The sequence below is a fragment of the Eurosta solidaginis genome, chromosome 1, assembly GCF_040869045.1.
Source record: "Eurosta solidaginis isolate ZX-2024a chromosome 1, ASM4086904v1, whole genome shotgun sequence".
Taxonomy (NCBI): Eukaryota; Metazoa; Arthropoda; class Insecta; order Diptera; family Tephritidae; genus Eurosta; species Eurosta solidaginis.
Genome location: NC_090319.1, coordinates 341890115 through 342133907, shown reverse-complemented (window position 1 = coordinate 342133907; position 243793 = coordinate 341890115). Strand labels below are relative to the sequence as shown.

Genomic DNA, 243793 nt, shown 5'->3' with positions numbered 1-243793 from the left:
TTATCCTGGCGTCCTGCTACATGGCCCATGCTGCGGAGGTTCCACCGATGGAGTGCAAAAGGCTAGTACAGGAGGAAGGGCGCAAAGGGCGGTTGGTCATAGGCGCAGATGCAAATGCGCACCACAATGCGTGGGGAGGAGCAGATACGAACGAGAGAGGCGAATCTCTATTTTGTTACATCCTGTAAACCAATTTGCAGATAGCCAACAGGGGAAATGTTCCTACATACATTGGTCCAACATCCAGCAATGTTCTGGATATTACATTGAGCTCCGAGCGTGATATATCAAGGTATGATTGGATGGTTCTCGATAGACCATCCTTCTCCGACCATGCGCATATAAGCTTCAGCATCCCACTAAAGAGGGTAGAGAAGGGAGGAACCTTTAGAAACCCTAGGGCAACGAATTGGACTAAATTCCAGAAACATGTAGAAACGAAACTGGGACAACCCAAAGAGGTTGCTAATGTAGAGGAACTGGAGGAGTCGAATGAACTCCTAACAAGGACGCTTATGACTGCGTATAACAAAGCTTGCCCTCTAAGAAGTTTCAGAGGAAAAGCAAAGCCGCCATGGTGGAGCAATAAGCTGAGTCTTCTAAGAAGACAGGTAAAAGAAATGTTTAAACTCGCAAAGACCGCGGAAAGCGAAGCGTGTCGGGACGAGTACAGGGATCTACTGAGGATCTACAAGCGTGAAATTACCAGGGCGAAGAGAAACTCATGGAAAAGTTTCTGTACGGACATAGAGTGCTCCAGTGAAACAGCACGGTTGAAAAAAGTCCTAGCAAAGGGAAACATAGTCCAGGGACTAATAAAGAAAGAGAACAGGGAATGGTCACGTGATAGTGGGGAATCCCTTGAGGTGCTTCTCGATACACATTTCCCATCGGGAGACGGTTTAGAAGAACCAGCAGACATCACTCACACTTCGATCACGGAGCTAGTGGTGCCGGGCTTGGTGACCGATACCAAGATCGAGTGGTCAGTGAAGACGTTTTCTAAGTTTAAATCGCCGGGCCCAGATGGTATATTCCCGGCCATGCTACAAGTCTCAAGTAGGGCGGTCGTGGAATGGCTTAAAATAATATTCGATGGGTGCATAAGACTGAATCATGTACCGCACTCTTGGAGAACTGCTCGTGTAGCTTTTCTACCAAAGGCGGGCAAGATCGGTCACGTATATCCCAAAGACTATAGACCGATTAGCTTAACATCATTTCTGCTCAAAACCTTTGAGAGGCTGATAGATGTGTACATAAAGTCCAACGTGGATGAAAAGCTGCTCTCCACAACACAGCATGCGTACACCAAAGGCAAGTCGGTAGACACCGCATTGCATAGGGTGGTAATAAGCATAGAGAAATCCCTGGAATATAAGGAGTATGCTCTAGGAGTCTTCTTGGACATTGCCGGGGCTTTCAATAATGTTGCAAAATGGGCGATTATGGATGGTCTTAATTACCTTAAAGTACATCATGCCTTAATCAGATGGATCGGCTGCATGTTAAATTGCAGAAAGATTACATCACAATGGGGATTGTACGAGGCCACGAAATCAGTGGACAGGGGCACGCCGCAGGGAGGGGTGCTATCACCTCTGCTGTGGACACTAGTCATCAACCTACTGCTCAGGCAATTCGATGAGGGACCCGTAAAACTTACGGCTTACGCAGATGACGTTGCAATTGTCATAAGTGGAAAATGCCTTCCAACGATTAGTTCTTTGATGGATCGGGCGCTTCGGGATATTCATACCTGGGCATCTAATGTCGGGCTGAAAGTCAATGCGGAGAAGACGGATATGGTCTTGTTTACAAAGAGGTACAAGGTCCCAAATTGGACCAGGCCTAAGTTAGGAGCGGTGACCTTACAGGAGAAACCTTGCACAAAATATCTAGGAATCATCCTAGACAGTAAGCTGTCATGGAAGCTCAACGTGGAGGAGAGGGTCAAGAAGGCCTCAACGGCACTCTATGCATGTAAAAGAATGCTGGGGTGTACGTAGGGCCTATCGCCCTCTCTTTCTCATTGGGTTTTTACAGCGATTGTAAGCCCTATTCTATACTATGGAGTTCTTGTTTGGTGGAAAGTCACACAAAAAACAACATACCTCAAAAAATTAGAGGGGGTATGCAGACTATCGATGCTTTGCATTACGGGAGCCCTGAAAACAACCCCGACGGCTGCACTGTATGCCATTCTGCACATTCCACCTGTAGACCTGGTAGCAAAGAACAAAGCGTTAACGACCGCAACCAGGCTCGATGCTTCGGGGCAGCTTGAGCGCCGACCATATGGCCATAGTAGTATAGCGTCCTCAGTCACAAGACGAACAGACTACATGATTCCCTACCTGCACTTTTAGGGAGATCTTAAGGCCACAATAGAGGTGGACGGTTGGCGCAAGGGTGCGCAAATGGCGGACGAGGCGATACATGTGTACACCGATGGTTCCAAAATAGTGGAAGGAGTAGGGTCTGCGGTATACTGCGCTGATCCGGAATTAAGCAGATCCTACAGGCTGCCGGATTACTGTAGCGTTTTCCAAGCGGAAATATTAGCCGTAACCAAAGCAGTAGAAACCCTGGAAGAGAATAGCTTAAGCTGCAACCGTGTTAATTTTTATATTGACAGTCAAGCAGCAATTAAGGAAATAATCTCGCATAGCACAGCATCTAAATGCGTGTTAGAGTGTAAGCAGTCTCTGGAGAGAATCGGGACAGGGAGAAGCATACATCTATATTGGGTCCCAGGGCATATGGGAATAGATGGGAATGAAAAATCGGACGAATTAGCCAAAAAGGGCGCATCCCTTGAAGCTTGCTCCGTAGACGTCCCAATTAGATTGGGCGAGATTAAGCGAAGGCGAGAGGTGCACATGATCGACCAAGCAGAAAAGGCGTGGGTTCAAGCGCGGGGCTGTAAAGTGTCGAAGATTATGTGTAGGTCTTACAACCTTAGACTAACACAGTTGCTTCTATCATTAAAAAGAGAGGACTGTAGACTCATGACGGGTATTCTGACTGGACACTGCCTTCTGGCGTCACATGCCTTTAAATTAGGCTTGGTCAGTGATAGCAGGTGTAGGAAGTGCGGGTTGGAGGAGGAAACGTTCTGTGCTCGTGCCCTGCACTTTCCAGGTTAAGACTCCAGCTATTAGGAGTGATACAGCTGTCAGATCTAGAAGCAGCATGTGGCTTAAGTCCTAGGAAGCTTCTAGTATTTGCCAAGAGGACGGAGTTATTTTATAACATAGGTCCTGGTTTTTGATAGGGTTTTTCAGTTTGGTCGTTAAAACAAACTTCTGGTAACACTACGGACTCAATCAGTCTATGTGAGGTCCTCATGGACCGGCCAGTTCAACCTACCTACCATGCCTCAAAAAATCCATCAGCAGCGACCCTTATTATGGAAATAACAAAACGAAATATTCAGGTATTAAAAGCTAAAAATCAGGACTGGAGTCCTTGAGAAATTCGTATTTTTATCTCTTGAGAAACACGTTCGTTTTAGAGCCTGAAAAACACGATTTTTGAAAACTTACAAATTTCGAGATAATAATTTATCTATAAGGAGTGAGTTTTTTGGCCGATGGATGAGTTATTTTCTTCTAGAATATGTACCCTTAATTTCTGAAAACATTTGAGTGGCTACTTGAAACAGTGAAGACGCCAGAGCCAGCTAAAATTGACAAAAAACAGGATAAAAATTACGTATTTTCAGTACCAGGTTTTTAATTCTAGATACTCGCCATATGATTTATTATTTATTTTTGAACAAACTACTATCTTTTACATTTTAAACACCATATCGAATGTAAGGATATCTCTAATAGAAACATTTTTACAGCTATAATAGGGTAAGCCTAAAAATGACGTTTTTCAAACTTTGAAATTCGACCAGTCCGAAACCAGTGGTTATAAAAATTAAATGTTTGTCAATTTGTTCCTTTAGGACCCCAAAGAAGTGTCCCTCAAAGTTTGAGCGAAATCCGAGACTAGCCAGCTTTTTGAATTAGACGTTTTCATATGGATTGACTCATATATGGAAATCGAATAAATGTGAAATAAATTTAGGCCGTCTATAGGCGGTCTTGGGTACAAGAGGGTTAATATTTATTTACCGGGCTTCTATGGTAAAACTATATTTTTTTAATTTTTTTTTTATTTATTAAAAAAAATGTTTTAATTTTTGAAAGATATTTTCATATTTGCTACGCAAGTTTGCATTTTGATAAAATAGTTTACAAAATTTCCAACGGGGTTAACTTTTTTACAAGTAAAAAACATTGTGGATAAAACAATTGTGATATCTTATCCGTCAACTGCCTGGCAGGATGTTCAAAATGGCAACTTTTTAGCATTTTGGCAGCGTTTTGACAGGGTGTTCAATATGGCGGCGCAAAGGCCAACTATCTTCAGCGGTTGATAGAAAGAGATACAGAATGAGACAGCGATAGTCAATCTACAATCATGTGATCCATTCTATTTGTAATTTTGACGTCTATGCAGAAGTTATCAAACTTGTTTTATCCACAATGGTAAAAAATTTCATTTATGGCGGCCGGAGTCAACTGATTGATACTTTTGTAATATATTTTTACACTTCAACTTGCGGCGCAGTATGATTTTGACATTAGTTTATCTTTTTACAAAAACAAAGTACATGGAATTTATGTTTGTGTATGTGTCACCGTGCTGCAATCTTGTATGGTTTCGCCATGATTTCATTTGTGAAATATGCTGTAAGTCCCAGGGACATCATAATCAAAACTAGGAATGTACTTAAAGTTATTTACAGTTTTTTGACATAATTTGCTATGGGCTTACTGTCAAAAAAGCTGCAACTAACTCAAAATATCCACTAAGTTTCGACTATAGTTGGCTTCCAATGAGCTATCTAGCTCTGAAACAAGATCAAATATCACTGCACTCAAACTATAATCCTAATAATTAACAACCGAGGTCGGCCTTTAAACATCGTCCAAAAATGTCGGAAGAGGCATCAACAGGCACGCTAAGGGCATAATATTCTGATAATCAACATTTGACTTTTGTCAGGAGCTACACATGTGCAAAAAACAATTACACATTTTGTTGTAGTTTTTGTATTTTTCATGTTGTGGCGAATATTAGCATTTTGATACATCACTATGCTGCTAGTAAATAAGTTCGCAACAACAGCAAAGCAATCAGCTACACATACATGTAGATAACAGAAAGTGAAAAAAAAATATAATTAAGAATTCCTAAAACTCGTTACAATATTTTGTGTTACATCCGCATTTACACTTACGCAAAAAATTGTTCTGCGCAAAACAACCTATGGATCGGGTGCCAATTTTGGACCCGCTCGGAGTTCTTTTCTGCATTTTTCTGAATATAATTGAAAGAAGCAAAGTTTTTAATTTTCGCAAAGGATTAGTGATACCGAGGACAAACGCGTAAGTTTAAACCTCAAAATCATTTAGAAAAAGGTGTTTATCCAAATTTTATTAAATACCTTGTTTAAAAGTGTTTGTATGAAGCGTTATGATACGTTTTGCTATACAGATGTAAAGGCTAGTGGTTAGAGCGAAGGACTCTGATTCGGACAGAGTAGACTCAAAACCTAACGGCGGACTGCTGACAGATATAAACAATGAAGGATATTGTCTGTCTATCTTTGAACTACCATTGACAGAAAAACCAATCTCGGCCTGGCCATCTTATAAAGACACACTATTTCCAATGTATTTTTCCACTGTGTGGACAATTGAAAAGAAAAGTCTAGTCTCGACGAATAAGTCATACTTATAAGTCACGGACGGCGACGAAAGAAGATGGTATATCGCTTGGAGTATTCGAGAACATTTTTTTAAAAACCTTGAGTATATGTAAAAAAAACCTAAACTTTTTGCTTCGTACTACGTTCCAAAACCTTTCCTACACAGACTGTTCTAAAGCTATACTTTAAAATCATCTGTCATTGGCAAAGGACCTACTGTAGGTGCGACTTTGCTACACAGTTTTTGTGCAACATAAGGCGACGAAAAAAGTTGAGATATTTTTAATAATTTATGGGTTTGTCTGTAAAAGTCGAAGCTTTTGCCAAAGCCTTCGATGTAAGTCTGGCCTTATGCCGGAAACATTGAACGCCCAAGTTTTTGTTTCGCTTTATATTCCACAAACTTGACTTAGCACGATAAAGGACTGACCATACATTGGACTAATTTGTCGAAGCAAAGCAGCACGGCGGGCGGCCACCGTGGTGTGATGGTAGCGTGCTCCGCCTATCACACCGTATGCCCTGGGTTCAACTCCCGGGCAAAGCAACATCAAAAAAAATTTTAGAAATAAGATTTTTCAATTAGAAGAAAATTTTTCTAAGCGGGGTCGCCCCTCGGCAGTGTCTGGCAAGCGCTCCGATTGTATTTCTGCCATGAAAAGCTCTCAGTGAAAACTCATCTGCCTTGCAGATGCCGTTCGGAGTCGGCATAAAACATGTAGGTCCCGTCCGGCCAATTTGTAGGGAAAAATCAAGAGGAGCACGACGCAAATTGGAAGAGAAGCTCGGCCTTAGATCTCTTCGGAGGTTATCGCGCCTTACATTTATTTTTTTTTTTAAAGCAGCACGGCAAAGCGTGCTATGTACTTCTGCGCTTATAACTATATACGTTTAATGAATGTATCCGATTTAAGGAAGGTATCGTTTCCGGTTTCTGTTTCAAACGATTTTCGCATTCGGTAGAAAGAGTCATCTAACATCAATTACTTACCCTTTCACTTCTATATTACTCAGTTACAGTATCGCATTTAGAAATAAAATTATTTTTAGAAAGAACGGTTATGGCTTTGGCTTCGATTCAATCTTTTCGGTATTGCTATAGAATTTATTTAAGATTAATACTTAAATAATGCAACTAATCCGTAAGATTTTTTTTAAATATTAGGTCACTACAAGGGCATCGACTTCCGAAGATATTTGGCAATCCCTAAATTTTGAGATTTGAAAATACCAACCACGCAATCGTATCGGATTTTTCGGGACTATTCAATAAATTGAATTGTATATACACATATGGGTGGTTTAACAGAAACATTTATTTCAGTCCAGTATTTTAGAAAGAATTGTTTAAGAATAAAAACTTTTTTTCTTTCTAAACAAAAATAGATCATTTGAGTTGTACACTTTAAAGCATGTGTGACTTTTGAAAGTTCAGCCGATTTAAAATACTTGTTTATTTTAAAAGATATCCTAAAAATATTAGAGGATCTACAATGTTATCTAAAAAGGTAGATCTTAACTTATTACAGATATAGCCGGCAGTTGAGAAACATCTTCCACACTAGTAGGTTAAATTGTTGATAGCATATTATACACCATTTCTAAACGTACACCACGAGATCTACCGGAAAGAAAAATTTCTATTTGTTTTGATCGGGAATTGCAACGTCTAAAGAAAGCTGTAATTTACCCGGGAAAAAGGATTTCATGGGATTTAAAATTGGAACTTACTAAAACAAAAAACAGTGACACTATTCATCAATCAAAGTCTTTTAGACTTGTAATATGAGATCCCGAGAAAATCCAGAAATCCCGGTATTTTATTAAATACAGCCCCGAGATTTGGATTTGACAAAATGGCTTGGGAATCCCATGATCGGGATTCCTGGGACTTGATGCCTCAGTTACTTCTCATTTTTATCCCTATCAAACAGGTCACTCTATTCTGTGCTTGGATCTAAAAATAATTGTGCTTATACTTACTTTACTAATTAAAAATCAATTGCTTGCTATTTTATTATTAGCAAGTACCCCATTTTATCATTTTAATTACCTTCATAAATATATTTATTAAATTTTATTTTATAAAAGCAAAATTAAATTCTTTTATTAAAACACATTCAACTTACGAAAAAAATTATAAAATCAACGAACGTGATTAAAAAAAATTTACGTGAAATTTAACAAAAAATATAATTAGAGTACAGCCATAAAGCAACTATGAAAAAAATTAACTGTCATATGTATATCCATTCTTCGTGAGAATATGCTATAGTTACAAAATAATGTATAATAATTTAAATTTCGATAATAAATAAGCATAAATCAAGAATTAAATGAAACAACTTAAAAATATTTAATTTTCGAATATAAATTTGTCAAAAGAAAAATATTTATAAGTATTATCCGAAATTCTTGCTGTAGTCCGTAGTTACACGATAAAATGACAAAGCATCAAGCCATCAATAATCCAAAAAGATATATGTGACCCGGCCTATGAAAGGTGGCTTATGACTCAAAAAACTACTACTACTACTAATAAACTGAAGAAATGCATTGTTTATCTTTAACAGCTGTTTTCTTTCGTAATTTCTTTTTTGAGTCAAAAGCCACCTTTTCATAGGCCGGGTCACATATAGTAAAACACTATCTTGCCTACAACTTTAACAAGTTGTCTGCCTGTGTATCATCGGCGATCTTATCAAAACAGTTGGTGTTGTTTTGTTAACAGCATTAACGATATCGAGAGATGTCTCTCTGATCAAGCTATTAGCAACTTCAATGAGCCCTGGTGAAATTTTAAATTCCAAATTTCTGGAATATGACCAAATGTAGGTTTACTTCTCTTTAGCGTGTTACCAATATATTTTTAATAACCAACGATTATCCATCCCTTCGCCTTTTATTATTATTGCATTATTTTATACAAATAACGTTCATCATTATAACTTTCCCAGGATATTCCTAATAGAATTTGATAACAAGTTTTTTTTTTTTTTTCAATAAACAGGCACGCCCACTTTTAGAAATGTTAGTGTATATTGAGCTATCTCCACACAGACAATCTTAGTGCAGAGTTTAAAGATAAAAGCTTTATTAGGTACAGAAGTATCGAATAACTATGTTTATTGGAAATATTTAAGATACAAAAAGTGGGCGTGGTTCGCCACCGATTATGTATATTTTCTGCAGAATCATTTCTTATGACTCGATAATCGTAACGTTTAGTTTTTTCGGTGAAGGCTACCAATGTTTCCGGAGTAAAACGGGTGATATCCTGCCTAGGGCTGTTAAATCAACAAAGTCACTTTTGTATTTAACCTCTAGTGTCCTAGTGTCATAAGTAGTTACTTATCTTTTCAACAAAATCTACAGCGCAGTGAACGATTACTCTATCTCGAATGACTGCTGAAAACAATTTATCTCAATGTAAATTTCAAAGAGTTTTACCTATGGTCGAGCGTTTATCAGAGAGAATTCTGATTTATGAAAATAAAGCAACCAACTTTATATAAAGTTTACCCGAAAACAAAATAACGTGTAACTAGTGCCTTACTAATATTCAACTAAACACCTTAACATTAACCATAAAACGCTTAGCACTTTATATATTTGATCAAGTACTTATTATATAAACAAAATTAATATTGCTAAATTTCATATACAAACATCCATACAGAAACTTTATATATAAATACATTAAAGTATATTCATTAGGGCGGGTCAAATTGTATGGAGAAAAAAACTTCAGGTGCACATCCAGTTTCTGAATCTATGGGTCATACTGAGTAATATTGTCCATGGGACCATAGGTGTGAAATGAATTTTGAGCCCCTCTATTTTTGTTGGAAAATATTTTTTTAGACATTTTTATTATTATTTTTGTTAGAAAATATTTTGGGCTGCTTAAAAATTGAATTTGCAATATGGAAAAGTAAAATATTCGTTGATTTTTGCAAAAAATACGTCGACTTTCCCCAAAAAGAAGCGACAAAATGCTAAATATAGTAGGAAAGCGCCCTATAGCGATGAATATTTTACTCTTCCATATTGCAAATACAATTTTTAAATAGCCCAAAATATTTTCTAACAAAAATAATAAAAAAATTTTTAAAAAAAGATATTTTCTAACAAAATTAGGGAGGCTCGAAATTCATTTCACACCTATGGTCCCATGGACAATATTACTCAATTTGACCCATAGATTCAGAAACTGGATGTGCCTTTTCAACAACAAATTTGACCCACCCTAATATTCATACATATATACATCACTAAATTTATATTAAAAATAAATAAATAAATTATATTTTATTAGACAATTTAGATAACGAAGGCTTTCTTGAAAAAATGCAAAAAATTGAGAATTATATATGTATGTAGTTCAAAATTGTAATAAATCACGAACAAAATATTTATTTCAACAATAAAAAAATTGTATAACAAAAAAAAAAAACAATAATGCATTAATACGATTTTATATTATCACGAGTTTAGTGAAATTCCGCTTATTCCAAATCTCCTGCTAACGTTCGAATCGCTAAACTGTTGAATAAATAACTCCAATATTCAATAATGCAAAATGGTCTTTATTAGACTAATTTGAAAATACTTCACAATAACACTTAACTTCGCAACCAATAGCGTGCTTAAATCAAACTGACTTCGCTGATGATTGCATATTTTTGTGAGTATCTCTCCGCTGCTTGTATGTACATATGTGTATACATAATGATTGATTTGTTTATGTACATACAAGTGACTGCTTAGTATCGGCTTAGTGTTGCTAATATTCGTCACAATATTATTTTTTTTTGTACAAGAAAATCGAAAGTCAGCTGTCAAAGTACCGATACAACCTTAAGTAAGTAATACAGTTTGCTCTAACGATTACCTTCATTACATTGAATTCCATATTATAGCTTAGGTCTAGTTCGGTGGCAGCTGTTATAAATAAAACACACATCAATCTTGGATATTTCTTTCGGAAACTCGACTACGTCCCCGCCTACTGACTAAATGATTTCTCGTTGTCCTGCATGCAATTAACACACCCGGAGCTTTGAAGAGTATAAGGGCACACCCATTCGACATTGTCCTGTTAATACTACTATTATCAATGATAGGTGAACTTGAGTATATCCTAGGAGCTCCGTTGAAACATTTTTCATCAGTTTCATTAATTGGCGCTTAACCGTTAAAGCGATTTTGGATGTTTCGTACGCCAGCTATCGCAATAACTGATGCCAATTCGGGAGCACCAGGGAAGTTAAGTCTTCCTCCACCTCCTTGCCCAAACTCGGTGGAGGTCACCTCCTTATTCTGCATCCAAACTGCGGAGTCGATTGAAATACTTTCTTGGCCGGAGCGTCTTTGTTCATTCGTATAACATGACCTAACCAGCAAAGTTCTTTGGCTTTTAGTCGCTGCACTATCTTTATATCTGCGTAATGGCCTAGAAGGCTCACGTGGTCATATAAAATCAGTTCTGATATACCTTAAGGGTGCTTATTATGAAACGAGCCAGACTAGGACCATCAGCATTGATAATACTCCTCAAACTTTCAGGAAATGTGGCTACCGCTACAAGGAGATGTGATATTACTCCGATGGTGGTTAACCAGTCCCTGACAGCCACTCTGATAGCCCTGACTACCTATATGAATATTTTTTTCCCCTAACAGCCAAAGTAGAGGCTTCCCATTCATAGCACTGCACTGACCCGGCAACCTAAATTTCCTTCTGACATAGAGTTCCTGGCAGAATAGTCTCCCGACCTATCTGAAAACCCTCCTCCCCAGCCTGCATTCATCTGTTGTAAATTCCCCATCCCATTACTTCCTTCCGGAAATAGAAGTGGTGAATCTGGCAAAAGAGGCACACTAGTCTGCCCTGCAATGGATGAAACCGAAGCCGGTAATTATTGCTAAACAAGATTTGAATTTAAAATAACACACTTTAAATGAAGGACTTCCAGGCATCCGGCACCACCAAAGCTTCTACACGGGTATGTTTCTTTGCTACCTCGGCTTCGCCCGAAATTTAAAGTTATTGACATGAGCAGATTTTTAACGTTCAGCCAAAGAGAATAGAAATAATAGCGTTTACGTTTGCGCGTAAAAAACGCTTATCCTCGCTTAGGAGACCCATCTAGCGGCATTGGTTAAACAACTACCTACAGCACAGGGTGTAGCGAAAAGCGGAAACACAACCCTCTGTTGTATGGCTGAATCAGTTGCGATGAATTGTGGATACACACCATTTTTGGCGTCACTCGATACTTTTGTTGTTGACAAAGCAAATTACTCGATGTTTTCTCAAGGTAGTCGTTGGTTTTTTTGTCAGATGTATTTATAAAAACGCCTTCTATACATTTTCGTGGAGTATTTGTGTTTATTTTATTGATTGTATTAAATTAATTAATTAATTCTCTTTCCAAAAATCGTAATTATGCAAAGTCATTTCACCGCATAAATATATAGGATGCAGTTAAAGAAAACTAAACAAAACTTCCGTGAGAATCACATTCGACATGACAGGGTTGCTTTGGCAACAAAGGTATCGAGTGACGCCTATTTTGGTTTAAGCGTAAACGTCTCTAGATGTGATGTAAAAAAAGACAGCTACTATTTGGCATCTTTATTTTTTAGTTAAAGATATATGAACGATACTTATTTATTTATCTTTGACATTGTTTTTTTTTTTTTTTTGGTAACGTTTTAAAAGACGGTGCGGTGCACCACCTAATTTTTATCAAAAATTATCAAAGGTGGTATCAAAAGACGCGTCTCGACCTTCGTTTTAAGAACCCGAAAGCGAAAAAAAATGTATTTCTGTCGAAAGTTATTCACGAAAAACCGTAAAATGACCCGTAGTGTGCGTGTATGTACAACAAATCTGACAAAAAAACAACAACCACATGAATATTAGAACCGATTTTTTGCTTATATCTTTTGACAGAAATAAAAATTTCAATTTTCGCTTCGGGATTCTAAAAACGGAGGTCAAGACGCGGCTTTTGATACCACCCTTGATAATTTTTGATAAAAATTAGGTGGTGCACCGTCTTGCAAAACGTTACCTTTTTTTATCACGCAATTTATTTTCGTTTGCGAATTGACGCACACCCAACAAATAATCATCAGCGTGTGAAATAGCCGATAATAATTGTCAGCTTGAGGCAGGGTTTGGTGTCAATCGTTCTGATTAAAAATCGTGCTTTATTTGTTGGAGTTCGCGAACAAATTTCCCACTGTGCCACTGTGCTCAAAATTTTGACGTTTCATAGAGGATAAATTATGTGGCAGCACCAACGGACATTCGTAAAAGGTGTTGGGGAAAAATGGAAAAGCGTCGAAAAACTAGGTAGCGGAAAAGCGAAAAAATAGAGCATTTCTGCATTTATTTTCCTTTTGGTTGCAGGAGGTGTATAGTGCATTTTCCTTGCGTACAAATCGTGATTAGAAAAAAGTGAAACGTTTGGAGTGAAGAGGCATACAACTGTGTCTAGGCGGTGGCAGTGCCGCACCAGCAAATGCATTCGTTTACCAAAACCAAACGGTCAGTTTGCTTCAATTAACCTTGGTGGCGCGAGTTATTAAAATTTCCATTCAAAGCTGTTAAATAATTAAATCATGTTCTAAAAACTTGTGCGGTTGTGCGAGAAAACACGAATAAAAACACATAAATCAAGCAATAACAGAGATTAAGAGCAGTTAGCAGTGCAGTAGCAGAGTTTGCGACAGTGTGCAGCGCAGAAAAAATTGTGTACATATAGCTCTAAAGGGGTCTACGTGACCTGCTGGCAACGAAAATATGAGAAAGCAGCGTACATCCGATTACTATAGCTCCGATACGGAACAGATAACGTCTGAGGACATTGATGTAAGTGCCACAATGGCAATGGATTTTCCAGATATATTTGTGATGCGTCCACAAATGCAAACCAATATTGGTGGTAGCTTTAAAGAGGCAAAACAGCTTTACGATAATGGTGATGATGAGGTAAGATCTTTTGAATGATGTGTAGAAATAGTAATGCTAGTTATGGTTGGTGGCTGACATTAGTAAGATTGTGTGTTTGTAAGTCTATCAAAAGTAGGTCAACTATTTTCCTTCATGTAAGGCTATTTAAAGTTGCAACTTTTTAAATTTTTTCTGCAAAATATCTATATTAATGCTTACGGTATGTTTTTTAGGTACGGCAATTGTTGCTGAAAGAATGTAGTCTAATTTATGAGTGTAAAAAGTGTCGCAATATGTTTCGTAGTCTGACGCAGTTCATCGGTCATAAAAGAGTTTTTTGTCGCAGTTCGGTTTGCAACAATGATGGTGACATTGCTGGGGGCGGTAATTACAACGGATTCAGTGTAAGTGATAGGTGCATTGTTTAAATTACATACGTGTATGAAATAAGCTAGTATGTATGTATAAAATGGCGCTGATCCACAATTCCTATTGCTTGCTTTTTTGTTTGAATTTTTTTATCTGTGCAGAGCAATCATGTAATAGCGACCAAAAAAGTTTCTGATGATACGAGTGGGATATGTGAATCTGTTTTGGAAAACGTTATCGATAATACGTCTGTGCAACAGACCGGCATATTATGCGAAAATAATGAACTTCGGGATGAAAAAATAACAGGTAATTACATATCAAATAGTACTTTCAATTATAGGTACATACAAATGGCGAACATAACCCCACATACAATTGTGCATACATTTACCTAGTCATGATTCTTGGAATTGTTGGCTAAATAGCAGTGTTTGCATGTACATAGATACTCGATTTGTTTATGATTTTCTCTGTTTTTTTAATCATAAATACTTGTAGAATTTTATTAGCTCGTACAAGCCATACATATATTTTTTTTTGCCAGAATTGATTTTCCAAACAACCACCGATCTTTAATGCGCTCTTAATATCTATAAAGCCCAATTTATAAGACCTCATGCTAGGAAGTGCTGGGATAAGGCATATATTTATTTATTTTTTATTTATTTATTATTACGGTCTTTAAGACCTAGTTTAGGTTAAAATAAGAGATTAAACATAAATACTTATGTCACATTTAGTGACGTACAATATAAAAACAATTTTTCTTTGAACTTACTAATATTTTCACAGTCTTTCAAATCAGAAGGTAACTCATTATACATTTTATACCCTAAATATTCAAGAGACCTTTTGGCGAACTCAGTTCTTATTCTAGGCAGTCTTATATTATTGCAATTTCTTGTTCCATAATTGTGGATTTCATGATTATAATGTATTTTACTACTCAGGTAATTCGGTAACATTCCTAACCTAAGTTGGTGTATAAATTTCAATGTGAAATAACTAACTGACTGTTTAATACTAAGCCAGTTTAATCTATTGAGCATTACAATTTTTGGCGTTCTTGGAGGACATTTTAAAATAAATCGCATTGCCTTGTTTTGCTGTATTTGAAGTTTCTTAATATATATATCATTACTTAATAGCAGAATAGTAGGACAATAAATAAAGTGTGGTTCAATAATTGAACGATATACCAATATTTTATGACTTTGACTGATATGTTTACATGTTCTATACATGAAGCCTATTTTCTGTGCAATTTTCCTTTCCAGATAAGTTACATGCTCTCCAAAATTTAGATTATCATCAATCAAAACTCCTAAATACTTAATTTTGTCTACTCTTTGGATTTCCATGTTTTTTACCTTCAGCGTAATATTATTTAAACTATTGTTACTTATGATATTAGTGTTTTTACAAAATATCATGAACTTAGTTTTTTCGACATTTAATTTCAGTTTTCTAAGGCATAACCATTTGTATAGCGAGTCCAGGTCTTCTTGTACTTTCAGCATGGCACATTCTGCATATTTTTCACTTATGATAAGCAATGCATCATCCGCAAATAGACGTATTTTACAATATTTTAAGCATCTTTTGATATCATTGATATACAATGTAAACAATATTGGCGCCAAGACCGAGCCTTGTGGTAAACCAATGTTAACATCCACCACTGATGAAACCTCCTTTCCAATTATCGTTCTCTGTTTTCTGTCACCCAAATAACTCCGGAACCATTCCAAAGCCTTTCCTCTTATACCAATTTTAAACATAACGTCCAATAGCTCAGATCTATCGACAGTTTCAAAAGCCCGTTTTAAATCCAAGAAGACAGACACCGTAAATTTTTTGTCCGCCATGTCTTCTTTCCAATCTGCAATTACCATATTCAACGCTGTTTCACAAGAATGGCTCTTCCTGAATCCCGATTGTTCTGGGATAATCACATTGTGCTTCTCTAAGTATGCCACAAGTTGATCCTTCACCACTGTCTCCATAATTTTTTCATCTGTAGGTAACGTGTTAATTGGACGTAGTTCCTCGGGTTTCATTGTATTTTTTACTTTTTCAACAGGTATTATTGTTGAAATTTTCCAGTAACTAGGTACAATACCGCTGTTTAAGGATTCGTTAATTATGTCTTTGTAGAAATTAGCAGTATATGTCATGGCATCTTTAACGACACCCTCCGATAAAAGCTTGTCGCCGCCATATTTGTTTTTAAGTGATTTTGTGATAATAATAATATCGTCCACTACAATGTCAGTAAATTTAAATGTTTCAAATGGATTACTATGATTTGCGCTTATTTCATCCCCATTTACAATTTCTTCGATGCTATCATTAATTTCAACAATACTTTGTATAAAAAAGTTATTTAGGGCATTAGCTATATCATATTCATTTTCCAGGCATTCACCGTTAATTACAATTTTAGTGATATGTTTTTTAACATCATTAAGCTCGACGAGGTCTTTTAGACACTTCCACATACGTTTCATATCGCCATTGTTATGATTTACTCTATCTTCCATGTATTTCTTTTTTTTATAAATTATGGTTCTTTTATATATTTTCTTAATGACGTTATATTCGTCCCAAAATCCAGTATTTCGAGCAGTTTTATAAGATTCTATTTTTCTTTTATGCAGGTTTGTTAATTCTCGGTCGTACCACTTATTTCTTATCTGTATTTGGGTCCTCTTTATATAAGTCAGTGCTTGCATAGCCACAGTTAAAACTTCGTTTAGGGCTTTAGTTTTAGTTTCTACTCCGGAAATTGACATAAAGCTGAAATCGCATGTTCGTAGCAAAGTTAAAAGATTTTCAGCACTATAGTACTCCCAACATGTAACAGTAGCATACCTTCTCATTTTACAAAGCTTTGTTGTTGGCACTTCGAAGTGGATTGTCTCATGGTCAGAAATGCGATGTTTACCTATATTTACTGCTTTAACTTTATCATTGTTACTGAATAGCAAATCAATTCTTGTAGACGAGTACTCTGTTATCCTTGTGTCGAAGTTTATCCTTTGTATCATTGCCATATATGCACAGATGTATGCCATTACACTTGATAACTTTACCTGAAATTGCGTAAAATCCCAAACATTGGCCGATTTATTTATAAAGACCTAATTTGAAGAAAAATATATAATTTGCTAAAAAGAATATTATATGTCAACAAATACTGAAGGCGCAATATGTAGCTTTATATCTAATTAGTTCCTCCAACCCCACACATGACACCAACCATCTTTGCAATTGTTATGCGGAACTAACGCCTCTAATATCCAAATCATGTTTGGACTCCCGTTAAATGATATTGATAACAATTTGTTAGTGATGGCACCTACTCGAAGGGGTCGAAGCACACCTACAACGACCACAACAATCCCATTGTCAACCTGACCTCCACATATCGGATGAAATGATCGTTTCGAATTCTTATAATGTTTCAGTTCTTATCAGCCTTCGGGAAGAACTCTGAAGGGAAATAACATTTAGACACGAAAGCGACAGTATTTAGGATACTATTTCGATAGGAATGGATGTTGTAAAAGCGATAAGACAACAAGTGTCGAAGAATATCGTATTTTTGTAACTATTTCAATATCGACTGTTTTTATGTTCCCCAGATTTGACGTATCATGAAATTATTTTCGATAGCTGGCTTAAATATTATATCTGCCGCTTTGGGCATTGAGAATTGCATACATTTTAATAAGCTTTTTCAGTCTGACTGCGATCCCCCCTCTTCACTTTTTCCTAATCCTTTTATTCACTTCTCCCTCCGTCTTTTTCGCTACATCTATCTCCATCTTCGTCTCATCTATCTCTTTCTTAATCTCCTTCTCTCTTTTCTGTTCTCTCAATTTCTTCTCATTCTTCTGCATCCCTTATTGCCTGTCCCAGAAGGTGGTATGTATTTTATTCCAGTCCCAGTCCCAGTCCCATTTCGAGTCTCAGTCCCAGTCCTAGTCCTAATCCCAGTCCCAGTCCGTCTCTGGATAATATATTACTCTGTACTAAAGCACTCATCAACAGCTTTCATTTGATATCCATATTGTATAAACACATTCTAGGGGTGCCCGGGTCCACGTTTTGGCCTATATCTCGAGACCTACCAGGGGTATGAAAATTACCCTCTACTAAAGCACTCATCAACAGCTTTCATTTGATATCCATATTCTATACACACACTCTAGGGGTACCCGGGTCCACGTTTTGGTCTAGAGACCCTAGAGACCTATCCTATATTTCAAGTTAGATCAAACTACACATGGGGTGCAAAACAAATTCAAAATCGGTTCAGTAGTTTAGGAGTCCATTGGCCTCAATTGTGTGACACATGTTTTTTATATATTAAGATATTAATAAGAACTTACATATGTATAAATAAATTAATTTAAAAAAATCTCTATTATCAAGGTGAACGTGCCGTGACTCCACCGCAAGCGGCAGAAGAAAATGAAGCCGAGAAAATACCGAAAATTCTTTCCTGCCCACAGGAACGTTGCAAATTGAGTTTCTCCAACACTAAGGAGCTGGAAAAACATTTCAGTGAGGACCACACGTATGTATCAAATAACAACTTAAAAAAATATATCCCATAATACTCCTTTTTTCGTACTTTCAACAGAAATGCAATTGTATTCCCATCACCGGTAGCTCAGGACTCAGAACAGCAGACTGAACCTAGCGTTGAGCACATAATCGTGCAAACAAGAGCGAAGCGCACGCTTTCGAATACTTTACATAAATGTGAACATTGTGGAAAAGGTTTTGAGCGTAAAGAGGCTCTTGTTGCACATCTAATGCATTGTCCAGTGAAACACAATATCTTAAGTAAAACCTTGTCAGCTGGTGTAAGTGGAGCTATGCTTGCAAAACGTGTAAAATTACAAACATTCACAGAAGTGGCGGTTGAGGACCCAAAAACATGCGCTTCAACTAATGATCCAAAAGAGAGTGATTTGGATAAATCGGCTGTGCTGCCACGACAACCAGCTGTGGAGGTAGAAGTAGCAACAAAGATAAACGAAACTGCACCAGTTTTGAATCAAGCTATAAATATAAAACAAGAATTTATACCACAAGAAAGTATCGTAACATCAACCAATACAACAAGCACTATTTTAAAGAAAAAGAAAATGAAAAATCGTAGACCATTTATAGGTAAGTATTTTAGTATTATTATTATGATGTTTAATTAAAATGGAACTTCTTAAGGTGTCTTTATAACGATTGTATAAGAGATTTAAGTATTAAATGAAAAAATATCTATCTTAGAATAGGGTGAAAGCTGTGGTTGGCCTGAACTTCAATTAAAGTTGACTATAGTTCAACCTTGCCAATTTGGTCGATAACATAAAATTTTGCTGCTCATCTTAGTTTAAGAGGCTACAGTGGCAGGGTTAAACTCTAGTCAACTTTAACTGGAGTTGAAACTTGCACTGAAAACTTGGCCTTAAAGATGCAGAACGCCAAGGGAAACTTTAAAATTATTACGATTCATTTGAGCCCAAGTTTGTGATGACTTTTTGATTAATTTCCGAACTATTTCGGCCTTCATTACGACCTATGCCTGATAAATTAGAACTATTTTGGGCTTATTTCACGACAATTCACAGCTTTTTTCATTAAAAAAAATTACTACATATTATTTTTTTTATACTCAGCTGAGCAGAGCTCACAGAGTATATTAATTTTGTTCGTATAACGGTAATCCGAAACGGCATAAACTAATCGATATAGATATAGACTTCTATATATCAAAATGATCTGGGCGAAAAAAGAAATTCATTTAGCCATGTCCGTCAGTCCGTCCGCTCGTCTGTCCGTAAACACGATAACTTGAGTAAATTTTGAGGTATATTGATGAAATTTGTTATATAGGTTCTAGGCGCACATCTCAGGTCGCTATTTAAAATGAATGAAATCGGACCACAACCACGACCACTTTTTCGACATCGAAAATTTCGAAAAGCCGAAAAAGTGCGAATGAATATTTTTACAGTCTATAAGTAAATTATGTCAACATTCAACTCCAGTAATGATATGGTGCAACAAAATACAAAAATAAGAGAAAATTGCAAAATGGGCGTGGCTTCGCTCTTTTTCATTTAATTTGTCTAGAATACTTTTAATGCCATAAGTCGAACAAAAATGTACCAAGCCTTGTGGAATTTCGTAAGGGCATAGCTTCTATGCCGATAACTGTTTGCTGTGAAAATGGGCGAAATCGGTTGAAGCCACTCGCAGTTTTTATACACCGTCGACCGTCTGTCCTTTCTGTTGTTGTTGTTGTTGTTGTTGTAGCGATAAGGTTGCTCCCCGAAGGCTTTTGGGAGTGTTATCGATGTGATGGTACTTTGCTGGATACAGATCCAGTACGTTCCGGTAACACAGCACCATTAAGGTGGTAGCCAGACCATCTCGGGAACGATTTATGTGGCCACATTAAACCTTCAGGTCATCCCTCCCTCCCCACCCCTAACTTCCATGAGGAGCTTGGGGTCGCCAGAGCCTCGTCTGTTAGTAAAACAAGTTTCGCCGCGGATAGGTGAGGTTGACAATTGGGTTTGGAGAAGATATATATTGCGCTGGCAACCTGAAGGGTGGCGCTACACAGCCCCTTGAATCTGGTATTTTAGTCACTTCTTACGACAGGCATACTACCGCGGGTATATGCTGACCCCCTAGCCCGCTGGGGTTCCTCTTGACCGTTAACACGATAACTTCAGCTAAAATGAAAAATGAAAAAAATGCCATAATTATATACCAAATACGAAAAAAGGGATGAAACATGGTAATTTGATTGGTTTATTGACGTAAAATATAACCTTAGAAAAAACTTTAAAAAATGGGTGTGACACCTACCATATTAAGTAGAAGAAAATGAAAACGTTCCGCAGGGCGAAATCAAAAGCCTTTGGAATCATGGCAGGAATACTGTTCGTGGTATTACATATATAAATAAATTAGCGGTACCCGACAGATGATGTCCACCTATAGAACTATGGCCCACTCCCTTCTAAAAAACTCTTTAATACCTTCCATTTGATACCCATGTCATAGAAAAACATTCCAGGATTACCCTAGGTTCATTTACCTACATGGTGATTTTCCCTTATTTTGTCTCCAAAGCTCTGAGCTGAGTACGTAATTTTCGGTTGCACCCGACCTTAGCCTTCTTTACTTATTTTTTTTACTGTTAATTAAGTTTTCATTCCACTTCTACAGCTAAAATTAAAACAAGCGTTGATGGATCAACCACTAATGAAGTAATGGCACAAATTAAAAAGGAAAACGGCAGTGAAATTGTGCGTAACATTGCTAAAATAAAAGCTGAATTTTGTGCTGCCAGTGATGCCCGCGAATCGGAGCCAAAAAACCTACTCTCCACTTGCATATATTGCAACAAATCATTCGAGAGACGTGCTGCACTGTCTACACATTTGCAACATTGTGAAGTAAAGAATAGCATACTCGATAGAACAACAATTTATGGTATGAGCTCTAGTGAAAAACGTACGAAGCTGGTTTCTACTATGGATAAATCATATAAAGACAACACAAGGCCACCAAGTTTTACCTCGACTCCTATTGAAGATCCCGATACCGAACTCCTGAATGAAATGTTTGCCAATCTAGGAAGACAAACATTTGGCGTAGGCTTGAAAACGGTCGAAATCGACCAAGATGATTTGACTGGATCTGGTAGTGATGATTCCAAACAGGATGAAGACCAGGAAGAGATGGTGGATGAACAAGAAAATTCGCAAACTGAAGTGACACATAACGCTTCGGTAGAGCAAAGTCTTGCGATGGAGGAGACACGTGAGGAGACGGTGTACGATATAGCAACAAATACACCTGAAGCAAATGAAGACGACGCTGATAAAAAGTCAAGTCGACGCGTACGATCTGTGCCACCAGAGAAAAGGTTATTATGTCGTTGCAAAATCTGTAATAAACAATTCACAGCGCTGAGTAATGTGCGACGTCACATCTCTATGTTTCACCATCGCGCACAACGTTTCGGCTGCACTTTATGCGAATATCGCGCTTTTCGGCGTTACGATATTGTCAATCATTTAGGGAATTCACACGGTATGTCGGGTGATCCTGAAACCATGTCCATCGAGTATGTGTCAGAACAAGAAGTGAATTATACACGAGAAGATGTTGATGGTGATATTGTTGTGTTAGATGGTGATAGTAAAGCGAATGTGGCTAGTGCGTCTACTGATAATTTGGAAAATGGCAATGAAAATGCACAAACACCAAAGCGTATAAAACGCGCTAAAACAAGTTTACTCGCTGGGCCAACCACTGCCGTCGTCGCGACTATTAAAATGACGAGACAAAAGTTGAAAAGCACACAAACACCAATAGAAGCAAATAGTAATGGGATTGCTGGAAAAACTCCAGCAAGACGGCCGATACGCAATCGTATTAAGCCAGAGAATAAAGACTTTGTATATGATCTCTCCAGTTTGGTTAAGAAGGATATTAATGTCGTTGGCGCGCAAAACGAAACAACTACACGTACCTTAAGGCGTCGCAATACAATGATTAATAGTTCAGCAGCAGCTAGAATTCATTGCATTGAATCGCTTCTTGGTCCCGCCGACAGTAGAGATCATATACGTGGTACAGCACAACGATTAGCTGCATCCGTTATAATGAGCGGTGCGGCGGCATCTTCAACACAGCCTGAGTTACCAGCTGAAAGACCTCAAATGCGCTCCCGACTGCTCGCTGCACAGCGCCCTGAAACGAATTCAGTGCATGTAATTGATACCAGTCAATTAGAAGCTGCGCGTTTACAATCTACTTTACTCGAAGATACCTTCCTCGAAAAAGTAGCCAAAGCTTCATCAACATCCTTCAAAATCAAACCATCATTGTCATTACATACAAGCACATTGAATTGGCTGCTTGAAAAAGTTGATTCATCTTTAAATGGTAAATCCTCGCCTAGTGCCACTTTATGCAGCCCTGAGACTGTCATCAAACCAATACACGTTTCGCCGCCTCCTTCAATTCCACGTGCTATTGCGCCGCCACCAACACCTCGTAAGCGCATAACAATGTTGGAACGTTTGCGCGATGACAAACTCAAATATCGTGAAAGTCTATTACGATCAGCATTAGAAAATTAAATTTCTATATTTATAATTAATGTTTCATGTAATTTAACATATTTATTACTTAATTATGATTACTTATAATCAAATAATATTGTCTAGTACCTACATACATATGTGTCACAAATTACCACCAACATACATACATACATACATCTTAAATACCTACCTATATTCATTCTACTGATTTACTTTGAGTAGGATACTATCGTATAGTTTTTATACATTTTCGTATACCAATCCCTAAAATATACATGAAGTGTAAATATATATATACATGAATATATCTTGTAATGTATATACATGAATTCTGTATAGTATTTAGATTGTAATTGCTCATGATAACACATACATAAATAGTTAGTACATAGACATGTATTAGCATAATGTAAAATGTACCTTGTAGCAAACGAAATTATTGTTATTTCGTGCGAGATAAAGCCTTACATTTAGAAAGAAATCATAATAAAAGAATATAATTTTGAAGTAGTTTTTAATTAAGCTTTATTCAATTTGATAGCTAGTTGATCTAGACCAGAAAACATGCAGTATCGTCAAAAAGGAACTAGAGGAAGAGTGATGTTATAATTGCCTCTTACTAAGATCAGATGTTGTTGTTGTTGCTGTTGGTGTTGTTGCTGTCTTTGTTATAGCGATAAGGACACTCGCCGAAGGTCTTGGGGAGTCTTATCGAGTTGGTGGTCCTTTGCCGTATGCAGATCCGGTACCAAGGCCGACCATCTTGGGAACGATTTGTTATGACCACATGCGACCTTCTAGGCCATCCTGCCCTTCCACCCCCTAGCTCCATGAAGAGTTTGGGGTCGCCAGAGCCTCGGCTGTTAATGAAACAGTATTCGCCACGGATAGGTGAGGTTGACAATTTTGTTTGGAGAAGCTATGTATTGCGCTGGCAACCTAAAAAGGCTGCGCTATACAAACACCTTGAATCCGGTATTTTAGTTGCCTCTTACGACAGGCATACCTAGCGCGGGTATATTCTAACCCCCTAACCCGCTGGGGGTACTAAGATCAGATCAAAGCTGGGAACTCTTACTCAGGGCTGTCATGGAATCCAATTGGTGTTGGAATCGGATTTAAAAACGGCAAAAAATTACTTTGGTTTCATGAAATCCAATGTTATCGGTTTAATATACGAATTGGAATTAGTGTCGGTTTTAGGTGTCACAGAATCCGATAATATCGATTTTGCTATCGGAAACAAAACAATCAGTTAAATGCTGTTGGATTTCATTTTTATACTCAGTTGAGCAGAGCTCACAGAGCATATTAACTTTGATTGGATAACGGTTGGTTGTACAGGTATAAAGGAATCGAGATAGATATAGACTTCCATATATCAAAATCATCAGTATCGAAAAAAAATTTGATTGAGCCATGTCCGTCCGTCCGTCCGTCCGTCTGTCCGTTAACACGATAACTTGAGTGAATTTTGAGGAATCTTGATAAAATTTGGTATGCAGATTCCTGGGCACTCATCTCAGATCGTTATTTAAAATGAACGATATCGGACTATAAACACGCCCACTTTTTCGATATCGAAAATTCCGAAAAACCGAAAAAATGCGATAATTCATTGCCAAAGGCGGTTAAAGCGATGAAACTTTGTAGATGGGTTGGTTGACGTTATGACGCAGAATAGAAAATTAGTAAGATTTTGGACAATGGGCGTGGCACCGCCCACTTTTACAAGAAGGTAATTTAAAAGTTTTGCAAGCTGTAATTTGGCATTCGTTGAAGATATCATGATGAAATTTGGCAGGAACGTTACTACTATTACTATATATGTGCTAAATAAAAATTAGCAAAATTGGATGAATAACACGGCCACTTTTTAAAAAAAAAAATTTTTTAATTCAAATTTTAACAAAAAATTTAATATATTTACTGTATATAAGTAAATTAAGTCAAAATTCAACTCCAGTAATGATATGATGCAACAAAATACAAAAATAAAAGAAAATTGCAAAATGGGAGTGGTCCGCTCATTTTCATTTAGTTTGTCTAGAATACTTTTAATGCCATAAGTCGAACAAAAATCTTCCAATCCTTCTCAACAATGGTAGGGGCACAATGGTAGGGGCATAGATTCTATGACGGTAACTGTTCTCTGTGAAAATGGGCGAAATCGGTGGAAGCCACGCCCAGTTTTTATACACAGTCCACCGTCTGTCCTTCCGCTCGGCCGTTAACACAATAACTTGAGCAAAAACCGATATATCTTTACTAAACTTAGACCACGTACTTATCTGAACTCACTTTATCTTGGTATAAAAAATGGCCGAAATCCGACCATAACCACGCCCACTTTATCGATATCGAAAATTACGAAAAATTAAAAAAATGCCATAATTCTATACCAAATACGAAAAAAGGGATGAAACATGGTAACTGGATTGGTTTATTGACGCAAAATATAACTTAGGGTAAAACTTTGTAAAATGGGTGTGACACCTACCATATTAAGTAGAAGAAAATGAAAAAGTTCTACAAGGCGAAATCAACAGCCCTTGGAATCTTGGCAGGAATACTGTTAGTGGTATTGTATATATAAACAAATTAGCAGTACCCGACATGATTTTCTGGATCACCTGGTCCACATTTTGGTCGATATCGCGAGAACGCCTTCACATATACATCTAAGGGCCACTCGCTCTTAAAACCCTCATTAATACCTTTAATTTGATATCCATATCGTACAAACACATTCTAGAGTCACCCCTGGCCCACCCTAATGGCGATATCTTGAAAAGGCGTCCACCTATAGACCTAATGCCCACTCCCTCTTAAAATGATCAGTAACACCTTTCGTTTGATACCCATATCGTACAAACATTCTAGAGTCACCCCTGGCCCACCCTAATGGCGATATCTCGAAAAGGCGTCCACCTATAGACCTAATGTCCACTCCCTCTTAAAATGCTCAGTAACACCTTTCGTTTGATACCCATATCGTACAAACATTCTAGAGTCACCCCTGGCCCACCCTAATGGCGATATCTCGAAAAGGCGTCCAACTATAGACCTAATGCCCACTCCCTCTTAAAATGCTCAGTAACACCTTTCGTTTGATACCCATATCGTACAAACATTCTAGAGTCACCCCTGGCCCACCCTAATGGCGATATCTCGAAAAGGCGTCCACCTATAGACCTAATTCCCACTCCCTCTTAAAATGCTCAGTAACACCTTTCGTTTGATACCCATATCGTACAAACATTCTAGAGTCACCCTTGGTCCACCTTTATGGCGATATCTCGAAAAGGCGTCCACCTATAGAACCAAGTATTACTCCCTTTTAAAATACTCATTACCACCTTTCATTTGATACCCATATCGTACAAACACATTCTAGAGTCACCCTGGCCCATCCTAATGGCGACATTTCGAAAAGGCGTCCACCTATAGACCTAATGCCCACTCCCTCTTAAAATGCTCAGTAACACTTTTCGTTTGATACCCATATCGTACAAACATTCTAGAGTCACCCCTGGCCCACCCTAATGGCGATATCTCGAAAAGGCGCCCACCTATAGACCTAATGCCCACTCCCTCTTAAAATGCTCAGTAACACCTTTCATTTGATTCCCATATCGTACAAACACATTCTAGAGACACCCTTGGTCCACCTTTATGGCGATATCTCGAAACGGCGTCCACCTATGGAACTAAGGATCACTCCTTTTCAAAATACTCATTAACAGCTTTCATTTGATACCAATATCGTATAAACATATTCTATAGTCACCACTGGCCCACCTTTATGGCGATTTCTCGAAAAGGCGTTCACCTATAGAACTAAAGCCCATTCCCTTTTAAAATACTCATTACCACCTTTCATTTGATACCCATATCGTACAAACACATTCTAGTCACCCCTGGTCCACCTTAATGGAGATATCTCGAAAAGGCGTTCACCGATAGACCTAAGGCCCACTCCCTCTTAATATGCTCAGTAACACCTTTCATTTGATACCCATATCGTACAAACAAATTCTAGAGTCAGCCCTGGTCCACCTTTGTGGCGATATCCCTAAATGGCGGCCATCCATAGAACTATGGCCTACTCTCTCTTAAAATACTCTTTAATACCTTCCATTTGATACACATGTCATACAACCACATTCCAGGGTTACCCTAGGTTCATTTTCCTACATGGTGATTTTCCTTATTTTGTCTCCATATCTCTCAACTGAGTATGTAATGTTCGGTTACACCCGAACTTAGCCTTCCTTACTTGTTTCATATGTAGTTGTTTTTCTCGTGCAGTTGAATATTTTCTAAAAATTTAAGTAAATAAAAGTTTATTTTATAAAAATAAATGTAAATTTACATATATTTTCATTCTTAATAGAGGAAAGCGAAAAAATTCAATGAAAAACAGTATTTTGATTGAATTTATGGAGAAACATTCAGATATTGCAAAGCACATCTTTTAAAATCGTTGACACCGTGCACTCATGCTAGAATCCTTGCCACGATATCTCAAAGTTTTCCTTTTGTCCTTCGCGCAACTTTCTTCTTCCAATAACATAAATGCTACAACTGCTGATGCCATTTTGATGTCAATAAATTTCTTTATTTCTGTTTAGATGCACAAGATCATTATTTTATAAAATTTCGCCAAAAAAATTAACATCAAAATTGCCGGTGCACCGATAACACTGCAAAACAGCTGATTCGAACCGCTTTTATTTACATTCGAGCGAAACCAATACGATTTTATGACACCAATTTAAATCAATAGCTGTGTTTTTTTTTTTACTTCTGTATACGTTTACGCTTAAACTTTATATGGACTGCTAAGCGACAAACTTTAAACACACCTCTGAAATTGCTGCGCATAAAATTTGTCCTACTAAATTTCAATACGCATTATACTCAGATGTAACTGAAATATGTGTCTTTGTTTCACCCTCTACACTAATTCTATGTACTCAGCTATATGTTATACCCTATGGCCATCAAAGGGTTGTGTCTCCGCTTTTCGGTACACCCTGTGCTGTAGCTATAGTTATTTAACCACTGCCGCTAGATGGGTCTCCTAAGCATTATCTTAGCGAGGATAGGCATTCTTTTTTCACGCGCAAACGTAAACGTATACGCGTGTGAAAAAAACTCGGCTAATATTGGTTTGTAATTCCGACAAAACGCAAAACCGACTTGGAATCCATGACAGCCCTGACTATATCTAAACCGGAGCTGCAATAGTAGGAAATTTGACAGCGATAACGGGTTTCACCTGGCGTGACTCAACAAAGGAGTTTATGCGGATGGGGTTTTGAGCACACACAATTTACTCATAAAACGGCTGGATTACCTCTTCAAACAGTTGTCTTCTTGGATGTACTTTGTGACAATTAGTTGAGGGTGAAGCCTCTTTTCCCCCCACAAATCCAACACCAAGACTGTACTTTTTTGCTTTCCTTTACAACGCTTTTACTTTTTATTTTGTGCATGCCGTGTTAGGCATGAAAGTGATAGGGAAATTGAATGAGCCGATTAAGATAAAGCAAGAAATGCAGAAGACTCTACAAGTCTTGTCTAAAGAATGCTTTCATGCACTCAAGCAAGTTTGGTAAAATTTTGTAATTGAGCTAACATTAGAAGTGCCAATGACAAAAGTTGAGTGTTTCAACACCGTTCGGAAGCTATAACTATAGTGGTTACATAATATCTTCCTTCCTAATTCTTTCTACTGTCTTTATCTCTAATTCACTTAGCATACCTTTCTCCTTCAATTTCCTATCTCATTATCAATTCCACTCGCATCCTCACTCTCCCTCATATTCTCACTCCTACTGTTATTATCTCTTTTCGTCCTTCTCTTTCTATCCCTCTCCACCGACCACCTCAATTTTATATAGAGAATTCACGGACCAAATGTTGGACTGCTGCGTCAAACAGTTGCATATACGTACGAAGTGTATTTGGCATTTCCTTAGTAAGGTGCACAGGACCGCCCACTGGTCAGACATCTTATACAGATTGATATATAGGTCACACATACGCCAAAATAATCAATTCGAGTATAATTTGTAGATTCGAATTTATGGCAAAATTAAATTTATATTGCTTGATGCGTGAGGGTCGATCAATTTCAGATCGGTTTGAGAACTTTGAACGGAAAATATCTCGCTATTTAACAATATGGGATAGCCTTTTAAGTTTTCGAGAAAAACATGCTCCGGAGGACTTTTGTTTACTTCCGTGATGCGAAGGGCAGAAGGAAAATCAAGGAAGAGCTGAATCAGCTCTGCGCAGATATAAACATAGTGAAGTGACTAGAGGCTTAAAAGATACGCTAGATGACTACCATCAAAAGCTATGGTTCAGACAGTATTTCACACGACCCTCGAATTTGGCATCAGTGGGGAGATTGGGTAGAGGAGGACTTGATCTCTTCTGGCGCTTCCAATCGGCATCTGTTATTGTAAGGGAGAAATAACTGGCGTATTTAGCAATGAGACGGCATGTGACTAAGGCGGTTAAGGTCAAATCAATAATGATGGGTTGAGAAATGTCAATACGGTAAATACAACCGAAAAAACAAATTGCCGGTTTAAAATCGCTTCTAATATTTTTCAGAAAATCGAAATGGGCACGTACATCTCTCTGGGGTCGTTTATGCTTTTTTCAGAAATGGGTTTGAAAAGGAATGAAGAATAGCGAGAATGAATAATACTGGAGTACTTACTTACTTACTTAATTGGCGCTTAACCGTTTGGTTATAGCGTCCAACAAATGCGCCAGTCGCTTCTTCGTTGGGTTAACTGGCGCCAATTGGTTACACCAAGAGAATTGAAATCGTTTTGCACTATCATCCATTCAGTCTATACGTGTGGATCATCTTTCGTTCGCGTAACATAACCTAGTCCATCGCTGAATTATGTTGATGACTGCCTGGAGCTCGCGCAGCTTGCCACTAAGTCTCCTTCGGTACTCGCCTTCGCCAATACGTAGTGGCCCATATATTTTTCGAAGAGCTTTTCTCTCGAACACTCCCAGAGCCGTCTCATAAGATGTTCCCAGTGTGAATGTTTCTGCGCCATATATTAGGAGGGGTACGTTAAATGACTTGTAGAGCATGCTCTTCGTTTGTCGACAGATTACTACTTTTCAATTGCCTACCTGTATTGACATTTGGTCAGTATCTTTTCGTGCTGTCGAAGGCGGATTTGAAATCCACGAAGATGTTTTTTCCAAGATTTGGCGCATAGTGAAAATCTGGCCGATGGTAGATTTACCAGATCTGAAGCCGCACTGGTAAAGTCCAATCATCCGATTTATATTGGGCTTCAATCTTTCGCACAATACGCCTGACAGGACCTTGTATGAGTTACTAAGAAGGCTGATTCCGCGATATTTGACGCAGTTTGCAGGATCCGAAGCTTGTGGACTGTGCAAAGAAAGCCAAGATTCCAATCGTCGCATACACTCGTTCCACCATATTTTGCATAGAAGATGATGCAAGTGTACTTACCGCAGAGTTTGAATAGCTCCTCAGGAATACCATCAGCTCCCGCGGCCTTGTTTCTGGCTATCGCTTTTTTTATCTCATCACAATCGGGTGGGTGAACAATAATTGCATCATCATCGATTTCGGGCTCGGGTTCATAATCTTCCCTAGGAGTTTCCCCATTTAGCAGCAGAGAAAAGTGTTTACTCTATAATCTAAGCACCCTCTACTAGACATCAGTTACCAGGTCGCCGTTTTCATTTTTACAGGAGTTTTTAGTAAACTTTCTTGGTGGCTAGCAGCTCAATCTGCTCGCACTCACGCCTTTCTACCCCTGATTCTTTCTTCCTGTAAAGCCGACTTGCTTCCCTTTTCAGCTCGCGATAGCGTTCACAGACTTTTTTGGGTTCACTTTTAACGTAGCTCTAAAGGCAGCGTCTTTTCTTTCTTTTACAACGCGGCATTCTTCTTCGTACCATTTGTTTTTCCTTCGTCGCCGGCATGGCCACGGCGAGGGGGGGCGGGGCAGCCAGGGCAATTGCCCTGGGGCCAGGAAGGTTTTTGGGGGCCCGGCAAGGCAAAGCAGTATTGACAGTACTCTAACTAGGATTTCATAGATACATACATATTTTGTTGCTACAAAAAATTGTTTTAAAATTGAAAATCACTTAACTAAAATCATAAGCTTCCGATCAAATACTATGGGGCATATTCATAGTCGAAATAAAATGTGACTTTAAGTTAGATAAACGTTTTTGACACAATTTTATAAGTGCTATCTGTCAAAAATGCTTAAACTAACTTAAAATTACATTTTATTTCGAGTTCCCAACGACTTAAGTCGTCGAAATTTCCTTCAAATCATACTCCATACTCCATCATACTCAATCAAACTCTTCAGGTTATTCTAAAGAAAAAGGTTGGAAGAGGTTACACGACAGAATTCCTGAACATGAAAATAGTCAAAATCATAAAACTCGCTATATAGAGTGGCGCCAATATGAAATGAGAATTCGAAAAGCAAGTTAAGTGGATTTTCTCTTAGCGGAAACCCTTAAAAATGAAGCAGCTCGTTGGAAAGAGATACTTCGCAGAATTCTTGATGTTGTTTTATTTCTTGGAGAAAAAGGATTGGCATTTAGAGGGGATAATTCATTGATCGCAAATTCAAAAAATTGCATCTTTCTTGGTATTTTGGAACTGATCAGCAATTATGAGTTCATAGAAATCTGTGCAAGTCAAGTAATTAGAAAGATAGAAAGCGGAAGAAATTCCGTCAAGTATTACACAGTAATAGTGGATGCAACCCCTGATTCGGTGCATATTGAGCAGACTGTTTTTATATTGCGTTATGTTTTATTAGACATGACTCCGGAAAATGGAAAATCCAAGAACGCTTCTTAGAGTTTGTCGATTGTAACGCAAAAACAGGAGAAGCTATCGCTGAGCTGATTTGCAGCACTCTAAAAAAGCACAATATTCCACTGGATGACTGCCGTGGGAAAGGGTATGATAATGGCAGTAATATGAGCGGTCATTACAAAGGAGCGCAGAGTCATATCCTGAGAGATAACTCCCTGGCAATATTTGCACCTTGTTCTTGTCATAGTTTAAATTTATGTGAAGTGCAAGCTACTGAATGTTGTGCAGAAGTCATCATAATTTTCGGTATTATGCAGAAATTTTATAATATCTTTAGCGCAAGCCCTCAGAGATGGGAAATTCTCAAGCATGTCATAAACACGATGGTCTGCTCGTGTGGATAGTGTGAAACCTTTCGCAACTCACATTCCTCAAATATTGAAAGCTATTGATGAAATCAAGCTTTTGAATCTGAGTTCAGAAACAGTAACGGATTTGAAAGGTATTGAAGCATATATGGGAAAATGTGAGTGTATCCTCTTAGCCTACATTTGGCTAAAAGTGCTGATGGTAATCAACCATCGAAATCTGGTAGTGCAAGCTAGAAATGCCACACTGGACGTGGAAACAGAAAATATACGTAGCCTGATTGATGAGTTGAAGAAGTTCAGGGATCAATGGTCGATCATACTTTAAGAATGTAAGGTTCTGGCAGGGAGTAAGGAGTTGTGAATACCTTCGCAGAAAAAAGAAGGAAGATAAGAAAGGGCCAGTTTGATGAATTACCTAGCGAATCACCTGAGTGTGATTCCGAAACTCAATTCAAAGAGCAAGTTTTTACCTTCTTTTGGACTGCTTGATTGGTAATATGACAAGACGTTTCGAAGCCGTAAATGACATTGCGATTAAATTTAGTTTTTTGTGGAAGTATCAGGATCTGACGGAAGAAGAGCTCAGAGAAAAGGCAGCGGCATTCTGCACGATTTATGGTATCGATATTTCTACGGATCTAATAGATGAAATCATTCATCTCAAAGCCATCCACTTAACAAATTTGGAATTTGATTCGCTGCTACCATATCAACTTCTGAACATATTTCATGACTTGAAGATGGAAGTATTATTTCCGAATATCTGTATAGCATTAAGAATATTTTACACACTTCCAGTCAGTGTGACTGAAGGGGAGCGTTCTTTTAGTCTATTGTCCCGCGCAAAAAATTGTTTACGTTCTACTATGAGCCAAAATCGCTTGACAAGCCATGGAACATTGGCGTTGGAGTCCAGCCTTGCTCGCAGCATTAGTTTTGAATAGGTAATTTTCATATTTGCAGACTAAAAAGCACGGAAGGTTTTCCTTGGCTGATTCAAGCTCTTAAAATGTACATATTTAGAAAAAGTTAATGTAAGTAAATCAAACAATGAAATCTAACATTTCATTTATATAAGTGCTCCAGCAAATCTTATTTTATATGAAATAAAACTGACAATGTGAATTGAAAAATTTATGTAAGTTATTTTATTTTTTTTACTGGATTGAGTTTAGTTTTTAGGGGGGCCCGTAAACGTGAACTGTCCCAGGGGCCCGGCTCGGCTCTCTGCGGCCCTGGTCGCCGGTAACCAATTTTTTTCTCCGGCAGCTCCCACTGCTCCTGCATTCAGTCATGTTCACTTGTGGTATCAGAAAGTAGGTGTGATAGTCAATTTGCGAAATCATTGGCAGCCTGTATCGATTGCAACGAGATAGTGATCCGAGTCGATGATAGGTCTTCATACCGTGCTTGTCGTCGTTGTTTCGTTCTGAACTTGTTCAATTGACCGGGTCTCTCAACTGAACAAGTGAACTAGATCTTCAATTTCGGTTCTATTTGTTCTTTTAGTTATTTCTCTCTTCTCGTTCGCGAACATTGTAAATTCATACATACATATGTACGTAGAATTTCACAGTGAACACGAATGTCGATGATGCCACTTACACTAATATGTATGTGTGGCACTGCTACAAAAAGATATGTGTGGACTATTTATGAAAAACATCTTTTGTAGGAAACTAATTATTGCATTTATTAAACTTGAAAAGTTCATATTTACTATTTGTATCTGTACTCTTTCAACTTCCTGAATCTTCCGAAATTTGTATTTTTTTTGAAGTTAATTATACATATCAAATGGACTCCTAAACTACTGAACTGATTTTGAATTTGTTTTGCGCCCCGTGTGTAGTTTGATCTAACTTGAAAGATAGGATAGGTTATATCTCGGTTTATAGTCGCAACATTATTTTATATTGCAATTTTTTTATATGTTTATACGTAATAATAACATGTTACGTATACGCACCGGCACTCACATTTTCAGGGGTGCGGATATACTTCCGTGTAATTGGTTGGTGTTTAATTAAACAACGTGCTTATCAATAAAAAATATTATAGCGAATGATATCAAGTATAGCACATCACCAGGCCCGTCGAGAGGGTGGGGGGGGGGGGGGGGTTTCTGAGGGGGCCCGCGATTTAAAGGTACTACGGCATTTTTTTTAATTCAGGAGAGTCTTTAGTTGTTCCATGTCTGCATTTCGTTTTAATATTATAGTGAAGAGTGAAAAATAAAAATCTATATATATAAAAAGGAAGGCTAAAATGTGTGTTAGTTGGTCGCCGGTGTTTGAAGAGATGCGTCGGTCGATTTTGTTCAAACTTTCACACAAGTTGCGTAAACCTCACGCGGTGGTTACTACATATGTTTGGTTGCGATCGACGTACAGGGTCACGAGGTATAGGCCGCAACGTGGACCCGAGTACCCCTAGAATGTGTTTATAGAATATGGATAACAAATGAAAGCTGTTGATGAGTGCTTTAGTAGAGAGTAATTTTCATAGCCCTGGGTGACTAGGGTTTCGAGACATAGGCCAAAACGTGGGCCAGTGAATGCCTAGACAGTGTTTATACAATGTGGATATCAAATGAAAGCTGTTGATGAGTACTTTAGTACAGAGTAATATATTATCCAGAGACGGACTTGGACTGGGATTAGGACTAGGATTGGGACTGAGACTCGGAGTGGGACTGGGACTGGGATTGGAATAAAATACATACGACCCTCTGGGACAGGAAATAAGGGATGCAGAAGAATGAGTAGAAATTGAGAGAAGAGAAAAGAGAGAAGGAGACAGAATGAGACGAAGATGGAGATAGATGAAGCGAAAAAGACGGAGGGAGGAGTGAATAAGAGGATTAGGAAAAAGTGAAGAGGGGGGAAGGGCAGAGTCAGACGGAAAAAGCTTATTAAAATGTATGCAGATAGGCCAAATTTAGATTTAGGGCAGGACAATGTCTGCCGGGTCTTCTAGTATATATATATTAACTTATATGTATATTCATAACACATTTAAATAAACCTACACAAAGTATTGCTGCATACACACCTCCATCTATACTTGTTGACTTTTTTCGTGGGTGTGAGCAGCAGTGAACAAATTTGCTTGAAAAAAAGGAACAGATGAACAAAAAGAACAAATTTTTCGTTCATTAGAAAAAGAACGAAAGAACCGAATCTCTGAAATGAACGAAAAAGCACAACTCTACCGTGCGTACATCTAAAAGACTGAAGGCATGCCGTCCGTATATCGTAACGGGTTCGATGTGATTCGATATATTTCGACCAGGGGAAATTCATGTTCATTGATGTATATCTTTATGCTGGAACCTAGTGTTTGGAGCACGGACGCAGTCGATTAGCCTCAGCCCATTAGAGGTGGGGGAGCTTCGTTGTGTAGGCTGAACTTTCCAACAGTGGGGCCAAAAACACATTCCTTGCCCACCCTGGCGTTAAAGTCGTCAAGCACAACTTTTATATTAGGGCAGGGGCAGCTGTAGGTGTGGCTTCTTGTCATCATCAGCTGCAGCATCAGTTGTTTAGTGGCAGCAATAAAAATTCATTTCATGCTTATTAAGCTGGTGATTTAGCAAAAAGAAAAAGATATGTTCCTGTAAGCAATGTCACGCCTGTTTTTGACTGAACCACAAATTTTCAAGGCAGCATTAAGAAATTCACTTTTTATCAAGATATAAGCTACGTTCTAGGTGCTCATAGAATGCGTCCTTCACTTCATTACCTTTACTTCCGTCGGTGCTTGGGCGCTTATGAATGAGATATTGGAAAATTTAGATTTTATGCGGATTGCCGCGAAACGTTCGTTCACAGGCGTGAACGTCAGTAGGTACTTGGTGACTAAGTCTCTCTTCCACCACAAGCTCAACACCGAAACTACGCTTATTTGCATGGCCACTCCAGTAAATGCCACGATAATTCACATCTACTGGAATAAAATACACCCCACTCAGCATATAGATGATTGAATTTTCAATTTCCCTACATATAAATACAATTTGATTACTCTTCCTGACTAAATAATGAGTTATCATACAATTGAACAAAAGAAATAATCAAATATGCTTACCTTTGATGATCAAAAACTGAATATAGCTTTTCAAAAATTTATAGCCATTTTTAATTCTGCTTTCTGAATCTTTTTTGACTATATTTGTTTTATACTTGTTAAAATTTTACTTTTCATTGAAAATCTTATTTTTTCACATACACAGATTTTTTCAATCATGAAGTTCAGAAAAAATATGTATATAAAATTGACAATGTAATGCAAATGCTGCTCGTGCCCGAAAATTTCCCCAACCATTTCTCCACGTTCGGCTTTCCAGAAAATACATAATAGCTGGACAATACAGAAGTTGTGAGCTATTTGACCAGGTAAGTGAAACTCTCTTGACATATGTACCTGGATATGTCTTCAACATCCCGTGCTGTATCGTATTTTAAGATATTGACGATCATACCTGATGTTGGATGTTGTAGTCGCAGGTTTATGTAGGTCAAGTTTGTTTGCGAGTGACCTGTGGTTTAAATAGCTCACTTTCGCATGCTTTCTTCCCCTAATGAAATAAGATTATTACGTAGTATCTACTTAGAATGAGATATGAAGAATAAATGCATCGTAATCGCATTCAAAAATGATTCAAAAATCTTAACCAAAGCGATTGAAATATGTTCACGAATATGATCACAAAATGACTCTGAAAAGTAGTCAAATATTACTCTAAAACAACTAAAGCTCAATTTTACAATGATATCAAATATGAATAAAAAGCGTTTCGAAATATGAATCATAAATGATTATTCAAGAATAATCACATTTATGGTACATTTTTCTCCCGACGATACGTTAATTTTCGAACTGAAAATGCTTTTAAATTTGAACGTTTTTAATCATCTTGGGGTATGATATTTGAATATTTTTTGATAAAAATTTTCAAAAAATGCTGGCTGGGACTTAAGCTCATATCTTAATAAAAAAGTGAATTTCTTAATGCTGCCTTGAAAAATTGTGTTTCGGTCAAAAACAGGCGTGACATTGCTTACAGCAATATAGGTTTTTTTTTTTTGCTAAATCACCTGCTTAATAAGCATAAATTGAATTTTTATTGCTGCCGCTAATCAACTGATGCTGCATCTGATGATGACAAGAAGCCACACCTACAGTCTGAAAGCCGCCATACCAAACTCAGGTCATGTCATTAATTTCTAACTCAATAGTCAGCAAGGTAGACAAACACTTTGTAAATACATACATACATACTTACTAACCTATGTATATAAAAATGTGCTCAATATACATACCCATTTAAGTGCTCCAATTACAACTTTTGTTTTTGTTTCCTGTTCGGGTTGATATATTCGTTGTTGTCAACGTCGTCTTAGTGACCATCGTTTCTTGCAGGAAGCATCAGTGGTAAAAAATGTAAACTGTGTCAGGGTCAGGATAAGTCGATATACATATATACCAATACCACATACATCAATACATTCATACATTTTTACAAAACACCCACATGGTGCACCAGTAATCACCAGCAATGTATGAGGCATCGTAGATAGCAAGCAAATTTAACTCAGCTGAGTTATTGCATCTGCTCAGACATAACATCGCATGGTTACCAAAAACCCCGATGCATAAAGAATTAATATTAGTGAATCGATGCATATGAATGTTATAGAAAATGCAAAATAAATAACATATTACTTATATACATATATACAGCATGCGAAAAAGTATCATATAATAGAATGTTGAGAAGAGGATTGAGAAGTCAAGTAAGTTTTAAGTACTAAGTGTACATATGTACTTACAAATATACACACATACACACAAACATATTTATAGAAGATTTATTGAAAGATTTTGTATGTAAGGATGATGCGGGAGTATAAAAGATGTTTGTTTGTTGGTCAAGCGTTTCGGGGAAAGGAACCCCTTTTTTATTCTTTACAGCCATACACACATGCATACATACGTGGAGACACATAAAACATTCAATAAATGTAATCTAGAACTTGTGCATTTGGTGTGTAATTGAAAACCACTTTTAAAAATTAAATTGGAGCACACCGCCGTTCATGGTCGTCGTAAATTCAGGATAAGCGTATCTCAAATAATGATTTTATCGACATGTATTTTCTGTAGATCTATATGTATGTGTGTGTGTAAGTTGCTGTAATTTTATTGAGTTCAGCAATAAATGTAAAGCAAGGAAGGAAGGGATTGTATCAAAAGCTTAATAGAACATGAAATGTTATTTGTTCGCCGAAATCGCCAAAGAATATAAGAAAGCATTTAAGTTGTGTTTAAATATTACAATCAAAGCTAAACAAATTAAAAAACCATGGTCATTGAACACTATTCCTTCTTCCTTCTAAAGGCATACAAAGAAAGTTCGAATTTCTACCTAATATCTTAATGGTAAGGTCGTTACCTAAAACTTTTGCTTATAAGGACGTGTCTTAGACATTCGTTTAGAAATGTTATATCTAAGCGAAATCATTAATAAAGTCAAATGTCAGGACGAAGTTTAAAAGGCTCAAACGTCAAGACGAAGCTTAAAAGGCTGTAGTTGTAAAAATAAATTGTATGACAGAAAAGATAATATTTTGATGTAATATATCTAATTAATTTTCATAATTTGTTAACGAATAATATATTTCCCACACTGCGGTGGTAGCACCGGGGGGGGGGGGGGGGGGGGGGGGGGGGTGCAAGAGGATAGTACAAGAGGAAGAGCGGTTTGTCATAAGCGCGGATGCAAATACACACCATAATAAGTCTAGAGGGGCGATACAAATGATTGAGACGAATTTCTATTTTGTCACATCCTGCAAAGCGATTTGCCGATAGCCAACAGGGGTAGTGTCCCTACATATATACATATGTTAGTCTAACGTCCAGAAATGTTGTTGCATACTACATTGAGCTCTGAACGTGATATATTAAGGTATGATTTGAATGCCTTGATACCCCTAAAGAGGGTAAAGAAAGGGAGGAACCTTTGAGAAACTCTAGGTCAACGGACTGGAGCAAATTTCAGGAAAATTTAGAAACAAAACTGGGACACCTAAAAAAAGTTGACACTATACATAGAAGAACTGAAGGAATCTAACTTGCTATTAAAGACGCTTATGATTGCGGAAAACAGAGCTTGCCCCCTAAGATGATTCCCTGGAGAGTGTGCATTCCTCCTCCGCAAGTTTTGGATACTGTTCTTTGAGTACTGGATTCACCGGCCAATTCCTGGCATAAAGGTCCAACGCCTGTTTGTGGAGTTCACTGAGGACCTGCTTGTGCTTTTTTGCTTCATACGGCTGAGTTCTCAGGTGCCGTGGTTCCTCATAATGCTTACGGAGATGACTGCTTAAGCCCCTGGGTGGTGTTGGCTCATCAATCAGATGTCTGTTGGGATGCCCAGGGTTTCTGTGTATTCAATAGGAACTGTTTGGTTAGCGTCTCATTTCTCTCCCTAATGGGGATTATTCTCGCCTCGTTATGTAGATGGTGTTCTGGGGAGTTGAGTCGTCTTAGAGGACAGTTAAAAGAAATATTCAAGCAGGAGAAGGTAGCAGAAAGTGAACCCTTTAGGGACGAATACAGGAATCTGTTAAGGATCTACAAGCGCAAAATTCACTGGGGAAAGAGAGCCTCATGGAAATGATTCCGTATGGATATCGAGTGCTCTAGCGAAACAGTGCGATTGAGGAAGGTCCTAGCTAGAGAAATATAGTCCAGGGACTAAAAAAGAAAGAGAATGGGAAATATTTTGAAGCGCTTCTCGGCACACTTTAAGGGCCTTTATCATGAACCCAACTCTTGGAGAACTGCTCGTGTCATTTTCGCACCAAATGCGGGAAAGGTCAGTCATATGTATACCAAAGATGTTGACCCTGATGTGGATGTGTGAAAGCTGGTCATCACCCCACTGGCCAGACGATTTAATGTAGAACCCTTCAAGCTTACGGCATACGCATATGACGTTGCAGCTGACATAAGTGGAAAATACCTTCCATATATTAGCTCTTTGATGAATCGGGCGCTTCGGGATATACACACCTGGGCATATATTGTCGGGTTGAGTGCCAACGCGGAGAGGACGGAAATGGTCTTGTTTACTAGGAGGTATAAGGTCCCGATTTGGTCTAGGCCTAAACTAGGAGTGACCCTGCAGGAGAAATATTGTACCAAATATCTAGGAATAATACTAGACAGTAAGTTGTCGTGTAGACTTAACGTGGATGAGATAATGGAGAAGGCTCGGCGGCACTTAATGCATGGAAACTAATGCTGGGTTGTACGTTATATCTATTGCCCTCTCTCTCCTTGGTTATTTGCAGCGGCTGTAAAGCCCATCCTATACTATGGAGTCCTTGTTTGGTGCATGGCCACCCAAAAAAAAAGTACCTCGATGAATTAGAGAGAGTATGTAAGCTATCAACGCTTAGCATAACGGTAGTCCAGAAAATAACCGCTATGGTTGCACTGTATGCCATTGTGCCCATCCCACCTGTAGATCTGGTGGCGAAGAACATAGCCTCAGCAACTGAAACGGTCATAGTTGTGTAGCGTCATCAAATATTGGATGGTTGGTGGACGGTTGGCTCAAGGGCGCACAAATGGCAGACGAGGCCATACACGTGTTTACCGATGGTTTCAAAGTAATGGAAGGAGTAGGGTCTGCGGTGTACTGAGCAGATCTGTAAATAAACAAACCCTTAAGCTGCCAGATCACTGAAGCGTTTTTCAGGCGAAAGTAGTAGCCTTGACTAAAGCATTAGAGGCACTGGTGGAAAATATCTTAAACTACAGCCGCGTCATATTGACGCGTTTTACATTGACAGCGAAGCAGTCATTAAGGATTTAATATCTCATAGCACAACATCTAAAAGTATGTTAGAGTGTAAACAATCCTTAGAAAAAATCGGAATAGGAAGAAATATACATTTATATTGGGTCCCGGGCATATGGGAATAGATGAATATGAAGACCGGGCGCATCCCTCGCAGCTTGTACCGTAGATGTTTCAATCAGAGTGGGCGAGATTAAAATGGGGCGATAGCTGCACGTGATTGACGAAGAAAGAAAGGCATGGAACTAAGCGCGAGGCTGCAACTAGTTAAATTGGGCCTTGCAACTGATAGCAGATGTTGGAAGAGCGGTTTGGAGGAAGAAACGGTTTGTGCTCGTGCCCTCCGCTCGCAAGGCTAAGACTGCAGATTTTGGAAGCGATACGTTTCATAGCAGCAAGTGACATAGTTCCTCGAAAGCTTCTTGTTTGTAAAACCTCTCTGCCTCTTAATTTTCAAGAAACCAGCAGTGGATACATCTCTTCCTGCACTTGCATGCATGCAAATTTTGTATATGCTCAGAGACTTTAATTAACATGTAGGTAACGTTATTGTCTTGAGTTTCTGTGTGATTTCGCTCACATCAACCCTACCATGTACCTTGTTCCCACATTAGTGACCAAACTTCTCATTCTTTATTAATCCATACATCATACCAAGATTACACCCTATGCCTTCATTTACTATGCCTACATACTGTTAGTTTAATTCACGAAAGTGTTAGAGCTAATAACGACAGAGGTATGCCAGTTTGAAAATCCTATATATGCAGGTAATGAATGTTAAAATAAAATAAAATATTTTTGCTGCTCCTGTAAAGTTTTTAAAATAGTTGGTTAGGTCCTTTTTGAAAGAAGCTAACGATATATACCCCACAAATACCACTTAAAAAGCCTATGCTTACAATTACGCAAACACTTACACCTTACGATTACATTCAGAACCCCATACTCTAAAATGTGAACAAAGTAATAACAGAAAGTGGCAGCGATACAAAAAAATCATTTTAATGATTGCTCATACTCCCTGGCAAACCTCTAAGGCCCACTTGCTGACCAGTAAGCCAGTAAGTTATTATACTCAGTTGAGCAGAGCTCACAGAGCATATTAAGTTTGATTGTATAACGGTTGGTTGTACATATATAAAGGAATCGAGATAGATATAGACTTCCATATATCAAAATAATCAGGATCGAAAAAAAATTTGATTGAGCCATGTCCGTCCGTCCGTCCGTCCGTTAACACGATAACTTGAGTAAATTTTGAGGTATCTTGATGAAATTTGGTATGTAGGTTCCTGAGCACACATCTCAGATCGCTATTTAAAATGAACGATATCGGACTATAACCACGCCCACTTTTTCGATATCGAAAATTTCGAAAAACCGAAAAAGTGCGATAATTCATTTCAGAAGACAGCTAAAGCGACGAAACTTGGTAGATGAGTTGAACTTATGACGCAGAATAGAAAATTAGTAAAATTTTGGACAATGGGCGTGGCACCGCCCACTTTTAAAAGAAGGTAATTTAAAACTTTTGCAAGCTGTAATTTGGCAGTCGTTGAAGATATCATGATGAAATTTGGCAGGAACGTTACCCCTATTACTACATGTACGCTTAATAAAAATTAGCAAAATCGGAGAAGGACCACGCCCACTTTTAAAAAAAAAATTTTTTAAAGTAAAATTTTAACAAAAAATTTAATATCTTTACAGTATATAAGTAAATTATGTCAACATTCAACTCCAGTAATGATATGGTGCAACAAAATACAAAAATAAAAGAAAATTTCAAAATGGGCGTGGCCCCGCCCTTTTTCATTTAATTTGTCTAGGATACTTTTAATGCCATAAGTCGAACAAAAATTTACCAATCCTTGTGAAATTTGGTAGAGGTTTAGATTCTAGGACGATAACTGTTTTCTGTGAAAAAGGGCGAAATCAGTTGAAGCCACGCCCAGTTTTTATACACAGTCGTCCGTCTGTCCTTCCGCATGGCCGTTAACACGATAACTTGAGCAACAATCGACATATCTTTAATGAACTTAGTTCACGTGCTTACTTGAACTCACTTTATCTTGGTATGAAAAATGAACGAAATCCGACTATGACCACGCCCACTTTTTCGATATCGAAAATTAGGAAAAATTAAACAATGCCATAATTCTATACCAAATACGAAAAAAGGGATGAAACATGGTAAGGTAATTGGATTGTTTTATTGACGCGAAATATAACTTTAGAAAAAACTTTATAAAATGGTTGTGACACCTACCATATTAAGTAGAAGAAAATGAAAAAGTTCTGCAGGGCGAAATAAAAAACCCTTAAAATCTTGACAGGTATTACATATATAAATAAATTAGCGGTATCCAACAGACGATGTTCTGGGTCACCCTGGTCCACATTTTGGTCGATATCTGGAAAACGCCTTCAAACCTCTCCCTTTTAAAACTCTCATTAATACCTTTAATTTGATATCCATATCGTACAAACTCATTCTAGAGTCACCCCTGGTCCACCTTTATGGCGATATCTCGAAAAGGCGTCCACCTATAGAACTAAGCCCCACGCCCTTTTAAAATACTCATTAACACCTTTCATTTGATACCCATATCGTACAAACATATTTTAAAGTCACCCCTGGTCCACCTTTATGGCGATATCTCGAAAAGGCGAACACCTATAGAACGAAGGCCCACTCCCTTTTAAAAATACTCATTAACATCTTTCATTTGATACCCATATCGTACAAACAAAGTCTAAAGTCACCCCTGGTCCACCTTTATTCCGATACCTCGAAAAGGCGTCCACCTATAGAACTAAGGCCCACTCCCTTTTAAAATACTCATTAACTCCTTTCGTTTGATAACCATATTGCACATACGAATTCTAGAGTCACCCCTGGCCCACCTTTATGGCGATATCTCGAAACGGCGTCCACCTATAGAACTAAGGATTACTCCCTTTTAAAATACTCATTAACACCTTTCTTTTGATACCCATACTGTACGAACAAATTCTAGGGTCGGCCCTGATCCACTTTTATGGCGATATCTCGAAACGGCGTTCACCTATGGAACTAAAGATTACTCCCTTTTAAAATACTCATTAACACCTTTCATTTGATACCCATAATTACAAACAAATTCTAGGGTCACCCCTGGTCCACCTTTATGGCGATATCTCGACAATGCGACCACCTACACAACAACCACCACTCCCTTTTAAAACCCTCATTAATACCTTTAATTTGATACCCACATCGTACAAACAAATTCTAGGGTCGCCCCTGGTCCAACTTTGTGGCGATATCTCGAAACGGCGTCCACCTATGGAACTAAGGATTACTCCCTTTTAAAATACTCATTAACACCTTTCATTTGATACCCATATCGTACAAACGCATTCTAGTGTCAACCCTGATCCACATTTATGGCTATATCCCTAAATGGCGTCCACCTATAGAACTATGGCCCACTCCCTCATAAAATACTCTTTAATGCTTTTCATTTGATACACGCGTCATACAAACACATTCCAGGGTTTCCCTCGGTTCATTTTCCTACATGGTTATTTTCCCTTATGTTGTCACCATAGCTCTCAACTGAGTATGTAATGTTCGGTTACACCCGAACTTAACCTTCCTTACTTGTTTTAACTCAAAGTTAACTTGACATGAGGGAATAAACTCATTCATTTCTGAAACATTTTTTATATCAACTCTGATCTAAAAAATAACTTGCCGTTAATTTTTTTCTAAAAGAAAATTCTTGTTTCTAAAATTTTTGATGTTGCTTTGCCAGGGACTTGAAGCCACCACGAGAGCGACTTTCAACGCAATACCTAAAATCACCTATGCAATTAGGTGTCAGTTAATGAGGATGACATCTATACCGAGGTATTAATGATTACTTTTTTAAAAATACTTGTTTACTTAAACTTGTCTCTTCCGTGAAGCTGGCAGAGCTGAATTTAATGCCCCTATTACCGTTTACAACTCAACTCTGGTTGGGTTGAAATTTCGCAATTTGGTATTACAGATTACAACTCAACCTGTCAAAAAAAATTTCGGTTGAGTTGTCTAGTTTCACAACTTTTTGTGGCATTGCCGTTTACAACCTTGTGTTGGTGTAGTTGTCAAAGACGTCAATATTTTACAGCTGCTTACTAGCAGTTGTCTCATGCAATTTTGCAGTTGTTTTGAAAAAAATTTACGTTTTAGAAGACGGTTCACCACCTAATTTTTAACAAAAATGTTCAAAGTTGGTATCAAAAGACACGTTTCGACCTCCGAGTTAAGAATCCGAAAACAAAAATTGTAATTCTTTGCGACTGCATGACACTGGTAATACGCGTCCAAAAATATTGAGAGAGGTGTCAAAACACGCGTTTATCTCTGTCCGGAGATATTTGCAGTTGAAGTTGGCGATTTTCATGTGGTTGTTGTAATGTTGTTGTCTTTTTTCGATTTTTGCTTAATATCTTTTGAACGAGTTAAAATTTTTATTTTCTGCCTTTGGATTATTAATACTGATGTCAAGACGCATCGTTTAATACCTCTCTCGATATTTTTGGACACGTATTAGTGTCATGCTGTCATAAAAAATTACCACAAAAATTAAAAATTTTATTTCTAATAAAATCTAATTTCATGTGGTTGTTGTGTTTTGCCAGATTTTTTGTACACAGTAATGCAGAAAGGTGTTGGACCCAACCAGAGTTATTTTTACGAATCGTGGCCAAAGGCCGCCAACGCAGAAAGATGTTCTGTGCAAAAAAACTGTGGAATGGGCTTCATATTTCGGACCCTCTTGGGCCATTTTGTGGGTCTTTGTAAATATCTTTCGAAAGAAATAAAATTTTTAATTTCCGCTTTCGAATCCTAAAAACGGAGATGGAAACCCGTCTTTTGATACCACCTTTGATAAGAGTTAGATGGTGCACGGGCTTATAAAACGTTACCAAAAAAAAAGCAAAAAATTTAAAGCCGGTAGTTAAACCTTTTTTAATCAAACAATAATCACCAATTTTGTACACATTTCTAGAAAAAACAACGTTTAAACGAATTACATTGAATAACTTTTTGACTTTATGTAGCGACATTCCATAGTTGGACGAGGTTGGCCGCAGTTCGGATGCAGTCAAAATAGGTGAAATTATGCGAGTCCCGTTGATACTTATCACTACTCCTGGGAATCCTATTTGAGTAAAATACAATTTTTTCTGTTTGGGTTTTAATCTACTTCGCACAAATACGCTCCTCAATAATATCTAAAACCAGTCCAACACCAAAATCATAATTATACTCAGTTGAGCAGAGCTCACAGAGTATATTAAGTTTGATTGGATAACGGTTGCTTGTACATATATAAAGGAATCGAGATAGATATAGACTTCCATATATCAAAATAATCAGGATCGAAAAAAAATTTGATTGAGCCATGTCCGTCCGTCCGTCGGTCCGTCCGTTGACACGATAACTAGAGTAAATTTTGAGGTATCTTGATCAAATTTGGTATGTAGGTTCCTGAGCACTCATCTCAGATCGCTATTTAAAATGAACGATATCGGACTATAACCACGCCCACTTTTTCGATATCGAAAATTTCGAAAAACCGAAAAAGTGCGATAATTCATTACAAAAGACCGATAAAGCGACGAAACTTGGTAGATGAGTTAAACTTATGACGCAAAATAAAAAATTAGTAAAATTTTGGACAATGGGCGTGGCACCGCCCACTTTTAAAAGAAGGTAATTTAAAACTTTGCAAGCTGTAATTTGGCAGTCGTTGAAGATATCATGATGAAATTTGGCAGGAACGTTACTATTATTGCTTTTGTACGCTTAATAAAAATTAGCAAAATCGGAGAAGGACCACGCCCACTTTAAAAAAAAATTTTTTTAAAGTAAAATTTTAACAAAAAATTTAATATCTTTACAGTATATAAGTAAATTATGTCAAGATTCAACTCCAGTAATGATATGGTGCAACAAAATACAAAAATAAAAGAAAATTTAAAAATGGGCGTGGCTCCGCCCTTTTTCATTTAATTTGTCTAGGATACTTTTAACGCCATAAGTCGAACAAAAATTAACCAATCCTTTTGAAATTTGGTAGGGTCATAGTTTTTATGGCGCTAACTGCTTTCTGTGAAAATGGGCGAAATCGGTTGATGCCACGCCCAGTTTTTATACACAGTCGTCCGTCTGTCCTTCCGCATGGCCGCTAACACGATAACTTGAGCAAAAAGCGATATATTTTTACTAAACTCAGTTCACGTACTTATCTGAACTCACTTTATCTTGGTATGAAAAATGAACGAAATCCGACTATGACCACGCCCACTTTTTCGATATCGAAAATTACAAAAAATGAAAAAAAATGCCATAATTCTATACCAAATACGAAAAAAGGGATGAAATATGGTAAGATAATTGGATTGTTTTATTGACGCGAAATATAACTTTAGAAAAAACTTTATAAAATGGTTGTGACACCTTTCATATTAAGTAGAAGAAAATGAAAAAGTTCTGCAAGGCGAAATAAAAAACCCTTAAAATCTTGGCAGGTATTACATACATAAATAAATTAGCGGTATCCAACAGATGATGTTCTGGGTCACCCTGGTCCACATTTTGCTCGATATCTGGAAAACGCCTTCACATATACAACTACCACCACTCCCTTTTAAAACTCTCATTAATACCTTTAATTTGATACCCATATCGTACAAACTCATTCTAGAGTCACCCCTGGTCCACCTTTATGGCGATATTTCGAAAAGGCGAACACCTATAGAACGAAGGCCCACTCCGTTTTAAAAATACTCATTAACACCTTTCATTTGATACCCATATCGTACAAACAAAGTCTAGAGCCACCCCTGGTCCAGAAAGGCCCACTCCATCTTAAAATACTCATTAACTCCTTTCGTTTGATACCCATATAGTACAAACGAATTCTAGAGTCACCCCTGGCCCACCTTTATGGCGATATCTCGAAACGGCGTCCACCTATGGAACTAAGGATTACTCCCTTTTAAAATACTCATTAACACCTTTCATTTGATACCCATATAGTACAAACGCATTCTAGAGTCACACCTTGTCCATCTTTATGGCGATATCTCGAAAAGGGGTCCACCTATAGAACTAAGCCCCACGCCCTTTTAAAATAATCATTAACACCTTTCATTTGATACCCATATCATACAAACAAATTCTAAAGTCACCCCTGGTCCACCTTTATGGCGATATCTCGAAAAGGCGAACACCTATAAAACGAAGGCCAACTCCCTTTTAAAAATACTCATTAACACCTTTCATTTGATACCCGTATCGTACAAACAAAGTCTAGAGTCACGCCTGGTCCACCTTTATTGCGATACCTCGAAAATGCGTCCACCTATAGAACTAAGGCCCACTCCCTCTTAAAATACTCATTAACTCCTTTCGTTTGATACCCATATTGCACAAACGAATTCTGGAGTCACCCCTGGCCCACCTTTATGGCGATATCTCGAAACGGCGTCCACCTATAGAACTAAGGCCCACTCCCTTTTAAAATACTCATTAACACCTTTCGTTTGATGCCCATATTGTGCAAACAAATTCTAGGGTCACCCCTGGTCCACCTTTATGGCGATATCTCGAAACGGCGTCCACCTATGGAACTAAGGATTACTCCCTTTTAAAATGCTCATTAACACCTTTCATTTGAAACCCATATCGTACAAACAAAGTCTAGAGTCACCCCTGGTCCAGAAAGGCCCACTCCATCTTAAAATACTCATTAACTCCTTTCGTTTGATACCCATATTGCACAAACGAATTCTAGAGTCACCCCTGGCCCACCTTTATGGCGATATCTCGAAACGGCGTCCACCTATGGAACTATGGCTCACTCCCTCATAAAATACTCTTTAATGCCTTTCATTTGATACACATGTCATACAAACACATTCCAGGGTTTCCCTCGGTTCATTTTCCTACATGGTTATTTTCCCTTATGTTGTCACCATAGCTCTCAACTGAGTATGTAATGTTCGGTTACACCCGAACTTAACCTTCCTTACTTGTTTTAAAATACGAACGCGTATGCGGAAATGGTCCTTAATTTTGTTTAGTACTGAGTAAAATGCTTCCTTTCAAATCTGCAAAATAACTTCATATGAAACTCATTATTTATCACTTAAATATTTTCTTACTTGGTGCTTGGTAGTTCCAAGGAATTGGAATGATCACGCGAGTGTTTTCCGTATTCGCGACATGTCAGTCACCAACATTTTTGTCATTATAAAATAGATTTCATATAATATTAATAAAAAAAATCACATTTGAAAATGCTTAAATTTCTGCCACAAATTGATCAGATGTTTATTTATCTGTCAAATCATCACTTTCTGAAGTTGGCAACTCAATTCAATTTCAACTGAAATAAGTTGTAATTCGTAATACCAAACAGGAGTTGAGTTGTCTTAAAGTTGAGTTGTTTTAATTACAACCCAACTAAGTTGAGTTGTAAACGGTAATAGGGGCATAAAATGAGTAACCGCACCGGATGAACTTCAATTGGATAGTGCTCTGTCAACACTCCAATCGCATTCCATATGTGAATTAATCAGAAAAGAGAGCACTAAGCTTTGCGTGTTCTACAAAAACTAAGGCATTCGCTGATCATCTTGGCCGTTACAAAAGTCACCATGCTGGATAGCATTGCGTCCACCACTTCCTCAATAGCGCCAACCTCTATATGGACGACATTCCGGACAATTCACACAGGTTGGATCCAATCATAAATAAATCCAGAAGAAAAAACTGATACATAAAAGTTGGCTATAGGGTTTAGGTATGTACAATTGCAGATGCATGCTTGCCAAAATGTAGATCGTGATCGAACGTCACGCATAGTTTTTGGACGTAAGACAGTCGGTAGCGTCATACCATCGACGTGGATGTCCAATATGGTCGACATTTATCCTGTCCACGTTGTAAACGAGGAAAGACTAGGGAGATAGTTGTTTATTTTATTCTATGGCTCATAAATATGTGGGCCGGGACCTGTCGCCATTATTGTGCAGTCATCGACGAATGGTACAATGGTAGCTCCTCCAGATGCTGAAGGGAGTTTCGATACATAGAATGAAAAAAAAGCGGGAATAGGACACTACTCTGTGGGTGCCATTGTTTAAATATTCTGGGTTAAGATGTTACGTTTCTGAATTGCACTGATACCTGCCGTCAAGACAGATAACTGCAGTTCACCTTTTGAGACTAAAGGGAAGGGTGGACCCCGCCAAGTCTTACAGTAACGTGCCGTTATTGACTGTATCAAAAGCTATTAAATAAAACAAGTAAGGAAGTCTAAGTTCGGGTGAAACCGAACATTACATGCCCACCTGTATACTTGAAATGCTGTTGTTGTTTGTTTTGTGTGCTTAATAGTATTACAAGGCTGCGCAATAATACTGTGACGAGTGTTAGCAGCACTAAGGCATACTATCATCTCTAAGCCGATGCTAAGCAGTGACTTGTATGCACATCCATAAATCAATCATTATGTATCTACATAAACGAATCAATCATTATGTATACACATATGTACGTACATACAGCGGAGAAAGAAGCACAAACACATGCATATATCTTATCTGAGATGCTCCCAAAAGTAGGCAATGATTTGTGCAAGTATCAGTCACATATATGTACACGCGCATATGAGAAGCTATAAACGTAGTTATAGCTGAGTAATTTTATAGCTGATAACTAACTAGTAAGTTCTGGATTAGAAGTGCCTAGAAATATGGAACGGGGAAATCGAAGAGTATAAAAAGCAGCAACAGTAGAGGCACGACAATCAGAAGAGAAATTGTTGATTGATTCCGAAGATTGCGAATACAACTTGGACATGGCAAAGTTTAGTGAATTGAGGATCCAGCAACTGAAGCAGGAGTTGGAGAGCCGTGGATTGAATACAACCAGCAATAAGATCAAACTCCAAGCACGGCTACGAGACGCTATAGAGTCGGAAGGAATTAATGTGGATGATGTTGTCTTTCATCCTGATGGGGACGAGACAACATCAAAAATTGAAGAGAAAAATAAAACGTCACAGACAGTTACGAGTACAGACTTGAACATGATTTTGGCTGCAATATCTGCTCACACATCGACAGCGCCATCTCAACTCGCAGAACAGAAGACACGTATTTCAGAAATGTCGTCACAAATATCAACCGATATGGCATCCCAACTGGAATCGCAGGAAACCCGTATAACATCACAATTGGAAGAACAGAAGGCATATTTTGCATCTCAACTGGAAGCGCAAGAGGCACGTATATCTGAAATGTCGGCACAAATTTCAGAACAGGTATCATCGCAGCTCTTTTTGAAACTGGAAGAGCAGGATGCAAAAATTTTACAACTCGAGGACAAAATTGATCCCGAGATAGAACCGTTAAAAGGTCGTATGGAGCAGTTCCCACTAAATCGCCCAGCAGTTCTGCGAGTAATCCAAAGGTAAAAACACCATCCTTTGACGGTTCTGTTCCTTTCCATGTGTTTAAGCTTCAGTTTGAGAAGACAGCAACAGTGAAAAACTGGAATGCTGAAGATAAAGTTGCAGCTCTATTCGTAGCATTGAAGGGGCCAGCAGCCGAAATCCTACAGACGATTCCCGAAGTAGAGCGGAACAACTATGAAGCATTGATGGCTGCTGTAGAACGACGTTACGGAAGCGAACACAGGAAACAAATCTACCAAATAGGATTGCAAAACCGCTACCAAAAATCTAACAAGACTTTGCAGGAGTTTGCTTCAGACATTGAAAGATTGGCTCACCTTGCAAATTCGGACGCACCTGTGGAATACACTGAAAGGGTAAAGATTCAGAGTTTTATAAATGGCATACGGGACGTCGAAACAAAGCGAACTACATACGCAAGCCCAAATCAAACATTTGCTGAAACGGTATCCAATGCACTGATTTGGGAAACAGCGTCACTTTTGAGTAAGCCCGCATACAAAGCTCATCGCGTGGAAGTGGAAAGGTCTGGCCTTTCACGTTGGGTACACACAATTTTGGAAGCATTAAAAGGAACGCAGCAGAAAAACGATGGTGGCGTCAAATGCTTTAAATGTGGAAAGCCAGGGCACATTGCACGTTATTGCAGTACCAATCCTAACAGTTCCAGTAATGTGGGTGGCCGTAAACGCAGAGCTGAAGGAGATGAGCAAATCTCCAAATCCACCCAATAGTTAAACTAAAGCGAGTCAGCCGCAAGGGGCGACAGCTGGCTCCCTCAATTGAATGCCCCATAATCTCTATCTCGAAAATTGGAAAAAAGTCAAGCAATCTTACTGTCGGAGGACATGTGGATGGAAAGGAACGTTTACTGACTGTAGATACGGGTGCATCTCATTCCATCATTCGATCAGATTTAGCCAACAAGAAGATAAGGTCATTGCTTGGAGCAAAATTACGTACAGCCACGGGAGAGGACACCCGGGTAATTGGAGAAGTAGCATGTGAAGTAGCAATTGGGAACGTCACGGTACTACACAATTTTATAGTGGCAGAGATTGTTGATGAAATTATAATTGGAGTGGACTTCTTAATCGACCAAGGCATCAAGATCGATATGCAAAGCAAGACGATGCGATATAAGAACATGGATGTGCCAGTTAATTTCGGCTACGAGAGAGGCTACAGCAGTAAACGAGTGCTGGTGGAAGAGAGTCAGCAAATACCACCAAAATCCGAAGCAGTCATCTGGGCAAAGGTTGATGGAGATTGTGGGACAAACAAATTGTGGGCTGTCGAGGCGGAAAACAAATCAACACCGAACATACTTGTAGGAAAAATCCTGGATATAACAAAACAGGATGGAGGTATCCCGGTAAGAGTACTCAATGAGTTCAAGTCACCACTCAAACTGACCAGAGGAGCCATTTTGGGAAGATGCCAAGAGGCTGAAGTAATAATCAATTGTGAACAGCTCCAGGAGGAAGTTTCAACTAGCAATATTGATCTTTCAGATGACATCATGGCATGGACGGAGGGACCAGAGGAAGACTATCAGAGTAAGGCAAAACGACTGCTCCTAAAGTACGGGAACATATTTGACCAAGATTGCCGCACCAACGTTGTGATACATCAAAGTGACACTGGAGATGCGAGGCCGATCCGTCAAGCTCCACGGAAGCGGGAAGTTGTGAGTCAAATCATACAAGAAATCAGCGACAACGGCGTCATCGAACCATCAGCGGGTCCATGGAGCTCACCGGTAGTACTTGTAAAGAAGAAGGATGGAAAAATGAGGTTTTGAGTGGACTACCGGAAGTTGAATGACGTTAAGAAAAAAGGATAGCTACCCATTGCCAAGAATTGACGACACTAGGGACTCGCTCTCTGATACGAAATGGGTTTCCACACTGGACTTGAAAAGCGGCTACTGGCAAGTGGAAGTAAAGGAGGAAGACAACGAGAAAACAGCCTTCAGTGTGGGTGATGGTCTTTGGCAATTTACGGTGATGCCTTTTGGACTATGTAATGCACCACCTACTTTTGAAAGACTCATGGATCAGGTACTGAAAAGACTACATTGGAAAACATGCTTAGTGTACCTAGACGACATCATCGTATTGGGAAAGAACTTCGAAGAACATCTGAAGAACTTGGAGGAGGTTTTCCAAAGGATAGCTGGTGCTGGTCTGAAACTTAGTCCCAACAAGTGTTCTCTGTTCAAGAAGCAAGTTAATTACTTGGGTCATAAAGTAACGACGGAGGGCATCTGCACAGCGAATGAAAAGATAGAAGCAGTGAAGGATTGGCCAAGACCACAGAATCTGCATGAATTGAGAAGTTTTCTTGGGCTGTGCACATATTACTGCCGATTTGTACCAAATTTTGCCAGCGTAGCCTCCACGAGCTAACAAGAAAAAATAAATCTTTTGAATGGAAGAAGGAGCAAGAAGTAGCTTTCCAAACATTGAAAGAGCGTTTGTGCACTGCCCCAATGTTGGCATATCCGATTCCAGGAGCAACATTTATTCTAGATTCAGATGCCAGCGGATATGCTATAGTAGGTGTTTTATCACAACTGGTCGATGGACAGGAGAAGGTAGTTGCATATTACAGCCGTTTGATTGGAAAACCAGAGAGGAACTATTGCGTTACACGGAGAGAGCTGTTGGCATTAGTAGAGTGCATTAAATATTTCCACAAATACCTCTACGGCCAGCGATTCCGCGTCAGGACAGATCACGCAGCGTTGAAATGGCTTCTGCAGTTCCATAATCCGGAAGGACAATTGGCACGGTGGATCGAGCGACTACAAAGCTATGACTTTTCCATTGAGCATCGAAAAGGTGGTACCCATGGAAATGCTGATGCAATGTCACGAAGACCATGTAGTTTGGAGTGCAAGCACTGTTCAAAGGCCGAGGCTAAAGAAGACATTATAGATGTCCGGCTAATGACTATAACATGTACAGATGAATGGGACAAGGAACAGCTAAGGAAGTGTCAGCTAGAAGATACAGATCTGTCACATGTTATGCAAGGGCTCGAACGAAACGAAAGACCAAATAGAGAGGAGATGTCAGCAGAGAGTCCCATTGCGAAGTCATATTGGGCACAGTGGAACAGTTTAGAGTTGATATCCGGTTGTTTGCATCGAGTATGGGAGAGTGGAGATGGTCAATGCAAGAAGAATCTGATGATCCCAGAAAGAGGATTCCTGACGTGCTCATAAAGGTCCAAGTGGAAGTCATCTTGGAATCACGAAGACGCTCGAGAAAATTAAGCAGAGATTCTATTGGGTTGGTTGCCGTCAGTCGGTCACCGAGTGGACTGCCAACTGCGAGGTTTGCAACAGAGCGAAACGGCCCAAAACACGAAGTCATGGCCAGATGAAGCTGTATATTTCAGGTGCACCATTTGAAAGGATCGCCATGGATGTCGCAGGTCCATTTCCTACTAGCAACCGCGGAAACTACTACGTACTGGTGGTTATGGATTATTTCAGTAAATGGCCAGAGGTATACCCAATCCCAAACCAAGAAGCGGAAACAGTAGCAGAAGTGGTTACAAACGATTGGGTTTCAAGGTATGTTGTACCAATGGAGTTACATTCTGACCAAGGCAGGAATTTTGAATCAGCTGTGTTCCAAGAAATGTGTAAGAAGTTGGGCGTTCGAAAAACACGGACAACTGCATTGCATCCTCAGTCCGATGGTATGGTGGAACGTTTCAATAGAACATTGGAGGAGCATTTAAGGAAAGTACTAGACAAGTACCGTAAGGAGTGGGTTACACACATATCATTATTCTTCATGGCTTACCGATCGGCAGTACATGAGACAACGGGCCAAACTCCCGCAAAGGTAATTTTTGGCAATGAACTTCGACTGCCAGCTGATTTGAAGTATTGGATAGATGCCGATGCGGAGAGAAATATCAAGAAATCCACTGGTGTCTTGGAAGAAGGGCTGAGAGAGATACACGATCTGGTAAGGCAACGAGCAAAGATTATGAGTGACAAGATGAAAGCCAGATACGATAAAGCAATTAATTCGGAAGGGTTTCAGGAAGGAGGTTTGGTGCTGTTATACAACCCACAACGAAAAAAAGGTTTGTCCCCGAAATTACAGTGTAATTGGGAAGGCCCATACAAAGATGTAAAATGGATCAACGATGTAGTGTACTGCATACAAACCTTTGGCAAACCACGAACCAAAATGAAAGTGGCTCATTTGGAAAGGCTGGCAGCGTTTAGATCGAGAGATTTGTCTGATCGGGACGATCAGATTTAGATGGAGGGCAGTGTGGCGAGTATTAGCAGCACTAAGGGATACTATCATCTCTAAGCCGGAGTTAAGCAGTGACTTGTATGCACATCCATAAATCAATAATTATGTATCTACATAAACGAATCAATCATTATGTCAACACATATGTACGTACACACAGCGGAGAGAGAAGCACAAACACATGCATATATCTTATCTGAGATGCTCCCAAAAGTAGGCGATGATTTGTGCAATTATCAGTCACATATATGTACACGCGCATATGAGAAGCTATAAACGTAGTTATAGCTGAGTAATTTTATAGCTGATAACTAACTAGTAAGTTCTGGATTAGAAGTGCCTAGAAATATGGAACGGGGAAATCGAAGAGTATAAAAAGCAGCAACAGTAGAGGCACGACAATCAGTTTGATTTAAGACGCTATCTGGCGAGCAATAGTAGTGTTATTCTGAAGTATTTTAATAAAGACCATTTTGCATTATTGAATAGTGGTGTTATTTATTCAACAGTTTAGTGATTAGAACGTTAGCAGAGGGTTGGAAATAAGGGGAATTGCAGTAAATTCGTTACAATATGTACAATACATATGGTTCTATTATGTACTAATTTTCTTTTAAAAATAGCAAAAAGGATACAGAGGCTAACACCAATGACCTTGAGCGGGTAATAATACAGTTTTCCTTCAGATATGGGGATTTCCCCACTGTTTATTTTAAAATAAAGGTATAACAGAACAATAAACACAAACACACAAGTGCCATTGTACTAAAAAGCGTTATTAACAACTTTTATTAGAAATAGCTTATTACCTGCATCTACGCAATTTTACAAAATCTTTTATATAAAGAAGGCGATTTAACCGATTTAGTCCATTTTTACTGAAAACATTTCCTGTTAAAAGGCATACATGTGCACCAAATTTTTCGTCGAGTTATGGCTCCACAAACGTTGCGAAATGCATTGCAAAAAGAGGCAGTGCCACGCCCATTTTTTAAAAGTTGAATTTTTTCCCATTTCTTATTTTAATGGCACAAAATACGATTGTACAAAACTATTTTTCGCTAAGATTTAACTTTTAATTTTTGCCTACGATCCCCTTTAAAGTCATTCATATAAAAGTGGGAGTGGTCCTTAACCAATCCTATCCACTTTTACTAGAAATATTTCCTACTATAAGGAAAATATGTGTACACAATTTTGTTACGATATATACATTTTTCTTCGGTTATGGCTCCCGAAACATAGAAAATTGCTTAGTCATAAAGGGGCGGTGCCACGCTCATTTTTCAAAATTTGAAGTTTTTCCTATTTATTGTTATAAATCCACTTGGAAAATGAAATACCATTGATATAAAGCTCTTTTTTGCAAAGATATTGTTTATGTTGTTGTTGTTGTAGCGATAAGGTTGCTCCCCGAAGGCTTTGGGGAGTGTTATCGATGTGATGGTCCTTTGCGGGATACGCTGCGGTACCACAGCACCATTAAGGTGCTAGCCCGAACATCTCGGGAACGATTTATGTGGCCACATTAAACCTTCAGGCCATCCCCTCCCTCCCCACCCCCAAGTTTCATGAGGAGCTTGGGGTCGCCAAAGCCTCGTCTGTCAGTGAAACAGGATTCGCCGCGGATAGGTGAGGTTGACAATTGGGTTTGAGAAGCTATATATTTCGCTGGGCACCTGAAGGGTTGCGCTACACAGCCCCTTGAATCTGGTATTTTAGTCGCCTCTTACGACAGGCATACCTACCGCGAGTATATTCTGACCCCCTAACCCGCTGGGGTGAGATATTGTATATTTTATTCGTCCACGACCCTTTTAAAAATCTGTTATATAAAAGTGGGTGTGGTCCTTAACCGATTTCGTTAATTTTTCTTCAAAAAATTCCTTTAGTAAAGGCAACCTTTCTGCCGAATTTTGTTAGCATAGGTTTAACGATTTTTGATTTATGATTAATAATATCTGCAAAATTGATTTTATCACAAGTGGGCGGTGCCATTTTAAAATTTTTTTTTCCAAATTTTTATCAAGAGTCTCAATATCAGTCCACACGTCAAATTTTAACATTCTAGGTGTATTATTTACTAAATTATCAGGTTTTTGTGTTTTCCAAAATGTTATATATATAAAAAGTGGGCGCGGTTACAATCCGAATTCACTCATTTTCAGATGGGTCTAGATAAGCTCGTGTACCATATTTGGTGAAAATATCTCAATATTTACTCAAGTTATCGTGTTAACGGACAGACGGACGGATGATTTTGATATATGGGTATAAAAATATATGAAAAGTGCGATAACCTCCGAAGAGATTTTAGGACGAGCTCCTCTTCCAATAAAATAAGGTTACACAGAGAAGCTTTTCATTGGAGAAATACACTCGGAGTGCTTGCCAAACACTGCCGAGGGGTGACCCCGCTTAAACAAATTTTCTTCTAACTTAAAAAATTTGTAACTAAAATTTTGTTGTAGCTTTGACCGGGGCGTGAACCCAGGATCTTCGAAGTGTTGAGTGAAACACGCTACCATCACACTACGGCGGCCGCCATCAACAACTATTGCCACGATGTTATTAAAAGCTGTCGTTTTGTAGGTTTTGTTGTTGTAGTGGCAATAGCACTCACTGTAAGTTGAGGGATGTGCTACCGATAAGAGTATTTCTTTGAGGATATGAATCAGCAACTCGCCGGTTGCAGCCACAACGCTTTGTGGACAGACGCTTCCCAAATCAGTGAGCCTAAATTCAGCTAATTTCGAGTAGCCTTATTTACACTATTTCCTTTTGTTCCATAATTCAGGATTGCACACAGGTTTCTTGGCACATCTCGTTTATGGGGTCTTGGACAAAATAGAGAAACAAGCAACTGTAGGAAACAAATTTTCTAGCACAATACTCGGCGTTAAAAAAAAAACAGTGCTCAGTTAAAAAAAAAAAATTATAAAAATATTTGTATGTTATTCCATAATTTTTTTTTCTGTGTACTTTCTTCCGGTAGGATACCCCCACAAGCCAAGTCAGTCGGTTTAGGAAGCCCCTTTTCATTTTAGATATACAACATGCCTTTGTAAAAACGATTGCACGTAGCAAACAACAACAAAACTGGTTGGGAGAAACTTTGAAACAATGAAATCTCGGATAGAAAAAAGTACAAATAAACAAAGGATAGAAAAAAACAACAACACAATTAATTTAAAAAAAAAAAAGGAAACAAGTGCAAAGACAAACAACATCCGTAACAACAATAACACTCGCAAATAGAGGCAGTAGAAAAAACAATAACAACAATCAAAGGGACAAAAAGTCTGCAAGCAAGCAAGCGTATATAACCTACTAACACACACACACACACACACACACACACACACACACAAATAGTTCTTTTCACATTCATATATACGTATGGCTGAATGTTTGGGCGCAAAATCACCTTGGACCACCAATTACATAGACACGCACACACATTTATCTACATATACAATAACACATGTAAGCAATAACAATTCTTCGCAAAGCTTTAACGATTATGAAGCTTTTTGTGTTTGCTCGTTTCCATTCATGCCGTTCCATTTCATTCATTTTCGGGCCTTTTCGCGCGTTCCAACATATGTTTGTGTGTATATGTGTGTGTGTGTGTGTTCTGTTTTTTCTTAGGACAATGTACGATGTCGTCTTGCTTCAGTGCTATGCATATGTATATGTATTTAGATATATAAGTCTAACTACTTGATTTTGTGGGTGTGAATCGGTAAAATTATAAGCTACTCTTAAACAAAAACGAAAGGACAGTGGTAGAACGAGGGATATGTCGCTCTATGCCAACAAAAAACAACATTATTTTAATAGTGGTGAAGCTTTTGAGAGACTGATGATTGAGTAACCTACAATACATATTCATACTCATATGTATGTATGTACATCTGCGAATAAAATAAAATCAGAAAATTTATTAAAAAATTTATCAGTTTGCCAGTAGATAGCATTTACACTTCGTTCTCGGAGCGGGTAGTGCGGGCTTGGTGACCGCTAAGAAAATCGAAAAGGCGGTGAAGACTTTTTCTGAAGTTAAGTCGAGGGGCCCAGATGGTATATTCCCTGCCACGCTACAAATTTCTACTAAAACGATCGTGGAATGGCTTAAAATAATATTAAATGAGTGCATAAGACTAAATCATATACCGCAGTTTTGGAGAGCTGCTCGTGTAGGTCTTCTACCAAAGGCGGTCATATGTATCGCAAAGGCTACAGGGCCATTAACCTAGCATCATTTCTGCTCAAGGCCTTTGAGAGGCTGATAAATGTCGACATAAAGTCCAACACGGATGAAAAACAATTCCCCACAACATAGCAACAATAATTTATGTTTAGCAAGCCTTGGAATATATGGAGTACTTCTTAGGAGTACTCAGGCAATGATGGAGGGTCTTAAGTACATTGAAGTACTACCAACCCTAACAAGATTAATCGGCTTCATTTTCAATTGCAGCAAGATTACTTCACAGTGTGGGTTGTATAATTACCTCTGCTGTGGACGCTTGTCATCAACCAACTACTCCGGCGATTCTATGAGACACACGTCAAAACTACAGCATACGCAGATGACGCTACAGTTGTCTGCTTTCTAAAAGGTACAAGGTTCCAAAATGAATCAAGGCTATGCTAGGGGTTGTGACCCTTGGATAAAAAATCTAGGAATCATTTTAGACAGTAAGCTAACATGGAAGCTCAACGAGGAGGAGAGAGTGAAGAAGGCATCGACGGCACTTTATGCATATAAAAGAACGATGAAGTGTGCGTTTTGGTCTATCGTCCTCTCTCTGGGTATTTGGGTATTTACAGCGTTTGCAAAGGCTATCATACTATGGAGCTCTTGTTTGACAGACAGCCATGCAAAACAAAAACATACCTCAAAAAAGTAGAGGGGGTATGCAGGCTATCAATGCTTAGCATTACAGGAGCTCTAAAAACAACCCCGACGGCTGCGTTGTATACCATTCTGTAGACCAGGTGGCAAAGAACAAAGCGTTAATATTTGGAACTAGGCTCAGTGCCTCGTGGTAGCTTGAGCGCAGATTATACGGCCATAGAATTATAGCGTCATCAAGGACGCGTCAGTTAGTCTCCATATGTGCGCTTCGAAGGGCTCTTAGATGCACAATGGAGGTGGATGGTTTGCGCAAGGGTTTGGTATAGACAGATCCGGAAAGAAACAGATGATACAATGCCGGATCAATTTTTACATCAATCGCAAAAGCCTCATACATGATTTTAATGATGCAGTACAGAAAGTGCTCCGCCGTCTTATTCTCACAGCAAAAAGGGTAGGTTGGGTTGTCATGTATACTGATCTCAGTCATGTATTTATATTATGTGTAGTGACATATTATCCCACAAGTTATTTACATTCCAGTTTGCTCAATGAGATACTGATATCATCATGAATTTTTTTCAATTACACAATCTTCATGATTTCCAGCCTCGACTTTGCGAAATATTAGTAAGATATCTAACCACAGCTTCGATGCCCCAAGGGGGGACTTATATAGCTGGCGGTGTCTTTTGTAGTAAAGTAGTTGCGTTATGTTGCGCGACATTATTTAGCCGCCACTTACTTTGCCAAATCAGATTTGAAGTATGGGGCGAGGGAGCGCCGTGAGTGCTCCTCGGCTGGCACCTATTCTCCGCTACATAGTACATGGTCTTGAGGATTGATAAAACTTTAGCTTGGAAGGTTGAAGCAACACGAAGTTCGTCACCGTTAGCTTCAAGTAACACCTCAGCGCCTGACCCAAAGCCATTTTTTGAGGCAGCGTCAGTAAAGATTCTGGATTTGTATTGAAAGTAAGTAAGTCAGCAATTGTATCTTAGGCCACTCAACATTAAATTATCTCGTTAGTAAAAGAAATGGTGGCGTGGCATCCTGTGACATTGAAATGATACGGGTATTTATATTACAGCCAACAGCAATATCCATCTTGTCTGAACATAAGTTTAGATCTATAAGAGAGCTCTAGCAGACGGTGCTAAATATTTTTAACAGTGAAAAAAGAGCAGCTAATGCTTTTGAAATTGTTTTTTTCATAGTAATTTTCTATCTAGGACTACTTCAAGGCATCAACTTCAGAATACCTCTTAATTCTGACTTCTTTACATGGGGGTAGAATAAGCCCATCCAACCTTATGCCTCTACTGAGTGGAACAACACTAATTTTGTCAGGGTGAGGCTGGACTGGTCGGTTCGTGAGCACCTCACATAGACTAAATTTTACAGGATAGCTGTTAGCCCATTCTCATTACATTCAGAGAAGGACCTGCAATAAGGAAAGTAGATTTTCGATCCGCTAAGGGTCACCAGGGCCAATTACCAAGCATCCCAGTTTCCCCTTACCCCACCCTGAGACAGCGCTAATTGAACCGCAAATTATGCGTTGACATCAGCGAACTAGTCGAAACGGAAGCTCCTTTGAAAATTCTTTGTCGAGAGTTTGTCAGAATTCAAAATTGTCGGAGAGGCAAAATGTGTAAATTTCACAAACAAGCCAACCAACCTACACATACCTGCAGATCATTTAATGAGATCGTCTCAAATACCAAACGAAGCTACGATTTTAAATTTAAAACTCTACGTTTAGACTTTAATTTTCATGCCATGAGCTGTGCATAGAGACCGAATACAAAACGTATAACCTTTTGTTGCTTTTATTTTTTGCAACACTGTACGACAACTACTGGTGACTATGTAAGCATGCATCATCTGCAAGGTAGAGAGAAAGTATGTAGCTGTCATCAGATGTTTTCGGGTCGTTGCCGCCGCAACAGAGAGGACATTGAAGGACGAGTAGCACATCAACCAGCATCTGTTATGAATGTGGAGCATTTTCGGTACGCTGCGAAGGGTATGTGCGAGATTATTTCGCTAGCTTTACAAATGTATGGAACTATTTGCATGAATGGACAGTTTAGACGGCTAAGAGGCGAACCGACTCCTCTGTCTGTTTTCGTTGTTATGCAAGCATATCATTTATTTTTTGTTTGTGTGTGACAAGGGAACATCAACAATATTTAGTTTATTTATTTGTTTATTTATGTATGACTGTTTGTGGTTTGTCTAATTCACTGGACATCAATTGACGAATGAATTGCACAGCATATAAAGCGATAAACAAATAAAGGGATATTGTTTGTGGTTGATAGGAATTCCGCGGTTATACGTTGATATCATACCTAACATAACAATACACATAACGGTTGTTGAAGAAGAAAATATATATGGACTCTAGACCATACTTAATAGGTCTCATGTAGCTTAACGCTGATTCAGCATTAGGGCAAAAAATACAGCGACTGCAAATAACTGTTATTGGTAAAAACTTAAGCTTAAAAAGTCATACTAAAGCGCTGGTTAAGGGGTAAGGTAATGCCACCTGCGTATTGAAACTATCGTAACATGGATTGACTTTTATGTTTTGAGTTTTACTATGAAAATCGAAAATAATTAATGTTTTTTGAGTATTTTTCATCGGATACAAATTAAAGGTATTTTTTGAGTTTGTAATTTCTCTCGAAAAATACTAATTATTTCCTTTACTCTTTTTTATTTCGCTATAAAAAGAATAATTATTTTGAATACTTTATTTTGCTCCGAAATTACATAAAATTTTTTGAGTTTTTTTTTTTTTGATTCCTTATTTTACCCCGAGTTGAGTTTTGAGTTTTTTAATTCGCTCAGCAAATAGTTATTTAGTAAGTTTTTTATTCCGTCCGAAAAATAAATTAATTTTTTGTGAAATATATAAGGATCCAAAACCTTATAAATTTAAAAAAATTTTTTATTTTGCCTTGCTGTTTTTTTTACTTTTTTATTTCTCTTGTAAAATAATAATTATTTTTAAGTTTTATTTTCCGTTCGGGAGTGAAAAATAGTTTTTGAATTTTTAATTTTGAAATAGCTATTTATTTAATTTATTTTTAGAATATTTTTTTTGCCCCGGAAAATTTAGATTCTCTGAACTTGTTTATGTTGCTTTGAAAATAATAGTTGTTATTTCGACGTTTTAATTTCGCTTAAAAAATAACAATTAATTTTTGAGTTTTTTTTTAAAGAATAATTTTTTTTTTTGAATTTTCTATTTCACTCGAAAAATAATAGTTCTTCTTTGGTATTTGTTTCAATTCTCTCGGAGATTAATAGCTATTTTTAAATTTTTTGTATTTCGCTTGGAAAACACTATTTAGGTTTTGAGTTTTTATTCCGTCCGGAAATGAAAAACATTTTTTGAGTTTTTTATCTCGATCAGAAAAAACTATTTTTTTTCCGACCGAAAGTAATAGTTATTTCGCCTGAAAAATATAGTCACTTTTAGAGCAATTTATTTTTTGGCCCGGAAAATTTAAATTATTCTTTGAACTTTTTTATTTCGCTTTGAATTACAATTAATTAAAAATTAATTTCCGTTCGCAAATGTAAACTAATTTTTTGAGTTTTTCTTTTTCACTCGAAAAAGAATATTTAGTTTTTTAATTTTTTCGGGTCTTACAGTTATTTTTAAATATTTCGTATTTCGCTCGTAAAAGAATAATTATTTTGTGAGTTTTTATTTCGCCCCGAAAAGAACAGTTTTTTTTCGAATTTTTTTTCCCTCGGATATTAAGAGCTTTTTTTTATTAAGTTTTTTTTTTATTTCGCTCGGACTGTAAGATTTTTTTTTAATTTTTCAATTCCGTCGGTAAATAAATTTTTTTATTTCGTTATTTTTTAACTATATTCTGAGAAACTGTTTTTTCACTCAAGAAATAACTCTTATTTTTCGAGCGAAAAATAAACACGACGATTTCAATAAAAAAGCTTATTATTGTCACGATCCCCTTAAAACGGTTGTGGTGGCCGATTTTGATAACACACAGCCTGACAGCAGCTGGGGTCGTAACACATTTCTTCTACATATGGGGTATAGAGATGGGTGAAATAAAGAGTGTCGCTTACTTTGTTATGGATAGAGGAATACAAATTTACTGTTAGTTACGCAGCGAAGCAAAAAAAAAAACAGATAGTCGGAAATGAAAAAAAAAGACAAAGAGGAAGAAATGTAGTTGAAAGGAGTTGCCACGTTGATAAAGTGGTAAGAGGACAGTGAAAAAAGTATGAGCGCAATGTATGGGGAGAAAAAGAGAGCTCCAACAACATTCAAGCGTGGAAAGTGAAAGAGGTCACAGACACGGTTGCCACGGCCTGTTTTCATTTGGGACCAAAATTAGTCGAAAAAATGGACCAAATTTCAAAAAAAAATGACCAAAATTTATTTTCGTATATTGGTATACAAACAATGTAATAATCAACAACTTGAAAAGTACAAAACAACACGACGTTACAAACAAACAAAAAGTTATTCAATTAAAATTGATGATAATTAAATATATTTTATCACATATGGGCATATTTTTCAGTCTTATACACATATGTATGTGTATATATTTAAAAACTTAAAGCATATATGTTTATAATATATTCTGGGCTACATCGAAAAAAAAACGTATAATGAACACAGTTTTATATCGTTCGTTGTATAACTTCTAGGTCCAGCCTATGTCTTTCACCGACCAAACGTAATGAGGACCTGGGTTTTGTGTACAAAGTTCTTTGGCTAACATTATGTGGTTGATTGAAATAAACTCCAATTTATTACGTAATTTGGTTTTAATAAGAGACAATTCAAAAAATGTTTGCTCTGCAGCCGCCGAACTATATGACAGACTCAGTAAATCATACACAAAACCAAGCAATTCTTCAAAACACTTTTCGTTCATATCATTTCTATGAAAGCTTACTTTTTCCAAAAAAGCTAAAACGTCTATATCAGGCTTAAAATCGCAATTTAATAGTCTTAAAAGCTTCCATTTTGTAACAGTGGTATCCTGATCGCACTTTATCAAGTACGAAAAGTTATTTATTAACGGTATTATAGAAGTTTCGGTTTCTGCTAATACCTTGTCGGTATTATTATGTTGTACATAAGACTTGTATATCACATCTAGAAAAATCTAAGTGTTTTTGCATTTGCTTTAAGAGTCCAATATAAAAATCTAAAAAAATTTTTTTTTTACCGCAAGTCGTTGTACATCTGTAAAGTTATCGCTTTCGAGAAATGCTTCAGCTTTACTTCCAACAAAAATATTTTTTAGTTCAAGATAGTAAGTTTTATCACTTAAATCAAAAAATTTCAAGCATTCATTAGGGGAGTGTAGTAGTTTTACACAAAACGCCAAAAAATTATACGGCTATGCATTTGCTACATCATGGCAGATACGCAACACAAAAACCCGTAGTTTATTTTTTAAGTTTTGAATAGCAAATTAACAACTGTCAAAACAAAACAAAAGACGCAAAAAAAATTGAAACGAAAAGAAGTTGTTCAGGATCCGTAGCTTTCATTTATTGTAGCAACGTTTCCAACACCAAATTCAAAAATTCCAACTCCCTTACTATTTTTTATGTATTTTATGCATAAAGTTGCTCAAGATAAGCTTGAAGTGTGCTTCTATTTGATGGTATAGAAATGGCAGACGAATCTCTTCTGATTGGAACTCTTTATTTAAGGTATTTATACTTTTAAGAATATAGGCGAGAAACAGAATATACGCTTTTATTTCGGGATCTGACATTAAATTTGCTAATTGTATTGCACTAATGCCACTTACTTCGAGACACGCACAATGGTACACTACAAAGCGTTCTATGTAAAACCGGCCAATAGCTATCGGATCTGCTGGTGAGAGTTACTGCAAATCGATTGCCATTCACAGGGTGTTCAAACAAGCAAATTTTTTTTATCAGTGTTGCGTATTGTTATGAAAGTAAAAAAATTCAAAAATTCAAATCAAAGTACCAAAGTCGTGACGACTCGCCCAAAAAGAACCAAAATTGAAAAAAGGACCAGTGGACCAAAAGGGATTGGAGCGAACCAAATTTGGTCGAATTGGGCCCAAAGTGGCAACCGTGGTCACAGACAACAAGGTGAAACGATTATGCGGGTGTCTAACAATTACAAGCTGTTAACAGAGATGATGTATTAAAAAATATGTAAGCTTGTGGTATGTGGGCTATCGTTCACTTTGACACAGCATTCGGTAGTATTCGTGCGCTTGTTTGCTCTCTGTTAATAACAACGGGACAAAAGCGTTTGCTAGTGCTGTAGTTAGATGATGATTGGCTTTTTCGTTTCCTAAGCTGCCTGTATAATCAGTTGAGTCTCGACAGTACTTGTATACTGAGGTGTGTTTATCGTTGTGCTGGATGCTATTGAGAAAATATTTAAATAATTGAGTTGAATTTAAGTAGTGCGTGTTTTCGGTCGCCTGCCTGTCTCATGGATTTTATATGTGAATAATTGTCAAATATTATTTTTTGCACAATCACCGTCGATCCTGTAAGTGACGCTGCGGTTTTTTTTTTTGCTATGCGTGTCTAAAATTTTCAGATAATAACTAATTCTTGTTGTTAGGTAAAAAAGTTACAAAAAGTTACAGTTGTAATAGTTCACAAAATTTAGAAAAATAAGAAACACCCAAGTTTTAAGCACGCAAACAAAAAACATACACTCAATTGTAAACAACCATTAAATTACGGCGCAAAAAGTGTAAAATGATTTGAAAGCAGAATATCAAATAAAAAGGTTTTTTACAGTTTCACACTTCTAAAATTTTTTTTTCGGACTTAAATCACCCACTAAACCGTCAAATGCACACTTAATAGCTATCACCAAGCTATATTATACTCTTCGACCAAAGAACCATACGTTTGCCCCTCAAAGCGCTGTACTAACGCTATTGTCTATTAATTATATGGCCTACTCCGCGCTACTTCCACTTCACCGAACTAATTGCTTTAACATTTTTCTTCTCAAATACATTCCGAGCTCTATGCCTTCGAAGGAAAATTACCGAAAATTTACTTTGTAATTTCTATAACACTGTGCAACAAATTAAGGGTAATTGTCTGCTCATAAAATTATTCCAAGGAGTGGTGAGAGGATGCATGTAAAACATTACTGGGTGCAAATCGTGCCACTTCAAAATTATGCTTGGCCACTTCAATCCCGAGGTGGATAAAGAAGGGGATCTTTGGTTTTGTAAGTTGAAAAATGGTCACCAAATCGATACTGCCATCATTCATGACAGGCATAGCTCCAGTAACCCGGATGTGATGCGCATCCTATAAAAAATTTAAATACATGGCGCACTTTACCTCCGCGGAGATTTAGGCCGAGCTTCTCTTGCAATTTACGTCATGCTACTTTAACATTTTTGCAAGAAATAGTTTTATGCAGACCGCAAACGGCAGTTGCAAGCAAATGACTTTACACTGAGAAGGTTTTAATGGCAGGAATACACTTGTGTTAGCCAAACAACTGCCGAGGGTCGATACCGCTTGAATCTTTTTTCTAATTGTAAAAACTTTTTTATGCAGAATTTGATGTTGCTTTTTCCTGGCCTTGAACTAAGGGACTTCAGTGTGGTATGACCTGCCATACACACCTGATATTTCAGACCAATCTTCAAGGTGACGATGTAACTGACGAGTGCCATCACACTTTTGATATATCACGTACCGCCGCTAAAGAGCATGGAAAAACGACTGGTACGGAATGTTGGGAGCTTCAAGTGCTAGCGGATCGTAATAATACCCGCAAGTTTTAGCAGAAAATCAGGCGATTGGAGAAAGGTTTTTACCGTGGAAAAAATTCTTACAATAATCATTATGGCAACATTGTAACATAATTGGCTCCCAAAACGTACCAGATATTGAAGCAAACGAACCCGATACCGCATACTCGGACGACGGAATATAAGTCCAACCATTTTAACGTGTCAAAGTGAGAATATAATTTTTCCGGACAAAAGGTAACAATGCACCGAGAAACACGCACTAGATAATTGTTGTCGGATCTATTCAAACATTGAGGTAACGAGTTTGTAAGGAGTGTAGAAAAGAGTCCGCAAAACAGGTTCAAAGGAATTACTATATTTCGTCATTGCGGCTTCAGAACTGGTAAATCTGGACGAGAAGAGAATTGGCACGCAATATTTTAATGTCTACTTCAAAGCAGTTTTTTACAGCGCCATGTCTTAAGTTGAGTTCCTGCAAAGTTTTATCAAATGATTTTGAGCAACACCATCAACTTCCCAAGGACGGATGAGGACCTCTCATATCCATTCATAACGAAAGGATATACATAGCATGAACCATATAGAGAAGACGGTACAGCTATTGGGCAAATGTTGTCCGGAAGTTATAATGTCCTTTCCGTATACCCACGGCATACATCGAACCTGATTTAATGAAGAGCTGTATTGGGCTTGCGTACATGATGACGCTCCGATGCAGAAAGAATTTTCCACGACACCTTTATTTGGCAGCAGAAGAAGGTTGAGACCAACGATGACCACCAAGTGGCCGACAAGCTAAACGATGTGGGTCGGTCCGTGTTTTAACGCGGTTAGCATGAGGCATAAGCTGTAGTCCTGTACAGTATCTAAGAACATTTGGTTTAGATATAACCTGTTTAGTTGGAATTGAAATACAGCACTGTCGTAGCCGAGTGTAGTTCTTTGAAAAAACCGCCATACACCCAGTACTTAATAATGTTAGGACTGTATAGCCAGTAGAATATAGGAGAGGGCGGGATTCCCTCCTTAGGTTTTTAGTAATAGTCAATCTTTTCACAATATTGTTAGTAGTGCTATAATTTCTCTTCTGCATGACTTCATCTATCTAGAGTAATCCTACTATCTTTGAAGCTGCACAAATGAGGGCAAATCATGTTTGTTACCGGCGGATTTCAGCCTTTCGTAACCTAGACTGGAAGGAAACGAAAAACAAAACAGAGCAGATAGCAAGAATAGATAACAAAACTGGAACGAATTTGAAGAATGAAACAAAAACTCTTTACAAGACGAAACATGAAACCAGAACAAACCCGAAATACTCTTCACGAACGAAGCGAAGGCTGAACTCGGAACCAAATGCAATTCCGAAACAAAAGCGAAATAATTTTGTTGAACGAAAGGAAATTTAAACTAAGCCACCTTGCAACAAAAAACCAGACGGAAACCAAAATATAGTCGAGAAACGTAACTAAAACCAAAATAAAACGTTTCAGAAATCTCAAGAAAGGCGAACCACGAACCGCATGATTTACCTCGGAATCACCCCACTTAACATCGCATATAAGGTCAATATAACGAATTGTGAAAAAGACTGAGAACGAACTAATTGGACCGTATCAGTGCGGTTTCAAACCTGGAAAATGTACTATCGACCAAACCTTCACGATGCACCAGATCCTGGGAAAGACTCACGATAAGAGAATCGACATTCATTATCGTCTGAATTGAAGATCTCTGCAAAGTTAATAAGGCTCTGCCAAATGATGTTAAGCAACACCAACAGTTTTGTTAAGATTGGAAAGGACCTCTTCGAGCTATTCGGAGCCAAACGAGGCTACAGTCAAGGCGACTGCTTTTCGTGCAATTTCTTTAAAATAGTGCTGGAGAAGATAATTCTCGCAGCAGCACTAAATCGTGATATTGATATTATTGACCTAAACAAATGTGCCGTGAGTTCTGCGTTCTGTAGATTATATAGACAAAAAAGTAAGTCTTGCAGTAAATAAGGAAAAGGCGAAGTACTTGCCATCATCCAGGATAGAATCAGCGCATTTGCGCCTTGGCAGTAACGTCACTGTTGACGGATATAAATGCGAGACTGGGAAGGATAGCAAAAACAATGTCACCTTAAAAATCAAACACAGAACTACTCTTGCGAACCAGTGCTACTTTGGACTGAGTAGACAATTGAAAAGAAAAGTTCTCTCTCGACGAATAAAAAGCCCGCTCTACAAGTCGCTCATTATACTTGTTCTGGCTCAAGATAATGGACGGTGTCGAGTGAAGATGAGATGGCGCTTAGAGTGTTCGAGAGAAAAGTTTTTCGAAAGATTTATAGTCATGTCCGTAATGGCGACAGCGAGTATCGAGTAATCGACACCGACATATGGAAGCAGAGGAAACTTCCACTGAGTTGGGAGAGATAGATGGAGGAAGACGAGATCTTCCTTGGTTCTCCCAATTGGTGTCAGTTATCACGAAACAGGAATAGCTCGCGTGACTTGACGAAATCGCATATGCGATTAAGCTTCAATTAATGATGTCTCTATAACCCATGTAGTAAAGTTAACCAACTGTTTAATGGCTTGTTATAAAATTGCATACTTTTTTTTCTTATATGCCGAATTTTGCTGTACTTCGTCGTTTGTTAAAGGTAACAAAAACCGGGAAGCTCTCTCGAGTCGAGTTTTGTCTTTGACCTTACTGTATATTCAAATTCAAAGCAAATGCCACATAAGTAATGATGCCCATGTTTTTTTTTTTTGTTGACTAGTGTAAACATTACGAAGCACTAGTGTCTGCGACGATGACGACGACGACGACTGTGACGACGATATTTGAGCAAAGCCATTAATCGACTAAAAGCGGTCGGAGAATATATGTTCATTAATTACAATGAAAAGGACGACGAGAAAAAAGAAACAATGTGGATGAAAGTTGCTGCGAGCACAGTTTACAGAAAAGGCGTCACCGTATATGCCACACTCAACGCCAGACAGTCAAAGTGGCAAGAACACGAAGCAATGCTAAATAAATAAAAAGTTAAAAAAAAAAAATATTTTTATGTCGAAAATAATAAACAAAGTCACAGCAGCAACGGAAGCCCTAGTGAATCCAACTAGTTTAAAAACATAAAAAAATTACCTACAACTAACAGCGTGCTTGTGGTAGGTACTCATTGCACGCACACCCACTAGCTTAGTGAACGGCAGTCGAGGCTGGTGTGGACCACTACCATTTTGACCACTGATAAGAGAGAACAGCGAGCGCACAGTTAGCAGCAAACAAAGTCAAAAAGGAAGCATCACATAACAAATACATATGCATACATATTCGCATATACATATATGTATATATTAAGCTATTATCAGGGAGTTGTCCTGCAATAAAGTGCTTTAGTCACTGGTAATTAATGACGAGGAAATGTAGTGAACAAATGCAAAATAGAAAAAAATAAATGAAGGTGCAAAAAATTTGTATTCAAACAAAGTGCATTCTTAACTATTTCTTATATTTTTAATTTTTTTTATATTTTTTTTTTTTATTCCTGCATTTAATTTTTCTATTTGGTGATAAAAGACTATTTGATTAACTTCCTCACTTTGTCTCAGCAATATGCGCACACATAAAAGAATATACGCAGCAGAAAGTTTTTAATTAAAATTTGTGACTAAAGGAAAACAGAAAATTAAATTCCTTTTTAACTCAATCAAACAATCAACTAGCCACCCACCATCACCCGCACTTCCGCAGAGTTATTTAGATGTCCTTACATGCATACATATGTACATACATACATAAGTATATCTTTGCAAGCGGAGCAGCTCTAATAGTGACATCATTTGCGCATAATTAATTTAACAACACACATATACACAAACATAACAACTATCTATTAAGAAATAAAAACTATACAAAATATAGAATATAAACATTTTTTAACAAAAAAAATCTCAATTTTTATCAAGATTCACGCACAAATAAACGTCATCAACACCATAGTATTAACAAAAAAATATAATAAAAAGAAAAAATGTGCCAATTTCTGAGCTGAAAAAGACATTCCAAAGTGTGTGGGGAGTACTGTGTGAGTGTGTGCGTGTTTTTTTGCTTTCTTCGTTCTTCTTTTCTTCAATAAAGGAAGTGCGACTAACAACAATCAAACGGTACGAACGCCTGAAAGTAGACATTTCAAGCTGCTAAAGATGTTCTCTATGTGTTCGAAAGTGAAGCTAGGAGACTCAGCAGAAAATGCACAACAACTACAACTACAACAGCAGCAACAACAACCGACGGGTGAGTAGAATAGAAGTGAAAGTGTTTTCTTTTTTCTGGCGTTTAAGACCTTGGTTAAAAATGCTTTGTGTTAGCATTCCATATACATTTGTACGTATGTACATACATAAGGCGTTACATAGTATATATTTTAGAGAGCTGTGCAGTGTTTGTTGTAAGGTAGTCTGTTCATACATATGTACGTATGTATCCTTTATGTACGTTATAGCGTTTATTTTTCCTGAACTCCTTTTTTTCAGGTCCACGTGCAAATATTGTATTAACCGCCTAAAGAAACAAGCTTTGAAAAATATCAAAAAATTAACGGAAAGAAGTTGATGAATATGTTGTTATGGTATGGTATATTAACCAGAAACAGCATTTACCTAACTGTTAACCAGGAAAAGCCATTCGGCTTATCACGGATAACCAGGGCCGCAGAGAGCCGAGCCGGGCCCCTGGGACAGTTCGCGTTTACGGGCCCCCCTAAAAAATAAACTCAACCCAGTAAAAAAAGTAACATAACATACATAAATTTTTCAATTCACATTATCAGTTTTATTTCATATAAAATAAGATTTGCTGGAGCACTTACATAAATGAAATGTTAGATTTCATTGTTTGATTCGCTTACATTAACATTTTCTAAATATGTACAGCTTGAATCAGCCACGGAAAACCTTCCGTGCTTTTTGGTCTGCGAATATGCAAATTACCGATTCAAGACTAATGCTGCGACCAAGGCTGGACTCCAACGCCAATGCTCCAAGGCTTGTGAAGCGATTTTGGCTCATAGTAGAACGTAAACAATTTTTTACGCTTGACAATAGACTAAAAAAACGCTCCCCTTCAGCCACACTGACTGGAAGTGTGCAAGATATTCTTAATGCTATACAGGTATTCGGAAATAATACTTCCATCTTCAAGTCATGAAATATGTTCAGAAGTTGATATGGTAGCAGCGAATCAAATCCCAAATTTGCTAAGTGAATGGCTTTGAGATGAATGATTTCATTTATTAGATCCGTAGAAATATCGATACCATAAATCGTGCAGAATGCCGCTGCCTTTTCTCTGAGCTCTTCTTCCGTCAGATCCTGATACTTCCACAAAAAACTAAATTTAACCGCAATGTCATTTACGGCTTCGAAACGTCTTGTCATATTACCAATCAAGCAGTCCAAAAGAAGGTAAAAAACTTGCTGTTTGAATTGAGTTTCGGAATCACACTCAGGTGATTCGCTAGGTAATTCATCGAACTGGCGCTTTCTTATCTTCCTTCTTTTTTCTGCGAAGGTATTCACAACTCCTTACTCCCTGCCAGAACCTTACATTCTTAAAGTATGATCGACCATTGATCCCTGAACTTCTTCAACTCTTAAATCAGGCTACGTATATTTTCTGTTTCCACGTCCAGTGTGGCATTTCTAGCTTGCAGTACCAGATTTCGATGGTTGATTACCGCCAACACTTTGAGCCAAATAGAGGCTAAGAGGATACACTCAAATTTTCCCATATATGCTTCAATACCTTTCAAATCCGTTACTGTTTCTGAACTCAGATTCAAAAACTTGATTTCATCAATAGCTTTCAATATTTGGGAAATGTGAGTTGCGAAAGGTTTCACACTATCCACACGAGCAGAACATCGTGTTTGTGATATGCTGTGCAAGGAGAAATTAGTTTTTTCCTTGAGAATTTCCCATCTCTGAGGGTTTGCGCTAAAGATATTATACAATTTCTGCATAATACCGAAAAATGTGATTACTTCTACACATTAAAAAATTTACTAATAATTGCAGCACTGACAAAAGAAATACGAAGCTTGCAACAATTAACGCGAAAATGACCTATGTAAGCTTATCCAAGGCATACTCATATGTTTGCACAAATTGGCGCTTCGCAAAACAAGTCAAGTGTACTATTTTTTTCAAATTAACGCTCTAGTTTATTATCAGCCTGTATCCACAGGTGTCGCTGGCTTTTACAAAAACGAAGAAGCAATACGACCAAACCGATAGGGGCATAGTTATAGTCGAAATAAAATGTGATTTTAAGTTATTTGAAGCATTTTTGACAGATAGCTCTTATAAAATTGTGTCAAAAACGTATATCTAACTTAAAATCACATTTTATTTCGACTATGACTATGCCCCATAGTATTTGATTGGATGCTTATGATTTTAGTTTAGAGATTTTCAATTTTAAAACAATTTTTTATAGCAACAAAATATGTATGTATCTCTGAAATCCTAGTTAGAGTACTGTCAAACTGCTTTGCCTTGCCGGGCCCCCAAAAACCTTCCTGGCCCCAGGGCAATTGCCATACTACGTCCCGATCGTATATTTTTATGGTCATACCGATACTATTTCTAGAATCTATTTTAAATCATTTTTGTACTATTCGGGGGTACATTTTGAATTAATTCCAGACTTTTTCGTAGTAATGTTGGAATCAATCGCGGACTACTTCAGGATGATTTTGACTAGGCGTTGGGGAGCATTCCGCGACTATATTAGGCATATGCTGGGACAACTTCATTTAAGAATACGAAAATTTATGTGAGCCGTTATTATTATAGGATTATAATCGGCATATTGTTAACATGATATTGATTTGTAATCGATAACAACTGTCACCCGAATGTTACCCGAATTTTATTGGTGAACTATCGACCTGTTAACGGTTTATTATCGAGATTTAATAGATTCATTATCGAAAAAATATTTATTTTTTATCGGAGAAATATCGATTAGTTTTTTTTTTCAAGATCGATGTTTTTTCGGTAACTTTTCGATACGAAATGTAAATTTTTTGACACCAAATCAATTTCTTTTTCGATAAAAAACCGATATTTTTATACTAAGTTGAGCAGAGCTCACAGAGTATATTAACTTTGATTGGATAACGGTTGGTTGTACAGGTATAAAGGAATAGAGATAGATATAGACTTCCATATATCAAAATCATCAGGATCGTAAAAAAATTTGATTGAGCCATGTCCGTCCGTATGTCCGTCCGTTAACACGATAACTTGAGTAAATTTTGAGGTATCTTGATGAAATTAGGTATGTAGGTTCCTGAGCACTCATCTCAGATCGCTATTTAAAATGAACGATAAAGCGATGAAATTTGGTAGGTGAGTTGAACTTATGACGCAAAATAGAAAATTAGTAAAATTTTTGACAATGGGCGTGGCACCGCCCACTTTTAAAAGAAGGTAATTTAAAATTTTTGCAAGCTGTAATTTGGCATTTGTTGAAGATATCATGATGAAATTTGGCAAGAACGTTACTCATATTACTATATATATGCTTAATAAAAATTAGCAAAATCGGAGAACGACCACGCCCACTTAAAAAAAAAATATTTTTTTAAAGTGAAATTAAAAAAAAAAAAGTTAATATCTTTACAGTATATAAGTAAATTATGTTAACATTCAACTCCAGTAATGATATAAAAAATAAATAAACAAAAATAAAAAAAAAAATTCCAAAATGGGCGTGGCGCCGCCATTTTTCTTTTAATTTGTCTAGGATACTTTTAATAGGTCGAACAAAAATTTACCAATCCTTGTGAAATTTGGTAGGGGCTTAGATTCTAAGACGATAACTTATTTCTATGAAAAAGGGCGAAATGGGTTGAAGCCACGCCCAGTTTTTATACACAGTCGACCGTCTGTCCTTCCGCTCGGCCGTTAACACGATAACTTGAGCAAAAATCGATATATCTTTACTAAACTCAGTTCAGGTACTTATCCGAACTCACTTTGGTATAAAAAATGGCCGAAATCCGACTATGATCACGCCCACTTTTTCCATATCGAAAATTACGAATAATGAAAAATATATACCAAATACGAAAAAAGGAATGAAACAAGGTAATTGGATTGGTTTATTGATGCAAAATATAACTTTAGATAAAAACTTTGTAAAATGGGTGTGACACCTACCATATTAAGTAGAAGAAAATGAAAAAGTTCTGCAGGGCGAAATAAAAAACCCTTGAAATATTGGCAGGAATACTGTTCGTGGTATTACATATATAAATAAATTAGCGGTATCCAAAGGATGAAGTTCTGGGTCACCCTGGTCCACATTTTGGTCGATATCTGGAAAACGCCTTCACATATACAACTACCCCACTCCCTTTGAAAAGCCTCATTAATACCTATAATTTGATACCCATATCGTACAAACAAATTCTAGAGTCACCCCTGGTCCACCTTTATGGCGATACCTCGAAAAGGCGTCCACCTATGGAACTAAGGATCAGTCCCTTTTAAAATACTCATTAATATCTTTCATTGGATACCCATATCGTACAAACAAATTCTAGAGTCAACCCTGATCCACTTTTATGGCGATATTCCGAAATGGCCTGCACCTATAGAACTATGGCCCACTCCCTCATAAAATACTCTTTAATGCCTTTCATTTGATACACGCGTCATACAAACACATTCCAGGGTTACCCTCGGTTCATTTTCCTACATGGTTATTTTCCCTTATGTTGTCACTATAGCTCTCAACTGAGTATGTAATGTTCGGTTACACCCGAACTTAACCTTCCTTACTTGTTTAGATAACAAATTGATATTATTGCTGTAAACAATTGGATTACTTTTAGACAAAATATCGATGCTTTTTCGATAACCATTTGATATTTTTCTTTTACAAATCGATATTTTCTAAATAAAAATTTAAAGCTTTTCCAAAATATGTTGATATTTTGTCGATAGCAAATTGTTGTTTTTTCGATAACATTTCGATATTAATATCATATCATAGATAACATTTACAGATGGTATAAAATTTATACCTATTTGGTCGCTATCTTGCCTATACCTCGCCGATAACACGCGTATTACAAACCTAAAACAGACCGATAACAAATGATTAGCAAACCAATATCCCATCCAAAATAAAAGTAAAACAGACTAGGATTGCTCGCAGAAAAAATCTTTGTACAGAGAACGTGGAAGGCTTAAAAAAGAGCAAAACAGAGCAGAAAAAAGAAAAAACACCACCTTGAAACATTTGCTGCTTAAAGGACCATTGCAATACTTACTTACAGTCCAACAAGGCACGCCAGTTGCTTCCTCGTTGGGTTAAATGGCGCCAATTCCTCACAACAAGGGAATTTAAGTAATTTTCCACTTAATGCTTCCAGGGAAGTGGGTCTGCGATCTCCCTCTCTTTCCATAGGTTCGGCCAAGAATACGTTTTTAGCCGGATCGCAGAATATGACCTAGCCAGCGTAAACGCTGTGTTTTAATTCACTGGACTGTGTTGGTGTTTGCATAACGCTCATACAGCTCATCATTAAACCTTCTTCGGTAGTCGCCGTCGCCAATACACAGCGGCCCATAAATCTTTCGAAGAACTTTTCTCTCGAACACCCGCAGATCCGCCACATCTAATGTTGTCATGGTCCATGCTTCCACGGGCGGGTACAATAAGTGACTCGTAGACAGGCGAATCTACGGGGGGGATAGAATATTCAAAGTTCAATACTTAAAGTTTTTGGAAAATAAAATTTTGTATGGAAAATCTTCAAGTCTAAGGTGTGCAAATGAAAATATCTAGCATCAATACTGCGGGCCATTTTTTTCTCAACGGAATATCATAAAGAGTAAAATTTTGCGTATGTGGTTTTCCTTGCGTGCAAAATTGCAAATGCTCCAGAAAAAATTTTTTTGCACGGTTTTTGCAACAATTTAAAAAATTGAAATTTATTTCACAGAAATAAAAAATGTGCTCTTAAAGAGTTTTTAATTACAAGCAAATTGGTGTTTGAATTGTCAAAATCGGTGGAGCCTATCGGCTGCTATTCAGCTTTAAAAGAAAAAGGACAAAGAAAATTCAAAAGGCGATTAGGAAGGATACAGTTTTTTTTCTGGAAAAATCGCAGACGAGCGTTTATTTGTATTATCGATAGCTATCAAATAATATCTTTGTTGCTCAAAAGTAAATTATGACGTTTTTCGGTGATCACTTTCAGAAATTTTCACTCGGTGTCTTTAAACATAACATTTTATTTACATTGTTATTATTACATTGTTTTATTAAAATTATGTAACTATGAAATGTACACACCCAGTGATGATAAATAAAAGTATCAAGTAACAAATACAAAAAGTATTTAAAAACAGAATACATACATACTATCGAAAATACTTTGAAATCGAAAGCTTACATTTTGGTATTATTAAGCGCTGTACGCAGTAGAGATATACGCCGCCGATAAACGCCGCCGCCGATTTTGGTCGTTTTTCGCACGCTGCCACCGAATGTCAAAAATAGACTGTTTAGGCCATTTATTGCTCATGTCGAAAATTGGTCGGATATGGTCGAAAGTGGTATGAACGGATGCGCATTACTGCCAGTTATAAGAAACTCATTGCGAAATTTTACTCTTTCTAACTGTTCAAAAGTTATTTAAAAAAAACTGGAGTTTTTAATATCAGCTTAACACGGACTTTGCATCGCCCAATTTACCAAATTATTAAAACAAAACACTAAAAGAAAAGTTATATGATAAATTTATATGCTCACTTTGCATATTTTTTATTTTTTTTTTTTTTCAAAAATTTACTAATGAACAATGAATTCAAATAAAATGACCCACGGCGAACATGTTTTCAAATTGTCCTTGTAACGATTGTGTCCACAGCAGAACAATTATAGCAACGATCGACACATACAATTGCACATGTGTTACATAGCTAACACTTTCAGCCTAAAAGTCGACTACGATTTATCTTGAAGATGTTAACCCATTAACGTTATCTGTTTTTATAATGTTAAATGTTCTTATTGTTGTTAAACTCAGTTATCTATAAATGATGGTAGAGAGATCACTCTAAATTTAACTGATATATGTTAGTAATATGTAGATATTGTTAATAATGCTAATTTTAGGGTTACGAAAATATTCTCAATCTCTCAATTTTACGATTGTACATAACTGTAATCCTTTTCGTTTCTATGCATTTAACTTATGATATTGTAACGAATTTACTTGCAAATCCTCTTATTTGCCCTTCTGCTAAGTTCGAATCACTAAATTGTTGAATAAATAACTCCAATATTGAATAATGGAAAAATGGCCTTTATTAAAGTATTTCACAATAACACTTATACTTTGCAACGAATAGCTTGCTTAATAACCAAACTGATTGATAGCTCAAACGAAACTCACTTTCAAAATAATACTGCTATTGCTCGCTAGACAGCGTCTTAATCGAAACTGATTATAGCGCCTCTACCGCTGGTGCTTTTATACTCTGTGATTTCCTCGTGGCATCTTCTAGGCGCTTCCCGAATTTGCTTAGTTGCCGTCATATAATTATAACTACAGATGCACGTATATAGCTTCTCATATGCGTGTATTTGTGAGCGACACTTCAACAATTACAATTGCATACTTTTGGGAGCATCTCTTCTCTGCTGCGTGTACGTACATATGTGTAGACATAATGTTTTATTCGTTTATGTAGATACATAATGATTGATCTATGGATGTGCATGCAAGGCGCACCTTAGCATCGGCTTAGAGATGGCAGCACCCCTTAGTTTTGCTAATATTCGTAACACTGCCCTCCACCTAAGTCTGATCGTCCCGATCAGACAAATGTCTCGATCTAAACGCAGCCAGCATCCCCAAATGTACCACTCTACTACTTCGTGGCTGTATGCGGTAGATGGTGTCACTGATCTTCTTCACAACTTTGTACGGGCCTTCCCAACTGCACCGAAATTTGGATGAAACACCTTTCCGCCGGTGAGGGTTGTATAACAGTACCAAATCTCCCGCCAAGAAACCTTTCGAATTATTGTTCTCATGGTGCCTGTGTTCCATCGTACTACTTAATACTCTGGTTCGTTCCTTCACACTCTGTTGTTTGGCCATTGAACTACTTCGTAGAGCTTGCGCTGGACGGATTTGCTTTGCATAATCAGTATCGTTCCCACGTTTCCCCACAGTAGTGAGCTCTGGCTTGAAACTACCCTCGCATTCTTTCTGGGAAATTCGTTGCTTCGGTTTTGTGCATCCATTAGGTTTTGTCAATGCCAGTGTTTCTCTCGCAGGCCCATTCGATCTATCAACCTTTGCCTTTGACTTTCGTAGCCTTTGTCGAGTCTTTTCCACCAGTACCCTATTACTGCTGAACCCTTTCTCCAAACTGAAGTTAAGTGGTATATCCTGGTTCTTATAACGCATCACCCTTCTCTGCATATCGATCTTGATGTCATGGTCAACCAAGAAGTCCACTCCCAATATGACTTCATCAACGATCTCTGCCACAACGAATTTGTGTAGAACCATGACCTCCCCAATTAAGACTTCACATACCACTTCTCCCTTGACTTGGTTATACTCGCCAGTAATCATACGCAATCTTGCTCCAGGTAATGGCTTTACTTTCCTGTTGACCAAATCAGATCGGATCAAGGAATGAGATGTGCCCGTATCTACAGTCAGTACACGCTCCTTGCCATCCACATTTCCTTTGACGGTAAGACTGCTCGATTTCTTTCCAGTTTGCGAGATAGGTATCACACGACATTCAATAGCTGGGGCAAGTTCTCGATCTTTACATTTGACTCGCTCTTGCTTATCTCCTCCAGCTTTGCGTTTACGACCAGCCAAGTTGGAACTACCATGACCGGTGCTGCAATGACGTGCAATGTAACTTGGGTTACCGCACTTGAAACACTTCATAACTCCGGCATTATTTTGTTGTAATCCCTTCAGTGCTTCCAAAATTGTATCTACCCAATCTGGCCTTTCCACTTCCACGCGATGAGCTTTGTATGCGGGCTTACTCAAAAGTGACGCTGTTTCCTGAGTCAGTGCATCCGATACCGTTTCAGCAAATGTTGGCTTTGGGCTCGCGTATGTGGCTCGCTTCGTTTCGACGTCCCGTATGCCGTTAATAAAGCTCTGAATCTTTACCCTTTCAATGTATTCCAGGGGTGCGTCCGCATTTGCAAGATGAGCCAATCTTTCAACATCCGAAGCAAACTCCTGTAATGTCTCATTTGCTTTTTGGTAACGGTGTTGAAACTCAATTTGGTATATCTGTTTTCTATGCTCGCTTCCATAACGTCTCTCGACAGCGGCGATCAATGCTTCATAGTTGTTCCGCTCTCCCTCGGGAATCGTCTGTAGGATTTCGGCTGCTGGCCTCTTCAATGCTACGAATAGAGCAGCAACTTTATCTTCAGCATTCCAGTTGTTCACTGCTGACGTCTTCTCAAACTGAAGCTTGAATACCTCGAAAGGAACAGACCCGTCAAAAGATGGAGTTTTTACCTTCGGATTGCTCGCTGGAACAGCTGGGCGATTTAGTTGTAACTGTTGCATAAGACCTTTCAACGCTTCTATCTCGGCATCAATTTTGTCCTCGAGTTGTAAAATGTTTGCATCCTGCTCTTCCTGTTTCGCAAAGAGCTGCGATGATACCTGTTCCGAAATTTTTGTCGACATTCCAGATATACGTGCCTCTTGCGCTTCCAGTTGAGATGACATATATATCTTCTGTTCTTCCAATTGAGATGACATTTGCGACGCCATTTCTGAAATGCGTGCCTCCTGTGAGTCCAGCTGAGATGCCATTGTCGATGTTTGTACAAATATTGTGCTCGTCACTGTCTGCGATGTTTCGTTTTTTTCTTCCATTTTTGTTGTTGTTTTGTCGCTATCATAACGAAAGACATACTCCTCAGCATTGTAGATTCCTTCAAATACCATAGCTACACTTAGTGGTTTTTGTAGCTGGGATTTATCGCCAGAAGTAGCCAATCAACGGACTTCTAACTCCTCTGTCAGTTGCTGGATCGTCAATTCACTCAACTTTGCCATGTCCAAGTTGTATTCCCAATCTTCGGAATTTATTCAACAATTCCTCTTCTGACACCAATTGTAACGAATTTACTTGCAAATCCTCTTATTTGCCCTTCTGCTAAGTTCGAATCACTAAATTGTTGAATAAATAACTCCAATATTGAATAATGGAAAAAAGGCCTTTATTAAAGTACTTCACAATAACACTTATACTTTGCAACGAATAGCTTGCTTAATAACCAAACTGATTGATAGCTCAAATGAAACTCACTTTCAAAATAATACTGCTATTGCTCTCTAGATAGCGTCTTAATCGAAGCTGATTATAGCGCCTCTACCGCTGGTGCTTTTATACTCTGTGATTTCCTCGTGGCATCTTATAGGCGCTTCCATAATTTGCTTAGTTGCCGTCATATAATTATAACTACAGATGCACGTATATAGCTTCTCATATGCGTGTATTTGTGAGCGACACTTCAACAATTACAATTGCATACTTTTGGGAGCATCTCTTCTCTGCTGCGTGTACGTACATATGTGTAGATATAATGTTTTATTCGTTTATGTAGATACATAATGATTGATCTATGGATGTGCATGCAAGGCGCACCTTAGCATCGGCTTAGAGATGGCAGCACCCCTTAGTTTTGCTAATATTCGTAACAATATTTATTAGGCCTACTCAAATGTAATTCCGATTATTAGTATAGCGACTATTAAAGAGGACACATCGCCCTAAAAACATTTAAAGCGTTTTACCTTTTTTTTGGTTGTCGAGTTTGGTTTGACTTAGAAATAAGTAGACAGTATTGACTCTTGTGGATAGTTTTTCTAAGCACGGATGTACTAATCACGTAAGGAAGACCCTCCTCCCCACATCCTCAAGTTGTTAAAAAAGGCAAAATAACCAAAAAAGGTGCCGATTTTTAAAAAAAATGTATATTGCGATTGGCTGAAAGAATTAGCGAAATCAGTGATGCAAAATCCTTTAGTGGGTTATAGGGGCATAAACACCCCTTTGAAATGATTCTTACCTCACACTTAAGTTGAGGGTATATTGTGACGAATATTAGCAACACTAAGGGATACTATCATCTCTAAGCCGATACTAAGCAGTGACTTGTATGCACATCAACAAATCAATCATTATGTTTATACATATGTTCATACAAGCATTGGAGAAACGCACAAACACATGCATATATCTGAGATACTCCCAAAAGTAGGCAATCATCGGTGGAAGTATCACTCACATATACACGCGCATATGGCTATGCGAGAAGCTATAATAATCGTGCATCTGTAGTTATAGCTGAGAAATTTATAGCTGGTAAACAAGTAGTAAATTCTAGAAATAGAAACGCCTAGAAGTATGCGAACGAGACATCACAGAGTATAAAAGGAGTTAAAGCTCAGTAAGCAGTAATCAGTTTGATTTAAGCAAGCTATTGGTTGTGAAGTATCAGTGGTATTGTGAAGTAATTTAATAAAGGCCATTTTGCATTATTGAATATTATAGTTATTTATTCAACAATTTAGCGATACGAACGTTGGTAGAAGGTGTAAAATAAGCGGAGTTTCCCGAAATTCGTTACAATATGTACGTATGAAAAGGGTTTGAAAAATCACTGGGGCTTACATTCGAACATCTGTTGTTTATTTGCGAAACTATACAATAGCGTCTGAAATGTTAATTTTGATTTTCGCACGTCATCCTTCAACATCAAAGCTGCCGGTTTGGCATTTCCTAAAGCTGGCGGCCCTATCTAAAACTATTCCCTTGGAGTGAATCACTTTGATTATAGCCTATCAACCAAGTTTAAATATCACCTACACGTTACGGCTCCTTTTACAAATGTGAATACGCAGGCACATATATTTACCAGGTGAGGTTTTGTCCTTCGCAAGAACACTCAATGTGGTGAAGTTAAAGCTTTCCCAAGACAGTCGAACTAATGACCACGTGTGATACTACCCCAACGTAGTGGACATTTGAACTAGTCTGAAAACTGAAGCTACGCGGTCATCCATAATGAGCTCTTATATCATAAGGACGGAAAACAAGACTTAACATCTTTCAACTTAAAATCGGTCGACTTTCATTCTAAAATGCGCCGAGGATTATACGATTTTCACCCATTCCGCAATGACATCCACTTAGACATGGGCGGCATCCTTGGCCGAATAGTCACTCCCTAACGTTTCAAGGTGCTTCTCTGGTGTAGCTCGGAAGCATAGCATCCGTTGGAAAATCTTCGGAGCTACGCCTAGAGTTTCTAGGAAAGTGACATCGACGAAGGTATGAGTTCGAAGGGCTATAGCTTCTGTGCTTGCATATGGTGTGAGGGTCAGGAGGCGTGGTAGCGACTGGTGGTCGGGATTGCGACTGTTCGCACATCGGGAATTGTAGCTCTTAAAAACATCCGAAAAAACTGAAGGCGCCCTGTGCCACAAGAGTCGTGAGTATTAATAGACCATTAATAGCAACTGTAAGTCGCCTTTGTACGTGACCGCCAAGCAGCCACAAATGATTTAAGGAAATTGTGTTCGCGACGATTATTAGGAGTTAACCCTAGGTGAAACTACGCTTTGAACGACATATACAGATAAAAGTGTGACTATTTTATGTATCTCTATTTATTTTAAGCAGACGCAGCAGTACCAATTCCAAAGACCGGGCTTAGATTCGAAGCCTCTCTGGAGTAAGTGAACGAGGGACAATCCCTCCGCAAGGAGATACTCCTGGAAATTTTTGAACGGTCTGTGAGATATTGAGGAAAAAACCTCGGATCTTTCCGAAATGGCCAACATGTTGATTTCCTTAAATACACAACAAAACCTTTCCGAAATATTACTTTTTTAAATAGAAAAATCAAGCTTTTTAAAGTAAGAACACCGGAGTCCGCCGGCACGCCGCTCACGCCGCCGCCGCCGATAAAGTGATCGGCGTAAACCTCTAGTACGCAGATCAAAATCAAACATTAAAGAAAAATTTTGCATTTTTCTTGAGCATGAAAATAACATCAGGGGCCGAAACTGTTATTCCTTTTATAATATAATTCCTTGTAAAACTATTAATTTTGGACTTTAAATATATTTGGATTAGGATAAAAATTATTTTCGGATCTTTATTTTTTGAGTCCGATAGAGCTAGTTAAACTCGGACTTTTCAAAATAAAAGTCCGGAAATAAAAGTTAAATCCGGACTTTTATTTAAAAAAAAAAATTTATTCGGATAAGCCGTTTCTTTGTTATCAAGCCGGACTTTTATTTTGGCCTTAAAAAATAAAAGTCCGGATTTAACTTTTATTGCGGGACTTTTATTTTTAAAAGTCCGAGTTTAACTAGTTCTATCGGACTAAAAAAATGAAATTACGGATTTTACTGTTATATGTGGACTTCTATTGAAAAAGTCCGAAAAATAAAAAGGATGCATGATTCGACATGATGTTGTTATAGGGATACCTGGGAACTGAAACATTTTGACCTAGGACAATTTTTTGATCAGGACTTTTTCGACTCCGAAAAAAAAATTATTATTTTCCGTCCCTGGCACAACGTCATTTTACTATGCCGTATAAGTTTTGCAGGGAAACTAAATTCAGGCAATGACCTGAAAATAATTATTTATATTCCCCCAAATTTTTTTTTTATTATTAAAGATACAATCCTTGAGTTTATCGACCGTTTTATTAACAACATATTGTTTTTGAATTGCACAAATATTTAACCCGGGACCTTTGGATGGAGCGTCTCAAACTGTAGCAAAGATATCAAGCTACAGTTTTTTTGATGAGCATATACATATGTATACGTAAGTATACGTATGTACTGTAAGATACTGTTTAAGCACAAATGATTGTGTTTGTATAGCACATAGATATGTATGCATGCCCATACTTATGTATTTGAAATGGAGATTACTTAAGCGTTTCAGTTTTCCAAGAGCTTCTAATACCGAATGCTTCAAGTTTTTGACATTTGATTTGCAAAGTCTTAGCTTGATTTTTTCGAGGTCACTGATGTCAAAACCTAAGTATTTAGCCACCTTACTTAACTAACTACATATATCCATACAAAGTCATAAATACATTAAATTTGTTAAATGTTGTTGTTATGGTTGCATATGTAGCTATGTATGCACATATGTATGAGCATAATCTTGCGCTGCGTTGCGGGCGAACGACCGGACGGACATGCCACTTAAGCGTAATCGTCAGTGCCCTCTTTGAGCGCTTGGCTATGTCTGTTGGTATGTGTAAATGAAAAAGTGAAACGCAAAAACATAAAAAAGTACTATTTTGCAACTAGAATTTTTTGATTAAAATTAAAGTAGTTCGGAAATTGATCAAACGTGTAAAAACTAAAAGTCCTTGGCGAATATTGCTGTGTACTGAGCATTGTGACAGTCTGGAAACATTTTCCCTAGCTTCTGGTGGGTGTAGTGCAGTAAGTGCCAATGGTTATAATTCGCAAGTTACACAGCAATTTTTCGTATGTTGGAATGAATTTCCAGAGGTTGAAATCAACAACAGAGAGCTCCATTGGATTATTATCCGTAACAACCGATAACAACGATAACCAATAACTACTATTGTTTTATGATCGGCTTGTTATCGATAGCTTGTTATCGCTGAGTCATGCGATTCGTAGTGGTTTCTTACCAGCCTATTATTGGCGTGTCAATTTTATTTTGAACAAACCTGTGAGTAATCGATAAAAAATCAATATCACACCGATAACAAAACTCTGATAAAAAAACGATAAGTTTTCGATAAGAAATCGATAAATTTTTGAAAAAAAAACTAAAAATTTTCGATAACCACTCTATAACTAGTGGTAATATTTTTATAATTTTTCGATAAATCTTCGATAACTTTTTGCCGGTAAATCGATAAGTTTGCGATTTCGGTGATTTTTTGTTAGAAAATGGATAACTCTATACACATTAGCTAACAACTGCTAAAAAAGCGTCCAAAAATATGTGGTGTTGAAAGTGGTCTCAAAGGACGCGGTTTTAGGTCCAGGACTACGAATCCGAAAACGGAAGTTAAAAAATGTATTATTAGAAAGAAAGACAATTTTTTTCTGTCAATGAATAATTGCAAAATCAATTGAAAATTTTCATGTGTTTGTTGTAAATTTAATTATTTTGTTGTATATAATTTGGTTTTCGAAACGGTGGTAGACCAGCTCAGGGTCTGCGCAAAAATACTATGGATTCCACTGGTTTTTTAGTTTCCGTTGTCGGACTCGTGGCTATGGGTTCAAAACGCGTCTTTTGAGTGCTTTCTCAATATTTTTGGACGTGTTTTACCAGTCGCGAGTAAAAGTAAAGAATTGCCGATAACTTTTTGGTAACAAATCGTTATCTGTTTGATACAATAGATAACTTTCCGATAAATAATAGATTAATTTTTTAAAATAAATAAATAACATTTCGATAACTAACCAATAACTTGTCGATTAAAAATCGCCAACTCATTGATAACCTTTGTTATCGATAACAAGGTTATAACACTTCGACAATAAATCTATAGCTCGCCTATACTTCGTCGAAAACACACTTATAAAATTCGATAACTTCGATAACAAATTAATAAACGCCTCGCAGTTTCCCCAAACTAATTGTCAATTTCACCTTTCCGTGGCGAATCTTGTTAAAATTAAGAATATATCGTACAATCGAGGTTCTGTTGAACTCAACTCCTCATGAAACTAGAAGGTGTGGGTGGTATACGTATCCGAAAAAGAACCGTCAGCATTGATAACATGGCATTTTGAAAACAATATCTTGATATGGGCTATGAGCTTTCTGACTCCGAGTATTCTAGCATTCTGACCAATGTTCACTTTACCGTCAACTTTGTACCGTCAACTGCCCCCATGTGCTGCTTCAATCAAGTGGAAGGAGAACTAGGTGTGATCTGATCCAGTGTTCCAGTTACCCGATTGTATCGAAGTTTGAACACAATATTGGGAGTTTCAGTATTCCAAGCGAAAGTTGCTGCCACTAAAGATGCTATAAAGTTTTGCCTGTGGTACAATATGTGGGAGATCAGGATTATCTGGATCCCGGGTTACTGTTTTTTTGGGGTACAACTGAACCAGACGTAGAGAGCTTTGGGGTTTTCGAACTCCCACTCGCCACATGTGGTTTGTTCTTGTACTTGTGCGAAGACAGCATCTTTTGCAAGATTGGGATATCCTCCTCACCGGAAATAGATGGTGGACAAAATCATTGGGCTAATTTATAGATGCCCTGCGGCAAATCGCACTACTTCCAAGCTGGCGCAGAACTTTCGCGTAAAGAGTCGTTACTAGTTCTTATTCTGTCCCCATGCAGTTCTTTCAGCTGACACTTTTAACATCGTGCTGTTTTATGAAATGGCGGTTACCCCCTTTGCAGACCTTTTGAACGCATTCTTAACTAGTTTGTTTTGAAATAGTCGCAGACTTTGATTAGTTAATTTGAGTATATGTAGATCAGATTTCAACGATGTTGGTAAAAATGTGGCTACCAACTGTACCGCACTCCAACCAATTAGCACCAGTTCGGGGGAAGTCATCATACCTATAGTGCAAACCTTTCCTCGCAATAATTCGAGGAGTTGTGTAGCGAAACACTTTGAAGCTGTTGACAGTGCGATTTGCCAGCTGTCAACCTCACCTTCTCGTGACGAATTCTGTTTATTTAGCGAAGCTCTGGTGACCCCAGGTTCCCCACGGAAGGAGGATGTATTATAATCGAGAAGGTGCAATGTGGTCATATCAAATCGTCACCGAGATGGTTGGGTTAGTACCTTAATGTGGCTTTGTGCAGCAATACACTGGATAGATATCCAGCAAAGGACCATCGATAAAACTCTTCAGAACATACGAGACCCTCTTATCGCTGCAAGACGAAGATAACAATTAGATGTTCGATATTCTGTAATGAATTACCCATATTCCGCAACATTGAAAGGTGAACAATAGCAAATTTATCCAAGCTCTAGGTATACAAAAAGGAGCTGTTTGCTCAGGCTGCTAGTTATTTCGTCACTTTTCGTCCAATGAAAGCTGTGTTGCATTCTGACCTACCAAATGAGTATCGCGTAAAAAGGGAGCGCACGCCACATGCTCCTCTGGGAAAAATTATACACGTATGAGCTTATTTACTGGACCTACCATTGTATGAGCATGGTTACAATTAGTGAATGGATGTGTTAGCTGGGAATCTTTGTCGAGAGGCTGGTATATTTCAAATCAAAAGCTCCTATTTGATACGGTCTTATTGTACTACATATTGGATAGTTAAGAGTTAGTTTATTACTAGTTACTTTGACTACAAGGTATATTTCGATACCTCGACAAGTGCGCGATAGCGTTTTATGAATGTAATTTGCTTTAGAAACACACACACTTTCACACATAAATATATACTTAATACTACATACCTATGTATATACGAAGATGTTTCAATTGCAATTTTCTTCATCAGCATTTCCCTAGCGTCGTCCTTCAGTAAACGTTGCTACGACACTTGTAATCTGTCTGCAGTTGAATCATTCAAGCTCAAACCACCCCATACCTCATATCCTTCATACTTTTGCAATTGCAGCGAGTGCTTAGATCACGTCGTCATCCTCATATGAAATATGAATGTATCTTTGGTCTTGGGTTACATTCGTCTACGCAATCTCTAGTATACCATCCGAGGCTGCAAACGTTTGACGGTGTGAGGAGTGGGGTTGAAGGTTGATATTAGAGCTGTCACGAATATTCGGCAACTATTCGGTATTCGGCCTATTCGGTCACTTTTCTGCTATTCGGTATTCGGCCGAATAATACGTACTATTCGGCGAATACCGAATACCAAATCACAACTAAGATTCATCATAACTAACTCGCCCCGACAAGCATGTATTTCGTGCCGAATATTCGGCGCTTCGGCCGACAGCGTTGCCGAATATTCGGTATTCGGCCAATTCACTATTCGTGGCATCTCTAGTTGATATCCATAGAGTGTCATGTAAAATTTTGCAATAACCCACACTATACTATGAGAGGGTCGCTGGGAAGTGGCTTGACTTGTATGATGCCAGACAACATAGTGAATGCGTAAGCGTGTGGTGGTTACGTTGCAAGACTGGCGGGCGGTTGGGGTAGAAAGTCTAGTTGGCGTAATGAAAGGCTGGCTGCTGAACGATTGAGCAAACGGACCAAGAATATTGTTGCAAGTGAGTGCAGCCATGTGAAAACGTTTGGTTAAAAGCGATCCTTCCTTTTTATTTTCATTTTTTTGTGCACTTGTATGCACTATGTTGTACTGTGGGTTGGAAGAACAAGTGTTTTGATCAAAAGTTTAAAATATATTTGTTTGCTTATGATGCTTGATGCTTCGTTTTCTGCTTTAAAGGAACATTTGTTCCATTCACCGCTCCAACTTATTCCTTATTGCTTCTTCATTCCTCTCTTCCCCTCTCACACATAATAAGTATTCAATATTGCGTGAAATACCACACCGCCACACAAACAAAATTGTCGGATCTCGTAATGTGACACATTTATTCTGATGCATTTTGATGCGTCGAATTAGCTATCAGAATCGGCCCAGCGGATCTTGGTGTGGCCCCAGGTTCATAAACGTCAATCGCTAGTCATAATTGTTCGCGATCCATGTGGTGTTATGTTAAAAATTGTATACTACTTTATCTTTAAAATGCATTCACTTATATTTCAGTGCAAATACTGGTCCTATAATTTAAAAGGTTTCGTCTTTCCTTTTAAGTCTCTTTCAAAACATTTCTTTCCTTTTTGGACGCCATCATCATCATCATTAATTGGCGACTAACCGCCTTAGCGATTTGGCCGTTTCGTAACAAGTCACGAAAGCTATCCTGTTTCGCGATATCTGACCCAAATTAGGAGCATCAACAAATGTCAAGTCTTCCTCCAGCTAACTCTCCCAACTCAGTCGAAGTCTCTTCCCTCCTTTCTGCTCCCAGTTGCGGTGTCGACTGAAATATTTTCTTGGCGCATCACACTTACGGCGTACGCAGACGGCGTTGCAGTTGTCATAAGTGGAAAGTGCTTTCCAAGAACTTGCTCTTTGATGAATCAGGCACTTCGGGATATATACATACCTAGGCATCTAATGTCGTACTGAGTCTGTTTACTAGGAGGTATAAGGACACGAATCGGCCTAAGCTGTGAGGTGTGCCCTGCAGGAGAAAACGTATACCAAATAACTAGGAATTATTCCAGACAGTAAGTTATCGTGGAAGCTCAACATGAAGAAGAGAGTGAAGAAGGCCTCGGCGGCACATATGCATGTAAAAGAATTGTATGGTGTACGCAGAGTCTATCGCCCTCTTTCTCTCAGTGGATATTTACAGCGATTTCACAGCCCCTATATTATGGAGTCTTTGTTTGGTGGACGGCCACTCAAAAAAGAACAAACCTTGTTTCATAATGAAATATCTCGACAACGGTTATGGCGTATGAACTACTCACACGCCTTTTATAAGCTTTCCTAGAAAGTCGAATATTCGAAAGAAAACTATTTGGCTAAAAATTTTTCAACCATGTTTTGAAAGAATGGACAAAAGGCAAGCGATTTTTTTGAATTAAAAGGAAGCTTTATTAGAAATATTTTCATTCCCTTCAAGAGAACCTAGGTAGGTGAAAATACTCTTATAAAAAGTTATTACTTTATTACAATCACAATCGTCCAAAGTGACGTAGCCAGTGAAGCCTTTGGGTTTTTATTCGCTGCACTATCCTCATATCTGCGTTAAGCTCATACAGTTCACTGATTCTCATAAGCCTTTGTAAACTCTCAGAACTCAAAGAGGAGCCTCTACTCGATTATTTATTTCATAGCGTTATGGGAAATGTTTGGCCCCTACGTCTATCAGTTTGTCACTAAGGGAGGGTCAGTATTTCTCCAAGTAAGGAGACATCGTCAACACATGATTGGGATGTCTTGCTTGGTAGTGCAGGAACGTTTGGTTGTATACCTCCGGGGGTGAGCTCTTTCTTTATAGGATGGGTGCAATTGACATGTTTACGCTGGCTTTATATTTTTATGGTGGGATTGGTGAGTGTATGTTCAAAAGGTATCTGGAGATTGTTTGAATGCTACAATTGCTTTTCTAGCTCTTGCGGGTATGCCTGCGTGTGGGATTGAAATTATTCTATACGTTATGTCAGTCCAGGCAGAAGTACTGGCGACTTCTGTTTTTGTGTGTCGGTATAAATTATGGAAATAGACGTGGAGATTTGCAATGATTTTTTTGTGCCAATTGCCAAATGTTGCAAATCTTAAAACAAAATCTTGAAGGAATCATCAAAGCAAAAGTAACAGAAATAAAATAAATAAATTACATGACGTCGATATCTCGATATTATGCCAACGTACTCGATACCCAAGGATGTATTTGTACGACATAGTCGACTACGAAAACTATTCGTTACTTAGGCAAGGTAGTCGAGTAGATACTAGTGTTGTTGTTGTGCTAGTAGTGCTTCATTCAATCAATAGGATACCCAAAAATTGACGTCAAAGCCCTCTAATAAAATTCCAAGGCTAGCAGTTTTAACATGGATAACTCATAGCGAAATTCCTGCTAGAGGCGTATTGATTCTGGACAAGTGGTTGTTTAACCTGTACTAGTATCCAGAACGAAGTTGAGCTAGGGTGATTCGTGTCTTCCTTGGTAGTCTGCTTTCTTCTTATGCGAGTGTTGAATAGTATATATTGATAATTGTGGTTCACCGGGCTTGACCTAGCAAATGTGTTTATCGATTCTGTGTGGATCAGGCTTATTGTCTACTTTTGCTTGTCTGCATCAAACGGCTGCGTAGGCTGGTGCCGGATCTTATCATAGCGCTTACGGTGATGTTTTCTTATCCCTCTTAGAGGCGGAGCTAGATCAAGCAGTTGTTTGCTAGGGTGTTCCGGTTTGTGACAATTTAGCAAAAACTGTCTTTTACCCAACTATGTATATGATGGTGCGGAGTAATAGGAAGCCATTCTGTGGCAGTTTTGAGTGTAGCACTTTGACAGGACTGCAGCTTTTTCCAGTATGTGGCTTCTAGACCGGGAGACCAGACTGGTGACGCGTAGCACATGAGCGGCCGGCCACTCTATGTTCTCCCCAAAGCCTACCGGCAAGCGATTTGATGACTTTGTTGCGCCTTCGTACTTTGCATACAATTTCGGAGGCATGCGTCTTTAAGGTGAGAGTGCTATCGAACATTACTCCTAAGATCGTTGAGTGACTGTCAGTTGGAATCGTAACACCATCGACGTGAGCGTACAACAACAACGAAACAACATTACTTCAGTGTGCTATGAACTATAATATTTATCACGTAACCATGTTGCATGTCCCACAGTACATAGTCTTGCTTATTCCTCCATATAATCACTGGCATGTACTCAATGCGACAGACACACACACGTGCATAGATGGATGTTTGTGCAATGTCAGACTTGCGAATAGACGAATGCAGAGCGCGTATATATTTTTTTTTCTTTTTTGACTAAAGAGCTTTAATATCGCAAAGGTGTGTGTGTGTGTGTGTGTGTTGGTCTGTATATTTGTCAGCATTTAAGTTAAAAAACTTCACAGATCAAGAGGATGCAATTATTGGTAGATAAATTTTACCATAAATGATATTGGGTAACGTTAGTTGAGCGTAATAGCGAAGGATAACCCAACGTATTTTATACATACATATATACAAAGTTCGGTGCATACATGCATATGAACATAAACACATATACTCTTCTTGAAGCTTGAGGTAACATTTTTGCACTTTAAAACTTTTACCGATTTTACTGAATTTTACCTTTGCGTTAAGTGTACTCATCTATGTACATATGTATATGTATGTAATAATTGCGTCACGTTGAAATGGTATCGGCTTGATTGAAACAGCTGAAAGGGATCTCGCACTATCCGTCGTCTGGCTTTGTGTGCTCCTGTGTGAATTTAAAATTGATACATATACAAGGATATGTGATTATTATGTGGGCGCATATTAATTGAATTGAAATTGTTTGATATCACATGCAAATATGTATGTAAGCAAACGGATACCCCCTAAAAAAATGTGTACATCATAAACGGCTTATTTCATTTGCTTAACTGCGCCTAATCGATTTTGGCCGTCTCGTAATAGGTCACGCTAGCTAGCCTTCTTTCGCGATAACTGACGCCAGTTCGGAGCAACAAGGCAGGTCAAGTCTTCCTCCATCTGCCGCTCCCAACTCAGTGGAGGTCACCCCTTCTCTGCTTTAAAATTACTGACTGAAATACTTCCTTAGCCAAAGCGTCTTCATCCATTCGCATTACATGATCTAGCCAACGAAGGCTTTGGGTTTTTATTCGCTGCAATATCGTAATGTTTGCGCAAAGCTAATATAGCTCATTATTATATTTCTTTCGATACTCCTCGTCGGCATCAAGGATAGGAGCATACATCTTCCAGAGAGCTTTTCAAGAGCCCCTCATCTTCGTTCGACACCGTCCATGATTCCGAGCCATACATCAGGACAGGTATGGTGAGCGACTTGTAGAGCGTGATTGTTGTTCGTCGAGAGAGTACTTAACTTTTCAATTACCTACTCAGTCGTAAGTAGCACTTGTTGGTAAGAGTTATACTCCGTTTGATTTCGTAGCGGACATTGTTTTGCTGACTCCTTCACAGTTTCGAATTTATATCCGTCAGTAATGACGTGACTGCTAAGGTGCGGATGCGCTGATTCCTTTTTGGATGACAGCAAGTTATCCCAGTTATTTTTAGCTTCTTTATCTTATATCGATAAGGCAGAACTCACAGCGCTTTTGGCCAATAATATCAAGTGTAGTTATAACATGATACAAATATAGAGGTAGTTCCACTTGTCTTTCTTCTTCTCAGCCAATTCCACCATTTGACATAAACTGTGTTTTGGCATTCACTTTTGAAACAGCGCTACCGTACTCTTCGGATCAATACAACGGGGTTTCCGGAAATGAACTACGGCAAACATATGTTGCTAAGACAGGCAGCTTGACACTGATGTTAGGGCTTAGCCCTACTGTTAGATGAGTGGCTTTTTCTCTTGCACGCGTGAATTCGTTAGCGGGGTGGTTTTCTCACTTGAGAGGTCAGAGTTTAAGAACTGCTACTTTTACTTTTTGGATATGGCTTTTTAGTTGCACTTAAACCAGTTCACACCTTTCGCAATAGGAATATTTTCTTAGTAGGATTTATAGAAGCGCAAAACTCATACAGGACATTCCAAGGATCATCCCAACATCTAGTAGATCATAGTTTTTTTTTTTTTAATTGAGAGAGAAATTTACACTTCAGTTGCCCGCTAAGTGCAAGGTAGCTCTTAGTTAGTCTCGAGTGCATCGATTTTTTATCTCGTACTAGAAGACCCGGCAGACGTTGTCCTGCCCTAAATTTGGCCAATCTGCATACATTTTAATAAGCTTTTTCCGTCTGACCACATTTTGGCCTATATCCCGAGACCATGGTCACCCAGGGGTATGAAAATTACCCTCTAATAAAGCACTCATCAACAGCTTACATTTGATATCCACATTTTATAAACACATTTTAGGGGTACCCGGGTCCTCGTTTTGGGCTATATCTCGAGACCCTAGTCACCCAGGGGAATGAAAATTACCCTCTACTAAAGTTCTCATCAACAGCTTTCATTCGATATCAATATTCTATAAACACATTCTAGGTGTACCCGGGTCCACTTTTTGGCATATAGCTCGAGACCCTAGTCACCCAAGGGTATGAAAATTACCCTCTACTAAAGCACTCATCAACAGCTTTAATCTGATATCAATATTCTATAAACAGATTCTAGGGGTACCCGGGTCCACTTTTTGGCCTATATCTCGAGACCCTAGTCACCCAGGGATATGAAAATTACCCTCTAATAAAGCACTCGTCAACAGCTTTCATCTGATAGCCATATTCTATACACACATTCTAGGGGTACCCAGGTCCACGTTTTGGCCTATATCTCGAGATCCTAGTCACCCAGGGGTATTAAAATTACCCCCTACTAAAGCACCCATCAACAGCTTTCATATGATATCAATATTCTATAAACACACTCTAGGGGTACCCGGGTCCACGTTTTGGCCTATATCTCGAGGAAATATGCTGTTTTGAGTATTTTCCCGGCAAGTATTCGAATTTGTCCCACCTTTTAAACCTTCCCTAAACCTCCACGAATAATTCAAGACCAAGATAAGATAAATCCGTTCAGCCGTTCTCGAGTTTTAGCGAGACTAACGAACAGCAATTCATTTTTATATATATAGATTGTTCCCTTTCCACTGTAAAAGGACAAAAAGGTGTTGAGTTTTGATTTTAATTTACTTTGTATGTTTCAGAATTCGATAGGAGACTTACCAGGTTTGCAGACGAACTGATGAGGTAAAGCAGCTCATTGGCAGTGAGCTAGAGTATTTTGCTCAAAAAACCCTTTCGAACCTGTTCGTACACCGTATGTACCACTAAATGTGTATATTGGACTAAATCCTCAAAATCACACTCAAACTGAATAAAAAATGTACCAAAGCAGGCTTTTTAGTTTGTCTAAAGGTACATATAAAAACGAAATCATTTTCTCCTGTGCAGTACGCTCAGTTTTGAGTTAAATAGTGAAAGGTTCGGACACGTGTTTGGTTTTTGAATAGTAATCATTAAAAAAAGTTGTAACTGCCCAAGAAATTATTTTTATGGAAGATATTTATTTTATTTATAAGCTCTAGTATATTTAGTGAAACATTGACATGGATTTGCTTGAGTTTGTGGAGTTTCAGTGAGCTGGTACTTATGTATATGTACCAGTAAATTCTAAATCATTTTTGATTGTTTTTGCTTTAGTTCAATACGTAATACAAAATGCCGTGTATTTGTGGAAATAGGGTCGATCGCGGTCAACCTAAAATTCAATGCGCTAAGTGCAGTGAACTTTTTCATTTGCATTGTACCGGTGTTTTGCCTACTGATCTCGAATATTTGAGTGAAACCAATAGTGCTTATTATTGCAAGGTTTGTGCATGTGAACGACGTCGCTCTATTCGCTCGCCACCCCCCACTGTCAGTGCTACATCAACAATAAATACAACTGAAAATACAGTAATTGATTTGTCTGCGCTGTGCAATGACTCAATTGTCGATGCTGTAAACAATGATAATGAGCGAAGTGTTGCTAATAATGTTAATATTCAACAAACACTAGTATCTTTAGTGAGTGAAATTAACCTGCTTAAAGCTAAGAATGCAGAGCTCATAACCGCACTGAAGTTATCACTCGACGATGGCCATCGTTTGCGTGCTCAAATTAGCGATTGGCAAGCAGAGATTCGCTCTGATTTTAAATACCTTAATGACAACAACACTGCTGTCGCAAATGATGTGAAAGTCTTGAGAGAAGATTTTGCGAAGTTTCATGTTAAACAGCCATTGCCTTTGAACAGCTTTCGTTTTCGCTCTTTGTCTGACACTCATCTTCATGGCGCTTCATCAACACATTCTAACATACATAGAACATCATTAAATATTAATGAGATAAATTCTGCTCCTGTATCTAAAGCGGTGGTCAACAGCATTGGTCGCGCTAAAGCTAGTACCTATGCTTCTTCTTTAGTTAAAAATAATAATAACAATGACACGCACAACAAAACTGCAAACAATACTACATTAAAAACCAATTTCACAAAGCATGCTGTTGAGTCACAGTATGTTGATGAGGGTAATAAAGGCAAACGTGCAGGTGTTAGCAAACGTCGTAAGAAGTCGACCACAGTGGGTTCGTCAGCTGCATCTACATCAACTTCTGCATCTACATCAACTTCAACATCAATTTCTGCTTCGACAGTGGGCTCATCACCTGCATCTACGTCAACTTCTGCATCCACATCAACATCTATTTCTGCTTCGACAGTTTCCGTGGTGCAACCTGTTGGTCCTAGGGAGGTGACTGCCGTTCCGCCTCGCAGAGCAATTTTTGTTTCTCGGTTGCATGCTTCATTGACTGTCGATGATATTTCAAATTATATATGCTCTAAACTTAATATTAATAATTCTAGTGTTGAAGTTTTCAAATTTAACTTTAAATATGAAAGGGAAATTTCATCTTTTAAAATAACTGTGCCACACCTTTATGTTGATAGTGTTCTTGACAGTTCTTTTTGGCCGGAGCATTCTGTGGTGCATTTGTACAAGAGAAATACCAATATAGTGCCAAAAAACTCTATTACCTTCACCGCGGGTACAGCAAAAAAGTAGTCACCGACTCACTCTCTATAGTCGTTCATTACCAAAATGTTCGTGGTTTACGATCTAAATTAAATACCTTTTTTCTTAACAGTTTCGCTTTTACAGCGCATGTTGTTGCTTTCACCGAGACCTGGTTAAAACCTGACAATTTTAACGCTGAGCTTTTTTCAAGTAACTACGTCGTTTACCGGCGTGATCGTATATCTAGAGCAGGCGGTGTTCTTATTGCTGTGGACTCAAGTCTTTCATCCGAGTTGCTGTTGTCGGACAACGCATTTGATATTGAGTTTATAGCAGTAAAGATTTCAATGCGATGTTTTAACTTATATATTTGTTGCTCATATATTCCGCCCCGGTCGGATATGTATGTTTACAATTGCCATAATTTAGCTATTCGAAACTTGTACTCTCAGTTGCGAGACAAAGATCGCTTAGTCGTTCTTGGTGATTTCAACTTACCCTCGGTAAATTGGATTAGCTTGAGCGACTCAAACACTTTGACTCCCACCTGTCAGCATGATTTCGTTAAGACTATTTTAGATACATCTCTCGTACAGATCAACAATGTTTTAAATTGTAAAAACAAGATTCTTGACCTGGTATTTGTGGATGAATCAGTGGGTATTGCTCTCAATCGTATTTCTCTTTTATCTTTTCCAGAAGATCCCTTACATCCTACGCTTGAAATAGAAATTGATATTATTCAGCCTCCTATGGAGCTGTGCTTTACAAAATTAAAATCTCGATCCCGCTCAAGATGTTTTTATAAGGCGGACTTCATAAAACTCAACGAATTGATTGCTACTCATGACTGGTCAGATCTTTATTCGAGTAAGGACGTCAACTCAGCGACTTCATTATTTTACGGTATTCTTGATGGCTTCTTTGAAAGCTGTGTCCCTCTTCGATGTGTTAGTGCTGGAACAAGTAAACCACCTTGGTTCACAAGACAACTTATTAGACTCAATAATGTTAAATCTAGGCTTTATAAACGTTTCAAGAGATCAGGATCGTCTGCCGATTTTTCTAAATATTCCGTTGCTCGTTGCAACTTTCATTGTCTAAACCAACAATGTTATAAATTGTACTTAAGCAGTTGTAAACTTCAATTTTTCAACAATCCGAAAAGATTTTTCAGTTTTGTTAATTCCAAGAGGAAAACATCTGGTTTTCCAGCTACTTTTTCTTTTGGTTGCAAGAATGCTAGTTCTGATAATGATATTGCGGAATTATTTGCAGAATTCTTCAGGTCGACCTACTCATCTAAACGTTTTCAACCCGGTCAACACTCCTACAACTTGGAAAGTTTTAATTGCATTCCTAATGCAGTAATTGATAAGAATACTGTTCTTCAGAGCCTTCTCGGTTTGAAACCGATTTTTCTCCGGGTCCAGATGGCGTTCCTAGTTGTGTACTCAAATACTGTGCAGTTAACTTATCTGAGCCGATACATAAATTATTCCAATTATCTGTGGAATCTGCCACTTTTCCATTGATTTGGAAGAAATCATTTATTATACCTTTACACAAAAAAGGTAGTAGGTCTAGTATCGAGAACTATAGAGGTATAGCTAAGCTTTCAGCTATTCCCAAAACATTTGAGCGAATAATTACATGTCAACTTCAACACATGTGTAGCTCCATATTATCGCCCTGCCAGCATGGGTTTGTGCCGCGTAGATCAACTACTACCAACTTGCTAGAGTTTACTTCTTTTGTAATGGATGGATTTTTAAACAATAGGCAAACGGATGTGATCTATACCGACTTCAGTAAAGCGTTTGACTCTGTCAATCATGAGCTTTTAGTTTACAAACTTGATTTACTTGGATTTCCAAAGCATTTGCTTGCATGGCTCGAAAGCTATCTCGCGAATCGGACTCAACAAGTTTTGTTTAAAAACAGCTTTTCTAGGTTGTTTGATGTAACGTCTGGTGTGCCTCAGGGTAGTCATTTGGGTCCGTTACTTTTTACCTTGTTTATAAATGACTTACCACAAACTCTCATACATTCCCGAACTCTTATGTATGCAGATGATGTTAAACTTTGTTACTCATACTTGCCTTCGGAGTCTTCCCGTGTGGAGTTTCTTCAGGCAGACTTGGACTCATTTCAATGTTGGTGTACTGCAAATTTACTAGTTTTGAATTGCTCGAAGTGTAAACTAATGACATTTCACCGAGTGAAGCCAAGTTTGACATCGTATACGTTAAACAGCACGCCTTTGGAGCGTATATCTGTCGTAAGTGATCTAGGCGTTCTTTTTGATCCTAAACTGACTTTTAATACGCATATCTCATCAATGGTAAGCAAAGCAACGGGTATACTCGGTTTTGTGAAGCGATGGGCTAAGGAGTTTAATGATCCGTATCTGACTAAGACCCTCTACACATCGTTGGTACGACCAATCTTAGAGTATTGTTCGTGTGTCTGGTGCCCAGGGTATCAAAACTTTATAAAGCGTATTGAGTCAGTACAGAAGCAATTCATTATATTTGCACTACGTGGTCTTAACTGGGATTCTAGTGTGCATTTGCCACCATATAGAAATAGGCTTCTCCTTATAAATCTGCCAACTTTAGAAAATCGAAGAACTTTACTCGGGGTAATGTTCATTCACAAGCTCATTATGGGCGAGATTGACTCATCTGATCTTGTTAGTCGACTAAATTTTGCTGTTCCTGGTAGAACGTCCAGGCACTTTGTGCCTTTTTATTTACCACTTTGCCGGCAAAATTTTGCCAAAAATAATCCACTGCGAAGTTGGTGTTCGCACTACAACAACTTGTATAACTGCATCAGTTTTGAATGTTCGTTTTCCGAGTTGCATAATTCAATACTGTCACGTCTGGCTTGATATTTTGTACTTTCTTTCCTATGTATGGTTGAATTTAAATATTTTTAATTATAACATTAATTTTATGTTTTATATATCTTAGTAGTCGACCGCATTGTGTCTGTGTCGACTTTAATCCAAATAAATTAAATTATACTGGTACATATACGTACCAACAGTGCCTCTCTTGAAAAAAAAGTATTCTCTCGTCTTTCTTTTATAAAGAAATACCATCTCGAAAAAACTGAGCTCAGACAAAATTACCGAGCTGCTGATTGATGAAATACTTGATTCAGATGACGATGATACAGGCACTGATTTTTTAAACGGAAATGATGATAATTATTTGCCAAAATTGCGTTCGCACGGCGAAGAATCGGGTTCCCCTTCATCGTCCAATAGTGAGCTATCAGATTTTGAAAGCATTATAGCACCGAACGAGCACAAGACGATAATGAGAATTACATCTCAACAAACTTTAGGTTATAGTCATCTCTTTGAGAAAATTCTATACCTATACATATTATTAGTGATTACCGTGGACGTAATATAAGTCCGGAAATTCCTCTCAATTCTTTGTCTTTTCAAGATTTTTCAAAAGATGATTCCTCGAAGCCTGTGCATGTATATCGCACAATGTACAAATGACCCCATTTCTGAGTTTCAAACCGCAAAAAAAGTTCAAATATAGTAAATACTGATACAAATTATGCTGGGCTCTATGTACGTTATGTCTTATAACAAGCTTCCGACTTTAAAACGTTATTGGTCAAAACATCCTTCAATAAGTAATGCTATTATCAAGACTGCAATATCTCGTGGCCGCTATAAATTTTTGGCATCAAAATTATATTTTGCATTTTCTCAGAAACCAACTGATTGCAGTAAAACTTATTACATCGACGATGTTTTGGAGTATTTGAAAAGTACATTTCAAAAATACCGCCAGGATAAAGTTAGGCAGAGAAGAGATGAGTAATTCGCAAAGTTTAAAGGAAGATCATCCTTAAAACAATATATGCCACTCAAATCAGTAAAACGTGGAATAAAAATGTGGCTGCGATGTGACTCTGAGACTCTGAGGAAGAGAACAAAATCAATACGATGGAACTTTAGGCGAACGTGTGGTTAAAGCTTTAGTTAGTACAATTAAAGGAAAATAGAAAAAATTTACCAACAACAAACGAAAAATGGGAAAGAAATGAGTCCTCGTTCAGGGTCAACACATCTGGTCATTAATATCAGCTATTAAAGGTATTAAAACTGCAGCCCTACGCGGATCCCAATCACCAAGCCGTTTATTTCAACGAAAAATGGGAGCTGGGTAACGTATCCTTGCATTTACCAATTCGTATTGAGGCTCGCAGTCGTTGCGCAAAGTGTGCGCAGGGCAAAACACAAACCAGAACAAAACAAATTTCACAACAATATATCACTTTGCAAGATGTGCTTCGCAAAATATCATACTCAAAAATAAATTAGATTCATACATAATTTTCGAAATTTAAAAATTGTGTGTTTACTTTTTAAACTTTTTTCTTGGAAGTAATATACTTTTTTGTAAAACTTTTATTTTTTCCAATAAATGATTATCCATCAATATGAAATTTTTTTATTATTATTGTACGTTGGGAACTGCTGGTACAAATTTTGTATCAGCCCCCCACCCCCAGCCACCAACATAAAAATTTGAAATTTTTGAATGCAAATAATCTAATTATCTGTATCTTAATTACTTCAAACTAATTAAATTATATTTACTTAACAGGCTGAATGCCGGTTCGAAAGGGTTAATGAATACTAGCAGGCCCGGCATACGTTGTTCTGCCTTAAGTTTGTTCTACCTGCATACATTTTAATAAGCTTTTTCTGTCTAACTCTGCCCTGCCCCCTCTTCACTTCTTCTTAATGCTTTTATTTCCTCTCTCCGTCTTTTTCGCTTCATCTATCTCTATCTTCGTCTCACTCTATCTCTTTCTCAGTCTCCTTCTCTTTCCCTCTTTTCTCTTCTCTCAAGATCCAGAGGGTGCTATGTATTTTGTTCCAGTAAGTGACATTATTTCTCTTGCGGGTTGAGAATTATTTCAGCTAACTTACGTTTTCGAAAAATAAATGTGGTCAATTGACGTTTATTCCATTGACATTGTTGCACGTCAATTCAATTCCTGTTGTCAGGCATGTTTCATCAAAATAATTTATACAAGTTTTAGTTTTGTATGTCTTTTAATAGTGTTTAAGTTTTTTACTTACGCAGTTAAAACTTTCTTTTAACTTCAAAACTTTTATCAATAAATCTTATTTGGACCAAATCTAAAATGATTGAGGATTCAAACTTTTAGGATACTTGTGGAATTGACTGTGATTTCCACCTTGCAACCCAAAATAATTTTGATTTAAAACTTGAATATAACAAAGTTTATTCTCCTTGCTACTCCTTTATTTCAAATCAATTAAAAAAAGTGGAAAAGAGAGGTTTTCTACTTAATTTAACTTATATCAATCATAAAGTTTTATTGTACATAACAAGTATCTTTACTGTAATTGGAAACACATACATTTGTAACATAACATTTTTGTTTGTGCGTAAGTACGCCTACCGAAATGTAGGATTTGCCCCCATTGTTCCATAATAGTTATAACTTTCTTGCATTATGATTACACTGAAAGAAATGGTGCTAATAAAATCAACACATTGGTTCTGTTGTTCTTGACTTAACGGAGATTCTGTGAAATTGATCGACCGACTTCTTTGTTAAGCGAACAAATTAGTTTAGTAATTTCAACAGAAGATAAATTGTCGCTCTTAAGTTAACAAAATTCTTTAAAACTGACAGATTCCTAATCAATCTAACTGATTTTTTTGTTAACACAACTGACCTCACTAGTCATTTCAACAGCGATCAATAGTCAATACATGAGCAAATTCCAAAGAGAATTTTACGCTCACTGCGCTCTCCACTTTGTATTTATGTATGCTGTGTACTATATGTATGCACATATTTACGTATGAATATGGCGGTCGCTGTGGTGTGATGGTAGCGTGTTCCGCCTACCACACCGAAGACCCTGGGTTCACACCCCGGGAAAAGCAAAAAAAAAATTTTAGAAATAAGGTTTTTCAATTAGAAGAAAATTTTCCTAAGCGGGGCCGCCCCTCGGCACTGTTCGGCAAGCACTCCGAGTGTATTTCTGCCATGAAAAGATTTCAGTGAAAACTCATCTGCCTTGCAAATGCCGCAACATTTGTGCTTTCGTACAAAGCTGTCGCAACAACATTTTTTTGTTCATCTGACTACTAAAACAGTCAGTTACGAATCAACGAGTTGTGCGCAGTTGATTCAACATCTGGTTGCGATGGATAAAAATTGACAGAAATTTCGGTTGAATTGACCCATATTTCGGCTGATTTTACCAGTCTTTTTCTTTCAGTGTTAAAGTGCTGTAATGAAAAAGGGAAATTGAGTCGCCCTGGCACCACCTAGCGAACATTTTCTCCACTTCTTTGTTCTTCATGTTTTGTGCCGACATCGAACGGCATATGCAAGGCAGATGAATTTTCACTGACAAGACTTTCATGGCAGAAATACATACAGAGTATTTGCCAAATCACTGCGGAGGGGGCGACCTCGCTTGGAAAAACTTTTTTTAATTGATGTTTCTTTGCACGGAGCTGCAATCGATCTTCAGTGTGGTAAGCGAAGCACGCTACCACCACACCACCGCATATAAACACGTAATCGACTTAATATGAAGGAAGTGAAATTATTTTGAAATTTGATGGATTTTTTTCACTGTTAACTATAATTTTGCTCTTCCGCTTGTTTTACGCTGCTGTTTATTCTGTTTTTTTTTTTTCATGGGTATGTATTTGCCTAGCAACTTACACATGAAAGTGAAAAGCAACAATAAGCAACTTTTATGATAATAGTTTGATGAATAAGACTTGTAGTATGTAGTTTTCCGAGATGGTGAATAAGAAACATCCATTAAATCTAAATTAACTTTATTACATACGTTTAACACATGAACACCTGCGTACATATACACATACACATAGGTGAGCAAAAAATGCTATTAGCCAAAGGTGAAAAGTATGCGGTTATAGAAAGTTTAGATCACATTATATGGGTTGGGGTTATGTCTTTTGTTTAAGCATATTCTATGGAGAAACCAATTCTGCCGTCCTAAAAAAGAAAGTCGGTGTCTACATTTTTACTGAAATTGACATATTGAATTTAACTTGATTGTTATTATCCAACATGTGCTATTTTTTTTATTGAAAATAATTATTTTGGAGTAATTTAGATGTGATCGTACTATTAATGCAAAAAAATAATTAAATTTAATTTCTTTATTCGCGAGTTTTACGTCTTTGTAAATGACTAATGTTGCAAAAAAGTTTAGATGCCCACATTCTGTATTAGGAGGGAGAATTATACCTGTTTATCCCTGAATAAGTCGTAACGGCTGACCACCTTTATACCCGTTCGAGTATTGTCAGATAGTTCCTTTTCTACGGCACTTTGTACCTTTACGTGTACTGTTCGACAGATCCTATTTGTAATTTTCCGGGTAGTGTCTGTAACAGTCGTATTTGTATCTTTACGAGTTATGTCGGGAATATGTGCACCTCTACGGGTACTGTTTTTTTCGCCCAATTGCACTATCGGCCAATTTTTGGTACTATTTGGTACCTTTTCACTACATTAGTAATATCATGTCCGGAAAAGAGCCAAACTCGATATATCTCCACATTGGAACCGTATACACGAAAAAAAGAGAAGAGAAAACAGAGGAAATGAGAGAAAAAGTACAGCAATTCGGAGGAAAGTTGGTAAAATAAAGAGAGAAAAATGAAGACGGAGAGTAAGAGTAAAACTAAGTTTGAGACAAAGTTACAAAAAGAGGTTGACAGGAAGAATGAGGATAAGATTAAGAGTAACAGTGAGAGTTAGAGCTGGAAGATTTACGGAAGAATGAATGAGCCGTAACGGTAAACTAGAAAATGCAGGGAAGAGAGGAAGAGAGTAAGATAGAGGAGAGTAGGGTGGGTAGATAGAGAAAGTCAGAACAATGTCTGACGGGTTTGATCTGTGACCAGGAGTTTTTCATGGTTGTCTTAATGTTTCCAGGGCTAGCCGGAGCTGGTTAAAATAAGGTTCTGATAAGACAAAGTTTTTTTTTTTGTCACCAGCTAAGTCTATAAGCTTTGATTCATTGAACCAACATTGCTGTAAAATCGCTGCCGCTATACATTTTCACACCTGCCAACTCTTTCTGATTAATGAGCATATCTCAACGCTTGTTTTACATAGATAAATATTGGGTCTTGGGACGGCATACCGTAAATAAGGAGTTTTCGGAGACCCATCTGCACCTTTATGATATTGTTCCAGATCTTCAGTCATTGACTTGAGCAGTAAGTCTTCTTATTTTTTAATTGTGGACAATGTGATACTCTGAAGATTCAATTCTTCAGTTCCGTTGACTAAAACCTTTCCATTTCCTTTGAAGAAAATTATAGAAACCCTCCCACAAGAGGAAACACAGGCTACATGCGTTAATTTCCTGCATATTACTTCATATTTCAAAAAGGCATACACGTAGTAATTTTTCTATGAATTGAACGGAGCTTGCCTCATTGCTTTTAAATGAATGAAATTTCGCATAATCAGCCTGCTTAGTATCGCTCTAGCGTACAGTGCGAAAAACTGAAGCCCATAGTCAACAAACTGATTGCACCTTATCAATGAGGCATCAGACCAGGAGAAGACTAACGATAAGAGAATCGACAAAAGCAGCATTTAAAACCGCGAAAAGAAGCTGCTTGCATACTGCTGGTATGCTGCTTTGTCTGAATTGAAGACCCCTGCAAAGTTAATAAGGCTCTGCCAAATGATGTTGAGCAACACCACCAGCTCTATAAGGCTTAGATAGGACCTGTCCGAGTAATTCAAGACCAAGCGAGGCTTCAGGCAAGGCGACTCCTCTCGTAGAGAAGATAATTCTCGGCAGAACCAACCCGTGCTGGTACAATCTATTTTAAGGACAATTACTGGCATATGCTGATGATATGGACATTAGTGGCCTGAAAAAACGCGTCACCTACCTTCCCCTTGTTGGATAAAGAAGCAAAAAGATGATTCTTGCGGAAAGTGAGAAAAATACAAAGTACTTAATGTTATCCCAAAAAGAATTGGCGCATCCAGCCACGTCACCGTTGCCGGCTATAAATGCGAGGCTGTGAAAGATATCGTCTTTTTGGGAACCAGCATTAACAACAAAAACAATGCCAGCTTAAAATTAAAGTGGACAGCAGCTCTTGCCAACAAAAGCTTATTTGGACTGAGTAGGCAATTGAAAAGTAAAGTCCTCTGTCGACGAACAAAAATCACGTTCTACAAGTCTCTCATCATTTCTGTCGTGATGTATGGCTCGGAATCATGGACGGTGTCAATAAATGATAAGATGGCTCTTGGAGTACGCGAGAGTTTTCCGGAAGATTTGTGGTCCTGTCTGTGATGCCGACGGCGAGTATCAAAGAAGTTATATAAGGCTATTGCAGCGAATAAAAACTCAAAGTCTTCGCTGGGTAGACCATGTCATGGGAATAGACGAAGACGCTCTGGCCAAGAAAGTATTTGAGTTGAAACAGCAGTTTGTAGGAAGAGGAAATGGGAGAACTCCACTGTGTTGGGAGAGGCAGGTGGAGGAAGACTTGACCTCCCTTTCCCAATTGGTGTCAGTTATTGCGAAACAAGGTTAGCTTGACTTGTTATAAAAGGCATCCATAAATACAGTGAAAAACGGAAGAACTGCTTATGAAAGCACTGCTATAAGCCTAAGCTTAAGATAGTGTGCCGATAAATATTCCACACAATTGGGATTAAAAACATATAGAATTAGTATGTACTTAATGGTGTATAAATGAATAGCAACAAAAAGACAATACTAAGAGCCCAATTGCAAAGCGAGGAGAGGGACTTTCGTATGGCTGCCTTTACACTAGTTGGAAGTATGAATGTTGGTGACTTCGAGTTCAATACTCAGCTCCCGACAAGCTAGCTGATGAAGTGGAATTTAGAACATGTCCTAGTAACCATCGCCGTTTGCAAACTTAGTAATTTTTCTCTACAATCAGTAACAAAAACAATTGTATAAAGCATTATGAGCATCTCTCGTCAATTAAATACAGATACATTTTTTCCTCAACTATGCATTCAAATAGTTTGGAAATAGTGCTACGTTTAGAAGTTGGTCTGTAATTCTCTATATCATTTTTGTTACCACTTTTACGTAATACCAAAGATATTTCACTTACTTACTTAATTGGCGCTTAACCTCTTAAACGGTTATGGCCGCACAACAAGGCGCGCCAATCGCTCCTTCTCTCTGCCAATCGGCGCCAATTGGTCACACCAAGGGAGTTTAAATCGTTTTCCACCTGGGCCTTCCAACGGAGTGGGGGCCGCCCTCTACCTCTGCTTCCATAGGCGGGTTCCGATAGAAACACTTAGATATTTTAACTTCATCTTCATTCGCATGGTTAAGCCTATTGTATTAAGTTATTCGCCGATTTCAAGAAAATTGTATAACCAGCGCGTACTTTAAAAATTGTGTATGAAAAGCTGAAATACCAAAAACGAGACATCGCTATCAATTTAATTTGGACCTACTTTACATAAATATCGTGTTGTACTGAATAATAAATAAATGTAAGGCGCGATAGCCCCCGAAGAGATCTAAGGCCGAGCTTCTCTTCCAATTTGCGTCGTGCTCCTCTTGATTTCCCCTACAAATTGGCCGGACGGGATCTACATGTTTTATGCCGGCCCCGAACGGCATCTGCAAGGTAGATGAGTTTTCACTGAGAGCTTTCCATGGCAGAAATACACCCGGAGCGATTGCCAAACACTGCCGAGGGGCGACCCCGCTTAGACAAATTTTCTTCTAATTGAAAAACATTATTTCTAAAATTTTGAGGTTGTTTTGCCCGGGGTGTGAACCCAGGGCATACGGTGTGGTAGGCGGAGCACGCTACCATTACACCACGGTGGCTCAGTGTTGTACTGAGGAGTAGAAATTTAGCTAAAGGGACTGTGGCACATCTGAAATAAAGAGAAATGTGTATGTCCCATGTCTAGAAAGATCCGTGCAAGCTTTAATTTTCATATCCCTTATCTAACCCCGTGCGATACTTGTATACATTAGGCTACGTTTATGATCGCAGCGCAATCGCATCGCGCGATGCGACGAGAAGCGCTGTTAGCGATAAATTATATTAGTGCATGTGGAGATGTTTATGACAAAGCGAGTTATCGTAAAGCGAATTGAGCGATTACAAGCGACGAAAATTGGCAATCAAAATATTTTGATTCAGTTGAGCGAAAATAGCGAAACAATATGGATGTGTTTATTGAGAAAGTACGTGACAAGCAGTGTTTGTGGAATTTGGGTCATGCAGATTACCACAATCGTCAGTGACAGTCTTTCCGCAGCATCGATTGGTATTTTCTGGTTTCTGGTTTTTTTTTTTCAATCATTGACGACGAAAGAAATTTCAAGATTTACTCAAAAGTTTCCTTGCTCATGCGATAACACTCTTTACATTTTTCAGAAAATTGTAAGAGGCGTACATGTAAATGATGGAATTCACCACAGTATTTTTTTTCCTTGGCGATTGGATGCACTTGAAACTTGTTTTGCTTATGTATACTTTTTAAATATTTTGTCGTAACAAATAGCTATTTTCTAATAATACAATTTTACGAGTTAATGTACGCATGTCTCTCTCTCTACACTGCCACAACGTGAATAAAAAGATTTTGAGTTTTATTGTTGAGCAATCGATCGCTTGCGATTTCGCTCTACTATAAACGCTCAATCGGCAGCGATAACGCTAGCTAAAATGTAACAAGCGATGGAGAGTTTCTCGTCGCATCGCGTGTTACGATTACGCTCGATCATAAACGTAGCCCAAAATGTCCACATATTCCATTAACGGCCCGATTCTGAGCGTTTACCAGTAACGCCAGTACCCAGAACATTATGTAACCGAATATCGTTACCAGTTCTTTTATCCGCGATTCTGGCCAAAGTGGTAACGCTGTCATCACCGAAGAACTCACCAGTGTCTGTGAAGAAATTTGAAAGGTAGTTATCTTCGCTTTCACGGTTGCCACTTTGGTCCATTTAGGCCAAAAATGGTCCCTTCCAACCCCATTTAGTCCGCTGATCCCTTTTCTTCAATTTTGGTCCTATTTAGGCAGTAGCCACGATTGGTACTTTTCTTTCTTTTTCACTCAGGTAAAAATTCACAATATTGCCCAAAGATTCGCCATAATTACGTTAGCCCCCATGTAATTTTGAATTTACTTCAATGGAACTCTCACCATAAAAAAATGCTTAGTCAATAAAATGTACCAGAACAATAACATTTCACCTAGGATATAATTTATGCCAGGCATTAAAAAGAAAAGTTTTGGCAAACACATTGTCGTTAATTGTTGATGAAATAACCAACAAATCAAAAAAAAAATCTTGTTTTATAATATTAATAACGGATAGATATTTCGATCGGTTATACAACAGTATGTAAAATATATGAAAATAAAAATTGCTTCTCGCCTAGCATAGCTTATAGCGAGCTCTCTGCCCTGAGCCTAACACTTTCAAAACTTATACAAAGAAATTCTATGCATTACTTCTCGATTGGCAGGTTGATATTTAAATCTTTCCAACCCAGCTCAATGAGTTCAAGGAATTCCAGGACTATTGTGGTGTTAAGCCACGCAAGGTAATTGAAAATTAAGTATCTTGGCACAAGAAATATTTTAACTCGAAGACAGAAGGAAGCAAATGCAAAAGAGATTTGATTTCGGAACAAATGTTTTGTATAAAATTATTCGCAGGTAGAATACCAAAAGGGTGTAAAAGTTGCCGCATGATTTCGTTACCGTGGTGAAGAATGTGGTTACCACACTAGAATCGGGGCGTAAATGTCAATATGTTACTCATACGCCATGGCATACCGATTCGTAATTTGATAATAATGCCTATTGTGCTTATACGAAATTAAATAATAGTCCTTAATGTAATCAGATTGTTTGTTCTTACTTATTCTTTATAAAACATAGTTTTTTAACACAAATTTACACACATACATATCTACGTAAACAAGTTAATACAAAACCTATTCTCTTTTCTTTCCAGGCACCATTGGTAAACAAATCAAAGGCGGCTACTTATTGCGATATAAAAGTGAGTAACTAAAGGTGAAGTCCTTATTAATAGGCATTTGAAAATTTATTGCACAACAACAATTGGCGGCATTGTAGGAGAAATATATTTAAAATATAAACACTTAGTAACCCTTAAGTCAATTCCATATGCAATGAAATTATATACTATGACTGCATGCAGTCCTTGAGGGTAGATATTTTGTATCTAATTTTGTACAGACAACAAGGGGTATAACAGATACTTCAAAGTATTGATTATCAATAGTCATACATCTGCAACCAGTTCTCTAAAATAAAATTAGTTAAGAACTTCTCATTATGATGATTTTCTAGAATTGTTAACAAACGGAACTCGTTGTGAACGAACTGCGAATATACAGGACGACATAGGCACTGGCTTTCGCAGAATAAATGTGAATAGTCAAAAGCATTGCTTTTATATTGAACTAGAACAAGCAATTTTTTCTTCTTCTTATTGTAGCAAGGCTTTACCTTAATACTCTCAAATTTTCATCGATATCCTCTAACGGACACCAAAGTTTGCAGTTTGATTACGGTCAAATGAATATGAGTGTTAGAGGCGTTTGTTTCGTATTACATTGCCTGCAGCACATGTGTAGCCCCTTTTGTTCCCATTTATCAATTACCAAGTACTCTACCTTACTCTAGTCAACAAATTTTTGGGTCATGACCAACAAGCCTATGCATATGCGGCAATAACGACAACAGCGTTTTATAATATCAAGTAATTCATTGTCAATTGTATGCTTCACAAAATCTAGTATGACTGAATAGTTTATGAGTAGATAACTTAAATTGAACTGAAGGGTTTTGTTGAATTGCGCCCAACTTATCAAACTAAAATTATAAATCAGATAAAATCCTTGGCTGCAAAAAAAAATTGTAGTGCTTTGGAACAATTTGCCAAATCAGCATAAACGTTGAATATACTCATATGTATTTTTTGGAAAATGTAGATATGACGCAGTGATTTCTTCTTTACTTAGACCATAAACAAACGATATACATCATATATTTATAAAATAGTGGGTGCATTTCATTACGGTGAATTTTCAGATATCGATATTTCTAAATTTCGACAAGACTCAAATTTACAAACAAATTATATTTGTTATTGGGTTCGTTCGTTTTTCTCATATTAGCAAAATTTAATAAGAGTTTTGATAGTTTCTGATAATTTTTCTCTCCGTAAGGAATATCCTCGTACCCCAGGGAATACGTTAAAAACAGAATTAGCGAAACCGGTCCAACCGCTTCCGAGTTTTGCTCTTAGCAACACATTTAGCGACTCATTTTTATTATTTTTTTTTATTATTTCCTTTATATTAAGTCGGTTGAATGTTTGTCCGCATATTCAATACAAATCTTGCAATCGATTCTTAAGTATCTTTTCAGGGAGCTTGAATCACCGAGACTTGCAATTTCAAACTTATTTCATAATATTATATTATATAAAAAACACATTACAGAAAGTTTCGCTAGGGGACGCACGGATTGAGATATTTAGAAAAATCATACGGAACGGAGGGAATCTTGCGATCGATTTTTAAATAACTTCCCATTGAGCTGCAAACGTGAAACTTCATAGAAAGGTTAAGACACCAAGAATTGGGAACAAAATGAGAAAAAAAAAATCCCTAAGGTGGCGCACGGATCGAAATAATTAGATTAGAATTTGGAAATTTGAAACCGGATTTTAAGTAACTTCTAAATGAGCTCGAAACTTGAAATTTAAAACTGAATTCAGAGGCCAATGACCTCTTTTCGTAGCTTAAACACGGGATTATGCGGTCCGTATCCTATATTCAATGGCGCTACACTGCTGTGGATATAAGGCCTGCACTCAAGCTGACCGAGGCCTTAAGCCATGTTACAGTTGCCAAAACTATATATAATGTCATTAGGCCTTTAGGCGGGATGTACAGAATGACATTTGAAGCCGCTCTGGGGATGATTTTTAGGACTTCCTTAAAGCTAAGCATTGATAATCTGCATACCCCCTATAGTTTTTTGGTATATGTACTTTTTTGCTAGCTGTCCACCAAACAAGGACTAAATAGTAAATTATGGTCTTGACAGTTGCCGTATATACCCAATGAGACAGTTTTGGCGATGGGCCTCAGATCCTGGGGGAACAAATGGAAATAATTTCAGGATTATTTTGGGACTATTTTATGATCCTGTAACTGTCCTGCAATTGTTGCAAACTGGTCCCGAACTAGTTTTGAAGTGATTTCAACTAAATAATAGTTTGAAAAAACTAAAAAACTACGCTTTTATAGCTAACCAAACTAAAAATGAGAAGATAATTTTTAATCACAAAGATTTTATGCTAAATTAGAGAAGATGGAATAATTTGCCATAAATAATTTACTCAAAATAAAATTACGTTCAATAAAATTTAAGTTATAAACAGTTGCAATTAGATTAATTATGTCACACCACCTTTAAATTATTGCATTGTCAACGGCCATTGATACGCGCGCAAAGTTTCAATTAAACATATGGCCATTATAAATAAGGTCAATTGACCTTATGTCACCTCACCATCAAATTATTGCATTGTCATCGGATCTGGACACATGCGGAAAGTTTCAATTAAACTTATGGCCATTTGAAGAGGTCACACGGTCAATTGTCTTAATGTCCCTTGAGCTTATGTCACCCCACCTTTAAATTATTGCATTTTCAACGGTCTTTGATATGTGCGCAAAGTTTCAGTTAAACTAATGACCATTATAAATAAGGTCAATTGACCTTATACCCGTTGACCGTCACCATCAAATTATTGCATTGCCATCGAATATTGATACATGCACAAAGTTTCAATTAAACTTACGGTCATTTGAAGTGGTCATTAGGCATAAGGTCAATTGACTTTATGTTCCTTGAGCTTATTCCACCGCACCATCAAATTATTTCATTGTCATCGGCCCTTGATAGGTGTGCAAAGTTTCAGATAAATCAAACTTCTGGAAGTTGGTGAAAATTATGTCCAAAGATTCCGTTACATACGCTAATAAAAGCTAGGTAATAGTCCGATCCTGAATTGATTCAGTTTCAGCATGATCTAACCTATTTTGTGTCCTTGTTTTAAGGGAAAACATGATAATTCCAGTTTTCACTGCCGTTGTGTTTTTTAATGCACTTTTATGGATATTGTGACGAATATTAGTTTCACTAAGCGATACTACCTTCACTAAGCCGATATTAAACAGTATCTACGTAAGCAAAGCAATCATCATCTACACACGTACATACAAGTCAACAAGATACTCATAAACACATGTAATCATCAGCCGAAGTAGTACTTACATATACACACGCATATGCCTATGCGAGAGACTATAAACTACAAATACACACGCATATAGGTGGTAACCAAGTAGAAGATTCCAGAGGGAGAAACGTCTAGACAAGGCAACAGAGAGTATAAAAACAGAGCAAGCTGAGTAGTCAATAATCAGTTTGATTTAAGCACGCTATTGGTTGTGAAGTATAAGTGTTATTGTGAAGTACCCTCAAAGTGGTCTAATAAAGACCATTTTGCATTATTGAATATTGGAGCTATTTATCCAAAAGTTTGGCGTTTCGGACGTTCGTAGAAGGTGGAAAAGGCGGAAATTCGTTATAATATGTTCATAAGTTTCGGTTTTATTAATTATTCATTTTTAAAACAAATACACTTTTTATCGCCGGCTTTTCAGGTTTAATTCCTTAATATTTTGTGCTGTATATTTCTTGTAAGGGTGTACCTCCCAGTTTTGGCTTGGTCCAATTATAAAAGGTCTCTTTTTTTTTAGTGAATAGTATTAGATCAGTTTTTTTCTCATTGGGAGCTAACCCGACTCCAGATGACTAGGCATTTACCGAGGCGCCTGATCAGCTAGAGAGATGTTTTGAGTATACATCTGCCGCCACTCATTCTGACGAACTTATTTGTAGTTGGAAGTAAAAGAAATTTTCACCTCCATTAAATGATACCAACTGGGACCAGGGAAGCTCAAGCTTTGCTCCTATGTTTTAATTTTTCCTTTCTCTGCTACAATATTTGTATGATAAAGGAAATACTCTCTAGGTCGGTGCACACATACCAACTCTAACCAGACTTCATATATGTGATAAATAAAAAAAGTTGTGCTGATTTTAATATCCTAAGCGCCAATATTGCAGTCGTAAATGATGATGATGGCATTACTCTCAATGCTGCAGCTGATGGCGTTGATGATTGTGTAGATTAAAATTTTAAGCGGTTTTGAGTTTTTGAACATTTTATTGCCGCCAAACGACATTTGTACTTACTATGTATGAATGTGTGAACAAAAATAAACCCCAACGTATGGGAAGTGTGTGAAAACAGTAATCACTTATGCAATTTCGTAATTCCATCACTCCCTAAAGCATAAATGGCTCTTTGGTGGCGTTATAGGGACGCGTCGTTACTTGCGTTTAAATTACGACAAAATTTATTGGAACATTTGTGGGGCTCACCAATCATGATTAGTCACAAATATTTTTTGCTTTTCCTTTTTATTACGAACAGTGGCATGACGACCTTCTAAATTTGTAGTCAATGGCATTATTTTTGAAATTGTATCCTTTATTCATTTTTACAGAACAATTGCTGTGGAATCGATGGGCCGAAGAGTGGGTGGTGCTGTATGATGATTCAACAATGGCTTGGTTTACGGTAAGTGGAAATATTGTATACGACAAACATTTTTGACGTTAGTAGGTACGTACATACATACACTGTAAGAAATGGTGCTAGTAAAATCAAAAAATCGGTTCTGTTGTTCTTGACTTAACGGAGATTCGGTGAAATTGATCGAATTATGGTTAATTCTACCGAGTTCTTTGTCAAGCGGACAAATTAGTTAAGTCATTTCAACAGAAGAGAAATTGTCACATTGTCATTTCAAAGAGAATTTTACGCTCACTGCCCTCTCTACCTTTTACTTATGACGATGGTGCCACTTGTTAAAAAAAAACACCAAAATAAGAAAATCATCAAATCGAAAAAACACACAAAACAATATAAAACTAGTTTTTCAGTTATCAATACAAAACGAAAAAACCCTTTTTTGTGAAAAGTTTACGCTATTGATCTAAAAAAACAGAAATATCTGTTATTCCAATAGATTTCACTGGTGGTGTCATTTCGACAATAAACTTTGTTAATTTAACAGTTTCCACTGGTAATTTCAAAAGAACGGAAATCCCTTTCATATTATTGATATTCTTAGAGCGACAGTAATAATTGTTAATTTAACAAAACTATGGGTAAAGTATAATGAAACAACTTCTTTTGTTTATTTGACTACTAAACGGTGAATTACCAATCAACGATTTGTGCGCAATTGATTCGACATCTTGTTGAGATGAATAAAAATTGACAGAAATTTCGGTTGACTTTACCAGTCTTTTTCTTTCAGTGTAAATATCGCAATATAAGTGTGGCCACTTTGTAAACTTTTTCCACATTTTCTCAGATAGGTTATATTTCAAGGATGCCCAAGAATCCTTCAATGATGAAATCAAGGCTGAACTCAATTGTTATCGTGATGATGCCTTGAAAGGTTATTTTATGGTTAGCATCGAGATATCATTGATCTGCTTTTGCCTTGTATCCATTTTTAATACCCAGCAGTCGCTTAGCAAAGCGTATTAATATTTAAATCGCATAACGAGGGGCTGTAATAACATAATCAATCCAGATAGATAGATATAAATTTGCATTTTACAAAATTATCAGCGTCGAAAAAAGTTTTGACTAAGCCATATTCTTCCATTCGTCTATTCGCCTGTCTGTCCATTAGCTACAAGGCAAATCGAACAAACAAGGTAGAATTAACAACTGAAATAATATGAAACTCTGAACAAGCGCATTAATCCTTTGTAGTCTCAGAAAAAGTTTATCATCATCACTAATTGTCGCTTATCCGTCTAGGCGATTTTGCCCCTTTCGCTAGAAGTCACACCAGCTATCTCTATTTCGCCATAACTGACGCCAATTCGGAGCACTAAGGGACGTCAAGTTTTCTTACACTTGCCTGTCGCAACCCAGTGGAGGTTTCCTCCTTCCTATGCTGCTAAGTTGCTTGCTTTAAAATTTCCTACTCAGTCCAAAGTAGCACTTGTTTGCAAGAGTTATTTCCCGTTTGATTTCTAAGCTGACATTTTTTTGCTGTTAATGCTGGTTCCCAAATAGACGAAATCCTTCACAGTCTTGAATTTCTGTATATACATCCATAGTGAAGAGGCTGCAACGGCTCGAATGTGTCGATTCCTTCTTGGATAACAGCAATTACTTCGTCATGCCCGCGTCTCCTGCCTCCTTACCTAATCCAGAGAAGACAGAACTAACAACGCGTTTGTTAAGGCCAATAATATCAATATCATCGGCATACGCTAGTAATTGTACGGTCTTATAATAGATTGTACCATCACGGTTTAGTTCATTATGTTAATGAAAGCGCATGGAAGGGAGTTGCCTTGTATGAAGCCTCGTTTAATTTCGAATTGATCGGAGAGGTCATTTCCCATCCTTACGTAGTTGATTTTGTTGCCCAAATTCAGACATATTAGCACGTAAGCAACTTATTTAGGTGCTGTCAAAGGCTGCTTTGAAGTGCGGAAAAAGATGGTGAGTGTCAATTCTCTTATCGTGAGCCTTCTCCAGGATCTGGCGCATCGCAAAAAACTGGTCTATAGTAGATTTACCAGATATAAAGCTGCACTGATAAGGTCGCACAGTATACTAGATAAACATTATTCGCGAGATTAAGCAGGCTGATTCCGCGGTAATTGGCGCTGTTTTCGGGATCGCCTTACGTGGGAATTGGGCAGAGCATACTTGAATTCGAATGTGGAGGCATGCACTGATCCGACCATATTTTGCATAGGAGTTGATGCAGGACCTTTTCCCGCTCTTCGGCTTCGTGTTTCAATATTTTGGCGGGTATTTCGTGATTACCTGGCGCCTTGTGATTTTTTAGTCGTTATATTGTCATTCTCACTTCGTCATAGTCGGGTGCCGGGTATCCTAATAGATTTGAGCAGGAAAGATATTAAGTGAGACAAATAGCTAACAAGGCAACATCAGAAATTTAGACAAAAGTGTTCTTCAGTTAGCAAAAACGTTTATAAGCCTGATCGGCCCTCGGTAGTGCTTTGGCAAACACTCCGAGTGTATTCCTGCTATGAAAAGTGTCTCAGTGAAAATTCATCTGCCTCGAAGTTTCCGTGCGGAGTTGGTATAAAGCATAAAGGTCCCCATCTGCCAATTTGTAGAAATTAAAAGTAGCACTATGCAAAATGGAAGAGAGATGCCGAGTATCTTTTAATATCTTATTCGTCCAAGCACTCTTCGCGGTCCATGTCTCTTGTCAGCTTTAAAATATCGCTCAAAACCTTCCCTAGAATCCCAATCTTTTTGCCCCACCATGGTAACATTGCTTGGGTCGATTTATTCCCACACCCTGTCTGTCAATATTTAGCAAATTATATTTCTAAATCTTATCTTATTTGTTCCATGAAGGAGCCTGGGAGATCGTCACCGGCTGGTAAAATTCTAGTCAAAGAGGCACCCGAAATGCTGGCCATTGCACATTGGACTGGACAGATACCGCGACGTCCTCCACTGCCCGAAGGTTGCAGTGTATCACAACTGATAGCATTGGGTTCAAGAAGAAAACGTTCGAAAGTTTATTGGATGTTGGCCAAATCGGAACAGGAAGTCAGGTAAATTTTTGTGATAGCCTTCTTGGATATGAGTATTCATAAAATAATAATTTTTTTTCTTTTTTTCGCATAGCGATTGGGTTGATGCCATTACTAAAACGGTGAGTTTCATTAATTTTTGACATAAAAAATTGGCAAATTTTGTAATAATTGCTTTTTTTCTACACGTTTCACAATTAGCTGCCTCCACCTCCTCAAATCGAACTTGTTGTTGACAAGCCGCATCTTATGAATGTCTTACGTCGACCTTTGGTGCGCATACGACGTAAGTTTCATCTAAAAATTTACACAATTTTCATATTTATTGTTATATTTTTTTAGCGGCCACCTCATCGGAGGTCAAACAACGTAAAGCTTTGGCACATAGAAATAGCAGCGGCAGCAGCGGTAGCGCTCATCCAGCATTGGCACATCATCGCACTTTTTATGCACAAAATCCATTGGTGAAAAGTGATGCCGCTGTAGCTATATTGAGTAAAAAGCCCGACTCGAAACCTGCACTAGCTTGTGCATTACCCTGGGGGCATGGCTGGGGTTGGGCTACTTTGCCGAATGGTGTTTGGAGTGGCGGTAAGTTGAAGGAAGCTTTAGATAGTTTTGCTAAGAATCATTTTGAGAAGCGAGTTTTTAGATGGTGTCATAAAAATTTGTTTCTTCTGTACGTGTGTTCTTCACTGAACTCCTTCTAAACAACTGAAACGATTTTGATGTAATTTTGTGTGTGTGTTTAAGACGGTTTAAAGATGCTTTAGATTCACAATTTGGTCCGAGAAGTGGGCCAGGGGCTGACCCATTCCAAATAATCTTATTTATTTTGCGATGCTCTTGAAATTTGGTACAAGGGTACTTTTTTGATAAAGGTAATATTTAAGAAGTTTTTCATTTCGGGAAGTGGACCGGGGGCCCACCTTATCTAAACAAAATATTGTATGGTGCGATTGGCTTTATATTTGGTATTGGGGTAACTTATTATATGAAAATTTTGTCTTTCCAACCTTTTGAAAAAATTTTATTTATGCAAGGAAGGTAATGAAGAAGAATATAGGAAGTTTGAGGGAGAGGAAAGAAAGTGGGAGCAGAAGAGATAAAAATCGTGAATGTAAAAGGGAGAAGATACGGAGGAGGGACAAAGATTAAATTTGGCGAGAAGGGGGGAGAGACCAGTATTAAATTTTTTTTTTTCCAGAGGCTAAGGGGAGCACCAAATGGTCTGCAAAGCAGAACTTCCTGGATAATTTCTATTTTTATTATAACTGATTTCTGGAAAATATTACTTCGCAGTAGAAAAGAAATTGAATCTAAAACTCCATTAGAATTTCATACTTTTATAATCTCGTATGGAGAAGCTATTCTTCCAAACTTGCAAGTGGCACTTCAAAACTTCTTGACTATCTCAGTATCAATTGTTAGCTGCGAACATGCATTCAGCGAATTAAAACTGATTTTCACATATTTACGAGCAACGATTGGGCAAGGTCGACTAAGTGACCTAACATTTTTAAAAGTGGAAAAAGAAAGATTTTAATGAAATGGAATGAGGGTTGGATACGAATTATAAGAAAAATGGAAGATAAAGTAGAAGAGAACGTGATGGATAGTGAAGAGGGGAAGCGAGGCTCAATTTTTAAGGAAGAATGCCAATTTTGAGGCAGAATAGAGTATGAAGGCTGTTCTAGTATATATGTATAGTACCTGGGCGACCGAGCTTTGCTCAGCAATCTTCGAATATGCCGCATAACATACTTTGTTCTACATGTCATCATTAATCAAACTCTCCTCTTTTTATATGTGCATATATTATATATTTTTACTTACCAATATTTGATTTCCTTAAAAAGAGATTTCAAAAACATATCAAACACTAACCGCAAAACGAACTGGAATGAAAAATTTGAAATGGGTAATTCCAGCCTATAATACAGGGATGCACCTTAACGTTAAGCTAATCGTTTATCAAAAAATTTCCACCGTTTCCGTTGAAACACTTCGAAATATTATCGATAAAGAAATTTTCAAGATAAATTGTATCTCGTTTTTAACCGAAACGAAAAGCTTTCGTTAACGTTAAAAACGTTAACGAAAACGTGATACTTTATGTTTGAATTGTGCTGGCAATGCTATAGCCATGGTGAAGCCGTAAGGTGGCAACAACGAGCGCACATACACACACAAACTCTATGTAATTTGTTTGTGTAATTCGTTGGTGGTAATGTCAAAAATACTCTGAGAAATGTTCGTACTGTCAAAATTCATGAGAAAAGTTGCAATCAGCTTGGATAATGCTTTCACCTTTAATGACTCCGCCATCAATCAGCTTTGCCAGCATAGTTTGAAATTAATAATCAACATAAACGATTTGATTTCGTTTTGATATGGCAGAAAACGAAACGAAATAATTTCGTTAATTTGACGATCTTAACGTTAATAAACGAAACGAAATGACTTCGTTTCGTTTATTAACGTTGATTATCGTAACGAAATGATATCGTTTCGTTGGCTAAGCATGCCTGCTATAATATATGGGATTGTTATGACAATTAGTGAAATCGAGAACAAAGTTATTTAGGTCGAGTATCTTCATGCGCCGAATTATTAATTTCAAACATTTTTGTAGTTATACATTATGAAAGTCTCACAATTTTATTACATTCCAAAAACTTGTAAATTTCACGAATGACAACTATGAGTTATGACAACTATCAGTTAGTTTAATTAAATGTCAACTCTAAGCGCCATCTGTAGGTAAGTCGTTAAATGGTTAGATGTCGGTTTCAAATTGAACATATGCCTCTAGTGGTCAACGGCAGCAAATTACCATGGTGAGATATCTTTTTGCTATGGTGAGAAATCTTTCTAATAGTAATCTGTGAGAAATTGCAATTATTAATTTCATATTTGCCAAAAATATGCATTTAAATATATTTTGCTAGAATTTGCCACGGAGCCTTGATATTGCATTTCAATTTTATTAGCGTGTGCGAAATTAAGAAAACTAAGTAATCATATGTAAGAGTTTTTACGAAGGTTTTTAACTTTAATGTTCTCCTTTAAAGCTTTAATAGAATATAAGTAAGTAGAGTACTATTTCGTCTAACTACCCCAACTTCAAATGGCAACCCTACTCAAAAATGTCCCTATTGTAATGCGGAGTGAAATACCTTTCGTTTGATGCCATATCGGCAATGCAATTTTCTTTTTAATTTCGAATAGGTGGCAACCCTAAATGGCAAGCCTACTCAAAAATATCCCTGCTGTAATGCGGAGCGAAATACCTTTCGTTTGATACCCATATCGGCATTTCTCATGCAATTTCTTTTTAATTTCGAATAGGTGGCAATCCTGAATGGCAACCCTACTCAAAAATGTCCCTATTGTAATGCGGAGTGAAATACCTTTCGTTTGATACCCACATCGGCATATCTCACGTATTTTTTTTTATTTCGAATAGGTGGCAACCCTAAATGGCAACCCTACTCAAAAATGTCCCCATTGTAATGCGGAGTGAAATACATTTCGTTTGATACCCATATCGGCATATATCATGCAATTTTTTTTTTTATTTCGAATAGGTGGACACCTTGTGAAACATTCTGAGCGGCAACACCTAGGTAGAAAGTCTTAGAAAGTGATACATTATCTCTGTGCCAAATTTCATTTAAATCGGTTAATTCGTTCCGGAGATCGTTCGGCTATACAAACATACAAATATACAAATGTACAAGAATTGCTCGTTTAAAGTTATAAGATAAATGTATATGTGACCCAGTCTATGAAAAGGTGGCTTATGACTCAAAAAAGAAATTGCGATACACAGCTGTTAAAGATAAACAATGCATTTCTTCAGTTTCTTAGTAGTTTTTCTTTTGCATTACGAACAGTCATGACCAAAAGGCGAAGCACAAACCAGTTTCTGACCGATATTTTGGCTCTATTGCTATCGAAAAAAATGCTATAAAAAAAATCTGAGGATGCTTCACCAGCCACCGAAGTGGCATCGAAGGAACCAAAGGCTTCATCGTCTTTCATTTGTGCTCTTAGGACTTTCTAGTTTTCACCACGTTAAAGAGCGTCTCAAAAACTATCGAAACCAGAAAAAAGTGGAAACATTTTTTTTAGTCATAAGCCACCTTCTTATAGACCGGGTCACATATATGGAAAACAAGTAGATTTTATTTGTTCCAAATTTTCGAATTTTCGAGGCTCAAGACTCTTAGAATTGTTTAAATGCTTTAAAATATATTTCATTATCTTTAACAGGCCTTACTTGGTCGCAGTGTGAGGACACTTTTACCCTACACGCACTGCCCACCACACACTGCACCAATCTTGTGGATATGTCATGCAGCGGCGCCGTCTATCATACCGACATTGGAGGCTTCGATTTCCATTCAACTGGAGTTGAAGATCTGGGTGGCGAAGATTTTGATTATGCAATGGATTGTGGTGATTTTATATTTTAATTGAAGAAAAAAATATTAAGCAAAAAAATTACAAACACATGAAAGCATGAGAATAGAGGTATGATAAACTACAGCAGCCAAAAACGCTACACAAAAAGAAAAAAACAAAAACGAAAAACTGAAAAGAAATATAACTACCCCACCCTAGAAAAAACGAGTGCACAAATGGCACTTCAACGCTTATAAGTTTAATAACATAGTGATAGTAATTTTCGTAAAGGCTCAATACATAAAGAGGAATAATGAGAAAAGAAAAAGTAATTTTTGTAACACTTTGAAATATTTTCACATTTTCGCTGCACCCGAGACGAGATCGACCCGTACTGTAATAGGAATTATTTATATTTATGTGTTTATATATAGAAATATTGAATTAAATGTTAACTAAAATTACGGGTAATATAACGAACGTATTTCAGTTGGGTTCTCAACTGCGCGACAAATTCGATTTTTTGCATTTTGTGGTAAGAAAACAAAAATTTTTGTTAAACGCGTTTCGTAGAATGGCAAAAAGGAGAACATACTAGCCAATAAAAACAAAAAAACCATATAAAAAATTAAAAACAAATAAATGTATTTCAATGGATTTCAGCAGATGCCAAATATATATTTGTAAGTTGCAACAAAAAAAGAATTGGAGGCTGCAGGAACAACGTTTAAACACACAAACCCTCATTTATGCGCCAGAAGCACCCCGCAAAGGGGCGACTAAGATGGGAATTAGTATTTCTTATGTGTATAATGTAGGGATGTTTACACACGACGTCGTCATAGCTGTAGTTGACATTTAGCCAATCATAGAGGATACAGGAAAACAAAAAAAAATACAAAAAAATTAAAAAGATAATTAAAACAAAGCTAAAAATGAAAAAAAAAAAATAGCTGAAAAAATTAAAAAAGAAAAAACAAATAAGTAGAAAGTTGAACTAAGAAATGCTACAATTTCAGAATAGGAAAAGTTTATTTTTATGCGTATGTGTATAATGAAAAAAAAAAATAAAATAATAATAATAATAATAATAAAAACAAAAAAGAGAATCACAATGAATTTAGAAACAATAGTGCAGTTTGCGAGAGAAACTAAGAACAGTTAAGTGATATATGTAAGCTAAAAACAACAACAACAGAAAGGAACTCATAGAAGTTCTTTTTTATGCTGCCCAATAATTTTGAAAGTAATAAAAAAGTAGTTATTAATAGCAACAAATAAAAATTTCAAATATAATATAAACCAAAGAATCGTTGTACACAAAGAAACGCCACCAAGTAACAAGCAAAATAAAAACAAAAACATAAATACATGCATACCGTATAAGTATATATGTTTGATTGACAATGTATGTACATTTTTTTGAGATGCCGAATTGATTATTAGATTTTTTAAATGATTTTTTCGATTTTTTACTGTTTTTACGTATCGAGAGATAAAAATTAGGAAAAAAAAACAAAAGCAAATAGAAAAAAAATTATTTTAGCAAACAAATTTATATGTAGGCAGAATCATGAGCAACATGCTGGCAATGTTCTCCGTTTTTTTTAACAAAAAACCAAATCAATTTGTCAAGTTTATATAGCATAATGTACTTAGAAATAGATTAGGAAATGTGCAAACAAAATTTTAGTTGTTTGTAGAGCAAAAAAAAAAAAAAAATCAATAAATCGTAAAATACTCGAACGTATCTAAAACGCGAAGAAGTATATTTACAATAATATAAAAAAATAAAAACACTTTTGAGGTATATAAAACATGAGCAAGCAAAATATTTTCAAACACATAGTAAACATAAAAAAATAAAAGCTATAGCACAACAACGTTCTTAAGAAAAAAAGTCATATATACTTATAAGTAGAAATCCAGCGACAATGAAAGCCAAAGAGCCAATCGACCAGCTAAAAATTCAGCAAATATCAATTTTTTTTATTTTACAGCTTTTTAATAAAATTGTTCAAAACATCGAAGGAAAATTTTATTTTTCTGTTTAATGTAAACAGTTTTTTTTCTTCAATAAATGAAGCAGGGAAATAATGCCCATGACTGTAGAGTTCATCTAAATAGGAAACACGAAACCCATTTTCTTTCAAAACATTGAATAAAAGGCGGTAAATAATAAAATCAAAGTAAGTAAACTAAATCATGTGGCCCGCGGGCCGAAAAAACAAAAATTTTTAATTAAAAAAATATAAAATAAAAAAAACATAAAATAAAAATAAATAAAATAAAACAAGTAACATAAAATAAAAATAAAAAAAAAGAAAGCAAAAAATAAATGAAATAAAAAACCCGCGATCTTAAAAAACATAAAATAGAATTAAACAAATAAAATAAACCAACACGATAAAAAAAATAACATAAACTAAAATAAGATACAATAAATAAAAACCAACAACAGAAATTAAGTAAGCAATGCAAAAAAAAAAAAAAACAAAAAAAAACAAAACAAACTTAAACAAAGCAACATAAAATATAATAAAATAAAATAAAAAATATGTATATAAAAAATAAAGTGAAATAATACAAAATAAAATTTAATAAAATAAAGCTAAATATGTAAAATAAAATTAAATAAACTGAACCAAAAAAAATAGAATAAACTAAAATAAAATAGACATAATGAAATAAAATAAAATTAAAAAAAATTATAAAATAAAATAAAATAAGCTAAAATAAAAAAAAATTTAAAATAAGTAGAACAAAATAAGACAAAAAAATAAAATAAAATAAAATAAAATAAAATAAAATAAAATAAAATAAAATAAAATAAAATAAAATAAATTAAAATAAAATAAATTAAAATAAAATAAAACACAAATAAATAAAAATGACTAAATGAGAATAAAATAAATAAATTTAGATAAAAATTTGATAAGACTGAATAAAATAGAATAAAATAAAACAAAAAAAATGTAGTGAGGTAGTTAAATGGAATGAAATAAAATAAAATATAATACAATATAATATATTAGAGTAAAATAAAATGAAATAAAATAGAAAAGATTTAAATAAAACAAAAAACATAAAACAAAATAAGATAAATTACAATTAAAATAAATTTAAAAAAAATAAAATAAAATAAAATGAAATAAAATAAATTAAAATAAAATAAAATAAAAAACAAATAAATAAAAATGACTAAATGAGAATAAAACAAATAAATTTAAATAAAAAATTGTATAATACTGAATAGAATATAATAAAATAAAACAAAAAAAATGTAGTGAGGTAAAGTTAAATGGAATGAAATAAAATAGAAAAAAATTTAAATAAAACAAAAACCATAAAACAAAATAAGATAAAATACAATTAAATTAAATTAAAAAAATTAAATAAAATTAAATAAAATAAAATAAAATATAATAAAATAAGGTAAACTTTGTAAATTTTCTCCAATATCAATAACAAAAACATATAAGAAAATAAGATAAAAGACAATTAAAATAAATTTTAAAAAATAAAATGAAATAAAATAAAATAAAAAACAAATAAATAAAAATGATTCTAAATGAGAATAAAATAAATAAATTTAAATAAAAAATTTGATAAGAATGAATAAAATAGAATAAAATAAAACAAAAAAATGTAGTGAGGTAAAGTTAAATGGAATGAAATAAAATAAAATATAAAACAATAAAATATATAAGAGTAAAATAAAATGAAATAAAATAGAAAAAAATTTAAATAGAACAAAAAACATAAAACAAAGTAAGATAAAATACAATTAAAGTAAATTTAAAAAAATAATAATATAAAATAAAATAAAATAGAATAAAATTAAATAAAGTAAGCTTTGTAAATTTTCTCCAATATCAATAACAAAAATATATAAAAAATATATATATAAAACATGTATAAGGCAAAATGGGCATACCTCGCTAATTAAATACGGATAAAATTAAATAAAATAAGATAAAAAATAAAATAAAAGGAAATAAAATAAAATAATATAATATAGAATAAAATAAAACGTGTTATAATAAAATAAATAAACAAAATTTTCGCGATTAATTACAAAATGCGTTGTTATATTTAGTCACTTATATCCGAAGTGAAAAATTCCATTCAACAAAGTTTCTGCTCTTAAATCGCTTGCATAATAAACGAGTAAGTAATAATACTTTAAACTATATTGCTTCGAATATGTGAGTGTGCAGCTTCTGCATACACGATTGGGCTACAACGTTTTAACCTAGTAAAAGAGTTAATTCTAGTTATTTTTTGAAACACAATGTAATTCCAGCCTCATTCCCCCATTTGGTGATTGGCTATTGGCTTATGGCCACCTGCAACTAGTGTTCCTTCCTTTATACTAGAAAAAAAAACACCTCAAATGCACCACAAATGCAGTCAAAGATCTCTTTACAAGTCGCAGAATTCCATGCCATGCACCATTGTTGAAAGCCATTGTATTCGAGTTAAATAATATATATTAAGCCTTCATTAACTTGTTTTATAAATACAATACAGTAGGTTCATATTGAATCGATGAAAGATATAATAGTTAGCTGAGAAAAACTACTGTTTGTCTTATGTTACAGGTACATACTACAGGCTATCCCCTCGCTTGCATTTCTTGATAATATTTTAAAAACCATTGTTTTTAGATTCATAAAATGGTTCTTATCTCAATTCTTTTAACTTTTGTAACTTCTCTTTTCACCCAAAAAAAAGTGTAGAAATCCTCAAGGTATAACGGTTTTTTGGAAGTTGTTGCAATAAGTTAAATACATTGGAAGACTTTGTTACCCCTCGCTCGGAGATGTTGGCATTTCAAATTTTTTTTTATCGAACGGTCACTCACAGCAAGCGATTTCGAAAATGTATGCTGTCGTAGAAAACTTTGTTCTACGCTTAATAAAAACAAAAGACTTGAGACACAAACTCGTTTGCAAAACATCAAAAAAAAAGGCGAGAAATAGAAAACTGAAAAATGCATTGTCGAATAACGGGTGAATTTTTATTGAGAGAAATCCACTTAGGTTTCTTTCGGCTTTATTAAAGAATAACTTCGTGACCAATTCATGTTTATTTTCAGAATTTTTCAAAGACCATTTTGCTTGTTTTCGAATCCATTTGGGGACAGATTTTTTGGCACTTTCTCACAATTACGAATTATTATTATGAGAGACCAGTTTGAAATTAATTGCCTAAAATTTCGGGATCGCCCACACACTTTTTTCGGGATCTCTGATTTCCATTTTGAGATTATTTTTGAAACAGTGTTAAGAAGAGTACTGTCGTTTTTTCCTCGTGGTACTTGAAAACCGGGATAAATCCAAAAAGTTAATAATGTTTCAACAAAATTTTTTCGAGACTGATTCGGGATTGCTTTAAGATAATTTTTGAGAAATTTTGGGACTATTTTGTGGACAAGGTTTCAAAACTTTTTTCGATAAACGGCATCATTGCAAACATTCGAAAATTCTCAAGAAATAATCCACAATAGTCGGAAAACGAACACAAAGATATCCCACGCCAATACCGAAAATAAAACCCAAAAATTTCAGGAACAAAATACGTTCCTAAAAAATAACTAAAATTTTACTTAAAATAATTCCAGGTGGTACCGAAACTGCGGTTTAAAGATTTAACGAAATTAATTTTGTAAAAGACGCCACTATTCTAAAATTTTGTGAAATGGCTTCAAAGCCGTCGGGGAATAAACCCGAACTCGGATACAGTATAGTCCCGATAGTAGTACCGAAATATTCCCGAAACAAAACCGAAACGATTCCGAAAATAGTTTCATAATTTAGTATAAAATAGTTCCAGGCCGGGTCCGAAACTATGGTCTAAAGAATTTAGAAAATTCATTTGTCTCGAGGTATTCGTTGTCTGAAGTTAAACGAAATAACTCAAAAATAGTCGAGAAAAAAATCTAAGCAAATTTCACACGCGCAAAAGAGTGTTTGACACCTACCGCACTTTGTGGTGTCGTTCTATATAAAAAAAAACTTTGCAATTTTTCTCTAATATCAATAAAAAAAAAAAACATTGTATAAAGCAATATGAGCATGTCTCGCTAATTAAATAGATATCTAAAAATAGAATTCAAATTAATTCAAATAATAATGAAAATTTGGATGTTGTTTCGGCCGGGACTTGAAACCAGTACGTTCTGCAGCTTGCTGTTCACGTCTGACATTACACAATACGGCGAGCAGCAGTGTTGACTACAAAATTAGTTTTGATATTAGTCCGAAAACTGTAATACCATACACATAGTTACACGAAACTTTTTCACATTGCACTGTTTTAGTGCTAAATTTGAAAGTACACGAAAAGGAGTTATGATATTACTCCGTAAAATGTTAACGTTCCACTAAATTGTGTGTGTGCTATAATCCCTATAATAATACCGAAACATTATCGAATCAAAACCGAAACGGTACCGAAAATTTTTATATCATTATAATTTTGTTAGTAGTGTGCGACAATTATGATCTGTACTGGTCCAAGTAAACAACTTCCAATGTAGCTCGTCTCTCCATTTTACTGGCGTTACAAGCCTTCGAATCTGCTTGATTTTCGAAAACGATATCTATCTCTACTCGTTGCCCAATTTTTCTTTACTCTGTTGATCTGCGTTCTTACAAACTACCGATGTCTTGTTGCTCTTAAGTATTCTCAAAACAGTCGTATTTAGTCTTATTATCTATTTTCTTTTCTTAAAAGTCTCATATTCAATGCAAACTTTTAAATGTCTATAAAAACACACAAAAAGGAATCTTATATATATTTTCTTTCATAACTAAAAATGGCTGAAATATGTTAACATATAAAGACTAATGGATTAACGAGCCCCAACACTCATCACACAAAAACTGTATATTAAGTACGAAGTTTTTATTGTTAATCATAGCGCGGCCCGTTCCTAGACCATCTATGGATCCCAAAATGTATGAACTATATACCTAAGTATTTTCGTAGAATACAAGACTTAAGCAATTGTCGCAGTGACATTAAAATAATATGTTGAATGTATGTATGTACGTACGTTTATGTTATATACTTGTAATGCTAAAATAAATTTGATATTGGGCTTTATATGTCTGCATATGTAGAACATTTATTCGGATAACAGAAAAAGAAAAAAATTTAAAAAAGCTTAACTGAACAATAATGAAGAATAAAGTGGAGAAAAATGAAGTAAAAAGAAAAAGAATATCTATTCATATTTCCGAATTATTTTGTCAAAAGACAACGCATTTCATTATGCAAAACATGTTTTCGCCAAATAAAAATAAAAAAAATGCGCTTAATGAATGTGCCCTTATAACCATGTACTTAGTTTTTAAACAGCTAAATGGTTAAATCAAAATTAACCCACATTATTGTAAAGAAATCTGAATTTAACAACCGACAACGTTTATAATTAAAGAAAGTCGCTTAGATTTGTCGCTTTTACATCTAAGTTCCATTCATACGAGGCGTACCTTCATAGATGCATGCGGTATACATCATTTAGCGACGATTTCCCTACGCTTCAAGATTTACACACGAAGTTTCATTTAAATCTCAATACTTGCAACAAAATATTTGTTGGATATTGGAAACTAAATAATTTAAACTAAACTCACCACCAAGGCAAAAGAAAAACAAGTAAGGACGGGCACAGCCGAAGACTTCATACTTTCATGAATGGGGCTGAACAATAATCTTATCCCGTTCGTAATCTCCAAATAATCGGATGTATAAGATAAGAAATATATAGTGAAAAGATCTACATACCTAAACGATTTTTAAGATAAATATAAAATAAAAAATGGCAAAAAACCCCCTTATCTGAACGATCGGTATGGGACATATATTATATATAGCTCCGATCGAAATGATTTTTACAGGAAATCTTCTATGATATATTAGAATATATCACCAAGTTTCACATTTATACTTTCTAAATTAAGGGAGAAATGGCCAAAAATCTTTATATCTGAACGATCAGTTGTATGGGATATATACTATATATAGCTCCGATCAAAGTGATTTTTTCAAGATATCTTCTAAGTTATATTAGAATATATGTATATCACCGAGTTTCACGTTTATACTTTCTAAATTGCGGCTGGAATGACCAAAATCGTCTTATCTGAACGATCGGTTGTATGGGAGATATATGTTATAGTGGTCCGATCCTACCGGATCCGACAAATGTCTAATATAATATAAAAATGCATCCTTGTGCCAAATTTCATTGAGATATCTCAAAATATGAGGGACTAGTTTGCGTTCAAACAGACAGACGGACGGACAGACGTACATGGCTATATCAACTCAGTTCATCGCCCTGATCAATTCGGTATACTTAATGGTGAGTCTATCTTCTATATTTCTCAACGTTACAAACATCGGACCAAAGTGAATATACCATTTCATGTTCATGAAAGGTATAATAATATGAACATCTAGTTTAAGAGAGTTTTCAGACATTTAATCACCTCAACGATACCCAATCAAGATTTTTTGGAAACTAAAACGCTGCCTATACCGGTACGCCTCGAGTGCAGCATCCCGTAGTACATGGTAAAGCTGGCGATAAAGTTTACTATCACAACATGACGACGATTACGTAAATCATTTGCAATGAGCTTAAGATTGTTACGTCACAGTTACTGTAACTGTAATCTGAGGTACCTAAACTGGCGACTAGAGTACCTGTAACTAAGAAAAATACTAAATTACTAATTAAGCAATAATATTTTTATCGTGATTGTGAATGGAAAGTTCCCTGATGACCATAATTGCTGTTTAGGCGGAAATAGTTCGTGGACTAAAAACGTTACCCCAATTTTGAAGCCATCCCTAGTTTCATTTTTTAAGAGCACTCTCCTTTTACTTCATCCAGAGGATGTCCACGAGTTTTAATCTATAGAAGTACAATATTAGTGCATTTGTTTTGATTTTTTTTTTGCTGTTTGTATTTTCTACAACACTGCCGATTTGTTGTCCCACTTCTCGGCCGCATAGGATTTTCGACACTACACGATCGACAGGCACTTTTTCCGGAACATTTGTCAATGCCCTGACAGGACAGACTATTGTGAGCCCACAACTGCTCCTGGTGCAACCTTCACCCCAGTCTTTCCCCAAGAGAGCGAAATAGGGGCAGGCGCACAGTTAACTTGAGGGTGACGGTCTTTTGTCAAGAGCGAAATGTTAGCCGCGAGTTTAAGTTGTCTGATCACTGCATCGTCTTCGAAGCGGAAGTTGCCGCGATTAAGGATGCGGTGGATGAAATGTTATCCAGTGCTACAACACATCTGATCTGATAACAAAGCGACTATCAAGGCCTTGAGTTCAACTATAGAGTGATCGAGAATGGTCTGGGAGTGTCTGACCTGCATATATGGGCCTCGAGTCAGCTCAGCAAGCATGACGCTGAGACCACCTCTTGCAGATTAGGAATTTATTTATGGCCTGAAATAGATGGCAAGAGGTCTGCGGAAATAACTGCGTTCACTTAGGCCCATCTATCAATGGTCATTGGGGTTTTGACAGGACACTGTCTAATGGGACACTGTCTAACTGGAAACCTTATAACTTAATGATCTACTACCCAGCTTTTACCAGAACTAGGCGAAAGTATTTCGGTCTTGACTCATTCCGAAGGTGTTTGAGACCGGTCTCATTCGAAACTAAGTCGTTGCTACGCAACGATTATCTAAGTAGCTATAGCTACGTCACGATTATTTTATCGTATGTGGTATCCCAACGGACCATCATGCTGTCCAAGTGAACTTCCATTACAGGTCAGCTACCATCTAACCTATGGTGACTTTCAGTCTGTGTGAGGTTCTTATTTAATGACCAGTTTAACCTAACCTAAGTTTTACGATTACAATGATTAAAATTTGAATTTTCTTACATGAATACAATCCTACGATTGCAAGCATTTAAATTCAAAACTAGTTGAAATTAAGATACTTATTTCGGATTTACGTATGTTAATGATTCATATTTCTAGTTTGGTAAAATTTTGTTTGTTGTAAGTTTTAACACCGCTGGCTACCTATTTACTACATCGCCACTGGTTAAAAGCGTAATTGTAATTCCAAGAACTCAAATTACTGCCGACAATCATCATAGACTATTTCATCATAAAACCTCCATACTTAATTTTTAGTATTATTGATTAATTTTGTTTTGACTTTATTATGAACCAATAACTTTTGTGTATTTATATTCTTTTGGGCTGTCCCTATTCACTGTGAAATTTTCGGCCAGGCACTTTAATTTTTTTTTTTGTCTTATTTTGACAAATTCTATTGTTTTACAACTGGTAGTCTCCAATATTATCTTTTCATCAACACTAGTATTTGTTAACTGTATCCTAAAGGCTGCGTTCCCTAACTTATGAAAAAGTCGAAGTTCGGATAGTTTGCTGAAGTCCAGCAAAGTTTTTTTAGAAATATTATCGAGCTTTTTATTGACGTATCATGTGGACTAGCTGTCAAAACGGAGTTTGCTTTGCTTGTGCGGAGGTACAAGATTCTTGAACTTAGACCTGCTTTCTACTGGAAAAATACCACTTGTGCTTCATTATAGCAAGCTTCATATAAGCAAGACAATACTAAGAAGGCTTCGTTTACCTTATGCTGTTGTTATAGATACTCTTAAATGCAATGCTGTGTCTGTCCCGTCTACACGGCTTCGTGATGTGGAATATAAGCTTGTGACCAAATTCGGCTTTATCCCTGGAAGCATAGACTACTGTGTGCTGTTTTCCGCTCCTCTTACTATATTCATCACTCATATTCCCTCAAGACAGAAATTGAAGGAATTAATATGGGACAATAGTATGGTGAATCTGTTCACGTATGAATCTATGCTGGACGGGAGAGTTGGGTTATTCTGCCATGCTCTTGGTGTTATTGAGGTTGTCTAGTCACTGTAGGATCTTCCAGGCGGAGGTGACCGCTATAAAGGATGCCGTTGATGGGATGCTATCCGCCGCTGGTACTAATCAAAGTGATAAATTTTGCCACCGTGAGATTAGAGACTTTAGATCATTGCTTAATTTCACTTACAGTGTCAAAATTATCTGAGTGTCAGAGCAGAAGGATGTCTTTGGCAACTTTCTGAGCGTTGTTGACTCCAAGCGCTCGGCAGAGCTATTGAGGTTAGGAAAATCACATCAATTCATTGTTGTTTGAGTATTAACAGGACACTGCCCAATTCCAATTCATGCGGAGCACCTTAAAATACAGGACAGCCCCAACTGTGAAAGCTATATGGAGGATGACGATGTGAACTTATTCAGTTACTTTATCCTCAGTTGTATAGGCTTTGCTTAGGGCAAGTCGTAAATAACTCGACAGGTATGTATTCGACTCTGCGGGAATATTTCCCAGATTGATGCGTGCGTTATTCGAAGCTTTTCCGTTGCCACTCAGCGATGCACTAAATAACTGGAAACTACTTCCACCGTTAGAGCATGTGGTAACACAATGGCATAAAAGTGTCCAAGGAAGCTGTTCCTAAACCTAACCTTAACCTAACCCTACTGACTAGCTACTTTACAAGCCCTTGGAGATCCTAAGTAACGCAATCAATTATTAATTTCTATAGCTAAAGACGCACGGTCGCCCCCGAGATGGTGCTGGTTACCGGATCAATGTTCGCCTTATTCTAGCTACCACCCAAACCTAACCCTAATCTAACCCTACTTACGAAGAACTATTCAAGACCTTGGAGAACCTAAGTAGTTGAACCAATAATATCCTTTTATATTGAAACTTAAGACGTTCGTTCACCCCGACATAGTCGGGCTAGTGCCGTAATGATGCTTGTTACCGGAACTTACCGGATCTATATACGGAAAAGGACCATTCATATCGATGTTACTCCCTAAACTCTTCCGGGTTTAAAGAAAATTCAAAATTTAGTTCGGGCGAATATTATGGAGTGACGGAGGCGGTTTCAAGAAGTATTTATGCAAGTTCAAGTAAAAGGTGGAAGTTTATGTCCGAACTGGCAAATAAAATTTATTATCATCGGTTTCACGGGTTTTTGGGTAGACAAATTTCACAAGTTTAGTTGTTTCATGTGTTAAGTACAGCAGCGGTTCCAAGGAGGTAGGACAGCCCTAGCTCACCAAAATAAATAAGAGAGGATATTAGGACGTGGAGGATAGTAGCCAGATCACCGCTGTTTTTTTTATCAAAACCCAGATATGAAAAGGCAAATGGCTGCTGTAAGGTTCTATGGGTTGTACCTCGTATTTGAAGAAATGTAAACCCCGTACACATTTTTTAAATTTTTTATTATATTTTTACACCAAATTTTTTATAAGCATATAAATCATTATTAAAGTCCTCGATAACATTTACATACACACACGTTAATGTGTACAACAACGTAGTTAGATGTATAGAATTTATGTAATGTACAATTAGATTAATGTAGAAAAATTATTTAAATGGAAAAGAAAAAAAAAATTTAAAATCATGCAGACATAAAATTAGTCCAAGAAGTTGCTAAAAAAAGTAAAAAAAAAAATTATTGATAATGACTGTCTGAAAAACCAATAAGTTTATTAAAATAATAATAAAAATATATAACGACGAATTATACAACTGATGAGCCCGAAAATTTTATTTTTGAAATTTATAAATGAAGAAAATAAATAAATAAAAATCGCAATAATTGAAACATAGGTTTCTAGTATTTTAAGCAAATTTATGAAAGAGTGAATTTTATTTCGGCAATTCGAAGTACATGCCAAATGCATACATACAAACATACAAAAACCTTCAAAAAGGGATTATAAGTGCGGGGACATAACTAAAATTAAGAGACACAGTGAGGATGTTTCAGTGAGCCAAGCTAGCTCTAGATCACGATCAAATCTCATTGGAACGATCCGATTCTCTACTATGAGAGTTGGCAGCATTCAATGAATGTGTACACTTAATAGGGTGCCTGTTATTTTCACATTTTTCCCCTCGAATCGCTACATAAAATTTTACTTAAAAAGTTAAAACAAATTTTCAAAATAATAACTGGTATTTTTGGTTTTTTAAACCATATATTTTTCATATAAAATTCTGTCAGGAGCTGTGTGTAAAAATCAATTTATCGTGATTTAAAATGAATATAATGTAACTATTTTACGACCTTAATAATTTGTTTTCAGACTAAAAATTCAGAAGTAAAAATTTATGGGTTGTCGAATGGAAAAAAATTCTAAAATATCGGAGTACAGACGGTATGCTGTCAAAAATGTGTGCTTTTAAAGCGTTTTCTTATATTCGGCCGGGCTAGGATGACCTGACACTTAACTCAATAGAACAATGTTCCACCTCATCGTTGTTATGGATATTCATAAAATATGAATAACAGTTCGAAAAATTAGAAAATGATTCAATCTTTTTTGGTTTTTTTTTCTCACATTATTTACGCGTCCGTCTATAGAAAGAAAGAAGCAAGTTGTAAGGCTGCTCATCTGAGTCGCTAGATACGCCAAAATTGCACGTCCAGCCATCCTTACTGAGTTCGGGTTGCACACGAAAAATGCGTGCCCGCGGTCACTCCAAAACGCCAACATAGATTTTTCCAGTCACTCTTTGGATATCGACTGTTGTGGATATCGAAAACACAATCAACATTGCCTTCAGATGTGACTTTGATATACTCGCTTGTGTTGGCTGCTCGCCACCATTCAAAACTAATGCTGCGAGCAAGGCTGGACTCCAACGCCAATGTTCCATGGCTTGTCAAGAGATTTTGGCTCATAGTAGAACATAAAAAATTTTTCACACGAGACAATGGACTAAAAGAACGCTCCCCTTCAGCCACACTGACTGGAAGTGTGCAAAATATTCCTAATGCTATGCAGATGTTAGGAAATAATACTTCCATCTTCAAGTCATGAAATGTGTTCAGAAGTTGAAATGGTGGCAGCGAATCACATCCCAAATTTGCTAAGTAGATGGCTTTGAGATGAATGATTCCATCTATTAGATCCGTAGGAATATCGATGCCATAAATCGTGCAGAATGCCGATGCCTTTTCTCTGAGCTCTTCTTCCGTCAGATCTTGATACTTCCACAAAAAACTAAATTTAATCGTAATGTCATTTACGGCTTCGAAACGTCTTGTCATGTTACCAATTAAGCAGTCCAAAAGAACGTAAAAAACTTGCTGTTTGAATTGAATTTCGGAATCACACTCAGGTAATTCGCCAGGTAATTCATCGAGCTTTCTTATTTTCTTTCTTTCTCTGCGAAGGTATTCACAACTCCTATACTCCCTGCCAGAACCTTCATTCTTGAAGTATGATCGACCATTGATGCCTGAACTTCTTCAACTCATCAATCAGCAGGCTACGTATATATTTTGTTTCCACGTCCAGTGTGGCATTTCTAGCTTGCAGTACCAGATTTCGATGGTTGATCAATACTTTGAGCCAAATGGAGGCTAAGAGTATACACTCATATTTCCCCAGATATGCTTCAACACCTTTCAAATCCGTTACTGTTTCTGAGCTCAGATTCAAAAGCTTGATTTCATCAATAGCTTTCAATATTTGGGGAATGTGAGTTGCGAAAGGTTTCACACTATCCACACGAGCAGAACATCGTGTTTGTGACATGCTGTGCAAGGAGAAATTATTTTTTTCCTTGAGAATTTCCCATTTCTGAGGGCTTGCGCTAAAGATATTATACAATTTCTGCATAATACCAAAAAATGTGATGACTTCTGCACATTAAAAAATTTACTAATAATTGCAGCACTGACAAAAGAAATACGAAGCTTGCAACAATTAACGCGAAACTACCTATGTAAGCTTATCCAAGGCATACTCATATGTTTGCACAAATTGGCGCTTCGCAAAACAAGTCAAGTGTACTAATTTTTTCAAATTAACGCTCTAGTTTATTATCAGCCTGTATCCACAGATGTCGCTGGCTTTTACAAAAACGAAAAAGCAATACGACCAAACCGATAGGGGCATAGTTATAGTCGAAATAAAATGTGATTTTAAGTTAGTTGAAGCATTTTTGACAGATAGCGCTTAAAAAATTGTATCAAAAACGTTTAGCTGACTTAAAATCACATTTTATTTCGACTATGACTATGCCCCATAGTATTTGATTGGATGCTTATGATTTTGGTTTGGTGATTTTCAATTTTAAAACAATTTTTATAGCAACAAAATATGCATGTATCTATAAAATCCTAGTTAGAGTACTGTCAATACTGCTTTGCCTTGCCGGGCCCCCAAAAACCTTCCGGGCCCCAGGGCAATTGCCCTGGCTTCCACCCCCCCCCCCCCCCCCCCCCCCCTCTCCACGGCCCTGGGGTGTGCATATTTGTGAAGCTACTTAAAGTAAACTCACTTCGCGGTAATTTTAATGCTTGTGATGCTACTGCTGCTTTAACTATTGAAAGACCATTTGTTCTTATTAACTAAAGTTATCACTTTTCCTTATAATTTCAGTTAAGCATTTCACGTACACATAATTCCTTTTCGAAAGTGTTTCGTTTTTTATTATCACATAGTCCATGCAAAAGTCTACGATCAATCGCCTTCGCAGCCGAAAATGCACTCAAAATTTCGAATGAAAAAATCTTCATAGCAAAAAAAAAAAAACAAAATAAAAACAAATATTAATAGTATTATACAATAATATAAAATCCAATATACTAATTATTGCATGTACTTTAAGTATGTATGTAATAGTGAAAGCGTGTAAGTAGTATGTAGGCATATGAAGAACATTTAAACAAAAGAATTGATTCGCGTTGGCAAAATACGCTTTTCTAGGCACAACTAGAAAAACAAAAACAACAGCAAAATAAAAAAAAAATTAAAACAAATACCAAAAAGTATTGTAATTTGTATTGTATTGTAGTTGCGTCGATGTTTTATTGTATGTTGTTGTTGTAATGTAATGTAGTGTTGCGTTATGTTTCGTAACACGGCGTCAATGAAAAGTATATATGTAGCCTGACTAAGAAAACAAAAACTCAAAACAAAAACAAAAAGGAAAATAATAAAAAAATAAATGTACACACCCCGCAGAGAAGAAAGAACAAAAGTAATTTTTATTGATCTGAGGTAAGGTAAGGCATACACTCAATTAATCATCATAACTTTACTTAACTTGCTTCATTGCAAAACTGCTGGTTATAAAATATTGCAGTCGAAAGCGCAGCAAAAACTGTACACTTACATCATTTACACCCCTAAAACATTTCAACATCTATCTCTATACTCGGTTATTGATGACCAATTCGGAATAAAAACCGAAACCGGAACCGCAACTGAAACTAAAAAGAAAACTCCTATCAAAACTGTTACTAACACAAGAACCGAAAGCGCCTGCGGAAACTCGACCAAAACTAATCCAGGAGCCGAAGTAAGTCCGGAATCGAAGCCGGAACGAAACTGAAACTGAGCTAGATACGGGAACCGAATATAAAAATGGTATCCGTATTGAAAACTGAAAGCGCAATCGAAACCACAACCGAAGCCAAAGGTGGTAGACAAACATTGGAATCAAAGCCGTGATCAAGGCTGAACCAAAAGGAAAATGCATTCGAAACGGGAATCGAATAAATAAGAGTTTTCGAAATCGTTTTCAAAACTGAGTCAACTAGAAGCAAGGCTGGAATGAAAACATGAAAGGTGCTCGGAAGCTAAACCGGAAATAAAAGGGGAATAGAAAGAGGGTTAAGTTTTAGAAGTTCCAGTTTTCTCAAGCCCACCTGTAATATGATCGGAACGAAATATAATTGAAACTAAAGATACTCAGAAAGAAGCAGCTGAATATAGCAACGCATTAATTTTTCATACAAAAAATTTGTATTGCGGCCATCAAGCTAACAAAATAACTGGTTGTTGTTGTTGTAGCGACAAGGACACTCCACAAAGGTCCAAGGGAGTGTTATCGATGCTGATGGTTCTTTTCCGAATGCAGATCCGTTACGTTCCGGTAATAAGCACCAATACGGTACTAGCCCGACCATCCCGGGAATGACCTGGCATGGCCACATGAAACTAGGCCACTCCCTAGATCCATGAGGAGTTTGGGGTCGCCAGAACATCGGCTGTTAAAGAAACAGGATTCGCCAAGGGTTGGTGAGGTTGACAATTGGGTTGGAGAAGCTATATATTGCGCTGGCAACCCCTTGAATCAATTTAGTACTACAGTCACGTCTTACGATAGGCATACATACCGCGGGTATATTCTAAGCCCCCTAACACGCTGGGGTAACAAAATAACGGCTGACGTTTACTAGTGTCAATTATATATATATATATATATATGTATATATGTATGTTTAACGTGAATACGTGCCCCTTAGGGTCAATCTCACGGTATCAAACATACTGATCTAATTGCGTAATCAACGGCCATACGAAACAGATCCATGTTTCCAACCCAAAGACTTCAGTGACGAATCGTTGTTAACTTGGTAAGGTCATCCGATTGCAAGTCAACTCCATAATTAACGGAGGTGATCAAGCTTTTTATTGACCTTCCGCAGAAGACTCATTTGAATATTTATGCTAAGGTCAAATTAGGTAAAAAGGTCGCTTAACCCTTGAGGGAGGATCAAGTGAAAATTTTATTGCCAATTTTCCGATGAAGAAGACCACATTACTCCGAGGGAAATGTCTTATTGTCAACTTCAGCGAAGAAGAGGCTGCATACCTTCGTTAATTATCCTTTATTGTCAACTTCTCCAAAAGAGAACTGCCCTCTCATTTCAGGTGGTAATCCCGACAATCGTCCACTAGTAGGCCGATTCCGAGGACAGGAGTCGAGATATGTATGCATTAGGGCGGGTCGATTTAAAAATCGCGCAAAATAAACTCCAAAAAGAAAAAACATAGGCATTTCAAAGTGGGATTTTTCAAAATTTGCCCCTATGACCCTAAGGGGGGACATCAGAACTCGTTTTAGAGTATGGTTCCTTCGGCAAAGTTTCTTATTTTGATCCCTAGAATACGATTTTCATAGAGCAATGGGCGATTTTTTTGCCTCCGCACAAATCGACCCGGCCTAGTATGCATGTCTCGATGACCCAGCATATAAAGATAACAGCAGGCTTTTCCTGCTCAACGCGGTACATGGCTATCCATGGTATTTTAGCCGCATTTTTCTTCGACCTTCTACCTACAGCAATGATACGATTTTAAAAGTTTTCTTCGAGCTAATTTCCAAAGTTTAAACAAAATGCGCCGCAGGTGAATGTGTGGAATAAAAAATCGCGCGATTTCTTTTTAAAATAAGTTCGAAAAAATGTCTTAATGTTATTGACATCTCTATGGGACAATCTAGCAAAATAAAGTCATTTACAGCTAACCAAGGATTAGGTACACCGAGCATGAGGGACTCCAATGCTGAAATTGCCACCAGGCATCCGTTAATAATTATGGATGTTATTTCAACAGCGAATGATGATAGAATTGTCAACTAATTAAAGGCTATACAAATTAAGCAAGGACGGGATTGTCTTCGGTTATGTCAGCTTTTACTGTAAATGGAATATAATCAAATTGTATTTTTGAAGAGGATGTTGCTCTGGAGGACGCTAACCCCCATACCGGAAAATCTATTTTTTTTTTTTGTTTGCTAACGACGTCAATCTTAATCCTACATAGAGAGGATTTTTTATGAATTCCAAGAAAACTTGTCTGATATATCCGCCTTATAGAGAGTTGTAACGAAAGTTCGTATTACACTGAAAGAAATGGTGCTAGTAAAATCAACAAATCGGTTCTGTTGTTCTTGACTTAACGGAGATTCGGTGAAATTGATCGAATTATGGTTAATTCGACCGAGTTCTTTGTCAAGCGAACAAATTAGTTTAGTCATTTCAACAGAAGAAAAATTGTTACTCTTAAGTTAACAAAATTCTGTAAAATTGACAGATTCCTAATCAATCTAACCGATTTTTCCGTTAACACAACTGATCTCACTGGTCATTTCAACAGCGATAAACAGGCAATACATGAGAAAATTTCAAAGAGAATTTACGCTCACTGCGCTCTAATTTTTACTTATGACGATGGTGCCACTTGTTAAAAAAAAACACCAAAATAAGAAAACCACCAAACCGAAAAAACACCAAAAATGGGAAAACAACAAAAAACTAGTTTTTCAGTTATCAATACAAAACGAAAAAACCCTTTTTGAATTTAAAAAATAAAATAAATGTAAGGCGCGATAACCTACGAAGAGATCTAAGGCCAAGCTTCTCTTCCAATTTGCGTCGTGCTCCTCTTGATTTTCCCTACAAATTGGCCGGACGGGACCTACATTTTTATGCCGACTCCGAATGGTATCTGCAAAGCAGATGAGTTTTCACTGAGAGCTTTTCATGGCACAAATACACTCGGAGCGCTTGCCAAACACTGCCGAGGGGCGACCCAGCTTAGAAAAATTGTCTTCTAATTGAAAAACCTTATTTCCAAAATTTTGATGTTGCTTTGCCTGGGGTGCGAAACCAGGCCATACGGTGTGGCAGGTGGAGCACGCTACCATCACACCACGGTGGCCGCCAAATTGAATTTACTGTGCGAAAAATTATGAGATACCGGGACACTATTTATCGGGTACAATTTTGCAACTTTTCCTCCAAGCGAAATGCAAAATTGCGCCCTCTTGTTGCAAAAGTTTTGTTTGAACGAACAGGATTTTTCCAAAATTAGTAACATTTTGCTCAAGTTTTTACGAATTTTCACTCACGCGAACGAATCTAATAAGATAACAAAAACATCCTTTTTTAATGTTGATGTTTCCGACAACATAAAAGTTTGAGTTGTTTTGGAATCGTTTCAACTTAAAATGTTACGAAAATTAAACTTGCCGAATTACATGTAAAGTTACTCCAGTGGTGAATTACCTTCCTGCGATTTGATTCTTTACTTTTCTATAACTTACAAGTTCTCTATTTAAAATGTTATGTCAAACATTTATTTATACTACAAGTTTTGTTCGAAACAATCAAAAGTGGCAACTACATTCGAGGGAAAAAATTGAGAATGAGCTGAGCTGCAACTGAAAGAATTGAGAAACAGTTTTGTGACTACTGTTTTCATTTCTATTGGAAAAGCCAAGTTCAAAACTATAAATTAAATAAATTATAAAATTTGATGAAAGTGCGTTTAGTAACACAAAATAATAAAGTGTATAATTTTAATGTGTGCCAGCATATTTGATGTACGCACAATTGAATTTCGGTTAGTAAGTGCGTACATATGTATGTATGTATATGTAGCAAGCATGCGTATTTATGTATTCACATATTTACGTATGTATATGGCAACATAGGGTACCTTCGTACAAAGCTGTCGCAACTTCTTTTTTTGTTCAATTGACTACTAAAACGGTCAATTACGAATCAACGAATGATTTGTGCGCAGTTGATTCAACATCTTGTTGCGATGGATACAAATTGACAGAGTTGATTTTACCAGTATTTTTCTTTCAGTGTACCTAAATGATTTGTATAGAATATATATTATATATAACACCCATATATGCGAACTTTAGCGAATTTGTAATGCAATATTTATTGGTAATCATTCCACAAATTTCGCAGTTGTAGTTCTCTATTCTAAAATCCCCTTGCCGGTTAGTTTTGAGCCCGATAATTTTTTGAGAAAACCTCTCATGACATAAAGTAGAGAATACCCAGCCGATTGTTGTAAGCGTTATTGATAGGTTCATTTCTTCTCCTTCTTGTACTTAACATTTTTTGGGAAGCGAACCAAATTTTGTATAAAATTTCATGTTTACGAAAGGTATAGTAAAAAGTAGATTGAATAATTAATTTCAATAAAAGAAAAATGTACGTTGTACCCCAACCAATTGAAGTCAAGTGCTTTTGCTTTGTAAGCGTCCACGCTAACATAATGAATATTGCCTTAAAAACAACAAAAACTACAACTGGAGTCAGTACTTCAATAAATTTTACATTATTGCTGCTTGATTGAGGGCATACGGCATATGCTGCGACTGCAAAAGCTCCCTTTGCTTCTTTAGTTATATATATTTGCATTTATAGAAATGCTTGACGGTGAATCGCCTCTTTGTTATTTGTGGCGAGTTAAGGCTTTTGACTTTGCTTTTTCTTTTGTTATCCATGATGCCAACTTTTGCATATTACTTATTTCATGCATATCATTCTCGCTTCTTTGCTCTCTTCTTTGCTTTCTTTCAGTTCATTTCATGTTTATATCTTTCATGAACATGAAATGGTATATTAACTTTGGTCCGATATTTGTAACGTTGAGAAATATAGAAGATACCATTACCATTACCATTAAGTATACCGAATTGATCAGGGCGACGAACTGAGTTGATATAGCCATGTCCGTCTGCCCGTCCGTCTGTCTGTTTGAACGCAAACTAGTCCCTCAAATTTTGAGATATCTCAATGAAATTTGGAACAAGGATGCATTTTTGTATTAGGTAGGATCGGATATATCTCCCTTACAACCGATCATTCAGATAACGCGATTTTGGTCATTCCTGCCGCAGTTTAGAAAGTATAAACGTGAAACTCAGTGATATATATTTTAATATATCATAGAAGATATCTTGAAAAAATCACTTTGATCGGAGCTTTATATAGTATATATCCCATACAACCGATCGTTCAGATAGAAAGATGTTTGGTCATTTCTCCCTTAGTTTCCAATATAAAAACGGGAAACTTGGTGATATATATTCTAATATATCATAGAAGATTTCCTGTAAAAATTATTTCGATCGGAGCTATTTATAATATATATCCCATACAACCGATCGTTCAGATAAGGGATTTTTTGCAATTTTTTATTTTATATTTATATTTAAAAATCGTTTAGGTATGTACATCTGTTCACTATAAATTTCTTATCTTATACATCCGATTATTTGGAGATTACGAACGGGATAAGATTATTGTTCAGGCACATTCATGAAAGGTATGAAGTCTTGGGCACAGCCGAAGACAGTCCCGTCCTTACTTGTTTACTTTTAATTTTATTCCAAAGCCACTAATTCATATACATAGAAGTTCATGTTCTTTATACCCAGGTGCATTCGGTAGTATTTTATTTTAATTCGTTATTTTTTACCATTCATGAAAATGAAATTATATGTTAAGTTTTTCACGAATCTCAAAATTGTAAGTTCTTAAAGGAGAAGAGATATACCCATCCATAAAAATACCGAAATGATGATGACAAGGATGACAAGCTGAGTTGATTAAGCTATATCCCTCTGTCCGTTCGTCTGCCTGTCTGTTTGAAAGCAAACTAGTCCCTCAATTTTTAAGATATCTTGACGAAATTTGGTGAGCGGGTATATTTTGGCGACCGGATCGACTTTTCAGAAAAGACGACTTTTGTCATATCTTTCTTATTTAATCAGATTGCAGCTTTAAATTTCACCAATATGTTTCGTATATAGCACATATTGTTGTCTGAAAAAAAACTGAAGAGATATACAACAGATACAACGTATATCCCCTATTACCAATTGTTAAGTTTAAAAGCTTTTCGTAATTTTTGCCCCATTTTAACAGCTGAAAGCTTCAAATTCCATAAAATACTTACGTATACGTCATAATGTCCAATACATGTACAAAATTGTATATAGACTGACATTTTTTTTGTATTTGAAAAATTAAAATAAAATTTTTAAATCTTCAAAAAACTCAAAAGGGTAATACTGTTTTCACACAGAACCTTAATCATCTTATTTCACCTTCTATTGAGATCGTAAATTGTTTGCTTTCACACAGAAGTAACTGCTCGATTATTATGAATGATGAAATGTCAAGCGAATAAAATGACAATGCTATATGACAGACAATTATGGCGGAACGATACAAGGTGGCAGCATGGTGACATACCTACATACATAAATAAGAATTCCATGTACTTTGTTTTTGTAAATTCGATGGACAAATGTCAAAATCGTACTGCGCCGGAAGTTGATGTATCAAATCAAATAAAAAAAGGTTATAATCAGCTGTTCGATGCGGCCACCTTGTATCGTTCCGCCATGAAGACAATGACATTTACTTTGACAAATGACATTTTTAAGCACTGAACACACCAAAAACTAAGAAACTGAACGCTCCCAACAGAGCTGCATTGTGCTTTTGACTTCATTAGGCATTCGATTAGCTACTAATGAAATAATTATAGATTCGAATTTTGTAGGGAAGATTGAGCTCAATAAGCGTCTTGATGTAGAAAACTGCCTTTATTATTCAATAAGCCGTCTGTGTGAAAACAGTACAAAAGTCTAGTTGAGGGGTCGACTGCTAATACGCTACCAAAAATATCGAGAGAGGTGTCAAAAGACGCGTATTGTCCTCGACAACAATTACGTATGATTTACGTACATAACTCAATTGAATATAACATTAAATTCAACAAAGAAATAAATAAAAATCTTTGGTATATTTTTATTAAATTAAAGCACTTCAACCCAAAATGGAAAATTGGAGTGATTTATCACTCTCCTAGCACAAGTTATGATTCTTCGCTGGATTTCAGTGCTGATGTTGTTGCTAGTGTTGATGCTGGTTCCCAAATAAACGAAGTCCAGCGAAGAATCAATCTTGCCAATAAATGCTACTTTGGACTAGGTAGGCAATTGAAAAGTAAAGTCCTTTCTCGGCGAACGAAAATCATACTCTACAGGTCACTTATCGTACCCGTCCTGCTATATGGGGCAGAAGCATGGACCATGACAACAGCAGATGAAGCGGCTTTGGGAGTGTTCGAGAGAAAAGTTCTTCGAAAGATTTATGGACCTCTACGCGTTGGCGATGGCGAGTACCGAAGAAGATTTAATGATGAGCTGTACGAGCTATACGCAGACATCAACACAGTCCAGCGAATTAAAACGCAGCGGCTGCTCTGGCTAGGCCATGTTATGCAAATGAAAGATGATGCTCCGGCCAAGAAAGTGTTTCTATCGGAACCCGCCTATGGAAGCAGAGGTAGAGGGCGGCCCCCACTCCGTTGGAAGGACCAGGTGGAAAACGATTTAAACTCCCTTGGTGTGACCAATTGGCGCCGGTTGGCGGAGCGAAGGAGCGACTGGCGCGCCTTGTTGGACGGCCATAACCCTTTAGACGGTTAAGCGCCAATTAAGTAAGTAAGTAAGCACAAGTTATGCCGATTTTATTAACTATTTGCGCAACGTCCTAGGTAGTACTTGCGAACTGTCTGATAGCAATATCCTTGTAGGTGATTTTAATATCAATTTGAATAATAACTCAACTTATAGCATTCAACTAATTGATCTATTTAAATCATATTCAATGAATAAAAAAGTTGATTTTGATACCCGTATAACTGAGACATCAAAAATTAAAAATTATTTACGCTTTTCGAATACTGACGATATCGTATGTGAAAAGTTAGATGAACACCAAATATCACATCATGAAACAATCCAATTTAAAATTCAAAGCAGTCCTAGGTCAAAAATGAAAAGCCTTAAAAAAATTACTTCTTGGGAGTATTGTAATACGGAAGCACTTATTAATCAATTGCGCTTGTGTGATTTTAGCAACTTTAATAGAATTGATTTCGAGTCCAAAGTAGTGCTGGTTAATAGCAATGTTTTGAATGCCATGCGAAACTTAACTTATGAAAAGGTAGTACACTTAATATTAATTAATAAATGGTATTACAAGGAGTTAGTCAACATGAATAAATATAAACTAGAACTTTATAGACTAGCTCAAATATGCGGAGAATGGGATGAGTATAGAAACATAAAGAAAGAATATAAAAAGCTGATGAAAATTAAAAAAATCAATCATGTGGAGCATAACATACAGATGAATAGTCAAGATAGTAATGCGATGTGGAAATATTTGAAATTCACTATAAGTAGGGTTAATGAAGACACTTCTTTCAAAAAAATTTTGATAAACGGTACAGAATATATGAATGAATCTGAAATTGCTAATAATCTATATAAATATTTTGTTGATAGCAATAATATAGGAGAATTTTATACAGAAGTAAATTTTCCTATTCAGTTAAATGGGATTTTCAAATTTGTAAAAGTTAGTACAGATGCCGTCATTGAACTTGTCATGACGTTTAAGCTAAGCGAGGTGGTAAAAAGCTGTTATCAGATGGTGTTGTTAAAGACATGATATCATATTTAGGGTACTTCTATGCGCAAATCATAAAAGAAAGTTTAAGTAGTGGCATAGTCCCGGGTATTTGGAAAACTTCTACCATTGTGCCAATCGAAAAAGTTAATAACACAATCAAAGCAGAGGAGTTACGTCCGATAAATACATTGTCCAGTGATGAAAAGATTTTAGAACTTGTGGTAAAAAAACAGTTGGTTCAATACTTTGGAAGAAAAAAATATACTCATACCTCAACAATCAGGATTTAGAAACAAACATTCCTGTGAAACAGCTTTGAATATGGTTTTAGCTGAATGGAAAGAATAACTTAATAATAAAAAGGCGATAATAACAGTTTTCGTTGATCTCAAAAGAGCTTTCGAAACTATAGATAAAAAAATATTATTAGGAAAATTGGAAAGAATTGGTATTAGAGATGTTGAGCTGGATTGGTTTACAGATTTCTTAACAAATCGCAAAAAAAGAACAGTAATTGGTTCGAAATTTCAGACGAAGTGGATGTTAAGATTGGCCTACCCCAAAGATGTGTTCTTGCTCCAATTTTATTCAACCTTTATATTAATGATATAAATTCTGTTTTGAAATTCAGCTCCATAAAACTTTTCGCTGATGATGCTCTAATTTCTATAAATGGCAAAAATGAAAATGATAAAAGAATCAAGTTACAAAGTGACTTAAACGCTGTGTACTAACAGACTTAAAATTAATATAGAAAAAAATAAATACATGCTTATTTCAAGAAAAAACATTGCTAATTTTGAAACTATTACAATAAATAATATTGAAATTGAAAAAGTAAATTCGATTAAATATTTGGGTGTTTAAATTGATTGCAAATTAAAATTTGATGCCCATGTTGACTATACAGTAAGTAAAATAGCAAAAAAAATCAAGGTTTATTGAAAGAACTTGTAAAAACTTAAGTAATTATTACAAAGTAAAGGTTTATAGATCCATAGTTGAGCCTTGCTTTATTTATTGCTCAACAATATTTTTTATTATGAAAGATTCGCAAATTGATAAGTTGAAAAAAATGTAAAATAAAGCAATGCGCTTCATTTTAAGCAAACGTTATGATACTCCTATAAAAGACATGCTTCTAAGTTTAAATTGGATGAGCGTTAAACAACAAGTATTCTTCAACACAATGACATTTATATATAGTACTAGAAGACCCGGCAGACGTTGTCCTGCCCTAAATTTGGCTTATCTGCATACATTTTAATAAGCTTTTTCCGTCTGACTCTGCCCTCCCCCCTCTTCACTTTTTCCTAATCCTTTTATTCACTCCTCCCTCCGTCTTTTTCGCTTCATCTATCTCCATCTTCGTCTCATTCTATCTCTTTCTCAATCTCCTTCTCTCTTTTCTCTTCTCTCAATTCCTTCTCATGTATTTTATTCCAGTCCCAGTCCGAGTCTCAGTCCCAGTCCTATTCCTAGTCCTAATCCCAGTCCCAGTCCGTGTCTGGATAATATATTACTCTGTACCAAAGCACTCATCAACAGCTTTCATTTGATATCCATATTGTATAAACACTGTCTAGGCATTCACTGGCCCACGCTTTGGCCTACATCTCGAGACCCTGTACCTGTAGTAACCACCGCGTGAGGTTTACCCAACTTGTGTGAAAGTTTGAACAAAGTCGACCGATGCATCTCTTCAAACACCGGCGACCAACTAACACACATTTTAGCCTCTTTTTATATATATAGATTTTTATTTATCATACTTCACTATAATGTTAAAACGAAATGCAGATTTTCGTTGCTTTTGAAATTCGGCTTATAAATTGCACATGGAACAACTAAAGACTCTCCTGTATTAAAAAAAAAAATGTCATAGTACCTCTAAATCGCGGGCCCCCTCAGAAACCACTCCCCCCCCCCTCTCGGCGGGCCTGGTGATGTGCTATACTTGATATCATTCGCTATAAGATCTTTTATTGATAAGCAGGTTGTTTAATTAAACACCAAGCAATTACACGGAAGTGTATAACAAACAGGCCACCGTGGTGTGATGGTAGCGTGCTCCGCCTATCACACCGTATGCCCTGGGTTCGCACCCCGGGCAAAGCAACATCAAAATTTTAGAAATAAGGTTTTTCAATTAGAAGAAAATTTTTCTAAGCGGGGTCGCCCCTCGGCAGTGTTTGGCAAGCGCTCCGGGTGTATTTCTGCCATGAAAAGCTCTCAGTGAAAACTCATCTGCCTTGCAGATGCCGTTCGGAGTCGGCATAAAACATGTAGGTCCCGTCCGGCCAATAGTGAAAATCAAGAGGAGCACGACGCAAATTGGAAGAGAAGCTTGGCCTTAGATCTCTTTGGAGGTTATCGCGCCTTACATTTATTTTTATTTTTTATGTATAACAAACAAATTACACGGAACGTATAAACAAATCAAAAAAATTTGCAATAAAATAATATTGCGACTATAAAATGAAATATAACCTATCCTATCTCTCAGGTTAGATCAAACTACACACGGGGTGCAAAACAAATTCAAAAACGGTTCAGTAGTTTAGGAGTCCATTGGCCTCAAACCTGTGACATGTGTTTTTATATATTAAGATAAAGCACGGAATTTTTCCAGAGTATTTCAGAACAGGTATTACATTTAACTTACGAGGTCCATGATATAAATACAAGGCAGAGAAATTATTTTTAATTGCCAAATTATGAAACCGAATCGGAACAAAATAGTCTTTTTTACAAAGGATTAAAATATTTCAACGAACTACCTGAATATATAAAAAATTGTGATAGAAACTTATTTAAGAGCCGGTTGTCGTTGAGATTTAAATGCATTAGTGATACAAGTGTCATAATTAAATTTGTTTTTAATTTAAAAATTTAGATTAAGTACACATTGTAATTAATGCAATCATATTTTTATGTTTTTGAACTAGGCTCTTAGAGTCATAATAAATAAATAAATAAATAAGTAATCCGAAGGCGGAGTCCGAAGATATTTGCAGTTGAAGTTGGCGATTTTCATGTGGTTGTTGTAATGTTATTGTACCCACAAACAAAATTGCGAACATAAGTGTTCTTCGCGGATATAGTTTTGGTCTCCAAACCGATGTTGGACCCACCCAGGGTAATTTTTTATAAGCGTGGCCGAAGTCCGCGAATGCATAAAGGTGTTCTGCGCAAAAATACGGTTTCGGAGAGACCCGCGGGCAATTTTTCGGTTTTTCGTTAATATATTTTGAAAGAGTTAAAGTTTTTATTTTCTGCCTTCGGATTATTAATATCGATGTCAAGACTAGTCGTTTGACACCTCCCTCGATATTTTTGGTATCGTATTAGCAGTCCATATATTTTATTTTATTTTATCTTTCCCTGTGTTGGTGCGTGGTCGGAAATAAAGGATATGGTCGTAGCGCCAACAAAATTGCCATTCATATTTTTTAAAACCCGTATCTATCTTTTTGGTATATCTTGATATCCCTGTTACTAGTTTAAAAGTAAAGTAATCAAAGAATACGTCCAAGCTACTATAAACTCTGCAAAACTGTTACTGAATAAATGACAATAAATATTTTTTTTTATTTTATGACCGACTGTCTCCTGCCACAAATCTAACAACGTGTGTTAGAGTCTTCTTTAAATGACTACTCTAGTAGCATTTGCAGTTCCTGATAGTCTTCAAGCCTTGCCCTAGCCATAGAATATCATGTGAGGCGACTATTTAGCGCCTACTTTCAAAAGTGTACAAATCACCTTTTCAATTATTCTCGGTGCACAACTTCTAATCATAGTCATCGTCATCAAAAATCGATGATGCTATCATAAGCTTTTATGAACTTTTCAGTGAATATTTACTTGTAGGTGGCAGGTCACAATCCCATCGCACAAAATGGATCATTTACAGGCATTTCGGAAGTTCTGGAGAAAGAGGGAATATTTCTTTTAGAGCCTTACTAAGAAGCTACAAGCTTGTAACAATGCAGGGTTATGTATTAGTTTATTTAGAAACCAGCAGTAATATCGAAACTTTGTCGATGTTTTTGTTGTATTAACGATAAAGACACTCCCCGAAGGCTTTGGGGATTTTTATCGATGTTGACGTTCCGATAACAAAGCACCATAAAAATACTAGCCCGACCATATCAGGAACGATTTATATGACCACATTAAACCTTCTAGGCCATACCGCCCTTCCCACCCCCTAGTTCCGTGAGGAACTTAGGGTCGCCAGAGCCTCGGCTGTTAATGAAACAGGATTCGCCACGGATAGGTGAGGTTGACTATTGGGTTGGAGAAGCTATATATTGCGCTGGCAACCCCTTGAGAGGGTCGCGCTACATAACCCCTTGAATCAATTTGGTATTTTAGTCGCTTCTTATGACAGGCATATCTACCGCGGGTATATTCTAAGTCCCCTAACCCGCTGGGGGAAAACTCTGTCGATCCAGATATTTAGCGTAAACAAAAAAATTGTATGGTGAGCTTTACGAGCTTTACGAAGATATCAACTTAGATCTGCGAATAAACACAGCTGGCTGCGCCATATTGTGCGAATGAAAGATGATACTCCGGCCAAGAAAGTATTTTTATCGGAACGTGCCTACGGTAACAGAGGAAGAACCAGGTGGTAAACGATTAAAATCCCCTTGATGTTACACACACATCGAAAAGCGACTGGTATGCCTTGTTGAATGGCCCTAACAGCTAACGGTTAAGCGCCAATTAAGTAAGTAAGTAAGTAACGCTTTCCAAGAAGCTTTACTTTGAACTGAGTAGATTATTGAAAGTAAGGAGATAAGTACTTAAGAGATTAACCGTTTAATATTTGCCAAAAATTATATGCGAGCTGCCTGCGGTGGGTATTGAAGCAGATTTGACGACACAACTTGTTATAGCTTTATGCAGAGATATACTTATTTAGGTTAGGTTCAACTGACTGATCCTTAAGAACCGTACGTAGACTGCATATGTCGATATTGTTACCAGAAGATTGCTTGACGCTCAAACTGGAAAACCAAAAACCAGGACCTATGTTAAACCTCTGTCCTTTTAGCAAATTTTAAAGGATTTCTAATACCAGTCCTACTTGCTGCTTCCGGATCTAAGAGCTGTGTCATTCCCTAAAGCAAGAGTATTAATCAGTGCATTAGGCCAGTGCAGGACACGAATACAGTAAGTGCTTAATCGATTCCTTTTGCAACCCGCATTTGCCACATCTGTCATCGAGGAGGCTTAGTTTATAAAAATGCGACACCAGCTGGCAGTGTCCAGTAGCCCACAGTTACCTATTTTATGTTATGAGAGTAACTAACACCATAAGGTTCGTCATGTGCAACTTTAGCCTCGGTTATTTCTTTCCCAGTATGATTGATACGTCTATGGTACAGACTTCAAAGGCTTAATAGCTCAACCGCCTTATCTTTCTCATCTATTCCCAAATGACCGGGATCTCAGTATAGATCTTGATTTATATCTTTCCAAGCTCTTTCTTGCTATACTGAGTGTGATACATTTGCTTCAGCGGTTCATCGCCAATCACATCAAAATTACAAGAAAAAGAATTATTCACAACAGTTTTGGAAGTTGTACCGCCCTAAAACTGTTTTTGCTTTAGATAGGAGAGTTCTTAATCAAACTACCAACTGGTTATATACTTCCAAATATCACCACAACTTACGCTTCTTTGTTGTGTGTTTTAATTTTGATTTTTTTTTTTATTTTCATTCCAACTGCTATAGGGCTTGCCTCACACTCACGCGATGTAGAATTATGGTGACTGTGCAGAGCGAGGGATACGCGCTCATCGCAAACCGGCAAAGTGGGCAAACTTTTAAGTATGTAAGTAAATGCTTGAAGCAAGTTTAGCTTATGTTGGCGTCATTGTTGGAGTCAATCATATGATGGCGTGTATGTGTAAGCATTGAGCAGCGGCTGGCAGCCGGCTGGACAGAGTAAAACTTAGCGCTGATGAACGTCTGAAATGGCTATAGACAATCGGTTAGAAATCTTTTTGCAATTATTACTCTCGACAGTCTTTATACGAACTCCTAAGCAAACAGTAAAGTTACGACAAACGAATTTAGCTCGAGCGTGAAAACCAAAACACTTGGTGAGGCACGACGTGTCGCGCTGCGCTGATTAACCACAAAAAAGTCGGACAAGAAATAAAAGCACAAAAAGTAAAGTAAAGTAAAAGTAAAAATTTTTAAATAAATTAATTTAAACAAATAAAATTAGTTACTAATTATAGATTCGCATATGATTAGCTTAAATTTGTGTTTCAAGAGATTTAGAAGCGGTCAATATTTGAAGACAATTAACAAATGCAGCCACATATGGTGAGTGGTGAGTGAATGGCTGTGTTTGGTTTTGCCTCATCTTCATTTTTTATTGAATTTATTATAGCTATTATTACACTGCGGAACAAATTTCCACTTTTCAAAATTTTCCACGGAAATTTTTATCACATTAGATGTAGTTTTGTATGCTGATTTCATAAATCATTTTACTTTTTGGTAACAGCTCTAGTTTTCGAGATACCCGAAAACTTAACCCACAGGAGAAAAAAGTGCAAAAACAAAAAATGCAAAAATTTACAAAAGCAAACCTAATTTTTTTTAATACTTCACTTATTATTTGCCTTTGTTCTTTAATTTTAAACTATTGGTTTTTGTATTTGTTGTGTATTTGTTCTTTCATTTAACGAAAATTAAAAAAATCTACAAGAATGTCAATAAGAAGGACTCAGCGAAAGTGATCGATATTATTTTGTTTTTGTTCTTAAACTTTCGTTAAATTAAACAACAAATACACAACAAATACAAAAACAAATATTTTAAAATGAAAATGAAATTGAAGTTTGCGTGCTTCGCTTTTGCCATTTTCAATTACTGTTCGTTCGTATTGGCTTTGACTAAAAGTATTTATTGTGTTTTCTTATAATATACCCAAATTTTTTCGTGACTTTTATTTTAAAATTAATAGAATTAATTCTGATTCTAACAATCGCCACAAAAAGACGACGTTGTTTGAATGATGAAGATAGTTTCTGTTTCACTAGGATATTCGTGTTATGGATGAGCGATACCAAGGAAGATGGGACACGCATATGATGGCCGATTACTGCTGGAGTCTTTGTCGGGATCTTGAACAAGACCCACAGGCAAGAAAGTCTTATAAAAGGCAATTTTGTGCTGATACGCAGTAAATCATTAAAATGAAGTATTTAAAAATTTTCATTTTTGTAAGAATTTAACACCTATACGAAAATTAAAAACTAGGGCTGTTAGAAAAAAAACAAATCATTTTTTCGTAATCAGCACTCTTAAATTGACTTAAAACGACTAAAATAAGTCTGGAAAATTTTTCACTGTTGACCAGTGTTATTGTTGATATCTACATACATACTTATATTTGTTCGAATATCTTGTTAATGTATCTTTGAATATCGCATTTGCTTCAGACAGTTGAACCGTCAATCGTTTGCATAAATCTTTTTTTGCGGTTATTGTTATTGTCTTGAGTTGGGAAAGTATACATATTTAATAACTATACAGCGGCGGAACAAAAATTAATACTATTGGTTGCGGCTTTTTTGCAAGGAACGAAATAGGTTCACAATCAATGATGATGATCCATTTTCGATTTTGTTATTTTTCTTTAAAGTTATTTTTGGTTCCTGGCTTCGGCTTCGGCTTTGCAACGTTTTTCATTTAAGTTTTTGTAAATTTTCTTCAAAACTATTTTCTGTTTTGCAAAAAGTCGTTAATTTAAGTGTTTAGATTTCCGTTTTGAAACTCTTTCCAAAATTAGTTTCAGTCTCTTTACAGTTTAAGAAAATGTTTCAATTTGGTTTCGAAATTAAATTCGGATTCGGTTTGGTAAAGTGTCCTATTTCGTTTTTGAAGCTCTTTTTCAAAATTGGTTTCAAATATGTTTTGATAAATTCTTTGGCTTTAAAAAGAGTTTCGATCCGTTTACGGTATTTTTCTCGAAAATTTGTTTCGTATTTATTTCGGTTTGGTTTCTGTTTTAATATTTTTGTTCAAAATTAATATCGCTCTCGTTTTTGGTTTTGCTTTAGAAAAGTTTGATTTGATAGATTTGTCATAAAAATCTTATTTCGGACTCATTTCGTATTGGTTTGAAAAAGTGTTTCATTTGATATTTTTCTTCGGTTCAAAGTGTTCTGATTCCGGTTTTGGTATCTTTCTTCAGTGTAAATTTCGCAGTCACACCGATCTCAATATTGGTTTAGCAAACTGTTTTGGCTTCGATCTAGAGAAGGAAAACTTTTGCTTTTCAACGAGGGCTGTAATAGAACCTATTTCGAGTTGGACAAGCCGGCTTTGACAGACTTTTTTCACTTAGGTGCGTTGATCTGTTGCAATGAAGTCATCTGTTTTCTCAACCGGAACGGTTATGTGTAATTGTAATTTAATGCTGCAGAATGGCCATTCCGAATTTCGAATAGACTTTTTGCGTGGCCAAGTCCTGATTCCTGCGATCTATTAGCAGAGATGACTGTTAAATGTCGTGGTGTGTCATAATAAGAGTCATTAATAAGCGTTAAATTGCATGAGCCCTAGCTCGCTCTAACAACAATGCGATTTCATAGAGGTCCCCAGAAGGACATAGCTGCCGTGATATGGTTTAAGATGTCCGGTGTCAATATCTTCTGCGATAGTTATAGCGAGGTCAGTGGTTTGGAGCTTTTACTCTTCACGTATGTTTTGTGACTGGAAATGCATGTCAGGAAATCGCCAGTAGTTCTTTCATGAGAAGGCCTTTCAGCATTGCTGCAAGCTTCAGAGCGGAAGTTGATGTAGTTCGAAATTTACCACTTTTGTAACAAACATCTACTAAAAATAAAGTCCATTATTGTACATGTAAAATGAAAAGTTCTTACTAGAATTATCATAGAAAGTAGTTTGACCGGCAACTGTGAATGTTCCTATCGACGGACTTGCTACATATGTATACATCTAGGTATGTAGCTGACACTTTCGAAAGTTGTTGGAATGTCATCACACCTTCTCTAATACTTACTATCATACTTTTCTCCAAATAGAAGGACACGTAATCGCGTCGCATAGTTTTGTATATACAGGTATGTGTTTGTGTATTCTTTTAAACAGGTGGTAATACTTGGCAATCGGGCAATTTAAAATTACACTCGTCTACAAATAAGTTTCTTTCGTTGAAGCGAATTAATCAAACTGATATGGACTAATATTAAATATATTCATTAGAAAATAAAGAAATATTTCAAATAATAATTTCAATTCTGGCAGAAAAGATTAAAATGTTTTTTGCTAATACAGATCCTACCTATAAAAAATAGAAAAAAAAGCAAGAAAAACGGCCAGTTCCCTTTTAATCTGCTACCTTCAGAGCTTTAAATTTATCTTCGTTATAAACGCAAATTTTGTGAATGATTTTATCAGACAGATTTACCATTTAAGATAAACTTGAGAAAACGGACCTTAACATACAGAGATCCGAATAAATTAAATTACCTTACGTGAAATTCATATATTTTGTTAAACTTTCATACTTTGTTTTTCGATCGCAACATTGGTTGCGGGCTGTCTCCTCTCAAACTTGCACTCTTAGACCAGTGCTATTTGCTGAGCAGTTTTAGGGCTTTCGGCAAACTCAAGAGAATTATAATCCACCGCAAAGCTTTCATTCTTACATAGCACACAATATTCACAATAAATGCGGTCACGTCCTGTGTGATACTCTGATATCATTCTCTACATTCATTATACTTACATAGCATATACAATTTGCATATACATTAGGGTGTTTTATTTTGTGGCTATTTCTTGTTTCTTCATCCATATATGAAAATATGATTACTTGCCAATACTCTTAGACTACGTTTACACATGCCATAATCTATAATAAACTGTCAAAAGATCTACCCGTTTGCATATGTTCCCTCCAAGGCGAATCCATACCAGGTGGTGGCAAAGCGAATTCAACCAATTCGCCGTGCAGAAGAATGTCAAGTCATAAGAAAATGTTCATTGATTTCGATTAACTGACATTGTTGTACAAGGCGTTGTATGGAAAATAATCAAGAAGAAGCAATCAGCTGTTGGGATAACAACACCTGGTACTGAATTCCCCTTGGTTCCATCCCTGTGAACTAGATCATTTTCTGTCAAATTTTCACGTTTCTCTTTTATTTTGTGCTTCCAATTAGAGAGGTGGAAATTTTTCTATGAAAAAATACGCATATCTAAACCTTGTTTATATTTATCGATTAGCGAGGGGAAACATTTACGGGAAATATGAAATCTAGTTATACAATTAAAGCTTAGGAGTTAGGTACGAAAATGGGGATAATCCAGTTGTATGTAAACTATGTCTCAAGGATATACTTACGTTCATTGTTCCTTAAATTTTATAATTTATTATCACCTTATACATTTTATCACCTCATTGAGAGAGTATTTCTGTCTTTTAAACAAAGTTTATATTTGAAACCGTGAAAATAACTTAAAACGTAAGACGTTGCAATGGATATGACACTGTTGTAAGCTGCCTAAATGCTTAAAGACTATATTCTTTTTGAAGAACTTAAGAACTTAAGAACTGAATTACGAATTATTTTCCTGCTCATGAACACACATAAGTGCTACCCTAATATCTATAGTACTATATAGGACGTGAGCTAAAGCCAACAAACTCACCTAGTCACAACAGTGCATGCTTATACTACGTGCAAATGTGTGTGTGTGTGTATGTAGACAGTTAAAGGTCTTTTTGTCAGTAAAAGGTGGAGCACTGGAGATGAGCTTCTACTATGTGTCGTCCAATTACTATAAAAACGCCATAACCTGACCACTCCTGCTACTTTGAGTTACCCCTGCAGGACACTCAATAACATTTCTATGTAAATACAACAACTGCAGTAAGAAATAGAAAACTCATAACGGACGTCTTGGAGCAAAGAAATATTCTTACCACGATGGGTAAACAATATTTTTGTTATTAGGCTATATCTCATTGGGGCTTTCAACGACTGCCATTCAAGAAGTGTCGTGCAGAAATATGCAACTTTTTGGATGAAAGAGGCATACGCATTGTGAATGAGTACAAAATCCTGATACAAAAATTGTCATTTGTTATTTGTCAATTGTCTGTCAATTCTTGACGTCGTTTCAGAAGCTTACTATGAGTTCGGGGAGGTTAGGTTAGGTTAAACTGGTCGGTGAATAAAGACCTCACAAATTCTGAATGCGCCTATAATGTTACCAGAATTTGTTTGACGACCAAACGGAAGAGACCCAATCATGTACCAGGACTTATGTTATAGAATAACCCCGTTCTCTTTACGAATACTAACAGTTGTCTAGGACCTTGATTAATTGCTGCCTCGGGATCTGGCGACTCTGGCGCTCCTAATAACTAACTAAGGCTTGACATGTGGAGCGCAGGATACAATCACAGAAAGTTCTAAACCGTTTATTCCTACATCCGCTGTTACCGACGAGGTCTAACTTATAAGCAAGAGACGCCAGAAGGCAGTCTCCAGTTAGTATGCCCAGTCTTCTATCTTCAGGGATATGAGCCACTTTGTGAGTATAATGTCGTAGGCTTTGCACATGATCTTAGTAATTTTGCCTTTCCTGCTTGATGGATCATTTATGGATCATTCCTTTTTATTTCTCCCAAACGGATTGGGTCGTATCTCGTCGTTTCAGTGAGTGTTGCACCCTCCTTTACCAACTTATCGGCCTTTTCGTTACTTTCTATTCTCTTATGACCGGAAACCCAGTATAGATGCGTGGTCCGGCCTGAGCGAAATTTTTCTAATGTTTCTTTGTATTCCGGAACACTTCTTGATGAAGTACTGTGTGAGATTATTGCCATAATCGCCGTGTAACTATCAGTATATATATTGACGCGACTGCAGCTTAAGCACGCTTCCTCCAGAATGTCTGCTGCTTTCTTCACGGCTATAATTTCCACCTTAAAGACACTACAGGAATCTGACAAGCCTGCAAAATCTACTTATTTCTGGATCTACACAGTAAACAGCAGACCCGACCCCTTCCATTTATTTGGGATCATACGTATACACATTCCACCGAGACGAAGAGCGCACTTTATAAAAATCTGATTAGAGGAGAAGTATCTGGTTGTGAATGACACGTTTAATAACGCGATAGTGAAGGACAACTCAACAGTAAATGAGATTTCCTTCTTACTTGTTAAAAGAGAAATAGTAGTAGCGAAAGCCAGCAAGCATACTATATCTCAATTATATTATGACTCATTACAAATAAGTATTAAATAACATACTAATAGAGCTTAGAGTTAGAGAGGTTAAACTTTTAGCGTTTGCTGTGGATGTGGAAGCAATCAAGTGAAGTCTTGAAAAGAAAAGTAAGTAGGTGAGTACAATAATTGACGTTGGGTTGAATCCTCTTAAAGAGGAAGTATTTGGCTGGACTAGAGTGAAAACATAACAAAGGGGTCGCCAAGTTAGATCTTAAACTAAGGTAACGAAAAGGCGGGTGAGTTGGCAAAGGAGGGTGCAACACTCGCTGAGTCGACGATAGACGTCCCAATCCGCTTGGGAGAAATCAAAAGGAGACAGGAGTTGCATATGACCCATCAAGCAGGAAAGGCGTGGAAAAAGCGCAGGGTTGAAAAATTGCATTTGCAAAGCCTACGATAATAGACTCAAAAAGTGGAAGAGATAAGTCTTAAGGCTCACGATGGGCTTACTGAATGAACACTGCCTTTTGGCGTCACATGCCTATAAGTCAGGCCTCGTCAGTAACAGCAAGTGCAGGAAGTGTGAGCTGCAGGAAGAAATGTGTTCGTGTCCTACGCTCGCAGGTCAAGGCCCCAGCTATTAGGGGCGGCAATTAAGCTGGGTCCCAGGAAACTGCTAGTATTTGCCTATCTCCTGGCACCTGATTGGGGTTCTTCCGTTTGGTCGTCAAACAAATTCTGGTAACACTATGGACACATTAAGTCTATGTGAGGTCTTTATTGACCAGCCAGTTCAACCTAGCCTAAATCTTAAACTAGCACTGACCTTTGGGTTATGGGTGTTTGAAATCTAGCTGCGTAACAATTCTGCACTTATTTTGAAAAGTGTTTGCTGCGGGCTTATACGGCTGTGCAAAATGACGTTGAGCAACACCATCAGCTCAGTCAGAATTGGGAAGGTCCTCTCCGAGCCGTTCGAAACTAAACGAGGTTTCAGACAGGGTGACCCCCTATCGTGCGATTTCTTTAATTTGATGCTGGAGAAAATTATACTAGCTGCAGAACTTAACCGCACTGGAAAAATATTCTATAAAAGCGTGCAATTACTGGCATATGCTGATGACCTTGATATCATCGGCCTAAACACCCGCGCTGTTAGTTCTGCTTACTCCAAGCTGGAAAAAGAAGCGGTAAAGATGGGTTTGATGTTGAATGAGGACAAAACGAAGTACCTGCTGTCATCGAGCAAAGAGTCAGCGCATATGCGCCTTGGCAACCACGCTACTGTTGGCAGCCATAATTTCGAAATAGTAAAATTCTTCGTTTATTTGGGAACCAGCATCAACACTAGCAACAACATCAGCACTGAAATCCAGCGAAGAATCAATCTTGCCAATAAATGCTACTTTGGACTAGGTAGGCAATTGAAAAGTAAAGTCCTCTCTCGGCGAACGAAAATCATACTCTACAAGTCACTTATCGTACCCGTCCTGCTATATGGGGCAGAAGCATGGACCATGACAACAGCAGATGAAGCGGCTTTGGGAGTGTTCGAGAGAAAAGTTCTTCGAAAGATTTATGGACCTCTACGCGTTGGCGATGGCGAGTAACGAAGAAGATTTAATGATGAGCTGTACGAGCTATACGCAGACATCAACATAGCCCAGCGAATTAAAACGCAGCGGCTGCGCTGGCTAGGCCATGTTATGCGAATAAAAGATGATGCTCCGGCCAAGAAAGTGTTTCTATCGGAACCCGCCTATGGAAGCAGAGGTAGAGGGCGGCCCCCACTCCGTTGGAAGGACCAGGTGGAAAACGATTTAAACTCCCTTGGTGTGACCAATTGGCGCCGGTTGGCGGAGCGAAGGAGCGACTGGCGCGCCTTGTTGGACGGCCATAACCGTTTAGACGGTTAAGCGCCAATTAAGTAAGTAAGTAAGTAAGTTTGCTGCACACGGATGTGACATGCAAAAAGGTGACAGGCAAGCAATTTTTTTAATCAATTCAATTCCCGTTTCCCTTAGTGTCAGTGCTCAGAATACGAGAGGGATCGGCTGCTGCTTCATTAAGCGTAGATCTTCACCGAACAAATTCATCGACCATCATCTTGGACGCTACGTTGTACGGCACGCAGAATATAGAAATGTTATGACGGCTGGCTTAGTTCGTGACAAACTTTCCACAATGTCCAGCCATGCTCAATATTATCTTCGTTATCTGGCTAATCGAGAAGATGAAACTCGGCCTAAGTTGGCCTTTTCTTGAACGATGGCGTGGCATTATTTCGAGAATATAACAGAAATATGTGTTTGTTAAGGAATGAGATAACTTAAAGCAAATATTTAAAAAAATTAATTTACTCTCTTTGCTTAAAGTCGTTTCTCCTGATCAAACGGTTAAATGAACGATGTCAATGGTTTTGGAATCATTTCTTGCATTAAACACTTTGTTCGCTTATTCTCCGCAAATCTTATTACGTTATATTGCTATAAGGCAAAATAAAGCCCACTGTGCATAACCATCATATCAAAACTTGAAACGAAATACTTCAATTTCATAAACGCATTACAACAAAAAACCTTAAAGATCTGTCAATTATTTATTATATTTATTTTTTTGTGTATTCATTTCATTAATTTTTCTTCGCATTTTTTTGCCGTGTTTATAAATCAAAAAAAAAAAAAAAAAAACATACATGTATGCAAAATATTAAAATTTTACGTGTCTCTACATCTCTACATACATATTTGAAGTTGAAGTGTGAATAAATGCATGTAAGTGCGCAGATGACGTATGACTTGTGAATAAAGAAAAGCGTTTTAAATTCGTGTACTTTTAATATCTCTTGCTTTAAGCAATTTTTGGTAAATTGACCGTGAATAATTTTTTTAATTACAATTAAAATACCCATAGAAACGAATTATTTATAGAGGTTATTTGGTTTTTGGCTTGCGTGGGATGTGCGCAAGCGCAACAATACAAAAAACAATAATTGCGCTACTTTTACTTAATGGTGGGTTAATTTGACAATTGGGACTTTGGATTGAATTTGCCTTGAACGCAGTTATTTCCTTTGCCAATTTTGGCTTATTTTTATTAAATTTAATTAAGAAAAGTTATTAGGTAACTAAAGTAAGCATATTGTGCTAGGCGAATCCATCTGGTGCGCGCACTACAATGACTTGTATAGCTGTATCAGTCTTGAATGTACTTTTGCCGCTATACGTAATGCAATACTTGCCTATCTAATCTAAGGGCTTAAGTACAGAATACATACATTTGTCAAATTAAAAAAATTGATATGAGTATCGGTAGTGGTACTTATGGTGAGATCAACCTTATAATTTTTGTTTGGTGCAAATAATAACTATAGAGGTAATTCCACGTCAAAAGGTAAATTTTACATTAAAAAAAAAAAATATCTTTGAAACTATTGAGTCAATCTTGAAAATTGTAATGTCTTTAGATAGGTAATAAAACAAGGTTTTCTTTGATATATAAAGCATCTATATTTAGAAGAAATTTCTATAATAAAATTATGTTTTTATTGGAAAATGATTGCTAACTTATCATAAATCGAATAATAAGTCGAAAAAATGTGTTATTGACAAAATACTTTAATACTATCGTGTTGAAGATAATTTCATTACCTTTAATTTGGTATATATATCTTTATATTAGAAGGTATAACTTGGTTATTTAGGGGCGAAAAACAAAGAAGGTGTCATATGAGTTTAATTATTTTTATCGATGTAAGTATATATATGATGTTATTTATGTATGTATGGGTTTATGCATTGTATTAATTAATTGCAAAAATACATAATGTATAACATTGCTAATTTTTTATTGCTAAAATATACGTCAAAGGTAAAATATTTAAAATTTTGCATTCGTGAACGAGCCGATATTACCTTATAACTCTTATGTTTATTGTTATGTTAGCCGATCCAACCCCGGCTGCGCCATGCATGCGTAGAACACCTTTCTGCATAGGCGGCCTTCGGCCTACCGCCACGGTTATACCACACGCCCGGACTTGGCATGGCGTATCCCAGGGTTATTTTTATAAACGTGGCCGAAGGCCGCCTATGTAGAAAGGTGTTCTATGCAGAATTACTGTGCATGGCGCAGCCGGTGTTGGATCGGCTAACATAACAATAAACATAAGAGTTATAAGGTAATATCAGCTCGTTCACGAATGCAAAAAAGAGCTTTTTCAAATTTTTGGTAAATAAAGACTAGAAAAGTTAAAGATATGTATACATCAGATGAAAGGTATTTTTATAAGTTATTTTTCGATTTTTTAATTTTTTAAACCCATCCACTAATTTCGGAGATATTTTGATTTGAAAAATTCATAATTTCGCCTGTTGACATGGAATTACCCCTAAACCTTTCATTTGCACCAAAAAAGAAATATAACGTTGGAATCAGCATAAAAATCTCTATTAAGCTCGATTATTATTTTTTTTTTTTTTTTGACAAATGTATGTATTCTGCACTTGTTCCAATCCAAGAGATACAAGCTAATTTAATTTGTCGGCATTTATTTCTTCCGTAAAAAACAGGCACGATCTCGTATAAGGATGGAGGAACATATATCAACATTTATCATTAAGAAGGAACAAGACAGTACTGTGTTGATTGGAATATGGTGCATTCCAACAACGTTAAAAACATGTTTTTAATGAGTCACTGACCGGAATCGTATGCATCCCGGCAGTATAATCTTATGGGTCAAGCATCGAGCTGATTGGAATACGGTGCATTCCAACAACACAAGTCATGTTACTTTTTTGTGCCTTGTGATGGCGTATCTTCATTACACTACTCTTAGCACTGCTGGATTCCCATGACATGCTGATTGGAATCTTGTTGCATTCCAACAGCAAGACTGGAATCCACTGCATACCGAAATCATGCTGAGCGGAATCTGATGCATTCCGCCAGTATAAGATCTCGGTATAAGATCATAGTTCTGCTCATATTTCTTATTATTGTATTCTGAAATTAAACTGTAATGTTCAATAATATATCTTTTTTTGTAATATATCATTTTTGAAATCTCGATATATCTTAAATTTTAACTTTTGAGTTGTATATTTATATATCTTTTATATTATGCAGTCGACCGTAGTTTGTCGTCTACTTTAAATAATAAATAAATACCAGGGTGGCGGCAAAGCGAATTCAACCAATTCGCCGTGCAGGAGAATGTCAAATCCAAAGAACATAAGCATTGGTTTGAATTAATTGACATCTTGCTGTATGAAGGCTTTGCTTGGAAGTTATCAAGGCGAATGCAGTACCAGGTGTTGATTATTTTCCATACAACGCCTTGTAGTTGTTGCGTGTAAAAAGGTTTGATGGTAAAATGGAAAACTTTCTACGCTTTATATAGAATCTGGACAGAGAGAATGCCGCTTTTATTTTATTATTTGGTATATGTGACCTGGAATCATCAAACGACCATATTGTGCGAAAATACCCTTTTTCACATTTTGAGTGATTCTTATAGGAAATTTAACGCTCTTTCCAATGGTGCTGAGTACACCCCTACACTACAATTCAAATCTTTAAACGTGTTTTTCTCTAAAACTTGTTTTCGCACAATATGGTCGTTTGATGATTCCAGGTCATATATACATATATATTTTTTTACAAACCAACTTTATATACGAGCATCTTAACAAAATTCGAACTTTCAATCATTTTTGAATCTAATTAATATTCTAGTTTATTTAGTCAAAATTTTAATTAATCATGTAATCGAAAACATTCACCTCACTCGATTAATCGAATAAAAGTAAAGCTTTATTCAAATACTGATATCAATTTAATCAATAATCATTTGCTCTCTCTGCAATTTATATATTTCCATTAAATGTGCACTTATTTGACTTAAATTAATCAGAGTCCGGGTGGTAATCAAGACAAATAATAATTAATATTTAGTAGCTCTGTACTTTTTTTATTAGTAAGAAATATTTTATAATTAATTGTTTTTGAGTAAAGCAGCAATTTTTATATTTTATTTTTAGAAACTTTGAAAGTCAATTAACTAAGCATTCACTAAAAGTAACAAAAAGAAAATCTGCAAATTTACAGAATAAAAATTAAATTGCGAAAGAGAAAAAAATTAATTGACTAAATCATTATTCTCACTACTTCGTGTAGCGCAGTGTTTGTCTTCAACTTATAATCAATCATAACGGATTATTTCATAATCCCTACGAAGACTAATTGGCAAACTTTTGTTTCTGTTGATTAAGTGATTATTTGGCACATTGTTAACATTTTCAAACTCCTTAGTCTACGATCGCATCATCAGAGGTTGAACCAAAAATAAAAAGCTGTTATCTTTAGAGTGACAATAGTGATTTGATATCGCAAGAGAGAAATCAAAGAGCTAGCGAGAAAATATTTCATAAACCTCAAGCAAATCAAAGCTTGAAGAACGCTCACAAACCAAACACGTTAACCGCACACACAAAAAAAAAAAAAGTCCAAAAGTGCACAGATAAGTAACAAGTGTGAATCATTCTTAACGACACGTCACCAAGCCCCCAACAAAAGCACACGCCAGCGGGGAGACACAAGTCTACCGCCAACATCACAGCTGTTTAACATTTAAATCATCAGTGCAAACGAATTGTTGTGGGACGCGAACTTATAAAATAAACACGTTAGTTATATACGCTGCCAGCGCTACCAGCAAACTTTTGTTGTCATTGCTGCTTACATAGTAGCCCACACATTTCCTTCATACGAACGGAGACGGCAAGATTTTTTTAGCACGCGCGTACCGCTGAAAAAGCAGACACGGGCGCGGCTTAGAGAAGAATAAAACAGGAACAACAAGTAGTCAATTTAGAAGCTGTAGCTGCGACTTCAACAGCTTAGAAAAACACCAACATATAATAGTCGCAGCCACGGTCTTAGTCGCAACTTTTGTCGGTGTTGTCATTGTCGTTGTCTTAGCTGGGTTTTTGTATCGCCGCTTCAGACAATTGTGGTTCAGTGTGAAGTAGTAATTCATATTTGGTGATGGCGTCACAATCAGCCAATTCAAGGCTGACGCAGATGCAGGTGAGTGCACGATGATATTCCAACTAATTATATTTTAAATTAATGTATATATGTAATTTTTGCATTTTTAAGTTTATAAAGGGCTTAAATTATGTTTGCATATCTATGAGCCTCACAAGTTTTTAAAGACGGAATCATGTTAGAGTAATGAGCCTGTTATATTTGTGGTAGGATATACCTGATACCTGATTGATCTTTCTCGCCCTTTGTAGGAGGACGACACGAGCCGTCTTCAAAAAGTTTTACTAACTTCCGCGCCCTAAGAAGATCCAGCTCCTTAGTCCAGTATATTTGCTTGGGTTTTTTTTTTTTTTTTGCATGAAGTCTTCAGTGTGTAAACCGTACCAACCGATGAGAGGGAAAGAAGCTTATGCAGGTGCCCCCTGTTTAATTTGTCTCTGCTTGGATGTTGCATTTCTAAACTGGACCGATTCCAGGCGATCATTCAAATAGTTTGCCGTCAAATTATTGAGATTAGGTGGAAGGCTAAACTCTTCTTGATCTTGCAGCTCATAAGAATTAATTAAAAGCATTTAGATATTAGATTAATTTGTTGTCTTTAGATTAACACAAGGTTCGGGGCCAACCTTTTCAACTAGGAGGGGACAGACCGACACTTACTTTCCAAGATAGATCATGTAAAAAGGTTTGACAGGTCTGTCGCCATGAGTTATGTTCTAAAGTTGGGATTCTGGGTTCAAAACATAATTTATTTGCTAATTTTTTATGTATAAATGGCATTTAGCGATATGACGGTGCTGTGGTATTTTCGAAAGCCATGCTGATGGTTGGCAACCGACAGGTTTACGGTTTTAAAAAATTCAAGGGAGATATTGAACGATTCAAAAGTAAACATCAGAAGTGGTATTCTCGGCATATGGTAATAAAAATTGGAGAAAAAGATTGTGTGAAGTCTAGTAAGGTGGGACGCCCCTCCTTGACATATTCTGAAGGCGGTACTAGATTAAAAAGAAAATTAGCTGCTGAGCTTTTGACAAAACATGAGCAAAATACAGATATGCTTACCCACGCAGATGCTATGGGAGCTAGGAAGTCAAAACGTAACGACGTGGCACTTGTGTTAAAGGAGACATTGACTACACCTAGCAAATTTATTGAGGTTAGAAAGAAGCTTGAGTATCAAGAGCTCATTCCCATAACTCCTAATGAAGCTTTGGCCTTTTTAAAAATGGTTTAACTAAAAAAAACATATAACAACACGAGACTTCTAAATAAAAGTGAAAATTGTGATATATATCCGAGTTATAAGCTAATTGATTGAAGCTAAAGTAAAATGCAGACCTTCTGGAATTCATGTCTCGGAAACTGTCGCTTATGTATCATTACAAAATCTTTTGAATCATACTGTTGTGCGCATAATTACAATGCAACAGGACATTTTTGATCAATTTCCGGATATTAGGAATGTGAAACTAATAGCCAGCTTTGGTTTTGACGGTTCGACTGGAGAAAGCATATATAAACAGAGCTTCTTAGAAGAAGAACCGAAATCGCTTAATCAATCTTTGTTTGTCGCAACGGTAATACAATTACAGTTACTCGATCCTACTGGCCGAATAATTTGGATTGACCGTTCTCCGAAATCTATCAGGTTTTGCAGGCCACTTAAAATAGAATTTGCCAAAGAAACAACGGAACATATTTTAAAAGAAAAGGCTAATTTGGATACACAAATTGAAGACTTGCAACCATTTGCGTGCTTTATAAAGAGAATTATTACTGCCGAGTTTGAACTGCACATGACTTTAATTGATGGAAAAGTCTTGAATATATTGACGGGGACTAATTCCTGTCAATCGTGTCCGATATGTGGAGCAAAGCCCACGGAATTTATAATAACTACTGACCTGAATTCCGAATGTTTCAAACCAAGGCCTGGAAGTCTGCAGTATGGCGTGAGCCCCCTTCATGCGTGGATCCGTTTTCTGGAGTTTGTGCTGAAAATATCTTATAGGATTGGGGTAAATAAATGGCAAGTAAGAGAATCAAATGATAAGGCTATGGTGAAAGAACGTCAAACAAAAATTCAAAAGAGATTATGGGAAGAAATGGGACTGCACGTCGACAAGCCGAAACAAAACGGAAGTGGAAGTTCCAATGATGGTAACACGGCTAGGAGAGCGTTTTCGAAATGCGACTTGTTTGCGTCAATATTAGACTTTGATAAAAAAAGTCCTTAAACATTTTCATACAATTTTAATAACAATTTCCTGTGAATATAATGTTAATGCTTCAAAATTTCAACTATTCTGTGAAAAAGCTGCCCTTCTGTATTTGGAAAAGTATCCGTGGTATCTAATGTCTCCGGCCGTTCACAAAATTTTAGCGCACGGTTCTCAGATTATTTCCGCTTGTGCACTTCCGGTTGTCTGTCTTGGAGAAAATGCTTCGGAAACTCGAAATAAATTTTATAAGCACGATAGGCTATCACACGCCCGAAAAAATAGTCGAACTAACAATATGTTTGATGTTTTCCTTAGAGCTATGGACTCTTCGGATCCATTGCTATCTACACTTTGTCTTACTAAGAGAAGATCTCAAAATCTACATAAGGCTCTCCCACCTGATGTAATTAGTCTTTTGGAACCAGCAAGTCATATTTCTAATGAAGATTGCGCTAATATATCTTTCAATGACAACGATGACGTTTCAGATGAGGACGACTTGCAAAGTGTACTTAGCGGCATTAGTTTAATTTATGCCAAAAAAAATGGAATTGGGACCAATGTGCAATATGGCAAGATAAGTCGTTATGTGTACAAACATACAGACTTCAGAAAATTTCTGAGTCCTTCAATAATTTCCATATAAATTTATCTTAAAATTATTATACCATGGTTAGAACTCCTCAATCACAATATCACCTGCTATGTACATTGGGTCGGGTCGATTTGTATGAACGAAAGTTAACCGATATAACCGATTTTTCGATAGGATTTAGGCTCAGGAAAAAAAGCTCCACTACGCATACCAAAAATATAATTTTAGATTCTGCAAAAAAAAAAAATGGCGAAAGGGTAAATTTTTCAACCAAAGCACTCCCCAAAACCCAAAAAAAGTTTTTTTTTTCAAAAAACTCTTGTAAAAACGTTGGCGATAACAGCTTTTTGAAAATAAAAATATTTTTTGGGTTTTCGGGAGAACTTGAAAATTATTTTTTTGGGTATGCGTAGTGGAACTTTTTTTCTGAGCCCAAATCCTATCGAAAAATCGATGGCGCGATATCGGTTAATAAACCGACCCAGTCTAATGTATATAATAGAAGCTATTTAAACTGCTATTAACATATTCATAAGCATTAACAAATTATGTTAAATTGTTGTTGTTGACATTTACGAAGGCGTGAAGTTACTCATACGACCCTCACCACAGCACCGTTAAGGCTATTATAAACAAGTAAGGAAGGTTAAGTTCGGGTGTAACCGAACATTACATAATCAGTTGAGAGCTATGGTGACAACATAAGGAAAATAACCATGTAGGAAAATGAACCGAGGGAAACCCTGGAATGTGTTTGTATGACATGTCTATCAAATGAAAGGCACTAAAGAGTATTTTATGAGGGAGTGGGCCATAGTTCTATAGGTGGACGCCATTTAGGGATATAGCCATAAAGGTGGATCAGGGTTGGCTCTAGAATGCGTTTGTACGATATGGGTATCAAATGAAAGGTATTAATGAGTATTTTAAAAGGGCGTGGACCTAAGTTCTATAGATGGACGCCTTTTCGAGATATCGCCGTAAAGATGGACCAGGGGTGACTCTAGAATGCGTTTGTACGATATGGGTATCAAATGAAAGGTGTTAATCAGCATTTTAAAATGGCGTGGGGCTTAGTTCTATAGGTGGACGCCTTTTCGAGATATCGCCATAAAGGTGGACCAGGGATGACCCTAGAATTTGTTTGTACGATATGGGTATCAAATTAAAGGTATTAATGAGGGTTTTAAAAGGGAGTGGTGGTAGTGGTATAGGTGGTCGCATTTTCAGAGATATCGCCATAAAGGTGGACCAGGGGTGACTCTAGAATGCGTTTGTACAATATGGGTATCAAACGAAAGGTGTTAATGAGTATTTTAAAAGGGAGTGGGCCTTAGTTCTATAGGTGGAAGCCGTTTCGAAATATCGCCATAAAGGTGGACCAGGGGTGACTCTAGAATGTGTTTGTACGATATTGGTATCAAATTAAAGGTATTAATGAGAGTTTTAAAAGGGAGTGGTGGTAGTTGTATAGGTGGTCGGCTTTTCGAGATATCGCCATAAAGGTGGACCAGGGGTGACTCTAGAATGCGTTTGTACAAAACGGGTATCAAAAGAAAGGTGTTAGTGAGTATTTTAAAAGGAGGTGGGCCTTAGTTCTATAGGTGGGCGCCTTTTCGAGGTATCGCAACTTAGACTTTGTTTGTACGATATGGGTATCAAATGAAAGGTGTTAATGACTATTTTTAAAGGGGAGTTGGTCTTCGTTCTATAGGTGGTCGCTTTTTCGAGATATCGCCATAAAGGTGGACCAGGGGTGACTCTAGAATATGTTTGTACGATATGGGTATCAAATGAAAGCTGTTAATGAGTATTTTAAAAGGGCGTGGGGCTTAGTTCTATAGGTGGACGCCTTTTCGAGATATCGCCATAAAGGTGGACCAGGGGTGACTCTAGAATGTGTTTACACGATATTGGTATCAAATTAAAGGTATAATGAGGGTTTTAAAAGGGAGTGGTGGTAGTTGTATAGGTGGTCGCCTTTTCGGGATATCGCCATAAAGGTGGACCAGGGGTGACTCTAGAATGCGTTTGTACAATATGGGTATCAAAAGAAAGGTGTTAATGAGTATTTTAAAAGGGGGTGGGCCTTAGTTCTATAGGTGGGCGCCTTTTCGAGGTATCGCAACTTAGACTTTGTTTGTACGATATGGGTATCAAATGAAAGGTGTTAATGACTATTTTTAAAGGGGAGTTGGTCTTCGTTCTATAGGTGGTCGCTTTTTCGAGATATTGCCATAAAGGTGGACCAGGGGTGACTCTAGAATATGTTTGTACGATATGGGTATCAAATGAAAGCTGTTAATGAGTGTTTTAAAAGGGCGTGGGGCTTAGTTCTATAGGTGGACGCCTTTTCGAGATATCGCCATAAAGGTGGACCAGGGGTGACTCTAGAATGTGTTTGTACGATATGGGTATCAAATTAAAGGTATTAATGAGAGTTTTAAAAGGGAGTGGTGGTAGTTGTATATGTGAAGGCGTTTTCCAGATATCGATCAAAATGTGGACCAGGGTGACCCAGAACATCATCTGTTGGATACCGCTAATTTATTTATATATGTAATACCTGCCAAGATTTCAATGGTTTTTTATTTCGCACTGCAGAACTCTTTCATTTTCTTCTACTTAATATGGTAGGTGCCACAACCATTTTACAAAGTTTTTTCTAAAGTTATATTTCGCGTCAATAAAGCAATCCAATTACCATGTTTCATCCCTTTTTTCCTATTTGGTATAGAATTATGGCATTTTTTTCATTTTTCGTAATTTTCGATTTCGAAAAAGTGGGCATGGTCATAGTCGGATTTCGTTCATTTTTTATACCAAGATAAAGTGAGTTCAGATAAGTACGTGAACTAAGCTCAGTAAAGATATGTCGATTTTTGCTCAAGTTATCGTGTTAAGGGCCATGCGGAAGGACAGACAGACGACTGTGTATAAAAACTGGGCGTGGATTCAACCGATTTCACCCATTTTCACAGAAAACAATTAGCGTCATAAATTCTATGCCCCTACCAAATTTCAAAAGGATTGGTAAATTTTTGTTCGACTTATGGTATTAAAAGTATTATAGACAAATTAAATGAAAAAGGGCGGAGCCACGCCCATTTTGAAATTTTCTTTTATTTTTGTATTTTGTTGCACCATATCATTACTGGAGTTGAATGTTGACATAATTTACTTATATACTGTAAAGATATAAAATTTTTGTTAAAATTTTACTTTAAAAAAAATTCTTTTTTTAAAAAGTGGGCGTGTTCTTCATCCAATTTTGCTAATTTTCATTTAGCACATATGCAGTAATAGTAGTAACGTTCCTGCCAAATTTCATCATGATATCTTCAACGACTGCCAAATTACAGCTTGCAAAACTTTTCAATTACCTTCTTTTAAAAGTGGGCGGTGCCACGCCCATTGTCCAAGATCTTACTAATTTTATATTCTGCGTCATAAGATCAACCCACCTACCAAGTTTCATCGCTTTATCCTTCTCTGGCAATGATTTATCGCAATTTTTCGGTTTTTCAAAATTTTCGATATCGAAAAAGTGGGCGTGGTTATAGTCCGATATCGTTCATTTTAAATAGCGATCTGAGATGAGTGCCCAGGAACCTACACACCAAATTTCATCAAGATACCTCAAAATTTACTCAAGTTATCGTGTTAACGGACAGACGGACGGACGGACGGACCGACGTGGTTCAATCGAATTTTATTTCGATACTGATGATTTTGATATATGGAAGTCTATATCTATCTCGATTCCTTTATACCTGTACAACCAACCGTTATCCAATCAAAGTTAATATACTCTGTGAGCTCTGCTCAACTGAGTATAAAAACTTAAAAACGTATTTGAATTCTACATAAAATCCACCATTTGTTTTGGGTGTTATTGTACAAATTTATGACATTTTGCAACCGAATTTGCTAAGTGCTGCGATTTTTTCACAAATTATCCTGAGGTATGCCTTACTCTAGTAAATACTTTAAGATTTAGTATACAACTTTAATTATATTTTCTCCTGAAATGTCTATGGAGCAATGTGAATTAGGGCTGGGACTATTCGCATATTCGAATATCCGGATATCCATACGGATATCCGTTGGCACGGATAAAATCCGGACGGCATAGATATCCGATTAATATTCGCTTGTAAAACTATCCGAATATCCGGATTTATGAAGATCCGGTTAATAACCGTATTTTTGAGTATCCAGTGAAAGCACCAAATTGATGTCCCATATACGTGTATTAACAATAAATTCGTGGGGCATTTAAATCAATTAAAAGTGAATACAAAAAAGGCTCGTATTGAGAAATATGTAGTATGATGTTAAACTATTTTCTTCTTGTTCCGGTGCAAGAAAACAAGTGCCGGTATCATTTCCCGACTCATACAACTTCGTATGGGATGAGCTACATTTCCAACACTTGAAAATACCCTTTCACAAGCTGCTGAAGTGGCAGGTACCGCAAGATATCTTTTGGCGATTTTCGACAGATTGGGATATACTTTTTCATGGTCTTGGAACCAATTGCTGGCACAGAGATTGTGGTTTATTTGTTCTTCGACATACATACATACTCTGGTTCGAGGACATTAACAAACTTCTTGAATCCATCATATTCCACCAATGAAATAGGCAATAAGTCAACAGCAATCATATTATTCAAGGCTTGTGTTATTATCTCTTGACGTTCTGTGGACATATACTTATTGAGCTTGAGCTACGCGTGATGTTGGAACTTTCTTCATTGGGGGTTCTGAACAGTACGAATTGTGATCAAAATTACTTTTTGATGAACTGCTACTCGGCTTATATTCTGGCGCAGATTCAAAAAGAAAAGCTGCGTCCATACCATTCTCTTGGAGATGGAAAACCCGATAGTGGCTCCATAGACTTGATGTCGATCCTTTGTTTTGTAGCGTTTTTTTTTTTCACAATATAAACAAATGGCACTGTTCTTAATTTCACTTTTTTTGGAAATGATCCCAAATCTTGCTGACCATTTTAGCAATCATTATTAGTTTCAATTGACGCTTTGTAAAATTGTTGATATTTGTAAAATTGTAGCTTTTTAATTTTTGACGTTAATTTAATAATCTACAAACATATGTGAATAATTTTTCGATGTTTGCTTCGTTCAATTCTGTTATGCAGATATTCAACTTTTATATTCTAGTATCCGGACATACGGATATCCGGATTTTCCGTTTACGTATGCGGATATCCGATTAGCCGAATTTTTTGCTTAGCTATCCGGTTATTCGAATATCCGGTTTATCCGGATAGTTGAAAAATCCGGATGCAGGTCACAGCCCTAATGTGAATGCCATATAAGCTTACCATATTCATTATAGGGAGCATTCCATGGAAAATTTTAATTTTTGCCGATTTTCGAATTGTTCTCCTTATTAATTTTCAATGCTAATGACCAAAGTAAATTTAACAAAGTGTGACTGACAGTTGAATATGATTCTTTTGTAAGTGACTATAATGTCAAAAATATTTAAATAAATGAATTAACCCTGTGTGGTGGATGTAGCATTTTATTAATTATGTTTTTTTTTTGTGCATTTTACTTCGTATGATAGCATTATCTACACATTATCTACTACATATAAAGGAAATTGAAAATTTCAAAAGTCGACCGTACTTATTTCAAAAATACTAAACACCAAATTACCGTTATCCCTCTGACATTATATTAAAGACCAGCAGACCCGGCAGACGTTGTTCTTCCTTAAATTTGGCCTATCTGCATATATTTTGATAAGCCTTTTCCGTCTAACTCTGCTCTCCCCCACCCCTCCTCACCTTTTCCTGATCCTTTTATTCACTCCTCCCTCCATCTTTTTCGCTTCATCTATCTCCATATTCGTTTCATTCTATTTCCTTCTCAGTCTCCTTCTCCTTCTCTCTTTTCTCTTCTCTCACGTTCTTCTCTTTCTTCTTCATCCCTTATTGCCTATCCCAGATGGTGGTATGTATTTTGTTCCAGTCCCAGTCCCAGTCCCACTCCGGGTCTCAGTCCCAGTCCTAGTCCTAATCCCAGCCCCAGTCCATCGCTGGTCTACTTCCCGGAAAACAGGATCGTAAATACTAATATAGGCAAATTTATATACCAAATTTCAGGCAAATCGAATGGGTATGTGGGTATTATTAATTCATGTCTCTATTTCGGCTTCACATGCATATTTATCAGTTTTGCCAGGTTGATGCGACTAAATCGAATATCACAATGAAAATAACTTTAGAGCTCTCAGCAACAGCTTTCATTTTATATCCATATTATATAAACACATTCTAGGGGTACCCTGGTCCACGTTTGAACAAAATCGACCTACACATCTCTTCAAACACTGGCGACCAACTAACACACATTTTAGCCTTTCCTTTTATATATATAGATTTTTATTTTTCACACTTCACTATAATATTAAAACGAAATGCAGATATTCGTTGCTTTTGAAATTCGGCTTAAAAATTGCACATGGAACAACTAAAGACTTTCCTGAATTAAAAAAATGTCTTAGTACTTCTAAATCGCAGGCCCCCGCAGAAATCCCGGGTCCGGGGGTAACCCCCCCCCCTCGTCGGGCCAGGTGATGTGCTATACTTGATATCATTTGCTATAATATTTTTTTATTGATAAGCACGTTGTTTAATTAAACACCAACCAATTACACGGAAGTATATCCACACCTCATGAAAATATGAGTGCCGGTGCGTATACGTAATATTTTATTAGTACGTATAAACATATAAAAGAATTTGCAATAAAATAATATTGTGACTATAAACTGAGATATAAACTATCCTATATTTCAAGCTAGATCAAACTACACACCGGGTGCAAAACAAATTCAAAATCGGTTGAGTAGTTTAGGAGTCCATCGCGGACAAACAATGTGACACGTGATTTTTATATATAAAGAAAATGAAGAAGAATTAAAAATATGAAATAGCTTAAACATTTTGTTTTTTTAATTTGTATAGAAAAAAAGTTGAAAACTGAAAAAACAACAATTATGGAAGAAATACAGAAATAGTCCCACTTCGCGTTTTTGATCGCCATTGCCCCCATTTGACATAAACCATTGAAACAGCGCTACCATATGTATAGAAAATAAATGCCACGGAGTGATATTTTTTTGCAATTCTACCTGCCTTTTTTTTATATTCATACGAAGCCAAAAATATCTGAAGTATGTATTGATTGTTTGAAGCACTGGGAATATTGCTACGTAAGACCTAAGGCCTTTCTACGCGAGACAGTCTTTTGGCATAGTTTTTGACATTTAACAAGTTTTGCCCGACAGACTTTGAAACCAACACGGCTTAAGAACATACATACATCTACTACATTCCGAACTTACATAACACAGTGGCAAACATACATCATATCCATTGCTGCGAAAAGCAGCATGTCATTTTGTAGGTATGCGCCTTACGCGCTTGTGAGCTTGAATCGCGCGGTATTTAGACAAAGCCTTCCCTTCGCTGGGTCGCTTGCGAAGTAACGGCAGCCTTATTGTAATACTGTTTTCACACAGAAACTTAATGATCTCATTTCACCTTCTAATGAAATCGTAAATTTTTTGCTTTCACACAGAAGTAACTGCTCGATTAGTATGAAGGGTGAAATGTCAAGCGAATAAAATGACAATGATATATGACAGACAATCATAGCGGAATGATACAAGGTGGCAGCATGGTGACATACCTACATCCATAAATAAGAATTCCATGTACTTTGTTTTTGTAAATTCGATGGACAAATGTCAAAATCGTACTGCGCCGGAAGTTGATGTATCAAATCAAATAAAAAAAGGTTATAATCAGCTGTTCGATGCGGCCACCTTGTATCGTTTCGCCATGCAGACAATTGCCGTCTTTCAGTGAGTTTTACAGCTCCGGCTCACGCTCAGTTCTCACGGGAATGCTCTGGATCATTGAGAGACTTGAGAAGCAGATGTCGTGAAATTTTCGCACACATGAAATGTTATAGGCAGATGTCGCCGCTGTTTTTCATTTAACTCATACGGCGAAAAGCTAAGCAGCGACATCTATTTTGAAAAAGTAGGTATATTAAAGGCCGCGTTGCCAACCTAAAAATAAGTAATTAACAAATTATCTGGCTCACAAATTGAACCAGACTTCTATCTTGATTTATCGTTGTAGTTTCATTTACATGCAAAATTATTTATCTGGCTCAGGATTTGACAAATGACATTTTTAAGCACTGAACACACCAAAAACTAAGAAACTGAACGCTCCCAACAAAGTTGCATTGTGCTTTTGACTTCATTAAGCTGGAGACATTGGTGCTTTATCGGTAACCGTATCAGTAACCTTTTAACAGCTGATTCGACCAACCTTATGACAATCAATGCAATCGATTATTGGTGCCGCTAAGGTCGTAACCGTATCGTAGCCAACCAATTGGGTTTTTGTTTACCGTCGTAATGATAAACAGCTGATTACGTTAGGGATACGGATACAGCGATACGACATACGGCACCAATGACTCCAGCTTTAGGCATTCGATTAGCTATTAATGAAATAATTATAGATTCAAATTTTGTAGGGAAGATTGAGGTCAATAAGCGTCTTAATGTAGAAAACTCCCTTTATTATTCAATAAGCCGTCTGTGTAAAAACAGTATAACAAAAGGTGCTGCGTTATTGATAATTGATTGACTGTTGCATAAACAAAATTCGAATATATCGGAACGAGATTGAAAGGTTTTCCGCATATGTATATCCGTCCTCCTAATAAGCAAAGAGACGGAGTATTAAAAGGCTCTACTCAGTGCAAGAAGAAGACGTAATAGCAATGGTCGAAATGTTGGAATAATAAACTGCACGGCGATGGTTTGTAGGGTGTTCTTCCCTCCTCAGCGGTTAGCGGAAGGCTCTCCTTAAGGGTGTATACAGACTGATTTGCTTTCTTGATGTGCCATTTTAGATGTATTTCAAATTGTGTCTTTAGTTAAGCCGAAAATTAAAAAAATGCGTATGATATCTCCCGTACCAACCGTGGAATGCTCCATCTACATACTTATACATAAGCGCGTACATATGAGTATCTATATTCAAAGTTGAGATGAATCACATCTCAATTTAATTAAAGTTATTCCTTTTTCGGCAAATCTCAGAAGACCGGCACATATATATTTGTAACAGCTAATGAACAAGCAGTTACAGTATAACCTCTACTTGCGGGGTAGCGTACTCGTCTACCACACCGAAAGTTCTGGGTTCATGGCCCGAGAAAAGCAGGATCGTCTTGCTTCTAGTGAATCTTTCTCATTTCTCTGGAAGTGGTGCAGTATGTCATAAGCGGAATCCAAAATATTGAAAACTGTAAAGTATCCACCTATAGGAGGGACCACTGTACATACAAATGCAAACTACGTATGTATGTATAGTAATATACAACTGTTCCACCGTTGGAGCTAAGATTAGAGCTTTTCTCTATAGTTTGCCTTAAATGGTGTTATCTGGCTACTAAGTACTCGTACCTCAATAAGGCTTGTACATATACATATGTATTTGATAAGTAGTGGGAGTCTATGAATACTTAATTGTTTGTGGTTGAATTGGATATTTTCTACATATGAATATACCTTTTTATATATCCATCTATTTGCAAAATTAGGTTTACGGATATAACTTAGGCATAGACAGCCTTGCTCGGTCAATCACTATATTTAAGTATATACTAATATTCTTAAAGAGATTTATGTATGCATGTATGTATATATGTACTTAGGTGGCTTTCTGCTCGGTTGCTGAAAACATGTATTTCAAAACATTGAAGAATTTCAGATTATATACATATGTACATACATGCATCTTAAAAAAAATTTAACTGTCTTCTTTGTTCATGGGTTCATGGTAAACCGGCTAGTTGCTTTGGTAGTTTATAACTCTGTTTCTTTGAAGCCCTTCCCGTCGCATCTCTTTATCTGTTGGTGGATGAGATCAACATCCCAATGGCCACAGACCCGTAACCGTGAAAGTAACTCTAAATATTTATTTTTTTGTTTACCAGTTTAGCGTATAGCCTGTTCTCGTCTTATCGTAATGTAGCCATATTTGTTGTATTGTCTTTCGGTCGTCTGAAGAGTATCAGAATGGTATTAAAGCTACTTTTGGTTTAAATACCGCATGTTTTCACAGGTTCCTCTATTTACTTCAGTTTAGACCAATAGATGTTAAGGGAGACTGCTTCCTTCCTGCACACTTTGTCACCACTCCAGTCGTTTCCTGAGGGGTATCGCAAAATTCAACTAAGGAATGTGCTAATCTCTTGCCAAAACTAGGTCCATGTGAACAAACTTCCATGAGTTCCAACAGTCCTTACTCTCAAAGTAATAATGGTCAGCAATGTACTTAGGTGAATGCAAAGATATAACTGGTTGCGGATCATGCGAATTGCGTCAATTGTCGTATGTTGGCTGTTGGTGCTCCTTCTCTAGAAGGGGAGCCTACGAAATCTTTCCACTGTACTTGATTAAGCTTTTAATACTATATTGATTGCCCATATCTGATCACTATACTTATGCCTTATTCGTTAGTATGTGTCAATTGACGTCCTATTTCTGCACAGTAATCTTTAAGCGAGTCGTGGGCTCTAAGCCTTTTTTAATCTTTCTTACCAGTTTGATTTCTCAGCGCATTATTATTGTCTACCACCGAGTACATATACTTGAGAGTGAGGGATGGACCACTACCATTCAGTGTATATATTGGTATTGCTAGCAAATAATAATTTTAGCTTCGTTTTGTTTTCTTTATATTTAGTCTGCTCTTGGCAAGTCAAACTAGTACCTTTGTAAGAAAGATGAAATTAGAGATAGAAAAAGATGGCGAGGAAGGGAAACCAAGACGTTTATATAGAGGAGAGGAGACGTACTGTATTCCTGCACCCCAGCGGGTTTGAGGGCCTATAATATACCCACGGTATGCCTATCGTAAGAGGTGACTGAAACAACAAATCATTCAAGGGGTTGTGAAGCGCAACCCTTTCAAAGGGTTGCCAGCGCAATTAACAGCTTCTCCACCCAATTGTCAGCCTCACTTAACCGTGGCGATTCCTGTTGCTTAACAGTCGAGGCTCTGGAGACCCCAAGTCCCTCATGGAACTAGAAGGTGGGGGCGGATGGCTTAGACTATTCAATGTGGTCCTATTAAATCGTTTACGAGATAGTGGGTTTGTAGCTTGATGGTGCTTGTTATCGGAATGTACCGGATCTATATCCGACCAAGGACCATCGGCATCGATAATACTCCTCAAAACCCTAGGGGAGTACCTTTATCGCTGGAATAACAACAACAACAGTATTCCTGCCAAAGTAAAACTAATCAAGAAAGTAAAAATGTTATTTAAAATGCATCTGTCCAATGCAAGTTCTTAAGATCTAGGCAAAATACATTTAGTCATGCTGAATATGACTTAGGATACAAAATCGCAGGAGCAAATTATCCGAATTTCAGTCAATGGAAGCAACCTATTCAGTCTATTAATCTCGTTAGCATATCTTAAACCATTTACATTCATTAGCGGAGCGGAATCTCCGGGTGGCTCGGCTGACTTCCAATGTGTAGAGGCGGAAGTTTTTTGATAGTGTAAATTAGGACATCTCAAGCGATAGACAGTCGTTGGAGGAATCTGGTTTTTTTGGAGGGCTCAAAGTCGACTTCTGAACCGATTTTTATACTCAACTGGGACATGCTGGCCTATTTCCAATACCCAGTCGGTACAGGCACCTTCTTTCCTAGTAGACTCAACTAGGGCATTTCAGCCGATTTATTTTTTACGATAGGCTTAACTAGCACGGCTTAGCCAATTTCCACCTATGCTATCCTATAGAGAGCTTTCTATTCTTTTTATAGATGTTACTTTGCAGCGCATGCGGTGAATAAGTAAGTCCGTAAGTATAACCCATTTCCATAGCTTTTGTTTCTATTTTCGAGTCATCAATATAGATATCAAATGCCAAAGTGCTGCTCACAATCCTTTCTTAAATAATTCCCTATATTTTGGATATCAAATGAAAATATGAATCGAATAAGGTGCAATTATAACTCAGCTAAAATAACCAAAAGGGGCGATTTCAAGGGTCAGCTCATGTTGTTTAGTTGAAAAAGATACTTCGGCCTAAAGAATTTCCATGGGAAATGGGAGTGACAGTATTACTTACCTTAAGGGCGGTTAAGCGGCAATTGACAGAAGGAAGGTGTGGCTGTTGAACTTGATTCATTTGTATCAAGATGGTCATTGGTTATTATACTTCATTACCTACAATAGAAGAAGGAAACTCAATAAAACAAAGAGCAGGGATTTCTTTCTATATATAATTGTAAGTTAGTTTGTCCTTTACTTATAAAAAAGGTACCTACATATATAAAATCACATTACCTTGAATTAAATCCTCTATTTTCGTAACTAATAAATTACGATGGAAAGTAAATAATCATACGTACAAGGTGTAGTTAGCTAATCCCAAAGGAGGGGACAGTTTCCTTAAACTAATTTGGGCGCGTACAATAAGCTCCGAAATAAAATGTCACCTTTATTCTTCTTAAAGCAATAAAGAAACTTTCTGAAAGCTTTGGAAGTGTTATCGATGATGATGGTTCTTTTCCGGATATACATAGGTCCGCTAAGTTTCGGTAACAATCACCATTAACCATATTGGAAATAATTTAATATGACCACATCGAAGACCATATCGCCCCCACTCCCCTGTTCAGTGAGAAACTTGAGGTCACCAGAGCCTCGCTTAATATGTATGATACATTCATATGTGTAACAGAATTCCTCTCGGACAATTGGGTTGCGGTAGCTTTGAAGCTATAAATCTGTGTATTGCCCTTATCAGCCCTTTCAATCTCCAAAAGGTTATCCTCGCAGACTGCAGTGGTAATGTAACCATCCTCTCTGTCAGCCAAGCAATAAAACATCTTGTTACGCCGCATATTAGATCAAAGTTTGTCAGTAGGTGCATGCAAACAACTTTTAGCTGCTTAACCGCCATTCTAGATGTATTCATTGTCAGGTTTCGGAATCGGGATTTGTAGGGAAATGAGATCGCTCACTACTTTTTGGTTGTCATGTCATGCAGCGATAACTAGGTCTGACTTTTTTACGACCATTGCCATAGAAATATAGTCAGCTATTTTCAAAGAAAATAATCAAATAATACAAACCATTTTGTTGCCCTTTTCCAACTGACTTCAAGTTAACTCGAAGCTAGCTGAATATGTATACAAAACAATTATCAAAAAACTAAAAATAATTAAATACACTACCCCTCGGGGTGCCACAGATTCGTGATTTACATTTTTAGTTAGTGGTCCACCTCTTGAGACAAGGGTGGAAAGATGTCTTCCCTATGTCTGGGAGTACAATACATTGTTTGACCCTGTCAAAGGCTTTTCATAGGTGGAGCACCAACAGCTCTGACATTTATCCTGGTGGTAGTGCCATGTATTTTACAAAAGCTAGGCTGTAATTGAGCTCGCATTATAGTTAAGAAGGAAGTCTGTTTTAAATGCCTTGTCTATTGTCTAAAAGAGAGATATGAATCTCCTTGGTTAATTAGTGTCCAGGCTTTGTAGACAGATTATGACAAAGTTGTACTTATGTCGTTGTCCGTCTTCTCTGTGATACAGCATATCGCCCGTTGAGGACAAGATCTGGTTGACTTTTCGAAAATGTCTAACGCAGTAAACTTTTGAAAAACTCGCGATATTATAAATTTTTTATATAACGCCCTCTAAGCATAAATTTATTACATCAAATAGGAGGATAGGGTTTTTGCCGTCAAATATTGCAAAGCCGAAAAGGCTGACATAACTTGCTTGGAAGCGGCCAAAATTTCCTAGGCGTTTAGCGCCAATTAATAATGATGATGTTATGTTTTAACATATTTGTAAATGCATGTTTGTATATGTTTCTCAGTAAAAGGCTCTGTCATTGACAGTGTCTAAAATTCATTACTGTGGGGTCACAACCCAGCCATGGCAACGTAACTACAAATATGTTTGTTTGCATTTCCAATTGTCAACGTTGCCCGGCATAACAAAACTTTAAGCAAGCCAAAGCACAATCCCAATCACTTAAGGCTTTGCATGTGTTTGTTTGGATTTCTAATTTTCATACATTAACTAGCTTTCTTCAAATCAACACAAAGCCTTTTATCGATTAGCCTTAAGGTCGTCGTAATCGTATCATCAAGTGCATCGTATCATTGCTGCAGGGACATTCATTGTTAAATGCCTTGAAGGCCAAAGTATTAGAGCTTCTTTAAAGGAGAGGCACACTTGAATGGACACTTAATGTGTTCATACTCACGCATACGTACAAATTTAAAAGACTTTGTGGTGAATGAATGTGGAATCGCTTACGATTAATTGCCATCAATTTTCACAAGTGCTTTATATGTTTGGTTGAGTATTTTTGGTGTAATCTTGTACTGGTGTTTTTGTGATGGTAAACGTAAGTGGTGGTGGTAATGGGGCGAGTGGTAGTTCCGGCAGAATGGACACAAATAAATTGACAAGAACGCTAGTGCGTCTTCTGTGCGCACAAAAGGAACGCATGTTTGGACGTAATGTAAGTTTATAAGTGACGTGAGTGTGACATGAATGAGTGGGTTTATAGATGAAATCAAAATTAACTGACAACTTTTAATGGGCCAACCCAGTAGGACGGCGTATCTGTCATTGATAATAATTTTTATATAGGGTGTATTTCAAAACTGTGTTAAGACGTTTCACAAATCTACCACTAGGTTGGGAGGCATAATGGCTGTGATTGAATGCTACATCGGATATGTACTAGAACCAACCCGAGTTGTTTATAAGGTTAACAATATTTGCAATCCATATTTCCGATATCTGCCCAGATTATTGGCTTCCAAAGGATCCTGGACGAGTTCCAGCTAGAAATTAGAGATTAAGATTAAAGGGTTCAACAGTCTCTGTGGTTGTTATATCTTAATATCGTCTGTAGAAGCGGCCGCCGTGGTGTGGTGGTAGCGTGCTCCGCCTACCATACCGAAGATGCTGGGTTTGAGCCCCAGTAAAAACAACATCAAAAATTTAAAAACAAGTTTTTTAACCACAAACAAAATTTTCTAAGCGCGGTCGGACCTCAGCACTGATTTGGCAAACACTCCGAATGTAGTTCTTACATGAAAAGCTTCTCAGTGAAAACTCATCTGACTTGCAGATGTCGTTCGTCAATTTGTAGGAAAAATTAAGAGGAGCACGGCGCAAATTGGAAGATAAGCTTGGGCTAAAATCTCTTCGGAGATTATCGCGCCTTGCTCTTATTTTATTTTAGTGGTTATTATGTGGAAAACTTATATTTTCCTCATGCGTAGTTAAAGCCCAAAACCGGGGTACACCCCTAAAATTGTATGGGAATCGGCCTTAGATCTTCCAAGCAGACTCTTGATCCTTTCTCATTGTAGTCTGGTCATGTAGCCCGTAATATTGTTCAGCTCGTAGTGCTCTTCCACATATATATGTTTATGTTTAAGTTTCGAGTTTCCCACTTTACTGCGCCTAGGAATATACCTACTTCGACGTTGGTTATTCTCTCATTTCCTTACGCTGATCCCCTCCCATCAGCTTTCTCACTTCCTTCCATTCCCCTATAGCCCAGAACGCAGATAATGGATATATATATATCTTTGGCTTGTACATGGTGCAGCTACGTGGCTGTCTGGAAAGTTAGATACCTTGCCAGTTATGTTCCATACCTCGAGTTATTTATTTATTTATTACGACTCTTAGAGCCTAGTTCAAAAAGTTAAAAATATGATTGCATTAATTAACAATGTGTACTTAATCTAAATTTTTTAATTAAAAAATTTAATTATGACACTTGTATCACTAATGCATTTAAATCTCAACAACTATATCATTTAATTGGCTTAGATTTGGAGTAATCATACAACCGCTCTTGTATAAGTTTCTATCACAATTTGAAGCATTTTAACCCTTTGTAAAAAAGACTATTTTGTTCCGAATCGGTTTTATAATTGGGCAATTTAAAATCATTTCTCTGCCTTGTATTTATATCATGGACCTCGTGAGTTAAATGTAATACCTGTTCTGAGATACTCTGGAAAAATTCCGTGCTTTATATTATAAATAAATTTCATTGTGTTGAAGAATATTTGTTGTTTAACGCTCATCCAATTTAAACTTAGAAACATGTTTTTTAGAGGAGTATCATAACGTTTGCTTAAAATAAAGCGCATTGCTTTATTTTGCATTTTTTTTTCAACTTATCAATTTGCAAATCTTTCATAATAAAAAATATTGTTGGGCAATAAATAAAGTAAGGCTCAACTATGGATCTATAAACCTTTACTTTGTAATAATTACTTAAGTTTTTACAAGTTCTTTCAATAAACCATACTTTTTTTGCTATTTTACTTACTGTATAGTCAACATGTGCATCAAATTTTAGTTTGCAATCAGTTTGTACACCCAAATATTTAATCGTATTTACGTTTTCAATTTCAAAATTATTTATTGTAATTGTTTCAAAATTAGCAATTTTTATCTGAAATAAGCATGTATTTAATTTTTTATACCCGCTGTACTTGTACACAGGGTATTATAACTTTGATTGGATAACTGTTGGTTGTACAGTTATAAAGGAATCGAGATAGATATAGACTTCCATATATCAAAATCATTATAGTATCGAACAAAATTTGATTGAGCCATGTCTGTCCGTCCGTCCGTCTGTCCGCCTGTCCGTTAACACGATAACTTGAGTAAATATTGAGATATCTTCACCAAATTTGATACACGAGCTTATCTGGACCCAGAATAGATTGCTGTTGAAAATGAGCGTAATCGGCTGATAAACACGCCCACTTTTTATATATATAACATTTTGGAAAACACAAAAAACCTTATTATTTAGTAAATAATACACCTAGAATGTTGAAATTTGACGTGTGGACTGATATCGAGACCCTTGATAAAAATTTGAAAAAATTTTTTAAAATGGGCGTGGTACCGCCCACTTGTGCAAAAATCAAGTTTACAAATATTATTAATCATAAATCAAAAATCGTTAAACCTATTGTAACAAAAGGAATGCTTAACGTCGTGACAAGTTCGATGACGGCATCTGTACTAACTTTTACAAATTTGAAAATCCCATTTAACTGAATAGGAAAATTTACTTCTGTATAAAATTCTCCTATATTATTGCAAATATCCTCAATGCTATCAACAAAATATTTATTTAGATTATTAGCAATTTCAGATTCAGTCATATATGCTGTACCGTTTATCAAAATTTTCTTGAAAGAAGTGTCTTCATTAACCCTACTTATAGCGAATTTCAAATGTATCCACATCGCTTTACTATCTTGACTATTCATCAGAATGTTATGCTTCATATGCTTGATTTTTTTTAATTTTAACCAGCTTTTTATATTCTTTCTTTATGTTTCTGTACTCATCCCATTCTCCGGATATTTGAGCTAGTCTATAAAGTTCTAGTTTATATTTATTCATGTTGACTAACTCCTTGTAATACCATTTATTAATTAATATTAAGTGTACTACCTTTCATAAGTTAAGTGGACTCTAAATCAATTCTATTAAAGTTGCTAAAATCACACAAGCGCAATTGATTAATAAGTGCTTCCGTATTACAATACTCCCAAGAAGTAATTTTTTAAGGCTTCTCATTTTTATACTCAGTTGAGCAGAGCTCACAGAGTATATTAACTTTGATTGGATAACGATTGGTTGTACAGGTATAAAGGAATCGAGATAGATATAGACTTCCATATATCAAAATCATCAGCATCGAAAAAAAATTCGATTGAGCCATGTCCGTCCGTCCGTCCGTCCGTCCGTCTGTCCGTTAACACGATAACTTGAGTAAATTTTGAGGTATCTTGATGAAATTTTGTACGTAGGTTCCTGGGCACTCATCTCAGATCGCTATTTAAAATGAACGATATCGGACAATAACCACGCCCACTTTTTCGATATCGAAAATTTCGAAAAATTTAAAAAGTGCGATAATTCATTACCAAATACGGATTAAGCGATGAAACTTGGTAGGTGAGTTGAACTTATGACGCAGAATAGAAAACTAGTAAAATTTTGGACAATGGGCGTGGCACCGCCCACTTTTAAAAGAAGGTAATTTAGAAGTTTTGCAAGTGTAATTTGGCAGTCGTTGAAGATATCATGATGAAATTTTGCAGGAACGTTACTCTTATTACTATATGTCTGCTTAATAAAAATTAGCAAATTCGGAGAACGACCACGCCCACTTTTAAAAAAAAAAATTTTTTAATTCAAATTTTAAATAAAAGTTAATATCTTTACAGTATATAAGTAAATTATGTCAACATTCAACTCCAGTAATGATATGGTGCAACAAAATATAAAAATAAAAGAAAATTTCAAAATGGGCTTGGCTCCGCCCTTTTTCATTTAATTTGTCTATGATACTTTTAATACCATAAGTCGAACAAAAATTTACCAATCTTTTTGAAATTTGGTAGGGGCATAGATTTTATGACGGTAACTGTTTTCTGTGAAAAAGGGCGAAATCGTTTGAAGCCACGCCCAGTTTTTATACACAGTCGACCGTCTGTCCTTCCGCTCGGCCCTTAACACGATAACTTGAGCAAATATCGACATATCTTTACTAAACTCAGTTCACGTACTTATCTGAACTCAGTTTGTATTGGTGTAAAAAATGGCCGAAATCCGACTATGACCACGCCCACTTTTTCGATATCGAAAATTACGAAAAATGAAAAAAATGCCATAATTATATACCAAATACGAAAAAAGGGATGAAATAAGGTAATTGTATTGGTCTATTGACGCAAAATATAACTTTAGAAAAAAACTTGCTAAAATGGGTGTGACACCTACCATATTAAGTAGAAGAAAATGAAAAAGTCCTTGGAATTTTGGAAGGAATACTGTTCGTGGCATTACATATATAAATAAATTAGCGGTACCTGACAGATGAGATTCTGGATCACCCTGGTCCACATTTTGGGCGATATCTCGAAAACGCCTTCACATATACAACTAAGGGCCACTCCTTTTTAAAGCCCTCGTTAATACCTTTAATTTGATACCCATATCGTACAAACACATTCTAGAGTCACCCCTGGTCCACGTTTATGGCGATATCTCGAAAAGGCGTCCACATATAGAACTAAGGCCCACTCCTTTTTAAAATACTCATTAACACCTTTTATTTGATACCCATATCGTACAAAAAAATTCTAGAGTCACCCCTGGCCCAGCTTTATGGCGATATCTCGAAAAGGCATCCACCTATAGAACTAAGGCCCACTCCCTTTTAAAATACTCATTAACACCTTTCATTTGATACCCATATTGTACAAACGCATTCTAGAGTCACCCTTGGTCCACCTTTATGGCGATATCTCGAAAAGGTGTCCACCTAGAGCACTAAGGCCCACGCCGTTTTAAAATACTCATTAGCACCTTTCATTTGATACCCATATCGTACAAACAAATTCTAGAGTCACCCCTGGTCCACCTTTATGGCGATATCTCGAAAAGGCGTCCACCTATAGCACTAATGCCCACGCCGCTTTAAAATACTCATTAGCACCTTTCATTTGATACCCATATCGTACAAACGAATTCTAGAGTCACCCCTGGTCCACCTTTATGGCGATATCTCGAAAAGGGGTCCACCTATAGAACTAAGGCCCACGCCCTTTTAAAATACTCATTAACACCTTTCATTTGATACCCATATTGTACAAACGCATTCTAGAGTCACCCCTGGTCCACGTTTATGGCGATATCCCGAAAAGGCGTCCACCCATAGAACAAAGGCCCACTCCCTTTTCAAACACTTATTAAAACCTTTCCTTTGATACCCATATTGTACAAACGCATTCTAGAGTCAACCCTGGTCCACTTTTATAACGATATTCCGAAAAGGCGTCCACCTATAGAACTAAGGCCCATTCCCTTTTAAAATACTCATTAACACCTTTCATTTGATACCATATCGTACAAACAAATTCTAGGGTCACCCCTGGTCCACCTTTATGGCGATATCTCGAAAAGGCGTCCACCTATAGAACTTAGGCCCACTCCCTTTTAAAATTATCATTAACACATTTCATTTGATACCCATATCGTACAAACAAATTCTAGAGTCAGGCTAGTCAACCTTTATGGCGATATCCCTAAATGGCGTCCATCTATAGAACTATGGCCCACTTCCTCTTAAAATACTCTTTAACACCTTTCATTTGATACAGATGTCATACAAACACATTCCAGGGTTACCCTAGGTTCTTTTTACAACATGGTGATTTTCCGTTACTTTGTCTCCACAGCTCTCAACTGAGTATGTAATGTTCGGATACACCCGAACTTAGCCTTCCTTACTTGTTTAATTTTAATTTTAAATTGGATGGTTTTGTGATCTGATATTTTGTGTTCATCTAACTTTTCACATACGATATCGTCAGTATTCGAAAAGAGTAAATCTATTTTAGTTTTTGATGTCACAGTTATACGGGTATCCAAATCAACTTTTTGATTCATTAAATTTAAATCATATAATCAATTAGTTGAATGCTATAAGTTGAGTTATTATTCAAATTGATATTAAAATCACCTACAAGAATATTACTATCAGACAGTTCGCAAGTACTACCTAGGACGTTGCGCAGATAGTTAACGAAATCGGCATCACTTGTGGTATGAGAGTGATAAATCACTCCAATTTTCCATATTGAGTTAAAGTGTTCCAAAATACACCAAAGATTTGTATCTATTGCTTTGTTGAATTTAATGTTATATTCAATTGAATTATGTACGTAAATCAACACACCGCCAGTATGTCTACTATGTGAATCGCATTGCTAGTGGTACATGTCTCAGAACATAATATTATAGCTGCGTTTTTTATTTCTATAAGTCTTTCGAGTTCCTCTTTATTGCCTAATATACTATTAATATTAAGATAAAGATAAAGACAAATAGGATATTGATATTGATATACTGCAAATTGTAGAGGACTTCTGCTTGAAACACACACCGTCATTGCAGATTTATATGCCGTTATTAGCTGAAATCGTACCCGTTTTCCTATCCAAGGCAAAACGGGAAATCTTGTCACCATAACCTAAGCAAGAATAAGCTACCATCACCATCTGCTCCTCCGATATACATATATCCGGCAAAGGACCATCAACATCAATAACACTCCCCAAAACATCTGGAAGTCTCCTTATCGCTACAACAATAACAAGAAGTCACTCTTCACTTGATCTTTCTATCACAGCGGGATTAAGCGGTTTCAGTCAACGGTCTTTTTCTTCTGTTTTTAAATTCCTTATCTTAAGAATTGTTCTTCCGTTTCATTTGAATCTTATTCTCAGTGACATTACGAAAGTGAATGAGAAATATACGTTCACTGCTTTTCCCAAAGTTCGGTAGAAGACACACCGATTAGGCGTGAGATCCGCGTGAATAATCCTTTTATTTGTGGCTTTTTTCGCTTTGTATTGTATACGCGTAGCATTGGCTTTTGCTAAACCACACTCTTTATTTTGAAACCTTTACTGTTTCCTAAAATATTAACTCTCCTGAACGGGCTTACATTTTATAATATGGTACCCTATTGCAGTTCAGCCCAATTTGGCAAGCTATTTGTTGTCCGTTGCCATTTACTCTACTATTCTTCGAAAAGTAGGTCAACTGCTGCTGCATGATTCAGTCTCTTAAAATACGAGAGAGCCAGGATATCTATGAATCTTGAATTGTCTGACTAATTAAGTAAGTCTCATTTGAGCTGCTGGATTATCTTTGCTCTAGTACTCCATAGTTTTTACCTTTTTTCCAAACTCTGACCAGAGTTTCTTAGGACAATTTTTAGTTTAATGTGATTCCCAGGTGATCATCTCAATTTGGCTGATGCATATTTCGATCTTGCCGCAGCACTGTCCCGTCAACCTTTGCGCCGTTTGGATTATATTTAAGCAGTGTTCTCGAACTTTCCTCATTCCATAATGAAAATCTTTTCCACCTCCATCGTACTCTGTTCTCTGAAAATACATGCAAGAATTTTTAACGACTAATGTCTCCAGGAGAAGTGACCTTCTGTTCAGCATTACCTTAACGGAAAAGTCAAACTGATTTGAGAATTAAACTAGTTTCAGCGTTGTATCTTCAGATCCATTTTTCGCTTGTTCGGCTATGTTTGGGCGCTAGTCCAATGTACATATATGTGCCGTCAATCATGACTTGTTCGATATTTTTTCGAGTTTTGTTAAATGTTTAATACCGAAACCTGGGGGAATGACGTCACAGTCATTATAAAATGATCAAGGTATTTACAGCTTTAAAAAGCTCTTACCTATCCTCACCTAGGAAGTGGCCGATATTTGGCCAACTTACTTTGTCCAACTCACCTAATAACCGCGGGCTCAATCCTTTGGACGTATACGATTTTTGAGATCTTCACTGTATGATTCTATAATTTAGCAGTTTTACCAAGACGTTACATTTTAACATTGCGCTAAATATTATAAATCTGATAAATGGAAGTTCCATTAAGTCGATTAGGACTGTACTGATACACAAATACAATATATATGTGTTCGTATGTTTGTGGTATGGACGTTTGTGCACATGTGCGGACATATATGACCGGATATTGTTTTTGTCAATTTTAGTTCACTTAATATTCTTGTATAAGATATTGTTGATAATTACAATAATGTTGCTAGATTGTCCATATTCCCTAGGGGTGGTTTGTTGCAAGCCCATCGCTCTTTTTACAAGCAAGCAAATAAAGGCTAGCATAAAGAGTTAAAGCTTCCACGTCGCGTCCAGTGAGAGATAGCGATTTAATAGCATTGTCCTCATATTTAGTGTCGCTTTGGCTCTCGATGGCAGGACATGTTTAACATACGCGACGGACGAGTTGCAAATCTTTTCAAAGCATAGTTTTTAGAGTGTGGGAAAGAAGTTTATAACTCATAACCCACTCATTTATAACCCAACCACATTTATTAATGCCTTACCTGCAATATGACGAGAATGAGTCCAAATAACGAATTATTGCAGGAATCAATTATACCGCCTGTCAAACTCAGTGAATCATGGGCGGGACGTAGGTTAGTTGAAGCACTTAGTCAACTGCCACCAGCGGACTTTATTTCATCCCTTGATGTGAGTGAGTTTGTGTTGTTTTTTTTTTTTTTTTGTTAATCAAAAATCGATTACTGTCTTATCTCTGAACTCATCGCACTGAATGCCACTGAGTAGTGACATAAAACGAAATTTAAATTTAAATTTGACATATTTTTTTTATAATTTTTTGCAGATGCGTTTCCAGCAGAAACAACAACAGGAACGTGAGCAAAGGCGTGCAGAGATGACCGATGACGAGCAGCCAAGCACATTGGCTGATGTAGACACGAAGCGAATTACGAATGGAAAGGTAAAAGTTGTTGAATTCAATATAAAAACTTGAGCTCTTATTTTCTACTTAATCTCTGCAGGTACGTCAAATGTTCGATGAACGACGCCGTGGTGCGGGAATCGATCGCGCTAATCCCCTGAAGCCCATCACTTCGACGTCAACTAAAACGCCAACGCCAATCCCTCGACAAGCTGGTGGTGGTGTACATCCAATGGCACATCAAGCAAAAAATGCTAATACCACTTCGATTCGGTTACGCGCTGTACCGAATATTAACAGTGTTTCGACACATGCGCGAAATCCACCTAGACGCCTGCAAAATGATAATACCGATAGTCTCACGAAAGAGATGTCTTCTCTCAGTTTGGGCATGCAATCGTCAAATGAGAGCAACAACAATAGTAGGAGTAATGATATTGTGGGCCGTGCAAAATCATCCAACAATCTCAAGTTAAATCCAGTTGTAACAAAAAAATCACCTTCACCTGCACCAGCTTTTGCATCAAATCCTCGACGTTCTCCGAATAGTAACTCGGCTACAGTAACCACACGACAATCGCCCGCACACCGACCAAGTTCGACGATTAGAAATGCGAAAACTACATCAGCACAAGTTGTAAAGGTAAGTTTGATTAAGTTCGAAGTCTTCAGCCGTCCGTAGGTGAATGTGTGCTTTCCTCCCATACCAAAGATCCAAGCTTCATATCCTGCAGCAAGTTACTTAAGTATGAAACTGAGTGAGATAAAGTTTATCAAAACGGAGTTGCCCTTGGCAGTAGTTTGGCTACTCCTCCGGATGTATTCCTATTATGAAAAGCTTCTCAGGAACAATCAATCTGCCTTAGCAGAAAGAAATTGCAAGGAACACACTGCTAATCGCAGGAGTTTGTCATAAAGGGCTGATAATTTTACCCGTATAATGATATACCCGGGTATCAGGGTGGGTAGTAAAATACCCGAGTATTACAGGAGCACCCGTTAAGTCGAGCATTACCCGGGTACTTCAATATCCGGGTAACTCAAATGTGTTTGATGTTAAGTTCTAGTCTTAAAGAGTTATCTTAACATGTATTTTTGCAACAACTTTAATTGAAGTACAGGTTTTGTAATGAAATTTGGCATACTATGTTTTTACTGAAATGGGGCGTAATCGGAAAGCACACCCGTTTTTATGTATCAAATATTTCTTTGCTGTAAATATAATTCTTTTATATTTCTATAGCAAATAGAGCTACTATCCTCAAATTAAGCACATTGTTTCCCTCTGTTAAGCTTACTCGATATGAACATAAAATTTAAAATTGGCTTATGGTAGCAACATTTCGAAAACGGTTTAAAGATAATGTGATGAAATTTGGTTTGCTGCTTTTTGGTGAAAAGATGATCTTTAGATGAAATTACAAAAATTGGTTGATAACCACGCCCACTTTCTATATAAAAACCTAAAAACTCGTTTTTAAGCACATCTAACGCCATATGTATCTCCGTAAATTACGAAGCTATAGCGCTAAAGTTTTAGAGGCGCTATCTCGTAAGGAAGAATACAAATTACATACTTAACAAATTAAAAAAGTAGGCTTGGCAACGTCTACATATGAAGCTCAATTCGCTTCCAAAAGGAATTTTGTTGACGTACGGTAGTGATATCTCGAGAACGGTTAAAGCTATTGCGATGAAATTTAGTATACATCAAGTTGTTACATATGTTATTTTTAGTCGTTTTTATGAGACCGGTCCTCTAAAATGTTAGCATTGTAGCTTTATAGTTTTTGTGTTTTCAATTAGAAGGGGACGTGTTCATTTACCTACCGTCTTACCAGGGTATAGCGTGTCATATCAGGCAAAGGACCATCATTTTATTGTTGTAGCCATAAGGACACTCCCCAAGGGCCTTGGGCAGTGTTATCGACATTGATGGTCGTTTGCCGAATGCAGATCGGGTACGTCCCGGTAACAAGCACCATTACCGAAAACGATTTGGTGTGACCAGATGAAACCTAGGGCATCCCGCTCTCCCACTGTTTAGATACATGAGGAACTTGGGTTCGTCAGAGCATCGGCTGTTAAAGAAACAGGTTTCGCCACGGATAGGTGAGGTTGACATTTGGGTTGGAGAAGGTATATATTGCGCTGGCAACCCCTTGAATCAATTTGATATTTTAGGCGCCTATTACGACAAGCATGCCTGCCGTTGGTGTATTCTAAGCCCCCTAGCCCGCTGAGGAGCAAAGGACCATCATCTTCGATGATACTTGGACACCCGGCGCATCGAGTTACAATGCGTGCTCTGGGTTTCTAAAAAGGCTGAGTATTTTTCTTCTTAATCGACTACAAAGGGTATTGTGTCCTCTGAAGCCAAAGAAATATTCCACTTCCGAATTCGTTTAGAATTTCGTTTGTTGTTGAAATTTAATTTATTTTCAAAAATGAAAAATAAAAATTTCAAAAGTCAACTTTTTCTTATCCCGTCCATTTCAGACACCGCCTAGAAGAACTTCCGGAAGTATGGCTACTGTAAGTTCTGAAATTACCTTCATTGTCATATGGAAACATTTTTGATTTCCCTTTTTTCCATTGTTTCGCAGGTTAACAAAACGCCATCCTCCCTTGATGCGGACAACGCCAATATGGGCTTATGCCAATATTGCCAACGCCACTTCAATGCAGAACGACTAGCTAAACATGAACGAATTTGTGAGAAAATGGCGCATACTAAACGTAAAATTTTTGATGCAGCTCGACATCGTTTGCGTGGCACCGATGCGGAAAAGTTCTTGAAAAAAGATCAATCACGTAAAAGTGTTAATATTAAATCCGGTTATTCCAGCGCTGCAGCGGTTAGCGGTATGACAGCCAGCATGAAAAAGAATAACTGGCGCAAGAAACATGAAGAATTCATACAAGCTATACGCGCCGCGAAGCAGGTGCAAGCTCATCTGGCACGTGGCGGGAAATTAAGTGATTTACCACCACCGCCACCTTCGGAGAATCCTGACTACATTCAATGTCCACATTGTTTGCGTCGATTCAATGAGTCGGCAGCTGAAAGGCATATTCCTCGTTGTGCCACTATGTTACATAATAAACCAAAAGCGACTCCACCTAGAAAGAGATAAGACATTGCGGAGGAGAGCTAACGTGGTGCATTAATAAATTAAAGATCTACATATTTTTTATTATTATGCAAACTTATTTAAATTCCGTAAAACTAACAATAGAAAAAACGGTGCTTTACAGCCGTTACAAAGTTCTTTATTAGTTGGTAGTGATGACGTTTTCTTTGCAAAAGTGCTAGGAAATAAGAGAGCCATTTGTTTATGAGGATTATCAACGCCAAGTGCTTGAATGACGACAACGATGACATCTTGAAAATAGATACTACACAGCGGAATGCATTTACACCCTGTACATGTGATAAAATTATAATTGTAAACTTCACTTTTGGAAAATAATTAATTAAAAATATAAACTAAAACAAAACTGATACTTAAAGCATACATTATTTTATTAGTCGCGTCTAGTATGCAATGTCCGAATTAAGAATTAAGTTGATTAAATAAAATAATTAGTCCGATATAATCTCCACTTTGTCATCCTTTGCTGTCAGTTTCTCGATAAGCGCTTTAACCGCCTTTGCTGCAGCATTTATCTCCAAACCCTCAAGCATATAAGCCAAATTATCTAGACTAGCATCATCGTCATCACCGAACCAATTAGACAACATTGCAACACAGCCACCATCACGTTCTGGATGTTCAGTCTCAAAGTAAAGCAGCTCGTCGGCGGTGAAACCTAACTTTTTACCCAATTTCTTCCAATCATCACCAATGAGAGGCGCTATCTCTTCTATTTGATCTTTAGATGCCGTCAAAGGTTTAGTATGCGAATTGCAATCATCATCATTTGCCTTTTCCAATTCACCTTGTACATCCTCTTCAGTCAACATCGCATCACCATCGTTTTCGCCGTCACCATCGGCACCATTATCATTTTCACCTTGGCCGTCAGCGACGACATCAGCATCTGGCTCACCATCTGCTTCTTGTGCATTCGGTTCCTGCTCACTATTGGTTACCGGCGCATTAGAAGTTGCTGTTTTTGAATTACCACCACTAGTAGATGTGGCATTGTTGGCGTTCATAGCTGCTTTAGCGTTATCAATACGATCCTTTGCTAAACGTCGACGTACGCCCTCTAGATAATCAGCTATTTTGTATGAGGGTGAGTTTAGGAATGTAAAGAAATGTGGCGATTGACGTGCTAATAAACGCAACGCACGCCATTCGAAGGATGGATCATTCTTTTCATGTGGGTTTTCGAGGAATGTCTCAACCTGAGGCAGAAAATTGCGTTCTTCACTTTTGCAAGCTTGCAGATTGTCGGGCGAGTAATTCCAGAGGCGTGTCAAAACATCGCTACGAGTGAGGTTTAAATGTGTTAAAAGTTGATTTTTATTTAAGGAGCTTATACACTTACTTGCCCAAAAAGAATTTGCCATTACGATGTGCATCACGCAAGCTATCTCCTAGTGTACGTTTGGCACGCTTAGATGGTGGTGGTTTACTAGTTACGGCTTCAGTGCTAGGTGCTTCTTTATTTGTACTGCCATTTTCTGATAACTCGTTGTCATCGGGTTTGCGAAATTCTTTACAGCCATCATTTTTCCAATTATTCCACATCTCTTCACGTGTTAGCATATGTTTCACTGTGCGCGAAAAGCGTTTTCCATTTGGTGGCGTCACTTCGAGTATTTTATATACTTTATCTTCGGTTTCCTTGATGAAATCTGTTTGCGTGGTAGTAAGGGTATTCGATTCGCTAAAATGAAGGCGGTGGTTAGCAAAAAGTAAAAGTGATAGCCAGTTGTTCCAGTCCATTTTGAAAAATGCTTAATATAGCTCAAGTAAATACTTACTTTTTAAATTTCACAGTCAACTGCAAATATTGAAAAAGGATGAGAAACTGCACCAGCACTGAACGCCGAAAATTCGAGTCCGACAATTGTAAGGTGAGCAACTTCGGGTTTGTTAGAAATTTTGCGAAAAAATGGTCCGACTGACGCACTATTTGCTCTGCTTGGCTAGTCATCTGAATATCGTTTTCAGCTATATCTGTAGCATCAATTTCCATTTTTGTATTTTCCATATCATCTTCCGCTGTAGAAGCGCTGTCATTTTTTTCTGCAGCGCTAGTTAGACGGGGCTCTTCTAATTTAAAACTGTCAAACGCTTCCAATACCGTGGCGGAGTGCTTTATTGGAAATGATACACATGTTTTTTTTTTTTTTCAATTCTACAGAAACAAACATGAAGGAATTTAAAATACTCACAGCTTGGAACATTTTCCATTGTGCCTTACTATAGCATTGATTTGGATTACGGAAAAAGTCTTGCAAGGACCAAAATTTGCAATATAAGTTATAATCAATTTTGATAGGAATATCTTCAACCGTATCTTCTACAGTATCATCCAGATCTTTGCCATCTACACCATACTCAGTTACATTATCCAAGTTGAACTCAGATACAATATTGAGTCCAGAACGTTCAGAGAATGGAAAGAATTTAGATAGAAATAGCAAAATACGTCCACAAAATACAGTATTTTGTGCACGCGACAAACGTCGCAACAAATCATTGCACATTCGCAGAATATTATTTTTACATGATGAGAAGAAAATATCCTCTTTCCACACTTCAACCATTTCTTCAACGAAGCTGAAAATTTGTTCACATTTATCCAATGTCACTGCCTCAAATATGTCGCCTAACAGCACTACTGGAATTGTAACGGATACTATTTCGGCACGCACAGCTTCTACTGATAAACGTACCAGAGCGCCCACATGTTCAACATTGTCACTCAGGCGGAAGAGCAGCATTTCACGAAATGCTTGATCCATTGGTGATTTTTTATCATGATCGGTATTGGCACCGAAAGCATCATACGAATTTCGTAGTATTTGAGCATCTTGTTTTTGGAATGCTTCATTTAGTGCTTTCTGTGAAATATGTAATTTTCGTTAGCTAAACAAACTCCGGTAAAAGTCTAGTTGAGGGGTCGAAAGCTAATACGCTACCAAAACTATCGAGAGAGGGGTCAAAGGACGCGTATTAATCTCGAGAACAATAATCCGAAGGCGGAAAAGAAAAATTGTATCTTTGTCCGGAGATATAGAAATTCTTTACTACAGCATGACACTGCTAATACGCGTCCAAAAATATCGAGAGAGATATCAAACGACGCGCCGTGACATCAGTAATAAGGTAATAGTCTAGTTGAGGGGTCGACTGCTAATACGCTACCAAAAATATCGAGAGAGGTGTCAAACGACGCGTCTTGACATCAGTATTAATAATCTGACGGCGGAAAATAAATATATTAACTCGTTCAAAAGATATTAACGAAAAACCGAAAAAGACCCGCGGGTGCCTCCGAAACCGGGGGTGGCATCCATAGCATTTTTGCGCAGAACACCTTTCTGAGTTGGCGGCCTTCGGCCGCGCTTATAAAAAATTACCCTGGGCTACGCCATGCCAAGTCCGGGTGTGTGGTATAACCGTGGCTACCGCCACGGTGATGACAATTTTTTTTGTGGGTACAAACACAACAACCACATGGAAATCGCCAACTTCAACTGCAAATATCTCCCGACAGAGATAAAATTTTTCTTTTCCGCCTGCGGATTATTGTTCTCGAGATTAATACGCGTATTTTGACCCTCACTTGATATTTTTGGTAGCGTATTAGCAGTCGACCCCTCAACTAGACTATTACCCTGATGTCAATACGCATCGTCGCGTGTCATGCTGTCGTATAGAATTACCGACCCCTCAACTAGACTATTACCCTAACTCCCACAGTTGTATTCAATGTTTATTACTCACCGTAAACTCAGTATGTAGACCAATAAAACCGAGTGGACGCTGCTGAGTTGCAGCCGTAGAACTCATTTTAATATAAATTTGTTCTTAGCTTTGTTTGGATGTCGTTGACACAGAATACTTTACAGTACCAGCGGGCTTATTAAACCAATTTGATCTCCACCAAATTAGGTAGAAGATGAATATCTATGGGTTGATTCCGTGGATTTAAGAGGACAAACAACCATTCATATACTTTCCACGATAATTTCAGTTCAACATATGCAGGGTTTTTTATGAATAAGAATTCAACTGAATAATCGAAACACAGGGCCGCAAAAATAATATAATAATAGGGATGCACAAATCAAAAACCCAGATTGCGCATTTACGAGTTCAAAATTGCTTCATTCTGCGGAGCCACGTCACAGTTGACTGCTTGAGCAAATGAAAGAAAGAGAGAAAAAATAAGAGCTAAAGGGAAATGACGTATAAATTGCCTATAAAAAACAGCTGATCTTTTGTTTACATGCGCAACGTGTAATCTTCTGTGTGTGATTTGTGATAGGGATGGGTTGTTTTGGTTAGGACTTCTTCAATTAGCATCTCTTGCAAATAACATGTTCACGCATTTTCCGATCGAGTTTAAGGGCGAATTAAAGGGCGAATTAATGGTGACTTATAACCATAAAGCCATAACCAGATAAAACAGCTGATCGAACCTACCTTATGGAAATCAATGTAATCGATTAATGGTGTCATACCATAACGCTAACTCGCTTACATTGATTTCCTTAAGGCAGGTTCGATCAGCTGTTTTAAGGGCGAATTAATGGTGACTTATAACAATAAAGCCATAACCAGATAAAACAGCTGATCCCACCTACCAGAGCTGTAAAAAGATTGAATCAATTGAGTGTGCATTCTCTCAGCATTCTTTTAAAAAATTGTGATTTTTTGACTGCATATTATAAATCTCCACTCCTGAATGGCTCAAAATACTTTAACTCAAAGCTAAAGTGTGTGTGGTATTGAATGGTAAAATATAATTCAATATAGAGTGTGAATGAAGGAACCATTCCCAATCTTTAATGAATGTAAACTTGAAATGAATCCACACTTTTCTTTTTCATTCAGTACTAAATACTTTTTCGCCAAGGTTATTTTTTGGTATACTTTCATTGCCATCAGAGATGTTAAATCAATTTACGAGTTGGGTGCAGAAAAGGCGTAAAATGTATCAATAGAAATAATAGCCCCTTCTAATTATTCAAGTAGTTTAATATTTAAGAATTCATGAGCTTGATACCGACTTATAATAATTGAATATTCAATCATTATTTTTGAAAAGAAAGAAGCATTTACCGGCATACTGCGATTTTAACATTTCGAAAACCGTCACATAATCATATCAGTCAATTTCGAATGTTATCAAAGGTTTCATCGAGATTCGAAACGCAAATCACACGGTGAAACTACAGTTGCCTTAAATCAACGCATTATGCCAGTAAATGTTTCTTTCTTTTCAGTTTCTCTTAAACTTCGCAAAGACAATCTATTGCTTTCTCGCTATATTTCAAAATGGTGCTATATGTCCTACCTATTTTGCTATTATAGTAAAATGGATTTTGTAAATGAACACATTGTGCATTGGCCAAATAGAGTAAATTGGGGATATTTTTTGTCGATAATATATTAAAAAAGTACCAGGGCCGCCGAAGGAAATTCGGGCCCGGGGGCAAAAAAAAAAAAATACGGGTTCCCATAATAAAATGAACATATTCTCGAAATCAAAATTACCATCTTTTACATATTTATATGCATTTCTATATACATGTATATTTAAGCGTATACACGCATACATGTATATTATATCCAATGAATATATAGTTACGAACTTTAATTTATGTACACACTCATATAGAACAACATATGAGTAAATATGTTTACATAGAAATATACATATTCTTCGTAAAATACTAATATATTTGTAGAACATAAATTATTATATTGATTGCGAGAAATATTACACTCTAAAAATCGGTAAGGTGTGAAAACTAATGAAAAAATAGGTAGGTTGAACTAGCCGGTCCATGAGGACCTCACATAGACTGATTGAGTCCGTAGTGTTACCAGAAGTTTGTTTTAACGGCCAAACTGAAAAACCCTATCAAAAACCAGGACCTATGTTATAAAATAACTCCGTCCTCTTGGCAAATACTAGAAGCTTCCTAGGGCTTAAGCCACTTGCTGCTTCTAGATCTGACAGCTGTATCACTCCTAATAGCTGGAGTCTTAGCCTGGCAAGTGCAGGCAAGAGCACAGAACGTGCTCGATTGTTTCCTCCTCCAACCCGCACTTCAATGAAAAAATAAATACAGCTTATTACTTATAGAATTTTATTTAAATATTGCATTAATTGTATGAAGTAAATTTCTTTAAATCGCTGTTTACATACATACATACATGCATGTATATCACTGGATAAGAATTTGCATCATAGCGAATTTTTCTGCTGCAACAGAAAACGAATTCAACTTTATAAAATCTGTTAAAATTTAAAATTATTGCTATCTACGAAATGTGATTAAAAGTATAGTTTGTTTATTTTCTGTAAGCTTGGATAGCATTTTGAAATTCCCGGGCCCCTCCAAAGCGCGGGTCCGGGTGTAATGACCCCTCAGTCCCCCTTCCCCTCTCGTCGGGCCTGAGTACTTGAATTTAAGCCATTTAAATTTAAATACATACAAAGAGATTGACTGGCTCCATCGGACTAAAGTTTTTTACAGCTGATGTTTTGACAGTGTTTGACGGAATATAAATATACGACCCGAGTGATTGAGAAGGACATTAGTCTCTCTGTCTATTTGCATGACATTTGTGGGTCGAATTCTATCTTACTTGAGCAGATTTTTGTTCAAAGTTAATTTTCTTTGCTATCAAAAAAGCTACAACTACCTATAGAGCCTACTCTAAATGACTGTAATTACAAACAATTGTGTTTAGAAGAATATTTTTCTTAGAAAATAGAGAAAAATAGTATATTGCTATAGCAACTTGCAAACTCACAAACCAGTATAGATACAGTATTTGACCATAAACCGCTAGGAAGAATATATGAACGAAATTAAGAGCATTTCTATGTTTAATCAACAATTGAGGACGTTGAAATGTAGATTAGTACTTTTTCATGCAAGCCTTTTATATGGCACATTGGCAACACTTATTTAGAACGATGACAATTTTCGGAACAGGGATGTTGAAATCTTTGTCATTTGCTTTTATTATTATTAAATTTTTAGGAAAATTTCAATAAGAATAATTTTCCAGTTAACTTCTTTGTGCTTTATTACCATTTAAATATCGAAAAAACTGGTCATTACGGGCAATAATTAAATTTTTGTGTAGATATTTTGAAGTGGCTTTAATTAAATGCAACCATGTGATATTTGAACCGATGTTGTGCATGTACGACATTTTTCATAACTGATTGGTACTAGAAAAGTGTGTGCACACTCAGCAAAGGCTGCATTCATTTGAACGCTTATTCTGTGTTGAAAAATGTTTGTATTTCATTCAATAATTTCATTCTTTCTTTGATGAGTTCGGGAATGCATTCGTTTCTTTCCACTACTGAATGAAGAATGGGTTAACTTTTAAGCCACATTACTTAACAAGGAATGAATGAATGAAGAGCAAGCATTATTAAATCAATGATTTAACATTTCAAATGATTGCACAGTTTTACAGCTCTGACACCTACCTTATGGAAATCAATGCAAACGAGTTACATTTTCTGTCAAAAATGTCTCATGCACATACAACTTGTATGAGAGCAACCCAAATTGAATTTGCTGCGTGAAAACCTAACTCGATTTCCAATTTTTGTTCTGCGTGACATTTTAGATTTGACGTTTGCACACATGCTTTACATTGTCGCAACGCATGCTTATTTGGGTTTGGGCAAAAAACGCCGGTTGCTTGCGTGCGCTAAAAAAACGCAGTGCGGTTTAATAGGTTGGCATGTTAGCGTTATGGTGTGGAACCATTAATCGATTACATTGATTTCCCTAAGATAGGTGTGATCAGCTGTTTTATCTGGTTATGGCTTTATGGTTATACGTCACCATTAATTCGTCCTTTATCTCTAGACCGCATAACCGGGTACCCGTGTGTCCAGTTCCGACTTTAAACTACTTTAGTGAGAGAACCACTGTCACTAGAGTGTTGAACATTCTAATCTAGGAAACTACAGTTTTCTGTATCGTTTAAGTCAATGCTTGCAGGTTTCAGTTGAGGGGTTCCCTAGATATAAGTTCCCAAAATTCGACACCTACGCGAACGAATAACCGGGTACACGGGTACTTCAAATATCCTTCAAATATTTAACAATTTATTTGTTTTAGTAGGAAATTTTTATTGCGGATTGTAAAAATATATTAGAAAACATGAATCTTTAAAAAATAAATATTGTATTTTGTAGACATATACTAATTTTTCTGCTCGCAAACGGTGCAGATGCAATTTGTCACCGAATGTACCAGGCACATTGGTGTTAGAAAAGTTATAACAATTGAGAAAAATAATTTCCCCTTCAAAGTGTGAAACACATGTCAAATTCGTCTTCTTATGCTTTGATTGCAACAAAAAATGGAAGATGGCTACTTTTTGATGTCAGATGGCGCTAGTGTCGCCCGAACTGCCGTTCTCCATAAAAATACGTGCAATATACTCATAACAAAGAGGATAAATATAATAAGAGCCACCAGTCTGCTACGAGTGGCGAGTAACTCGTTGCTAAGAGGGACATTTTTGAATTGTCTCGCATTTGTCCATGCGGTGTAGTTACCTTTTGGAACTGTGATTTTTGGAAAGAGAATTAATTAATTAAATGCAGTCGGAAAAATAAACACAAATATCCCATAAATGTGTATACAAAACATTTTATGCACATCTCGTCCAAAAAAAACCAGCGACTACCTCTTAGAAAACATCGAGTAACGAGTGACGTCTCTTTTTATAATTCATCCTCTTTGCTCATAATGAATTAGATTGTGTTGAACCCATTATTTGAAAAACTGCTTATGTGACGGGGCTTGTTCAATATCGAGTATAAAATATCGATATCGAAGTATCAACATGGTAAAGTATCGTCAGAAACTCGTGCAATTAATTCCACATCTCCATGTTGTTATCATGCTTCGTGCAATTTTCTGTTTAATTTTTCTGCAAACAATTTATCATTAAACTAGGAGAATAATGTCGCAGACGGACGTTAAACACATTCTAAGGAAGCTGGACTTTCCGGCGTGTGCGAAAGAGGCATTGGCCAGAATAGGTTAACACGGTTAAAAATACACTTTCGCGGACAGGTTATTTTGATATAATTTTTCAATTTTCAGAGAGTATAGTTAGCAGCCGTAGCAAGCAGAATTTGGCCATCCAACTAATATCTGAATTTATTTTCATGGTAGACATACGTAAGGGCCCACAATTTGCCACCTCACAATTGAACTCATTTCAAGAATTTCAACTGATACTTGTGTTAATTGAGTATTTTTCCCAACCTGGTCCTGATGCTACACGAAACGTAGTTTTTCTATCACTCTTTGGTAGCAATCTAACACCACAACGTTCAAAAATACTTTGCCGCTTAGTGAGTACGGCCGTTTCGGCTTCAGTAGCACCGCTACTTTCATCCGCCGGCACTTGGATGCAGCAAATGGGCTGTACGAATCCGCCTAGTTTGGAAGTAGCACAAAGTTTAGTTAATGATTTCATAACATTTTCACGCAAAACATCGGAAAAATTCAAGCAACTTCCCATGGTGGCGCCACATTTTGCAGCTAATCTTATGACAGCCGTGGCAGATTTGTATGTAAACGAACAACGTGGTGAGCTAACGCCACCACCCGATTCACTTCTTGATGTGTTTACCGAATGGATAAGTGAGGATCCTGCATTATGCTTGGCATCGCAGCAGCCGTTAGCCTTGCCAAGTGGTGCTATTGCTATGCCCGTTGTCACACCATTAGCTGGTCTCATACGTTGGGCTGTATTGGCACCATTATTTTCCAATCGCCCAACATACAGTAATTTACATTTGTGGTTATTGCAAACAATGTTACAAATTGTTAACTCCGGTCCCCCAACAGCATTGAGTGCACAACATTTGTCACAAATTGTGAGTGCCATGCAAGCATATGTAGTACGCTTGTTGGCCGATAAGACTGACCCAACAAAGGACGAAGGCTATCAGAAGAGTATGGAGCGGCTGGCGCAAGCCGTACAGGTAGCTACATCATCCAACTGTATGTACGGCAATATACCGCAACTGTTGTCCTTATTAGAAGCACTGCCACCAAACCCGCTCATGACTTTGGTTATAAAAGCAAATAAAAGCGTGTGATTTGTGAGATGATTTGACCTTTATATCATGTATAAGTAATTTATAATATTTACAAAAAAAAAAAATATATATATATATATTTATGTGTTTGATCTACATATTATTACTAAAAGGTACTTTAAGCGAAAACTAAAACGGCCTAAACCGCCGTGTCTTTTTGAGTGCCTCAATTTTTTCCTTATCTTCTTCGAACTTCTTCCGTAATTCAATAATATTCTTCATTTTAGATTCGCGTATTTGGAAAGTATAAAAATTCTCTAGTTCCTTCTTTTTCTTTCCTTTTACTATTTTCTCTTCCAAACGGCCAATTACCGACTCTTTCTGCTCGAAACCGGCATTACGCCCTTGCTTGCCAACAGTTATCCAGCCATCGGCATCTGCTGCAGAGTTTTTAGCAGCTTCCAATGCTTCCTTCTCTCGTTCATCATACGCTGCCATGTACTCGTCGATGAGCGCCTGTGTTTCCGTTTCATCCAATATATTTTTCTCATATTCACTGTGCCAAAGCTGCATTCCAGATTCTAACACACACTCGCCTTGACTATTGAACAAATTAATGCTTTTCAATGCTAAAGCACGTTGTACCCCAATACTCTTTTTAAATACTACATATGCTACTTTAAATTTGAATGGTACCGTCGGTGTGCTAAAGGGAATATTGTATTGTTGCCATTTTTCGCTTTCATTTCTTCCAGGACGCTCCGCAAAATTTACTGTATTTTCCACATCGACACTTTTACGGAAGAATGTTTTCAGGCTTTCTTCTGTAACATATGGGGGCACGTTGAGTAGGAAAAGTGTGCGTCCTTTTGGTTTATTTGCATCTTCAAGGCGTATAAAATGTTCACGCATATAAATTTGATGACAGACCTCCAAAGGCCGATCGGCAGTGAGACGTAAGTGTATCACTAAAATAACGATATTTAGTTGTTAATTTACTTTATATATAAAACTTGTTACCTTTATATCCATCAATTTCAGACATTTTCCAAATGTTTAGTATTTAGCGATATGAGAGCTGAGTTCTGCACGTGCAGCGATTTGTTTACAACAGATGCTTTTATAGTTTTTAGTGATGGAACGATTTTTCGCTATTGATGATTGCATCGCCGTGAATGAAAAATCGCTAATAGCGATAGTTATAGCTATCCAAATATAGGAGTGATTGGCATTTTGGCAGCATTTCGCCAACAGCGATATTTTTTCATGAAGCTACATATGGAGTATTCCATCCCATTTCGACCAATTTTGAACCCGACCCCTTTAGAATTGGCTGAAAGTTTTTCTTCTTTTTCTAGCTTACGAAAGACGTTTTTCAGAATTTTTTTCGGGAAATATTTAGAATAAGGTGCCACGATTTTCCAAGTTTTCTTTTTTTCGAGGGGTGGCGGGGGTCCTATAAATCACAAAATTATCATCCGCAACTCTAGGAAACTCTTAGTTTATGAAATATAAGCCTTTTAATTTCCAAATTTAGTAAAATTTCAACTTAAGTCCTGCACTTAAAATTCGGGTCGCACATGTCGATAGCGATATCAAAAGACGCGTATTTGCGTAAAGATTCAGAATCCGAAAGCAGAAACTACATTTTTTTTTATCTCGTTTAAAAGTTATTCGCGGAAAACCCGTCGGTACTATTGTCGCTTTTTTCGTTGTTGCAATTAAACACACGAAAACAAATGAAGGTGGTGGGGATTCAAGGGGTTGTGTAGCGCAATATATAGCTTCTCCAACCCAATTGTCAACCTCACCTTCGAGCGGCGAATCCCGTTTCACTAACAGACGAGGCTCTGGCGACCCCAAGCTCCTCATGGAACTTGGGGGTGGGGAGGGACGGATGGCCTGAAGGTTTAATGTGGCCATATAAATCGTTACCGAGATGGTCGGGCCAGCACCTTAATGGTGCTGTGTTACCGGAGCGTATCGGATCTGTATCCGACAAAGGACCATCACATCGATAACACTCCCCAAAGCCTTCGGGGAGTAACTAATCGCTACCACAACAACAACAATGAAGGTGGTGAATAGTGTTGCCAGCTCCGCAACAATATCTTTTTAACTTGGTACAAGATTATAAGGTGGTGACACGTCGACATAAATGCAAACAAACATATTTTGTTTTGTAATTCTCTGAATAATTTGAAATTAATGTATTAAATTGGAACGAGTGCAGAATACATACATTTGTCAAAAAAAAATAAAAAATAAAAAAATGGATTTTATAGAGATTTTTATGCTGATTCCAACGGTAATTCTGCGTAGAACACCTTTCTGCATAGGCGGCCTTCGGCCGCGCTTATAAAAAATAACCCTGCGCTACGCCATTCCAAGTCCGGGTGTGTGGTATAACCGTGGCTACCGCTACGGTGATGTCCTTCTGCGTAGTACACCCTTCTGCGCAGCACCCCAAATAATATTAGACTTCAAATTATTAAAGCTGCTTTACAAAAACAAAATACATTGATAGTGTATGTTTGTTTGCATTTATGTCGACGTGCCACCTCCTTATAATGTTCTACCAAGATAAAAAGATATTATTGCGGAGCTGGCTACACTATTCACCACCTTCATTTGTTTTCGTTTGTTTAATTGCAACAACGAAAAAAGCGACAATAGTACCGACGTGTTTTCCGCGAATAACATTTAAACGAGATAAAAAATATAGTTTCTGCTTTCGGATTCTGAATCTTGACGCAAACACGCGTCTTTTGATACCGCTATCGACATGTGCGACCCGAATTTTAAGTGCAGGACTTAAGTTGAAATTTTACTAAATTTGGAAATTAAAAAGTTTATATTTCATAAACTAAGAGTTTCCTAGAGTTGCGGATGATAATTTTGTGATTTTTAGGACCCCCTCTACCCCTACAAATCAACAAAAGTTTGAAAATCGTGGCACCTTAAGTATATAAAATCCAACCCATTTTTTCATCCAACTCAAAAAAAGTTATGAATTAAAAAAAAACACCGTTTTTGTTTTCAAAATGCTATAACTTTTTCAAAAATTGACCGTTTGGGATCTTTTTTTTTTAAATTTGTTTTTAAATGTGCTTTTCGGAAAAAATACAAAAAAAATTTTAAAGTTTTTTTTTTAATTTTTCAGTTTTTCGAGATTTTTCGAATTTCGCCATTTTTTTTTCTCATAAAAAACTTCAATCAATTCTGCAATCATCCGCACTAATCCCGGAGTGGGCCGATTTTTTTTTTATATTTTTTTTATTTAATTGAAAAAAAAGATTTCAAAAATAAATTTTTTTTTTTATCAATTTTATTTATATAATGTAAGAAAATGATTTTTAAGTATTCTTTTCTTTATATATTATGGTAATCTCCGATTAAAATAACCAGGATTAATGACTGACACAGTAAACATGTAAGTTTTCTAAAAATATTGTAACAAATTATGAATTTATTTTCTGCGTTTACATATTTTACAAATTCTTTGTTCTTCTGAATTTGAAAAGTTTTTAACATACAAACAACCATTTTTGTCAGGAATTATGCTATGTAATTGTTGAGTTCCTGTAATCTATTTTGTTTCCAAAAATCTTTCATTCAAATCTTTTACTGCTGTATTATAATCATCTTCTGGGGAAAAGTTGAATGTAATGTTTGGCAAGTTGTCCGGATCAGAAGTCCATTTAAAAAGTCCTTCAGGTGTCGTTATTTCATTATCAACCGCGAGTTGGAGACTTGCTCTTGCTGCATATCGTTTGGTAATGCCACCAATACCATCACACGGACCTTTGCTATGAGCAGTCGCAAAAAAGTGCCATTCGGCAGGAATGTCAAAATCATCTTCATGATAATATAAATTTACAAAGTTTTTGAAGTTTTTAAATTGTTGAGGAGCTTCATTAGAAAAATAATAAATCTTGTCAAAACGTTCAGGAAAACTCTTCACATAATCAGTAATTATTTTAATAAAAACATGAACAGTAATGGCATCATGCTTATTAAAATCTGAAATAATTGCTAAGCTTTTGTATTCAAGTTTGCCGTTTAATTTATAATAAATTACTACCAGAAAAATTGTTACCTGGTTATTGTTCCAGTGAAAACCAGATGCCGCATTTTGCACTACGAATGCGTAATTTTCTGCAAAATCACAAATAATAATAAATTCATTTGGTTTTAATGTTTCTTTCAACGTTTTTAAAAATTTAGCTTGTTCTTTAGCGATGAATGAGTGAGGTAGAGGAGTTTTTCATTCACCACAAAAATCTTCAACAAATTCTTCTTTAGGCTTAATAAAAGTTTCTAAACTGCTTCTCGACTTTGATATCCAATACTCATAGGTAATATTCTCAATTTCATGGTTCTCAAAACATGTCAGTAAAATATTAATCAATTCATCTACCCCTGGACAGTTATTACATCTACCCAAATAACATTGAAACGATGGAGTTTCACATATAATCATGCTCAAGCAATCGCTATAGTGTTGAACGGGCTTTTCTGCATTTCTCGTTAAAAAATTAATATTTGCACCTGAAATGATTAAGTTAAATGAAAATTTACGCATTTATAATTATTAATAAATTTGATATTTACCAAGCATCATCAATTTAACGTTTTGATGGATCGTACATACACAGATGGTGTATGTTCCACTTGCCGCTGCTAACACATAATGTTTAGGTCGCAAAGAAGCAAATTTCGAAAATCCAATTTTCTCTGCAGCGTTTACTTCCTGAAAGTTAGACAGGACAATTATTTTTTGGACGTGCCCTCGATTACCATCGTCACTTCGAACTGAAACAAAGTCTTTCATACCTGGCATCAGAGCACTGTACTCATCATCGTTATAAAAATTTTGAATTTTCAATTTTACTTCATCTTCAATTTTCCTTCCTATAAAAAAATGTAATTGAATTTTCAATTGTATTTCAAATATTAATTTTACGTTATATATACCTAATTTCGATTCAGGTGTTGAAAGTATACCTTTTTCTTCAACCAACATTTTCGCTAGCCTTGTCATATGTCTTGATAAATTCATAGTTTCACAAATACGCCTTTCAGTCCATTTTTCTGGTAATAATGTTAATATTTGTATTTTTAAAGACTTTTCCGTTTCTTTATCGTTGAATTTGTCACACAGCATTTTAATTAAAGCACGAAAATTTTCACCATCATCATCGTGCGATTCTTCATCAGTAGAAGAGAGTAAATCTTTTTTCAAGTTCTCAGATATTTTATTTATTTTGTTGTACAAAAATTGATTGTCTTTTGACCTTCTTGATGGAATTGGTGATTGATTCAACAGTTGTAAAGCACGGTTTATTACAGGTAATTGAGTTGCAGCGCTAACTTGGGATGCCGAGGTTGATCGTAAATCATCTGTGTTACTGTCACTATCAATCTGATAATTGTTTTCATAACTGTTACTTGCGGGTTGCTTAACTATTTTCGAAGCTTCTTTACGACATGAACTGCATAATAAATAATAATCACCTAATCCTAACACTACTTTCATAGCGTCAGTCGCTGGACGCAAACCAATTCTTTTTATAATGAGACTCCAACTCAAAAGGATTGCAGCATCGATCAAATTGTTTATCTGATGCCATGATATTTCGATGAAATTATTTTAATAAACGTAGATAAGTATTGAATTCGAATGCATGTGTATACCGGCCTAATGCAGTGGCTGGACAGCGAAAGCGAGTCATTTTAATCGTAGATTGCCATAATATATAAAGAAAAGAATACTTAAAAATCATTTTCTTACATTTTTTTGTTATATAAATAAAATTGATAAAAAAAATTTTTATTTTTGAAAATTTTTTTTTCAATTAAATAAAAAAAATATAAAAGAAAATCGGCCCACTCCCGGATTAGTGGGCATGATTGCAGAATTGAAGTTTTTTATGAGATAAAAATGGCAAAATTCGAAAAATCTCGAAAAACTGAAAAATTAAAAAAAAAAAAACTTTAAAAATTTTTAGTATTTTTTCCGAAAAGTACATTTAAAAACAAACTTAAAAAAAAAGATCCCAAACGGTCAATTTTTGAAAAAGTTATAGCATTTTGAAAACAAAAACGGTGTTTTTTTTTTTAATTCATACCCTTTTTTGAGTTGTATGAACAAATTTGAAAAAATTCTGAAAAACGTCGTTCGTAAACTAGAAAAAGAAGAAAAACTTTCAGCCAATTCTAAAGGGGTCGGGTTCAAAATTGGTCGAAATGGGATGGAATACCCTATATATTTCTTCACTCGGTTGTGTTTACTTTTAGCTAGTTTGCTCTTTCAGGCGACGTTATTTTGAATTGATATTTTTATAAACGACGTTTTGATCTGGTTGACTGCGAAAAGTTGGTTGTATTAATTTATTAAAAATCCGTTTTAATACCGAGTGAAAGATGAGAGCAAATTATAATAAAAAAAGCAGTGAAATGTGGCAATTTTATGAGCCGTTAAATGAAACGCAAGCAAAGCCCGGTGATAATTGTAAAAGTCTCCGTTCATAAAAATACTTCATGAAATGTATAAAAGAGATTAAATTACTGAATTTTTTGTTTTTAATTACAAATGAAGCCAAATAGACCTGGGTCTTTAGACTTCGTCTAAGATTGGTTGCCTGTGTAATTCCTAAGTTAATACTTCTAGGCAGTATCCGTTAGCAGTTTTATAAAATTTGTGTTTTGATGGAAAAATAAAATTTGTGTTTTGATGGAAAAATAAAAGAATTATAGAAATATATATCACTCGTCTTATTGTAAACAGATTAACTAAAACTTTAGGTTTTTTGGGAGAATACAATTCAATTTTTTTCATATTATATGATTGAATTCTCCGGCTAATAATCTAGGGCTCTGAAGTGGGTGGCTAATTTTCTGCCAAAGAATATTTTTATAATAGTAAAAATTAATTCACTTTACTATAAAAACATTATGCAGCCAAATATAAATTTCAGAATAAATTCATACGGATTATTTCTGAATACATCGGTGTAGTATAAAAATAATAGTAACAAATCATGTTTTTATGGTGTTACATATACAGATTTATTTCGGGTTGATTCATCTTACATTTAAAAATCAAAGCATTTTCAATTAGCAAAATTTATAAAACAAAGATGCATAGACATCTATTTCAGCTAGTTTCATCTCATTGAGTGTAATACGAGACTGAACATAATGTTGTCAGCTAGTTAGTAATATATATCATAATATCTCAGAAAATTTGAATTTCACATTACATCAGTTTACAATAAAAGGTACATATTTTTTTCTTTTTATTCTAATTTGGGTTCATATATTCTGTATACTAAATTAAATTAATGTATAGCATTCAATCTACTCCGGTCAACAAACTTAAACATTCATTTTTATAACCAAGTATACAAATTGCAGATTCGCTTATTAAAAATAGATTAAAGCGATCGCTGTAGCTAAAAAAAATAGCCGTAATTCAAAAATCGCCATATCTATTATCACTGATAACTCAAAATCGCTGTAAATTCCATCGCTAATAATTTTCAATCTTCGCTACACCTTTGCGATGCCTGAAACCGAACACTACAGAGTGCCAGGCTGAATGGAACAACGTGATATCGGGTCATTGTGAAGGTACCCTGCAGAAAAGTGGAAGGCAATCAAGCAAATTTCAAAAATTTAACTACACTGTTTTCAGTTTTAGGGCCTCATTCTGTATTGCGAACTATCGCTCAGACAAACGATTCGCCTCCAAACGATTTCGTCTAGCAATGGTATTCTTTATATTTTTCGTTTGGATTTTACGTTTATTACTTTATGTCAAACGGGAAGGTGAAAGGAATTGTCAAATGATCAGCTGTGTTTTTTTTCATCAATAGCTGTATTTCGTTGCTAACTAGTACAATTAAAACACTAGCTAGCTTACCGAATTGCATGGAAAGCAACAATAAAAAGTAATCGAGTTGAGTTGGCTAAGCGCTTTCAGTTGAAACCGCTTAGGTAATTGTCGACCTGATTGATAGTGTTGTATAATGTTGCATATTCAAAAATAGGGCACTATTGTGAACGAGCGAATGAAATGAACATACGAATGTGCAGATAAACAAAAATAACAAAATAACAGCGTGGCGGCAGGGTGACATACATACAAACAAACACACGCATTTCATGTATTTTGTTTTTGTAATTCTCTGGTTGAGTGTCAAAAACATACTGCGCTAGAAGTAGAAATGTCATAGCAGCGAAAAAAAGTAACAATTAGCTGATAAACCTCCACCATCTGTATGGTTTTGGTATAATGAAACTGTTTAGCTAGTTGAAGCGTTTTTTCCAAGCTCGCTTGAAAAAAAAAACACCTTATATGCGTTCACGCTTAAACTTTATATGGACTGCTAAAGCGGCAATTACCCACCGACGTGTGCCGTACGTACGGACGTTTGTCGTACGAAACACGTTTGACCGAACCCTCAAGCCCGTAGGAATCAATGTGTGCGTCTGTGTACATGTACATAACATATTTGTGTGTGTATTGTTTACAGATAAGCACTGTTGCCATTGACCATTTTGCATGCATGCTTATGGAAACATCAACTTTTTCCAATTTAATTTTTGATGTTGTAAAAGGCTGGAATTAATATTAAATAAATATAAATAGATTACATATTTATAATCTCCACTTTTACATAATTATTTCCAATTATTTTTACAATTTTTCAAACTTTAATTAGGTGTTCTTGCATTAAACTGCAAACGGTCAAAAATTAGCGCACAAAAGTTTACTAGGCAACTCTGTATAGTGAGATAGCGATCAGCTGACCCGTTCTTACGGAAAAAATCAAAATTGGTTTGATTTATACGTTCCGGGCTTCATACGTACGGGCGTTGCACGTCGGTGAGTTTTCGTTTACATTGCACACTCATAAGATAGGTCGTGTCAGCTGACACGTTTTTGGTACGTACGTTCGTGAGTAACTGCCGCATAAGCGTTAAACTTTATCTACTCTTCTGAAATTGCTGCGTATATTATATATATATATATATATATTATATTATACTCAGATGCAACTGAAATATGTGTCTATGTTTCACCTCTACACTGATTCTATGTATTACCCTACAAATGGTGTGTGTCCACTATTCACCGCAACCTATAGGTTATACACAGACATACAGCACAGGTTTGTGTCTTCGCTTTTCGGTACAACATATAATGTAGCTAGTTGCCGCTATATGGGTCTCCTAAACATTATCTAAGTGAGGACAAGCAATTTTTTTAAGCGCAAACGTAGACGTATATACGTCTAAAGAAAACACGGCTATAGTTTGACATAGTGCAAACAAACATAGAGGCGAAACGAACGTTCGTTTCGTAATAGTGCAGAAAGTTGCAAATGAAGTTCAGAGAGTTGCAATTTAAGTTCAGAATTTTCCCTTGAAGTTCAGAAATTTCAATTGAAGTTCAGAGTTTTCAACTGATTTTCAATTATAATTTTCTGAACTTCAGTTGTAATTTTCTGAACTCCAAATAGAATTTGGCAGTTTTGAACTTAAGTTTTAATTTTCTGAATTTCAGTTGCAACTTTCTGGACTTCAATTGCATTTTTCTGTACTAAAACTGAACTGTAGATTTTTTAAAGGTTTTTGTTCAAAAACAACCCTTATACCGAATTTCGTTAGCATCAGTCGGTTTTTGTTCGATTTATGGCAATAATTAATAGTGTTATGAAGACATTACTTAAACAAGGGGCGGCATTGACCTCTTCTTAAAAATTTCTAAATTGTAGTGCTCTGCTACATTCTACCACTACTGAATATTAGTCTAATCTACATAAATTTATGTATAGAGGGGATATATTGTAACGGATTTACTGCAATTTCCCTTATTTGCAACCTTCTGCTAACGTTCGAATCACTAAACTGTTGAATAAATAACTCCACTATTCAATAATGCAAAATGGCCTTTATTAAAGTACTTCAGAATAACACTAATATTGCTCGCCAGATAGCGTCTTAAATCAAACTGATTGTCGTAACTCTACTGTTGCTGCCTTTTATACTCTGTGATTTCTCGTTCGCATCTTTTAGGCGCTTCCATTTCTAGAATTTACTAGTTGGTTATCAGCTATAAAATTACTACGTTTATAGCTTCTCATATGCGCGTGTATATGTGAGCTCAATTATAATTGCATACTTTTGGGAGTATCTCAGATAAGATATCTGCATGTGTTTGTGCGTCTCTTCTCCGCTGCGTGTACGTACATTGATTTATTGATGTACATACAAGTCACTGCTTAGCATCGGCTTAGATATGCTAGTTTCCCTTAGTGTTACTAATATTCGTCTCAATATGTTTGTGTGCAGCTTAAAGACTCCAAAACCATTCCGATGGAATTTCAGGATACCTTCATAGCCACCAGGAGAGTATTCCTGTGAAGATTCTTACGGGAAGTGGACCAGCGACCGATCTATTCGAATAAATTCTATTCTATCGTTCGATGTGCATGAAATTTGGTATATAGTTAGCCCTTTGCCTAGATTAGTATTTACGCCGCTTTTTTCCCGTGAAATGGACCTGGGACCGAATTGGACTGGAATTGGGGTTGAGCTGGGACTGGAAATCATGGATGGAGAAGAATAAGAAGAGCTAGAGAGAAGAGAAAAGAGGGAAGGGGAAAGGGGAAAGAGACTAAGAAAGAGATAGAGTTAGACGAAGATAGAGGATATGGATAGATGGAGCGGAAAAGAAGTGAGAGAAAAGACGGAGAGAGAGAAAGAGACGCAGAGGAAGAGAAAGGCCGCAGGAGGAGTGAATAAAAGGATAAGGAAAAGGGGGAGAGAGGGGGGTTAGAGATGCAAATAGACCAAATTTAGGGCAGAACAGCGTCTGCCGGGTCTGCTAGTTTAGTTAAATACCACAAAAAATAAATTGTTTGTTGCCATTGGCCTTTAAAAAAAAAAAAAAAAATTTACGTTGGCGTGGTCAATTTTGAAAAATTTTAACAAAGTGTATAAACAATAACCAGGACAATTGCAAATTCCAACACGATATCTTGACATTCTTTTAATCTACGAAACTTTCAACTTTTCTTCTTTTGACTATGTAGGTTGGTGGTGCCACGCTTATTTTCCAAATTGTGCCAAAGTTCAATCGCCTGTCATTATTATTATTAGTATTAGGCCTGGATATCTATTGTGTATGACCCTTCAGCCTAATTTTGTATGTGAAGGCTTTGATGTACCTAAGTACCTTTTTGGGCTTTTTACTCCATATCACATAGTGATTAAGAGTCACACCACTTAGATGGGAGAGTCTCTGCCTTGCCTGAGCGATGCATTCGCAGAGAATGTGAACCGGCGTTTCATCCTACAACTCACAGAAACGACAAATTTATGGTTTCCCTGGTGTGTGCTTTTGTGAGTCCACAAAAGGGATCTGGATCATAGAATGCTGCTATAGCACCCTGCTTTACTAGGTCATCTGCATGTTCATTACCTTCATGTCTCTGATGTCCGGGAACCCATCCTAACAAAACCTTGTTTTTGTCTCCAGCAGAAATACTGGAGGATGCGTGCTGAAGTTGCATTTGCGTCAAATAATATATAGATAGCCAGAATTTTTAGAGCACGTTCTGAGCTTGTGTCATACTGTCGTGAAGTCAAGACTCCGGCTACTAACAGCGTTCGTGTTATTAGGTGTGGCAGCAGTAGCTAGTTTTATTACATAAGTTCTGGTAGATAATTGGAGGCTTAATTCCATCTTACTCTTCGTTTTACGATAATGATAACGATCACCAAGTCTTTACTCGGTTACAATTTATTTACTTAATTTCAGCTTAACCGTTTAAACAGTTTTGGCAGTTCGACAAGTCGTGACAGTAGCTGATATAACTAAGGTATTCAAATCGTTTTCCAGCATTTCTTGACCGGATCATCATATTTTGTTCGTACAACATGGCCAAGCCACGTAGGCGTTTAACAGCCCATCAGTAAATCTTCTTCAGCGCTCGCCGGCACATTTCTCATCTAACGTTGTCAGCGTCCATGCTCTCATATAACAGGACAAGTACTATAAGCGACTTGTAGAGCAGGATTTACTTCTACCGGGAGAGGACTTAACTGCTGGACTTAATTGCCTACTTAGTTCAAATTGGCATTTATGGGAAGGAGTGATTATTTGCTGGATTTCTAGGTTGACGTTACTGATTTAACACTGACGAGGCTGCCAAGACGTCAAATGCGCCGACTCTTTGCTGTAGCATCAAACTAAAGAAAGAGCACGAAAGAAGGTCACCATGACTAAAATATCGGTTAGTTCCTTTTCGTGGTGTCAAAGGTGACTTTAAAATCGCCGAAGTAGTGATGAGTGCAAATTCTTTTTTCGTGGATTTCTTCGAAGATTTGGCTCATATAAAAAATTTTGTCAATAAAAGATTAACTAGTTCTGAATCTGCACTGAATAGGCCTGGTTCACGATGTGCTTCAATCTTACGCACAATATGTTTGACAGTTGCTTAAAGGGCTAATTCCGCGATAATTGGTACTGTTAGGAGGATCTCCCTGCTGCTAGGAAAATAAAACGTAGATCCCAATAGTGAGTCATGCACTCGGTCGACCATACTTTCCATAGAGATGTATGCGCCTTACTAACTGTTTGCCGAGGTGTTTGAATATTTTAATTTAATTTGGATTTTGTTTTTCTGATTTCCAGGGCCTCTAATTCCATCATCATCGCTTGCGGACTCGCGTTCATCATCTTCCAAGGGATTTTCATAGGTAGCTGATATATAAAAGAAAATAAATATGTAATTGTTCTTGGTATATACTTCAGCGCGGTTTAATAGTTTTTACAAAACCGATTGAAATCGCTTCCTGTGTTCAACAAGTCTTTGGTCTCATTTCTTTTTCAAATGAAAATAACGCTTACTCCTTCGGTTTAATTCCTTGACCACCAGAACCACTAAGCTTTTAATCAGCTGATGAGAAGCTATATTCATCCTGTTGCAAATTTTTTGTGCGCTTCCTTACTGCGCAGGATCAGGACAAGTGTCAAAAGAAAAAATCAATAAAGCTTTTTTCCTTGTATTGAAAAGTGTAACAATTTTCGCTTTATTTCACTTGTTGGTAAATAATCAAATAAATTGAATTGGAAAATCGAAACTAATATTTTTATAAACACATAAAAGGCGTACACCTCTTTGTGCAGTTGCTTCTAGCCCAGTAAACCACAACAAAACGCAAACGCTGCATTGAAATCTCCACTCGCTCAAAGTTACAAACATGAATCCTGTGCCAAATCGGGAATATATAGAAGTTTGTGCTGCAGCAATACATCATCGCCAGCAGCATCAATATCCACAACATCAACATCAGCACCAACATCAACATCAACATCATCCACAGCATCAGCCAGTTGCACTAAATCCCTTACTCACCGCTGCCCCACCACCACCACCACCTCCAGCACAACTCTCACACCCGCACGAGCTACCACACGAACATCAGCCCAATTGCAAGCAACAATGTTTTGTATTCACAGAGATCGCTGACATAGACCTACCGCCAGAGATTACGAAACTTGGTAGTGAAAAACTTAAGAATGGTGCTATTGCAGCTGCCACTTATAAAATGAGTTCGTGCAGTGATGTTGGCAGCGAACCCAGTCGATCAACACATAGTCGCCGACTGATGGTAGTAATTGGTATAATGTTGGTTTGCATAGCTATGGCTGGTGGTATACCGTTAGCGTTGCAGTTGCGTTCATCTTCCCTACTCGAAGCACGTCTGGCTTTCATACGTCGCTTACTTGCAGAGTCGCCGCTAATAGAAGGCTCTTCTTGGCAGCCACCAATGCGTGATGCTGTGAATATTAGCAGTAGCGGAAAGTTGAATGAGGTAAAGCGTAATCACGTTGGTGCCGTATTTTGGTCGATATCAGTGCCATGTGGTGCTCAATATTTGGATGCAGTACAGTTGGCATTGGAAGGTATCGACGAAGCTAGACGTATAACTGCAAAAACGGATGCATTACATATTGTACTGTCAGCGGACGAAATGGAACAGACTCATATCCGTGGAGAGGTAGCTGTAATGCTTGGTTTGGGTGGTGGTCATACGTTGGGCGCAAGTCTGGCAGTGTTGCGTTCAATGTATTTGCTTGGTGCACGTTTCGTATCGATTACAAGTCTGGAATGTACGACACCATGGGCTGCAGCTTGTATACGTAGCCATGACTACCTGGTTGAAGAAAATACCACACAATCGATTAACGAATTTGGAAAGGTGAGTATGCTGTTTTTTAAATGTGGATATACGGTGGCCGCCGCAGTGTGGTGGTAGCGTGCTCCGCCTATTACACCGAAGGACCTGGTTTCAACTTCCGCGTGTATTTCTGCTATGAAAAGCTTCTCAGTGAAATCTCATCTGCCTGGAAGATGCCGTACGGAGTTGGCGTAAAAACATGTACGTTCCGTCCCGCCAATTTGTAGGAAACATTTTAAAGGAGCACGACGAGATTTGAAAGAGAAGCTCGGCCCAAATTCTCTTCAAAAGTATACCGTACCTTCCAAACATTTATTTTATGCGCTTGTAATTCCTAACTTGCTTATGAAATATTCTAAATACATAGCTTTGGTTTACTGTTCCTAATCGGAATATTTCACAGCCAAATGAGGTAGCCAATACTTCAGAGCCACCAGTGCTCCCATCCGACAGAATATATTCCAAGGCGTAACAGGTGCCTTGCTTGTTCGTAATTTTGCTACACTTTTTCTCTTCTATCCCCCATGTTGGACACCTTCCGTCTTCCTGTTTTATAACGAAACCCATTTGCCTCTCAAGTGTACTTTAGCGAACTTGGAAACGCTAATCAAAAAGTTATGCATTGAGCAAAAATCTTCACGCTTCATCAGCCTTTTTTTCGTCATTGAAAAGTTTCCTTGCTATATACCAGAGTTTGATTAAATTCAGTTTGTAACAGAGAAATCGTGTAAGAAGCGGCTTAATCTTCCATGGGTAGATGTAGTGCTCATACCAATCCTTTAAGGCTGCTGAACATCACTCGGTTCAGACCCAAATAAACTCATAGTGGGTATAGGATTAAGAATTTAATCGAAAGGAAGGGAAATGAATGGAAAGGAAATTGACGGGAGAGAAAGGAAAGGTAAGTAAAGGAAAGACAAGAAAAAAAAATAAAAGAAAAGGAAGGAGATGAAAGAACAGGATAGGAAATAAAAGGAAGGAAAAGAAAGGGAAGGAACGAAAAGAAAAGAAAGGAAAGGAAAGGAAAACTAAGGAAGGGATGGAAAGTTAGGGAGAGGACACAAAAAAGGAAAGGAAACAAAAAAGGAAAAGAAAGGGAAGGAAAGGTAATGTAACGAAAGTAAAGCAAAGGAATGGTCGTGTTTTCCATTCGAGGAGGAAAATAATGAAAAGACCGGAAAGGGAAGGAGAGTTTCCGTATTTTATCGATGGGATATCAGGTTGTTATCGAAAAGTTATCAACTAATTATCGTAAATGTATCAAGATGTAGTTGAAAAGTGGTCGTTTCGCTATCGAAAAGTTACAGGTCTGTTATTAAAGAGTTTCCAGTTTATTATCGGCGTGTTAGGGATAGAATATTTGATTTGCTATGGACAACTTGTAGAAAAAATATCGATTTGTAATCAGTGTTAAAATTTTTAATTAACAGTTTCAGTTTATCGTTTCATTATTGATTTCTTATTAAAGGCTTATCGATATTTTATCGACTAACCAATTTGTTATCGGCGTGTTATCGATTAGTTAGCTATGACTCATCGGTTTGTCATGAAACAGATACCGATAAAACTTCGTATTAAAACCGATGATAAGAAACCAATAAGAAACCGATTACTTGGGATAAAAAGCCGATAAAAACTCGACGATAATAAATTTCTCTCAAGCCGATAACATGTAAGGTTCAATGCACATGTATTCTATTTCAGACTGTTCTCTACGAGATGAATAGATTGGGTATGCTAATTGAGATCTCACAATTATCGGAGGCAGCCATGGTCACTGCCTTAAATACCGCCAAAGCGCCCGTTTTACTTTTAAATGCTGTGCCAATATCGCTTTGCAATAGTTCCAGAGTTGCTTCCATACCTGATCGTGTTTTGAGGTAAGTAAATACACCATATTCGAACAATTTCTTTTATCTACTATTTTCTATTTTCCTTTTCCGCTAGTTTGTTATCCGATAATGGCGGCGTTATAATGCTTAATTTGGAACGGTGCGATGAGCGTCGATTTTCTGTACGTGAAGCTATTAATGCCATCAATTATGTACGCAAGGTAGCTGGTGTGGATCATATTGGACTTGGTGGTGCACCCAAGAGTTATGCATTTTTACTTGCTGAGCTAGCACGCGATCGTGTTTGGGGCAACGCGTCGATTAAGAAGTTAATTGGTGGTAATGTCGTGCGTATTTTACGTGAAGTTGAAACATTGAAAAATCGTTTACCGTTATACGAAGATTGGATACCACGCGAGCTAGTAGAGAGTACTTCGTATTGTCGTTATCCCGAGACATAAACGAGGAGTCGGAAATTTATGAAAAGATGTTTTTGGATAAAGTGTATTACTTAATATGTTAATTCCTTGTTAGAGTTTAATATTTTTGTTAACATATGCACATTTACAGTTAATACCACCCACCCCAACCCAACTACGTTTATCTGTAGTATACATAATATAACATACAAACATACATTCAAATAGGTATGCATATAAATATTTAAGTAAATAATACATACTTACATTCATACAAATATATATAGTCCCTTAGTTTTGGTTTAAATACATACTTACATAAGGAACAGTTACATATATACATGTGTTCATCTTATTGTATGCATCGTTTAACGGTGGTACGGTCACAGTGGTCGATAACCGCTTTTAAGTCACAGTTAGTATGGGACTGTAAAATATGCTCCGTAGGGTGGGCCTGAAGCTGGAGTCATTGGTGCCGTATGTCGTATCGCTGTATCCGTATCCCTAACGTAATCAGCTGTTTATCGTTACGACGGTAAACCAAAACCCAATTGGTTGGCTACGATACGGTTACGACCTTAGCGGCACCAATAATCGATTGCATTGATTCTCATAAGGTTGGTCGAATCAGCTGATAAAGGTTACCGATACGGTTACCGATAAAGCACCAATGTCTCCAGCTTGATGCCTTGCGATGAGACCTCATTATGTCCCATTTTTACTATGCATTCAAAAACTTTAAAAACATGGCAACCTTGACAAATTTAATAATGAAAACAATTGGATAAGACCAAATCAGTTGAGCAGCTTCAAGGCAGAAGTGGAAACATAAAGAAATAAAATAATATAAAAGAGATCCCGAAATAATAATGAAATCAACGGAAATCTAATCAAAATAATCTCGAATTAGTAAACAATCCTAAAATGATATAGAAACCTTAAAAAATTATTCAAAATTAATATCGAAAATAAATCCGAAATGATAAAAAATTCCGAAGTGACCTCAAAACAGTCCCCAACTAATCCAAAATTATCCCGAATTAGTTCCTAAATAATCTTTAAGCAAACCTGATGGAAAAATTAATGTGAAAGGTATGCAAATCTTAAAAGAAATTGAAATCCATATTCTGAGCCCGGGTTGTGCGCTGCTACGTCAAAACCTGTTTCAATAAAAACACCAGATAAAACCCTTAGATGAAATCTATTTTTTTCCGATGAAGGCCACGCCAAATGTTTAACGAATTATGAATTAACAGCTCATGGTTTGGGTTCTGGAAAATCCGGGAAAAGTACTGATGTCCGGTTGTTTCGGCCATTCAGGAAGCACAATTAATCGGGTAAGGCGGAAGTACAATGAGATCGTGCGATGTCCACTAAGTTAGATTAGGTGAGGTCAAAGTGGCCGCCTCTGATGCCCAAGCGGGGACTCACGTACGTTATTGTGGCGCGTTGTGATACAACGAAGGATTCCTTGTTTCCTTAATGTAGAATGTGGTTCATACACCCATAAAGTCAAGCCAGTGTGTTTGCCTAATGAAACGCAGAATTTCGTTTATATTTGCGGATCATAGCTCCACATTGTACCCAATGAAGTACACATGTTGGTTCATTGGCCCAATTCGCGTTAGCTTGTTCCGTGAACTGAGACACAGCCAGTGCTTGCATGTATGCAGAGGAGGATTTACCCAGCCAGGAGAGGTGATTGTTTAAAAGCGGTGCCTCCCCTTGCTAGCTCATCAGCAGGGAAATTCCCCGAGATGTAACTGTGGCCTGGGACCCAGGTTGCACTTATCAGCGACGTCTACTAGGGTGGCATATTAACAGAAGCACAATTAGGAGCTAATATGTAGGTTTTGTGGAGGGAAGTAAACTTTGCCGTCAAGTACTGTTGTTATTGGTTATGAACGCGCGCATCGCCGCAATCCGAATCAAATCGAGGTTTGTCTCACACACCAATAGACAATGCGTTCAACAAGGATAAGCACTCCTTTTTTCAACAACTAGAAAACACAAGAGATTGCCAATCTAACCATGCTATGAAAGTCATACTTGCCGGCTTCAACGCTGGGGCGGGCAAGGAATTGGTATTTTGTTCTATAGTCAGAAAGTTTTGCGTCGACTGTATAATATCTCTCAACTTGTTGGTTATAATTGACTTTTCCGCGGCTTAAAATATGGTCATCTACAGTATCAGATCCCAGAATAAGTTGACATACTAAGCTACTTGGCCTTCTCCTGATTGAGGAACAAAACCGAATAAAACACTTGATTGGCTGTCGGTACCGTAATAATTTCATGGAAGTGCACAAACTACGAAGCTCAAATATCGATTCGGAACGCTACCTTGTATCAGCCAAGATATAAGTGCATGCAGGGGCACAAGGAGAGTTTACCTTTAAAAAACTCCTAACGAAACAGACTGATGATATTACTCTACACGGATTTCACACCTGCTCATTGAGATCAAACTTCGAGCTTGCGATGTAGCTGAGCAGTGGTAGCACACCTATCTCTCATAACGTACCATTTCGGCCATATTAGATTTCCAATAAACGCGCAAAAGAAACTGATAAAGTGCTTTGCTACTTTTACGGATACACTGTGGGACGTGTGTGGCACTCCAGTATAATGGAGCATTATCGTGACGAGCGCTGGGGATCAAACGCTTGCGTAGAAACGTGGGGCAGAACGACAGAGTTAGAGGAGTTTCAAATATTGGCTAATAGAAATAATTCAAAGAATATTCTACTAACAAAACCCGGCGTATAACGGACGATTTTAAAGCCGGGGGAGATTCCCGCAGGAGTAATAATGGCGACTTGGCAACTGATATGTGTGCAGAGAGTGTGCTAAAGCTGTGGAGGCAGCACTTCCTCTCATTGCTAGATTGCAAGACAGAGAATGAACACGATATGCTGATAACGGAAAAGATGTTTCGGCACCTGACTATAATGAATTGAGAATCGTAATATCCCGGATAACGTATTCCAAGGTGCAGGGTTACAAAAGGACTACCCACCGAGCTATTCAAACACAGAGACGAAGAGTTGGGAAAGACGATGCACCAACTCCTATGCAAAATATGGTCGTATACATAAGTGCTATTTGCTGAAAATACAAGAAAGGCGATCACGTTCAATGTTCCATCTAGCGTATTGTGGGAAAGACTTACGCCCAAAGCCAACGAACTGATTGGACTTGATCAGTGCGGTTTCACACCAGTAGTGGAATTCACTAAGTTATAACGATGCGATTGCCTTAACGATTGTAGTATTCACATTTTATATTTAAATTTCGTTTTAATAGTAGAAAGGTGGCAGCACAGCTTAACGAAACCTAAAAAATGCGAAAAGCACAAAAGGAATGCCAAATATAAATAAATTCCGTGTACTAACTACTTTTAAAAGTCATCATTTCTCTGTTGATATCGCAGATATTCTTGTACTCCTTATTGACCAACAAGTTGAGAAATAATATCATGAGCTAAGTCTGGGGTTAGCTGGTACAGCTTTCGAAACTGCGTTGCATTCAAGTGGAATAGGTTATCTGCTTCTCTAAGAACTTAGTAATTCTTCGTTTTGCGATAAAACGTACGCCAATTACTCAAATGCCATTTGATTTATAAAGCACGAAAAACTGCTTTGAAGTATTTAATTAAAGTTCCGATTTTCTTTTTTTTAACTAAAATTGCCAGAAATATTAATTTCGTGATTTTTAGCGCAGCCAATTTACTTGCGGTTTTTTTAACAACACAGCTGATCGTTGATAAACAAATATCGATACAAAATAGTTACTGAATAACGAAATCGTTATAGTTATCGATTCTCAAATAAAGCGATGGCGAATGTGGTTAAAAAAGTTAGTGAATTCCACTATTGGTAAATCTACCAGCGACAAGATTTTAACGATATGCCAAATTCAAGGGAACACTAACGGTAAGCCAATTGAAAGGTACAATCTTTTTGTCAAGTTCAAGGCAGTTTTTGACTGCGCGAAATTTAGTTGCTTATGCGCTGCCAGGGATCACCGCATTAGCGGAAAAAATGTCGGCTTCGAAATAAAACGATATAAAATTTTTGCCAACAAGTCCTACAAAGGAGTGAGAAAGAAATTTAAAAGTAAAAGCCATTAGTCTCTCAACATCGAGCACTGAAGCGAAACCGCGTATGCATAAACAAAAGGGAAGTCTTTGAACACGAAACTGCATGAGGTGGTTAAAAAAGGGCTTTCAATAATGTCTCTAAATAGGTAGTCTTAATTACATAAAAGTACATCCAGCCATAACCACATGGGTTGGCTGCTCTTGCTCAGTGGCGCTGAACGTGGTTATCAACCTCAAACTCTCACACTTTGACGAGGAAACCGTGAAAGTTACGGAATACTGGGATGAAGTTGCAGTTGTCTAATGTGAAAAAACCGTCTAATAGTTAGTTATTTGGGGGATCGAGCGTTTAAGAATATACATAGCAGCGCATCTAATGTCGGGTTTGCACCAAACACGGGGGAAAACTAATGTGGTCTTATTTACTGGGACACATATGGTACCGCACTGAACTTAACCTAAGCTAGAGGGGGTGACCCTATAGGGGAAACTTTGTACAAAGTATCTAAGAATCATTCTAGGCAGTAAGTTCGCGTGGAAGCTCAACGTGGAAGAGAGAGTGAAGAAGTACTCGGCGCCACTTTATTGATATAACAGAATTTTGGGTATATGTGGGACCTGTCACCTTCTCTTTTATGGGGTAACAACTGAGATTAATATCCTTACTTGAACTATGGGTTCTTGTTGGAAAGGCAATAAGAGAAAAATATCTACCTCAAACAAGTAAGGAATGTTAGTTCGGGTGTAACCGAACATTACATACTCAGCTGAGAGCTTTGGAGACAAATAAGGGAAAATAACCATGAACGAAAATGAACGTAGGGTAACCCTGGAATGTGTTTGTATGTCATGGGTATCAAATGGGAGGTATTAAATAGTGTTTAAAAGAGAGTGGGCCATAGTTCTATAGGTGGACGCTTTTTCGAGAAATCGCTATAAAGGTGGTGATTCTAAAATGTGTTTGTACGATATGGGTATCAAATAAAAGGTGTTAGTGAGTATTTTAAAAGGGAGTGGGCCTTAGATCTATAGGTGAACGCCTTCTCGAGATATCGCCATAAATGTGGACCAGGGGTGACTCTATAAAGTGCTTGTACGATATGGGTATCAAATGAAGGGTATTAATGAGTATTTTAAAAGGGAGTAACCCTAAGTTGTATATCTGAAGGCGTTTTCGAGATATCGACCAAAATTTGGACCAGGGTGACCCAGAACATCATCTGTCGGGTTCCGCTAATTTATTAATATATGTCATACCACGAACACTATTCCTGCCATAATTCCAAGAGCTTTTGATATCGCCCTGCAAAACTTTCTCATTTTCTTCTACTTTATAGTAGGTGTCACACCCATTTTAAAAATTTTTTCTAAAGTTATATGTTGCGTCAAAAAACCAATCTCATAACCATTTTTCATCCCTTTTTCGTATTTGGTAGAGAATTATGGCATTTTTTTTAATTTTTCGAAATTTTCGATATCGAAAAAGTGGGCGTGGTCATAGTCGGATTTCGCCCATTTTTATTACCAAGATAAAGTGAGTTCAGATAAGTACGTGAACAAAGCTTAGAAAAGATATACCGATTTTTTATCAAGTTATCGTATTAACGGTCGAGTGGAAGGACAGACGGTCGACTGTGTATAAAAACTGGGCGTGGCTTCAACCGATTTCGCCCATTTTCACAGAAAACAATTACCGTCATAGAAGCTATGCCCTTACAAAATTTTAGAAGGATTGGTAAATTTTTGTTCGACTAGCATTAAAAGTATTCTAGACAAATTAAATGAAAAAGGGCGGAGCCACGCCCATTTTGAAATTTTCTTTAATTTTTGTATTGTGTTGTACCATACCATTACTGGAGATGAATGTTGACATAATTTACTTATATACTGTAAAGATATTAAATTTTTTGTTAAAATTTGACTTTTAAAATTTTTTTTTAAAAGTGGGCATGTTCGTAATCCGATTTTACAAATTTTCATTTAGCATACATATAGTAATAGGAGTAACGTTTCTGCCAAATTTCATCGTCATATCCTCAACGACTGCCAAATTGCAGCTTGCAAAACTTTTAAACTACCTTCTTTTAAAAGTGCGCGGTGCCACGCCCATTGTCCAAAATTTTACAATTTTTCTATTCAGCATCATAAGGTCAACCCACCTACCAAGTTACATCGCTTTATCTGTCTTTTGTTACGAATTATCGCACTTTTTCCGTTTTTCGAAATTTTCGATATCGAAAAAGTGCGCGTGGTTATAGTCCGATTTCTTTCATTTTAAATAGCGATCTGAGATGAGTGCCCAGGAACCTACATACCAAATTTCAATAAGATACCTCAAAATTTACTCAAGTTATCGTGTTTACTGACAGACGGAGGGACGGACATGGCTAAATGAATTTATTTTTTCGCCCAGATCATTTTGATATATAGAAGTCTATATCTATCTCGATTAGTTTACGCCGTTACGGGGTATCGTTATGCGAACAAAGTTAATATAGTAATAATAGTTAAAATATAGTGATAAATGCGGCCAAGAAAGTATTCTTATTGGCACCTTATTTGGAAGCAGCGAAAAGGAGAGACTTTCACAGAGTTGCAAAGGATAAATGGAGCCAGGTTTGCACTCCCTTGGTGGTTTCGATTGCCGATTGTTATCAGGAAACAGACATAGCAGGCGTCACTTGTTACGCACTGTCCAAAGTCATCGAAGTAGCTAAGCGCCAATTAGTTATTTAATGTATGACGACTTCGCTTTCCTTGTTATTATTTCTTTGTTAAATGAGTGTCAGTTATTGAAAAGGAGAAATAATTGGCGCTCGGTTGCGAGGTGGAGTGTAAACAGGAATAGGTGAGCAGTTCCGCAATGTTCGCTTGCATTGTAAGGTTAAGAGTCTTAAGCGCAGCAACACCGATTTGACAAAACTCATGACGGTTCCATCTTTATGAAAGAAAAACCTATTCTATGATTTTTTGTGTAAAAATAATGCAAAAAGCCATTGAGCAAGCATAGCTCGTTTTGAGAAGCCAAACCATGTATTACATTTCTTATTATTGCTTTAAATAATGGAAGCACCAAAGAGAAGAACACACCACTTTCATTCAATCTTCCTTTGACCAATTTCCACTTTGGCCTATTACTCACAAACCATTCAATTTCCCAACGGAAAAATGCATCGCCTTCTCTTCTTATAAGTAACTCAACGATTGCTTATGCATATGTGTGTGATTGCAGGAGCTTGCTGAACTCCAATGTACATTTGTGTACTGAAATTGTATGGCGGTCGTCTTGACTATAAAATTATGCTAATGAAATCGCATATCAGATGAGCATCAGTTTATTTGGTTATATGGATCTAGGTATGTATGTTTGTTTGAGCATATGTTTGGCTCAACCAAGTAATTGTTCCTTTTCAGCCATTTTCGTTTGTGGTTTTTGTTATTGTATTTATTATATTTTTTCGGGGTAATTTGTTGTTGACGTCTGCAAGGCGTTACTGTGAAAATCCAATAAAAACCAACCATTTATGCGTCCTTGAGTGGCTGCTGCCTGCATTTGGCAACGATATTTGCCCGCACAACAATCACACACACAAAATTTTAATGCAGCTAAAGTTAGTTACATACATATGTATGAGCTGATGGAAAATGCTATTAGCTATGCCGCGATTTATTTACACTCGACGATTGTACAAAACTAAGCGCACAGATTTGTAAGCGAACAACAATAAAAAGAGCGTAAGTTAACATAATTTAGGTTTAGCATGAAAAAATGAAAAGCATCTGCTTGAGTGTGCAAGTACTTGGCTGTTTGGCATACACGTCGTATGAGTTACATTTTTATAAGGCCACTGATTTTGACATGAAGCACAATCTACTACCACACAGGAAATATAATTAGGTATTATGCGCGTGTGTGCGTACAATACACCGGATAGTAAAGAAAAGGGAGGATGTGTTGAATTAAGATAAATCTATGGTTTTTTGTGCTAATAATATTTTTGCGTGATGTCTTTAAGCACAAAAGGCGTATGTATCAGGCGGCCAGCGTAATATGGTGGTAGCGTACTCCGCCTACCACATCGCTGCCACAAATTTGTAGGAAAAATTACGAGGGACCTCGAGGTAAATTGGAAGAGTAGCTCGGTTGAAATCTTCGATACCCAATACTAAGTCTTATTCTTATTCTTGCAGCAGATAATTATAATTTAATTAATTTGTTTAATTTGGTCAACTGCTAGACGCCACGTCCATTTCATGGCACTTCGAGTTTCGAAAATTTGACAGTCATTGAATAAATCGCAAAGGAGATCGATGTCTAGGTAGATAGCACCACCTTCAACTTTCACCTTAAATATTATGGTTTTTAAACGTTGGAAACGGAATTTGGCTGGCCATATTCGACAATATTAAATGGTGCATATATAAAACGATTTTTCGCGCATTTGCAAACTTGGAGTGGTGGAAGGAACTTTCAATACCCCTATAATCACTTAAGTAGATGCCATATATTAAGAGCTAGAAGGAACGCGTTTAGCAGTTGGTCTTAGTTGCAAAGTTGATTAATAAGAGCGTAGGATTTGCTAAACTTTTGATAGCTAGCGATCCTATGGCATGCCAACAAAGATTGTAGTCCTTGATGTTATTGATGATTGTCTCAAGCATGATTCGAATATTGAGGGGTAGAATGTTGTTATTTAAACATTAACCCAAGCCATGTAGAGTTCTCAGAAACTTCTACTTCCGCATGAAAACACAGTCGCCGAAAATAGCAAGATTATGAAGAAGCCAAAATTGGGGAACTTAATAAAAGGCACATAGAAAAAATTGGATGGAAGAGCGTCGTCCTCCTAATAGTTGAGGGTGTGATAAACTCACGGGCATAATCCACCACCAGCTCCCTCAAGGCGCTCATGAGGATCCATGCAATACTTGGGTGACAATCTATTTCTATTTTATAAGGATAATTTTTAATTTTGTGATTATTACACTGCAAATGTTAAATTTGTCATTTGATTGCTATAAAAAATATGTAAATATATGGCGCGACAATCTCCGATGAGAATAAAGGCCGAGCTTATGTTTCAATTTTGAGTCATGCTCCGTTAATTTTTCACACAAAGAGGTAGGACGGGACCTACATTGTTTTTATGGCGACTCCGAACGATATCTGCGAGGCAGATGAATTTTAACTGAGAAGCTTTTCATGGCAGATATACACTAGAAGTGTTTATCCAATTCCTGCCGAGGGGACGCTACCACACCACTGGGTTCGTTGATTGCTATATCAGTGTTAAAATGGTCGCTAAAAGGTTACAGAATTCCTTTATTGTCAGATTAGATTAGGGCGAAGAAAAGATTTAGAAAGACGAATTAAATGCCCCTGCTCTCTTCAAAATGCAAACTGCGCAACAGCCAAATTCAGTGCCAAGCAGGTTTCATCTTTTTGATGATAGTTAATTGCTGATCAGCTGATGGCCAGCTGATGCTCTCTAGTCGTAAGAAGCCTGGCTCGTATCTGTCGTGCTACTGTATTATAATGTTGTTTTAGGTGCGAGTGAAGTTACAATTGAGAGCATTCTATTTGAACACTACGTGTTACTCTAACATAGTACTAATCTTTCATAATTAGTATACTACATTTGTTCATGGCTTTTTTATCTACATATATAGCGGCTGCCGTGGTGTGGTGGCAGCATGCTCCGCCTACGACACCGAATATCCTGATTTCAACTCACGGGCAAAACAATATTAAAAATTTAGAAACAATTTTTTTATTAGGAAAAAGCTTTTCTAGGCGGTGTAGTCCCTCTGCCGTTAGTTGGCAAACATATCGAGTGTATTTCTGTCATGAAAAGCTTCATGAAAAGTCGTGCGGAGTCTGGCGCAAATTGGAAGAGAAGCTCGGCCTAAAACCTAATCGGAGGCTATTGCGCCTTGCATTTATTTTATTTTTTTCGACCAAACTGAATTTGATTTTAAATGCAGACCTTGCAAAGTAAAAAAAACGTTTAGGTTTAAATTTTAGTCCAGAAAGTTTCTATTTTTGAAACCAAGAAACTCTTATATAAACACAATTTGGTTTAGATTCAAAACTTCATTGTTTAAAACATAGAAGTTTAAATTTTAGACCAAAAATGGTCCACAATTTAAACGAGTAAACAGTAAACTGGCAGTTAAAATTTTTCGGTTTGAATTTACATGTAAAAAATTTCTATAATTAAAAAAATTGATTTATATTGTAATGAATTTACTGCAATTCCGCTTATTTCAAATTTTCTACTAAGGTTCGAATCACTAAACTGTTGAATAAATAACTCCAATATTCGATAATGCAAAATGGTCTTTATTAGACTACTTTCAAAATAACACTTCTATTGCTCGACAGATAGCGTGCTTAATCAAAACCGATTATCGCGTCTCTACTGTTGTCGCCTTTTATACTGTCTGGTTTCCTCGTTGCATACTTCTAGGCTTTTCCATTCCAGAACTTACTAGTTACTTATCAGCTACAAAACCACCAGTCACAACTACGTTTATAGCTTCTCATATGCGCGTGAGTAACACTTGCACAAATTATTGCCCTCTCTTGTGAGCACCTCAGATAAGATATATGCATGTGTTTGTGCGTTGCTTCTCCGCTGCGTGTACGTACATATGTGTAGACATAATGATTGAATTATTGATGTGCATCAAGTTACTGCTTAGCATAGGCTTAGAGATGATAGTATCCCTTAATGCTGCTAATATTCATTACAATATTTAAAAAAATTGTTTATTTAAAAAATCAATAAATCTCAAATGCCACAATACTTATATCAAACGTATTCACCTCACTGCTGATATTGAAGCTTTGATTGCCGTGTCTTTTTGTAGGAGTCTGTTCTTCCATCAGCAAACCGCAGCCGTTTAATGCAAAATAAAAATTGCAGTGTTTCCCTTTGAAATCATGCTGCGACTAGAATGAAATACAGATGTTATTGGACTCACTGGGTTAAAATTCAAAACCATAAATATTTAAAACTTGTCCCCTGCCAGTTTAGAATGTAAGACTTTTAGGTTTTAATTTCAAAACCACTCATAGAAAATAATATCTTTTTAATATCTGGACTAATATTTAAATCCAAATATATAAATAAATTTGTTTATCCTTTAATAGTTTATAATATAGACCAAAAAAGTTTAAAAACGCTGTATGGGTAAAACTTTTTGGTTTAAATTTTAAACTTTTCATCGAAAATCAAATTTTCAAGTATCTGAACTAAAATTTAAACCAAGTTATTTAGAAAATGCTCAAAACTATTTAGTGGGTTTAAAATTAGTATAAAAAGCTCAAAATCAGCAGTAAACTTTGCTAGGTTAAAAAACAAACTTGAATTCTTAACCGCGTTGGAATGAATGGATGAATCGAAAAATGTTTCCGCTTTTTAAACAAATTGCGGTATTTCTGCCTTTATTACAACTCACGTACATACATTTACATACATATATAACATATACATACATATGTATGCGTCTTATATCATGACATTTTAAAACAAGCATTCATCCAATGTATAATTTGCATGCAAAATATTTGATTAGGGTTCGTCTTCTTTGTATGTGTGTAGGTATAATGTCAACTTGTTGAAAAATGTGTACTTTCTTAAAAAATAAAAAAAAAAAAACATAGTTACATATGTAAGCATACACTTTGAACTTAACAAATATCTTGTCGGTGTCAAGGCTAAAAGTCAAATAAACAGCAAAACATTGAATTTTAACTATAAATAGGTCAAGCATCCTTTGCACCCCACTAGCACCTCTAAGACACATATATACAAACAAGCGTGCACTATACTTTTCTGTTCTTTTGCCCCTGTTGCTGTTGATACTCAAGCGATCTCTAGGGACACCAATAAATAAATTCATATAAATTGTGGTACTTTAGTTACAATAACAAAAACACAACAAATACTTAAACAAACAAAAAGAGCGCCGGATAAAATTTCTACTTGTAGGTATTTACAAGTTGCTACCTTAAAATACGGATAATATATGGGGCTGAGGTTATTTCTTAGGAGGTGCTTTTAATATATTATATAGATGAATTGTACTGCGAAATCCACTATTATGGATAATCTGTTGCTTAAGTTGTTTTATCTAAATGACTATCCTGTTATCCTATTGTTTCAATAAAAAATTGTTCTATTCTTTCTGCACAAAAATAAAAAACATAGGCGTGAATGCCAAGTACTCCCGCAATTTGATATGTACTAAGTTTTTTAAGTCAACTAGAGCTCGACCAGGGGTGGAATCTTACCTACAACAGAGGTAAGCTTCATCGACTTCTTATTGGTTACAACCCACATGATTTTATAATCGGATTTTCACCCCTGAAGTCGGCTTGTTATTGCCGAGTCATCGGCTTCTTATTGATTTCTATTGGTTACATATTTTTGAAGTTTTATAGATATGAAGCCAATGAGCCATCGATAAAATGCCGCTAACAAAGTGTTAACACTCCGATTACAAATCGAAAAATTTTTGTTAACAAAATCGATAACTTTGCGATAGCAAATCGATACCCTTTTGATACCAAAATTGGTAAGATTCCGATAACAAATATATCAGCTCATAAAAGAAATTACCATCGATAACTTTTGGATAATAAAGCCAAAACCTTTCGATAACAAGCGGATAACTTATCGATTAAAAACCGATTTAGATTAATTAAATTAATTATTATATTAATTTGTTGTCTTGAAGACCAAGTTTATTATTTTTATACTCAGCTGAGAAGAGCTCACAGAGTATATTAATTTTGTTCGCATAACGGTAATCCGTAACGGCATAAACTAATCGAGATAGATATAGATTTCTATATATCAAAATGATCTGGGCGAAAAAAGAAATTTATTTAGCCATGTCCGTCCGTCCGTCTGTCCGTTAACACGATAACTCTGTTCCTATATATGTGCTAAATAAAAATTAGAAAAATCGGATGACGAATATGCCCACTTTAAAAAAAAATTTGTTTTAAGTCAAATTATAACAAAAAATTGAATATCGTTACAGTATATAAGTAAATTGTGTCAACATTCAATTCCAGTAATGATATGGTGCAACAAAATACAAAAATAAAAGAAAATTTCAAAATGGGCGTAGCTCCGTCCTTTTTCATTTAATTTGTCAAGAATACTTTTAATGCCACAAGTCGAACAAAAATTGACCAATCCTTGTGAAATTTGGTAGGGGCATAGATTCTATGACGATAACTGTTTTCTGTGAAAATGGACGATTTCGGTTGAAGCCACGCCCATTTTTTTTACGCAGTCGACGGTCTGTACTTCCGCTCGGCCCTTAACAGGACAACTTGGCAAAAATCGATATATCTCTACTTACCTCAACTCACTTTATCTTGGTATAAAAAATTGCCGAAATCCGACTATGACAACGCCCACTTTTTCTATATCGAAAATTACGAAAAATGAAAAAAAAAATGCCAATATTCTATACCAAATATGAAAACAGGGATAATCATTGTAATTGAATTGGTTTATTGACGCAAAATATAACATTAGAAAAACTTTGTAAATTGGGTGTGACACCTACCATATTAAGTAGAATAAAATGAAAAAGTTCCGCAGGGCGAAATCAAAAGGCCTTGAAATTTTAGCAGAAATACTGTTCGTGGTATTACATATATAAATAAATTAGCGGTACCCGACATTTTGGTCCATATCTCGAAAACGCCTTCACATATACAACTAAGGGCCATTCCCTTTTAAAACCCTCATTAATACCTTTAATTTGATACACATATCGTACAAACACATTCTAGAGTCACCCCTGGTCCACCTTTATGGCGATATCCCGAAATGGCGTACACCTATAGAACTATGGCCTACTCCGTTTTAAAATACTTTTTAATATCTTCCATTTGATACACACATCATTCCAGGGTTACCCTAGGTTCATTATCTTACATGGTGATTTTCCCTTATTTTGTCTCCAAAGCTCTTAGCTGAGTATTTAATGTTCGGTTACACCCGAAGTTAGCCTTCCTTACTTGTTGTAAAATGTATATTTTACAAGATATTTTATATTAAATTATTATATATAGAAAATAAGTAAATTAGAAAAAAACAAAGTTCATAGACCCTATAGACGACTATTTCAAAACCCATAATGGTTTATCATCAGATTGAAGACAACAAATTAATATAATAATTAATTATTTACAAACCACTAAAACCAAACATAACATTAATTTAATTAATTTATTTATTAGTTTAGGAAAAATTTAAACAACGTGAGATCTGGACAGACAAGGCGACAATTATACTCTGTAAATCTCTGCAAAGCCTTTCTCAGGGGAGTAGGATTTGAACCCGCACTCCTCCGATGGTTGAGTTGTTACCACATTCAGACACGTCATGCGTTACTTTAAGTTAACTTAATTTTAGTCTACTTTATTCTATTTTATGATGTTTTATTTCTGTTTTCATTTTGTTTATTATTATTTTTTTAAATTTATTTTTATTTAATTTTCTTCTAATTTGTTTCATTTTAGTTTGTTTTATTTAATGTATTTTTTTATTTTATTGGTTTTTGTTGCTCTATTTTTCTTTTATTTTTTAAATTGGTTTAGTTTTTTTTTCATTGTTTTTTTTTTTTTAATTATACTTTCTCTATTTTATTTTATTTTATTTTTTTTTATTTCAATAGATTTTTTAAATTTAGTTTTATTTGATTTTATTCTGCTTTAGTTTTTATACTCAGTTGAGCAGAGTCCACAGAGTATATTAACTTTGATTGGATAACGGTTGGTTGTACAGGTATAAAGGAATCGAGATAGATATAGACTTCCATATATCAAAATCATCAGTATCGAAAAAAAATTTGATTGAGTCATGTCCGTCCGGCCGTTAACACGATAACTTGAGTAAATTTTGAGGTATCTTGATGAAATTTCGTATGTAGATTCCTGGGCATTCATGTCAGATCGCTATTTAAAATGAATGATATCGGATTATAACCACGCCCACTTTTTCGATATCGAAAATTTCGAAAAACCGAAAAAAAGCGATAATTCATTGCCAAAAGCGGTTAAAGCGATGAAACTTGGTAGATGGGTTCACGCTATGACGCAGAATAGAAGATTAGTAAGATTTTGGACAATGGGCGTGGCACTGCCCACTTTTACAAGAAGGTAATTTAAAAGTTTTGCAAGCTGTAATTTGGCAGTCGTTGAAGATATCATGATGAAATTTAGCAGAAACGTTACTACTATTACTATATGTGTGCTAAATAAAAATTCGCAAAATTGGATGAAGAACACGCCCACTTTTTAAAAAAAAATTTTTTTAAATTCAAATTTTAACAAAAAATTTAATATCTTTACTGCATTTAAGTAAATTAAGTCAAAATTCAACTCCAGTAATAATATGATGCAACAAAATACAAAAATAAAAAAAAATTCAAAATGGGCGTGGCTCCGCCCATTTTCATTTAGTTTGTCTAGAATACTTTTAATGCCATAAGTCGAACAAAAATTTACCAATCCTTCACAAATTTGGTAGGGGCATAGATTCTATGACGGTAACTGTTCTCTGTGAAAATGGGCGAAATCGGTGGAAGCCACGCCCAGTTTTTATACACAGTCCACCGTCTGTCCTTCCGCTCGGCCGTTAACACAATAACTTGAGCAAAAACCGATATATCTTTACTAAACTTAGCCCACGTACTTATCTGAACTCACTTTAGCTTGGTATAAAAATGGCCGAAATCCGACTATAACCACGCCCACTTTATCGATATCTAAAATTACGAAAAATGAAAAAAATGCCATAATTCTATACCAAATACGAAAAAAGGGATGAAACATTGTAACTGGATTGGTTTATTGACGCAAAATATAACTTTGGAAAAAATTTTGTAAAATTGGTGTGACACCTACCATATTAAGTAGAAGAAAATGAAAAAGTTCTACAAGGCGAAATCAACAGCCCTTGGAATCTTGGAAGGAATACTGTTAGTGGTATTGCATATATAAATAAATTAGTAGTACCCGACAGATGATTTTCTGGATCACCTGGTCCACATTTTGGTCGATATCGCGAGAACGCCTTCACATATACATCTAAGGGCCACTCGCTTTTAAAACCCTCATTAATACCTTTAATTTGATATCCATATGGTACAAACACATTCTAGAGTCACCCCTGGCCCACCCTAATGGCGATATCTCGAAAAGGCGTCCGCCTATAGACCTAATGCCCACTCCCTCTTGAAATGCTCAGTAACACCTTTCGTTTGATACCCATATCGTACAAACATTCTAGAGTCACCACTGGCCCACCCTAATGGCGATATCTCGAAAAGGCGTCCACCTATAGACCTAATGCCCACTCCCTCTTAAAATGCTCAGTAACACCTTTCGTTTGATACCCATATCGTACAAACATTCTAGAGTCACCCCTGGCCCACCCTAATGGATATATCTCGAAAATGGGTCCACCTATAGACCTAATGCCCACTCCCTCTTAAAATGCTCAGTAACACCTTTCGTTTGATACCCATATCGTACAAACATTCTAGAGTCACCCCTGGCCCACCCTAATGGCGATATCTCGAAAAGGCGTCCACCTATAGACCTAATGCCCACTCCCTCTTAAAATGCTCAGTAACACCTTTCGTTTGATACCCATATCGTACAAACATTCTAGAGTCACCCCTGGCCCACCCTAATGGCGATATCTCGAAAATGGGTCCACCTATAGACCTAATGCCCACTCCCTCTTAAAATGCTCAGTAACACCTTTCGTTTGATTCCCATATCGTACAAACATTCTAGAGTCACCCTTGGTCCACCTTTATGGCGATATCTCGAGAAGGCGTGCACCTATAGAACTAAGGATTACTCCCTTTTAAAATACTCATTACCACCTTTCATTTGATCCCATATCGTACAAACACATTCTAGAGTCACCCCTGGCCGATCCTAATGGCGATATCTCGAAAAGGCGTCCACCTATAGACCTAATGCCCACTCCCTCTTAAAATGCTCAGTAACACTTTTCGTTTGATACCCATATCATACAAACACATTCTACAGTAACCCCTGGCCCACCCTAATGGCGACATTTCGAAAAGGCGTCCACCTATAGACCTAATGCCCACTCCCTCTTAAAATGCTCAGTAACACTTTTCGTTTGATACCCATATCGTACAAACATTCTAGAGTCACCCCTGGCCCACCCTAATGGCGATATCTCGAAAAAGCGTCCACCTATAGACCTAATGCTCACTCCCTCTTAAAATGCTCAGTAACACCTTTCATTTGATTCCAATATCGTACAAACACATTCTAGAGACACCCCTGGTCCACCTTTATGGCGATATCTCGAAACGGCGTCCACCTATGGAACTAAGGATCACTCCTTTTCAAAATACTCGTTAGCAGCTTTCATTTTATACCCATATCGTACAAACATATTCTAGAGGCACCCGTTGTCCACCTTTATGGCGATTTCTCGAAAAGGCGTTCACCTATAGAACTAAAGCCCATTCCCTTTTAAAATACTCATTACCACCTTTCATTTGATACCCATATCGTACAAACACATTCTAGAGTCACCCCTGGTCCACCTTAATGGCGATATCTCGAAAAGGCGTCCACGGATAGACCTAAGGCCCACTCCCTCTTAAAATGCTCAGTAACACCTTCCATTTGATACCCATATCGTACAAACAAATTCTAGAGTCAGCCCTGGTCCACCTTTATGGCGATATCCCTAAATGGCGTCCATCTCCTACTCTCCTCTCTCCTACTGGCCTACTCTCTCTTAAAATACTCTTTAATATCTTCCATTTGATACACATGTCATACAACCACATTCCAGGGTTACCCTAGGTTCATTTTCCTACATGGTGATTTTCCTTATTTTGTCTCCATAGCTCTCAACTGAGTATGTAATGTTCGGTTACACCCGAACTTAGCCTGCCTTACTTATTATGTCTGAATTTGGTTTCCCCGCAAAACTTATACGGCTGTGCAAAATGACGTTGAGCAACACCATCAGATCAGTCAGAATTGGGAAGGACCTCTCCGAGCCGTTCGAAACTAAACGAGGTTTCAGACAGGGTGACCCCCTATCGTGCGATTTCTTTAATTTGATGCTGGAGAAAATTATACTAGCTGTAGAACTAAAACGCCCTGGAACAATATACTATAAAAGTGTGCAATTATTGGCATATGCTGATGACATTGATATCATCGACCTAAACACCCGCGCTGTTAGTTCTGCTTACTCCAAACTGGAAAAAGAAGCGGTAAAGATTTGATGGTGAATGAGGACAAAACGATGTACCTGCTGTCATCGAGCAAAGAGTCAGCGCATACGTGTCTTGGCAACTATGCTACTGTTGGCAGCCATAATTCCGAAATAGTAAAAGACTTCGTTTATTTGGGAACCAGCATCAACACTAGCAACAACATCAGCACTGAAATCCAGCGAAGAATCAATCTTGCCAATAAATGCTACTTTGGACTAGGTAGGCAATTGAAAAGTAAAGTCCTCTCTCGGCGAACGAAAATCATACTCTACAAGTCACTTATCGTACCCGTCCTGCTATATGGGGCAGAAACATGGACCATGACAACAGCAGATGAAGCGGCTTTGGGAGTGTTCGAGAGAAAAGTTCT

The 243793-nt window shown here is 36.9% G+C and overlaps 6 protein-coding genes across 25 annotated transcripts; 4 read left to right on the top strand and 2 right to left on the bottom strand.

The window, feature by feature from the left end:
* Positions 1-13087: 13087 nt before the first annotated feature.
* Positions 13088-131755, top strand: LOC137237950 (uncharacterized). 9 transcript variants are annotated; one of them, XM_067762379.1, is made up of 12 exons: positions 13088-13774; positions 13969-14139; positions 14266-14413; positions 18548-18692; positions 18759-19294; positions 112304-112351; positions 116970-117043; positions 119894-120096; positions 120170-120197; positions 120277-120361; positions 120418-120666; positions 124354-131755. In XM_067762379.1, exons 1-12 carry the CDS (start codon positions 13586-13588, stop codon positions 124554-124556), a joined length of 2079 nt encoding a protein of 692 aa, XP_067618480.1. In that variant the 5' UTR covers positions 13088-13585; the 3' UTR covers positions 124557-131755. The 9 variants fall into 9 exon arrangements, with proteins under 9 accessions (XP_067618480.1, XP_067618479.1, XP_067618481.1 ...); XM_067762380.1 differs by lacking the exons at positions 13088-13774; positions 13969-14139; positions 14266-14413; positions 18548-18692; positions 18759-19294 and adding exons at positions 67399-67594; positions 72803-73130; XM_067762382.1 differs by lacking the exons at positions 13088-13774; positions 13969-14139; positions 14266-14413; positions 18548-18692; positions 18759-19294 and adding exons at positions 67399-67594; positions 72560-73130.
* A 23942-nt stretch (positions 131756-155697) lies between these two features.
* On the top strand, positions 155698-198769 carry LOC137237948 (zinc finger C2HC domain-containing protein 1C). 11 transcript variants are annotated; one of them, XM_067762373.1, is made up of 6 exons: positions 155698-155837; positions 168211-168987; positions 195185-195301; positions 195363-195905; positions 197762-197797; positions 197869-198769. In XM_067762373.1, exons 2-6 carry the CDS (start codon positions 168946-168948, stop codon positions 198397-198399), a joined length of 1269 nt encoding a protein of 422 aa, XP_067618474.1. In that variant the 5' UTR covers positions 155698-155837; positions 168211-168945; the 3' UTR covers positions 198400-198769. The 11 variants fall into 11 exon arrangements, with proteins under 11 accessions (XP_067618474.1, XP_067618469.1, XP_067618475.1 ...); XM_067762368.1 differs by having other exon boundaries at positions 167940-168987; XM_067762374.1 differs by lacking the exon at positions 168211-168987 and adding an exon at positions 155896-155996.
* Positions 198514-202478, bottom strand: Hpr1 (THO complex 1-like protein Hpr1). The gene is made up of 5 exons (XM_067762366.1): positions 202171-202478; positions 200613-201284; positions 200199-200533; positions 199760-200101; positions 198514-199698 (listed from the first exon to the last, which is right to left on the bottom strand). Exons 1-5 carry the CDS (start codon positions 202234-202236, stop codon positions 198849-198851), a joined length of 2265 nt encoding a protein of 754 aa, XP_067618467.1. The 5' UTR covers positions 202237-202478; the 3' UTR covers positions 198514-198848.
* Positions 202479-207306: 4828 nt separating this feature from the next.
* LOC137244511 (integrator complex subunit 15) lies at positions 207307-208650 on the top strand. The gene is made up of 2 exons (XM_067773585.1): positions 207307-207484; positions 207549-208650. Exons 1-2 carry the CDS (start codon positions 207406-207408, stop codon positions 208553-208555), a joined length of 1086 nt encoding a protein of 361 aa, XP_067629686.1. The 5' UTR covers positions 207307-207405; the 3' UTR covers positions 208556-208650.
* LOC137244516 (ribosomal RNA-processing protein 7 homolog A) lies at positions 208562-209879 on the bottom strand. Its single transcript, XM_067773595.1, has 2 exons — positions 209516-209879; positions 208562-209463 (listed from the first exon to the last, which is right to left on the bottom strand). The coding sequence occupies exons 1-2, from the start codon at positions 209538-209540 to the stop codon at positions 208685-208687; spliced, it is 804 nt and encodes a 267-aa protein (XP_067629696.1). The 5' UTR covers positions 209541-209879; the 3' UTR covers positions 208562-208684.
* Positions 209880-221568: 11689 nt separating this feature from the next.
* On the top strand, positions 221569-225324 carry LOC137244503 (dipeptidase 1). 2 transcript variants are annotated; one of them, XM_067773570.1, is made up of 4 exons: positions 221569-221617; positions 221680-222775; positions 224459-224634; positions 224702-225324. In XM_067773570.1, exons 2-4 carry the CDS (start codon positions 221774-221776, stop codon positions 225045-225047), a joined length of 1524 nt encoding a protein of 507 aa, XP_067629671.1. In that variant the 5' UTR covers positions 221569-221617; positions 221680-221773; the 3' UTR covers positions 225048-225324. The 2 variants fall into 2 exon arrangements, with proteins under 2 accessions (XP_067629671.1, XP_067629669.1); XM_067773568.1 differs by having other exon boundaries at positions 221587-222775.
* The last annotated feature ends 18469 nt before the right edge of the window (positions 225325-243793 follow it).

Coding starts and splice junctions, on each gene's coding strand:
- LOC137237950 (XM_067762378.1), top strand. CDS start 13,586: ATGAGAAAGCAGCGTACATCCGATTACTATAGCTCCGATACGGAACAG. Junction 13,775..13,968: donor ACGATAATGGTGATGATGAG/GTAAGATCTTTT, acceptor TATGTTTTTTAG/GTACGGCAATTGTTGCTGAA. Junction 14,414..18,547: donor TCGGGATGAAAAAATAACAG/GTAATTACATAT, acceptor TCTATTATCAAG/GTGAACGTGCCGTGACTCCA.
- LOC137237948 (XM_067762367.1), top strand. CDS start 194,890: ATGACGAGAATGAGTCCAAATAACGAATTATTGCAGGAATCAATTATA. Junction 195,302..195,362: donor AGCGAATTACGAATGGAAAG/GTAAAAGTTGTT, acceptor TAATCTCTGCAG/GTACGTCAAATGTTCGATGA. Junction 197,798..197,868: donor CTTCCGGAAGTATGGCTACT/GTAAGTTCTGAA, acceptor ATTGTTTCGCAG/GTTAACAAAACGCCATCCTC.
- Hpr1 (XM_067762366.1), bottom strand. CDS start 202,236: ATGAGTTCTACGGCTGCAACTCAGCAGCGTCCACTCGGTTTTATTGGT. Junction 201,285..202,170: donor GTCTACATACTGAGTTTACG/GTGAGTAATAAA, acceptor CATATTTCACAG/AAAGCACTAAATGAAGCATT. Junction 200,102..200,198: donor TTGACTGTGAAATTTAAAAA/GTAAGTATTTAC, acceptor CCTTCATTTTAG/CGAATCGAATACCCTTACTA.
- LOC137244511 (XM_067773585.1), top strand. CDS start 207,406: ATGTCGCAGACGGACGTTAAACACATTCTAAGGAAGCTGGACTTTCCG. Junction 207,485..207,548: donor AGAGGCATTGGCCAGAATAG/GTTAACACGGTT, acceptor TTCAATTTTCAG/AGAGTATAGTTAGCAGCCGT.
- LOC137244516 (XM_067773595.1), bottom strand. CDS start 209,540: ATGTCTGAAATTGATGGATATAAAG. Junction 209,464..209,515: donor TGAAATTGATGGATATAAAG/GTAACAAGTTTT, acceptor TCGTTATTTTAG/TGATACACTTACGTCTCACT.
- LOC137244503 (XM_067773570.1), top strand. CDS start 221,774: ATGAATCCTGTGCCAAATCGGGAATATATAGAAGTTTGTGCTGCAGCA. Junction 222,776..224,458: donor CGATTAACGAATTTGGAAAG/GTGAGTATGCTG, acceptor ATTCTATTTCAG/ACTGTTCTCTACGAGATGAA. Junction 224,635..224,701: donor ATACCTGATCGTGTTTTGAG/GTAAGTAAATAC, acceptor CTTTTCCGCTAG/TTTGTTATCCGATAATGGCG.